Genomic DNA, 249,892 nt, shown 5'->3' on the forward strand with positions numbered 1-249,892 from the left:
TGGGTGAGTCAGTAATTTCAAGTGGGATGGTGAAGTCTGAGCAACAGCCCTACAATAAAAGACTTAAACACTGGATGGTGGCAAGGTATGGGCTTGGACCAAACCTCACACCTGCATTTCCCTGCTTGGTGATGTCTCACCAAGAAAATATCTCTTCTGCTGCTCTCTAGTGCTCGCCACTGCTCCCAGAAAAGCCCTATAAGAGTCTAATCAAAGAAAGATATTGTGAGAAGGGTGGAAATCACAATGAGTTTTTGGGACAGGAAAACCCTTTCTTACTCAGCTCCAGATTAAACTCTTAAAATTAAGCACTGCATCCAATCAGCAGTACTATAGGTGGTAATAACGATGCTATTTTAGACCAAGTTATTCTGCCAGCTATCCTGGAGCAGATTCAAATTAATTCCACTAAACTCAGCTTGATTTGTTGCAGACCTGTGACAGTGCAGGGAAGGTTTCAGGGACCACATGCCAAGCACACCAGACCCAAGGCTGAGATTTTAGCAGGTGGAGCCCTAGGAGCAGCATGTGCTCTCCCAGGCTTACCACACTCCTGGGGTAATGGGGGTACAATAGTTTAAAATAAATTTAAAACGCAGTAAACCAAAAAAAGCCCACATTCTCCTTGCCACCTGTCAACACTGCCTCTTTATCTCTGCACCACCACTTTGCCCACACACTGGGGCCATGAACCACACTCTGTTTGAGAGGAGGAGACCTCACCAGACCTCCTCTCCTTCCAGTTTCGTGAGTCTCCAGATGGGATTTACTGGGAGCAGGAGTGCAGGGGAGCTGGGTTTCAGTGCTGGCTCATCTGAGGAGCAACAGCCTATTCATTATTGACCTGCTACATGACACCCAAGAGAAGCATTTCATCCTGGAGTCTGCAAGCTCTCCGTGCTGCCCAAGGGAGAGGAAAAATACCCCACCTCGACTGCCAGAGCTCAAGCTGCACTGCTACAAAAGCCATTAGGAAACTCTCCAAACCCCTAACAGTTTACATTGGTCTTCAACAATATATTTTCCTTCTGAGTATTTTCTGACTTGCCTGTTGCAGTGAGGCACCCCCATGGCATGGCAATAAGGGAGCACAAAGAGGAGCATGCAGAGCTGGACTGTCCCTGCCAGGGAGGAGAGAGGGGAATGACCCCTGGAAGAGTTGTCAGGCTGGATGTCACAGGCAGCACTTCCCTCATCACTTGCTGTTCCCAGACTGTGGCTTGCCACGAGGTGAGAACCTCTCACACCCAGTGCCCTCCTCAATCACAAATACCCAGTGAGGATACCAGAGGCTCCCTGTGCCAGGGGATATCATGCAGATATTCCTTTGTCAAACAGAGACTTGTTCTCTGCAGACTGAAGTGTGGTGTATCATGGAAACAGCCTGGATATTTTTAGATGTGAAAATGCATCAATACAGTAAACTGGGACACAGAAAAGAAAACTAAGGTAGTGTCCAGCAGCAATGCATCCTGAATGCACTAATTAAGAAAGTGTATTAGCTGAAGTGCCATTAGCTCTGCTCTAGCTGACACTGGTAGATGTAATCCTGGCAAGGCTCATCCTCTTTACAATGGCTTGGTGGTTTCACTGTGCCTCGGGAAAGGCAGCCCAGCTTAGCTCAAATAAAAGGCAAAACTCTAAAACAATATTGCCTATAAAAGTTGATTTTACTCCAGAGTAAAATCTAAGCTGCTTGAGTGTCAAACCAGACCAGGGTCACCCTCAAAATGGCAAAGCAAAGGGCAGGCATCAGCAGCAATACATTTTTATTTTTGAAGTGTACTTTTAAAGTGTAGAGGAGAGAAGCAATTAATGGTAATGTCCATATTTACTGCACTGATTTTAACTAAACCTATTACTATATAGGACAGCACTTATTTATTTGGATACAATTAAGTTGTGGCCAAGCACTGCTAAACACATTACAAATTTCATTCAGCACAATCCAGCAGAAGTTCCAAACTGCAAGTTAGAGTTAGTGAATTGCTCCAGGATTAATTTGGCTCCAGACATGAGGACTTCACTCAGCTCCTACAAAATGTGATATGAAGGGATTTGGAGCCCAATGGGACAAGAGTGACCAAGAAATCAAAAAAAAACTTCAAGAAAGGCAGGAAAATAGTTTAAACTTCGTTTTCTGAGACACTCAGTCCTCACGGTTTTGGTGTCAGCTCTTACTGACCTGACTGAGGTCAGTGGAGGTGCAAATATCAATAATCAGAGGTTTAACCCATGTGCAAGATCCCAAAGGACTGGGGACTTCTAGTTTCAAAGGTTCTCCACAGACTGTATTTATCACCAGTTTTGGGGAAAGCAGAACATTGATGGGATCAGCAGTTGCTGTCATATCTTTCTTCTGGTGAAATTAAATGCCAGGCCACTGAACTCCATGAGGCACTGATTTGAATTTCTTGTTTAAAAGATTGTACCTCAGGGCCACTGAATAAGCATATTTGGCTATGGATAACTAGACACACAGGAGAGTCCCTGTGTACAAGTAATAACAAAATATCTACATAGCTCATTTTAATTATGCCAAATACAGCATGAACAGACCATGAAGAAAAAAGCACAATACTATGCTGTTAAAATACACAAAAGGACAGAAAAGTAGAAAAAAGAAATGGAAGAGGAGCACCAAAGCCTTATTGGGAAAAAAACTATTTTTAGACCTCTCAAAATTAAAAGGTGTAGAAGAAAACAGAGACCTTTTCTCCTCTCAGTGTCACTTGCACTATGGTAACTGTGAAATCTCACCTAGGATAAAACTGCTATTTCTACTAAAAATAAGAGAATATAGACTCGAAGAACAATGAGGAACAAGGCACCCTGTATCTTCTGTTCATGTTCCAAATGTACAAATTCCACCCCCAGCTCATTCTTTTCAACCATAAACCAAGAAATCTTATGAAAAAGTAATTGGATGAAAGCTTGTTTTCTAACTGCTTTTAAAGAATGAGATTTTTATAAATATCAGAATCCCTTTGATAGTAAATTCTCTGTAAATTCGCCTGAGTGTCTTCTAGTCTCGAAGCACCACCAGATCACTTGAGGATGGACCAATGTGACAACAATTTCATGGAGTGGGATGGTGATTTCACCAAGGAATTGCAAGAATTCAGATACTCCTAATCCAGGAGTGGGAAATACAGATGAGGAGATGCCCCCTCCTCATCCAGGTCTCTTTGGATGTAGAAAAAATTCACATTTTGCTGGTGGTGGTGAGACTTGAGGGAGCTTCCTTGGCACAGCCCTGGTGCTGAGCTCCTGCCAGCCCAGGGCACCAGGAAAGCTCCTTCAGCTGCTCAGATTCAGAGCTGTGCAATTCCCTTCACAAAATCACATTCAAGCCTGTGGCTTTCGACCCCATTGCAGACACACATAAAAGTGCAATGTGAAACTTCACCAAAATAAAACCTGAGGAGCTGGCTGGGCTTATCTACGAGTTTTGTAGCCAGCTAGGATGTCCTTGAAGCCCAGCAGCTCTTTTTCTGAAAGTCCAGGAATAAACACACCAGATGCTCCAGGCAGCAGCAGCTCTGCCTTTCTTTGGGGACCAGGACAAACTCAAATGCTACAGAAGTAAAATCCAATCACTTAAACCTGCAACATCTACTGATATCTCCTAGAGGCAGCAAGATAACTACTTTTTACATTCTTACAGGCCTTTTCCCTCTCATTTGGTTCATGTAGAATATCATTTTAGATGTTGTTGTTTCTCTTTTTCCCAGCTGTAAATATTTGGTTCCATTTTCATTGCTCCTTGTCCCTTATCTTTAATATCATATAAATAGAAGCCTGCACAGTTTCCCAATCTACAAATACATGAAGATTAATTTGCATGCTGAAAGCTTAAATAAAATATTTTAAACTGGATATGGATAAAACAATAATCCATTTCTGGGCTGAAATCCAAACAAATAAATAAAATAGATTTTACATGAAAGCAATAAACAATAGCAACGCCAATTACTCATTAAAATTCCTGCTCTGCAGACATGATTGACAAATACTTTACAAAAGCAATGAAAGTAACAATAAAAATCTCAAGTCCTCAAACTGTCATTACTGTTCAAACTTTCCTCCTCATCTAGGCTATGTTGATATCTACATCACAAATACCTGGAACTCTGAAGCACTTATGGGTTAGAGTTCATGCAAATACTGAAATCAGCCCGTGTGATGGGAAGGGAATCAAAGCATTCCCATTTAGACTCTAATTCACCTGCAAAATGTCACAGCCCATTCTTTCCCTGAGCCAGCAGCAGCAGCGTTTGTTTCAAAGCTGTGTCTGCATCTGCTGCAAACCTCCAGCTTTCTTGGGGATGGACTGGGAGATTTCGAGTGCTGCTCTAAGCAAGCAATTACCAGGCAAGAGTCACCGTGACTCACACACATCCCCACGGCTGAGTCACTGCTACTCCTCTGCTCTACTACTCCTTCCAAGATCCGAGGGAGGCAATTCACTCTCTCGCAGTAATTACGCCCGGAAAGCAGCGAGGATTGCTATTGCCAATCTGTAGTATTCAAATATTGTGAGTCAGCCCCCTTCCCCTCCCCGAAGTCAGGTGGCTGGGCTTAAAAAGTCACATCGTTTTAAAAATATTAAGTCTGTGGGAAATTTTTTATTCACTTTTTTTGATCGTTATTTTGAGCTGGTTTAAATGCACGCTTCTCCCTCCCACCTCCTCTCTTCCCTGCTCTCCTGCAAAATGAAAGGCAAGATTCTCACGGATTGACTTGATTTCGTGCTGCAGAAAAGACATTTCATAATATATCATACAGGTCCAGACCATGGGAGGTGACACCATGGTGAGAGAAGGGTCACCTTCTGTGGCCCTCCAACAGACACGGTTCAATCTAGGAAGCCAAAAAATCCACTCCAAATCTGAAATTTTTTTTGTTCTTCACCCCCTCAATGCTTTGTTCAGGAATATTTATCTCTGAATATTTAGCTGCAATAGCAGGCACCATATCTATCTATATCAAGGTTTTGTGGAGGATGGGAGAATTTATTCCAAGCCCCCAGAACAGGAATACGTACTGAGCAATGGCTGTCACCTGTGAAATCTCACTCAGAGCTTCCACTGGTACCATTTAAATTTTCAGCAGCAAATCTTCCACCCTCTCTGCCTGGGATGCCACCTCACAGCCAAAACTCATTAATACAGGATGACCCCAGAAGCCCCCATGGCCAAAAACACAGAGTCACTTACAGCCCCGAGTGACCCTGGGAAACCACAGTGACATGAGAAGAGAGCAGGATCTGCTCCACTTCCCTGCAAAACCCACCCAGCCTGCAGATCCTCACAGATCCCCTGCAGCCCAGCCAGGGCCAAGTGGCCAGATGGGATTTTTGGCCTCCAGCCTCAGCTTGGTCTCCAGCTTCATGAAGTCAGACCAAAATGTTATATATCAGAGGGGTTATTCAGGATTTGTATGTACAAGGGGGATGAGTACCCAAAAGAGAATCTCTGCAGCAGGATGGCCTTTTGGAGTACCTGCTTTAGGGCTGTTCTTCAAGACATTCATAAGGGTTCTTGTAATTATGAAGAAAAATCTTGCCCCAGTGCTCTGTACACCTTCACAGTGTCACATGTGAACCGAGCAGCTGTGAGATGCAATTAACACACCAGTCAAGAGAGGCACTCATTAGAAAAAGAAAACACTTACATACTTCTAAACAACAGTTTTCCCCACCAATGACATTTTTGAACAAACAAATAAGAACAGCCTCTCATAAGTGCTTAAAACTTCAGAACAACGACTCCTATAAAAAATAAAAAACACGTTGCAGTGTGAATTTCAATAGATACAGCCACCAGCTCTTCCGACTGGACTTTTGCAGTCACTGCACCAGGACACATCTGTGACTAAGTTGTAGCAAACAGATGTCCTCAAATCCATGGGTAAAGAAGAAAATTTTACAATAGGGCACACATTAAACCTGTTTGGTGGGCAGTCTGAGTACTGCTCTCCTGTATTTCATTCCCAGTGACTCACAGTCCAGTATTCTTCAGCTAAGAGTATGTTGGCAATTTTTAGCCCAGCTCCCCAAGGCATTGTCTTGCTGTCAGGAGGTTACCATAAATCCCAAGTGTCCAACTTGCTCTCATCAATGTCAGAAAAAATCCCTTGAGAATTTTTCCCCCTGCAGAGAACCCTTTGCATTCTCATCCTAGAAATCCTTTAATCTCTCTTTTCAGCAGTATCAGTAAAAAATAATAATATTAAAATGCTATAGTAGATAATTTTAGTGTGCCTGCTGAGCCCTACATGAATCAAGCACCAGCTGCACTCAGGCTCCACTTCCAGTTCATTGGTGTTCCTCACAACTACTGCAAATAAACCAATCAAGTAATTTTGGCTTCAGGACTTTAAATACAACCATAAACACCCTCACCTTTGGGATGCCTCCTGATGCCCACCATGCCTGTCACAGAAGCCTGGTCTGTGTAGTGACATGTGGAATACAAAGGAAAAGCAAAATATTTCCCATTTCCTTGCAGTGCTCCTGTTTCTCCCAAGGGTTTGTGCCCAAGGTGGGGTCAGGTCTCAGTAGCTCACTTGTTTCCCGATGGAAAGCAAACAAGCTGAGACAAATCAAGTGTTTCTTGGGTGTAGTTTTGCTTATTCACCACAAAAGAAAGAAAAAAGGTTTAGCACAATTCTGCTTCCTCAATACACAAGAAAGAAAACCCCAAACAATAAGGTTTTCTTTCCAGAAATCCAAGACTACCTTCTCACCAAGCACTACTCCCACCAGGACCTCTTGCTTGTGGCTTTTTCCCTGGCTAAGAATGGTCTGTCTCCCTTTTTGCAATGTTTTTCCTTAATTTTTTTTCTTATTTCTCAAAAACACAGAAGGATACACCACCAACCAGTCAAACCAGAGTTTGCAATTAATCTGCAGGAAAACCTGTGTTCGTTTGGCTCCACTGCTCATTAGTTTTGCACAGCTCATTGCCTTGGGTCCCAACTGCCTTTTGTTTCATCCATCACCACACAGAGGAGCACTTAATTGCTCTTTGTATTTACCATAAATGAAAGAGGTGAGTATATCCATCACCACTAAGCAGCTCTGCAAATAAACACAACATACACCCCACATAACAGTGGCCATTAATACCTCCAAGCAAAGCAGCATTAAGCCCTTTTTCATTTGGAAAGCATTAACAACACGATCACTAACTAATTTCAGTTATTAATGTTTCAGTCCCTCAAGATTTATGCAGGGGCAGAAGGTCCTGCAGCAGTTTCATATACCTGCTCCAAAAACAATACCACATTTTTTATGTTGCACAGCATTTCATAATCATAATCCAAATGTCAGCTAACTACTTGACTTTATATACAACATTACTAAAAGATTAAATATTCAGGTACATTTATTTATTTTTTTTAAATATGCCACAAAATCTGCACTCGATAATTTCAAGGGGTTTTGTGGGGCTTTTTAATCAAATAAAATTTTGGTACTTTTTCAAGAAATAAATCACAGTAGTTGTATAGTTTATACAGGCAATAAGAAATACTGCCTAGCATTCATGGCAATAATAAATGATATGAAATGAAGTACCATAGAAACTCGTGCTCTCAGCTTATAAATCATAAAGAATTCTTATGGTTTGAAACTCATAAACTCCAAAGCCAGAAAATGTCCTTATATACCATTGTTGAAAATGTGACCAAGTGGAGATTTTTTTGCCAGTATTGTGAGTTTTGCTTGTCCTTCCAAGGGTTTAGGAATTCTTGGACTCTCCAGGTCTGCACCTATGCATGTCTGTAACCTCCTTTATCCCTGAGAGGCTGCTGGTAAAACCCAGATTTACATCTGGCCTCCACTACATTGTACCACATGTCCTCCTCACTTATGTCAGTGAAATATGGATGCAAAACATCACCAAGCTGGAATTTTACACTCTCACCATAAAATTCCTGAGCAAATTAAAAATCTAGCATTTTACATCTGTCCCTTTCACAAATGCAGCAACTTTTATTTTCCCTTTTCTCTTTTTAAGAAAGAAAGAGAAAATACATTTTAAAACAACAACAACAACAAAAAAATCTGTAACGTAATTGAAAAACAAAGCAGCTGGAAAAATGAGAGCAGTATTAGGATCTGCTTGGAAGAAAGTAGGGAACATCTGGGAAACCTGATAGACAGAGTCCATTATTTAAATCCTTAACAAAACTGAGCTAAATCTGCCATCCCTCTGCCTCTGATCTCAGTCCCCTGTTACCCTCTGACAGCCACTGCAAGGAAGTGACATGAAGATACAAAACGTGAATCTATATCGATTTTTCCTCTCAATACTGAGAGTATTCTCTCAGGGACAAGGTCTAGAAAAACACATGTAACACCAATATTAGGTTATCCTGAGTTTAAATTAGAGGCACCAAAATTGAAGGCCACATCTTCAGCTGTCAGAAATGAAAGCCAATATATCCATGCTGATTTGCAGCAGCCATCAGCCTAGCCCTGTGCAATTAGTCGTGGCAGAGTCTTTATAAATACTGATTTTTAATTAGGTAGACCTATAATTTCTCTTCCAGCTTCATACAGAGACATATATACACCTTGGAATATTTTTTATTTAGCTGTTCCCACTTTTTCAAAATGAAGCCCTTAGAATTATTATGTCCAAAATATTTTTATTGCAGAGAAATCTGAAAGCCAAAGCTCCACTTGGTTTCATTTGTCAATGCAAAATAATAACAATAAATCAAAGAATTATTACCACTATCATAGTGGTAATAATTTCAAAAATGTCTCCTTTTAGCTTCAGGTTATATTCTTTATGCTTGATGGCACAGGGAAGTTGCCAGTTAAATTATTGGCCTCCACATTGCCTTTTCTAAAGTTTGTACAACTTTATTGCTGATTTCCTGAGCAGCAAAGTTTCTCTTCCAGCACAAGAAGAGAAATCTGGTGTTTTGCTTTACACTGCATATAATTCAAAGTTTATTTTACTTCATTCAGTAAATTATTTTAGGAAAAAAAAAAACTTAGAGACTGCCTTTTCAGGGAACTCCATTTCTACTAACTCCTCCTTGGTTTTTCTGTTGCAAAAGAGACTTTAGTATTATGTCATATTTAACAAAGCACTTTGTAAGCATTCATTAATCATGCAGTGCCTCTGAGAGGCACATTATGTAATGTTTAATCTGCTCAGCTGAGCCTGTAAGTACAAGAAACCTCTCAAAATTTTATCAGCTTTACAATAAGAAGAGATGTATTTTAAGTAAGATGAGTAAAAGCAACTGGTGGCTCTCTGTCCTCCAGCTCCAAAAAGGATGATGCATTAATTAATATGCTGTTTTGAAGAAGTTTTACTTAATATTCATATTTAGTGACTGAAACAGGAAAGGCAGGGGTACAGAAATCACAAAACAAAATCACAGGAAAGAGTTCCTTTGCATTTTCTGTTTTCTATCTTTCTTTTAAACATGCATTATGAGTAAACATTTTATACAATGCTATAAAAGCCTCCTCTTTCTTCTCCTCCTCACGACAAGCAGAAAGAATTCTAAATTCACAACATTTTTGCTTCCATGACAGCCAGCAGACACTTTGAAATCACCTTGACAGAGGAATAGAAATGATATTTGTGTAGGAACTTGAAGGGAGTCAGTCTGTGCCAGCACCTCTGCAGATGAGTCATTTGCAGCTCATGGCCACCTTCAGCCCCTGCTCCAAAACACACTGAGCTGCTCTCAGCCTCCTTTAGACATTGCCCTTCCTCTCCCAGGATGAAGGCAGGAAATAAATAAATAAAGACAGATCACCTTGGAACTCACAGGAATATTGCAGCCCAAAAATATGCAGATTTTCTAACCCACAGGCCAGCTCTAATCGAATTCATCAGCACACACTAATGAATTTGGGTTCAATGCTAAGACCACAATAAATCCAGTGGAACTACTTCAAATCAAGGTGGTTTCCAGCTGGATTTTTCTTGTCTGGCAAGAAGCAGAATCTTGCTCAGTGGTGTCCTGCAGTGAGCACCCAAGGCAGAGCAATCCCCAGGGGCTCAGGGAGGAAAGGAGGAAACTGCAGTGGGATCTGCAGTGGGGAGAGGGTGGGAAGCACTGAGGGGAACTTACAGCCAGTTCCTTCCTTTTTTCACACACTTAGCTAGTGTTTTCCACCAAAAAAATCAATGGACACCCTGTCCCAAAAGAGCTGTTTCCTAACATATATGCACATGTTTCAGGATCGGAAGGTCCTTTCAGCTATTACATTTTTCTGAAAATCAATGGAGAGATACTGAGCTGCCTTTTGATACAAACAGATCAAATTTCAATCATTCCTGATTTACAAGTGGACAACTGCCTTCATTCCATAGTGCATGCAGCTTTCTGGGGAAGAAATTGCCACCTCTAGGCTCTCTCCATTTCTTATGTTCCCCACTGATCTCCCAGTTATCAATATTTCAGTTCCACTACACGAGAAGTTTCTTTGCCACTTGTGTTCTCTCTATTACCAAGAATCCCTATGTAGTCTTTAAAACTTCCATTTGAACCAGTTCTGTATTTCAAAATGTCTTGCTTTGTAGAGTACAAAGCTCTTTTAAACATTCATTTAGTAGTTATAGACCTGCTCCCTGTATTGCTTTTATTATTACCTGGTACATTCAGGCAAAAGCTGGACAATAGAATTAAGCTATCAAGACAACAGAGCTGTATATTTAAAGCCTGCTATCTGTCCTACCAGTCTTAAAAAAAAAAAATCAGCAGGTTCACAGTCATGAGCTAGTTATAAGGGTTTCTGCAGCTTTCCTTCTTGAAAGGATCTATTTAAATGTTGTATGACATCTATTTTCTCCCTGGGAATATCTTTGTAGTGTTTCATCTTTCTTTGCCATCAAAAAACGAGAGCTGGCTATGCTGCAAACCACTGGAGGTTGCTTATTCTCAGGCTCCCTGGCAGCTGCTGGCTGGTATCACGTTTTCTGACATCACTGAATCCTAGCACCCTTTTTTACCATTATCCAACAGAAAGTTCAGCAAAATAGCTTCGGTTTTTCTGAGTTTCTTGAATTCTTATTGTTCATTCATCACTACACAGCACCAGGGAGCTGCTGGCAATTAGCAAGAGCAGGAAATGAGGACACCTGAGCTCTAATCTCAGCCTGGCACTGGCACACAGCAGGGCTCATTCTCTGGGGCAGGGCTGGGGAGGGTTTCTGCCGTGCCCAGGAACATTGGGATAATTTGTTTGGCAGGGGGTGTGCTTTAAAAAACTCACAGAAACGCTGGAAAAGTGTGAACCTGGAGTGTCCTCTTCTCAGAGCACATCATGTGAGGTCCTTGAGACCAGACACATCACAATGCTGACTCACAGCTATGCCACCTTTCCAGAGAAAAAAAAGAAATAACCTCGCAATTTATGTAAATATCTCTGTAAATGCTAGAGGCTGCGTGGCTGCCATCTATGCCTTTAGCATAAAGAGCACTTGCCCACATTACAGGCAAGCTGGCTTCTTGTTTAAATAATTTATAGCAAGCTTGAAACACAAGACTTGGGGAATGGAGGTTGACCAGAGTTTAAAGCAAGATCCAATTCTTTAATGTTGGATAGGGGAGAAGTGGAGAACTTGTGCCCAAATACAAAATACCAGATCACAGGGGTAGCTCCAGACACCCAGCTCAGTGTCAGCAGGCAGGTTCTGCCCTGGGGAGAGGCACCTCAGCAAGGGCTGCAGGATTGTACCTTAAAAAGCAGCTCCTGCCCTCCTTCCTGCTGGTGTTTCCCTGTGCTCAGACAGGCACAGCTGTGCAGAGGAGGATTCTGTCCCATGGAAGCATCCTGGAGCCACACAGCCTGGAGCTGCTTCCCCTCAATGCCAGGCACTGCCCCTGCTCCCAGCCCAGCCCATCCTGCCTGATCACTGCTGTAGATCCCAAATGTCACCCCAAAAACCCTCCCTGCCCCAGGAGCAGCCCAGGGCTCCCACGCTGGACCCCACTTCAGAGAGCTCTGTCAGGGATCCCCCACGGTGCCATCAGCCATTCATTGCCACAATCACTGAGTTTTTCAGTTGAGAAACACTTTTTCTTCAAAGCACTATACAGCAAGATTCTCTAAATTGGAGCTCTGGGACTAGGAGACCTCTTTGGTCATGGTAGCAGTGACAGAATACAAATGTGTCCGTTTCCCTGAGAGCAATTCGGGTACCAGCAAAGGAGAATTTCTGCTGGTGTGTCTGCTTATTTATTCCCCTTTCCCCCTCCTTCTTTTCTGTGCTGTTTGCACAACAGAACAGAGTGTTGTTGAACAGAATGATATTATACAATATAATGTGTTACAATAAGCAGTCTGCAAAGAAAAACATCTTTAAGAGATCACTTCCAAATTGTATCAGATGTGGCAGTGGATGTGCAGAAGCAGATTAACCTCTGGGAGAGAAGGCAACCCACTTCACTTATAAACTCAAATTACAAATATACCTTTCAGCATTTCATCTGATGTTTGTATATACACACACAAAAGCCTCACAGTAAACCAGCATGCAAAACCTGTTATTAAATATACAAGCCCTCAGAAAATAATATTTCAGGCCATGGAAAAAAAAAATCAGCAACTAGAATGCGGAGAAACAAATGTAATTTCCTAAAGCCTGCCTCATTTCAGCCTTGCCCAAAAGCAACAGGGACAGACTCCATCTCCTCCTCTGAGCTCAGCAAGGCTTTTTGGAGAACACCACTGCTCTTGCTGGGGCGGTATCACCACAGAGAGAAGAGTTAGGGTGCTGCAGTCAGGTGGGTGTGCAGCAGCCGAGGGAAGATGTCCCATTAGCAGCTGTCCCAATTAAAGCAGGGCTCACCAGAAGGAGCAACCAGCTCCCAGCTGTGCATCAAAGACATCAAAAAAGAAAGGGGTGAAATCCAGTGCAGCCAAACTGCAAATGCAGAAGAGACCCTGCAGAATTTGTGGGGACCAGGGATTTGTTGTTCATTCTCACCCTGAATTTCTCACCCCGCCCTGAGAGAGTTTGCTCCCACATTATGAATTAGGAATAAGTCAAAACTCTCTGTGTGTGCTAAAGGCAACCAGGCTGCCAGATAATTGACTGAGCAGTGGCCTGGCACTCCTTGGAACTAATGCAGCTGAACAAGGGCTTTGTTGAAATGAGAAAGCCTAAAAGAGATTTGCTCAGATCAAGATTTAAGCTTTGTCGGACATGTTCGCTGTGACTCGGAGAGCTGCCCAGACAAATTGCAGGCAGCAGGGAGTTCTGGTGATTAGAGAGAGGGAAGAGGGGAAAAAACCAAAGAACAAGAAAACAAAACAAACCAGAATTGGAAAGCTACAGCCTCATGTTGATAGTGTATCCATACCCAGCTGTGTCACACAGCACAGGACACCTGTCCCCACTTTGCCCAGCCAGACCCACTCTGGGCGCTTTCTGCCAGGCATGGGTGACAGAGCCACCAAGGTATGGCCAAAGCAAGAGGGGCATGGATGGATTTCACCCACCACCATCTCTGATTGCAGGTCTCACCTTTCTACCAGCCAGAAAAGCAGCTCAGTGACCCAACTTTGCAACATTATCTGCATTTCCAGGGCATATCTTCTGTCTCAGGCAAGGATGGGTTGCAGGACACAGATTTCAGCTTGGCTTCTCATCAAAAACAATACCACTGACAATTTCCCAGAGGTAAGCTGAGCTCCAGAGCAAGAACATCTTTGAACACAGGAGAGCCTCACCATGACCCCATGACTCTGCCCAAGCAATTTTTAGGGAATTGCTTTCCTTTGGTCTACTCCCAACAGCACTCCATTTACAGCACTGATGGGTCTCTGAGATGCACAGCCCAGCTCCTGCTGAAGGCATTGCAGATAATAAACCCTGGATGTATCCTCGACTTCTCCATCCCCAGGTTCATTCCAGCTGCTCCCCCCATCCTCCTGGCCTGAGCAGACAACAGAAATTCCCAGCAGGGCAGGGCATGGAGAGGTGCAGCAACCACTGCAGTGCCACAGGTAGACTGAGGCATCAGCAGGCAATGAGCTGAACAGGAGGAGATGTTTCATTTACCTCTGCAATGTTTCAGCTCTCCCACTGTGAGGAACCACTCTCCCATCAGCCTTCCAAGCCCAGTTTCTGCCTCACATTCTGAGGCATCCAACCTGGCAGCCCAAAAGGGACCTCTCTGATTAGCCATGCTACTCATGGAGCACAGGGTCCCTGTAATGGCTCAAACCTCACAGGACCACATTTTAATTATGACTGTGTTAGAACAGAATCAGTTGCCTAATCAAGCTTAAATTAAATGCATATTTAGCAATTTTCATACTAGCATTCCCAGAAATGTGATACTTGCATACTGAATTATTTATATTGTCTAGATCTCCAGGATTTTTTAAGAACAAAACCAGCAAACCAACACTCCAGGAAAGTAGGTAAATAAATTAACCACACTTTTCTGAATGGCCATGGTTCTCCACTGCCTTGGCTGCCATTCACACAGAGTTCCTATAGTAAAATAAATGAAAAACATTCAAACCCTGTCAACCAAATTACTGCAAGCATTTCCAGTGTAAACATGAATGGAAGGATTCTTCTATTAATGACAGCCTACAGGTAAATATTTACTTTTTTTGCAAGGCTGGAGCTCCAGAGGGCAACTTGCTCCAGCAGCTGCAGTAGGTAGTCCAAAAATAGATATTTCCATGTTAGCAGGTGAGTTTAATGCTCATGAAAGCTGCTGCTTGGAATGACAGAATGAGAATGGGAGTAGCCAGGTATTCTGCTCAGTGCTCCATAAGCTGCTTTCAAGGACATGCCCTCAGCTGTGCCCCATCCAGCAGAACAGCTAACCTGGAGCTGAGCAGTAAGCTTGGACGTAAATCCCACTGATTTCTTGTGAATTTTACAGAGGATCATCTGACAGCTAATCAAATTGACCAGGAATTTTGGTTATATAGGTACAGATTTGGTGAAATATCCGAGTGAGTGAACAGGGCTAGAATTAAGCATGTGTTTCAGCTCATGCACACAGATATGGCTTTGCAAGGCTGAGTGTGTCACATCTCTGCCCAAATCTCTGCTTGTCTCTGCTCCAGCTCACCTGGCTATAAAGCCAGGATGATAGCACTTACTGGGCTGTTATGAAGCATGAATAATATTGTTTAATACTTCAGATCCCACAATAAAAAGTGATATGAACACAAAGTGTTGCTATATCACCCTAGCATTATACTACAGAAATAATAAGTGTTATTAGAGTTATGCACAGGAGCTTTATTTTAATGCTGTGCAATTTTCTACTGAGTCCATTAATGATCAGCCATTACAGCAACAATAAATTACCTTTCACAGCAGTTAAGTTTTTCACAGTACAAGCAGTAGTCAACATTTAGCAGAAGTGACAGGCTGAATTCCCAGGGACACCTGAATTTTGAGCATCAGCTGCTTTTGACAAACAGCAACAGAGAAAAAAAGAAATCAATGTAGTAAAGCTTTCATTGGAAACAGAAAGTTCTTATTTCAGTTATCCATCATATTTCCCACTAAAATCATTAAGAATGAGGGGAGCAGAGAAATCTGTAACAGAATGTTGCCAAAAGCAAAAGTGGATTTTTTTTTCCAAGCTCTTAAAGCTACGTAGCTTTTCCTGAAGCTTAATAAAGTATGTTTTAATACTTAATATTGATGTAAATCAAACTCCATTGTGATTGAAGGCCTGGGTGCAAAGCTATATTTTCCCCAACATACTGAATCATTAGTCAAAGTCCACTTCTGAAATTATTTTAACATTTTGAGTTGGTTTCAGATAAGAATGATTCAGATTTTAAAGATCTTCCCTTAAACAAAACCCACACATGCACATGACAGATGGTGTTAGACACATAGCATGTAACCTATAGTAATGTAGCTATATATAGATATATATCTATATCTTATCTGTGCATGATTTTAGAGATAAGAATAGTTTGCATCACTTTTACAGTTAGTCACAAGTCTGGCAGGGGACCTGAAAGCTGCAGAAAGCTTGGACAAAGAACTCTGGTGTCAGGAGATTCCCAGGCACCAGAGGTTTGCATCTGGCTTTCCCTTTCTATCCCAAGCTTTTGGAAGCCAATTTCAACCAAGTCACAGTGACAACTCATGGTTACAATGCAGCTGCCAGCTGACAGTGTCCAAGCAAAATGGTGCAATCTGGTTACTGCCAGAGAGGAGCTGGGAGAGTGGCCTGGGTTCAGTTCTCATTTAGGTCATCCCAAAGCCCTCAGTGTACAACCTCCTCATCAGTTTATCCTCAGTTTTTCCTTGACAGACTTCAGGTTTTATACAGGCTAAGCCCCCTAGTCAACACTCCAGTACAAAGAGAAAATGGGAGAAGAATTTGGTTAACGGAGCAAAGAATCCATGTAAGTGAAAGCAGCTGAAATTACATCTTGACTGCAAAAAAATCAGAATATGCTAGTCCTGGGTAAGTGCTGCATGAGGGACAGGAGGGTTAACTCCATTATTCACAAACCGAGATAGACAGAAGACAATTTATGAAAAAGGGACACTTAGTATTTTAATGCACCTAATCTTGTGGATGGCTGGTAAATACCTAAAGGAAATTTGGAACTTGATATTAAATAAGACTGCTTTTCCCAGAGTAAATAATAGATTAGTCTCTTAATGCATCAGAAAACCCATTCCAATCTTTTGCAGCTGTGTCTTTGGATGTGGACAAATAAAAAACACATTGTGATCAATCCATCCTAATGCAGCTTTACTGGTATCAGATCCCAGTGTGACCTGTAGTATTTAACTGGGGTTACCCTAATACCAACTCACCCATATTCCAACCCATTTTTGAGGAGCACAGGGGCTGAAGCAGATGTCAGTGACATTAGCATCAGGCTCAGTAACTGAGTCACTACATTTGGTACAAGATCTACTTATAGCCCAGCTAAGATTAACTGGAACATGTGGTTACCTGTCAGACGGATTTTGCTACTCAAATAACAATCACACCTTCCAAACCACAGCAGTGAGAAATGCCACCTCCATTCCTCTGGATGTCAGACAGCTGCAACATTAGAACCAGCATTAAAATCAGCATTACGTGAAAGCAAAGTTTAAAATGCTGTCCTCTACTTGTTCTCTATCCAAAGTCTGTCACAGCAGTATTTGGGATATATCTGCCATTTGTCTGACCAGAGGGAATTTGTTTTTGTGCTGGTGGTATACTACTATAGTGCTAGACACTAGAGGTGTTTCAAAGACTTATCTCTATTTATTTGTTAAAATTGGAGTTACTCCCCTAATCAGCATGTTTCCCCTTGCAAATAGTCAGTGCATGCTGCTCTATCACTTCGTTTCTTCTGGTTTTCCTTTTTTTTTTAATCACCTGAACTCCTGCAACTTGTACAAGTTGATTTAGTCAGCTTCCAAATCCTCAACAAGCACAGCTGCACCAGCCAAAGCCAGTGAAACAAAAGCCATTTGTGCATCATCTTCAAGTGAATTCAGTGTGCACCTTTGCAGGTGTACAGTTATTCCTGGGAACACAGAGTAGTAGCAAAGCATTCCCAGTTTGGTAAAGTATTCCTACCTACACATGGCCTTGCACTAGGAAAACACCCAGAAGGAAAACCACTGTTAGCTATAAGGAAGCTTCAGGAGATTGAATTTAAATATGGAAAAAAATAGAAGTCTGAATATCAGTCTGAAATATCTCACAGGTAGCAAGGTTAGCTCACTACCAAGACTTTCTTTAGCAAACCTGCATGTGTCAGACACTTAATTATCAAGCAACTATGATTAGAAATTGCCAGGAATATTTACCAGTTTTTGCCTGGACTGAAGGATCAGATTTTGTCCACACAATACAGACATGCTCTGGAAATGCTAGAAAAGTAGAAAAGCTTCTAGAGGAGCTAAAACAAGGTTGGACAGGATGTTGCTAAATACATGGAGCTATTCTACAGTCAACTCAATCTAGACTGCAGCCTCCACTGCTGTGCAGTATTTTGGTGGACAGATTAGCTGTCAGTGGCCTGAGCCAGAACTTTGCTCTACCCTTCACTCCAAACCTCCTAACAAGATCCTCAGGAATCTTGTTAAATCTCACCTTTACCTACGCAGGGCTGTTCATTCTGCATTTGCACCCCAGTGCTGGTGGATCTGCTGCAGCCCAGGCAGCCCCAGCCTGACAGAGGCTGCTGCCAGTCCCTTGGCAGTGGCCCTAATCTCCTTACTGCTGAAGGGATGGAGGGAATAAAGCACTGAAGCTTTTGAAATGTAATTAAAAATATGTTGTCTTCCAAATGACTTCACGATCCTGGAATGGTTCTGGGAGCATTTAACTTAAACTGGGCTCTGTAAAAAGAAGACCCCAAACTACAAAAACTTGGAAGATATTAATGAGGTGCTGCTTAATTAAAGTCTGGATTAATTAGTAGACTGTTAGCAATTTGTTTGTAAATATGAGATGTCTTCAGTACTGAGTATGGGTCATTCAGTTACCACCAAGGCTAATACCAACATATTTAAGAGGACTCAAGCTTAATGGGCATATGTGGTTATACAAAAATCTCTTTTTAAATTTCTTTTAAAGAAGAATAACTTTCTGGGAAGACACTGCAGATAATTGCAAATGCTGAAAAATCTGAAGACAGAAACCCTGGAAAATTACTATATATGTAATGTGCATATTTGCATTTTAAACCAAACTTGTGATTTCCTTAGAGGACCTAATGCTGATAACACAAAAATTTTATATAATCCAAAAACATCCAACAATTTGGAATGGCTTTCTCAACACACACTAAAGATGTTGCTAAAGGATGTGTGCCAGGACCACAGATTGCTGGACACAGATTTTTTGCTGTGCATACAACTTCTCTGATATAGCACTTTGGATTAGATATTAGCATAGGGAGCATGGAAAGGGACTGTCATATGCTAGGTCCTGCACAAAAAGTAATTTCATAGCTGTCTGTAAATCTAATTAGCTGACTGTGCTTCCCAAAGAGAACTCCAGCTCTTACTGCATTAAAGAAAAGGCAAAACTGCCACCACTGAAATGCTATTTTTGAGCAGACAGGCTGACACAGAGATCACCTCTGAAGGCTGCCATTCTCGTTGCTTCAGTCCAGGCTGGTTTAATAACACTGGAAAATGTTTTATTCATATTCCTAATAAAGCTTTTGAGGAATGCACATTTCACTGGTGTTACTGGCCAAGTGACTGTGTTAAGGACTCAGCTGGTAGAGCCTGAATTTGGAAACAACTTCTGAAAACAAAAGGGTTTTGGTAACAACTTTGGAAGGGTTTCAAATCCAGGATAATAACTTCCATCAATATACTCTTAACTTGGGTTCTTTTGTCACTGGAACAACAGAGGGGCTCAATTTGACCATGATGAAGCAGCTTCCCAACACAAGAGGCAAAAAAGCAACTGTAATTCTCTGCTTTGAAACTCCCTGAGCACAGCACTGCTCTCTCAGCCCAGAGGAGAGGAACATGCTTTAGGTGCTACTGTGCCTCAGCAGCCCCTGAGCTGCTGCAGTGGCCTCTTTGGGATTCTTTCCACAGCAAAAAGTTCAACACTGCTTTTATTCTGGTGGATTACATTGAAGGTTGGCAGGGTAAAAACTCAGAGAACTTAGTCCAAACTGTTCTGTTCAGGGTGCAAAAATAATAACTCCATGTTTGATTACCTAATTGAACAGGTGAGCTTGAGTGGATGGCTGCACCCTACCCTGCAGGCAATGGTTCTATCCAACATCCTTTCCAGATTCTGAGGTGGTGAAATACACACAAAACACTTGGAAATTGTTGCTAATGTGGTTCCTGGTACAATTATAAAAAGCACCTTAAGGTATTCACAACAGCAGGGATTGGCCACAAAGAACACTTTTTCCTCTTCCTGTTGTTCATCTCCAAGTGCTCACAGACTGGTGGCTTTCTTTCCATTGTTTTTAACCCAAATGCATTGAACGTGTCAATGTTGTACCAAATGCTCAGAACCATGCACTTTTTGCCCCAAATATTAACCTTTACCTTATTCAGGTGTTCTTTATCAGTGCCAAATGAAGTCTTACAAACTTGGAAAATGCTGCTCCTTTAGCCCAGAAGAGCTTCTCAGGCTCCTGTCCTTCCCTTGGGAAATATTTCTATTTTAAAAGCATCTTAGGCACAAAGAAACACATCATCAGCTACACCAGAGCTCCTACAAAATTCCTGTACAGCAAACCCTGCCTTCCAGCCATTTCAACAAGCCCTTTTATTTGATTTTTCAGAGAAAAGTTGTGACGTGAACTGATCAATGTTGTGCTCAAGGTAAAAGCAGCAAAGACCTAATCTATATTTAACCTACTGAAAACTGCACAGACACTTCCCAGTGCTGATGGCAATGAGCCCTTTGGATGTCTCATGAGAGCAGCTGAGGAAGAAAAACCTGACCCAGAAATGAACAAATGCTCTCCCATGGCAAAGTTAATCTCTGAACCCAAAGCCTGACCCTCAGCCAAAGGAGAGGATTTTATCACCAGGGTTACAGAGGGTGCTACAGGTTGTCCTGTGATGGAAAAATTTCCCAGAACTGTTCAAACATACTTGAGGTAGAAAACATCTTCACACATTTCCTCCATTACTCTTAACCCAAGAACAGCCAGAAATCCCACGATGGCCTCTGATGGCATAAGGCTGACAACCTCCTGTAACCTCAGCCTTGCCCTTAAAGCAGAGCTCACCACTTCCCAAAATAGAGCGTGTGAGCAGATGCTGCGGAGAAAAGAAAGCAAACATCTGTCCTGTCAGGAATGTAAATCCTCCACAGCCACCCCCTGCCACTCTGCAGCTTGGCACCAATCCACCCCCAGCTCCTGCAGCACGGGGTGTGCACAGGGAACAGCCCAGCCCTGCTCACAGCCAGCAGCTCCACTCAGGATTTTGGGAAATGCAGAGCAGGAGGTACAGCCCAAGGGTGCTGATGCTGAGTCCTGCATCACAGACCCCAAGCAAACAGGGGGTTGACAGACCCCAGCTCTGCTCTCCCAAAGGGCATTTGGCAGTGCAAGGGATAAGCAGCTGGATGGTGCCATGCCACATGTGCACCATGTGATGGGATTTGTGCAGCTGTTTGTGACATGCAATAAAATGGAACAAGTGCAAGTCACTGGAGTGCCAGGAGGAAAATCCTAGCTGGTACTTTAATTGCAAGTGTGCTTGTTTGCTGTGTTCTCTGCTGGCAGCACGAGCATTTTAAATAAAACATGGCCAGTAATTTATTTAGCAAGCAAGTCTTTGAAAAGTTCTTTTTGCACAGCTCTTACTAATTTACACAAGACAAGATTAACCCTCCTTTCCCTCCACATGTCCATATGCTTGAAGTGATGGGGGGCAAGATCCACATTAAATATTTCTCTAAAATACAACAGTTGGGCACATCCCCAGCTCTGTTCCACCACCCTGACTGCCTCAAAGAGCTTCAGAAAAAAATGTGTTCCAGCCAAGGATTCACTCCCTTGCTCCCAAGATTCCTTTTGAGTCTTCTCCCAGTCACTGCTCCTTCTTCAGGAATATATATATTATTCATTCTACATATTATGGTGCTGATCCAGTGCCTGTAGTGCACAGACAGCTCTGCACAGTCAACAGAGCTGCAGCTGTTGGGCTGAAATTGGGTGGAAGATTCTGTGCTGTGCACAGGAAGCATTGCCACGTGCACTGACACACAGCACATGCAGTGCTGGATAATCCCCCCCAGCCAAGGACAGAGCTCCTGGGGTTACCTGGAAGCATTCCTGGGAAGTTTGGCCACAGCTCTGGGGGTGGCTTTGCTCTGCCAGAGTGCTTCCAGCAGATCCTGCAGCTGGGTTTCTGTCACTCCCTCTTCCCACACGTGTGAAGTGTGTGCACATTTGTGAGCACATTTGTATACACATTGAAGTTATTTTCCACAGGGGAAAAAAAATAATTGGGAGGAATCAGACAGATTTTAAAAAATAAACAAATCCATACATGTTCTAAGTCCAAAACAGTTAGTTTATCCTTATTCAAAATGGTATCAACTTCTAAGATAATGATCAGAGTGGCCAACAATTTTTTGTTATTTACAGCCTGGCTCATTTTCAATTTTTATTTTCTAACTTCCAATATTATTGTCTAAATACATGCAGCCTTTCCTTTGCTGAGGAGAAACCTTAATGTTTTAAAAATTTTACTATAACTTTATGCAACAATAGGGTTAAGTCACTGCAATTTAACCTTCCTGAATCTTAGGAGATGCACACTTTATTGTGCAGCCTTGACCCTTGGTATACCAGCAATAGTTGATTGTTTCAATCACAGCAGCTTTTTAACTATTTAGTAGAACTTCAGAAGCTTCTTGCTATCTTTGACCAAAGTCTGCACCTTGGTCAGCTGAGGGACAAAGTGTCAAAGGGATGATAAAAGTACATGTGTCTATATATATATACCTGCACACATGCAAAAAATAGATGTATTTTGATATGCTATGTTTATTTATTATAGTTTATAGTTATACAGTTATATAGTTTATACAGTTATTATACAGTAATATTTGCAAACTGTGTCTCACTTTTTGCAGCATTTGTTTTCAGAGCACGTTTTGGGATGTGTAAGAGCCAGCTATTTGGATTTGTGTTTGTCCTAGCATATTTCATACAAATCTTAGGAGCAGGTGGTAAATAAACTGAAAATAGAAATTTATAAAACTATAAGCAATAACATGGTTGAAAGTCAGATCTGTCACCAAGAAGAGCTCTTCAAGACTTGGACTCACCTCCCACTCCTCATATCAGTTCAGGTCACAGTACTCTTATCAAGAAAAGAATTCTTCTAAATACTTAAATTCTAGCTTAGAATTCAAATTGGGTAGAGAACTGTAAAGAACAAAAAAAAAAGAAATCCACTGAGCCCTAAGTCTTCTTGTCAGTAGACCATCTCTCATATACAGATTCTTTATTTTCTGGGAAATGTCAATTTGTTTAAGGCAGTTTCAAAGAAATGTGTATCTCATTGAAACTCTTTTTATCTTATAACCACTCTAAATTTCCCAAGCTTCATGTTATGAATGCTGTATTTATTCTTAGCCATGCTCTTTCTGATACTTCTCTGAGGTGGGCAGAGAGGCAGAGTGTGCACAGACACAGCACAGCTGATTGCTGCTGCATTTCACTGTAAGGTGCTTTACCTGGAGGAAAATCAGGCTTGGAATGTTCAAGCAAACCATCAAAATCAGAAAAAAACAGCTGGCAAGGACAGCATATGAATGCCTTAATGATAATTTAAACTCTGATCATGTTCAAGAAGAAATTAGTTACATTAACAAAACCCTAATAATTTGACAACCCAAGACTGCATAAGCCTTCTGAACATGTCAATGGAGATCTCAGTCAAGTCTTGATGAAACCAAGAGGAAATTTTAGGACCTAGCAGGGGAATTGAGCTCTTGGAAAGCTCTGCTCATCTCCTTCCATACTCACAAAGCCCCTGTCCCTGTGCAGCTCTCTGGCTCTGCCCACACTCCCAGTGCTCCCAGCCTGAATCTGTGCTGCAGCCACATCATTTCCAAACAGGACAGCCCAGCCTGAGCCACAACACTATAACCTTTCCAGCCAGCTGCACTTGAGTACTGGGGTGCCAACATGAAACATTATTCCTCCTAAAAAGTCTTTATTAGCAAACACAAGCATGCTAAATATTTAAGGCACAGTTACATGACCTATTGCTTAATGCTCAGAGCCAGGAGAAAGCAGTGCACTAATCTGTTGAATGTACAGCTGGGCTCAGTTTAAAGGATCACAATCAGGATACAGCACTGGTTATTCCACAGCTCAGCAGGGGTCATATTTAACAATAATGAAACCACAAGGAGGGCCATCGTTTTTGTGGCTTTGGTTTTATTGTCTTCAGTAGCTATTTACAGGGAAATGGCTGTGGAGAGGAGGGTTCAGCTCTGCTCAAAAGAAGTCATGTAAAAACTAGTTTAGGAGAGATTAAATCTCATTGTGATCTCACCCAACCAGCCAGGTACAACTCCCCTGAAGTCTTTAAAACTGTGTAACATAAAACCAGAAGAGATCAGCAGTAAGGACCACAATTAGAAATTAAAATGGGAAGAAGAGGTAAGAAAAACGTCATCCATCTCTTCTGAAGAGTGTTTGTAAAATCAGGTGGGTTTTACACTCTAAAACAAGCAGTTACCAACTCAAAATGTTATATTTAAAATGCACTGTTATTTCAGACACATTTTGTTTGCGAAATTGGTGGGGATGGACTAAGAAGGGAGAAATTCCTGGATCTCTACCTCCCCCAGACATTTCCCAGCCATCTGAGTGCCCAAAATACACACTGCTTTCTGTTATTTGATTCCATGGCAGCAGCAATCCTTTCTCCACAGCTCCTGTGTTCACAGGCAGCAAAATCCCTTGGTTCCCTCCTGGCTGCCACCCTTATACTGCTGATACCCAGAAAATAAACCTACTTATTGTGCCTTATTGATTTTGTAGAGCTAGAACATCTTTGGCAAACAGAGTCTACAACTCGAATAAAGATGATCTGATTAACTCTGCAATTGTACTTATTGCTACTAGACCCCTTTTTTCTTCCTAATGGGATTATTGATTTAGAGTTTATAGCAACTTAAATGTAACAGCAAGACATGCTGTGCACAGAGGTAAAGCAAAGAAAGAAATGTTCACTGTTAACAAGGAGGACAAAATAACACTTCTCTGAGCATATCAATGGAGATAGAACAGCTTTAAAATCAGTGATTTGTTAAGTATTTTCTTGGAAAGCCCAGGGATGCCTGTATTTGGTGGTGTCCCAAGGGGCAGAGTAGCTTTCAAGTGATGCAGCAGCACCTCCCTCCCTGAACAGGCTTCTCTCTGCCCAGGATGGTTAATCCTGGTTTGCAGCAGCCCTGGAGAGAGGTCTGCAGGGAGGGAGGGTGCAAGAACTGCCTGTGGACTAAACATGAGGCTCTTAGTTTGGACAGCAGAGCCCAGAGACCACAAGTTCATCACTTTCCCAATCCCATAAACGAGATTTGTAGAAGATCTGAGACCTCACAAGCAAAGGCACACATAAGAAAAACATACCCAGATTTAGCATTCAACATTATTATTGAACCCTGAATTTTATTTTTTTTAATAATTGCACGCAGTAGCACATTAACAGAACTGCCTTTGGAGCAGGGAGCAACAACCAGGTAGTATATATTGTGTAGCAGAAAACCACAAGTCATCCTCAGTGCAGATATTCTGCAGAATAGTCACTCTACACAGAATTTGCATTGTTTTGTAGAGCAAAAATTCAGACTGGTTCTTCAAGGAAAAAAAAAGTCTCTCCCTCAAACTGCTGCAATTCATAGAGAAAGAAAAAACCAAAAACAAACAAGCAAACAAAAAATGAAAACATAAAACCCCTACATTCAAAACTATGCATTTACCATAACCAAATACCAATCTCTAGTCCAGTTCTGCAGATCAGGACATGCTGAAGTGTTTCCCTGAATTAGGATGGGGCCATTTCCCAGAGATGCAAAGCAGCCCTTCTATTTCAGCTCCCGTGAAAGGCAGAGTTAACATGTACATCACGAGAGTTTAAAAAATGGACAGAAAAGTTCAGAGGCATTCAAAGAGGAGTTCAGTGCTAAAACCTGAGCTTGCTGCAGAATTCTCAGCAGAATGTTAATGTGAAGAACTACCTCTTTGTAGGGAAAGAGTATACACTGTATTGAACAGTCTGAGATCCAACCTCTAAATAAAAGGGGGCAAAGAAAAAGAGAGAAAGTAAAAGTGAACAGGTATTGATCAGCTCTAGGGGAATTGCTGGGATGAAAAACCACACACAAAAATTAGGCAGCTGAAGGCTGCTGGGATTCCAATTTTAAGATATTTATTGTACGACTTTGTAATTTCAATTAGAAGTCCCTATAAAGAGAATTAAGGGTGGGTTAGTGACAGGTCTTCAAAAGGAAATGTCTACAGGGAAACATTAGCAAACAACTGGATGTTCCACATGGATTCATACCAGGCCTGGCATGCTCACCACTCTCCAGATCGAAATAAATGTATATTCTACTAGCAGAGAACTTACAGACTACACAAAAGATAACACAGCAGTAAATTAGGATGGAAAGAGGCCAATAGAGTGACCTGGATGGCTTGAAAGTTTGGGCTCTTTCCAATAAAATAGGCTTCCATAGAGCCAAGACACAAAGCTCCATGTCTAGGAACAACAAGCATTCAGCACAAGGAATTGCATCCTAGAAAGCTGAGTGAATAAAGGATGTGGACAAGAAAAAGAACAAGCAATTTGTTAGGCATTCCCAGGGGCAAAGCTATCTAATATCATCCCTGAATGTATGAATCCAAAAACAATGTCTGGGAGTGCAGATGATATCTGACTTCACTATAGGGGATTGGCAATAACCAATTCCTGCTTCAGACCCATGTTGGGGAAATGAGAGCAGAGAAAAAAAAGAAAAAAGCCCAGAAGTGTTGAGTGCAAGAAATAGCCCAGAGTGTTCCAAGTCATTTGTGCCACAGGCAGGAGATGGCTACAGTCAGTTTGTGAGGGAGGAAGGAGCACAAGGACCAACAAGGGAAACCTGAAGCCAGACTAAATCAAATTAGGACAAAAAGACCTGTGGTCTGAGGCCTGGGAGAGCTGACAGGGACAACTGCAAGGGGAAATGTGGATTCAGCACCTGCTGACACCTTCAGACCATTTCCTAGGGAATGCATTTTGCAGAACAAATTACAGGCTCAGGAGAGAAATCGTGGGACCTGTGAGAGTCTACAGAGCCTTTCACTCTCAAGATGTTTCAAACCAAGGACTGTAATTTACTTTTTTTTGTACCTGTTGGGAATAAAGAGTTCTCAAATCCCTGTGCTACAGTTTTTAAGAATACACAGTGCACAATGAGGAATTTCAAGTTCTTTTCTCTGCCTATAATGGCTCAAATCCAATCCACCTAATGTTAGGCACCTTCTGTATCTCCAAAGTTAAAAACAAAGTTAAAAACTCAGAAATGCCAGCCTCGGGAGAAGAGAGCTCTTTCCAAATAACATCTCAAATCTTAAAGCCATCTCCAGCACATCTCTCCTTTCTACCCCTTAAGGAGAGTTTCTACAATTCCCCATTACCACCTTAGATCCCTTAAGCAGAGCTGGTTCTGTGCTAACCTCCTGCAGGGGACCAGCAAGGTGCTTGGGCCAGGCTGGTGACCTCACTAAGAGTTTTCGTTGCTGCAACTTTCTTCTAAAGATTTTTTTAAATTAAGCCAAATATTTCCATTTCATTTTTAACCCTTGCATAAGGATGATTTTTCCCTCCACAATGCACCCCTCTGCATTATTAATTTCAACACGTGATGGTGTCTGCTATTAAAAATTCCATAAGAAATATTATTGCCAAGTGCTGATGAGCAGATGTTAAGCAGCATTTAAAGATTACAGGACCAAGGTAGGTCAGGTTATTTTAGTTCTCTCTGGAATCTAGAAAGCTCTTTTAAGCTGATTTTATGACGAACCCGATTGCCTGCTTTCATTACTAGAAATTCCCCATATCTAATCCCCTTTTTTCATGTAGCAGAGCGTGCTGAGTGACACATGAGTGTTTCTCTTTGTCCAGCTTAATCAACCAGCTGCAGTTGCATTCAATCACCTTTCCTGGAGAATGAACCTTCACTCTCCACAGCTTCACCTGGAGAATAAATTGGTACCCACAAGGAGAGCAGGGCTGCTGATGGTTGAGCTGCAGGGTTGATTCAGACCCACAGAAACACTGTGGTTGCATCAGTGACCCAGGATACACAGAAACACTTTGTCTTAGTCCAAAAGGAATGGGAGATAATGTGAACTATTTCAGCTTGAAGCTGAAGGGAGCAGTGCATGACCTGAATGTCAGGTTTTTTGGTGAAGCATCTGATTAAAGAGAGTTAAGAGCTCCCTGTAGCTGAGTGAGCCTGCTTGTCCTGGCAGGAGTCAGAGGGCAGAGGGGACACCCTCCAAAGGACACCTGGGCAAGGCAAACAGTGGATGTTGAGGACAGACAGGATGCCCAAAGCACACATCCCTCCTGCTGGAAATTAATTTTTGTGACCTGTGCCAACAAGCTCTGTTTCAGGGTGGATTGCACACCCAGCCTTGAGCATGTCCTGCTCAACAACCCTCACTGGCTCCCTCCTTCCTGCTGTAGCTTCCTCCTAGTTTTTGCTCTTAGCACCTGTAGTGGTTAAAGACTATAATGACCCAAGCAGCTTAAATAGGAAGGTCAGAAAAAAACTAACAGGTACCACCATCCTGATTTTTGTACCAGTAGGAAATGCTGGGGTAACAAAGCCTTTCAGGAGACACAAAATCTTCAGATAGAGAAATCCAAAGGAGCTGTTTGACTAAGATTTGGAAACTTCATCCTTCTCCTCTCAGTAGCAATCAAAAGCCACAATGAATGTTCTTTTTTCTCAGCAGCTGTGTGTGCTTAGAGGAGCACAGACACCAAACCCAAATTGTGTGCATTTAAGTATGACCTCTGCAACAATTATGGCAGCAAAACATAGAGCAAACTAGAGCTTAATGGCTCTATTCAAGTACTTTCATCTCTTAAGGGACTGTTTCAGAAACACAGCTGAACTCAGAGACATGGGCTTTGATTTCCTTCCCCCACCCTTCCAATTCAGAAAATAATTTAAATTCCGCAAGTGCTAAATTGACCTTGCATTCTCCTCTGCTTGCCTTTAACAAGCAGTGCTTCCAGCCCTTCACAGCACATCCAAAACAGAAAGTGATGCAAATGTGAACTGATAGGATCAGAGAGCTTTACTCTGCCATCAATTTTGGTATAAATCCAGATGGGACATCAACAGGAATTCCGCAGACAGGAGATGACCCAAAGCCAAGACCAAAGCAGCACTAATAAATCTTGCTGTTGTCATGTTGTTCTGTTGTACTCCCATCCTTTTTGAGGTTTAAAATATTACAGCAATTCCCATCTGGGGCAAGGCCCAGAATGTAATTTCATTCTCTTCTAATGCTTTCAGCTGACAAGGCTGTCAACAGGCAAGTCTCAGTCACTGAAATCAACGCAGCTTCAGTAGCCAGCAACATTCCTAGCTTCAGAGATAAACTATGCATTAGCAAATACAATTTACCTTAGCATAGCTCTTAATTCAATCAACTTCTTGTTATCACTTGAGCATTGCTAATGCAACACAGTATAGAAATTTTTCCAGGGAGCAAGCAAGGCTCTCTAAAAATCTCCCACCAGTCTTGATTTTCTGCTCCAGATGGATTTTCAAAGTCCTATTTGGAATTCACCCTCCTTGTTATATAATATCCACATACAATGTTCTTACAGGTATACTTTGATTAAACAAAGATTTATGGGCTTCTGTTTTGATTTCTATTTTTCAAAGCCAAAAAGCATACAGAAACGTATTAATAATGTCTGAAATGCTGCTCAGAGTACACTCCAATAACAGAGAGCTCATGTAACCAGATTTGTGCCATGCACTATTACAGCAGCTCTGCTAATCCAGGAAGATGCAGGTATCAAAGGGATGCTGAGGAAGTGCCACAGCAACGTTTCAGGATCAAGTAGTCTCTGTCAGCTCTTCAAAACATACAATTTATAAACAACTGTCATCAACAGCCTTGCATGCCTAGCAGGGAAAGGAGAAGGCAGTGCTGTGGAAGTTTTCTGGGAGCTCTTCCCACATTAACAAGTCCTTATTGGAAGTTAAAAAAAACCTGGGATGCAACACACTGCATATGGCAGAGAATCCAGTGAACAGAGGCACTAAATCCAAAGCCCTCTAAAGCCAATGGATACTTCCCAGAGCTTTAGCAGATTCCTGATCATCCCATCATAGTCAGTTCCCTGCCTTTCTGAACTGTAGTACACATCTACTAAAAAGCAGAAGAATAATTTCTCAATACCACTACAAATTAGAAATAGTTGAAGAGTCTTTATCAGTAACATATCCTCAGAAGCACACAAGAGCCATTGGCAAGTCTGGTCTGGGTTTCTACAGCAACACTCTTTCACCTTGGCATTTAATTCAGATTGCTCCAGAGCACTCCTGTCTGCATCCAGAAAAATACTTGATTATCGTTCTGGTAACAAACAGGGATTTGATACACACACCCTCACAGGACAGGAGAATGAGAGCAAACATGTCTCAAGGCAGCTGGTACAGCCCAGCCTCCCAAAATACAAACCTGACTTTTTGCCCAAGTCCAAAGCAGAGATGGTTCTTTCCATATCTACAATGATCCCAACAAGCATTATTTCCAGCATCCACTGCTCAATCCAGACACAGCTTTCCCCTGACCTCACACACTGCCACGGTCACAGTGTTCTTCCACTTCTCCCCTCAAGAGGTTTATGATGTTCCAAAGCCCTCCCTGTCTCCTCAGGTGCAAGAAGTCTGCTACCATGAACAGGGAAAAAAACCTACATAAAGAAAACTGCTTCTCCTTAGCTCAGTGGATGCCATGCAAATTTGCATCCTGCAATAGAAAAACAAGTATATGAAGGAGCAGCCTTTGAATTTAAGCACTGAATGGAAAACCAAGACACAAGCCAAGAGATATTAGCAAGATTCTGTTATTACCTATTACAATGAAGGTAGATTATTTTTATTTTTAGTCCCCACCCTCAGCTGCAAGAAACTTGCCCCAAGGGCTGGTGCAGGTTGGGGGAGAATAAGGGAGACAATGCCTAGCACAGCCCATCCACCAGAGATGCTGTCCCAGGATTTAGTCTGCAAAGGCCAAGCAACACTCAGTTTCACACATAACTGTTCGAGGAGGATAGCAAAGCTAATATTTCAATTAAAGCAATAAGCCCTACACTCTTTCTTGTTTTCTGAAATGGATTGGTATAAATTCTCATCTACAGCTTTTTTGCCACATCAGAAAAGGGACCTGCTCATTTGGCAGTGATATTTCTTGTGCTCATCAAATGCTAGCACATTCCCCCTTTTAACACATATAACCCATCTCTAAAAACTTGCCTTCTCACTGTGTCCTTAAAATTACTGAGTGAAAATACAAAAAAAAAAAAAAAGGGCATAGCAGACTCCAGTGATTCAGAGTAACCCGCTCCAGCTTGTGTTTTTAAAAATAGCTTTAAAGTCACACCAGATTTTTTTGTCTCATTTTTACCATTCTTACCAGCATGTTCAGACTTGTCTCAAACAGTTTTCTGTTCTTCTGCCATTCAAGTCTATGGAATTTTTGCCTTCAGTGTAATCAGAAAAAGGAAATCAGGCATATTCAGTTCTCGTAAAGTAATCAGAAAGGCATTAAAGGGCACAGCCTAGTGAGGGCACTACTATCCATCTCTAAAGTCTATTTACAGTCATCCTTTTCCAAACTCTGCCCATGATGAAGTACAGAACAGATGTCACTGAATTTCTGGGACCTAAACAACACCTCGTGCCAATTCAGCTCATGGATTTGAACAAGATTGGAAGATTAAAATCCTGGCTCCAGCCCTCAACAGGTCATCCTTGCAGCTCCCTGCAGGCTCAACCCCCAGAAAATGCCAGTCCAGTCTCCAGGAGTGACCAGCTGACCCCTGACCCATCAGAGGGCAGCCTGAGGTCTAAGAGTCCTGTGCCAGCCCCTTCCCCTCCCCGAGGGCTGTTAGATGTGGCTCTTTGCAGCCCCCAGGCTCTGCTCCATCCCAGCTGTGTGGCTGAGGAAGGCTTTGCTCCTCCCCAGGCTTTGTGCATCCTCCTTCCACTTGTGCACACAGAGCCCTGCCAGCCTCCAGGCAATTCCCTGAACAAATAGGCTGCTTTCTATTTTCAGCAGGAGCCACTGTCACTGCTTGGACTCATGTCAAGGCAATATTTTTCTTACATTTTTTCCTAATCCCAAGAGTCAGGAAAAAAGAAAGGACATTATCCCCGACGTAGTTTGCTCAGACTGATGTGCCAGATCTTCAATGAACAAGTGAGAGCTGCATTCTGTCCCAAACACTTTGTCTAAAGCACTTCCAAGCTGACCTGTGCAGCCAGGGGTGCTGAGTAACCATAGCAGCATATTTGAGCAAAGCCAAATACTTTTGAGCAGCCCCTGGAGCTGCTGGTGGATGTGAGGAGGGAGTTGGATCTGCTGATCACCGAGAGTGAGGATGGGCAGGTGAGAGTGCAGAACAGCCTCAGAATGGACTTGGCAGCACAAGTGAGAATGAGAATGGGGCCAAAGCAGCTCTGGGAGCCTCCTGGATTGTCTGCATGCCTGTGGCCACCATGGATACCCAACCAGCCAGGTGTGAGCACTCCTTGCAGAGCCCTGGAGCTGCCAATGTTCCACCTGCCAAGAGCCTCCAGCAGGCCACAAGTCCAAAGCACAGACTGACAGCTGTTTGCCAGTTACATGAAATTATACTTGATGCAGAGAGGTATTTACCTACTGCAATTATCCCTGGAGCTCGAAGTATCTGCAAGACCTTAGAAGCCTTGAAAAAGCTAATTAGTGCACTGCCATAAATAATTTGATCTCTTAGGAGGATATGTACTCTCTACACAGTAAGTAATAGCTTTCTTTAATGGAGAAAAAGGATGATTTGCCCATGTATATCTGTATTTTATTATAGGTGTTTATCAACCACTTATAATTTGCCATAAAGAAAGCAGGAAAGCAAAAAAATATAAAAATAAACCCTGGCCTAAAACACAGCTCACTGTGAGCTACACCATCCCTGGAAAGCAAATCTAGGTCTGTCCTGTTTTGTCAGACACAAATATCTCCTGCAGGGGAATCTCACATAAAATTAAAAGTCAGTGCAGATCCCTTCTCCCAGACCTTTTACAGCTGCAGAGATAGAATAAAGCTGCACAGGACAATCTCCTCCCAGCTCTGCCCCAGTGAGGAGGCAACTGCCTGCTCTGTGCCCTCTGAAATGGGAGGAAAACCAATTGCTGCCTGATGCAGGAAAAGCAGCCATTCTGGAGCCCCAGCAGGATGGCACATCAAGTTTCCCACTGCAAATCAACAGCCAACACCAAGAAAAATAAAAAATTTAAACCAAAGGGAAGTTCTACACCCCCTGCTTAGCTGGTGTTGTTACCCAGAAGTTTTAACATACTGTTTTTAAAACAAGAGATTGCCCTTTGAAGAGGTTTCCTTTCATCTGGTGAGGTCAGCAGAGCAATCTCCACTAGTGGAGATAAGCCTGGGTGATGAACTCTGCTACAGTAACACAAGGATTTAAAGTTAGTCATAAGCTGGTTTAAGTGTTTCAAAAGACAAAATGTAAAAGAGCATCTAGTACCTTAAAAACCACTTAAATCCCCCTAAGAAATAGCCAGTGTTACTTTTCTGAGTATTTACTCTTTAAAAGCACTACTGCTGGGAACAGCTTGGTGACATGAAAATGAGGCAAACCTCTTGCAAACTCCTTTCAGCACAGAAGGGAAGCACAACCAGCACCACAGAGGCTCCAGTCAGCCCTGTGAGGGGTCAGCTCTGCCCCTGAGACCCAGGACAGGCTGACTGGCAGTGAGGCAACCAGTGGGTGCCACAGAGGTGACTGCTCAGCATCCCCTGAGTGGCCATGCCAGGAGCTGAACTGCCTGGGAGCCAGCGCAGGTGAAACACCAAAGCAGCTCTAATAAATAAAATTATCTCTCTTGCTGGCATCAAGCCATCAGGGAGCTTCTGTATTTGAAGCTTTGCCAAAACATCAGCCCAGCCCTCCTGTGGAGGAAGAAACAGACCTTTGAACTCCTTGTGCAAATTTATACTTTTCTAAGTGCAGCCTTTTAGAAACAGCTATAGCCAGGGGGGCAATTAATTCAATTCTTTCCAGAAGATTTTTAGCTCTGAAAAACTCATGTATTATTTAAGCCTCACAGCTAAGCATGAACATTATCAAGGTCCAACTTTTTCTTTGTGAAGGGGAAAAAATTATCCAGAGACCTTTTGGTGAAAGATCTCTGGAAAAATCCTGCATCAGCTCCAACTCCCACCCCAATTCCCTGGCTACCAATGGAGACCTTTCATTTCTGGACTGAGTTTGGCAGTTCCTGACGCTCTCCATCAGCAGGGCCCTTGCTGTGTCTTGCCTCAGATTTCTACAGCAGCATCAAGGGATCTTCTGTGGCAGAAGCCTCAGCCAGACCAGTGTCTCTTTTCAGGGCTTCTGCACTCCTAGCAGCATTCAGGATGATGCAATGGAGGAAGGCTGATCTTCCCTCCCAGCCTGGGTAACTCAAATCAGCTGGATGAAGAATCCTCACACACAGGTGCCATTAGCAAAAACAAGAAATAAATCCAATCTCCAGTTACATAAACTTTTTTTTTAGAACAACCATTACCCTGATTGAGAAAGTGCCAGCTTTAAACACCTAACAACACAGCAGCTTCACTACTGACCTGCATTTCGCCTTTGGGAAAAGCCTGAGGGAAATCAGGTCTCTGAAGCAAAACAGAATCAGCTTCTCCCTGGCAGTCTCATGTATTCGAACACTTGGGAAATGTGTGTAAAAATGGGGTTAGAGCTTTGCTGGTCTTCCCTGCATTTCTGAGACTTAAACCAACAGTTCAATGAGCAAGTGCAGCCCAGCCAAAAGCTGCCTGATCCAGGAATTGATCTCCCATGCTCAGGGGATCCCAGAGGGAGAGGTGATCCTCCTCCCCTCACCTACAGACAGCAAGTGTGCAGCTGGAGCCTTCAAGCAAACACCACACACATGAGATGACCTACAAACACACCAAATGCTCAGTTTATTGTCAGCCAACAGCCAATGCACCAAGGATGGTGCAATACAGAGACTGAAGAGCATTCACAGCCAAGCTGTCACCTGCAGACCTGCCCAGCTCCAGCTCCCAGGAGGCTGAACTGTTGGCATCACTGATGCTGCTTTTAGGAGTCCCAGCTCTGCCTGCTTTTAAACAAAAACACATTTTCTAGAAATCTGCATTGCTGCATGTTCCAAGTGCTGTCAGTCAGCTTTCCATAAGTTATTGCTTCTGTGCACTCAGAGCAGTTTGGGAACTGAAGGTTTTGTTGTCACTTCCATACTCCATAAACAATATAGATGCTGGAATGTGGTAATATTTACTCCTGTTTTGCCATCTGCTTATATATTCATATAAAACATGTGACTCCCAGGATGTGGAGCAGCAGAGTAACAGCCATAGCTTTTCACTCCCAAGATAAAGGTAAAAAAAAAATCAACACACCTTTTCTTCTTAATGAGAAGGTACTATTGCACAAAAGAAAAATATGTACATATAGATTAAAAATAATAAAAGAAACCCTTTTCAATGGAATATACACTCTTTAGCTTTAGCTTTTACTAAAAAGTCAATGTCTTAAAAAAAACCTGAACAAACCAAAACTCTCCTCCAAAATCCCATCTGAACTATTTAATGAGTAAAAACCAAACCAGCTCAACACAAAACCAGAGTCATTAGTCTTCAGTAGAACCATTCCAGCTCAAGGTAAGGTTGCAAGAGGATTAATGTCCCCAAACCACCTTTCACCTTGACATACCTTAGAAAAAACAACTTTTTATGTACTACTTACACCTTGAAGAGAAGTTCTGCTACATCCCTCCTTCATGGAGCCTGAGGAGAACGTGGAGAAGGAAGCAGCCAGCTCCTCAGCAGCCCCAGGCCAGGGCTCTCCCTGTGCCCAGCACAAAGCACAGCCCCACCACTAACACCATCCCGTGCAGCTGGGGCTCCTTACTCAGGTGCTTCTTGTTAAAGTCTGTGCTAAAGACAGACCCACAGCTGGGAGTGTTTAAATAACTCTGTGAATAAAGATCAACATGGCCAACAGAAGGGTAAAGAGTCTCTCCTTCCCTCAAGCAAGCATTGAAGTCAAAGACTGGGGCAATGTTTGGAACAGCAGATTCCACCCACAGAGAGGCCAGGACAGCCAGCACAGTGTCCAAGGCAATTTCACTGTTGCAGCTTTGAAGAACAGAGTGAAATATGTGTAACTCCAGAGTTCAGTTGTTCCAGCTTATTTTGAACAAAGCTGATGAATAAAGGTGGACTAACTAGGGGGTTGATGCCTCTTCTGGGCACCAGCCCACATGAGATGAGAATTTTGCATCTCCTCACCTCACAACACAGATTCTTCTGATATGAAGTGAGTCTTGTGGTTTGTTTTTTCCTTAGGGCAGGAAAAGCACTGATGGATGTTGGGGGTGCAGTATGTGTGTGTTTTAAAGCCCCATGAGAACACTTGAAATAAAGCTGTCAAATGGTTCACAGAAACCTCAAACTCTCCCTGGCCAGAGAAAGATGGCAGAGCTGGATAACCATTTGTGGCCCAGCTGGTTTGTTAGCTCCTCCAGCAGTTCATTAGGTTTGCTGTCAGAGCCATGGACACAGCCCTTTACACACACCAGGCTGCTGCCTCTGCTCTCACACCTCAGCAAATCACCTCAGCAGTGAGCAGCCCTGCTCACACTGCTTTGGGACACTCATGTTTCCTACAACCCCTGCTTTCACCCAGAGGGCTCACTGCCAGTTTCTGAAAACCACAAAATTAAGAGTGAAGCTGTGTTCTGTACCCCAGGCCAGGCCAGCAGCAGGAGGGAGATCCCAGCTGGAGCTCCAACACCCACCATGTCCAAATGCAGACACTCTCCTCAGTGAAGGTTCCACACACCTAAGCCCCCTTTGCTCGTAGATTGAGATTTAAGGCATTTAGGGGCTAAAGAAAACTTCTTACAAGACTGTACTTCTACCAGCCTAGAGAGACAGCAGCTGAATTCATAGAAGCTATGAAAGAGAATATTCAGTGTCTTGTGTGACCATAAAACAATTAAGAGACTCATTTTACAGTGCATTTTAATTAAAAGTTCATTATAAGAATTTTCTTTTAAGAACAGCATACTACATATTCATGGAAATATGTAACTTTACCCTACAAATGGGACTGTCACCATATTATTCTTACAATTCAAACATATGAAAAATAAAATATGATATTTAGCTTTATAAATTCCCCCTCCCCCCCTTTAAATCCTTTTTCTTTTAAATAACAAAATTATTAACTCTTTCCCATTACAGTGCATTTGCTATCTGCGAGCCACAAACCAAGTAGTCACATCAATGCCAAGGAAACAGCAACATTGTTTGCAAAATATTGAGAGAAAATTATAAAAAAATATAGTAGTCAGCCCAGTGCTTACAGAAGAGACAGTCAACAAGAATTGAAAAAGCAGCACAGTTTCATATTACATAGGACCATTATAATAACATATAAACCAGTGCAGAAGACTTTTATGCTGGAAAAATAGATAGCAATTCTCAGCAAGCAGAAACTGAACTTTGGCACTTGCTCATAAAAAGGCCTTTCAAAGCAAAACAAAATGGAAATCCACTTAATCACAGCTTGTATATTTAAAAAAATAAAGACATTGACTGAAGCAAGAGAAACAATAGAGAGAAGTTTACAAGCCAGGTCACTAGGAATTCAGTACATTCAGCCTACAGAAAATACAAGTACAATCTTTCATCCTCCCACCTAGGCTGGGATCCTGGCTAGCAAAGGACAGGCTTTGGGACAGAACCTCACCTGAAGCATCTCTGCTTCAATGGAGCTTTGCTGATTAAACAGCCCTTTCTTCAAATTGAACTGGTACAATGTGTCTCAAATACATCACCTCTTTATCATAAAATAAGGATTTCTAATCTGCAAATTAAAAAGCAAAAGCCTTGCACTCAGACAGTGGCTGTTCTGCTCTATCCATAGTTGCACCATAACCACTGCAGTGTAAGGATTAAGTGATTTTTCTTTTTAAAAAAGGGCTAAAAAAGAATGGCTTCAATTCAAAGGGGAGACGATAGACTGGAAGGAAGGGTTCACACTTAGCCTGTTAGTCCTGATGCTCTGTCAGCACTGCACATCATCAGGAACATGAGAGTGAAGTGTGCATGGCTGCTCTCCCTCCCTGCAGAAGAACTGATGTTCTAAGCTCAGGCCCAGCCAAAAGGCTGCTGCAGGCCAAAGCATATTTTTGGATCAGGCCATAAGAAAGCAAGGGCTGCTCTAGCCAAGAAGTGCTCCTTTCACAGTCAGGCTCAATGCCCCAAACTAGCAGCTATCTTTGCACTGAGGCAGTTTACTCTTTTTTTTTTTATTATTCTTTCAAGAAGTTGAGACTGGGGAAGGGCAAGGAGAAAAATAAGTGCTTTAGATTGCACAGGAGATTGTCCTACTAAAGGGGGCACTTGGATGGGAAATGATCACAGCTACAAGTCAAGCAGACGCTCCTCACACGTCTCCACAGGCCATTTAGTAGCACCTCCAAACACATCCACGTTGTTATCCACCCAGGGGATGATGTTGCCAGGCATGTTGATGGAGCAGTTGGCAATATTCATGATGTCTTCAGCTTTTAAGACCCTGTCCCATATATTGAACTGGCTCATCTCCCCAACGAAGGCTTGAGTTGCATCAAATCTTCCTCCGACTGTGTCCTTTGGGCACATAAGAGTCAGGATTAGATGAGAAGGTTATTTTAGCATTTTCTTCTTCAAACTTGAAGTCCCTCCCCACCCAGCCCCACTGCTAGAAAGTGGTGCAGAGTTAGTCACAGAGATGAACAAGTTAACATTTCTAAAAGAGCTACACTGAACAAGGCATTCTATGGAACAGTAACAGGTCCAACCTGAATTTTGCCAAACCAACTGAAGGCAAATGTGGTGACTGCAAAACATCCTAAAAAGGCTGTACATAACCAACCCTGCCCCCAGCAGCAGAGCAGGAAGGCAGCTTTAAATGTTGAGGCTAATTTAAGAGCCACTTTGCAAGCCTGGCACAGGACAACTCCAGCAAGAACTGCATTGATGTGTAAGGTTACCCTGAAAGCTTTATGGCTATAGATTAAACCATAACTGCAGCCCTTGCCCAATTGTCTGCAGGGCCTGTAAGATGTGATCTTTTGGTCTGAACAGGCTTTGTCTGCTTGTAACAAATGAGTGATTCAAACTGCCACTGCAGAAGCCTTAGAAGTGTTTGCTTGCTCCATTCACTACCCAAGGACAGAAATCACTCATCTGTGGTGATCACACTGACATGGAACTGAGAGCATAGGACAGAGCCAAGCATAGCACAGGCAAATGGCATAACAGAGACACAGAAAACCTGCCAGACACTCAGCAGTGAGCTGCAGCATCTGCTCTGCAGAGTGCATGAGGATACTGAACTTGCCATTCTGTCATTTATGTCATGGGTAAGTATCTACTAAAATCAATATTAAGACAAAAAGCAATTTTTCATTGCTCCACTGTGAACCTGGGAATCCTGAAGAAAGGCTTTTTCCTGCTACTTGTTACAATATTTACTGGTTTTAGTAAATGTTTAATATAGGTAGAGAAAAAATGTGGAGACAAGCCACACAATCCATAGGCAATTACTTATTAGATGTTAACAAGAAAAGCAACCTTCAAAATCCTTTGGGTTTTTTTTCAATATTCTAACAGGACTTATTATCAACAACATGAATATTCCAAATATTTAATAAATTAAATATACCAATCTGTGATTGCATTAAGTATTTGTTGCCTTGTTTCAGTCTTTCTGATACTGTGAATACAACAGGACCAAGTGTTTAACAGAGAAATTCTCATAGCTCTTGTTTGTCTGGGGAGTTTTGATTTTGTTTTTCTTTAAACCCTGGAACACCCTGTCATTCACTCACCTGCTCCTGACCCAGGATCAAGACACCTCCAGGTTTAATTGGATGCCAAGGAGCAAGGTTTTCCCCAGTGCCAAGCTTCTCTCCATCCTGGAAAGCTTCCCACATTCCATCTCTGGTTGTCCATGTTATGCAGATATGATGCCATTTTCCATCACTGATGAAGAGAGGGAGCTGGGCAACCTACAAAAAACAGAGAATGATGCATGTGGCAACCCAAATCTAGCAGTTCAAGCCCAACATGTAAAGAGGGACAGTATTTACTCTGTCCTCAGAGGCAAAAACTTTAGATACAGAAGTTAGTCAACACCCTACTTTGTAGGATTCCAGAGAATCAAAATTATTTAGGGTGGAAAAACCTCCAAGATCACCAAGTGCAATCACTAACCCATGTCCCCAGGTGCCACCTCTACACCTCTTTTAAGCACCTCCAGGGATGGTGACTCCACCACTGCCCTGAGCAGCCCATTCCAGTGCTTGACAACTCTCTCAGTGAAGAAATTTGTCCTCATACAGAATCAAAACCTCCCCTGGCACAACGTGGACATTTCTTCTTTTCCTGTTACTTGGGAGAAGAGACTAAATCCCATCCTGCATATTAACCTGGGGCATTTGTTGTTTAAATCTCAGTGCTTAATCATAACTTTCCATCCAATCCTCATGTTAAAATCCTCTTAAAATCTGCAGTTTGCCAGCACCATTTGTAGTAACAAGTTTGACAAATGGATCTGTCTGCTACCAGGGAAACTTGTGGGAACTATTCCATAGGCCTCACAGTAAGGAGGAATTATGCTCCTTTAGGAGTTTGATCTGAAAATTTACTCAGGTCAGCATCAAAACACAAATACAATGAGCTATGGAGCAGCTGTGATGTGGAACAAAGAAAATCCTCCCAGAATATTGGTACTATAGACACAATATTGAAGAGAAAAAAGTTGTTGCTAAAGATAAGCAGTTTGCTTCTCTTCCACAATCAATTAAAAATTATTGGTTTATTGATCTGGGAGGATAAGACTGTTACAAGTCCATAATCAGCCACAAGATGCAGCACCCAAGTTGTGTAGTAAACATCTGATCCCTCAGAGAGCAGTGAGTTACCAGGAAACCTAACTGAAGGTGGCGAGCAAGGAAGCATTTCTATACTGGTTTAATGCCACATTTCAGTTGACCTTGTTTTCTTCAAGCCTCTTGAAGCTTGTCAGAAACCATCAGTGGTATGAAGAAGCATGAGACAATGGCTACTTTTTGTACTTAAAATCTGAAAAAAATGCATTTAAACTGATGTTCAGTCATTCAGCATAACAAAACCACACTATTATGTGCCCTTTGATCTCTGTCTTCTGCAAAATTCTATTTAACATTTTAACATCTAACTTCTACAGCTACAAAGACAGAGATACTGCAACTGGCTTAGATCTCACAGGTCTTGCAATAAAGAGAAGTAAAGAGTTAGTGGAAAGGTTATGCTGACAATGAAGAGTAAGTCAGGTCTCACCTTATCATTAATTAGCAGTTCAATTGGATTATTGCCCCACTCTATGAGGACAATTTCATTGGCTTGCCCAGGAACAGCATAAGAGAATGGAGTGCCAATTCCAGGAGAAGCACTTGACCTCAGCCACAAGCACACAGTGAAAGCATAGAGCTCTGGCAGAGTCTTCTTGATCTTCCCATACAAGTAGTTTGTGCGAAGAGGAAGGGAGACTTTGAATTCATCAGGTGACTTAAATGCACTGTTACCTGGAATTACATGGAGCAAGAAAAACCTTTAGCATTAAGGAAAACAATGTACTGGTAATTCAGGCTAAGACACAATTGATATTGATAATCTTTGGAACTTTAATTGCTCTAGAGAGGTAAAGGAAAAAACAGTATATTGAAGTAGTATTTACTGAATGTTGACTTTGCTGCACATAAATATACAAATAGATTTTATCCACATTGTGATAATTATTTATTTTAGTGCTGCTCATTTAGAGCAAAAGAATAGATGGCAGGCAAACTTCTTCATTGCCTAGTTTATGGCTGGAGGGCTGCATGTTTCAAACGATTCCAACTGGTCTATATTTACTGTTAGTAAAATGGATTCTCTGCTATGCTCCTTAAAGCATCACAGTGCTTCACAACCAGGATTTCTTTTCCTACTACTGCTACACAAGCAGCTAGGAGCAGAATCCCTGTGTTAAGATCTCAGGCTAAGAAACTGATTAACTTTCTCCTTTTGGGCAGCAAATCTGAAATAAGACTACACTGACATAGTCCAGAAAGCAGCTAAATTCAGTAGAACTGATTTCTGTCCCATCAACTAAACAGGACAAGACCTAAAGAGTTCAAAATGAAGTGAATTTAAAAAAGCAATATCAAGCTATGAACTATAAAGATTAGACACTTGATTTAATATAAAAGCGGAAATTATTATCAAGCTTTTTCCAAAAGAGGCAATAAAAACCATTGAGATATTCTAGGCTTGCTTACAAAATTGAGAACCATTAAGGCCAAAACTTTCTGTAGTTACCATACTCTGTATCACTTACTCGTATACTTCTGATATAGATGCTTTCAAGTAGTTTTCTAGAATTAAGTATTAAGAAATAAATTCCACATTGTGCCACAAAATAAAACCCCCACAGTTCTGTAGTAATGTCACCCTCAACTTTTTAGCAGTCTGTTCTTGAGTCTCACTCATTTCCTTTGCTCACATTCCTGAAATGAATTCAATCCCCTTGCCAAACTTCACACTCCAGTCCAAATGAAAAGCTGTTGTCACAAAAGGTTGCCACAATTCTCATATGTGTTCTTTAAATCACTGGCATTCTCTCAGTTCCCATTCTCAGAAGCAACTGAAGTGCTTTGGCTGCATTTTTCACAGAATGAGGGGGTGGGAGAAGAAAAAGCTTCTCTTTCACTTGAATCTGTCTTGAGGAACTTACAGACCAAACCTGAAATAGTCTAAATTCCAGGCAATTAAAAAAACAGGGTCTTAGGCTTAATGCTGAACAACCTCCATTAGGCTGTTATAACCAATCTCACACAGAAAAACCAGAATAATTGCATTAAAAGAGCAATTATTTTTTACTAGATGGGCAAGAAATACTGTTATTCCCTTTCAGGGATAGAGAAAAATAGGTTTAGGCATAGTAAACGACCTGTTTGCAGCTCCAGCAAAGCCAGGAATCACATTGAAGTCCAGGCACTACTAGCTGCAGGATTATACCTCCTGCTTTTTCTGCGGCATCAACTCCTGCTGTCAATGGAGACAACCAGTGAAGGAATTAACAGAAAACTTTGGGAACCACAACAGTTGTGCAAGTTTTAAACTCATCTGCCTCATTGGTAACTAAAAGATAAAATCCAAAGCTCAGTGTCACCTCATAAGGTTAGTTTTTTTCCTCTGATCTCAGGACAATGAGGAGCTTCTGACACTGTAGTTAGTTGTGGGGAGGAAATGCTAAACAATACTGCATTTTAAATAAAAGCATAATAGAAACACTATTTTCAAATTAGGTCAATTCAAATATTGTCTGTATTTAATACACAAAAAAAAAGTTCTTAGATCATTATTACTCTCACTTTGATTTGACAGAGGAACAACTGCTAAGCTGTACAGTAATAGAGAGCAAATGACACAACTAAAAGAAAGGCTGTATCTTGGTTCCTGTCCCAAATTCTTCATTTTCCTGGAGACTTACGACAGCCCTCACTCCCCACACAAAAACTAAAGGTGGGAACAGGTTATTTTTAGCCTAACTGAATTACACATTCCTGTTCTCCCACCACTCTCTCTTTCTGATATGAGTCACATCTTTCAGAGACAAGGACTATCTATACTTGACACATCAGACATTAACAGGCCACTCATTCTCCATAACTTTAGTTGCAGGTTAGGCTTTATCTTGGCTCTCAGAAAACACTAAAAGGGCCAGTAGAAGATCTCTTCTTCCTCCTTCCCTTTTCCCCTCCTTCACACTTTTTAGATGAAAGATTAAAAGATACAGTATTACTCAAAAGGGTCCATTAGGCTGCATTTCTAAACTCATGAGATATTCACATTTGTACCATTTTGAAGGCATGTCCATTAAGCTGCTTTTAAGCAGAGAGTTATTCACCTTGGAAAATCATTTAAGGATTGGGCAGTGATATTTACTGCCACTCTAGTCCTACACAGTCCCCTCTTGCAGGTATACAGTCAATACAGAAAGAATTCTGTGCTTTAGGTTACTTCCACAGACATTTGTAATTCAAATAAACAGACTCTACTCAAGCAGAGAGATCTCAGTAATAATTAAAGCAAGAATCAGAATGAATGACTAGGATTACGAGAGTGTCCCCCAGTGGACCATGTGTAATCTACTGTAAACTCTGAAGGCTGTAGTATTCAAGTATCTGCAGTTACCCAAAGCCATAACCAACAACAAAAGGAAAGGTGATCATCAATACTTGCAAAGCAGCAGGAAACAAACCTGGTATAAAATACCATTCATTACATCAAAGGTGCTAATTAAATTTAGCCAATATGACTCTCAGTCCAAATAAAGGCAGTTCTACTTAGATGTGTGCTTGACATTATGGAGCTATTTACACCCATGTCATACTTATTCCTATTTCCACTTGCCTCCTTATAGATCTTTCCATCCCACAAACACTAAGAGTTTCATCCTAGCCACCCACACATGCCAAATTAAGAGACGGGAAGCCAAAGCCAGGCAACTGCCTGTCAAGCAAGAAGCCTGTGATAAAAGAAAAAGGAGAATCCAAGCATTTGCACTGTCACCTACTATTTAGTCCAGTACCTTAATGCCTTTCCCTCAAGGCCCACATTTGGTCTGCTGCTCTGGAAGAAGTAAACAAAATTAATAAGCACGGGGAAGCATTTAGCTTCTGAGCAATTACCTTTCTCTAACTCAGACACTCTTTCTAGCAATGCATTCAAGGCTGTCTCTGTCTTCTGCCGATGGGCTGAGGTCTCGTTGTGCAGCAGAGACTTCTCATCCTCCAGCTCGGCCACTTTGCTCAGCAGTTGGCGCTCCAGGTCCCCGAGGCGCCGCTGGAGCATCTCCCGCAGGTCACTGGGCAGGGCTGCATAGGACACGTTGGCCCGGAGCTGGTGCTTTAGGGCAAAGCAGAAGGGAAAAAAGAACAGGCATTTCTGAAACAGAAGCTGTGAAATGCAGATATGCTCCCGATTCAAAGGGGGAAAGTAAGATCATGGAGCTCTCCCGCAAGTACAAAAGAGGTATTGCTTTTTAGCACTTGTCATGCTCAGTGCTTTTATCAGCACTGTAGCTGAACAGGTCCTGAAACAAAAGGGCACTTTGGTTAGAGGCTTCCAGCACTTCATAATGAAGGAGTTTTCATACATTTAAGTTCAATAAAATCAATGCAGCGAGCAGGTCTGATGCACTTCTATTAGTATGCATACATGTGGCACATCAGTCAATTTTTGCTTTACTTACTGTTAGAGACATAGCCAACATAAGTAAACAGAAAAACTATCACTTCATTTTAGATTAAAAATTAAGCTGCTTTGAAAGCAGATTTACCAAAGTCAGATGCTCTTTAAATCAACTGTAAGCATTAACCAATGAAAGTATTCTTATTCAACCTGAAAAAAAGAGGCACCTTGCACTCTCTAACAACACTGGTATCTTTAAAGATACTAACAAAATAACATTTCCAGCTACCATGTTATTCTAGCGGAGTTTCTCTTCTACAACTCTAAAAAGAATGCTTCAGAAAGACAGCAATAGTAATAAAAGGATGGAATACTATCAGCTCATTCAAAACTGTACTTGCAAAGCAGCCCTGACAGAACAGCCTTTTGCAAGTTACTTTCCATCCTCACATCAGCACTGACTGGAGGACAGCAGCAGGACACGTGAGGCTTTCAGGGTGTGAAAATCAAAACATCAGCACAAACCCTGGGAGAATGCTCTCTATGAAACATTTCCATGAGCAGCACTCAAACCATGGGCACTGTCCAGAGGCTCATGGAAATCACTTATCGGTGGGCTCGGACCAAATCCCCTTTCTGTTCAGAGGTGCACAGAATTGGGTTCTTTTTATTCTATGTCAGCTCTAAGTACATCATCTTATCTGCACCATCTGCCCAACACAATCTCCTCATTACCACTGGTCTGTTCAGCACCATATGCCGAGGTCTTACTGCCCAAGACGTCAGCTTTGTACCTCAAACCCCATGAAGTCACATCCCCAGAATGAGAGATTTACACATATTAATACAGAAACTAAGCCGGTGACAAACAGGGAAACCATAATCTCCCCCCACGCAGCGGGAGAACACATTCAAGAGCAGCCCCTTAGGGTTCTTGATATTAAAGGGAACAGATAAATAACAAAAGAACACGACAGGCCAGCCGAGGCGCTCGCCCCGGGGCCGGGGCAGTTCGGATCTCTCTCCGTAGGGATTTAGCGCACTACTCGCGCCCCAAGCGCTCGCTGGACGTGGAGCGGCTCCGCTGCCCGGCCCTACCTCCAGGCTCTCCAGCCGGTCCTTCAGGGTCTGCATGGTGCGGCTCAGCTGGTCGATGACCTGCGCCGGGTCCCGCGGCAGGTCGCCCATCGTGTCCTTGCCCTTGCCCACCTCGTTCTTCCACGAGGACTTGCCGTCGGCGCCCTCGCAGCGGCTCAGCTTCCCGGTGAGCTCCCGGATGGCCTCCCGCTGGCTCCCGATGGTCTCCTTCTGCTGCAGGACGGTCTCCCGCAGCTGCAGCACCGTGGCTTTGAGCTCCTCCTCGGGGGGCAGCGCGCCGCCCTGCATGGGCACGGGGGGCAGCGGGCAGCCCGTGCCCGCGGCGTCCAGCGGCAGCGAGGTGCACACGAAGCGGCTGCCCGAAGGGCTCTCCTGCTCCCCGGCCGGCGACCCCCGACCGCCCGCCGCTACGGCGAGCAGGAGCCCGGCGGCGACGAGCAGCATCCCGGCTGGCGAGCGGGGCGCCCGCTGGGCGGGCCGGCCGGGGCCGAGCCGCGGTGCCAGGAGCGGGTCCCGCCGCCCCGTCCGGTCCGTCCCGTCCCGCTCTCCACACGCCGCTCCCGCGCCCGCCGCCGGCCGCGGCTTTTATGGGCAGCGAGAACCCGGGGGGCGGGGCCCGGCTCGCGCCGCCCACGCTGGTTGGCTGCGAGCGGCGCTGACGTCAGTCGGGGCGGGGCCAGGGGCGCGGGGTCGGAGCGCTCCGGAGCAGCAGCGGCAGGACAGACCTGAGCGGCGCGGTGCGGCTGACGGGATGGAGCTTCTCCCCGGGATAGAGCTTCTGCCCGGGATGGAGCTTCTGCCCGGGATGGAGCTCCTGCCCGGGATGGAGCTCATCCCCGTGTGCAGCCCAGCCTCTCGTGTGTCCGCTGACACCCGCTGTCCCTTGTCCTCGCGCCTCGCTCCGCGGGAAGAGCCCGGCTCCGTCCAGCCCGATGGTCTCTGCCGAACCCGCTCCGGCTTGTCAGTGTCTTTCTGGTAGTGAGCGGGACAGAACGGGACCCAGCATCTCGAGGTGATCCAGGCAGTGCCGAGCAAAGGGATTATCCCTTCCCATCCACTCGCTGCCTACACTGCTGCTAATGCAGCCTGGGATACAGCTGGCCTGGGCCAGCTCTTTGAGCTCAAACATAATGCCCTCAGAAAAACGAGAATGGTTCAAGCTATACATCACTATTCACATTTATGATGGAGGGGAAAGGGACAGGAACATCTTAAGAGGGATCATCAGAAATTTTTGTAGAGTACCATAATTCTATTGCTGGACCATAAGACCGTTGTGGTTTAGGTATATTGTTTGTGGCATCCAATATTTTTAATGCTGGTCCCCTTGTTTCACTTGAGTTACTTTGAATTTATAATCCATAAAGGCTTTTATATTTTCCAAGTAACATACAAAAACTGAACAGTTCTTGCAAACTTCTTGTGCATATGCAATAAAAACTGTTACCTCCACTGGAAAAATAGAGAAACAATTTTCTTATGCATCAGCAGAGGCTGCTCTTAGGACTCCCAAATCTTTGAGTAGAACTTCAGATTTTTAAAAAGTTTATACATGGAGATGAAGGACATTTTACCATAGGGTGAATAGCTCCTACTCGGAATTAGATGACTTTTTAAATAATAATGAATAAAAATAAAGAATGAAGAATGTGTAATTGAAAATAGTTTTAGCTTTTTTTTCAGTCAGCATGAGAATTGCTGTGTTACAGAATGAGTTAACAAGTCTCCAGGAGTAAGGACCACAGGGACAGTTAAATCTGATGGTTTCATGAAGTCCAGTTTATTTGTTCAAGTCTTCCAGGAATGTCTTCTTTAAAGTCACACAAGTCAAAGGCCAGCAAAGTCACTGTTAAGCCAGACAAGAGAGATGTATCTCCTATTTCTTATTCAAGGGGAGAGAACACCAGGGGCAGGCAGAGTTCAAAATGCAACCTGAAGCTCCGATTTCTGTCTGAACTCCCTTTGCCTGGAAACCAGGTCTCAGGAGCCTGTGCTGCTTCCTGAATGAATGAAAACATACCCACTCAAGTGCAGAGGCTCTGACTAATGCCTGGTTAGACATTTAATCCTGCCAAAATCAACAGCATATCACTGCTTCATCCCTAGGCTGATGAAAATTCTGGATGCTGCAATGAGGAGGACCATGCAAGTGCACCAGGAACATCTCACCTGTCCACACAGGGTCTTTTCAGTCCACAGAAGTCAAAGAAATATTAAAGTCTATACAGAACAATGCACCAGAATTTTTGCCCTATATGTAAGATTAATCAGTCATATCTGTATTGCATTACAGCTAACTTCTCCCAAATTTCATGTTAAGTGGTATGAAAAAAGTAAAAAAAACTATTATAAAATGCTGGATTTAACCTGTAGGACAACAGTAGTCAATTGCTTTTATACAGCTTGATTCTACCCTCTATAATATGAATTGTGATGGTACCCTGTGCAAATAACCTCACATTACTTCAAACTAAACCTCAAACTTTGATTTTAATTCCCACTTTACAATTCAGAGCTGTTTCAAACAGATTTTAACTCAATGCATGGCAGTGATAAAGGCATTGCATCCTTTTAAATTCAAGCAACGTATAGCTTGAAGGTTTTGCTTAATTATAGATAGATTTTTGTCATGATCTCTTATTCAGGCAAGCTGAGGAGTAATACAAGCAGCAGCAAGCAATAAACATCTGACTTCAGAGTTCTGTTAGGTATTTGACGGTAAATTGCTCCTGACAACAAAAGTATTGTCCTTTATTACTCTACTGTTTCTTCTTGACAGGGGAGGTCAGTAAAACAGCAAAGAATCCCAACAAAGACACTCAGAAATGTCAGTTATCACACAGGGAGGCATAAATGTGGAGGACACAGAGAAAGACAGGTATTATCCATTGTGCTTCTTAACATCCTTAATATTTTGCTGCAGTACTTCAAAGCTTTCAGAATAAAAAGGAGGTGATTGCCCTGCTCTGCTCTGCTCTGCGCTGGTGCAGCCTCACCCCAGTCCTGTGTGCATTTTTGGGCACCAAAATATAAGCATTAAACTAATAGAGAGTGTCCAGAGGAAGCCACGAGGATGGGGAAGGGTCTGGAGGGGAGGCTGTATGAGGAGTGGCTGAGAGCACTTGGTCTGTTCAGCCGGGAGGAGACTGAGGGGAGACCTCATGGTCTTCAACATCTCCACGAGGGGCACAGGACGGGCAGCTCCAATCCCTGCTCCCTGTGATCAGGACAGGACCCGAGGGAATGCTTGGAGCCGTGTCAGGAGAGGTTTAGGCTAGATACTAGGACACAAAAATTCACCCAGAGGATGTTTGGGCACTGAACAGGCTCCCCAGGGCAATGGTGACAGCACCAACCTGACAGAGCTCAGGAAGCATTTGGACACAGCTCTCAGGCACAGGGTGGGATTGCAGAGGATGGCAAGGACTGCCCTGTGCAGGGCCAGGAACTGGATTTCCATGATGCCTGTGGGATCAACTCAGGACAATCTACAATTCTATGACTCTATAACCCAAACAACACGAATTACCTCACTTTACCCCATTTGCAGATTCTAAGTACTAAATTTAACTCATGTAATATTTTATTGAAACATTTCTTGTGGCTGTAGGCAGTGTTTCTTCATGTCGAAGGCCATATAAATCTTCATTTTGAGAGACTGCCATGCAGCAGTACATTATCATAAATAATAAATCATTAAAATTCCAAGAAAGTCTATCATTTTTACATCAATACATCATCACATGTTAAAGCATAAGATAGCTGAATACTTGATCACTCAAGATGTTTCAAAAAGGATGGGTTTTTTCCTTATGACCAAGACGATCAGTTCATAGGCACCATGATGATATTTCACTGTAGGATAAAAGTTGATTGGGTTAGAGAGGGAAGCACAGAGAGTACAGACAACTTACAGTTGTGTTTGAGAGGTTTTTGAAACTCCTAGCTCTGTGGCTGTCAGGCAGCCTAGTGTGTCAGCAGCCCACAGAATGGATTTTTAATTTTTAATTTAACTTTGACAGTTTCTATTGCCTTCAAAAGGGCTTTATTCTCTTTGGAAGCAGCACTTGCATGCTAGCTGCTATCTGTCTTTGATGCCTAACTGTAGTGTCTAACACCAGAACCTCAGTCTCTATGTGAAATGCATTGAGATTCTCAACAATATAAAGGGTTTGTGTTTAGGATGAAGGTCTGGAATTCAGGGGATCTGACATAAATCTTTGTTAACACATACCTGTCTGGCTACTATCACTAACAATTTTGCAAAAATTCTAAATAAATTAGGAGACAGTGCTTCATTTTTAAGGTGTAACTTAAGTGCACAAAAGGCAGCATACAAGTGATTTTAGATGAAAAGTTATTATCTTTTTTTGATATTTCAGGTTTGTTCCATTCATTATTATCCAGATGTTCAGTAAAATATTGGTCTAAATTATCCAAAAGCCCTGACTTAAATTAGACCTACAGATATGGGTTTAGGTCCTTTTTATGGGAGACTTAGAAATTCAGGTCTTACTGTAATTAAGCATTTAACTGGCTAAAGAAATTCTCGAAAGCGCCAGCTGTGCAGCTTCAACAGCAAGTAGGGATATTTGAAAAAAAGTCTAATTTCTCTACACCTCCTTAGCATTTCTCAGATTGTAAACTCACACCAGGGAGAAGCTGTCTATTGCTGTATGACTGTGCATCATCCTGAAATTAAAAAAATAAATATATTCCATTTGTGTAATTCCTTAAGTATGTGTCATTGTCAAAATGCACCAATTTCACTTCTTTCTTCACAAGTTTAGCTATTTACTCTATTAACTAGAGAACTATTCACGAGCAATGAAGCCTGAAATTATGCCATTCTTTTCAGTATCTTCTTAATATGTTTGCTGAGTAATCAGCTATGATGTGAATCTGTATTTATCCTTTAGTATCTACTTCTGACTGCATAAAAGTCCCCTGGCTGCTGATTAGAGAGGTGCCACAAAACTGAACTCCAAAATTTTTATGCATATTCCAAAAAACTTGGTATCTGGCAAGTGTTACTACCAGGAAATTTAGAAGGAAGAGAGGCAATTAATCAGTTACAGGAAAGTATATGAAATCTAGTTTGCCTAGAAAAGCTAAAAGTCACAGCAGCCAGGGATATTGCAGCATGAGGATTTTGTTCAACACACTTTAGGTGTTTTTTATACTCCCATTTTACATAGTTTTTATGGATAAAATAGAATATTAGAAGAAACCAATCGTTAAGAGACATTCTCCCTTTTTCTTTCCATATCCCAAGCAGGTCTACGAAAATCATAAATGAAAAATGTATTCCCTTTTAAGCCAATAGGATTTTTCCCACTGATCTGAATAAATTCAGGATTTCTCTAGCTCATTTAAATGATACATCACTCTTCTGAGAATCATTAATTTGAATGATCTTCCTTCTGGCAGAAGAGCAACAGAACTCACTGCAAAAACCAACTTTGTCAGAGAGATTCAGTGCAGGAACTTTCAAAGAACATCAGGTAGTTAAAAGAGAGCTTACTGCCTCCAGCATTCCCATATGCTGCTGGTGACTAAAGGACAGGAATAGGAGACTTTTGGGGAAGTCTGCCTGTCACCCTGACACTGATCACACACAAACTGCCTGTCACCCTGACACTGATCACCAACCAGCGAGACAGCAGGTCAGCCACTGCAGGACCTATTCTCTTCCTGTACTCGACAGACATTTAGCCCAAAATGCCAGGCTCAGAAATTCTGAGAAGTGAAATAGGTTAGTTATGTGGAGCACAAACCCTGAGAGCTTCACCTTTATTACTTGATTATTATTAATGCACATCTCCCTGAAATTGTGTGACTTTTGTCCAATTCCAAAAGCAAGAAAAATCACAGAATTTGGCTAGAGATAAAGTCTGCATACATATAAAATACATTGCAATGTATCAAATGCTTTTACATGTTCAGATCTGGATATTTATTGCTCAAGTTGCTTTTCAAAATTCTTAGCCCACTTAGATCTGGTGTTTTTGAAGAGTAAGATGCTACTGTGAAATGACCTAATATCACACTTCTTTCTGTAGCACGTGAGAGGCATTTCCTCTCCTCAGACTCCATTAGCACCACTTCCCACATGGACTATTGCTCTCAGAGCAGGAGATGAAGCTATTAAACTCCATTGCAGGTGTCTCAGTGCTTTGCACAGGAGCAGGATAAAGTAGCTCCTGTTATATCTCCAAACACTGCAGTGTGGATGATTATTACAGTCCACACTTGGGCTGCTCTGATGTGTTTCTAGAGGCAATCAGCTTATGGCAGTCCCTTGAAAACTTTCTGGTTTTCAAAGTCCAGTAGCAGATCAAGAGTTCCCCTGTTGCTGGCTGGGAAATTGTGTCCCTTGACCAATCACTGTCACTGTGGTGTTAGAAATGTCTTTTCTCTTTCCATGACACAATTACAAAAACCACAAATACACATTTGTACCAGTCATTCACACCTCTACACCTGTGCATACCTCTGTGTGCAAGGTGCTCACACACACCCACAGACATGTTATATTAACTCCATTTTTTAATACAGAAATACACCCGTGGATTTAGAACTAGAATTCACAGAATAGAATGTAATGTACCAGCCTTGTGACAAAGGAAGAGAGAAAAGAATACACGAGAGATTAGAAATCCAGGACAAAAGGCAGAACATCTTTCAGTGCCTTTCCATTACAGAACATTACTATAGAAGCAGCCCAGTCTTTCATGTGGGTGAGTCAGTTTCTCAGTTCTGTCAGGAGCAGAGTGATAACCTTGAGTTCTCCCACCAGGGATTTCCCTTCTCTGCAGACTATTTTTGTGTCTCACTCTGTGACTGACAATTAGAAATGCTATTATGTCATGACCCATATGACACATGAAATGCCGAAGCACCAGGTGTTCTGAGATGATGTTAAGTCACCTCAATAGGTTTCATTTCAAGTTCTAATGAGTGTGACAAAGTAAAGATTCATGGAGAGGATCCATAAAGTTCTGGTAGGCTGAGAGAAAAATGAAGTCATTGTCTGTGGAGGTAGTTTTTGCAAGAAGCTAGAATGTGCACAGATGGAAGAAGACTGACACAGGAAGATTACAAAATAAAGGGTTATATAACTTCAGCTAAGGATGCTGCACCATGCTTCAGAGCAAACACCTGGGGCCAGATTTGACAGTGAATCTGGAAATTACTTTATTTACACCAGCAGTGAGATTGTGAAGTATTTGGGCTTCAAGAGGAACTCCACTATTTACCTGTGCAGGGTATTTCATCCCCTGGCTCGGGTAAGGTTATTTGCACTAAGAGGTACTTGTGTGAGAAGAGTTAACCAGCCTAAATCTTTTTAGATTTTAATTGTCAACAACACATTTATTTGTCATTGTACTAACTCTATTTGGCAAGGCTGCAATCATATTTTAAGTGGGTTAGATCTAAATAATTTTATTTTGTTTTAATGCTCATAACAAATTTACCTTACCACTCCTGCCACTTGCCCAGTTCCATTTTGTTTTAATCTGTTATCTTTTTATCATTTAAGATGACAAGACCTTTGGGGAAGTGATTGGCCATTTTCTGTGTGTTTTATAGCACTCAGCTAACTCCCTGCTGACGTCAAATGCAAGTACTCAGTATTGTAATGATATTAATTCCATCTGTATTTTTATTACCTAATATCTGAATTCACTGGTAATTTTACATTTAATTGGTTTTTTCAGTATCTTTTATACAATATGCCCTCATGAAATGATGTCAGACTAAATTTCTTTCTTTGCAGACTGATGGGTATTCATAAGAAAACGTTCACCAAAATAGCAATAATGCAGTGTTAAAATTTGCAGTCCTTTGCATTTAAGTGCTTAGCAATATTTCAGGTATCACTAACTGAATTGCATTAAATTATTTAATTTGTGAAACAGATCCCACTTCGATGTTTCCATTCTCTAAGGCATGTCAAAATCTTGCAGCTGCAAATCACATAGATTTCGTTTTCAAACAAAATGGAAACTATTTTTCCTAAAAATCCTAAATCTTCAGCCTGTGAAAAATGTCATGGACTGTGAAAGAGCAGGTTCTACATCCTTGCTGTGCCTTAGCCAGTCTGAACAAAGGTCTAATGAGTCTCTGAACAGTGTGAAAAAAATCACTGGTTGTCTGAACAGCCGACTGTAGGGCAGCAAAAAATCCTATTTGTCTATGTTTGATTGAAACTTAACTGTCAGTGCCCACACAAACCAGAAAAATTGGATTAAAGGCCAAAGAGATATTAGCAGTAGAAATGTTGTATATGTGCTTTGACAGATGATTTATGCACTTCACAGGTTTAACTAAAGATCACTTTCGCAGCAGTTCTTATGAAGCTAAAGCTCTTCTAAATGAAATTATCAAAAAAAACCTGAGGATTAGAGAAATCTAAGGTCTCATAAAACTATCCAAAATGCTAGTAGTAACGATAAGCAAAGATAAAATAGAGCACTTCACATTTCAAAATAATTAGATGCCTGTACATCAAAATCCAATCAGGTTGTGCAATGCGAAGGGCCTTAGTAATCTATTTTTTCCCTAACTCTGCAAATTATTAATCATACACCAAAATAAGTTTTATTTGTGATTATGGAAGTACAATAATATTTCGTAGACTGTGAAAATTATAAGGGTGGAAGCGAGAGAATCACCTTAGCTTGTAACATGACTTCACCCAGATACCTTCCCAAAATTATGACTCAAAATTTTTCAGCACACAAGAGCTGATACACAGTTCTAGTTTAGTCTGGATCAATGGCAAATAATTCAATACAGAGCCATTGAGCCACCAGAGCCAAATAAGTCAAGGAATTTCTTTTCTGTTGTTTGATCTGATAACAGGCTTAGCGTCAGAGCTGCTCAAGGAAAAGCTACAAATCCAAAAGTGTAAGTTCAAATCCTGATCCTGAGTAGTGTGCCAAAGCCCACGCTCAGTCAGAGCAGTGGGAAAAGGCTATGTGGCTGTTTGAGCTGGGAAATCAAAGACACCAGGCACAGTAGTGTGCCACACATCACAGATGGGCCTGGCTTGAGGCCTCATCATCACACTATGGAGAGATGAGTGACATTCTTAAAACCAAGAGACTCTGGAATCTCATCCCTGATGTATGAAGAAATGAGAAATATTATTTTTTCTGCAAAATAATATTTACTAATTTGCATCCACATTTAATTTTTAGTGTTGTCATGTCACACTTACACAAAACACTGTTTATGAATGAAAGCCCCTGGAGGGAATATTCTAAAAATAAAGGGAATATTTCTTAAAACTTGTCTGACTTAGCTGCCATTGTGCAAGCCCCTCTCAGAATTGTGTTTTATAACACACTGCACTAGGCTCCATCACCAGATCTGTTCTCCATTTGCCAAGCTACAAGATGCAGTATATGCAACAGTGATGAAACCAATTGCTGGGAAAACTAAACCTCTTCTGATGATTAAGGAACTAACTATTGTTAGAGGCTGTAATATTTCTGTTTAAGTTCAAGTGTGGAATTAGTTACCAGTAACTGATTTTTTCGTTTTTCCCTGGAGAGATTTGATACAAGCTCTTGATGCTTGGGATCTACAAAGATACAGGAAAACCAAATGAGAACAAGAAGCACTGCTCTGGAGCAAGGCAGAAGGAGAATGTTGATATGAATGAGGTTCATTACAAAATCAGATTTACTCCACAGTTTCCCTCCAGTTGCAGTAAAGGTAAAACTTGTATGAAAATACCATTGCTGGCTGCAGCTCTAGGACTCCTCAATAAATGGATTGATCCTTGTAGTAAGTGGAACTTGGATACAAAAAGGATTGCTGAGCAGCAACCAAAGGGTTCCAGATTAAGACAAGAAGATTATCCCAGTAAGAGCCACTTAAAAAGCAACTGCCATCAGGACCTTTTATCTACAGCATAGTTCTTTGTGGCTTACAAGGTTGGCCAAATTTTATGAGATACTTAGTAACATAGAGGAAATATCACAGCTCAAAATTCAGAGTCTTAGCAGGTGTGCACTCTCACATCAACATCATTCTCCTGAGCCATAGGTTTCATTACTGCAGGTGTTTATTTTCAATTTGTTCAAAAAGCATGGGTAGTGCCAAATAGGATACTAATGTCCAGGGGAACTGTGTAAAAATGGGAGGTGTATTTATCTCTAAACTGTGCTCATTCAAAGCCAGTGAACACTCAGGTGAGCCCGAGTCCCTGAGTTAGCATGTCATAAGTCATCACCTCCAGGACAGAGCTGTCTCCTAAAGCCAGTCAGCAATCCCTGTGCCCAAGCTAAAATCATGGCTTATGTCTTTTAGTGAGAGTTCATAAAGTGGTTTATTTACCTAGTGCTATTCATTCAGAAGCACTCCAGCCTTCTAAAAATAACTCAGTATATTATATACATTTCCCAGCAGATGTTCAATGAACCTAAACACACATCTTAAGAAAAGCAGGGTAGCTCCAAGCTCAGCTGGGCTAGGGAAAAGGTCCCTGATTTATCTGAAGCTAGCCTGGAGTATCTGAAAGCTTTTGTTGTGAGAGGTTTAAAAATTCAAGCATGACTTAAAAATCACACATGAGAAAATGATTTTGGAATACTCCATTTCACAGAATACAAGCTGATGCATGCAAGGTGCATTACTGAGCTGTCAGAACGTTCTGCACACACCATAGAGCAGCCTCTAATTAATCCACTGAGTGCCATTAATCCAGCTGCTGATGGAGGGTGCTCCTGGCATAGCAAACTGCACCTTGCATGCATGTGATATGAATGCATGAGATACCATTTTAATAGGGAATGTTTGTATTTTTAAGGCCATTATATAGCATATTATGGGGACATATATTATGCACATGAGCTTTCTGGAGAACAATTTTCCATGTTTAGTTGATATCCCTTTATACTTCATTAATTTGTTAACTCTTCTGTACACAAGTCTTATCTGGAATTCTTGCTCTACATGTGATTTCTTTCTTCCTGACCATTCTCTGGTGTCATGCAGTATCAGTTATCTGTCCACTCTCCTCATCCCCTCTGATTTATTTGTAGGTAATTTTTAGAATTTTCCCCCAATTTTTTAACATTGCAAATTTGACACATCTAACTTAATTCTTCAAAGATATGTTTTCTTTTTCTTGTTGATGTTATAATACCAAATCTTCCATGTGGATGCTGCATCTTATGAAGACTATTGCTGTTCTTACAATGTTTATGCCATGATTTTTTGGTGGACATTCCCACTCAATACCCTGTTGTCTAGACTATTTATAGAAAACAAATGCACCAACATGGCTAAAATAAGTTCAACTCAACATTCAAACACATATTTGTTTAAAGTCAATTTAGCTGCACATGATGTTTCTGAAGCTGTTAAGTTTCTCTATAGTAAAGTCACTACATTTAATTGTTTAAACCACTTAACATTTTTAATTATATTTCTTATTTAAGGTAAATTTCATTAATCCAACAGGTCCAAGTAGGTCTCTGGCTAAAACTGCACCAATAACACCTCTGGGTGCGATGTCTGAACAAGCTGCAAGCATATTAAGGCATTATTTTCAGTGGCTTTTGTAATATATTATGCACATAGATGAAAGTGGCAAAGTTTTTAGCCTCATCAGTGAAGCCTCAAGGGGACAGTAATGGTATAACTACGTGGTTTCAACCAGATTGAATTCTTTGGCCTAAAAGACAAGAAAGCCCACAATTGATTCCAAGCATTATTTCTAAGTCTGTTGCTGCAGGGTTCAAGTGGATCCAGGAAATCATTTTCTGAACCATAAGGGCCACAAATAAGATTTATTAAGGAGTCCTTCTTTTAGTGTAAAATTACATTTTGCCAATTTCAATTTCAATTAAAATTACCCCCTTGAGAAATTCAGCTAAGAAGTGAGATTTAGGATGTCAGATACTTGTTGCTCCCAAAAATCAGATTTGCAAGTGAAGAAATGTAAATGTTTGAAACAAGAAGGAACATATGTCATTGATGGGAGACCAGATCCTTTTATCACCTACATAAATTCTATGTAGTGATAAATTCTACTTTGCAGCAGCTTTGTATCAGTTCTGAAGAAGCTTGAAGTGAAATAAAATATAACACATGAAATTTCAATATAAAAACATATCTGTCTTTGCCTATAATACTATTGTGATTCCACATCATTTGCAGGATTTTGTTGGTTGAATTTAACTGTACATAGTATCTCTTAGCATAAAAAGGTATTTTGATTTGCAGCTTTGGACTTCAGTAAACACAGCTCCATCAACTTTTTTCATCAATCAGTTCACTTGCTTTGCTCTCTAAAATGAATGGGTGGTTTCATTTGGGTTGGTTTGGTCTGCAGGGCTAAGTAATCAGTTTCTTATACCCCTGTGAATAAAATTAAAGTTCTCTCTTGTCAACGAGAAGGTGATTAGGGCTTTGAGCATACAGATAAGCTTATTACAGCAGCCATGGAATCTGTTCCCAGTAATGGTTGCACTTATAACACTTGATAGGTGTTCATCTAATCTGCTGCCAGGGACTGGAGCCAAACATAGAACAGACACCTTCCTATTATTTAAAACTTTAAGTACATATTAATAATCTAATTATTATCTACTCAGTGGCACTGGGACAGACTATTAGTCTATGCAAAAGTTGTCTGTATAGAAGAAAGTCTAGCAGTTTTCTTTTAAAAATATTTAAAGAAATTAAATTGTTCAATTGCCAAACATGGCTGACCTCCAAAGGTCAGTAAGGATCCTGGTTCTGCCTCTGGCTCTGTCCTCCATTAATAATGTGAGCTTCCAGCTCTATCCTAGTTCCTAGGAAGGCTCCTCAGTAGTTATCTTCCAGCAGACTTGCTTTGATAGCTTTCAAGCCTATCAAATAGGTATTCAATAAAAGTATTTTTCAGAATATCTGAGTGGAGATGGACAAAAGAAAATGTGTACAAAAACTGTCCCTGATGGCTCCTTTCTGTCACTGCCTGAAGAGCATGTACAATTAAAATTCCATGCAGAGCTTCAGAGAGGTAATGACTGAGACTCATCAGACTATATTTTAAAGTACCCAGAGGGTGAAGCAAATCCAAAGAGGAAAAGGACAAAAAAAAATTGGGAATGAACAGGAAACACTCTCTTAGCATCAGCTTTTGAAAGGTCAAATGGCAGGAATTCAGAAAAAGCCAGCAAGTAACTGTTGCCTGGAGAAGTAGTCATGATATAGAGAGGTTCTGTCCTGGAGGAGAACTGGGAAGTGACTCAACTACATTTCTCTATTATTTGTTTTTCCTCTTCTTACATCAGGAAATATGATAAAAACTATGACATCCAAATTATTGACAAGAAAAGAACATCCATATAGCAGCAGCAAAAAACATGTGCTGAACAGAGAAGTGTATTCCCTAATCCACACCGATTTTCTGTCTGGGCTGTGCAGGATAGCCTGCTACATTGCCCTGTACAGTCACTGTATGACTAAACAATTTCTGTCTTAACATTCTCATTCTTCAGCCAAATTCCCACAACTACAAACCTTCAGTCACTTGTATATTGTACTGACATAAATCAAGATTTCCAGGTCTAACTTTCTCGTTCCAAATATGCCTCTGAGATCCTCCTAGCATTTAAAAGGTGTTTTTTCACTGTACACATATTAGCATATTATGAAAGAAATAATTAGCATATCAAATGCTAGAGATCAATTAGCTGCCAAAGCACCAGTCTAGACACAAGCGCTTGACACTTGTCATGAAATCAAAGCCAAGCTGGCCAAATGCTGCTGCTATCTCAGTAGGGCTCCTCAGAACAGCAGCAGTCAGTGTTCATCCATTGCCCTCTGCACCAACAGTGCAGAAGCTGATTATCATCTGCTCCCATTTACTGCTGCTGTGGAGCCAAATCCTAAATGAGTTCACCGATTCAGTGACTATTCGTTCATTGTCTGCATCTATTGACTGCATGGTTTTATTCCACAATTACCACTTGGTTGCAGTAATTCCTGCACTTACTCTTGAGGTCTCCTCAGGTACAGCTCAGGATCTGCCTGCTCTTCAGCCCTCCCCATGCTGGAAAACAGAAAACTGCAGTGGAGAGCCAGGAACATGTTCCTGGTGCACAATAGAGTTCAGCTGCAAAAGTTCTGTTATGTCAAGACTCTTTGAGGTTTTGAAGGATTCTGAAGAGGATTTAACTCATGATGATGAAACAGGGCCACAACATTGCACTGCACAAAGTAGAGATCAAATACATTTGCCCTCGAAAGGAGCATAAGAAATTGTGAGCTTCAATGCCTTGGCGAGCCGAGAATGAACAGCCTGAGGCAATACATGTCCAGAGAGCAGCGAATACAGCAAAACAGCAGCTAAGTACCTCATTCTGCAGTCTAAGTATGACCAAATCCTCATGAGATTTTCCTATACCTAAAAAAGAGACAAGAAATTTCTTTTAAAGGAAATGTGATCAAATCTCTACTCTAAATTCATTGTACAGTTGCATGTCAAATACCTTCTGACAGCTAAGATTCTCTATTCATCACTGAAGCTTTGCCCCCTTTGAAAAACTTCTTGCACTTTTGCCCTAATCACACTTCCTGTGGTACAAACACCTCAAATACTCATTTACCTCCCTGGGCCAATAATCTTTAATGTCCCATTATCAAATTTCTACCTGCAGATACTGTTTAACACTGAGTCATATCATATGACTGTGCATTCAGGAAATGAAGGCGACTGTCTGGAATTTCATCCATGTTAAAGCAGAGACAATTCAGGACAGAAATTGTCGACAGTGGTTTAGCAATAGAGTTATTCACATTAAAAAAGGAAAACTACACAAAAGCTAAAGACTGGTATTGCTTGGTTACTTTATGACTCCCACAAAATATTCTCCAACACAGCATATTTCTCTTATACCTTTTCACTTCATCTAAGGAATAAACAGCATTTCAGCAGAGAAACCTATCATTGGTTTTATATGCTTTGCTTTGAACTCTATCTCAACAGAATGCTGACAGACAATAAAACCTATTTTCTAGTCCTCAAGTGGAAGTTATTTTTGAAACGAGGAGTCACAGAAATGGACTACTTTGGGAAAATAATTCTGTTTTCACCCTTTACTAAAACATGCAGTGCCCACAGTTTTATTTTGATACACTGCAGTACCACCATACCATGTTATCTGAATGCTCTGTGTTCAGTGTTAACAGTTAATTTCTGCTGTTGACCAACTCTCAGATCCACGAAAAGCAAATACACTACAGCAGTTGCCAAGAAAATCCAAGGTTAACTCAATATTTGCTCCTAAGATTTCACTTTGTGGTTTTCTGATAGGTATGACCTTTTCACTGTTAGAAAACTCAGTGTCTGCCCCTTAAGTGATCGCTGGAACCTTATATTCATACAGTGATTTTCAAAGGAGTTATGAAGGATAGCTAAATTATACATTTGTTTTGTGCCTAAGACATACTTACATGAACCTTATACATTCAGAAAGCCAAACTGGAGTGGGTAAAGGACTCCTGAAGGAATCTATGTCAGTGTCTTCAATTTTATGATTAAAAATGGGAAACAGGGAGGAGGGAAGGGACACATTTTGATTTCACTTACTGTGATAATTAGTGTGGATTTGATGTAATAATTATAATTTGGGTATATAATTCACATTCTCCTAGTAATAAAATACATAAATATATTCATAATGCAGACATTTTAAACAAAATCATCTATTACTTGTCACAAACTGCGAAACTTCTTAACATCTGAGCTTACAAAAAATACTACAAATTGCTAAGGATTCCCGGAATATTAATTTCATTTGTTCATGTTTAATTTGCAGCATATGATGTTTTATGCTAGTAATTATATAAAATCAACACTTATGAACATAGATAAAGGCCTTCACTGAGTGTAGCAGAGAGCACAGTACTGTGTAACAATGCACTCCATTTAAAACCAAAAGAAAAAACACTGGCATCATTTCAAAAACGTAAAGCGCTCAGTACAGCTGGAAGAAGCATTTATTATTTATACTCTGGAGGATTTTCATTCACATTTACCAACATGTTTACCATTTGGAATGAAGATAAATTAGCAAGGCAACAGCCAAAGACAAATTTTTTTTCCGACAATAAACTTCAAATCCAGTAACATTCAGGTGAACCATTCACATCCTTCCTCCCCAGTGACTGACAGAGATGTAAGAGGCTTAGTAAGATATGCTTGGATCAAAGTGGGAGATGCTATGTCACACAGAGTTTCTGGATTTGGATACATATCTGAGTTAATGCTAGAAATATATTTAAGCTTGCCAAGGTAGGTTGGTGTCATGAATAATGTATTGTATCCTACAACAGAGAACCCACCGTAGAGGCTTTTATATCTATCCATTTAACTGCTGGTCCAACATACAGAGCATGAATTTTTCACACAAAAACCTGTCTGGGGTTTTTGGGCTGTGGACACATGACAAGTGACTGTTCAGAGCATCCTGTCTAAGCCAACAATATAAAAAGTTAACAAACTTGCATGAAACCACACAGTCATTTTAAAATCTGTCTGCATAATTTGTGCTGTTATGCTTTTATCAGACAGAGCAGTAAAATACCTGCACTGCAATTATGGACAGACTCAGATGCACAGGAAAAAACATTTCAAGACACTGTTGAGAACCATTCAACTGTCTTCCCGTGGAGAAAGCTGCTGAAAGCACTTATCTCAACTAGCCAGCCTTCACCTTATTTCACTCCGTAAAAACGCAAATTCTCCTGTGACCCTTAAGACAATAGTGGAATATCCACACTTCTGTAAAAGAAGGTTATACTATTTGGAACAATTTCTGTGTATCTATCAGTATATAAACAGTTTCCTCCCAGCCACTGATGAGACTCTGCTTCCCAGGCACTTCACTTTGCCCTCAAAGCTCCCTGCATGCTGTGAGCTTCTCCTCTGTGCATGGCTCCAATTACCCCACTCCGAGCACATCTAAAATCTAATTTGCTGAGGGCTTTATTTGCAGGGTATGTTCAAGACATCTTGTGGCCAGAGTAACAAAGAGCTGGTAAGGGTTGTTTTTTTTAAGATAGGGATGCTTATGTTGATATCTGTATTTGAATAACAGCCTGGAGATCAGAATACTCTTCTCAGTAGTGGGAGACCCAGATTCTGTTCCCTCATTATCCTGAAAGGCTGCAAACCTCATCTCCCACCATCCCAGGGAAAGCTTCCAGCCTGTGACTGTTCTGGAGGGCAGGCAGCCTCCTCCTTTCCTGAACAGCAACTGCTCTGCAGCACTAAAAGGACTCAGGACTCACAGATGAAAGGGAAAAAGCAAACATAACACTATTACTCATACAAATCATGAAATAGAAATCTAAAGCTATTTTACCATTGGCTATTTATCATGTACAAACTATGTGCCAGTTGGTATCAGCTAAAGGAAAAAAGCAACTATCTCACAACTAATAACATTGCCAGAGCCAAAACTTGGTCCCAGATTCAGCTAATACTATGTGATCAAGCTCCTGTCAATAGAATCTCATGGTGTTGAAGCTTCTAACTTGACAGCAATCTGCCTCCACAAATCCAAATTGCATACACAAAACATGCTGAGTGGGTATGAGACAGTATCTGTTTACTGATTACTATTGAATAAATTTTAAAAGAAGTAATTGCCCTGTCATTTTCTAGCTTTGATGTACTTAAGAAAAACTTTTCAACCTTCAGGCAGGGGAAAAAAAGAACGCTTAATAAGGTATGGTTTCCCCGAATCTGATTGACACAATCCCAAAGCATCTCCTTAAAAAGTCAGAGCCTGTACTTTACAGATAACTATGCTCCTGGAAAAATACCAAATTATACTTAGCTGGAAAGCAAATCTACACTGGGCATCAGGGACTAACTTTAGAAAAAGAAAGAAAAAGGAAAGATGCATTATAAAGAAAGAACACTCTGCGTCTGCCTCAGTTTGTGCTCAGAAACAATTACCCCTTTTACCCCTCCATCACATGAACAGTGAAGGAAAAATTCTGCCTCCAAATATAATATATTTATATATCTAAGTAATATATAATATGCTCTCAGAAGTGGTCTGGAGCTCACATTCACCCAGGACACACAGGTTTGCTCTGCAGGAAGCAGTGAGCTAGAAAAGAACAGGGAGTGACAAGCTGGCACCCTCAGCCTGCTCCTGGCACAGCAAAGCTGAGTGAGACAGCTCCCAGCAGAGCTGGATGGGCCAGTGGTGCCTGGAATGCTCTCACTGGGGCACCTGTTCCCACCACTGCACGAGGACTTCCTTCCTCACACACTGTCTGGGGATGTACAACCACAAATTTCCATGAAATTCACTGAATTGGCTTCCCTCTACCCCAGGGGTGTAAATACAAAGCACTGAATATTCTGAACATCCTTGAGTATAAGAGAAAGGTGTATGTTCATGTTAGGTAATGTAAGAGTTGTGACAGATGCTGAATGATTAATACACATCAGTGTATAGCAGGGTCCTGAGGGGAGGGAAGGAGACAGTGTCTGCTTGGCTGATGGTGGGGCTGTCAGGAGCCAACTTTAAACCTGGGGAACAAGTATGAGCAAAAAAGTTTTCAAAAATATAGTCAATGGAGAGAAGCACCTGGGTTAGAAGACTAGAGACAAGTTAAAGAATGCTTAAAATTGGAAATAACTGCATAAAAACAGGACGAGTCAGAACATGGACAGCACCTCCTGTAAATAATGTTCAAAATGAGATTGGAGCTTAACAAAGCTGAAACAGTAAACAACAAATAAGAATCAATTTAAGCTCCCCTATCTGATTTAAGTAATACTACTGCGAGTTCTTTATACTTCATTATGCAAACTTCTTCCCATTGATCTGATAAATCTGATTAAATGTTCCTAAGCACTCCCCAAGCTGAAATTGAGGTCATTCACAAGATCATTTTCTACACCCCAAATTACTATTGCATTAAAATAATTCAAAGCGATGCAGCGGGGATATGAACAAGGATATGTATTCACTAATGTTAAATCAAAATATGAATGGTAGAAGTTGATTACATGTTTTCAACAATACAATTTTATTACATTTTTGTGAAAACCACTGTGCCTCAAAATTTAGTAAAAGCCGCTGTGGTACAAAACCAAAAGCTTTGCAGAGGAAGATTTCTTCAATATTAGATGTGGAGCAGAGCTGGGGAAAGAATTCCTAAAACCTGCAACCCTTCTATGATACTTCTGACACTACTGCAAGTTACAACAAATCTTCTTGTCAGGGGACTAAAGGTTCAGGACTAGAATTGCTGCAGGATCAGGGGCTGTCACTGGAATTTAAAGCTTCCTGCTGTCCTCTCTGCAGAGCAAGGGGCAGAGGTCACAGCTCAGCCCCTGAGGGTCTCATTGCAGCCACGCTGAATCTGCCACGATAACACATGCCAGGGTTTTAGATCTGGATAGAATATTTCTCACCAGTGAAGGAAAGTGGTTGATTTTCCAGCTCAAGGATTTTTTACTCATCTGTAGGAAAGAATAGGTGTCTGGTGTGTGTCAGGAGGTCTGTGCCTCTGCCTGTTTCACACTTCAGCTTCAACCACTGTTGACAATCCAGAAGCACAAGTATTTAATGCCAGGTTTCTTCCCCTTCTTCTCCAGATTTTGTTTTCACTGCCCACAAAAAGGCACCCTGACAGTTAAGATTATGGCAACATAAACCTCCCACATTAGTACTAAAAATCTGTAAACCTACTAATATTTAAGTCTATTTACAAGGGAAAGCAGCAGCTCTGAGAGCCCCATTGAATGGGTGTGCTTTGCTGCATGTCAGGAAAGCCACAAGGTTGTTACAGAACCTCCAAAGGAGCAACAGGTTGTGACTCCTAAAGCACCATCAGCAAATCCTCACCAATAATCCTTTCTGAGTCAAACTTACTGATGTCAAACCTAATTCAATTCTCTTTACTCGTGCAGAATGCCAACAGGAGACAGACAGCATCTTAGACAGGTCTCAAGATACCCTTTTTTCATGTTTATTCAATTTCAGAAAAATTATATACTTCCCCTAAAACAAATTGCTTTGTCAATATTTCAAAGGAGTAAATAGTGTGACTCATACTGCTCTGAGTCATCCACCTGAATATTGATTTCAAAGAAAATCATACAATATCTGATTAAAGATTATTAATTACTCTTAGAGGATTAATTATTTTTCATAGTACTCAACAGCTTTGGGGAGAACATAAGTCTTGTCAGATCAAATACTCCCACTAATGGAATGGCAGAAATTGTTAACATATTTCTGAACATGTTTTAAGCTTTGAACTCAACACCACACAAGTTGCTGATTCTAAGAGACAGGAATACCCAGAAGCTACAGGGCAACATCCAGTTGGAAAATACTTTCTTGATACTACACTTCTTAGCAAGTCATTGACAATTGCTTAGGGTGAAAACCTACCTAGAGACTGATTCTCAGACTGTAACATGACGAACTCTTTTAATACAAATATACAATTACAGCTGAAAATGTTTCCAAAAGAATAAGGATGGATAGAATGGAAAAGAGTGAACAAGAACTATAAAGTTTGCTTGGTAAACTGAACTCAAATGGTTCTTCTAAACAGCCAAGTACAAGGTTTGTGATGTCAAAATTAAACATTGTAATCTCTAAGGGACCTAAAGAATTATCAACCGTAACTATTTCAATAGGAAGGAGCTACCAATTCTCAACTTGAGCCAATAACTGGAGTTTATTATCTGTGGTTTGCAGAGAAGTATATTAGATGGTCATTATTCTAAATGTTACTGCTTGTAAAATCTATAAGTAACAAGTGCTGCAGAAATCATTTGTGTTGAGCTTCTGCCATGCAATCTTACATTAAATTACATGAATCATAATGTTGCTGGCTGCCATTATTGACAGATTTGTAAATTGGAGTTCGTTTTTTGATGTTTCTGCAATTCTAACTTTGATACCTGAAGCATATCAGGAAAAAAAATCTATATTAGACAACTATGGGCCTGTCAAATTTCTCACACTTGATTTAAAACAAAGCCTCAATGGGTTTGATCAATGATGTTCTATGCTGATCCTGGACACAATTATTAACAACATCACTAGCATTTATATAAATAAACTTTCACCACTTACCAAGTAAAATTATAAACCTGTAATAATTGAAACTTAGAGAAGCCAACCCAACGTCAGCTTGCTGCACTTTATTTCGTGGCTTCGCAGAGCTCATCCATCACTTCTCTGTAAACACTCTGTTGGCCTTGATGCAGTGCAGCTTCTCACAGTACAAAAACAAAAGCGTTTTTAATTGTCACAATGAGAGGCATAAGTAAGGAAAAACAATGCTATTCATTAAACCTTTCCTAATTGATTTTTTTATGCAGTGTTTTTTAACCCAGTAAAGCGCAACCTAAAAGCTAAGTAAAACTATTGTTATTATTATTCTATTTTATGTTTACCAAAGAAGAAAATGATGCAGAATTTGTATCAAATTAAAGAAAGTATGTACAGCTATTTTCTGGCATATTTACGGCATAAATAGAAAGAAACATGGATTAAGAGACCAAGCACTGCAATTTGCAACCTTAAAACAGAGATGGATTGAAAAAATAGGGGGAAAAAAAAGAATTTCAAACCTTGAAGACTGTGGTTTGGAAGCATTTTTGTGGTAATGTTTCACATTATAGTAGATATTTGGAACAAAACTAGTCTGTTCTCTTTCCTGGAAACAGGATACAATGTGCAGTAAAAGTGTTCAAAAAGCAGATCAGAGTACTCTCATTTTCCATTTTAGGGAGAAGATAAAGTAATTTGTTTGCCTCTGATGGCATCTCTGCTTTTTCTAATTCTATTAACTGAGCTCTGCCAGAAATTATATACTCATAAACCCACTTACGAGGTGTAAACATTTGTCTTTGCAATAATTCAGCAAACACAGCATGCCAGGTATCTTCAAAACATTTCTTTTCTCTGTAACTGGATTACAATGGCTAATTTTGTTAAGAACTGATTCCTAAAGCAGTGGCATTATCACTGTCATATGACAAAGATGGCACAAGGCAGAGGGAGGGAGAGGACACTCAGTGAGGCTCAGTGCACTCTGCAGAGCTTGGAAAAGTGAATAATAATTGAGTAATGCTTTCTTGGACAGACCAAAATGTACCTCCCAACTGCTGGAATCACTGAAGTTTTGCAGCATGTTTCACACACCCACCTCTGCTGAGGGATATTTTAAAAACACTTCACTAATAAGTTCTAAAAATAAATAGCATGAAGTCTGAGTTTACAGCAAAAGATTCCAAGGAAAGGGTACTACAGTACACATCACATGGTATCAACAAGGAATGTTTAAATCCCATTGAATTCCAGAGAATACTGAAGCATTTCTTTCATTTGAGTAGTTTAAATGAGCATATAAATGACTTTTAAAATCAAATGGGGGATATCCCTAAGTGGTTTCCTGGTGAAGGAAATTATCTTCATCTCCAAAATAAAACCTAAATTCCAGATTAGGGTTAATTATAGATTGAATGTGAAAGTTTAGCCTCAAAGAGAAACCATTTGCAATCTCCAAAAGAAAAAAACGAAACAAAATGGATCCAATACAATTGCTAAGCATTAAAACCAAATTAGACAATAAGCAATCCAATGTTTAAAAAGACAAAATGTTCACAGGAACCATTTGTCTGAGGGAAGTCTCGTGCAATGAGAAGCAATGTTTTGAAGCTGATAAATAAGAACAGGATGAGGTTTTATGGGAACAAGTATGCTGAACACAAACTCCTAGCAGCAAAATTAGGGAACAGCATCCTGTGACACACATTTCTGCCAAATCACCTGGGATCTCGAGCAGCTTTGCACCGTGATCCTCACATTCACTGGGTAAACTAAAACACAGAAAATGAGGTGAAATGCCAGAGCACTCAGGACAACCTGGATTAGGAATCAACCCCTTCATTCCTTGGCTTTTCAGTATTTCTTACAAAGCAGCAACAAAGGGCTCTAAGAGGCTTCTGATGTTCAGTCTCTCTGGACAGAGTTCACTAACACAATAACTTTTATTTTTAGAAGTATGAACACCTGGTAATAGGCTTGATAATACAAAGGATCTCACAGAATTATTGTCTTTTTATTACATGCTGGTAACCAGTGCTAACACTGATACAAAAAAGCTATTCCCTCTTTACATATTATTTTTCTTCTTATATTTACACTTTTTCATTATCACAAGACTCCATATTTCACAAAAGGATCAATTCCTAAGCTACAAACATTACCATAAAATATACCTGATAAAAAGTCCTCGCAATCAAATAAAAACTGAGTTTTAAAAGTCTACACTAATGTTATTAAGGAACAATTCTATTCCTAAAAACAATGACTCTTAGAATTTTTTATTTTTAATGTCTAATCTTGTTATTATGTTATGGTCAGTTGATTATTTTGATTGATAATGAAGTTGTAACCTGTGAAAATACTAATCTCATTAACTAAAAAGGGGAGAAAAAAAGAAAGAAACTGTGTGGCATTAATCTTATGCAGAGATTCTAAATTATACATTTTATTATCCTACAGAGATTTATACTCCTATTATCTCTCACACCCACACAAGACAAAGCAAGTGTAAATCTGTCTTTCCGCGTGCAGGGAATTTCTTAATGCTGTATTAGAGAGACAATTATTCTACCCTCACATTTCATAACACCATTTTTTTAACAACCACAAGCACTCTCAGTTAATATGAAGACAGATGTTTTGACTGAGAGAAACTATGGATATATGCTGAAACTAAAAATTAAAACCCCATATGAATAAATATTGAAATGTACATTAATATTTATTCTAAGGGTGATCTTCCACCACCAAGTAAGATGCTTGGCCAAGATTGTCTCTAAATATTTGCAGCAGCCAAAGGAATAACATTTTTACACAACTTTTATGGATTAATTTACTCAAATTGCAAAACACCCCCAATTCTCTCTTCTGTTAATTGTACATAGGGCAGGGCTATCCCAACTGTACCAAGCCACACTTACATAAACAACAGAAGTTCAGCCTGAGTGCATCTAAATTGAGACACAGTTTTTAACAATACAAATGGTATGAGAAAAAAATTTGCAAATTTGTCCAATTTGTATTTAACATTTTTTCCTATATCATCCCCCAATATGATACACATCATCAGTTCAGCTGTGATGGGCTTCTGATAGAAAAGTTACCTGCCAGCCTTTTGCAAGTGGTACCTGCTTGCTCAAACCACTAACAAATATCAGCTGTCATGATGTTCCCTGGAGAACAAGGTGATGTCTGGGTTAGATACAGTCAAGATTTTTGGGTCACCATGAATCAAATTCATGCTGTGACCTTAAGATTTAATGGGTAAGCCAGTTTAACCATTGAAAAATACTGTGAAGAACTCCTAAAAATTCTTAATTGGTTTTCACAGAACCATAGAATCACAGGATGGTTTGGGTTGAAGGGGCATTAAAGATCATGTAGTTCCAAGCCCCTGCCATGAGCAGGGATCTTCCACTCAAAGAACATTGTTTGTTGTGTAATACTTCTAAAGTTTAGTAATTGCACAGTAACTGAGATATATTTCATGGAGCTGGACTGCAACATGGCAACATTTGCCATTTTGTAAATGTGCATTACTGGGTTTGGTAGGAGCTGATATTGTCATGCAAGACAGCAGAGTTCAATGAATTGCAAACCTGTGTACCTGAAGCTGCAGTAACACACCCTCGAGAATACTCTCATCTCAGAGCTTGGGAAGGTTTGCATACAAAACAGGATTCCCCAAATGAAAACATAAAGCTGGCTTCTCCAGCAAAAATTATCACTCACAGACTGAATTCTTCACTGAAGCTGAGATGCACCCCATAGAGCTGGGAGAAGACACATTCCCTCCCCTATCCAGTTTTCCCACAGCCATCCCAGACCTGGTGCAGTGCAGGGCAGCTTTAGGGATGCTTTGCTTCATGCCAGCCTTCCTTCCAGTTTAGGGTCACCTGTGCCCAACAAAACTCTACCCAACTGCTGCTCAGTAACTCTCCAAGCAAGTAATCCCTTGTTCTAGTTCTGTGCCTCCCCAGGATAGTCTTCCTCAGGGAAATCCCAAACCATCTGGTTAGCCCAGCTTCCAACTTGCTTTGATCCAAAAAAGGGGCTCAAAGCAGCAAGAAAACAGAAATTATAGAAATGCCTCTTGGTATTTTGCATATATTGAACCAGATACTGATCCTAGTCTGGTAAATCCAGACAAGCTTCCCTGAGGACAGGGATACAGGTCAGGGAACCTGATTTTGCTGCTCTGCCCAATATTAAGCAAAGCTGGTTTTTAAGTAAACAAAGAAAATACCACCACTGTGCAAAAAACTTCATCTCCTATAAATCAGCATTGCTCTCCTGAAGCCAACTGAGTTATAAAAATTTACATCAACTGCAGATTTCCTCCCCTATGTGATGAAGAGTTCTGTTTGCTCCCCTGGGTCTCAGCTCAGGCTCTGTATGAATACAAACGAATTTCTTTTTTTCCTAAATGAGTACCAACACATTTTCTCCTGAGTCACATATCCTTAGCTTCTACACACTGCACATTGCCAAGATGACTAAAACAACTTTAAAAAGTATTTAAATGTTTCCTTCAATAAAAAACATCAGTGACATGATTTTCTCACACAGTTAGAAAACTTGCCTCATTTTATTGCCGGTTATTGTACCAGAATGTTACAAATGGAACTTGCTGCAGAGATCTCAGGATAATCTACAGCACTGAATAAAATGGAAAGGAAACTTTGAAACAGAGCAACCAGCACCCCTGAAAAGGCCATGTAAAATGATGGACTATGACAGATTTAGCCAGGAATTATAAGGAACAAGATACCAATAAAATTATGATGAAAAAATTATGAGTCACATGGAACTAGCTGTAATCTTGGAACCAAAGTTATTCTTACATCAATTTTATGGATTGAAATTTATATGCAAATACTTGGATTTCAGAGGAAAAAACAGAGTAAGATGTCCTCCACTAACAAGCAGGACACACTACATCAGAGTCCTGAAGTTGAAGATCTGTTTTTTGAAGAAAGCAAAGGTCACATCTGGATGTCAGTAAAAATCATTATGTTTTCACGGAAAAATGTAGCATTAGTATTTTCAAAGTATACGCAATACATAATTTGCCATTTTCAGGGAAAGTTATACATTTTAACAAGTCCAGATACTTTCTGTATATTATTGCATTGTCTCACCAAAAAAAAAAAAAAAAAAAAAAAAATCACTCCTAAAAGACAAAGGCACCTATTCAATTTCAGATAATGCACACATAGTCTCTCTTCAAAAGTGTTATTGACTTCTAAAGTCAAGCATGCACAAGTTAGAAAGCATCAGAATTAGATCTATTTGTGTTTATTCAATTTAGCAAATCCTTGTGCATATGCTGGAACCCTGACCTTGTCTGTCATATGATCTCTAATTTTAGTGCAAAACAGTCATTCCTCCTGCTAGGTTTGCTGCAGTAATACGAAGGGTATCCTTTTAATATAGAAAATGTTTTATTCTTAAAGGCTTATTTCTGCTGCACTGAAGCCATTACCAAAATGTCAGTCAAATCCAGTGGGATGATGATTAGTCATATTAAATCCTGCTTGAAATTCTAGAGATCTTTGTGGCTTACTAATACTGCTTACAGCAGCAGAGGGGTTGGTGTAGAGGGACAACCTTCCCTTATTCCTAGGGAAGACATCTGCAAGCCCACTGATGTGTGGGACTGCTCAAGTCTCAGAGTCACACACCCAAAGAGCCTCAGAACACCTGGAGCCTGAAACTAGCAAGAATAAAAGGAGTTACCAGCTCCACCAGACAGGTGAAAATGTTTTCTTTAAAGATTTTCAACCGACTCGAACCAGCAAGGTGTCCATCAGGAAGCTTAAATATAAATTGAGGCTTTGTTAATGTCAGAGAAAGAGCAGCGTGGTCTTGAGGAAACAGGCCTGGTGAAGTTCAGATCTCTGTGATGGCAGTTCTAGGAATTCACCAGAGTAGGATACCATTCACAGAAAGAAACTGAACAGTTTCATGTATAGTCAAGAAGTAAAAGAAAAATGAATCCCTTTTTTTTTCTCTTTTTTAATAACTTACATCTGAATAAGAATTTCTCTTCATGTAAAGATAATGCCATTCCTTTAATTTTTCATTTGATGCAATTTCTATTTATATAAACAGATTATGAGATATATTGCAGCAGAAGGATCTCTCTTTTTAAAAGGAGAACATTAGGAATTGTAATGTACAAAATTGGGGTAAACTACTTTCATTTGTGTATATAAAAATACAGAATAACTCAATTTTAAAGACAAGGAACACTGGAATTATAGTGGCATCAACTAGTAAAAAAAAAAAATAGGCCTGATGAGGTTACCAGTGTAATGCCACTAGAAGCAAACAATAAAAGTAGAAATTGATAGCAGAAGTTTCTCAGAATACTTACCACATCCTGCTTGGAAGCTGTAGTGGACATGTTGGTTTTCTTGGAAAGCAGGAACAGTTGGAAGCAAAGGAGGCAGTACAACACTTGAATACAGAACTGGCCCAGACCTCTGGATTGATTGTTTTTCCCTCCAGCTGCACCATTTGCCTTTAAGGAGACCTTGGGAAAATTTTTCTTTTCTCTCTGTTTCAATCTTCTCACCTGCAGACAGGTACAACAACCCTCTGTAAAACCCTTTTTAAATCCACATACAGAAAGCATTGTAAGAATTATTCTTTCCCACTACTAAGTGTTCACAAAGCAACAGAGTCTGCAAGATCTAAGCAATCTTTTCATGTACTTAATTTACATTTAAGTTTCTTAATGCATTCCTGAGCCATAATCGTGCTCTGTTTGAAAGATATATGACCACAATTCACATTACTTTAATGATTAAGGAACACCAATATGGTTCTGTGAAACCACATGCAACATCATTCAGCCTCCCCTGCTACACCTGGGTCCCTATATTGGATTGCAAAGCAAGCAATAAAACCCCATTAAACAGCTGAAGCCAAATGGCAGTTATCAAATAAAACATCTACACAAATATTTAGAATCTATACCACAACATTTTATTTTACCTCATCCACCATGCAATGATCAAAAATACATCACTTTAACTAGTAAGCAATACATTTTGCTGAAATTACCAGAATATACTCATAGATTTGAAAGTCTATATTAAAATGGCAAATTGCAGGGGAAAAAAAAACCAAACAGAAAGTACCAAGTGCAGAACATAATTTTCAAATGCGGATGTTTAAATTGAATAAACAAATACTGGAGATTGAGAGCAGAGTACTGCCAAGTTTTACTGCAATCTCCAAGCAGGAGGATTCAGAGAGGGGAATGACAGGTAAGAATTGGCTGTAGAAGCAGTTCTGCTCTAACATCCCAGCTGGGATCCTCCTGAATTTTCCATATGAACAAAGCTGAACATTTGAGGGTCATCCTATGTAATATCTACTGCCATTTCCACAGTGTTTCTGATGATAAAATCCAAATTTTGTTCATTTATGCGTAATTTTTTTGAGTTTGAAAATTAAGTCTACAGTATCATTCAAAAAGCATCTATTCTTAATATTAGTATGTCTTCCCTCTTTCAATTATTCTGAGAATTAAATGGATGAGAAAACTCTCTAAAATATCCAAGATTGCAAAATACTTCTACAAGATGTCTTACACTGCACTGAAAATAAACTTAAATAAGAGACATTTACCCCCTCAAAAAACCCACACATGAAAAAGATTAAAAAAAAATTTAATCTGCTCAAGTTAATTAAGCATCCAGTAGGCTATAGCAACAAAATCGTTTATGCAGTTATATGTCTGCTGAGATGGATAAAAACTGAAAATATAAAGATTATTCCTTTCATCAGCAGAGGTAGGTAAAAATATTCCACTCCTTAATGATATGGCAGCTATTACAAAGTAATTATCAAGTTGTGAGATTAGGAAATAGAACAGAAAAGTAGATTACTGCTCAACACTCAATTTTCAGTGCTTTGTTTCAAGAAATATGTGATAGCATTTCCTGTTTTAAAGCTAGAACTGTACTCTCATTAATCCTGAAGTAAACTAGACCTTAGCAATAAACCCATTCTGAACCTTGGGGAAGTCTTGACTCTGCCTTGAGCCACTGCAATTACTATCTTTGCTCTACATTTATCCAGAACTACACAGTCTAGATCATCATTTCAGTTCCATGATTATAAATTCAAATCCTGCAAACAGTCTCTTCATGGCAAGGCAGACACAGAAAACTTCACACTTGCTGCAATTGCTTAACACCCAGGAAATCAGGTTTGCAATTCAGAACCAAAAAGAATACTAGTTTTTGTAGCAACAGGGAGAAGATAAGGTCAGAAACCTTCTGTGAGGATTTGGAAGAGATTATGGCATCATTTGCTTAGATGAACTGACATATTAAGCGTCTTATATCAGGACTATTAATTCTGTACTCTTTTTTGCTTCAGAATCCAAATACAGATGCTGTCTTCAGTTTGTAAAGTCCTGGCAGAAAGTTGCAGACTGGTTTTGGCACACAACCACCAAACTGGAGCACTTTCTAACCCATATTTCTTAATTTTCTGTTCCCAGCATGAAGCCCATTTCCTCCCCAGAATTTTGCATGAAATGGATTTGGACTGGAGGCCAAAATCGTGAGAGCTGACAGCAGCTAAGTCATCTTGCTGCACTTGATAAAAATAGGGTTGAAGGATATCTGTTCTCACAACTATCAGTTGTCATTTTCACACAACACTTTTCACAATGTGAAGGTGCTCACAGAATCAGGCAACAGTTCATTTTTAATATGTACAGAATCAAGAGACACCTGAATTCCTTCTTTAAAAGGATGAAAAATCTAAAGAGCACTAAAAAGCAATTTTATTCCCTTTTAAAAGTACTTTCAAAGAGAGCGTTAACAGCTGATTTATTTTATTCCTCCTACATTCGTCTGTTTGTCTTCATCATTTCACTCTGAGCAAAAGCTGTTCCACTGTTTTAACTTGTGGGCTGTTATATTTTTTTAGACTGACTCGCATTGTCACATCCAGTTCCTCTGTAAATCACTCCATAAGGCTCTGCACCTTTCCTGAGCTTCACTTCTCCTACTGTTATCTGTAAAGTCTGCACCAGAACAATGATTCCACTCATTTCAACTGTTGTGCCATATGTCAGTGATTTGGTTCCAAAATGCTTTTTAAGCTTTGCATTCTAAGCTAAATACTCTCACACATGTTTATTCACAGCAGCAGCTGCTCCAGGAATCCGAGTTGTGCTGGGCACCTGGAAGGATCCAGCCTCAGACAGAATGCCAGGGACACACGAGCATTTCTTTATGACTCAATGTGGAATTTGCTGTCACTCCTAGCACCCATCAGCAGGTGAGATGAGCAGTTCTAAAACATCCATTTCCAAATGCCCTCCTACCTTCTGCTATATGAAGGAGCATTATTGGCCTTCCACTAGGCAAAAAAAAAAAAAACCAACCAAAGCAGAATTCAGGAGAACTATTTTGCCTGGAAATGGAAGCAATTATGTTGGATGGCAAAGCTCACAGCAGTCATTCAGTTACGAGAATATCTTTTCAGTAAAACACTGAAATCAAGTGGAAGAAAAAAAATCTGATTTTTGTAGGTTTTGAAAGTACACTGGAATGGCTGTGAAGATCACCATACTTAAAATGCAGCTTTTTATTGTGTTATTTCATTTGACTCAGGTCTGCTTTTCAAATAGGACAATGTTTTCTGTGTGGCCTTTTATCACAAATAAGTCAATGACTTTACCACCTCTAAGCATTAAAAAAGCTGTTTTCTACATGGGGTGGAAGAATTAAAATTTGGATTCACTTTCTGGCTCTAACAGAAAAACTGTGCTGTTTTCAAGTTGTATGGTTTCTCTTTGCCTTTGTTTTCAAACTGGAAAAAACAAGAACTTTCTGCACTTATTACCTAGTACTGTACTGTAAGGCTTTATTAATTCAGACCTTGCTTTCTCATTCCTTACAGCATTATTTCTACCACTAGTTCCATTAATTCTAGTAAAAATTCTCAGGAGGACTTCTATTGCTGTTTTTGCAGGACAGAGAAAATTTTTCATTTCGAAACAACAGTTTCTCCACTTCCCCACCTGCCTTCAATGCCTTTTTCTAATTAAATGTACATTAGATCCTTGAGAGCAACAGAAATAAAATTGCTTTCTCTATAAGTTTATTTCTTACCTGCCCATCTTAAAAAGACCCTTACAACTGAACTAGTTGGAGCCCTGGCAGCAGAAACAGGAATTTTCCCTTCTGCTCTATACTTACAAACATATACAAGTTCCCTTTTCTTTTTGCTTTAGCCTGAGGTTTCCAGTATGTAGAAACCTGCTGTCTAAAATGAAACTTATACATTTAATAAGAATTCAAGGCTGTCTGAAGAGAATTGGCTCTTTTATTGACTACATAAGTCTGAAACTCAGTTAGACACTGTTCAGAGTTCTGTAAATATAAGTCTATATTTCACCACAGACACGTTCAGTGACTTAAAAGCAATATAAACAAGGTAATTCCTAAAGGAGCGTGGCATCCTTTTCTCAGTGCAGTCATATCCATCCCACTTACTGGCTACTTTACTTTACTATACTTTATTTCTTACAATGTTCTAGAGGAGGTTTCTGTGTTGAGTTTTTTGTTTTTCACAAGAAAAATCTTGCAAAGAATAAGCAGCGTGTGAATAGCAAAGTCATTGCTCATGTTTTTATACAATATAAAAAATTCAATAACTATATAGAGAATGTTGGTACAACACAGTGTTTTGGTTAGGAATAGAGCTACATTTCTCTACTACCTAAAAAAATCAAACTAAAAGAGACTGAAAAGGGAAAGAAATTCCTTTCCTGCCTACACTGTAGTGTTATAAAGTCTCCATAGCAGGATATCATGCACATGCCATATCTTTCATAGCAGCCCTACCTTCATTTTCAAAAAAAGAAACAACACAAAAGAGAAACTTCTTAAGCCTAATGTTCAGACAACTGTTGCCATTTGCAAATACCATCTAAAAAACACAGTTCTCCCTCAGACACTCAGAAAAACACGTTTTTCTTTCCTAGACACTGAACTGGCAGTACTTCTACAGAGAAAACTCAGCCTTACTGATGCCCTGGTGGGACTGCACAGCCAGAACAGAGTCAGGGCAGGGCTGTGGCCATCAGCAGTGATGGTTTAATTTTCACAGAGCTGAATGCTAGAGCTGTCAAGGAGAGAAACTGAACTGGTTTGAACAGAAACCAAAGTTATTTCCATGGAGTCTAAAGACAAAAAGGATCCAACATGAGCTCTGTGTAGCAGATAGAAAGGGCGTAAACAGGGACCACACAAGATGGAAAACATTTGTGGCCATGAGATTCACGATGTTGAAGGACAAAGAGTAGAAACTACAAGAACAGACGTTTCCTGCTGAAAATGTGCAAATAACTGCAAAGCCCAGACTGCCCTAAAGAGTGATATCAAAGGATTCAATTAAAGATAGAAAGGATTTATTGCTTCCACAGTTTTACAACAGAGCTATCGAAGGAAGTATAAGGGCTGAAATTGTAAAACATTTTAATGCTTCTGAAAACAGATAGCAAGGAAACGGTTTTTCCCCCCAGAGAGTATTAAAGCATGTAACAGTGAGCAGACTATATTAATCCTCTGTGCTGCAAAGCAAGTTGGGCTTGGATTATTTGGGAGTGAATGACAGATTTAGCTGTACTGGTGAAACAAAGTACAAAAGCAAAGGATTTCATCAAAATTATGTGAAAAGGCAACCAATGTCATTTCAGATGACATCAAAACCTTATTTTAAAAACTGTTCCAAATTTTTTCAAATCTCCAGAGACAACCAAAAATAGAGACTGAAATTACTCACTATAAGGTTCTGGAACCATAACCAAAATTAACTGCAGTGACTAAGCATACTTCTCTTGCCAGTAATGAAAAAAAAAAAAAGAGAGACATCCTTTATCCATGTTAATTTGACAGTAATTTTTATCATTAACACAGAAATAAAGTGATCAATGTCCTGTCTCTAAAATACAGAACTTTTCATATTAACAGGTGACAAGGTGAGCAATCTTACTGGAGCCCAATTACAAACCAATTCTGAAAGGGAATATTTCATGCTGAATAAGAATTCCAAGGACGACACAAAGAATACTGAAAAGTTACAAAGAGCATAAGTCCTCTTCAGGACTTCTACACAGTGGGCAGAGATTGATAAAACCATGGGAAAAGAGTTAGCAAAAATTCAACATGCAGTCAGCTATGCTACAGATTAGTAGAGAATGCAGGAAAGACTTATGATCAAATCTGCAACTATTTAGTCATAGGTGATCTTGCTGCAGCCTGCAGCCACAACAAACAGTTGTCATCAGAATTTTCATTATAACACACAGGTCTCTGAGTCTTGCAGGTGATATCCTGCACTCACCATCTGCACCAGAGCTTCCAGTCCTTTTGGGAAAGACACAGAATTAAACAAGACTGAAAAATGCTGATTTTCATCAGGTGGGCTGAGATTTCCCAGTCTCAGTTTCAGTTTAGAGCTGTTATTTTTAAGCATTCAGAGACATTGATTCAGCCATCATTTCATTATGGAAAGTGAAAAATTGTGCTTGCAGTATTACCATTTACTTGTAAGGGTACACCCTGCTCATGGAATTGGACACTGGACCTTGCACCTTTATAGAAATAACCGCCCAAGCTTGGTTCGATCCAACACAACTCAAAAATCTGCTACCACAGCCACCCATTGGGAACAGGACACGTGTGTTTTTACCAAGCCACTTGGATTTGGCACATCCTCCTGCACCTGGAACACTTTAGAGAACCACTATAACCAATGATGAATAACCAAGAAGTGCAAGAATACAGTCCATATAATTTTAAAATAACTGTGCCTTTATTGCACTTTTTACTATAATCTTTACTTACATAATCAAAACAGCACTTTTCAAATATTCCAATATAATATCAAGCACTTTTCTTAAGGACTAATTTAGAACTGCACACATTGAAGTGATTTATACTTTAATTCCCGTGCACTTATCTAAATTGAATTTAATCTGACATCTTATTACCAAGTTCCATTACATTCTCCTAGAGCTCTTAGTAGTCTTTTCTAAAATTGCCTAATTTACATAAATTTATGGCATTACCATGTATTGACACCCTGCTTTTCACCATTATTCTAGGCAGATAACACAGTCATATATCAGTTGGTGTACAAAGCCTCAAATAACCCAAATATTTGACTTCTTTCTAGTCCTTCCCAGTCACAGGACTTGTTCTTTAAGTTTCCTACCAATTCATGCACAAGCATGACTGGCCTAACTTTCTCCTTGCCTTAGTTGCTCCAATTTTCCTTAATAACTTTGAATGAGTTACTAATCTTTTCAAAGAAGTGCCACCTCCTAAATCCTGCTGGTTTCCTTCCAAACAAATTAGAAAAAACAGCTACATGCATTCTTCCAAAAAAAAGGCTGGAAACACTGTGCTCATTGCACTTTCAGTTTTACAGCTCTCACCCAGCACACAACAGATCCAGGTTCAAGTCCTGCCCCAAGGTGAAGTAAGAGTTGTGGTTGATGTCTCTCACGAGAAAATTATTATGCTTAACTAGACTATTGATTGTTTCTGTATTTCCTATAAAATAATGACTGGATAAGCACTAAGTCACCAGACAGAACACAGAAACATCTCTAGGAATAAGGTGAAGATTCAGGAATCACTAGAATACTACTATTGAGTTCATCCCATCTTCATGTTTGGTAATGATAAACCTCAAATTTATCTCATGACCAGTGACAGAACTCAAGAAAATAGCATGAGTCTGAGTCTGGGAAAGTTTAGTTTGGATATCAGGAAAATGTGGTTGTGCTCTGAACAGGCTCCCTAGGCAGTGGTCACAGCAGACCTGACAGAGTTCAGGAGTTGTCTGGACAATGCTCTCAGGCATGTGGTGGGATTGTTGGAGTGTCCTGTTCAGGGCCAGGAGTTGGACTTCGATGATCCTGATGGGTCACTTCCAACTCAGGATATTCTATGATTTCATGAAATATTTTTCATGGGTAGCAATGCATTTCTGACCACAAGAATTGCAACTTAAGATGTCCCAATCTTGAGGCCTTGCTAAGTTTTAAGATCAGGATTCTAGACAGGAGAACCTACACTACAGCTAGATTTACTCATCCTAGAATAGTTTTTTTATTCTGACATTATATTCCTGACCAACTGAAACACATTAACTGCTATTTTCTAACACCATAAAATAAATGTTATACCTAGACCTCGTATCATTTGAAGATGAGGGTTCCTCAAAGTCAGTGGCAGCTGTGACATTTGGCACATTCAGAGATGATAAACAGGGGCTGAAATTGCATTTATTTGCCTCCTCTGCTCTTCTCTCTTGAAAATACTCAAGGTCAACGGCAACATTTGGGTTTATTGTAAAGAAGACAGCTATCTGTGGAGAAATGTTCCCCTTGGAGATCTTAAAAGTTCATATTAAAGAAAATAACAATGAACATTATTTGAATATAAATTGAAAAATATATTTCAGTTCTGTTAAGTTAATCAGACTTAAATCTCCATGGGAAATTCGCAGCACTGTTCTCAATTTAAACACTTCCCAACAATTTACAGCTTCATTTTGCTAACTTTTCCCCAAACCAAACTCCCCTGAATTTACACATCCGAGAATGCTATTCAATAACAGCTGAACAAAGCCCATGAAGAAGAGGTTTAATATGCTGATGAGAAATAGTGCAGGAAAAAGCAGCAACAGCTCCTGAAAATAGTTCTTTTTATTTAGATGAAAGATACCTCAGTAATGCATCACTACTTTCTACACTTTAGATCAACATTGGCAGATCAATTTTCTTCTTACATTTGCATATCTATGACCAGAAATGTTAATTAGCATTAGGATTCTCTAACCCATCATTAGCATCAAAGTGAGAAAAAATATCAGGGAGGGGCACAGGCAGAATGATGCAAAAGCTACCTAGAAAATGAACCAAAGTTCATCCTTTCTTGTACTTGGTGTAGAACTGCTAAACTGAGTCGGGCTGTAAAAGTGCCACAGCACAGAACCTGCTCAAAATCTCTGTTACATGGAGACCAGGTGAAGTGGAAGTGTGGATCAACAACACCAGAACTTAATCTATTTTTCATTTTGCAGTCTGAGGCAAAGCATAAAAATGTGAGATGTTGGAGTCAGTGCCAACACATTGATGGGCTATGGATGGGTGAGCTCCCAGCAAACAATGCAGAGAAACAGAGCCAGCATACACTGAATTTTCTTACCAGGGCCCAATGGAAAGTTGATTCCAAAGGATGACATTTGCATTTGGATACTGTTTCAGTTCCTGGAATTAGCCAGCCCTGAATTGAACTCTTGGTGCTGAAAGAATGCAGTGAATGAAGTCAACACCTGCACCATGCAAATATGCACACACCACCCTGCTGGAACAGTTCTTACTCCTCTTCATGTGCCTCTCCTACACTGTCAGAGTTCAATTTCCAGTACAATACACAGACATTCATATAAAAGCTGTATCAAGGGAAAGGAATATAGCAGGAATCATGAAGATGGATGGATGAATATTAGGATGTGGCCCTTGAAGTGGATTTTGTGTTCAGAGGTCGCTGATTCTAATACAATCAGAATATACAAACCCACAGCTACATGTTTTGCAATAAAAAGGTGAATTTCAGTTGTATTTTCCCTAGGAATTTGTAGAGTTAAAATGCTTGTTTCCATAGTGAAACAAGACAAAAGGCAAAAATTTGCAAAAAATAAAAAATTTTGAAAATCTGGAACTGATAGTTCTATTCCCAAGCAAACAGAACTATATCCAGCAAGAAATTTCATGTAAATAAGATATAATGTTGCAAAATATTCCAGATTTTTGTTTTCTTTTAAATAATATGGAGAAAGCCAAACCTTTTATTTCACTACAATAAGTGAAATCTAAGCACTTTAGGATGAAAAAACTTTTTTATTTTTCCCCAAAAATTAAAGTCTTTCATGTTCAATTTCAATAAATTAATGTTTGTAACACACACACACACAAAAGGCAATCAGAAAAAGAATTAACTGTTCCAGCTCCCAGCATCTTACACTCAGCTGGTAGCCATTTGATGGCTTTTTTTGACCAAGATACTGGGAACTTCATGTGCATCACTCATTGCTGAGAGTTCCATGCAGCTGCTCTGGAATTGCATTTTTCACACCAGTTCTCCCTTTCTTTGCAATACCTGCACACAAGATGAACTACCTTGCCATGCCCAGGAGCAACTTCTGCTACCAGTCAGTCAATAGATCAAATTTCTGTCTCATTTTAAAAACTCTGTGAGAGCAAAGTATTTATAACTGCAACCCCAAAGTAATGACACTATTGCTCTGACCTCTGTTGATTACTTTTAATTTATATACAAGTTAGTCCTTTTTCACCTTCTGGTCTTGTTTAAGAATATAACAACACAGCAACCTTGACAAAATTGGAATCAACTGGTAATTAGTATTCCAATTAATGGAGATGAAAGCCACAGCACTCTAAGAGGATACTGCACTTATTACATTAAGCTATATATAACTGCATCAAATGGAATATTTAAGCATTTAAACTTGAGCATTTTATGCGTTAGTAATTCACTTAATTATTTTCTCCAGAGAACAACTGGTATAATATCATGCTGATGCATGGGGAGTTATGTGAATAAATCTTCAGGCATCAGGACAGGATCAGATACCCCAGAGCCTCACTTAAATCAATAAAAGCAGGAGGAAGTAGTGGGAAGAATGCTGCTTCTGGCTTATTTCACAGCACTGTCTGTACAGCAGGTACACCAATCATGCTGAAATCCTAGCTGCCTTAACTTAATGAAAATGTAACTCATACTTTCACACTTTCATAAAAGTAAAAAGCTACCTATGTTACATTCTCATTTAAAATGTCTCTGCTAGACCCCTAGCTTCACGATAATCATGTTCTAATGAATTTGAGCTGTTAGGTCACACTGTATTTCTACACGGTCACTGCAGCCCCAGAAAACAGGTGAGAATGAATCAGTACAAAGAGTGAGAGGGCATAAACAAGAAACTTCACTAACAATTCCCTGCAGATAAATAAATGAATGTGTCACTATTCTCCACCACGTAACCTTGCTAACTCAACTAAAAAACCCTCTGTCTAAAATATTTTCTTCACTGTGGCCTATTTTTATAGCTCTAAATTTGATATGGGAAATATTACATCAGTAATCAATGACTGCAGAGAGCAATTGAGATGGGAAAGAGTCATAAAGTGAGTGAGAAAGGCAAGGAGGAAGGGAACATTGTGTTAGAGACCTGAAAATGGGAAACAGGACTTTTGTTACTTTGTGTGTATGTGCTTTATATTTTACAATATTTTCTTTTTATTATATTGGCAAATAGTCCCTGTAAGTTGGGCAGGAGAAATTGGAACTTAAGGAAGTAGAATAAGAGACTGACACAAAATCAGCAACAAAAAAGGTACTCAGAATTTGATTTGTATCTGACCCCAGCTCTAGCTGCTGCTACAGGTGGCTGGCAGCCAGGGAGTTCCATCTTCAGAGCTCAAACTCCACTGCAGCTGTGCTGAAATCCAGATCACCCTGTGAGTCAGACCAGCACTAACATCAAACAGAATTCAGGCTACAGCACTGCCCTAATTCATATGCTGCTACCCACTTTCTTGGTGGACTGTGTTGACAGCTGAGACTAACTCTGGAGGAAAAACCAATTTCCAACTCTTGTTTTGCTCAGAAATTTCAACTGATTTGGCACTGGAGAAAAGTTGACATCAAGCTGCTGTGGTGGTTGTCTGTTACCAAGGGATTCCTCCTATGCAAGTGGGATTCCTACCTAGCCACTGCCTCTTTTCAACTACTTCTTGCTGCTGAAAAAGGGATATGACTTTGGCCCACATTGTCTAGAAACTAAGAACTAACAAAATATAACACACTTTTACATTAACTCATTAATATTACCCAAACAACAACAACTGTTGGCTGCACTTAGCAAGATGAATATTTCTGAATATTTTGGGAAAAGCATCCAGCTTCTAGCTGGTGAATCACCATAGCAAAATACTCGTTCCTCTAAAGAGTTATCCATCAGTGTAAGTAATGCATGGTTTGAAAGTCCCAATTACACAGCCCAATTCACTTGGTCATTTTGATGTCATTCCTGACGTGGTGCTACACAATTGCCATAGTTCTCTAAAACTCATGGAAAGTTCCCACAATGAAAGACAATCAAAAGAAATTTACTTTTTTACACCCCCTCACCTGAAGCTATTGCAGTAACTGGTCTCTTTGCTGCTGCTAATGAAGGTGTGCAGGATCTCCTTGTCCATTTGCTACAACTCTGCCTATCTTTCTCTGCCTTTCTGTGTTATGAGAGCAGATTTTGGTCCTTGACTGTAAAGGTTGTTTTTATTCTTTTTATGGCCATTATTCCACTATGAATACAGAGTCACTCATAACAGACCCAAGATTTCAGCCCTCCCCTTAGCAGTGCTGGTAACAGTGTCACTGTGACACTGTCACAGCTCTTACCTCACCTGGATAATTCACAAATCCTTTTTTGCCTGAAGTGCCATCCATGGCTATGGACAGACTAAACCGGTTACACTGCCCACAGCTCTCTCAACAAAGGAGTTCTTCTGCTCAAAGGCTACAGGCTTATATAAAAAAATGTTTGGGGAAAAGAGGTTGTAGACATTTTCCCTTTACATTTCTCCTGTAGTGCTGAAGTACTACTTGTACTGATATTTTCATTGGCAGTATTAATTCTACACACCATCTCATCTCTTAGTAATTTCCAGAAAAATCAGCAAAACAGGTTAATACTCAAAGTGTTATTTGAAGAGCTAGACATGGAATTAAGAATTAAAATGGACTAGAGGGACAGGACTTCTTGAACAAAGACCTATCCCCAGCTCCTCACAGTGTGGATTTTGAAGGATTCAGAAATTGTAGGAGAGAGATGAACCATCTGTTCTGTCAGCTGGGGGAGGAAGGGGACTTAGGATATTGATCTAGAATAAACTCACTGTACAACATTCCATCTTTTCTGGATATTCCAAAAAAGGAGATTATCGTAATTGTCTTTTTCTAAAATTTAATTCATTACTATGTATGGCAATACTTTTCAGTCAACCTTGTGTCTTGGTCTGTAAATAACAGATACAGAACACCCAAAAGCAGAACCAGGTAATTCTAACAACTTCTCACATTTAAAAGTATAAAACCAATGTCAGACGCCTGATCTAGAAATTTCAGAGCTAAACTGATTTAACCTGAATTTTGCAGCATAGGCCCTTCTCTCTATTGTAAAGAAGGAGTTTGAGAGGTTTTGTCATTACTGTTCTTTTGATTTACTTTTAGTTGCTAAGCAGTGTTACAATAGTAACAACTGTGGGAAGAGGTATGAAACTTTATATAAGGTTTAGGTGCAAGTATGTGTATTCCAAGATACTAATGAAAAACATCTCCTCAGCACAACCAACTGATGAAGAACAGGTAATAAAAATGTGGCAGGTACAACAGAAAGCTCCCAGTATTTCAGGAGTGAAAGGAGGATGGTTTATCAAACTGTTTCACGAATCCTATCAGATTTTCCTCATAAGACTTTCCTGAGTAACTGTTCTCTCTCTTAAAAGTTCACATTACTTGAAGTTTAAATCAAGAGCAAAAAAAATGGTCTTCACTAAATTAAAAACTTTCATTAATTCTAGTTCAATCAAGATTTTGTTTTAAATTTAAGACATAACTCTCATGGTCAAAAGAAGATCCTATTTCTCCTAGCCTGGACAAGCAGTACCATACAGGCTTTCTATCTGAACAACAGCTTCAAAATTTAACATGTCATCCATTTAGAAACCTCTGAATTCAATAAAAATCTTCATACTCCATTCAGTTAAAGCTAGCAGCACTAATATGCAGAATAGAAGCAACTTGATTTATTCCCTGCATCCAGAAACTGGGTTCTCTGTTTCCAGACCAGTTAGTTCTAAAATAGCCCCAGGAATATCTGAAACTATAGTCCTAATGTGGAAAAGGCTAAAGAAACAGTAAAATGCTTCTTTCTCAGAAGCCAACTCAATGTCTGTATTGAATCACAACCCAAACGATTCTTATCTAGTAAATTATGTGTAACTCTGGCAATTCACTGGCTCAATAACAGTAAGGATTATGCCCTAGAACCCTACAGAAAGGCAGTGCCCACGGCACTGTTATCAGAAGCCAAATGCCTTCTTCTCCCCACGTGTCACGTAAGGATGACAAATAAGCTCCTTAGGTCACTCCTGGATCTCAGTGCTCTCCATCACCTACACAAAATGTGTCACTTAACCTGTGAGATCCCCTTTGCTGCCACCTGACCTCTCAAGCGAAATTGGACCTGCACCCTGAGAAAACCTCATTGCAAGGACCCACATTAAAGGCCAAGCATGTCCATCCACCCCGAATGCAGCTGCCTCCACTCACCGCACTGCTGGATCTGCGGAGCTCGATCTGCCCTCTGCTCACACACCCTCCTGCCCTGCCAGGCACACACCGGGATCTGCACTCCCATTCCATGCAAATGCTACTCAGGCAAGCTACAGCACAGCCCTCAGCTTAGTTCAGACACTTGGAACCGAAAAACATGAAATAAAGTAACGATTAAGGGTTTACAGCCCAACGGGTGGATCCCAACAGTGACCAAATCGAGGGCTGGCCAGCGTGGATGCAACCAGAATGTCCTGGAGCAAACCCAGCCTGAATTATATACTGGTGGATTTGAGCCATCCCACACCACTTTGCCTCGAGGCGAGAGACCACTCCTTGTGATACAGCCCTCATATTTGATTTGCAAATGAGAAAACTGAGCAGAAAGGAGGAATGTCAGGCCAAACTCTTTCAGGAAATCCATAGGAACTGAACTGACTTCAATGAAGCCCGTTAATCAGGAGCTGGAAACCACTCATAATCACTCTAATTTCCCTAAGCATGCTATTTTCCCAGTCTCAATGGGACTGGAAGTGAGGTATTTTAACCCTAGAGCTATCACCTTTCAGACAACCAGCGACTAATCAATCATCCTCTTCAATCCAAATCTCCAAGACTGCCTTTTGCCGATCTAATCTAATCACCATCTTCCCACCTTTGCAGCAGTCACAGCCTCCAACCACCACCTTCCTCAGGCGTTTTTTGCAAGCCAGGGGCAGAATCCCACGTGGGGACAGTGACTGTCAGCAGCTGCTTTGGGTCTGCTGTGGAGACACACTCAGAACAAACCACCAGGCTGCACAGGGGCTTGGGACAGGCAGGATTATAAATATCCACCATGGGCTGCACGGGCTGCTGCCAAGGTTTGCATTGCTCAGCATCAACCATCGCTGCCCATGCATTTTCTGGGAAACATTGCCTGTACTGGCACTGGCCAGTGGGTGTCTAGAAACAAGGAGTGGGCAGGCACAGCAATGTTAGATTTGACTTTAGCAGCTTCCTGGAAAAGCAACTGAACATAAGAGAGAAGGCAGGCTCATAACAAGTCCATACAAAGAAACTTCAGTATGGCTCAGTCCAAGAATATCCATGTATAGGTTTGGAATCATATTTTTATTATAAAAAAAATAGAAATGGATTGCTTTTTTGGTATCAGTACAGCTTCTAAAAAGTGCTCGCAATTAAATGGCAATACAGGAAGAAGGCATTTTTTTAATACTTTATTATTAATACAATCTATCCTGAACATCTTCCTAGTAATTCTCCATAAGGCTGCATAAAAGAGAGGGGTTAATGAGTGACAAGTTTCTTCGCAATATAGAAATGCAGTCTGGAAGTTTTGCCACTTCTAAAGTACAATCAAATGACCAGTATCATATACTTGGTCCGTTTTTTCCTAGCTGTGAAAATGAAGGGGTAAGAACAGCACCAAAATTCTTTGAAAATCCTCACAGCAGTGCTACTTTACACCTGGTGCACACTGAGTTCCCAGCACAACATCATCACATTCCAGTTGAGGTCTTTATATTCTACCCTACAACAAATACTGGTAATTCCCACTCTGGTTCTAATACAGAATCTATTGACATTACTAAGAGCAGCAATGAGCACATCTCTGTTTAGCTGCATAACTCTACACCCAGCCCCAGGCAAAACCAGTTTATCCATTTGGGACAGTGCACACCTCTTGTTAGTTAATCCCCAGCTGACAAATTACAAAAGGGAGAATAACAAATACGTAGGTATTTAAAATAAGGTGTTTTCAGCATGAGTCACCTCATAAAACCCTGGAACCTAAATGGATTAGAAGTTTACAACAGGAGTTTCACCAGGATGTTGGCTTGCTGCTAGGGCTGACTTCCAAAATAAAGTTACAGATCCCAAGGCATATTTAGATTTCAATACATGAACATACTAACAGCACTTGCACTCTCGAGAAAAAATTCCAAGGCTGTGTCTGAGCAATATAAAGGCTGTTTCAGTCGCTTACCGCTAATATCTATCTTGTTTCATTATAAAGCACTTGAAGAAAGCCTTGTGCATACAGATGACGTGTATTTCTCCTGCTCCATCGTGCATAGCTCGCTTGCCATCTAGTGGCCACAGCACATGAATTAAAGCACAGCTACTCAGCAAGAAATGAGCAGTCAAAATGTGTGGGTATAACAGCTTTGAATTAAATAGTTCAACTAACAGCAGACAACTATTAGCTTAGCTAGCAGGACTGCCTATTAGATTCCCTTGAATGCTAAATTTTGTCCAAGTCCTAGGCAACTTTATTAATAAAACCTTTTAAAAAACACTTTCTTCCATACTTTTTAGTCTCAAAAAAATAAACCACAATGATGAAATCAAATTATAGTTCATCTTATAATACTGCCAAAATACTCTGCAACATGGGACTATTGAGACACAAAACGCAAGCATCCAAAGGCTTCATCTCCAAGACAAAAACATAATCTCATTTTTAGTCTGGAGAAAGAAGAGTTACTAAAAAGCATCTTGCACTTCCCTGATTCAACCCCCCAAAGCACAATGAATTAATTACATGTTTAAATTAAGCATTTGATTAGGTGTCTTCCTTGACCAGAGAGCTCAGTATCTTATTGACCTCTGAGTCTGAGTTACAGCTCATTTGCTTTGAAACCAACCCAGGACAATGAACAGCAGGGAACAAAATGATTTTGTGCTTGCTTGCATCAATTTAAAAATGGAGTAAATCCTTTAAATGATACTGAGCTGAATCAGACTGAAAAGATCATAAACTGTTCAAAAGTTTTGCATAACTCTTTCAAATGATACTTTGTGTAAGTTTTGTTAGTGTGCTTTTGCATTGTCAATTTGAAGAGGATTAAAATACTTGAAAAATTCCTTGTAAGTGTCAACAGAGGACAAAAAATATCTATCAATCAGAAAAGAGAGCTTGTAGAAACACTCTAATTTCCTGTTCAGAAAATTATATTCTGACCCTGAATTTTGTTTGAGATCACTAAATAACATGCTGTGTACATTTTTTTTTTCCTTAATCAAGTTAAACATCTACTAATGACCACAGGGAATGAAATAGGCCACAGCTGGCTATATCATGCACATGTGATTACTGCTTAGCCACAATTTATATAATTAGTTACAGTCCCACTAAGCTCCTTAAAACACATGTTAAAGATCTAATGATGAACTGATATTAATGGGTCATTACAGCATGTTTAAACCCTTCCCAAAGAATGTTTGAATATGGCACTGACATGCAAACAGGACACATGCAGAAAACAACTGCACATCAAAATATTACTGCTTTTAAAGAAATGCAAGTATTTACTCAAGGGAATATTCCTGAGTATGTACATTTTCAAAAGATATATCAATACCTTTTTCTCATTACAATCTCAGCTCTTCAGGGCTGACAATGCATGGGGAAATTTTTATTGTGGCTATTCATGTTCCAAAGCTTAAACCCTACAGGGGAGAACTGGCCTTCTGAAGGGAATAAATATAGGCATTTATTTTGAGTGAGTCCCTTGACAGCAGTTTTGCTAAATCTATGGGATTCTGCCTTTGGCCAACATGGAATGAGCTGCTGGATTGGGGCCCAGAGAGGCACTTCACAGCAATACTTGCAGAAAACCAGATTCAGATGCTGGCAGCCTCAGCCCCAGGCCAGCCCATGCCTGGCTGCTCCTGTTCAGTACCTGCCTGCTAGGGGCAGGAGCACCTTAACCATTGCGAGGGTGAGACCAGGACAGGCTGAAATCCAAGCCACCACTTTTAAACAGCCAGTATCAAATGGAACTGTTGGAATTATGCATAATTACAGTCCTTTGAACATTTCAGTTCAACATCAGGAAAGTGTCAAGTGGGGCAGAATGGCAGGTAATGAGGAAGGAGTTTTGTTTCCTCAATAGGCAACATTACAGTCAAAGCTCTCATTACAACCCAGAGGCAACTCAGGCAGATGGGTGACATGGGGGACAGACCGACAGAAAAACGTTAAATACTGTCTCCCATAGCACTGTAAAGGATTTTCTTTACTTGCCAATTACAGGCTCTTTCAAATAAAACTTTCAGTTCTGTTACTCAACTTATCCTTCAAAATTCAACTGGATTAAGCCTTGAGCAACCTAATGCTGAATTTAGTCCTGCTCTGATGGGGACTGGACCAGGTAGGCTGCTAACCTGGCAAGTTCCCTGAACTATTCTTGGCGTGCAGCTATTCCTTGAGACAAAGTACAAAGAACAGATGTAGTTATACCACAGGATGGGTTCACCACCAAAGAAAAAATACTTCCTTCTTCATCTCTTCTGGCCAACAAATCCATGTCATTTAAAAGTAAGCATCAAAAAAAATCAGATTAATTTTAATTCAAATCAGTTCAGAGAGCAGATATGATTGGTGATCAGAGCTAGACTCCTGCTCCGAACTCCTCTCTTGAGCAAAGTTAACAAGTACACTTCAGAGTCTCTAAGAAACAATACCAAAATGCATAACCTGAGTACTCAAACACTGCTGCACACACAATTCAATGTAATTGATGAATATGATAAATCAGAAATGTAAAATAATGCATCTCACAACAGTATGTTTCTTACAAATGGCTAGAGGAGTATGTAGGCAATGGAGCATGAAGAGGTATTCATGAAGGTTTCAGCTTTGCAAGCTGTTAAACATTCTGTCCTGATCACACAAAACACTTTGGTGTGTTACTAGAGGACTACTGCATTCATGTTTAAATGTAACAGCATCCTTAAGCAATTTGCAAAAATGAGATCTCATTCAACCATTCCAAATTCCTGTTGTTTGCACTCATTAGGATTGACTGCAGCTAAGTCAGTAACATAACACAAATCTTAACACAATGTAAGATGAAAAATCCCCTATTAAGAGAACAAAGCCTTTGCATTTGTATAACAAGCTCAAGCAGATTTTTCCTAATGAATTTGAAAATTTGTGATTTATAGCAAAGGCCTGAATACTTAAAGAACTGGATTTGGCTGTCAAGTTTCAAGTTTTTCAGTCACAAAGTAAAGTTAAATATCTCAACTATTTATCGTTATTTTTATTTTAATCTGGAGATAGATTAGATAATAGCTACAATCATTACCCCAAATTAAGGATTCTGCCCTGTTAGCTTCATTTCCTACTTAGGTATTCTTTAAATACTGTTTTTTCTAAGTTTCTTTTTCTTCTCTCCATAGCTTTACAATTGTATTATTTACATCCATCTTTATTTTTCTTTTTTTGTAATAACCAACAGCAATAAAAACACAAAAAAGAACACATAAAAAACTCTAAAAAGTGTATACACATGAGGACTACAGAAACTAATACCAAAGGTCATACCAAAGACCAAAGGTCATATGCAGAAGTAGGAAATTCAGTAGAACTTTAAAATATTTACATCTGCTTACAAGGTAAAAAGAAAACCTTTACAAATGTATATTTTGAAATGCTGAGCATTCCCACAACACGTTAAGTGTCGTAACAATTTAAACCCTTCTGCCTACATAAATTATCCATATTGTTTCTGTCTGATATGCATATTCCATTAACACTCACATTGTAATTTACTATGACTGAACTTAGCAAGCCAGCTGGAAACAAACACCCTGAATCCTAGGTGAGCTCCCAGAGCCCCACAGTGGTGGGAGGAAAGGAAATGCTTTGCCCCTGACAGGAATGAAACACTCCCTGCTATACACTACACTGCCAGCTCCTTTAGCAGGAATCAGGGAAGGAAAAGTCCTTTTCTGCATCTTCCTTTGGGTACCTCATCCCTCAGATTTGAACTCCAGCCCATGAGGGAGGAACATGCTTTTCAGGCACTGGCATAGAGTAACACAAAAAGGTAGTAGTATCCAGTCTGTTTCCAGAGTTGTAACAAACTCTGCAGACAAAAGACTTGGGAATAAACAGTGTGACTTGTGACTCTTCATCCCATGCTCAGCCAAGCAGCCACATCATCTTCAAGAGAACAGTTTGTATGAGCAAACACTGCTTAGTGGGAACATAAATTGTAGACTTGGGCCCTAAAAAATCCATTATGCCCATAGGATAACACTATTATTTGAATTGAAAAGCAATTAATACTATACATACCTGAAGTCTGTAAAGACCTCACCTGGAAGTATGAAGTCTCCTAAACCCCCTTTCTGCACGGCATTTTAGCTGCATTCAAACGACACCTTCAGTGCCCACTTTTTTTCCCAGATGGTAAATTGTAACTGTAATTCTAAAGACACCTCCACGTGCTCAAACGAAAACATTTTTGCAGCTCTCAAAACCTGGTAACAACCTCCTCCCTCTCCTGAGTCCAATATCTAGGCTTCTGTTCCAAGTCCAGTTTTGTATTGCTGCAATAAAGTGAGGGAAACAGAGGGAAGGACAGCGACCAAGAGGAGGACAGCCAATGTGCGAGGACAGCGATCACACCTCGATACCCAGCACCGTAACCTAGTTCTAAATACCCAAGGTTATGAAATTCCCACAAAGCCCTTCAAGATAGTGCCGGTAGTACTTTATCAGAAAGATATTCCAACTAGCCTACTTTAAATTAATCTCACAATCTCTGGGCAATTTATGGTCCACAAACATTTACAGCTCCCCACAGCCTTCCTCAGCACCACTCTCCACGAAGGCCTTGTGAGTTAGTTCACAGAGGAAACATGACTGGGGGCACTGTTTTATGGGTGTGACTTTAAAATAAATAGAAAACTTCAGCGTGTAGCAGGAAGCTCAGGCGGTGCAATAAACGAGGATTCGAGAGAAAGATATTTTTGTCCATTTCTGAGGGGGTGTCAGGAATGGGGCTCTCCCCGCTCTGCTCTCCCTCATGAGGGGTTGCTGTGGAAGGAAGCAGGGAGATCACTACCATCGCCAGGGGTACACAAACTCATCCTAATTAATTCCTACGGAACCCTCACCTAATTACTGGGAGGAAAAGTTTACCTCCGACTTTGCGGGGTAGGCACAGAGCAGAGCTGCCTCCTGAAAGGACTCCACAGGGCCCGGGCTGCGCTGGGGCAGCGGGGCAGCGGGGCAGGGGCTCCCGGAGAGGGAAGCGGGGAGGAGAAGGAGGAGGATGGAGGAGAAGGAGGAGGTGGAGGCGGTGCTGGCAGGCGGGCGTGGCTCAGGTAGAGGCGGTGCGGAGGCTCCGGCCCGCCCTGCCCTGCCCGCCGAGCCGAGCGCGGAGCTGAGGGCCCAGCCCGGCCCAGCCCGGCCATCCCCGCCATCCCCGCCAGCCCAGCCAGTCCTGCCGCGTCGGGAGCCGCGGCCGCAGGTCCCGCCTCGCCCCGGCGGCGCTGCCCGGCTGGTTCCGCAAGTTTTTGACAGTTTGTTCGCGGCGCACGGCGAGCCGGGGCTGCCGCCGAGCTGCGCGGGGCTGGGGCCGGGGCGCTCCGCAGGACCGAGCTCTGCCCGCCGGCACCATGTCCCGGGACCCGGAGGAGGTGAACAAGCTGACGGAGAACACGTACAGAGTGAGTGCGGAGCGGGGAGGGGCAGCCCTGCCACCTTTGCCCCGCACCGGGGGCCGCGGGAGGCGCGGGGCAGCGAGCTCCTCACGCGGAAACGCAGCAAACTTTTCTTTTTTTCTCTTTTCTTTTTTTTCTTTTCTTTTTTTCTTTTTTTTTTTTGTCCCCTCTCTTTTCTTCTCCCTTCTTTTTTTCTCTTTGCGTTTCTGTTCTTCTTTTTTTTTTTCTTTTTTTTCTTTTTTTTTCCTTTTCCTGCTCTCCCCCTCCCGTCTCCCTGCCCGTGCCGCTCCCTCCCGCCCCGCCGTGTCCGGCTGCTCCCCATCCCAGCGGGGCTCTGCCGGCAGCCCGGGGACAAGGAGCCTTCCCGACCGGTTCCTCCCTCTCCAGCAAACAGCCAGCCCTCATTTCCCTCGGTGTGTTTGGGTGATAAGGTGGTTTGGAGATCCTCGTGGTTGTGGTCCTCTGCTTGAACCGTTTCTTCATACGGGCCAGACCCTAAAAATGGCTTAACGCTGAATTAAGTTGCTTGCCAGCGTCCCGAGCTGATAATCAGATTTATGATGGTGAACCCTAGCACAGCCCCAAAGCACCGACTGCTGTGGGTAGTTCGATTCATGTTGGTAGGCTTTTAAACTTTCCAAAACGCCTTGTTATTTGTAGAATTAAAAATATTTTGCTTTTGGGCACCAGACACTTGCTCTGAATTCTTTCTCCCTGTAAACACAGTCCTTCCAAAACACACCAGTTCTATTTGGGCAAAATTCCCTTAAGAATCATGCTTTAATTGGGTAATAAAGTAATCCATAGTTGGATCTGTAATCCTCATTCTGTACAGTGTGTTGTACCAGAGAAAGCACTCAAATTTGCATGATTGAATGCATTTGCAAATTTAACTTACAGCTGCACTGCAATTGCAGCTTTGAGCCCTAAGGAAAGCTTTCTGAGGGGATGTTCTGTTTTACTATTTACTAAATTTACTGGTTTATTATCAAATGTTTTCATATTTCTGAAGATGTTGTCATTAGAATTTAAAGGTTTCCAAAAACATTTGCTAGGAGTAAATTTTGCTGTTACTTTTGTTGTTCTTCAACACACTCAAGTCAACTTTACCCCTCCCTTTAAGTAGTCTAGTTATATTGGGGTCATGTTGTATTTGCTGTTTACTTTCTTTGGACTTAGATATCAAATGCATGCAAAACTACTGAAAAAAACGAGATTACCTGGCTGCAAATTTTGTCCTCTAGAACTAGAGCAGATAATCTTTAATAGTCTGGTGTTTTTTGGTATCAGTTACGTTTGTGGCAAGGCCATATGCAAATATAAATTCCCCTCTCACAAGAGCACCCTGTAAATACAGGCTCACAGAGGAGAAACCTGGGAAGTTGACTGTTCAGGGCTGTGCCAACAAAGGAATGCTCTACTCTGTCTATTGACTTTCAGAATGCAGTCAAAACAGTTTCACAGAGGATAGGGGAGAAGATCTCCTGTGTGTTTTAATTGATATAATTTAAAATAGGCTTTAATGGAATGACAGAAGTCTAAATAGCAAAATCTTCCCTGTTATTCAGTGCTTATTTCCTGGGAAAGTTTACCCTTTAGTTTTGTTTTTTAAACTAATTCAAAGGGATCCTTAAGACTGAAATACCCAGCAAAAACACAAATACAAAGTTAATGTTGGCAGTGTGATGAAATGTCTCCTCTGTAGGTATTTTGAGAGGTCTGGCATGTTGCATCACATAGCTCATACTCACAGGCCTGGAAACCCTCCTGCCCTGCCCTCATTAAAAATTGAAACTTTATCCAGATAAGGTATAAAGGCTGCTTCAGATAGAGAATGGATTCAGGGTCTACTTTAAAGCAGATATTTCTCTATCAAAGTTGAAATCTTGAAAGAAGTTGGTTACCCTTTAGGGGCAGAGAGTAGCAGCCTGTGTATTCAGCAGTGGCTGGGACTGTAATCACAGCTCCCCCATCTAAAACAAATGAACACCTCTTTGTGTGTGCTGCAGCCTGGGTGGAGAGTGTGCTCTCCTTTGTTCAGTACTGCTCATGGCACTTCTGCTCTTGCCTGTGCCATCCTAGCAATGCCCTGCCTGAAACACTGTGCTGGGATGGATAAAATCCTGAGCAGTGTTTGTGCTTCTTCTACCTGGAAGAAGAAAGGCTTGGTCTGAGGAAACCAATTCAGTGGGGTGCAGTGATGGCATCTGTGCTGCAGGACCAAAGACAGGATTTAGATTTCTCAAAAAAAAAAAATCAAGTTTTGGGTGACCTGGAAAAATAATAGAAAATTAAATTGAATACCTTGCTGGCCTGCTATTTTTGGGGGGAGGTTGTTGTGTGGGCTTTTTTCTTTCTTACAGTGCTAATCCACTGGATTTATTAAATACACAGTAACCTGTGTTACACAAAGCTTCAAAATATATTTACAGAAGTCATCAGGTGGCTGAGTAATGCCGTTTTATTTTTATCTTGTCCTTCCTTTCTGTTGGCAACAACATCAGAAAGTGAATACCTCAATGTTTTTTAGCTAACCTGACTAAATAAACATGATTCACGAATGTGTGTGCGCACACCAAAATCGGGGCTGACATTTACCCTTTATGTAAGACCTGAAGAATGGCTTTAACGCATGATAGGAATGGCACGTGCACAATGAAGCCCAAGGGTGTGGGAGCCTGTGACTAAAGAGGGCCACAGCCTCCCTTCTGCCAAGGACCTGGTGACAGCTTCCCTGGTATGACACTGCCCTGCCCTGGCAGCTCCCTGGGCATGTGGGGGACACTGTGGGACCCCTCACTCACAGATGGTCACTTGGTCACCACAGGAGAGTTGTGATGTGGTGTCACTGCAGCCTGTGCAGGTTTTCTGCTCTGAATGGGGGAAAGCTGCTTTGGCATCCGGCTGGATACACAGAGTGCAGGGGAAAGGGGACACAACAGGAAGGTGCTGACTTACAGACCTGTCCTTCTGCCTGGATGGGCCCTGGGCTGGGCAGGCAGCTCACAGGGTGTTCCTGTGCTCTGAGCTTTCCAGAGATCTTGATATGGTATGACTGGTGTTGCTAATCTTGGGTTTAAAAGATATATCTCTGTATTCAGGTGAATCTTACCCAGAAATTTTGATTATCAACTAAAGTAAAATTTAAAAGAACCCAAAACATCTCTCCCCCACAAAAGCCTTTGTTCTTTCCCAGAGGCACTGAGAATTATTTTGGTAGGCTATATTGTTTTATCATGGAAATATATCTGATAAATTCAGTTTATAGTCCTACATTCCATGTTTCTTTATTTTAAAAATACTTAAAATTATTTTAAACTACTGTATCAAAATTCAAATTCACCTGTGGTCCCAGCACAAGCTGCAGTCAGGCTGTTGCTTTACATCCCTACAATATAAATCTAACCTGGGGAAAGAGGAGCCTTTGGAAGTTTGTGTGTGTGTAAAATCCAGTTCCACCTTAGTACAAATTATCTCTTCTGCCCTTATTTAGAGTTATTTCTTCTTCAAGTCTATCGTTGGGCAAGTGTTCATAACCTGAAAAGGTTTGTATTTGAAACACACTGATGGATGATGTGTTAATGTTTCTCTTAAACAAGAAATGTTCCATCCAGACGACTAATAATTAGTCATGAGAATTAGTCTTTTTGAATAAACACTGGCATCTTGATTTTTTTCTTTTCCATTCTGTTAAACCTGTTTTAAAATAATATTAAGTGAACTTACAAATGAGATATCTTAACATGAGCTATGTTGAGGGCTCAACTGTGCCCTTCTAAAAACTGTATTACGGATTTCAGAAGCTAAAGCAGGTGATGAAATGCACTGATGTACAAAATGCTTCAACTACAGTAGAGTAGTATTATTTCCTTTTTGTACAGCTTCTGAATCTTCTCAAGGGGGTTCTCAGGCATACTGTGGCAACACTAAAGGCTTTTAAAAAGAGTTTACTCATTTTCAAATTGAGAAATAATAATTTAAACTAAATAACTAGTAGCTATACAAAGCTTAGCTATGAATAGCTATAGTGATGGTAATATGAGTGATGATAGATACCAAGATCTACTTTTCTCTGGTAGTTTTATAATTTCAGATTTCTACCCAAATACCTTGTTACTCACTCCTGCAAAAGTGCCTGCAGGATGTAAAGTTGAAACTGCAGGGAGTCTGTGCATTGTTTCGCTGTGTTCATACCTGCTGAGCTATTGTTCAGCGAGGTGTGTCTTTAAGTAAAGAGCAAAGCTGAGCATTTACAGGAAGGCACTTTTACAATGGCTGTCATTTGTTTTGAAGATTAGCGTTGTTTATGTGACCATCAGGAACTGCGGAAGATATAATACCTACACACAACAAGTGGAAATTCAGGGCTTCTTCCTCTTCAGCCATGCTGCCAGGCTGGGTAACTCACACTGGTTTCATGTGGTGAAAGGAACAGAGCAACTGCTATAACAAATTCTATGAGGATTTAGTGACTCAAACATCCAGAATAGGTTTCTCTTATGCTTTTTTCCTTGGAAGGTTGCTTTTGCCAACTCTAAAGGTCTCTGCATAAAAGATGTTTCCAGTTGTCTGTTTTGAAAATGTTTCCCTTTATTTCCATTCATCCTAAATAATAGAAGCTGTAGGATCTGATCATGTGCCTCCTCTTCTCGTTAATTATTCTGTTCATGAGAGGTAGTGTGTCACTAGAATATAGGACACACGATTGACAATTAGGAGGCCCTGTTTGTGTGCCTCACTGTACAGGCAAATGATGTGTTGTGAACCACTTTATCTCTCCCAAGCTCTTTCTCACTTTGTGATGTTTATTTGGATTAAGACAAAGGTTCTATCTCCACATCCTTGTACACCCTGGCAGATAAAAATACCGTGTTACTTTCTGAGATTTTTGGCAATTATAAATTAATGGTTCTCCTGATCAGAAAATTTCCTTTGTTCCTCTGTCCTCCTTTTTTAAGAAGTTTTGAGATCTGGCTTTATTGTATGACTTGAAATTTTGCACTGTTCAGTGCCACTCATTCCTGTGACCTTTTCCTTAGACTACAAGTAAGAGAAGCTATAAAACTGTAAGACATGGTAAGAAAAAGTAGCTGTACAAATTGATTTGAGTTGCTCTTGTCCCCTGTAACTTCTGAAGCTGAATAAAATACTACAGTAATTTTAATTGATCTGAAAGGTCTTGGCAATATCAAATCTGTACCTAATTCTGAAGAGGGAGTTTCCTCTGTGACAGTTTCCCTTTTTGATAAAGTGCTCTAGATACTTCTTCCTGGACAGTACTTCAGAGACAGCCAGTGATTACCTGTGGTTAGCTCTATAAAAAGACCACTAGAAGCATGGCCAGGTTTTCTGTTTGCTTTGAGAATCTAGTCTTCAGTAAGGAAAAATAACACATATTATGTTTTTTTTTCTAATATATGAAAGGGAAAAAATCTTAGAATTATTTCCTCAGTTCATCTTGGAGACCTGGCAAGGGGGTCAGGGAGAGTAAAATTTTTCTACCAAACAGAAACCCTTGACTGAAATGAGCCTTGCACAGTGCTGTGAGGATCAGCTAATACCCCTAAACCAAACTGTGTTAAACCAAGCAGATTCCAAAGGGGAATTTCCATTGCAAAGGTTTTTGCTGTTTCTTGGGCGTTCACGTCCAGGGATTGGTGCTGCTAACAATCAACCACTGTGGCAGTGCAAAGCCTGAAACACTTCCAGAGACTGCCTGGGCTGATGGAGAAAAGATCCAGTAGCTGTGCTCCTTCCAGCTGCTGCAGGCACTGAGCTGTAAATTGTTTCCTCACCTTTCCCAGCGGTTTTACCTGTAGGCTGAGCAGATGTGATGTACTGGAGCTCTTCCTCCGAGTTCCCTGTGTTCCAGTGGACCTGCTGTGTCTGCTGTACATGAGTACCTGCTATAGATCAAGAGATCTAGAGAAAATCAGGAACTGTGGGGCCTGGCTTCAGAGAGGGGAGCTGTTAAGGGTCGTTTTATTGGGGTTTGTTCACTTCCTCCTGAATGAAAACAACTGACACAGGTGCAGTCACTGGTTTTTGTGTGAAATCTGAATTAGAGGATGTCAAGAAAACTGGAATCTTACTCCTGGATGCTTAAGGCAGTCATTCCTAAAATCAGTACTTCAAAACCAGTAACTTCCATGCTACTGTTAGAATTTTTGGGTAGGTGGCAATAAGGGTTCACTCTGTAATGCTTTGGTTTGAGGAACAAGGTTAGCAGAGGCAGAATCTTTCAAGAAAATTTTTTTCAGTATAGAGTAGCAATTCAGGGTGGCATTGGGAGTCTTATCTGGCATAGACACACACCATCATGATACATCCTTCTTCTCCTCATATCCCTGAAAATACAGGACTCTTTATCCTAAAACAATCCCCTAATTCATCTTTTTATTATTTTCCTTGTGATTCACTGACTCCATGTAAGTCAACAGACATCCTCTTTAGTACACAGCTGGGAAGAAATGGCAAAAAGTTGAAATAGGAAGAAACAACTTGCTCCTTGGAACAAGTGTCTCACAGAGTGTCTCAGCAACGAGGAGAGCAACAGGCACAGCAGCAAATTAAAGAGCTGGGCAGGAGGAGGGATGTTCCCAGACACCAGAGCCTGAATATCCATCCTGTTAAGTTGTTAGAATAGCCCTTGGCATTGTTGGCCCAACCTGAAACACGCTTTCCCAAATGATTTCTGGATGTGGTTTGTGAGTTAACACAAATCAAGGGCCTGGGGACAATAGTTGGTTTGTTTGCAGTGATTGCATTTGGGTGGGTGAGAGTTTAATGGGACAGACCAGAAAACAATCCCAGTTGCATTTCATTTGTACACAAAGGCAGCGAGGCCAGGTATTGTTGTTCTGTGGCTGCTTTTGATGTAATTTATGCTATACTAGTTTTGGAATCTAATAGTTTTATATATTTTTTTAAATGTCTATATTTCTACTTGATGTGACTGTTAGAGTATTATTGGAGTTGATTCTTCACTTTTTATATTCAGCAGAATTCAGGTATAGTGCTGTGTTAGAAAAATAATAAAATTCTGTCTGCATAACCTTGCCTGAAAATCAGACAAACGTGATAGAATTACTGTTCTTTTTGGGTCCACCTGTGTACTAAACATAAATATTTTCATTCTGTTAGTGGAGCAACAGACAAAAGCTTGATACTATTTCACTTGTCTTGAGTCTTGTATTTCTTGTAAACAGAAAGCATCTGTTTTGAATTCCTTGAACTTGACAGCTCTGCTGTGTGAACAGTAGTGAGCTGTGTCGTAAAAGTATTGCCATCAAAACAGTAATAACAGAATGTTGTCTGCAGGTATCCCATGATCTTCTTTCCAGGACAATATAATTTTACAGAGCATTGTCATGGCTATAGCTTTGTGAGGAAGATTCTGGGGAAAGGAGGCCTAGAATCTGCAGTTGTAGAATTTGCTGGGTATGAGGGCAGTCATGCTTGGAGCTGCTGGGTTTCAGGTTCTGGTTGTTTCATCCAGTAATTGTATTTAACAACGAAAGCAGCTGCAGTGGATGTTTTTCCCCTTCTATTTAAATAAGGTCATCATTTTCATTTTCTTTCTGAAAGAACCATGGCTTTGCACAATTTTCAAACAAACAAACGAAAAAAAACTCAACAAAAACCCCAAAACTACTCATTTCCCTACATGCATCTGTAACACAGAAAACATGAAAAACTAGAATCAGAGATCTGGTGAATTTTTTCCTTTTTCATTTTCTAGCAGTTTTAAATTCAGAACTCAAATCTTGAACCATTGTCAAAAAGTTATCATTGTCTGAATTTATAAAACAATTAGTGGATAAAGGTTTTTCTGTCAGTCCAAAATCACCGTAAAAGATGGTTTTGTACAAACTTTGATTACACACTTGACATCCTTTTGTATTGAAAACAGCCAGATTCTTCTTTTACCCCTGTTGCAACAGTTTACCCTTTTTTTTCACATTTGTTGATCTTAAATGCTCAGTTTCTTTTCTCTTCCATCCTTTGCTCTTCTCCATCTCTCAAATTTTTCAATTTTCATCCATCCCTGGACTTCCCAGTAGTATGCTGTACATATGAAACTTAAAACTAGACCTGCATGACACTGAAATGAACAGTTATACCCACTGGGGAATTGCCTTGGTTATAACACAAATTTTGGTTTTCTTTCACTAGAATGTTATGGAACAGTTCAATCCCGGACTGAGGAATTTAATAAATCTGGGGAAGAATTATGAAAAAGCTGTTAATGGTAAGTTTTCTAGGTGCTACATTTAGAAATGTTTAATCTTCATTTAAATATACATATTGGATATGAGGGGTGTGTATAAACTTAATTCCCCAGTTGAACTTTGGATGTGTGCAAAAAAAACCCCAGCTAACAAGCACAAATACACAAATATATGTACAGTCTCTCCAGTCTTTTGGGATTTTTCCACTGTCCTGGAGAAGTTGCATCACAAACACTTAGGCACAGAGCTCCTGCAAAATAAACTCAAAGTGGGTTTAAGTAAGCCACATTGGAATAATAAATGGAAGAAACCAAAGTTATGTAAATTAGGTCTTATTTTTTTTCTCTCTGAAAATATCTTCCAGAGATATTTCAGACTCTTAGATCGGTTCCTGCTCACCTACACACATCCCTACCCAAGTAACCCTGGGTACAGAACAACATGAATGAATACAAGTTGCAGGAATGGATTGACTTTTTGTTGTTGTTCATACTAATCCTGACAGTATCATTTTCATGGAGTCAAAATCAGAATGAATAAATCTGAATCTAAGGACCCAGTCTCTCCAGCTTTTTAGAATATAATTATCTACTTCCATTATTGACTTCACAGAAAGAGTCTGAGAAGGCTTTCCAGGACTGGGCTCCAGACTGCCAGAGCCTGCACTGTGGGATCTGTCAGAGCCTGCTGCATTTCCCCATGCAGACCTGTCAAACTGCTTGATACCATATTAAAGCCATGTAAAAACCTCTCTCATTTTGCCTCACTCAAAGCCTATGGCACATCTTTCCCCTCCATGTAATGCAGTCCTCTGAGAAATGGGATACTGCAGAAGTAGTGCATAGCCAAACAGACATTGAAATCTCTCTTCATGCAAATTTTAGACCTGGCTTGAGAAAAAGATAAAACCAAAGCCTGCTGGAGATGAAAATAGGGAAATGCTGACTTATTTGTGGTAGTGCCTAAGTTGATGGATTAACATGTGGTTACCTAGTGCCTGACCTTAGGAATTACAGGTAGTACCAGAAGTAATAACAAGTATTTTCATATTCATTTGAAATATTCCTATCAGAGTTTCTGAGGGTTCTGCTTCTCACACACTTTGCTGTTGATATGTTACAATTTTGCCTTTTGTTACTTTTGCCTTGAAGCTTGGCTGATAAGGCATATCTAGCATGAATGCTTAATTTCAAATGAATATTTACAGTGTTGCAACAACTGTTGCAAAGTCATCTTTGGACTCTCATAAATTGTTAATCTTTTTACCATCGGTTCTGAGTGGTGTAAATAGATCTGCAACAAGGAGTAGATACTCTGTTGCTAAACAAACACTTCGCAGCTTTCCAAAAAAAGTTGGAGTAGGCTGACAGAGAGCATGAAACTTACAAGAACTCCAGATATGTTTATCATGTATTTTTCTACATTTTGAGGACAAAAGGTCAAAAAACCTTCCCTTTCTGCAGAAGTAGTTTCCAAGCCACAGTCCTGGTGAAGGGAATATACAAGCAGAGTTCTTGATTTATCTTGATTAGCATAGGGAAAATCACACATTTCCTTCCGTTTTTAGTGCTTGTATTAGAAGAGTGACTTGGGGCTGTCTTGAGAAAACACAGGAAAAGATGGACTGGCATCAAATCTTCTTGCACAGGTGGCACACTGCTCCATCAGAAGTACAATTCATCTGCTCAGAAAGTTTGAATAAAGAGCACCTGTGAGACAGAGCTTAGACAGAAATCACTGTTTCTAATGCAACAGAGCCTCAAAGACAATCCTTGTTTGATTTGGAAAATTTTCAGACTTCTCAGTGAATATGCTGTTATGTAACCAAAGATGTCACCTTACTATTAAAAACTATAAAATACAGACCTATAAGTGGCAATTCTATTCCTCTCAGAAAAAAAAAGTATTCTAAAGTCAACAGCAAGGCTCTGCTTGACTTTCACTTTAGGTCAAGAATGTACTACTACAAAAAAATTATGACAAATAACTTCAATAAGTTCTTTTCACATTAAAGCTCGCCAGTTCGTCCTTGTTATTTCTTTCTTTGGTGGTGTGCAGATCAGTTCTAGACACTGAAGATGCAAGGCAGCCACTGTAGGTCTGTTTCCTGGGTTAGATGTTTCTCCCCACTGGGCTCCCTGCAGCTTCAATCCTGTGTTTCTGTGTTCATTCCAGCAAAACTGCCTTTGCTGTTTAAATCAGCCCTAACCAGGAAATTATTAACTGGAAATAACTGAAAACTTGGTGGTGTATATTAAGAGCTTATTGGTTCCTGTAGCTGCCAGCTTTAGAGGGCAATGAGGATTTGTTTTTGAGATGCTCCACATCTCCTTGGGGCACCTGCAGGTCCATGGTGTCACAGCCAGGTGCCATCTCCTGTCTCTGCTCAACACAAGAGACCTCAGCACTTCCAGGAAGTTTGGGATTGCAGTTTGGTTTTGTTCCAACAGTTTTCTCTGTACCAAGGAATTTGGTTATGTCCTGACCATTGGCTCATGGCTAAGCCTGCCCACCAGATGCTGATTGCCCATGGCTATGCATGGAAGCTGGAGCTAAAGAACAGACTGAAACTTTGTTAATAAATTCTGGTGTTCCATCTTTGTTTCCTGGTTTCACAGATCAGCAGGGAGCACAGGGACTTGTGTAACTTTCTCTGACAGAAGGATTTCCTTGTTGCCATGTACCACTCTTTTTCTCTGTGCTCTGAATGACGAGATTTCATAGGATCATAGATTAATAAAAATGGAAGATATTTTAATTTTTTTTAACAGTTGTGTTTTTTTCATTCACCCCCAGTTATGGTTGTGGCTGGAAGAGCATATTATGATAGCCTTGCAAAGATTGGGGACATATCAGCAGATTCTCCAGTTTCTAAAGAATTAGGTAAGTGAAATCTCATTTTTTAAAATTACTTCAAAATATAAACTTTGTTTTTGCTTCCCTGCTGGCAGTTCACAGAACTAATGTCAGGTAGATAAGGATCAGTAAAAGTATGTTCTACTCTTATATAACACAGATGGGAAGGGATTAGATGCCTTTAAGGCATATTATTTCCCAAGACATTTATAATGTTTTGACAATATTACCTTTTTCTTTCTTCCTTTTGTGAATATCTAAATGCCGATGAATTCAAAAGCATGTATTTTTAAGTTCATATAATTCTAAAATAAATACGAAAAAATATGTAGCTTGATTTTTAATGCAGAGATGAAGGTTGAAATACTTTTGCAACAGAATATTGATATGAGGAGTCCTAGTGTCCAACAGCAGTTCTAAACTAAAACAATTTTCTGGTTGAGTGTCATTGTGAAGGATTTGGTTTTACTTCACTACTTTTGATCAAGCGTATCACTAAAAGTTCTCAGGTGCATTTATATTTATTTTCTAGTTGAGCTTTTGAAAGAGAGACTGTAGACTCAAAGGTGGATTAATTTTACATTAATATAAATCCACTTCAAGTTCTGTACAGTCCTGAAAATAATTTCTGAATATTTGAGAGATCAGCAGCAGCACTTGACCTTGACAACTTCACCTTTGTAGGTTGAGCAGTATAATTGCAACACTAAGCAAAGGAGTACAAAGTATTTGTAGTATTTCTGACAAAAGATTCTCACATCACTGCAAAACAAAGAACTGTACTGCAAAGAGGAAACATTTGCTTAATGCCTTCATTTGCTTTTTTGACAAAAATAACTTCATGACATGTCTTGCCTCTGAACTTTTGATTCTGGGCAGTGTAGGACTCTTCCAGTGATGTAACTTGCATCTCCTCCTGTAACTCACAATATTTCGGTAATTGGGTTTACAAAGGATAGTTTAGCAGAGTTTTCTTCAATAGCTCTGGTGAAGTAGAATTGAGGGGACAGACTCCTCTAGAAAGGCCACTGGTTTCTATGTGGCTGCTTACATTTTTATGGTTTGTCCTGAAACCACTTGTGGGTGAGTGTGAACGTCTGTGCCGAGGGCTGGGAGCGGTGGAACAGCAAACAGGGCAGAGCAAACAGTCCTAACCAGCAGCTCCCTCTGTTTGCTTTGCAGGCTGTTTACAGAAAGCTGGGCTGCTGCTGTAAACTAGAGAACAAAAGTTAAAATAAATGGCTATGCAAAGTCTTAGGAAATAGCAGAAAAGGCACAATTACAGTTTTTGCAATCAAGCAGTTGGCCAGATGCATGGAAGCAGTTGATTTATGACTTGTCGTGTGCCTGTGGGACATTGTCTGCTTGTTTGGAAATATTATTTGGTAATCTTATGCTGACTTCTGAAAATAAGTAGTTTTCCCTATTATTTGGGACAATACAGAATTTTGATTGAAAACATATTTTTCTTAAACTATGCATTCCATCCTGCAATTACAAATCTTTTTCAAGATATACCATATTGAGAAAACAAGGCTTTCTTCCCTGCTTTCTGTTCACTTTCTGCTTTAAGTGTTACTGCAGAAAAATCTATTCTTCTTAAGGAAAACAGTAACTCTGGATTTCTTCCAATATGTTCTCTGATGGAATACTTAATTTAGAGATAAGGAAAGTCAATGAATGCAGGAAAAGGCAGGATAATGTGGTTAGGTGTCTGTGAGAGATCATTTGCATTTTCAAGGAAAAGTCTTACAAGTTGTGAAGCTGGGCTACAATATTGGACTATTTACCAAAGAAATGTGATACACCCAGGTGTCTCTAAAAGTATCTGCTTGAAAAGAAAAGTATTTACTGTACACTTGTGTATTTTAATGACATAGTAATGCATGCTGAGCAGTATGGGGTGTGTAAGGACAGATCACACTTTGCCCATTCGTGGGCCCTATAACTCCAGGGGAGTTGCTGCAGCCCCTGGGGAATTTTCTCATCCATGAGTTCCTTTAGACTTGGCAAAAGACAAGGGGTTGACCACTAGCAGCTCTGTCATGCATGATACTTCTGTTATCTCTGCCAAATTCAAGGTGGTTTCACAGTTCAAACCCAAACCTGCTGGGTGACCTAGAGCGTATTCACTGCCAATGTGGTGTAAAGATTTGTATCTAAACCACAGCCAACCCTGCCTTCTCATCAGGAAATACAGAATGTGGTCTTCTGAGATGAGACAGTAACATGGATCCTAGGCCCACAGCAAGGTAGAAACAGAAATAAAAGAGATTTTTTTGAAGTAGAAGGTGGAAAGCAGAGACACTGGAGAAGTCATGGGGAAAAAAAGTTAAGTAAAAATGCCAAAAAATGCTTTCTTCTGTTGAATGAGATTGGAGCAGAAGAATGAAAAGGAAATCTGGATATTCCAGCTGATTCAGAGCTTTTGTACTAAGCATCTCTATCTTTCAAGTCTGGTTGAAGCTCTCTGAATTATTTTAATACAGAATAATTTAAGTAAATTGAGGAAGTAGAAGAATGTACTGCAGTCATAACACAGTCCTTATGAATAAGGGATGAGTTGATTGAGTCAACATTCTTTCTAATTTTGTATTTCCCTAAGTTTCTCAGTTTGTAATCCCTCAGATTTGGTTATCAGCACTGAAAGAACAGAATGTGAATTTATGTGGTTCAAGTTATTCTGCAATATGGAATTTGCATACCTTTTTTCCTAGGCACCTCTTGGAAATCCCTCTAGGAAGAAAAGATAGAAAACAAGAAACTGCATGTTTAAAAATGCTATGATTTCTTACTATTCAAATTTCAGCATACCACACCAGCACAGTAAAATGCTGTGTTTCTGTAATGCACTAAAACCAATTTCACATAGACACTTCACCTCGGTGTTAAAACAGTAACTTTCACGTGTTGCTAATTGTTTTTGTCTTGCCCAAAACACAGGCTTGTGAGGCTTTGTCATGTCGATTTTTAGTGCTTATAATTTAAATTAAATCTCCTCTAGTAACACAGGCTGCCTCTGTAGCCTTCACTTGCACAAGGAATCAGGAAGTTCCTTCTTGCCAATGGAATACTGCTCCTCATATCTTCCCAGCTATCTTCTCCAGCACCTGCCAGTTATTGTAGTTACATCTGATTTTACGTTGTGGGTGTAAAGTCCCACTTAGTTTGTTGTGTAGCAACAGTATCTACAGCAGTCACCCACAATTACATTATGGGTCTGTACCCAGAGCTTGTTGCTCAAGAACTAAGGAGCGCAAACTATTAATTGCTTGTCAGAATAGAAGAAAGAAAAATATTGCATTGCATGGTCTTGATCAATGGAACTAAATTGAGAGAGCTGTTGGCTCACTTTAACACATATACATTGACCCTGTCAGCTGGAATCCTATTTCACTTAGAAAGATGACACCTTGCACTCTCCTTCTCCGGCTCATTTCAGCTGAAGAGGAGAGATCTGTCACCTTGTCCCACCTTACTGCATCCATGGCATCTCCTCTGTGGAATCACTGTGCTGCCTTTGGAATAGATGGTGTTGGATAGAAAGAAAGGTGAAGTGTGCCAGCAACTATAGAGCCTTTAGCACCTCATCTGGTGGAAACTTCTGGGAAAGCAGCTTAGAGGCTGCAGTTTAAGCAGTTAAAATCAGGCCAGCTTTTCATAGGGAGCATTAATAAATTAGTCTTCTACTATATTTATAATGGAATTTCATTTGAAGAAGCCACTTCATTCCGGTGCTATAAAAGGAAATTACACAGGGAAAGGGAAATAGAAAGCAGTTGTGGGGTTTTTCAGGAATAAGGTTTTGTATCTTCCAGTTTTACAATAACATTCTGGGCTTGTGCTATATAGACCTCCAATCTGCTGTAAGAAAGGTGGAAGATGAGCCAGTCTTGGGTGTAAGTTCTAGAAGATTTCCCTGACAGAATATAAACCAGAAATTATACTATCAAGAAACACACTGAACATGAGGTGGGTTCCTTACTGAACATAAAGAATGTATCTAAAAATGGATACAGCAGTTTGCTCTTACAGAACTATTCAAAAAAAGGTTTGTCCTGTATGGAATTATATTGTTGTAAATTTTGTTATGAAGACTTCCAGATAAGCTACAAATTTTCTGGTTCTAGAAATGGTTGATGGGAGGAAACAGAAAAGAAAAAATACACAAAGCCTTTGGTAACCATTGCAGTACCCCAGGGGAAGGAAAGAAGATTGATATTCATTGGATTTCAGTGATTTTTTCCAGCTATTTTTTCATGTTAAGTTAGATAATAGGTTACATTTTTCAGTCAGTCTTAATATTTTATTCCCCACCTGCCCCAGCATTACAGTACCCTATGAACTGGAGCTGATGCTCCTGTTTTCAGTCAGTGCTAAGGTGGGGTAGAACCCTCCTGCAGTGTGCAGCCCTGCCCTGCCCAGGGTGGCTCTGTGCAGGGTGGGTGTGATGGCAGCAGCCAAGGTGTCTTGGCACCTGCAGCTCTAGAGCACCTGTGTGTGTGCCACAACACTGGGCTCCAGCACAGAAACCCATAATGATACTGCTGAGCACACACCTCCAGGGGAATACATATTCAAAACACCTACAATGAGTGTCTTGATATCTTCATGCTGTGCCTCAAAGGCCTGAGGAAATAGTGAAGGGAGTCCTTAAGGAATTTCTCACTATGCTGGGGCACTTAAATTTCACATGAGCCTCACACGCATCTTTCATCTTGCAGTGAGAACCTTGGAAAAGGACCTGGACCTCACCTGGGTGTCCCTGCAATGTTTCCTGGGTTGTGGCTAGGTCTAATTAGGAGTAATTCCTGGCCCTCTGTGTGCTCCCCCAGGCCTGAGCCCACCCAAGCACAGCACCAGCCCCAGGGGCTCGTTCAGGGCAGGAGGTTGTTCTCTCTCCCATCTCTGAGCTGAGGATGCTGAGCAATCACAGCCTTTCCTCACCACCAGCCCCCGGTGAAATAAGCCTGAGAGTCTCTGTCGAGAAAATGTGCTTGATTGTCTTCTCAGTGAGGAAAAAAATGGAAAATGACAACATTGTGAAGAAAATAACGTCATATTTGTAACTAGCTATTAAATCCTTTAGTGAAAGTCTAACTATATTTAGTTTGTACAGTCAGCTCTTCCTGATATAATATTTCTCAACAAAAAAATAGTCCAGTATCCATTGTAGATGTCACTAACAATCCCAGGGGGCAGGGCAGGGAACCAAAACCAATTGTCTCAGACTTCTGAGAAAAAGACTTTTATCAAAACTTTTGCCTCAATTTGGGTGTGGGATTTTTTCGTTTGGGTTTTTTTTGGACACTGCTAAGACTGTAAAACTCAGTGGCAGTTCCAAAATGCTGTAATGAAAGTTGCAGTGATTCCTTGTGGTTTATTGCATTTCATGTAACATTTATAATGATGACTTAAATATTTACCCTCTCTGGTACTGGAAACCCATAAAAAACTTCAATTTTTGCTGGTTAGCATGATTTGTTTGTTCCAGTCCTGCTGTAAAACAGAGATTAGCTCTCTTGAAAGATCTTCCTTAACTAATCTGCCTAAAACCAGCAGGGTTTCATCCAGGCAAGTGCAGGCTTGTGGTTGTATTGTAACTTATTTTCCCTGCACCCGACTTGGGTGAAGATTACAAGTCACTGCACACCACTGCAGCTCAGGTATGAAAAGCTGTTGTATATAAGGCTTCCAAGGCCCTATGAAAGATGAGTCTCTGACATACAAACCTTAATATATTGTGGGTTTATATGTTTGGGTAAAAAAAAATGCCTGCAGCAGACTTCATATATATTAGTAATGGAGTAACAGGTGGAAAAACAAGTTTGTAATATTTCATGCATTATTTACATAGTATATGCTTTTCCTTTCCTTTTTTTAACATTAAAATTTAGTTTCTGTGCTTACCAATCATCTGAGACAAGCTGAATATTTCATGTTAATTAACATCTGTTCAATGATATAGTATGTTTCAAAAAATTCTAATCTCTGAATTTTTTTTTGACTAAGAGATCAAAACATCTTGGGAGAAATGGGGGAAACTAGACTGCAGATTGAACTTTGCTGAATCTGCAAAAAGGTCACATTCCTCTTTAGAATACAATGTGAGCTAATGTTTTTGTTCCATTTAAAACAGGAAAATAGCAGCATCACACCAAGAACAAACTCAAGAGTAACTGGAAATTGTAATGGTCTTGTTAATCTCATAAGTTTTCACTCTTGTCAAGTCTTAGGTGGGAATAGCTAATGGATTAGTAGTTCATTGCCCACTTTATCGCATGGTATGAATTCTGTAGTCCTTTCAAAATCACCTGTGTCCAGCTGAAAGAATTTGGCATTAATTTTAGTCTTAATAAAGTATATTTAAAAATCAAGTTGATCCTTGGGTTAAACTGAATATGGCTTATAAAGAGGCATAGACTTTCTAAGGTATAAAGAGCTGAGGAGTATTTTAACCCTTTTAATACTTAAATATCCCAAAATTTTAAAGAAATTCAAATAATTAAAATTCTGTGTCTTACTTACTAGGAAAGTCCTTTGTTGTTTGGTCCTACATTATTTCACATGATCAGCAATGAAGTTTTAGGACAAGAAAAAGGTGACTAAAAAGTTTTGATCCTGGACTACAAAAGGAAATTATAGCATAAGAGGTGCTAGGCTACTAGAGTACAAATGAACCATGCTCTATTCCTTCATTGTTTGTCTAATTATAAAATGGGGAAAGGATCTTCGGATAAGAGGATTCTTTGATTTTATTTCCCATGCTGAGAGCAATGTGTAACCTAATGACAGGGAAGTGTTCAAGAGAGTATTGCCAAGTATGTGTCAGAGAGATAGACAGGCACTTGTATGTTATATATGCACAGACAAATATGGACATTGCAAAATAAAGCTAATATTTGGGAAAGACAGAACTTAGTGCAGAGCATTTGATGTTAAAGTAAAATGCCAAGAGTCCCCTTTGGTCCAACAGAAGAATGTTGTGCCTAGAAAATTCTCTGTGCTGGGTAAAGCAGCTGTGGACTCCTGGCCAAGTGTGTGGGTTCTGATATGGCTGGAAAGAAATAATTTGACTGGATGAAAACAGAGGCCAGAGTTTTAGGCTTATTTGGGTTGGGTTTGGGGTTTTTTTTTCACATGAAGCAGATGAAGATTTGATTGTGGTCAAAGACACATCAGAATCAGCATGGGCTAGAATACATTTTTCCCTTTGGAGCCATGAGAGGAACACAGCAGTGAAGTCCTAAGAGAAGGAGCAAGTGAAGCACTGGGAGTTCAGCAATCCCAACACCATCAGTGCCCAATCCACAAAATTAGCCACAATGTCCTGCACAATCCTATTTATTGCTTACTGGTTTTGTCTGGACATGGAGGCAAGATACTTAGACTACTTAGGTATCTTGCAGGACTGTTTATCTCTTCTGTATCAATGACACTGTAAAGTAATTATTCATTTTCCTTAACCCTTAATCTGTTTTAAATTAACTTATTTGTTTGCTTGTTATATCGCAGAGACATTTCTGTTGTTCACAACCTTAGTGAGACCTCTGCAAATTTTAAAATTAATCTCAGGATGCCATTTAGAATGCATTCTCCTTGCTTCTGTTTTTATTTTATTTACAGATTTTATGTATGGCTCTAGCTGCCTCATGGCACTATATCTATCATGTAGAGTGGACTTAAAATACTTTACTATACTTTAAAATCTCTTTCCCCTTTCTTGATTAAAGGCTTTATTCTTTTCTTTCTCCTCCCCTTCACCTTCTGCAGTCACCTTCACAAAATGGCACTGAATGGTCATGTGTCAATGCCATTTTGTAAAGTGAACTACAGGGAGATTTACTCCTGGCTTCCTATTCCATGTTCGCTGATGCAGTAAGGAAAGGCAGACTTGACCTAGTCCTGTTGATTTATGTGCATATTACCATTAATTCTGCACATGGGGGGAGCATTTCAAAGCATTCTGGACAAATTGTATCAAAAGAAAAGTGCACTTAGAGCTGGGCGAGTTTTACTTTATTTTGTCCTTTATGATTTTCTTCCTTCATGTTAAATTCCATTAAAGCTTTTTGGTTTCTTTAAAGCAGCTGTTGCACAATTAAATCCTTCCGATCAAAGAATGATAAATTTAACACGTTTGAAGTTTAGCAGATGTTTTGTTCAATCATATTTATTTGTTATACTGTATTCCTTTGAAACTTCCTATTTTACTACCTCCTGGGGGCTACAATTTTCAAAGGACTTTGTTTCTAACTTTCCCATTTCATAAATGCCTTTTTTCTGGGCAGAGGGTGACTTGGAGGAAAGAGCATCTCGCCAGCAACAGCATCTAATAACACACTTGGACTATACTGTCTCCATGTGCAGCTTTGACTCAGCCTTTCATTCTCCTGTTTAATATAAATAATTATGTGGCTTCATCTGTAAGACACAAAGTTAATCGACCTGCCCTGAATACAAAACAGGACAACAGGAGGTAAATGAGTGATATAATTAAGAATTTTGCCTGTTCCCAGACATCTAAGAAAGTCTCACTATTAAGAGACTTGAAAATTTTCAAGAGCAACCTCCTCTAAATAAAACAAAATTGAAGTATATTTCAAGTAAGCTGATGCAATTAATACTCTTATTGATTCTAATGTGGCTAATTGGTATTTTAAAAGTTTAAGTGATTCTGTTGGTGGCTGTTGATACTTGTTTCTATGACAGAACTCTATTGATTGAGTTCCATTTCTGTTTCTAACTTGAACAAATTCTTCTAGATTTCACAAGAACAGTCAACACAAGGTGAAAAGGTAAATAACCTGAACAATCAGCCAGCGCAAACAGTGAGGTTGAAGTGTAACTGCAGCAGAAGTTCTGGCCTCACCATGAGTCTTTCTGATGGAAATTGCTTTCCTTGTATTTCCTTGCACAGGGGATGCTGTATATGAAAAAATGACTGTTGCACTCTTTGGGCTCATGTTTTTTGTTTTTTGTTTTTTAAGGAAAACCAATATCATTAATGGAATTCTAGTCTGTAATACCTTTTCAGTAGAAAATGTAAATACAACCAACAGTCTTGGTTAAGCCTAAAAATATTCCACAAATTCCTGAAGTTTCAGCTTAAAAGATCTTTCTAAGTGTGCACTGGATCTATTTGAAACTGAAATAAATTTACCATGGAACCATTACTGTTCATGGTCCTATATCAGAGTGGAGCTGTATTATGAGACATGGTTTCAAGAACTGCATATGGGGAATGTTTGTTTGATTTTTAAGTTGTTCAAGATATTAGAGATGTTCCCCCAAAACCCTTTTCTGAAAGAGATTCTTGTTTCTCTTCCCTACAGTGCACCTCTAAGGTAACAGCAAAATATCAGAGCAAGTATCTGTGAACATCTACAACTACTTTTTTGTTTTCTAAAACAAAGTGGGAATATTTAATGTACACCTACTTTATTTAATCACAAAGATTTCATGTTCAGGGTGTGGGGAGATGGAAAGCAGGAAAAAAGTATCTTTGAAAGACAAGTGTTTTAATAGTTATGTTTATCATCAAGACCAGTGGTTTGGTTTATTAATTCATTGCATAATATGATGCCTAAAACTGATTCAAGTTTACATGATGGCTGCCACAAATGGGATTTAAGTGGCCTGTCATCATGTGCTCTGGTCATGTCATTATGTTTGATAGGTTTGGGCTTTGCCAATAAATGGTGACAAGGTTAATATTTGGTTCTCAGGTATTATAAGCTCCAATATATATAAAACCTAATAATAATCACCTTTAATATATAGCAGAATATTTTATTTAATGTGAGAAATACATGTTTGTCTTCACCTTATGTACCTTTTTGCAAGAGCCTGGCCATAGGTTATGCTGCTATTAATCCAGAGTAATCCACTGTCTTTCTTAGAGCTATTCTATAACTCACCATGGTGCTTAAAATCCAAGTATTATATTGAAGTTGGTTAATTTCCATTCTACTTGGTCACTGTTCCATGAAGGTTAGGGGTTGTTTTGTCTTTCCTGAATTAGTCTTCTACAAAAACTTGTCTCCTTGTATGAATTAATTCAGGAGAACCATCTAAGTGGGACTAACCCATTATCTTAAACTGGCAGGAAAAAACATGGTATATGTTCACTGTGAAAATGCTCTCTATTTATTCAAAGTGCAGAATCTGTTCTATAATTTAAATCTTAATAGATCAGAGTGTGCTTACTATGGCTTCCTTTCATGTCTTGAATCTACATTTTGAAAGGGGAAATGAAATAGGTGAGTCAGTACATGCAGTGCCGTGGATTCCTGGTGGCAGGGAGGAGATCCCAGTATAAAGTATATATATACATAAGTATAAATATGACTTTTGCCTGATGCACAGTACAGGGAGTCTCTGGTTGAGAGGAAAAAAACTGCAATTAGGGACACAGTCACTCACATCTAAACACGCTGTTTAAAAGTGTTCTGGAACACTCTAAAATAAACTCGTAAAATAATCCAGCACAAACCATTCAGAAGGAAGTGTCGTTTTCAAAGTTCTTTTCAGGACATGTTTTGGCAGTATTTTTTTTGTAACAGAGATGAAAAATCCTGTTTCCAACCCAGCACTCCCAGTCTTTCAGCTAGGAGGCTGCAGTGGGTGCGAGGCAAAAATAACGCTGTGTGCGTCAGGTTTTCCACTCGCGCCGCCGCAGGTGAATGGGTGTTTTATGGAGCTGAGGTGGCAGGCAGGGCTGCAGGAAGGGAGGGTGGGAGCCCCAGAGCTGAGTCAATGCCCAGCCTTGTTGGATGTCTGTCCTGCTCGGAGCGCCGGCGTTGGGCTGAGGAGCTGCCAAGGATTAGCTCAGTGCTCTGCCTTGGCAGATGCTGCTCAGAGTGGGGTTTTTACACTGAGGGAGAATAAGTTTGTTTTAAAAGCACAGCAATCTATGAGGGTAATTATTTTGAGGGCCGTTCCAGTTCTCACCCTCAATTTCTGTAACTTCCTAAACAGCATTCTAGTCTGTGTATGTAAAAAATCAAACAAACTTTGTAATTTTAGTTGTATTTCTTGATATTTTTTCCTGCTTTCTTTAATCAACATTTTCCTTTTTAAGTTGTAGATAAGTATTCACGAAACTCTTCTAACTTGTAAAGCTAATTAGAGTCTAAAATGTATCTTTTGAGTTGTTAAAACAGAAACAGTAGGAACTAAAGTGCATTCTCTTCTGCAGCCTTTAAATAACACAGCTCACCTCCGTTACTTCAAGTGTTTGTGTAACTAATTGTGTTTACTTTTCTATTGCACCTGAGCAACTAATTACAATACCACCTCTCACTTCTCATACTATTTATATTGCTGTAGTCACCAGCAACTTTAAATACGAACAAAAGAAGCACAGCACTCTGGGGGCTGTACAGGACACAGAAAAATTACACATATTTAAAAAAAATAAAGCACTCCTCTGTCTCTGCCCTTTCCCATCCTGAGTGGGAATTCCTTTTTCTTGCTAGTCAAGGGGCTGTCTGTTCTCATTGAATTCTGTTTCTTTCCTCTAAATGTGCTGCAGTCTGTTGTGCAAAGAGAGGTAAGGGTGGGCACTGGGCACAAAGAGGGATTCCTGAAAAGCCAGGAGGGACACAGGTGGTTTTTGCTGTACCACCTGATGTTTCCCCATAAACAATAATGCAGAACCACATTTTATAAGATTTAGTTAAAGTTCTGCTGTGTCATACTGCTTCACAGGAGATGTGGTTCCCATTTCAAAGAAACTCAAAGGATTTTGAGATGATGTAGCTGGAGAATGACAAAGCAGAAGGGAGAAAGGTGGTAACACATATCCAGGCACTATGGGAATGCTTCTGCCTTATGTGAGAAGGTTACCAAATCACCAACCTGCACTATGGGGTGACAGGTTTGGATTTCTGTGCAGATGAGAAGGTTCTCATGAAGAATTCTGCCATTCATTTAATTGAACCAAATTTTGTAATTATCTAGATCTTTTGGGAGCTTTTCTGAGTAGCTGAAGGATTTGAAGTGTTTCAGGGTGATAAGTCTTTGCTGACTGACTCAGGGGTTCTCAAAGAATATGGATGGTAGAAAACAAGATTCATACAATGCCATGTTGAGCAATTAATGCATCCTTTCTTTTTTAACTTGAAAAAAGGAAACTAGAATCACATGAGATAGCAAACAGGAGGGACACACAGTCCCATGCAGTGAATGGCAGTGATGTGCAGGAATTACAGAACTGTGGGTCACTCTGCAGCCCTGTCTGTGCACAAGGACAGCACAACTACAGGTACCTGTGTGACAAATACAGGTGGGACAGCTGCAAGGTGATTGAGGGATACAAGGATCACTGGAGGAGGTGTGCCAGGGAACCAGCTGCCACACTGAACCTGCCAGTCCTGCCTTGCAAATGGAGTGCCTGGAAAACACACCTCCAGTCAAGGCTTCCAGATGCAGCCCAGTTTGTGGCTCTCATCATGGTCCCAACACTTCCAGTTTTGGTAGCAGCTCCTGCTGGGGATCTGGTAGCATTTGGCTGATCGATGTGGGTGAAATCAAACTGGGCCCTGGCAGCTGCTCTCCTCAGCAGGGTGTTGCAATCCCAGGCTGGGCTGGCACTCACTCGCTGTGCCTGTGCCAGGGCACAGAAGGGAGTGGGGCTGATGTGGCCACGAGCAGCAGGCATGGGGATGTGGCTGGCTGCACACAGGGCAGCACCAGCCCGCAGTTTGCACATCCAGCCACACCCAAAAGATCGAGGGGAGTTTCCTCTATATCCTCCTAGAGCAAAATGGAACAGTTCAGCTTTCAACTGCTCGCTGTTCAGAGTGAGCTGTGTAAATTTGGGCTGCAAGACAGCAGAGCAGAACGGGATATTCAGGGTGTGTTGAGGGATGCTGAGGAATCTGCTTTGCCTTGGCCATTGGTTAGTGCCATACAGGTGGGAATTCCTCAGGGTGTGGATCAGGTCTGTTTTAGCAGGTGTGCTGACAGGAAGTGAAAGGTTGCTTTGTTGATTCTGAAGGTGCAGTAAGTTAAAAAACATTGAAGCTTAATTTTTAGATTAAGAAATGGATAGCAGCTATTTGGGTAGTAACAACTTGTGTGCTATTCTCTGACTTGGCAAGAAGAAAGGCTGTTACTAAACCAACAGGAGCTATTCTGGAGAGAAGGAAGTATTTATTTGGTCTGGCACTCCATGTCCCTTCTGCATAACAATGCATGATTAGTTATTCTTCTATCACTTATGAACTGCTTGGTTTGTCTCTGGCCAGAGAGAGTTACTTATTTCAGCTGCTGTGATGAGCAACGGCTAGAAATTTCCTATCCCTTTTAAATATAACCATTAATGAGTATATTAGTCAAATGTATTTTATTACTGCTCTTTGTTAACGAACTTTAGAAGTCTAAGAAAGAAACTAACATGTCTGTGTGTTTATCAACAGGCCAAGTCCTGGTAGAAATCTCAAGAACACACAAGAAACTTAATGACAGTCTAGAGGAGAGTGTAAGTTAAATGATTCTTCAAATTAATTTTGCTTGTGAAATTATAAATTGCTTTTGCCAGTTTTTAATAACCCATAATATATTTGTTTTTAAAGTTCAAAAAATTTCATAAAGAAATTATATCTGAACTGGAGAAGAAAACAGACTTGGATGTAAAATACATGACTGTAAGTACATTCAATTCTAAAACTCGTATTTTGTCTGTTGCTAGTCAAAGAATTTTTTTAGATGTTGTTTCCCAAGATTTAATTAATTGATATGAACTTTAATAGAAATTAACTTTAGATACATAAAGATGGGCAAAATTTTCATGCTTAATTTAAGTTAAAAAGGAAACTCCTGTATGACTTCATAGCTCCTTAAAACTACAGCAATTGCTGAACTCATTTGGTGTGAGAGATATCTCAGAGATCACAGTAATGCTTTTTAGCCCCAGCTACATGGCTGAGTGCATTGTGAGAAGATGTAAATGCTTTGATTGCAGGCAACTTTAAAAAGGTACCAAACTGAACACAGAAGCAAACTGGATTCTTTAGAGAAGTCTCAGGCTGAGCTGAAAAAAATCAGAAGGAAAAGCCAAGGATCACGAAATGTAACCAAGTATGAGCATAAAGAAATGGAGGTCAGTGCACTGTCTCTTCTTTGTTTCTTTCTTTCTGTACAAGAACTGGTCAACAGAAAATGTTTATGGTTCCTCCAAGCTGGATTGTATTAAAGGCACTCCTAGAGTTTGCATTGCAGCTGCAATTGAGCTCTCAGTGCTCCACTGTACATATTCAGACACTTCTGCTCGGATACCTAGATTTCATCCCTTGAACAATAATTAATTTTTTTAAAGTACCTCTGTAACTACACCTTGATGCAGTTTTACACAGGGAGTCAGCTAAGCCATGCAAATTCAGTAGTAATTTGCTATAATTTCCCTAAGTAGGCAGTGCCAGCTTGTGTTACTGCCTTTCCTGCTGCCCTTAATCCAGCATTGCCATCTTGAGGTGAAATCCGAAATGGCAAGACACTGAAGAGAAACTGTTTTAAAATTAGTAAATCAGATTCTCATTGTCATGTGTCTCTCCAAAAATACTCACCATTGATATTTTTATTTGCACGATACTTGTACTTTGTGATAGCTTATATCTTTTTTCTCCATCTCTTTTTATTTTGATTTTCAAATAAAGCTTTGTGCATAAACACAGTAAACATAGGTAACAGTAGCTCCTATTTCTTACTGCCTATCTTTTAAACTGCATTCACAACAGTTGAGGGGTTTTATTAAGGTTCTGGGTCTGAGAGTTCAAGGATTAACATTTAATCACAGTTTAGCCATGAATCCTTGTAATCTCAGATAAATATAGTTTAGTCTTTTTAGTAACTCATTTCCCGCCCTCCTAAATGAAGTAGAGATTCATCACAGCTTTGTGTGAATAAATGCAGCTGCTGTGGAGCAGACAAAGGTCATTAGTCTAATTTGAACACACACCACACACACACACTTCCCTCACAGCCCCTAAACAAATAGGCTGTTGATTGTCTGTAGGGACAATATACATTTACCTGATAAGATCAGGGAAGTCAGACATGTGTAGGAAAAGAGAGGTATTTAGAAGTAGAGCCACCCTATCCTACCCTGCCTTTCCAAAAGCTTTTTCTAAGGCTTTTGGAGTTTACTTAAGTAATTGGATAGAGCATCAAATAAAACTCAGGGGCTCTATGTGATTCTTTTTTTCCTTTTCCCCTCAGTATTTGGAAACAGTGAGCTCTCGACAAAGTGACATTCAAAGGTTTATTGCAGAAGGCTGCAGAGAAGCTCTCCTTGAAGAGAAAAGAAGGTTCTGTTTTCTGGTTGACAAGCACTGCAGCTTTACCCAGCACATGCACTTCTACCATGTTCAGGTCAGTGGTGTGAGTGTAAACAGAAATGAAACTCCTGAAATGCAGTCACACAGGAGATGTTGAGTATTTCCTGCAGCATGTAGACAACACTGCCAGAAATAGCTAAGGATCACTGAAGTGCCAGACAAGTGTTGTGATCAGTTCATAGAAAATGTTTACAATACACTATTCTATGAAATGTATTGTAACAACAATCGAAGGTTACTGTGACTTTTTAAAAATCGTGTATTAAGAAAAAAAATACATGGACTGATCAGGTACTTCCAGTATCTGATCCTGCCAAAGAGAGTATTTTTTTACATCTTACTTGTTTTAAAGAGGTATTCCTTAGAAGAATCTTAGAAAATACTTCCATTTTGCTGGTGTAAACATTTTGGTATAACGAAAGTTAACCAGTAGGTTTGTGCAATTTTATGAAAAAGCCTATCTTTGACAAGTATCTTTTAACTTGGATGCAGTGTGCTGACTTCCTAAAATCCAAGCTGCCTGGGTGGGAGGAAATCTGTAGTGATGCCACCAAAGTGCCTGAAAAGGTCAGGATGATGATAGATGAAATAAGGACCCCTGGCTCCACCCCAGTGTCGGGAACGCCACAGCCTTCGCCGATGGTAAAGAGAAATACCCTGGTATGTTGTTCCTCGTGGTTGTGGCTCTCTTAGGTGGGTGTGGGGTGCCTTTATGAGGTTTTGTTGTACCTTAGCATTTGGGATGGAGTCCATAGTGTATCTCAGCTGGAATATACTGGGATTGGGTATGGAACCAAAATCATTAAACCGAAGCTCTGCTGTGGAGAAAATACAGAGCAGAGAAGGGAGAAGCATATATCCAAACTAGGCTCAGTTCTCAGCTGGGTGCCCAGGGCTTCTCCTGCAGAGCTCAGCCTCAGGGCTCCTTTTGTTCCATTTGCATTTTGTTCCATTCCATTTCCTACATTCTTGTCTGTAAGTAATAGTAATCACAAACTCAGTAGATTAGTATAAACTTAAACAAAATGTTCTTTTCTATTTTCCTTCCTTCTTCCTTTCATGATTATTAGCTTATTGGAATACAGCTGAAATTCTCATTTCTGCTGGTTTGTATGTTGTGTCATCATTAGTTGTTCAATTTCTAAATCATTATAGTAAACTTCTAAACAAGAAAAATCTGGAGATCATCATGCTATTTGCAGAGAAAAGGCTATTGTAACCTTCCCACCACCAAGTAGTTACCAAGCCTTTTACAAACCCTCTATCAGCAATTCCATAGGAACATGTGAGCTTTACATCTCTAAATGTGTATCATTTAGGAATATTTATGCATTACTCTCTAGAATTTAATCTTGCAAAAACATTACTGCTGTCTCCTCAGTATTGTGATACTGTTGCTTTTGTGACTCCAGATTGGAAATGATTTTTATCCTCAGCAAGAAAATGCATCCAAAGTGCCCCCAGCTCCCACGGGCAGGGCATACACAAGCCCACTCGTGGATATGTTCAACAATCCTGCAAGCAATCCAGCTCCCAAAGCACCTTCTGAAAAACTAAATCACTCAGCAGGTGAGTGTCCTTCACTGCAAACTGGGTAAGTGTGAATGACATGCTGAACTCTTCAAAATTACCTCAGGGCTTCTCCACTGCTACAATGATGTGAATTTCAGATGTATAGAGGAGTAGGAAATGGTCTTTACAAAGTATTATTACAATTTACCTAACAGGAGACAGTTGGTTATAAGAGAATTGTTTGCAGTAAAATGCAGGTCAGGATAGGTAGTTTCTATTTCAATCACTTTCTGTGTGTCACTGATTAACCCATCTTAACTGCTCTTGTGGCTTCCAATGTTATCAGCAGAAGGCATCCCATAATTTTGACAAGGATACATCTGAGTGGTTCAGTGCACACAAACACAAACCCTCTGACAGTCTCACTCTGGTTTCCTTTAAGGGCATGTAGCAGTAAGGGAGGAATGCACATGGGACAAAATGAACACAGTCTTGTAGTTCTTTCCTGAAATTTAAAATCCTAATAAGATTTGCTTCCCAAGTGTCTAATATATTGATTTTTTTACTTTCTCTGATATAGAAAAGAACTAGGCCTAAATCACAGCATTAGAAGTGCAGAACTCTTCAATGTGTAATAGCAATTCCAGCATTTCTTCCTAAAAAGCACATTTACAATATATTGTACTAGACAAATAACATACAGTTTTGAGCCCTCCTTTATTTTTTTTCTGATAAACGTCTGGTGTCCAGAAAGTGACAAGTACCTGCAAGTCTCCTCCATGCTGAAGCTGAGTGCTGAGGCACATTTGAAAGTGAAAGCTGGATTTTATACACAGTTCCTTTTTTTTTTGAATGGAAAATTTTCAAAGGCCTTTTATAGCTGTGATTGTTTAGTATTTTTCATGTCAAAAGAGGAAAGTAGTAGCCATTTAAAACTCACAGAACTTTTTATGCCTGTTGCTTCCACTTTGTTATGCTGGGTGTGTGCATCTAAAGGCACATGCAGTTAAGAACTTCATGGTGATAAGAAAAATCAGCAGTGAGAGGTGTGTCTGATTTGTGTATCTAATTTTTCTTTGGGTTTTGTTTGTTTGTTTGTTTTTGACAGAGAATTCAGATGATGCCAGTTTATCACGTTCAACTTCTGTTGCCACAGGACTAAATATAATGAAAAGGCAAAAAGTGAAGACAATCTTTCCACATACTGCTGGAAGCAACAAGACACTGCTCAGCTTTGCCCAGGGGGATATCATCACCCTGCTGGTGGCTGAGGAAAAGGATGGATGGCTTTATGGGGAGCATGACACAACCAGACTGTAAGATAATCAATATATTACCCACCTTGAACATGAAATAAAAGTGTGTCTAATCAGATTTTGTTAGCAGACATTAGTAAATGGTTTTCCACTTTTTTTACTGGCTGTCACTGACTAGGGACTTGGAGTGTATCCCTAAGGAAAATCTCTGCATGTACTTAGTTTTACACACTAAGTTGCCATCATCAGAAATTGGTTTCTTCAAAAGTTAAATCTGTTTGCAGAGTCTACTGTTTTATCCACTGTTGTGGATTTTGAAAGATCTTTCTAATTTTATATAATATAAAAGACCTTTCTCATTACAGAAAAGGATGGTTTCCATCATCATACACCAGACCACTGGATGAATCTGCAGAAGAAAAAGCCTTTGCCCCAGTGCCAAGGTAACATTTTGGATGGCACTTGCAGAAATGCCCAGATCTTTACTAACATTAATTTTAAATGTTGTGTTCATGGTCTTTGAGGTTCAGTAACATATACAGCAAATACTCTAATAGCCTGTAGCACAGTGCCTTAATTATGTTAATGTGTTTTAAGGGTTACACACAGACCCAAGAAGTAGCTTTAGAACAGCTTTAACTCAGAGTCCCACTGACTCCAGGTCACTGCACTCCATTATTAACATCCAGCCCTTGCACTTCTGTGCTTTCCTGGTGCTAAAGAGAAGTGAGGGATGGATTTTAGCATCTGAGAATGGTATTTGTTGGGTTCTGTCTGAGAGATGGATTTTAGCATCTGAGAATGGTATTTGTTGGGTTCTGTCCTGCAGCCCTGCACCAGTCCGAAGCGTTAGTTCTGTGAACCTTGTGGAGAAAGGGGAAGTTGTCCTCCCACCACCAGACTACCTGGGGGCTCTGCAGACAGACAGACGGATGGAGCCAGCCAAAGGTGCTGCTGTGAAATCTCCCAGCGACAGAGCCGAGCAGGCAGGCCCGGTGAGTGCCCTGGGCAGGGAATCCAAATGTTCCACCCTGCTAGGATGAGCTCTCAAAGGAGCCCTGGGATCTCCTATCTTACCTACTTGTGCTTGACCTCAGCCCTTGGACCCAGCTGTCTTCAGGAGTAGCAGGGGCTTTGGCATTTCAATCCATGCATCCTAACAGGGAGGGAGAAGAATTGTTCAGGGATAGAACTGACAGTAGCAGGAGACTTACTCTGCGTAGCAGAACTGCTCAGCAATGGAATCTGTCAAACATGAAATTCTCACAGAAAGCAGTCCAAATCCATCACCTCCAGTTCTTGCAGAACTTCCTTGTCTATCCTGCTTCCGTGCAAGTCACCAACCCCCCAGCTCCATAGGCTTTGGAAATAAGCCCACCATTATCCTGGGCTGGCTTGTACACCCATACAGGATTTACATACAAGTAAAACAGTCTTTTCACTGGGCCTCCTATGCAGAAGCAGGAAATGATTCAAGGCATCTTATTTTTGTTTCAGAATACACAGGAAAAATAGCTCAGGATCTCAAGAAGGGAAGATGAGGAATGGTTCTTGCCAGATAAACTGTTCATGCTGTGCTACACAAGACAGTAACAGGCACAGCAGTATCAACTATAAATAGTGGGTTGATGTTCAGTAAGATCTAATTCAGGCATTTGTTCATTTTTCTTAATTTTAAGGGCCTAATTCTAAGGTCTAATTCAGAATTAGGCCTAATTCTAAGGTCTGTTTACAACTGATGTACTTGAGCAATTTCATTGGAATCACAAGCCAAGCACGAGTTAAGAATCTGCTGAATGAGGTGCTGAAACACAGTGTGCCTGGATAGACTGACAGTTCAGCATTGAAATTTGAAATATTACAACCAAATTGGCCATATAGACTAATGACAGGGTCTCTTTCCCTTAGCAGGAAAGCGAGATCACCTGTAGCATATTTCTATAAATTCATGTAAATATCTTTTTTTTTTTTTTTTACAGAAACCTGACATGAATGGTATTATAAAACCACCTTTTCTAAGGTAAAATACTTTTACACTGATTTGGTTGTGTTGATTTTTGTTTTGGTTTATTATCATTTATAAGGGAAATAAGGATGTTTTATCATTCATTTCTCTGTGACCTCTCCCAGGCACTGGTAGAACAATATGGCTAAAATTAGTTGCACTTTCCTCAAGAGTGGCATCAAGAGCAGTACAACACACAAGCCCTTCTCAGAAAAATGTATTTCTCCAGTAGTTTGACAGGAAGCAGGACTTAAACCTTTCTTTAACTGTCTTTGAGGGTTAAAAGCAAAAATCTTTGAAGACTAGGAGCTGCTTAAAAAAGTCCAGTTGTAACTGTGCATTAACTTCCCAAATTTTTGGATCACTGAAAAGTGATTCTTCATATATAACTTCATTTTAAAAATTCAAGTTAAACTAAGAATTGCACAGAATCCCTTAGTCTCAGAACTATAACCTACTGTTTGATGACAGCTTGGATGAAGAACCTGAATGAATAACCTTGGGGTTGGATTGCAGGAAGCCTTCAAGTAACTTTATGCATTTCTTTTCAGTGGAGAAAATCCCTTTGCAACGGTGAAACTCAGACCCACAGTAACAAATGACAGATCAGCACCAATTATCCGATGAACACATGGGCCTGACAAGTGTGCTTCTCCCTTATCAACACCCACTTTCAGCAATGACAATTACTATCTCAACATGCCCTAAAAATTTATTTAAATGTAATTACTGTACAATAGACACATACTGGAACGGAGCTCTGATGGTTTTTAAACCTATAGTTTCTAATGAGGTAATTGCTTTGGGCTAGTGTTTGAGCACTTGGGCTTGATTTTACAGTATGCCTTTTTTTGTAGTAGGAGTTGTAAAAATACTGGAGATAGCTTGGATACTCTAGTGAATCAGTGTAAGTAATAGCTCACAGAATTTTTGGCATTCATTACTTGGAAGCTGCAATGGTAAGTTCTAGAATATAAGCCTGCATATGCCACCTACTAAAGAAGATAACTGATTTTTTTTTTTGTTCAAACAGAACAATGTAACAATGGCCTTATTTCAGAATAGAGAATTGCCTGTGTAAATGATTATATGTTATTTTGTGTAAGAAAGATACTTTAGGTTATAAATAAATATTTATCCCTTAAGAATAGACAACTTGTAATGCCTTGCTTAATGTTCACACACAAATTTCAAGTGTCAACAGAAACTCGTTTTCAGTCTAATGTCATACTGTCAACACATCCTTTCACGATAATTTTGTCTTCAAAAAGTGTTGTCAAACTTCAGTCTGATAAAAGGTCAAAATAAAGCAGTGCCATGATTTTTTCTCAAATGCCAATATAAAAAGCTGCCTTTCAAGTTCCTCCATTACTGTAGCCTACCCAAAAGGAAAACAGCTTAAAGCTGAAAATTTTTGGTTAAAGAGCTGAGCTAAGGCCTGAGTTCTGGCACAGTGCAGTAGCTGAGTTAAGTGAAATTGCACTTTTAACTTCAGCCACAGCAGAGCTGAACAGTTTGTTACCTCAGGCTCAGATGTGGCAATTCCAGTGGAGCCAGCTTGTCCAAAAGCCTTTTCCTACAGTAATATTCATCTCAGAAATGAGCCTAGCATGCTAGAAACTGACTGCATCAGCAGTGGGTGCTTTGCCAGTGCCCAGCTCAGGGGGTGTTTCCCACCTGCTATGAAGTCTGCATTGTCCCTGCTGCCAGTGATTAATCCTTACTCTAAATAATTCTATTTTACACATGCACATGTTTCCTGCAGCATCTCTGGCTCATTCGTTTAGTGATGTCTACTTCTACTACTATAAACAGTGAATTCAAGTCATGTGAAATGCCTTTCAGTTACTTAATATCAAAAAATAGTATATGAGCATGTGCTGGCTGCTCTCACCCTGCCTTTCAAGTTCAAGGCTGAGGACACTTTACCAGAGCCCTGCATAAACATCCACCATCCCCATCTGAGACACCAGCTTTTCAGAGGGGTAACTCATCTAAAGCATACTACAGGCAAGTCAACCTAGCCTGTCTGAGCTTTCAATAATTCAGTGTCAGAATTAAACAATCTAAGATGCAAAAGCCTTTACTCAGGGCAGTGCATGGTTGGCAGTGCCCCAACCTCTTCCTGCTGCAGGCAGAAGGTTCTGCAGTGTGTGAACCAACACCAGCCCCTGCATGAAGCAAAACCCTCACTAATTAAAACAGGGTTGTGTGTTCCTACTTGTGCCTTCAGTGGGGGAGAGGAGCTGTTGGCATAGTGGTAGCATATACAGCACTTGCAACACTTCCCTCAAATATGTGATGCCCTAAACATGTAAAGGTTTAAACAACAGTTTATCATCATTGTAAGAATTCTGGCAAATACTTATCCTTTGTTGTAGCTAGGATTACTATGCTGCTTTCAGCCTACATGGTATCAGACATCTCAGTAACGTTCTTAATAATCCAGCCACAAATTGAGGATTGCAAAAGGAAAAGCAGTTTTATTTAGTTTTCAACAGGTGCCACTAAACATGGAAAACAAGTCAGGTTTTCATGTTTTGCAATGCACATGCTCATAAAAGATTAATTTTAAATTACATGCAAGAGACTAAATTCCTTCACACTTTACAAAACAGGTCTGAAGCAAATAAAATGATTGTACATGACATTTACATTAGAAAGAGTACGCTAACAGTTGTAGCTTCTGTAAGCATGTCCACGTTCATCCCCTCAGCCAAAAGCTGCCCCACAGTTAGGGCATCTTCTCTGCCTTAGTGCAAGGCAGAACAGAATCCCAATTGGAAAGAATACAATGGCACACAAAACACCAAGACAGGTGAAGGTGTCCTCCAACACGCCAACCCTGCAAAAAGGGAAAACAGACTCAGTCAAGGACACTCACCAAGTTTGCCCCCAAGTCACCACTCAATGCTTTGGCAGTCACTAGAAACCACATGATTTTATAGAGCAAGATAAAGCATAAGGTTCTACATTTGTTCCTGTTTTTTTCTACTTCCAAAACCTGATGTCCCTTTTGAACTGTAGGAGAACCAATTACTGGTGTCACCTGGCTCCAGCTGAGTCCGAACTCCACAACCATCCTGAAATATTGTTTCAGCACAGTCCTCTGACAGCAGAAATCTACTTCTATTTCAGTCCCTGACTCCTTTCTGAAGCACTGTATCTGAGCATCCCCCAAAACAAAGACAGACAGCAAAGCAGAGAATTCAGACTTTAGAAACTTGTGCAGTTATATTAAATAGTCAAGATTTGGAGTTTAGCAAAACACTCGAACAAGATGTATCCTCCTGGTACAGTGAAAGTCATCACAAACAGAGCTGGGTGACCCTGAAGTACAGGCTGGGAGCACAGTGCCAAGGCCAACAAGCTGCTGTTTCCCTGCAAGCAGTCAGGGACAAGCTCTTGAACATGTAAATAGAGCAAAGGAAGGAAGGCGCAGGCTCAAGAGACCATTTCCTTAGAGCAACTGCCTGAAACATTGCAACTTGGATAAACTTGGGAACCATTCCCCTTCCCCTCAACCATCACCAGAAGCCAAAGCCTTTTCCAAGTGTTCTTGGTATTCTGCTGCTTATGCAAGTTCATGTTCCCCTTCAGCTTTCCCTCATTTTAATGCACTTTATTTCTGTTTGCAGAGTTCTTGTGACAGAAGTCAATTTTGAGTATGGTAGAAGGGAACTGCCAGGGTACCACTGATCCCAGCAGTAGCTTTATCATTTCATATCCTCTGATAACACTCTTTTAAGACAAGTTAAAAAATGTAGACTAATGCTCAAACCACCACAGGATTCCAATCTCAGCACACACGTGTCCCACAGCTCAGATCTGTGCAGCCTGTCCTGGACATTGTGGCTACTCCCACAAACTCAGCATAAAATCATCCCTGCTCCCTCCAAGTCAGGCAATCCCTGAGCTCCAGCTTTCAGGGCAGGCACTTTGTTTTGCCACAACAATGCAAAATTACTCTTGAACATCTGTGTGCCCAGAAAGATTAGAACAGTGAGAGATGAGCTCTGCAGAAATCTTCCTCTTCACACTCTTCAGGACTTCAGATCTGACCATTTGTCCCAGAGCTGGACCATGTTTTGTAGAGTTAGTTTCAGTAGTGTAGGTGCTACTGTTCCCTCCCCAGGGCTCCAAAGCACTTCAGGAGAGCCTCTTCAAGCGTGGAAGGAGTTTCACCTCTCTCTACAGAACCTTTCAGCTCCTATTCCCTCACCTCTATCACCACATCACAAATCCAGATTTCAACACTGACCTAAAATAAAACTGTTTCTGTGATGCAGGTTACCAGAGCTCTCTTCCATAGGTCTGGTTTGACCATGTATCTGTCTGGCTGATACTGCAAGCATTTCTTGTGGTGATGATGATGAACAGAGTTCTGTGTGTCACTAACCAGCATTTACACCTCTGCTGGCCTGATGAGCAGTGCATTCATGAGGCTTGGAGAAAAAGGTGTCTTACAGTCCCTACCTGGCACACACCACACCTCCACCTCTGCAGCAGAGTCTCGCCAGCTGACATGGAGGAGCCCAGGCCACTCACCCTTGGCTCACGGGGTGTGTGAGTCACTGACTCACAGCACTCACCCTCTGTCACCTCAGCAAACAGCACTGATAAACACAGGCGCTGGATTTGCACAGCTTGGTTATTATTTCTTCTTAGTCTGTGCCTGGTGTGCTGCTACAAAGAACTTTAGCCCAGGATTTCCATCAGCCTGCTGGAGCATGCCTGCTTCCCTGCCCCTCTCAGCACAGAGCATTCCCCAAAGTGAAATACCAATGGTTAAACCAGGCAGAGGGGACAGTACTGCTGGGGAAAGAAATACGAAGGAGTTACTGAAAAAATGATGAACAGAACAGCAGTCACTGTCACCATCAGAACAAAGGCAAACATCATAGAGGCATGTAAACTTTTCTCACATAACAGGGATGATTAATGGCTTCATCCAGACTACTGTATGCAGCTTTGGTCCTCATTAAAAAAAATTAAAAGTATGGATTACTAAGAGTCAGAAGGAAAGAAAAATATGAAAAAAAGATATAGCTCCCATCAACTCACCCTTGCTACCCAACTCTCAACTCCTAATCCCAAAACAGCTGTTATACAATTAGCCTGTGCCAGGAACATCAGGATCCACTTGCTAGGTCAAGTTCAGAAAACAGTAACCCAAGCAAGATGCTTTCATTAGGCTGACCTGTAAAGCACAGCTGAAGAGGTTCACATTAACCCTCCCTGAGATTTCCCACTAACTGTTCTGCCTGAGCACATCACTGTGTATGATGGGGGTTAAGGAGCATGGCTTAAGTCTCACAGGAAAGCTTCACCCAAATTCCTGTGCTATGCAACCTCTTTATCAAGGGCCTATCAGAACAGTAAAACTGTAAAATTACATTGCAAGTGACCCTCAAAATTAGACTGCAATTACAGGATAAAGTCAGCAGACAAGGTTCTCATGGCATTGCTTTCATTCTCCAGGGAAAAGATGTGCTACTGGAAGTGCCATCTCCAGGGAACACTCTGCTACCAGGGATGGAATGCAAAGCAATTCAGGACTGCTGGGACCAGATCAGTTACAGATACAGGGGCAAAAAGGACACTGCAGTGTTCAGCCAGAACTGTCAGGTCTGGAAGAAGCAGCTGAGTTTGGCAATTTGCACTTGGGAAATGCATGAAACGCTGAGCACCCTCAGAGCAACCAGAAAGCAGCAGCACAAGCTCAGGAGGTGAGGCCTCTCCTGCATCCACAGGTTAGCCCAGTAACACACTATGTGTATGGAGAGGCTCAGGCACACTCCAGGGGTTTCTGCGTAATTCAAGACTCAGCTTTCACACCACAGATCCACCCAAGACAGGCAAAGCCCCTTTTCCTGGCATTTCAATGACATCACAAATAACATTAGTTTGGAAAATGCACACCAGGTGCAGCACACAGCACACTACAGCTGTTGTACTTGCTGCCCTGCTCTGCTGTTACACTAATGCCTTCTTTTCCTTTCACACACACTATTTCCCTCCTGAAGGCATCCAACTCCTACTTCATTACTGTTCTGAAACCTTCTCTTTGTCTCTTAATAATTCCATATTCAGTTCCTGCCCTGAAACCTAGATTTGTGACAAGTGTGCTTAGTTAAGAGTATAAGCAGTCTATTGATGTGACCTTAAAGAATAAACACCCTAATCAAACATTAGAGGGAACAATCAGGGTACTTCTGGTCAGCCCTGAGGAGCTGCAGACCCAACAGTGATGAGCACAGCCCAACCCATTCCAATCAACCCTTTTAATCAGCTTGCAGGGCCCAAGTCTATTGGTCAGCACATGTCCTTGACACTTCTAACAGAATTTGTTTTAAACTCCTTTCCCCCTAAACAGAGTTATTCAGAAGTGTTTTGCGGTAGTGCAAAATGCCAAGTTCCACTAAAAATAAAAATTTTAAAACTGCCATCCATATTCAACACCAGACTCAGGGAAAAGGCCCAGGGAGGGACAAAGCAAGGCACAGGGAGCAGTGCTGGGTCAGCACTGGAGAACAGGGACAGCCCAGCCCAGCAGCACAGCAAGGCAGCTCCAAGGGACACTCAGCAGAGCTGTGCCTGCATGACCTCCACACCATACCTGTTGATTCAGAGCTCCTAACACGTCTAACAGTGTGATTACAGCATTAGCCACACAAACACTTCTTGCCTTCTGTTGATTTATGTCACCACCTAATTTTAGATGAACACTTACCCAACCACTGCTTAGCCAGTTACTAAATTTAAAAAGAGAAAAAAAAATCTTTTTATAAGGGAGACTATGAATATTTTTTGCTTCTATATCTTACCTGAGATGCGGAGTAATTAGAGATTCCACATTCTAACTGCAGATTCACTAACGTAACCAAACATAAATTTTCTTCTACAGCATAAACCACATAAAAGCTGATTATAACTGCACCACTCCCACTCTAAAAATAAAGTGGAAATGTTTATTTATACTGCAAGCAGCATCTTGGATTTAAGCTATAACTGCAGCTGCCAACTCCATACACTAAGGTCAATTATTCCCACTGACAACTATTTAAAACCAAATTATTTTTCAGACAACTCCCTTTTTCAAAGTAACTCTTAAAACATTAAGATCTTAAGTCAAATGCTCAGGATCAGAGGGTTGATAATGAGATCTGTGAACACAGCATTGGTATGATTTAACACGTGCATTTTCAGACTTATCACTACATCCCACTATTTAAATGTCAGCTTATCAGCATTTTTTAGACCTTACAAATACATTCAAAGGGTCACCCCAGGTAATCAGAGACAGGCTGGCTGTGATACAAGCTCTGCAAGACATGAAAAGAAACTGCACTTGAGAAAACTGCTATGCTCTACACAGATTACTGACCAACCACATGGAATTTTCAAATCAGATCCCATCTCCTGCCACTGAGGTTGGTTGAGTTTCAAAGTTTAGATTTGAATTGAAACATCAGACCAGGGACAATCATGGACTTTGGCAACTACACATTAAATCTTTAATTTTGAACATACTAACAAAACCAGACAGCTTTTCTTTATCATCTCTTGGCTAATGCAACAGCAGTAGCTATGTTAAGAATCTTAAAATCTCACCTGCAAGCTGCAGAAGAAAAAGAACTGACAATTATATGTGGAACTACTGAGTGAGCACTGGATGTTTACAGTTTTAATTTCTACAAAGAGAAGTATCAGCTCCTTCAGCCTCAGCCTGATGGCATTTGAATGGTTGTTGATCCACATTCACAAAAAGAAGCCCAAATCTCTGTGTAGGCACTGGCTTGCTCTCCCTCAGCACAAGCTGTACATATATGTAAATGCAATTATCCTTAAAAGTCACTTTCAAGTAAGAGGCATGACAGTATTTACAGACTTATCTGAATTTCCTTATGCTTTAGGCTTCATTTCCTATACAGAGGCCTGGCTGCAGAAGCAGAAGAATTCTGGCAGCGGGAACAGCCTGTGTAGCTGTTGTCTTTCTTGAAATGCCTCCAAACCAGCAGCTTTCCCTACTGCAGGAGCACCACTGCTTTATTCCAGTTCTAGTCAGGAGATGAGCTCAAGGCTTCACACCAACAGCCCAGCCTGGCCAACGAGGCTAAGCACAGCAGTTAGAGCTCTCTGTGGGGTAGACATCCACCAGGATGAACCACACTGAGCCTGGTGGGGTTTTTCCTCCCTTGTCTGCACACAGCCAGATCAGTACCACTGTGGCGACCAAAAAACAAGGACAGCTCCCTCCTCTCTCCCAGAATAACTCATTGCTGCAATGAAATCCTAATTATCACAATTCAGACAAGTATTCTTCAAGACAAATGGTGATTCTAATAAAAAATTGTTATAATTCAGGGCCAGTGACAGACTGGGCATTAGGGACCAGATTATCATTTTTATACAGTCCCATTAGGGAATACATTCCTGCTGTGCCTTCTTTTTCTAAGAAATGAGACTTTGTGAGATTAATGTGTTTTGATTATTGTCCGCAAATCAGGTCAGACCAGTGGAACAAAACTCCTCAGAAGCAGCCAGAGCTATGCTGTGCTCATTTGGGACCTTGCTACAGACTTATCCCTCCTCTCTGTGGGGCTCAGGGAGCAACTTCCTGCTCAGCAGCTGCTGTTAGGCTGGGAACAGTCACAGCTCTCCCAGTCAGGAATTCCAAATGGCACTCATGGCATCTGCCCGAGTCTGCTGATCAAGGCTTTCTCCTTCCCAATCCTCTCCACAGCACTCTCAAAAAGGTACTGCCAAGTTTGCTTCACTCACAAGGTTCCAAAGGATCTCCAGCCTGCTGCTGGAAACCAAAAATTCTCAGGTTTACTCACACTGTCAGACATGCTCTCTACACAGGCATTTTGTTGTTTCCTTTTTTTAATTCCTTGCATATTTAACTAACACATATAATGAAATTACATTAGGAATATTTACATGAAGTTTAAATATAGCTGTGAATAACTATAGGAAACCTGTATCCTGAGCTGCCTTTTATCAAAGCCCACACAGCATTTGTGACTGAAATAATGGAAGAGCAGAAGACTGAAATTGGGAAGGACCTGTTCACCTAAGTGTAATTTTTCTAGAGTCTATTCCCTCAGGAGACATGCACATAATTGAAGACAACAAAATTTTAACCAAAACCTGATAACTTACAACTTTGTCTGGTCAAAAAAAAATCCAATAAATTAAAAAAACCCACCATAACAACAAACCAAAACTACACCAGTGGCAGGAAGAATGCTGTAAGAGATCTCAGAATAAATAGTTTTAATCAAACTTGTCTCATCTTCCAGCTCTGAAAGAAGCCTCAGTGTTGGCATAATTTGAGACTCATTACAATGTTTGTCCAGCAGATGCTCTGTAGTCAGAAGTGAAAGCTGCACCAGTGTGAGGTCCTTTCCCTTACTCTTTCTCCCAAGTAACTGAATGCTATTGAATGGGAAAATAAAAACCCAACAGGCCCCATCACAGACTCTCTCCCAGATTTTGAAGGAACTGGTTTTTGAAATGAGGTCAAGAGAATGCTTTTACAATTTTTAAAAGGAACTTTCTTCTGATAAATAACAGGAAAGCAAACATTCCTGAGCAGTTAGTTCTACCCAACAACAAAAGATGGAGAAATAGAAAATGAAAGTGACCACAAACAAAGCAGCCAGGCTGCATTCTCCGAGCTAAAAAGATAATTTCACAGCAGGATCTCTAAAGTCAGTGCCTGTAATGACTCAATGTGTACTTGGGAACATAAAACACTTCAAAAGCAGGACTTGGCCAAACCTTAAATGTCAACTAGAAGCCATAAAGCTGACAAGATTGTGCAACTCAGTTTAATTCTCTGTACATCAGTTGGGAGAAGAACACACACTGAGACAATAGGACTACAACCACCCAGGACATTCTGAAAGTGCAAGGAAGGATGGAATACACATTAAAGCTGAAGTCTGTAACTAGAAAGCAACACTGACCAGTGATGAATGAGCATGATGTAAGGAATAGCTCTAAGAGGTACAGCTTGCAAAACAGGAGAGTCATCCCTCAGACAGCAGCAGTTCTTCAGAGGAAGAAGGGCAGGAATGCAATTACCACTCACCACAGGCATATTATCAACTTCAGACAGGCTACTTGTGGAGATACTTTGTACTTTTTATGACTAAATACCATAAAAAAGCCTAAATATGGACGGTATTCAAGTCAGCTTATTAACCCCAAGATCACTCATGACTGCAATAAAATAGACACCAATTCAAATTACAGACCAATTTCTGTGCATTTCTCCTCAACACCATATATCTTAAGTTGGAAATGGTTTTTTTTGCCCTGGTGATCTAAAGCAGATGGACTTCTCTAACAATCATGCACACCATCAAATCAGAAAAGAAACAGGAAAACTGACCTGGTGGTTTAAAACCAATTTTTTTTTATGTACCACTAATAGCTTCTGATATTTTTCAATGCCCCTTCAACAACTTTTCTGTTCAGGGCGTAGCTGCACATTGCATTCTTCATGAAATAGGTTTCCAGGACATGGAAGTAAACTAGAACTGTGTTTAAGGTCTTGAGAAGTCGAAGATGATTGAGTTCTTTCTCTCAGAGAAGCAGCCAGTGCACCCTTCCACAATGTGAACCTGATCTTTCAGGCTCCCATGAGTATTTCCAATATTATGCTTTTCACCTAGCCTCCCTATCCTCTCTCCTGAAGTAACAGACTGTCAACTCCATGACTACTCAAAAAAACAGCAATCTGAGATTCTTCCCTCCTGCCTGGACACTTTGTATAAGCACACTGCCTGCCTTTCTCCAAGCAGTGCACAACACCTGCCCTGTCTTCTGGCTGAGCTACAGCATCAGCATGTTGATGTAATCACTCAGGTGGCAGGACCTACCACAGCCTCTGAACAGCTCAGCACTTGCTTTCCCCCACTGTTTAAAATACACACCTTCTAGATCAATAGCTCTAGCTGGTACAGGTTTGTCAGCCTTAACTAGTGGCATTTCAACAGGCTGCTGTTTTTACATAACACCACAGGATACTTATTTGAATCCACCTTTGAAGGCAGCTACTGACTCTCAGACAAACACCAACTCTGTCACATTCATCACACTGCAAACTGGTATTGCTTCAGCTACTCAGGCAAGTCTGATTCCTACACGTTCTGAAAGGGGAGGAAAGGCTCAGCCCTGCAGAGTACCAAGTGCCCTCTTGCAAGATAGCCCAAGGGTAACTCCTGTACACTTTAACAGAGGGCAATGAGCCTGCATTTCAGTCAGAGCTGGCCAGGCAGAGCAGTGCCTGAAGTGCACCAGCAGCAATGCCTCTGCCCTCAGCCATGGCCTAAAATCCTGGGAAGAGAAGAACTGAGAAGTGAAAGGGACAACAGCTGACTTACAGCACTCGTGAGGAAACTCACTGCCTTCTTCCTTTTTCATGGCTGTGATCTCCAAGAGGGAAGTTGTTCTCTTGCTGCAACTCTAAACAGCTGACCACTTTTTCTGGTTTTCACTACTGTGGCAGACTGACATTTTTGGTCTGGTCTATCAATCTCCCTGTTCTTCTGCAGTTACAGGACTTTTAGAGATATTTTAAAGCCTTAAGTTACCAATGTTTCCAGCCAATACTGACAGTCACCCTCCCTGGTTTTGCACAGTTTGGATTGGGAATGGGAACACACACACCACAACAGCAGAAGTTTTTCCACAGAACTGTCAGAAAACCAGAAGTGACTGGTCAGAGATTACAAGAAGTTTCACAATAAAGTCATGCTACTCACCATCACCAGGCATAAACACATCAGAAAGGACTTCCTGTCATCCTCTCCCCCAAGAACTGACCCTTTACATCTGTTACTGAAGTGTCTTTTCATTAAAAGTATCATTTACAGATCTTCCTCCATCTTAAAGGACAGGTTCATGTTTAAAGTCTCCTGTATTATTTACAGCAGGTGTCACAAGCCCATCAGGACAAGCTCATGCTACACAAACCAAAGCATTCCACTCCTGGATCTTAGTGCCTTTTCAGTTAATTGTAATACACACACAGAGAGAAACCACTGAAAACCAAGGAACCATATGGATACCCCTGTTTTAAAAAACAAAACACAAAGGCTGAGTTTGATTCCTCAAGAGCCATTTTACCTGCAGGCAGGACAGCCACCAACTACTACTACAGAAGTGGTGGTGGCAGGCTGTTGAATAATGGTGTACGTGCTCGAATAGTTTGGCTGTGATGTCGGCGGAGGAACAGCATACCCTAAAAGAAGAAAAAAACCTCAATCACCACACGTAAGGCACAAAGAACAATGATCATTTTAAAGTACAACAACAAAAACACAGAAAACAACAATCAGGAACGTAGTCTTGATTAAGCACTTTAAGCTTTATCAAAATTAGACCTGGAACACCTGGCACACATAATTGCAAAGCCACGTATCAATTTAACCATCCCAAAAGGACACTGAGCTAATAATTAACTTCAAGATTTTGTTTCAATGCGGTTGAGCACCTGGGAAAAACTGTTTAAACAATGACCATAGCTTTCACTTCTGGATGTTATGTATCAAGAATGTCCCACTCCAGCAAATGACTTGAAATAGAATAAATCTTCCCCTAGTTTCAGGCCTAAATTCCATATACTGTTTCGAACTGGAAAGGGAGTCAGGAGTGACAGGATGCAAGTAGAAAAAATCTGCACAGCACAGAAAAAAAACCCCAACTTTCAGAAAGTCCATGTTGTTAACTAGAGAATGAGTAATTTTAGCAGCTGTAGATAGAAGCCTTTAACTGTTTTATTAACATTAAAACTTTATATTTTTTTAAAAAAGCTTTTGAAAGGGCTGGTTAGATGTATGCAGTGTAATCAAGGCACAGTTTGCCAAGGTATAATCAATCCACTTTGAGCTTATTTCCCAAGTTCACAGATTTTCTTCTATCAAGCTATCCATCTCTGAAGTCTGGCAAGCTCACTATTCAAACTGAAAATAACCACTAATACCGCTATTGCAGGAAAACAAGCTTCAAGTTATCAGCAGGAAAATCAATCTATAGCCTCAAGGTTCAACTGAAAGAGGTCTGCGTCTGCTGTATAACTTTTGTAACTTTTGAAGCATTCCTCTCTCCTGAGAGCCTGCTTGGTTCTTCGGCAGATATTAATTCAGTTAACGAAAGTACTGCATCTACTCACCTGCCTAAGTCTCCCTCAGACCACTGAAGCGTTTCAGAAAAAACAAACATTAACCAGAGTACAGCGAAGTGCAGGCAAAGAACAACTCTGGGGTCTGTTTTAGTGCAAGCACAGCTCTGCCATTGTTCCGAGGCAAAAAACCCGCGCGTGTGAGGAATGCCCGCAAACCCAGCCGGGATTTTGGGGAGAGCACAACACAAACACCTCCGGGGCTCCGAGGGAAGGAGGGGAAAGGGAGATGGCGCTCCGGCAGAGCTGGATCCCCGCGCAGCCGCCCCACCGCGCTGCCTTCCAGCGGGGAGCCGCGGCACCCCCAGCGCCTCCCCGTGCCGGGGGAGCCGCACCCGGGACAGGCCGGCAGTTCCCGCTCCTGCCGGGCAGCCCCGGCCGGCCCCGGGGCCAGCGGGAGCTCACAGCCGCCCCCCGCCCCAGCGACGGGCCGGCGGGGGATCGCCCCGCACACCGGGAACCCCCGAGCCCGCAGCCCCCCGAGTCGGCGCCGCCCGCGACCCACCTGGGGCGGCTGCGGTGCCCGGGTAGGAGTAGGGCGGGGGCGGCTGGAAGCCGGGCTGAGGGGCGGGGATGGCGCCGTAGTTGCCGTGGCCGTAGTCGTAGCCCGGCGCGCCCGGCGCGGCGGGGCTGTAGGCGGGGGGCCGCTCCTGCAGCAGCGGCTTGCTGTCCATGCTGGGCCGGCGCTGGCTCGTCCCGCGGGGCCCACCAGGAAGCGGCGCCCGGCCCGGCCCGGTGAGCGCCGCCCGCCCCGCCCCGCCCGGGGGCGCCGAGCTGGGGGCGGAGGGGCGCGAGGGGCTGGGGGGGGCGGGGGAGCTGCCCCTCCCCGAGCGGCGCGCGGAGCGGCGGCCCCGGTGCTGCGCTCGCGGCCGGTCACGAGGCCGCCGCGCCCCACGTGACGCCGCTCCCCGAGCGGCGCGCGACGGCTCCCCGCCCGGCGGCGCAGGGAACCCGCCGCCTTAAAGGGGCCGCGCCCCGCCGGGACCGCGCGGCGCCGCACCGACAGCGACAGCCCCGCATGACAACGCGCTGCCCTCGCCGGGTGTACCGGCTTCCTCCCGCTCGGGCACCGAGAGCAGCCGGCAGTGGGACGGCGTGGTCCTCGGCGCTGCCCCGAGCCACCGCACCCGCCCCGCTGGTCTTTCATTGGGCCGCTGGTGGATTTTCAACACGCTCGCTCAGCCCCTGTTTAGCATCGTGCTCCTTGCCGTGCTCTCCCCCCGAACCGCGATCCTGTGCCCTGTGCTCTGAGATGAGCCTGCTGGAGCAGGGGGGTTGGCTCGGAGGAGCCGCCGTGGTTCCTTCCAGCCTGAGCCATTCTGTGCAATGCAGAATTTTGTGCTGGGCAGGGGGAGCATGGGGCTGGGTACTCGCAGTGACTGCTGAAAACTCACATCCCCATTGGGAAGAGCTGCACTTGAGTGTTAACGGGAAAGGCTCTCGGGGTGGTGGCACAGAGGTGGAATGCTGCAAAAAGAGGGATGTTTTTGAAAAAAATTTGAGGGAGAAGCAGGAGAAAACCCTCATGGTTCAAAGAAACAGTGAAGTTAAGAAATAAACACTACAGGAAGGAAAGCAAAGGGGATGCTGCTGTCTCCTGTACGGCAAACTAAAGGAACGAGTTCAACAACACTTTCACCAGACTCAGCTGCTTCTGAAGCCCACGTTCTCGGTGACTGCACAGCCCAGGACAGATCCTATAAAGGTCTTAAATGTCTTTTACTCCAGCTGAAACTCTCACCTCTTCCCTCCACGCCTTTATCCCTTGAGCTGTCTGACTCACAAAACCTTTTGGTTTGGAAATCCCTGGTTTGTCCTTAGCTACAGGTCCCAGCACAGCCCTTATCACCATGGCAAACACTGTGACTCCCTCCCAGGATAGGTCCTGTGCAGCAGGAAAGGGTTAGCCCCATTTCAGAGGAAAAGGGGGAAAAAACCCATAAAAACCAGAAGTCATTAAACATTTTGCCTCAAAATGAAACAAATTCTTGAAACAGATAGGGACACAGATCACACCACTCCAAATCCAAGCATCACAGGATGATGAATGGGGTCCCTGCCCTCCTGCTTTCTATCTCCTTGCTCTGGTTTGCAGGTGACCTACCTGGAAGGGGCACAGACTCTGAGGGCTCTCTAACTGTAGCAGTATAAATATTACAGGAGGTTTTTGAAAGAAAAATCTTAAAACACAAATGCAATGCAACACTTCCTCATTAAGGGAAAGATAGTTCCTTTAAATGAATGTCAAGTGACAAGGAAAAATCCCCCTTTTAAAGAAGTGAAGTTTGGGAAAGCGTGGAAAAGCTGACAGTAGGAAACCTGTCTGTACAACCCCCTTCCAACTGCATTAGGACAACAGCTGCAAAAAATAGGATTGAAGATTTCTTGACCATGCTTTGGTTCACTGGAGAAAACTCCTTCTTCCTGAGTCACACAGTAACCACAGGACTGAAGGACAGAAGTGAGGAAGGATATTTGGATGTTTTCTTTCCCTTTTGCAAGGCTTCAGGCCCCCACTCAGGGAAGACCCAGGATGCAGCCCTCACAGGCCACAGACTGGAAGAAAGGTTCCCATCAACCCAGTGTAAATCCGTTTATATTCAGCTGGCTTTGCAAAAGCTTTCCCGTTAGCTCCTTACGGAATGGGAGCTCTGTTGCAACACCAGTGCTGAACAAAGCAGGGCTCAGCACTGGACACCCAGAGCAGAGAATTTTCATAAGGCATCAATTCAATCCTAAAATTTACATCAAAGTTCAGCTGTAGCACAGCCACCAACCACACAGAAGGCTCATGCTGCCAGTGTTATGGAGAGCACTCATTTGCTTGCACATGAAAACTCCTCCTTAAAATAAGCATGGAAATACTGTACTGATTGTAAGTTACTTGTTTGTGCAAACCCCTTGCATATCTAGCCATTTACACTGCTGTCCTGTAAGACTACAGGTCTGTGGTTCAAAATCCAAACCATCAAAAAATCCCAGGAAATGCTCCATAAATTCTTCTGCAATCTAGTTACCATGAAAAACAACTAAAATCTTGTTTTCACCTGCTCAAAGTAGCAACGGGATTGAGTACACATCAATTGTATCAGAGTCACAACCACTACAAATCTTGCAAAATTAATTTTCTGGGATCTAAACTGTACTTGGTCTTTATAAATATGTTTTGCTACAATGATCAAATCATCAAAATACTATTAGAGAGCAAAAATTCTGTGTTGAGTAGGCCCCAGTCTGTGCAAGAGACCAAACCACTGCAGTGAGTCCTGGGCCTCAGCAGGAAATTATCCAGACGGGATGGTTTTGCCTCACACAGGAATCATTCTAGAGAATTTCATGTGTGCCTCAACCCTCCAAACCACAACTCTCTGCTCACCAAAACCATCTGAACCCACAGGGCACAGGACAAGAGCAAGACAGACACTATTCTCCTTAATCAGCAACTGGAAACTCCTCAGGCAGGATTCACAACAGATCAGCCAGTTCTCTTTGAAATGCTTTTTCACCTCCTATACTGACCTGTGATGTATTTGAAGGTCTGGGACACTTTTTCTTTGGATCTCTGAATGGACAGGCATGGGAATCCTTGACTATCTTGTTAGATTTTCTCTCACTTCAAAATGAACTGGAATGTGATGGGGAAAGCTGAGATGTACAAGCAAATCGTTTCAAAGGGAGGTTATCATTTGTAGCAGTGCAAGTGTGTGATATCCTCCAATAAATGTTAAACAGGAGCTTTGGTGCTGCCCAGGGAAGGAGGATTGCAACTGTTCTCCTGCTGCTGCACCTTGTGACAGTAACCTCCTTCCTTACACCTCAGACAGGGCATTTACCGGTGCATCAAGAGTAAACACAACTTGAGACCAACGCTGGTTTTCCTCTCGCTGGCTGCAGCCACTGCCCACTCCGAGCAGCTGGACAGCGGGATGGGCTCTGCCTGCACAAGTCCCTTTCACAGAACCACAGCATCACAGAATGGGTCTGGTTGGAAGGGAACACACTGGGTCATCTGGTATTCCTCATATTCAGGTGGAACCTCCTATGCATTAGTTTCTGCTCCTCGCCTCTTGTGCTATTGCTCGGCACCACCGAGCAGAGCGAGGCTCCAACCTCCTGACACCTCCTTTTCGATATTTATACACATGATGAGGTCTCCTCTCAGGCATCTCTTCTGAGGCTGAACAGGCCCAGCTCCCTCAGCCCTCCCTCGGAAGACTCGCTGCAGTCCCCGGATCAGCTCTGTCGCCGTCGCTGGGTTCCCTCAGGAGCTGCCCAGGCCAGGCCCCGGCGGAGCCCCTCAGCGCGGTCCCGCCGCCCGGCCGTGACGCGCGGGGCCCGCGCCAATGGCGGCGGCGCTCGGAGCTGCTGTGGGCGCGGCGCTCCCCGCCGGCCGCGGCTCCGCGGGGCCGCCCTGCCAGGGCGCGGCGGCTCCTTCCGCCGGGAGCGGCGCCGGGCGGAGGGAGGCAGGTGAGGGGCGAGCCCGGGGGTCGGGCAGGGACAGCACCACAGCTGCCCGCGGGCCGGCGGTGGGGTGGGCCGGTCCGGGCAGGGCGGGTGGATGTCGGGCCCCGCCGCCCTTCCCGGCGGCTCCAGCGCTATCGGGAGCAGAGGCAGAGCCGTGGGGAGGTGCCGGCACCTCCGCGCAGCGCCCCCGGGGAGGGCGTGGGGGGCCCGAGGGCGTTTCGGGTGGTGCCGGAGCCCCGCGCCCGCCTCCTGCCGCAGCGTGCGGGGAGCGGGCTCTGTGCGCGGAGCGAGGTGTGTGCCCGGAGCAGGGTCTGCGCCCGGAGCAGGGTCTGTGCGCGGAGCGGGCTCTGTGCCCGGAGCGGGCTCTGTGCCCGGAGCAGGGTCTGTGCCCGGAGCAGGGTCTGTGCCCGGCCCGGACCGCCCCAGCGCCGCTCCCGCCGCCCCGCGCGGCTCCTAAGCCGATCCGGCCTTAATGCCCGGCCGGAGGGCCCCGCGCGGGGCTGCCGGGCGCGGTTTGCGCCCTGTCGCGTTCGCGGAGCGCTCTGGCATCCCCGCGGGCTCCGAGCGGCGCGCCCGTGGCTGGCCGGGGCTACCGGAGGAGTCTCCGCTCGGCTCGAGTGACACGGAGGAGAAATGCGAGCGCGGTGTGCCTTAAACACGTCGGGTCCTGAGGTGGTTCACATCCTGCCACCGCCACGGCCTGAATAGGGGACAGGGCCCTGCTCTCCCGAGGAACATTAGTGTTGTTATTATAGGCAAGAAGTTGGGATATTTTTAATGAATTCAGTAGCAATCAGCGATATGCCAGCCACGAGAAATTTTAATTAATAATATGTCATCTTCATTTAAGTAGTGTTAGTTCTATCAGAAATTGCCTGGCTGAGCTGCAGGGTGAGGAATAATTCAGCAGATCTGATTTTTTCCAGGCCCCTGAGAATACTTGACAACTTCTACCTTCACTATGAGAAACACATAAGCCACAAGCACTGAGCATCCTTCAAAATTGAGCAATATGTCTTCATCTTCTGCAGCACAGCCAGTGCAAAGGGGCCTAAAGTGAAGTCTTAAAAGTTCATAATCCCAAATGCATTAAGGATTTTCCCATGATTCCCCAAACACTGTCTCAAAAGTTCAGATGAAAGAATATGCAGAAACTCTCTTTGTCTTGGCTGGCTTGAGTATTTTAAACCAGTTGCATTTGCCTGGGTTTTTTTAATTGTCCCATCTATGTTTTTCTTACCTTCATAATCTTTGGAACTTTCACCAGCTTTTTCTGAGCTGTTCCAGATACTTTTTCTGCCTGCCTGGACTGTCATTCCAGGTACAGGCCTTCATTTATGTATTGGCCTCGTTTAAGAGATCCAAACATCACTTTTCTTTGTTACCTGGCTAGGTAACAAAGGTAGCTATCATTGTTGCAATATCCATAATGGTTCTTTTACTCCAGACTCTCTGGCATTCTGGTTGCTTAAGTTTAAATGCATAATACTTTCTTCTGTTATAAACACTGCTTTGGAGGATTTTAAGTGCTATTACTGAAATCCTGGGTTATTTTCACAGCCTTTATTTTCCCAGTGATACACACACTGTAATTTCCACCTCATCTTCACTGTGTTGAATTCCATTGTTCCATGTTATGTCTGTCTGTACTCCCCTATAGGAGGCTATAAAGAAGGTAAATGGCTGCTCCAAGAGCAGACAAGCGTGCATACCTTCAAAGTCCCAGCAACAATGAGGAAAAAAGGTCAAAACCAGAGGATTCATCTTATTTATGCTACAAATAATAGGAGAATTTTGCTTGGGCCCTCCCCTGGTATTGCTCATTCTCTGCTGCTATGTGTTTTCTTATCACTGTTACCTGTTCTTCACCTGTTGGATCCAGGTTTTTAGGTACTTAGCAGCAATGCTAGGAAACAAAGACTCCTGATATATTCTGCCTGGGATCTCATGGGAATTTCCTGTGCTGTTCTTTGCCACTGACCAGCTGTGTCACAGTTCATTCTCCACAGTTTCACCCCTGCCATTTGCATACCCAGTGCAAGTCAGGCCCTCTGTACCACCACTTTTATCAGAAAGCAGGCAGGCAACTCTCCTTGGGCTCTTGTATTGAAAGCACCGTTGCTATTTGACAAGAAGCAGTTCTCCTCACTGACTCCAAGCAAGAATTCCTCTTTCATTGTGTTGGATCTGAGTCCTCTTTTCTACCTGTCCTCTCCCAGCTCCCTGCTGCATAGTTAAAGGAGATGAAGGCAAAGTTCAAAACACTCACCAGCAGTTCTGACTGTCAAATGTACAGAGCAACCAAAATTTGTTTTGATGGCACCCAGAAGGTCAAGTGACAGAAATATGCTGGCCTTATTTGACTTCTGAAAGGACAGATGTACACCTGCCTCACCCCTCTGAGAAGGGCAGGGCTGTGGTGCCCAGAAAATGACAGGTTATTATGTGATAGAACTGGAATGGAACTCAACCAGGTCTCTGCTGCCAAACCATGCTCTGTGTATGCTTAAATTCATCACACCTACATATATTAAAGATCAGATCTTAAAGCTGGGTCCGATCCAGAATGCTTTGAAAGACGTTTCCTGGCAGGAGCGGCAATATGTCCATGGATTAAAAGTAGATGAGTGCTTTTGGAGAAGCTCCATTTCACATCCTTGCCTTTGTACCTGTGTAGGTGTGTTGCATGGACAGGAGGCTGAGAGGGAGGGATTAGGGGATATCAGGGCTTTGTGGAGCTGAGGTGAGCAGGGTGTGGAGCACCACCAGCATTACCAGATCTTCAGAGTGGAGCTGCCTGCTATGAAACGGTCTGTGCTACTTCATCCCAGTTCCGAGCTGATGTCTGTCCTCAGCCTGCCAGAGCTGTCCTGTTCACTTCATGAGCTCCTGTAGGATGGACAATAGTGGCTTGGTAGAAAGGTCTTTCATATGGCTTTTCAGGGCCATCTGAGAGGGGCTGGCTGCACAGCTCTGACAGGAGATCTGGATGCCAGCTTTGCACAGGCTCTTTTTAAAAAATCATCCCTTACATCTTTATTTAATTTGACTGATGATGGCTCAGAGCGCAACTGATCTGCAGCAGGCTCAAGATCCATTTTTATACCCATCATTTCCATTAATAACCTCATTTTTGCCTTTCAGATATGGCCATGCCCAGTTCCCTTTTGTGGGCTGTTGACATTTTCGGGAGGGTTTACACTCTCTCTACTGTTGGCCAGTACTGGGAGCTGTGCAAGGACACACAGCTGGAATTCAAGCGGGTCTCTGCTGTCAAACAGTGCTGCTGGGGAATAGCCTGTGACCACCAAGTGTACACCTATGTGTTCTCAGGAGATGTTCCTATCAGATACCAGGAGGAAACCTATGAGAACCAGGTATGACAGGTACAGTACCTCTGTCACACAGCCACATGCTTGGACTGACAGCAAATCCACACATCTGCTGTCTCGTGCTTTTCTCACAGGAAGATTGAGCAGTTTTGTTTTCCTTTTTTACCAGAAGTTTCTGAATAGTACATATATGTGCCAAATATCAGGTTATTCTTTTAATACTTAAATTCCCAAAGGAGTTACACTTCCCTGCTCCTAGCAAAAGCAATGCCAGTGTGAACTCCAGCCTGTTCTGTGTGAGCCATTTCAGACTGGGACATTCACCCTTTTCACTGGGTGGTTTCCATTTTTCCTTTCTTTAGAGACAAATACACAATTCCCTTAAGAAAATGTCCAGTGTGTCTTCCAGGCAACAAAGATACATTATCAGAAATATATTGTTCTTAAGAAAATGCTATTTCTTAGTTTTACGAAGATTTTTCTATTAAAGGCGTAACTTTCCGTTAAAGTACAATGTTTCCAGCTTTTTTGCGTGGAAGTGTTAAGATGATCCTTTCTATCTGATGTACTTCAAAATAATGTCTTTAAAACCATATTTTAAAGGACATTTATCAAATTTGTTTTAAGTTTACCAGCAGTTATTTGGGAGAGAAAACTGATGGATCTCCTTGAGCACAATTCTCTGATTTCTAATGGGCAATGGCATGAATATAAATTGGGAAAAGACATTAACTTACCTGCATGGGCAAAAATACAACAAATTATTTTCCTACATTATTTAATATTGATACAACTTGTCAGCCATTTAAGAATGTTCCTCTTATTATGTAAACATGTTCTTTAAAAATGCAAAATTTAAAATTTTGTTACTTTAAAACTTTCATTTTGTTTGTTCTAGGCTATGGAAAACAGAAAATAAAACACTAGAAAGCACAAAAAGAAATACTCTACAAGAACTAACAATGACAAAATTAAACTGAAGTAGTTTGCAGATATTTTGCAAAGCAATTTAGCCAGATTTCTAGTACCAGTGAATAATACTTTTGTAAAAATTATAGACAGATTTTTAATCACTCATTTTCCACATGACCTAAAATGTAAGACAGTATTACAGGACAGATTTTGCCAGTATTTCTATAGTATGTAGGAGTGTAGGGGGAAAAAATGACAGCTGTATTGGTGAAAATCCTTGTGTTATTTGTTCTGTAACTGATTGAAGGCAGATTAGGGAAAAAACCTGTCTGGTATAACATAAGATCCAGGGGAGATTTGCTGATACAGTTCTCTCAACACAGTTCCTGGCAGAGGCAGTGCTGTTTTTTTAGTGCAGACAAGATCTGAATCATCTTTCTCTGGAGAGTAGATTAGAGATACCAAGGCCATCCATACAGCATTACCCTAATGCTGCAGTGTCATGGTGCTATACATCACCTAAGAAAAAAGCCCTGTGCCTAGTAAAATATAGCATCAGATGTTCCTGTTTATGTAGCTGAAGATGACTTGGTTGGGACAAGCTCTGCAGTCAGCCCTTCTCTGAGATTAAAAAAGCTTCCTCCAAAGGCTGTCAGGGAGCAGCTTGTGGAGTGAACACTTCCTCATTGAGCCCAGGAATTTATTCCTCTTCTACTGCAGGAAATAAGAAACATCAGTTGTGACTCCCTGTAGATGTTCAATGAGATAATGTGATCTCAAACAAAATACTTTATTTATTATTTCTGGCAGCGCTGGAATCCAGTTGGTGGCTTTTGTGAGAAATTACTGCCCAGTGACCGCTGGCAGTGGAGTGATGTGAGCGGGCTAAAACACCAGCAACTTGATAGTTTCACACTGCCTTCACCACACTGGGAGTGGGAGTCTGACTGGTATGTGGATGAAAATATTGGAGGGGAACCAACAGAGAAAGGGGTAGGTGAACAATACCAAAAAGAGACCTATTGTGGGAATCCTTAGTCTGTAAAATGAAAGGAACTTTTATAGAAGTGTAAAAAAGTCTGTAAAATAAAACTTGCCAGAGGTGCTTCTTTCTGGGAAATAGCTGAACTCTGATACAACAGAAGGAAGGATCTAGTTTGAAGGCTTTTGAAGTCTATAGGAGCTTCTATAGAAGCTTTTTTCTTTTGATCAGGCCACAAAATCCTGGCAACTGAATGCTGTTGTTATTTAAGGTCTTTACTATGAAGAAAGTAAAATGTTCTGCTGTGTCTTGTTTGTTCTGTGTATATCATGCAGAGGAATTTGGGCATGATTCATAAATCATTCATGGAATTAGCTGATCTGTTAATCAGGGCTCTAGAGACACACAGAGTGTCTTGTGCTGGGACTCTGGTGCAGAATTGCTCTGAGTTATGACTTCAAGCTTTCCCTTGATCCTGTTTTTCATACAAGAAAACCTCTGTTTGCAGGGCTGGACTTACGCCATAGACTTCCCCAGCACCTACACAAAGGATAAGAGATGGAATTCTTGTGTCAGACGCAGGAGATGGATCAGATACAGGAGATACAAATCACGGGACGTTTGGGCGAAGGTTCTGGATCTCTTATAAATATTAAATAAAGTGATTGTCTGAAATAATCAATTATAAGTGCAGGGAAATTAATTTTGTATGACGTCTCTGTAGGCTGAACTTGGATTCCTTCGCTTCCAACTTGCTATTCTTGTAAGCATAAATGGAAGGCTGGGATTTTTCATAGAAGCCTGTGGTAATAAGGTGCCAAATCTCATGGTGAGGCAATTAGAGATGGATGCTCAGGTCCTTTGCAAATATCAGATCAACTTTTCACTTCCTTTGGTTGTGTGACAAAGCACACTTGGTAGAGGTGGCACCTGCCTTGCATCATTCACCAGCTGTGTCCTTTATCTGTGTGAAAAACTGTTCTTTAATAATTGCTGTTCCTTTCTAAGAACATACAAAATTCGTAATTTGTGACCTTTCAGATTTCCAGTTCTGTATGCACTGTTCTGTGAGTACAAATTTCCTTTAGTTAGGGTGCAAAACAGACTTCTCTGCTGCCTTGGCAGCATTTCCCTTCTCTGCATATGGAAGCCTTGAATGAGAGGGAGAATCTCCATGCTCAGCCACTCTAGGGAGTGATACATAACCAATCTGCAAGAAACAAGTTAGACCACCAGCCAAGTCACCTGTTTGCAGTGTCTCCTCTCCTCAGTCCTCCTTCTCTTTGCTCCAGATTGTGTCCCATGATGAACCAGACCAGCTGCCAGACCCTTTCAATGACATCTCCATCGGAGGATGGGAGATCACAGATGAGCCTCTCGGCCGCCTCTCAGTGTGGGCAGTTTCTTTGCAAGGAAGGGTATGTGTGTGTTCCCTCAGTTTTCTAATAGAAATTGCTAGTGAAAAGGAGTTAAATACTTGTAAAGCAAGGCAGAGTTGTTATTGTCTTATGTTGGTAAGGAAATACTGCTTGTGCATTTGGCAGAGGGTGAAAAGCTGCTTTGGGACTACATTATGTAACAACTTGTGTTGTAAATGGAAAGGCTTAGTATCTCTAGGGTTGGTGTTTTGTGGAAGCTTTTAACCTCTGTGAACAGGTGAATCTTAAAAACTTGGGCTGAGTAGTATCTTACATCTTGAAAAAATGCCCAGAATGCTGATTATGGTGCTAGTAAGCACAAGAAGGAGCCTTAAAACCTGACAGAGGTTCTGGTGAAGCATTGTGCTGTGCCTTTGGGGTGGAGAGACAGAGATGATTCAAGAGTTTACAAAATGATCTTCTAAGACTTACTGATCGGCAAATGGTCACCTCCTGACCTGGCAATGTGGCATCCAGCTCTGAAATGTTCTCATTTTATTTTCTGTTGAAAACTGTACATCTTTCCTTGTTGTTGCTGTTGATTTTAGGCCTCCCATGAGGTCTCCTCTTTTGCTCCATGCTGCAAAGATTTGATTCTTGCTTTCCTTCCTTCATCCTTACAGCATGTATCTGATATTCCTTTGTCTCTAGACAACTTCTAACTTGTGGTCTCACAGGGCAGAATGTAATACTTTTAACAGATAGCCTGAGCTTTCAGTCACATTTGGCACTGCCTGGAGAGGCAAGCAATCTTGGTGAAACTGTTTAAAATAAAATTCTCTATTCCTCATACTTTCTAGTAATACGTGACAAGCATCCCAGTCTACAAGCTTAATTGACTGCCATTGTAAAATGCTTTCATTTCCCAAGTGGAAGTCCCCAGGGAAATAAAGTATTTCTAAAAATGAAGATTTAGCACTCAGCAGTCATGCTGTGGAGCACTCATATGACTGCCACAGGATGCTTTCTATGTTTGACCTTCCTGTTGTGACTGTGATCTGTAGAAAACTGCACAGTCCAAGACTAGCAAATGGCTGGATGTCACCAAATGCTGCACAGAGAATGGAGTTTTTCCCCCATATTGTGGCAAGCTCTGTTCAGTGAAAGTGAGGTCAGGCTGTCAGCTAACAGTAACATTTCTGTGTTAGGCATTTGTTCACTCTTGGTTTATATAACATGCCCTGAAATATGCTGAAGTGGTTTAAATGTTGAAATATACACAGAACTCGTAGCAATAGGTTACTGTACAAAATCCAGATTTAGTTCCATGATAAAAGCTGCTCTGTAGAACAGCCTCCTCCCTTAGTACATAAGGAAATAGCTTCAACTGCATAATCAATATTTAGAAAGTACCTTTAAAGGTCAGAGTGCCATACACTACGTAAAAAAATCCTGTTGTTGAAGGAGAACTGTTCTTTCCAGTTTGTCTTTACTTGTCTCAATGGTTTCATTGTTGTAGTGGTATTTTTTCCTTATTTCATTTGTTTTTGTTTTTTTAAAACTTGTCCAGGTATGGTACAGAGAAAATGTCTGCCATCACAATCCAGAAGGTTCCACATGGTCCTTGGTTGCCACTCCTGGTGAAGTTGTACAGATCAGCTGTGGACCCTATGACCTCCTTTGGGCAACTCTTTGGGAAGGGCAAGCTATTGTGAGGGAAGGAATTGATAGGAATAACCCTCAAGGTAAAGTTAGTTAAATTTGGCTGGAAACCCCTTTGATTTGTATAGTTTTGTATGAGAAACTAACCTACAATGCCTTCTGGGTTCTGTCTTTTGCAGGAACTTCCTGGAGTACTGTGGAGTCTCCAAGCTCTGAAAATGGAATTATGCACGTCTCCGTGGGTGTCGATGTGGTGTGGTGTGTTACAAAGGATAGAAAAGTAAGAGGGTCATGCTCTGCTTCTGGTCTTTTTCTTCCTTTCCCTGTCTGTTGCCCCCAAACAGGAGTGTAACTTGCACCAGAAGCATTGGTGATTTGGACTCTATCTCCATGGTTTGGGGAATTCTAGTTCCCCTTGCTCTTATAGGAATGCTCTGTGGTTTGTGGCAGTTGAGTTTAATTTAAGGAAGACTTTCTGCTTTTTTCTTGGAAGGAATTTTCTAAACCCAAGTCAGACAGATGGTGGGCATGTTGGTGGGGAAAGGATAAGGGGCCTTTTCTGAGGGATATTAGGCATCAAAATTGAAGTGACTTCTGTTTCCACAAGGACTGAATTTTACATCAAAAGCAACATGGGGAGTATTCTCATCAACATGGGCCTGCATTATGCTGTATTTTTATCTTCCTACTGCAACTGTTCCCTATTTATCAGCCTTTTAATGTGGGGGTTTTGTTATTTATTAGGTGAGCTGTCTCTTATGTGGATGTGTGATTACTTTCTTACTGGAGTTTTAACTTGGAATCACAGAATGTCTTAATCTGGAAGGAACCCCTAAGGATCATGGGGTCCAACTCCCTGCTCCTTCACACTGAACTCAAAGCCAGGCTGAACTCTGTGCATGAGCAGCAGTTCTGTTGAGTTTCTCTGGTGTAGTGAGTCACTACTTGTCAGCTGAGCCATGGCAACAGACTGTGCCCAGCCTGCTCCATCTGCCAGATAAATCCACTGTAATAAATGGAGATAAGCTGGTGTGTTTTCCTTCAGATCTGCCACAGTGCAGTCAAGTATCCTGATGTTATGGGATTCAACCAACAGTTTCTAAGGGAGCTGCTTGCTACTATATGACTACATGGCTATGTGCTACATACAGCAGGAACTTTTTCCAGGTTCCCAGCCCATAGACACTTTCAGACTGGTAAAGTCAGGTCTAAGGAGAGACAATTTTTAGAGCTGTACTGATAAAGAGATCCCTCTGACAGTTCCCTCTGGCAGCTCTGCTTCTAGGGTTTTAATGTAAGAACACTATTTAGAAGCCCATTCAGAGTGATCAAAAATAGCCTGCATGTTGACATGTAATAGTATTTTTCCAACAGCAGAGAAACTGACTCTGTCACAGAAAGTCCTACAAAAAAGTCTCCTTGTGGGCTCTTCTGGCTGCAGGTGGACACACAATTGTTTTATCTTTATCTGATAAAGAAAAAGAATCAAGGAAGTAATTGACTTCTGAAGACAATGTGGCAAGTCAGTATTAGAGATTAAGACAAATCCACTGAAGAAACTAAATTTCAGCTAATGCAGAAGGAGAAAAATTTAGACTTTCTGTTGTTGTAGGTGTGGTTTAGAAGAGGAGTGAACTCACATAATCCTTGTGGGACAAGCTGGATTGAAATGGTCGGAGAAATGATGATGGTAACTGTAGGCTTAAACAACCAGGTAAGAGCTGGGGAGCAGCTGGGAGGGTAGAGGCACTGCTCACATGTGGTGAGGGCTGTCAGCAGTGCCAGTAGGCCTGGCTGGACAAAGGGGCCCTGAGCTTAAACTGCTGGGAGGGAATGTGGCTGAATTCTGCACCTGAAGGTGACAGTCAGAATGTGTCTTGTATGGTGCAGACAGATTTGGTACAGAATTTTGTTCTGCATCTACAGTATCAGCATTAAGGAAGAACTCAAAAGGAAAATGCTGCATCCAGCAGTTTTTTGTGCTCAATTCTGCACCACTGCACCATTTTTGTATCTGATACCTACTGCATTCCAAGCCACTTCCTTCACCAAGCCCTTTCTTTCCCTAGGTCTGGGGAATTGGCTGCGATGACAGAGCGATTTATTTTCGTCAAGGTGTCACGCCAAGTGAGCTCAGTGGGAAGACATGGAAGGCAATTGTGTCTGGCAGAGAAAGTGACAGATCTCAGACTGGGAGCTCAACAAGTCTGCTCAGGTACTTCATGAAATACCTGCTCAAGATTTTGTACAGCAAGAGTTTCAATGCTAGGAGATATTTCTTTACATTCAAGTGCTACAGACAGGGAGGAGTGGGGAAGACATCTCTAGTCATTATGTGTGCCAAAAGGCATTTTCATTTTTGCCTTTAAAATTAACAATAAGCAGCAGTTGTTGCACTTAGAGTAGAAACTGAAGCTCCCACATTGAAATTCACTGCATGCTTGCAGTGAAGCATGTTCCTCTGGGTTTTACTATCACTATCTGGAACTGATGTCTAATAAGAGAAAATGTTCTCCATGAAATACCATGAAGAAGTGTCAACTCCACTTAGGAACTTTTCTTCCTGAGTGTCACTGTATGTTTCTTTTCCTAGGGAGATTAGATCAGTCACTCCCCACTGCCTGCTGGCCTCTGGGCTGTGCAACACATGCCAGTAGATCTGGGAGTGCTGCAGAAGCTACTTGTTTGAGTCACAGTGTGTGCTGAGAAGTCCCCTTTTGCAAAGACAAATCATAAAGTTAATGATGGGCTTTAAAAAAATCCTATTCATTATTTCATATGCAGAAAATGGGATGTTACTTCAGTGTTTTCCTGAGAGCTATAGGCAGCCAGTCCCACCAATTGTTTGAAAAGATCAATGAAATTCTTTCCTATGTTTCAGATTTACTTGACCAGTTTTCCAGATTTGTGTTGATCTCTTTCCCCTGATGATAGAATTTGACCTTTAAAAGAGAAGTCTGCTATTTCTCTGCTACAATGAAACACTAAGTCAATTTCTGTGTGTCTGTGATCTAAGGCCTGTGCTAATTTACAATGCTCTGGATGATAATTAATTATCTATTTGTCCTTCAGTGCTGGCTGTTTCTTTACTGATGATATTCAGAACCAAACAAGCGCGGTCATTCAGGGTGATGCAGATCCTTCCTCTGATACAGAGCTGCCCGGCGTGCCCACGAGCCCTGCCAGCACTGCCCTGCTGGGAGCTGCAGCTGCTGGGAATGGCCCAGCCAGCCAGGCTGGAACATCTGCACATCTGCCTGTGGATCCTCTGGACTCTGAGCAAGGAGAAGCCACTGCTGCTTCAGCTAGCAATGACAAAGCTAACCTTGAAATGAATAAATCTCCTGCAAACCCAAATCCTTCTGCAGAACTGCAGTGGATAAACATTGACTTGAAGGAGGCTCAGAAGCAACCAGTCCTCTCTGTCAGCAGCTTTGCAGACACATCCAGTCTCTCTTCCCTGGGCGTGTTCTCAGTGGGAGCTGAAGACCCTTATGGAGCTGATGAGCACCCACTGTGGGCCTGGGTGTCTGGGGGAGGCTGTCTTGTAGATCTGCACAGCCCCCTGAAATGGTTCACTGCTCCATCAGGTACTGTCCACTCACACAGCACATCCCAGTTCCAGTCACAGTTCAATATGCTCTTTAAGAAAAATGTTGGTTTGTTTTTTCTGAGCAAAGCCATGGTGGAAAACTTATGCTAACCCACTTTCTCTTACTGCAGTTTGTTAATAGATTCCGTGTCTGAGCATAGTGCTACAGTATTTATCTGTAGAGCACTTTGGACTTGAGATAAATAAATGTAAAAGTGATATTTTCCCTTGAGTTCCTGTAGCAGTTTTGTAAAGTAATCTGTGCTGGATCTACATCTCATTTTTAATTGTAGTGAAACTGCAACTTTGGACGAAACACATAATATCACTGAATAATAACGAGAAGCAGTGAAAAGGGCTCTCTTGGGAGATGCAGATGCCAGCAATAACTGCCTCACTCTGCCATTCCCACTGCGATGGGTAAAATAACCCATGGACTGTGGCAAGCCAGTATTTAACAGTCTAACTCATGATGCAGTATATTATCTAATTATCTTGCAGTTCAGTGACAAAACTCCCATTTTTAAAGGTTATGGCTCCAAAAGCTTCTATATAATCATCTAGTGATCCTATTTCTAAGCATCATTTACAAATTTTGGCTGTAATACATTGATTCCAAATTATAGTAATTATAAAAATGGTGTTAGACTGGGTTGATTCAGTCTGGTGTTCAAAGGAGCATTATGTTTTACCTTTCACAGAACTGTACTCAAAGCTCACTGGAGTTTATTTGGTTTGGTTCTGTCCTAGGTCTGTCATCATCTGTGCAGTCTCTGTCCCTGTCTATCACTCCTGCACAGACAGCAGCTTGGAGGAAGCAGATTTTTCAGCAGCTCAGTGAAAGGACAAAGCGGGAACTGGAGAATTTCAGGCACTATGAACAGGCTATTGAGCAGGTAAGCAGTGAGGGCGTTTATCTCTTATCTTCTAAACACATCTGGGAATCAATAATGCATTTCTGACGTACTGATTTGAGCTTACTGTCAGCTTTATATTCTTGCCCTTATTTCTGTCTGTGACAACTTTCCTGGATTATTAATGTCTGAGCTCCCTGTGGGAAATTAACAGCTTGTCAAACATGGAGCAGCAGTATTCATCTAAAAGCATTATCAGATAGTTTTATTTAGGAAGAAACAAAGCATTGGTCAGCATTATTTGGGTACTGTGAAACCTCAGATCCTAAGAGAAATGGTTGCAACAGCTGACATTGCGTGAATTATTCTACCACAAGATGAGGCATCTTAATTGAAACAGTGACTCAAGTAGGTAAGCTTCCCTCTTTGTGGCCATTAGGACTAATTTAACTTGCGTAAATAAATGATGCGAACGTCAATGGTAGCACCTAAATAGCAGCATTTTGTCTGATGTTCCCTTTGTTATGACTCCTTGGATCTTTTCAGATTCATTCATATTTTTGGTCCCTTCATTGCTAATTGCCAAATTACATCTGGAGTTCATTAGATTAAAAACACTTGGAGTCCAGGGGCTTAATCAAGTTTTTAAAAATTATGTCAAAGACCTTAAACTCCAAACAGGTTGTGTTGTAACAAACTAGCAAACAAGAGTCAATTAGTGCCAGTGTGCTACTGCATTCTTGCAGAGGTAAAATGTTACCCTTCAGCATCTTTCTATCCACTTTTATGAGTATTCATTTTGTATTCAGCTTCCTGAGTACTCTGGTACACTCTGTATCAGAATGTGTGATACAGATGTATCAATGTATGATGAGATGTGATACAGACTAACCTGCAGCAGAGAAAACTTGTGGTCACAAAAACAGTATTCGGGAGAAAGAAAAAGAGTGGTGCAGTTTCTTTATTCCTGTAATTTTGTGTTTACCTTGCAGTCGGTTTGGGTTAAAACTGGAGCCTTGCAGTGGTGGAGGAACTGGAAGCCTCACAGATGGATGGACGTCCGAGTGGCACTGGAGCAGTTCACTGGGAGCGATGGGATGCGTGACAGCATCCTGTTCATCTATTACATGTACCACGAGGAGAAAAAGGTGGGTTCAGCTGGAGACCCCTCAGAGAGCTGCTTTCAGCAAAGGGAAATCTCTGAAGGGGAAACATTTCATTAAAAGAGGCAAATTGTGGCACACTACTCTTCTGAGGTTTGGGAACCAATTCAAAGGTAACCCGGGTACCAGCAAGCCACAGGCTTTTCTGAGCTGCAGCTGTGTTAATGCTGTGTCAGAAATACCCAGTCAGAAACCACCCACATTGCTTAAACCACCAGTTCTGCACAAATTAGGAATTCTTCTGGAAGTTCAAAGTGTTCTTGATTGTGAAGAGCCAGGCTTGGCCAGAGAGGGTCTTCACAAGTAGGGTTAATGCCTGAAAGCAATAGGGATCAGAGGTAGTGCAAGGCTGGAAATTCAGTCCCATTCCCTCTGTGCCAAGAATTGATTCTTTGCTATGCTTGGCAGGAATGCCTTGTTTGTAGACCTGAAGTGCGAAAATGCTGGCTCTGTGAAAGGTTTGCCTTAGTCACAGTTTTTTTTCTCTTGTCTTAGTACATCCACGTGTTCCTGAATGAAGTGACCATTATAGTCGAAGTGCTGAATGAAGCCAAACACTCCTTTGCACTGTACACACCTGAGAGGACAAAGCAGCGATGGCCAATCCGTCTGGCAGCCGCAACAGAGCAAGAAATGCATGACTGGGTAATCCTGGGGATCTCTCATTTCAAGGTGGCAATATATTCAATAAAACATAGAAGCCAGTCTCTGAAATCTCAGCATTACATTTATACTCTTGAGGCTGCTCATCTGTTTTTTAAGTTTAGGTATTTAAAACATCTGATCAAACTTATTTAGAGGCACCTGAAGCTTCTTATCTGCTCTGAAGTCTGCATGCTTTCTGGTGCTGCAGTCATCCACAGCAACATCAATATTACTTTTCATTCTCTTCCTATCTCTGGATATACATTAGGGTAGGAATGAGTTAGGAGTTAAGTTAGTGTGTTTTGCATTGGTAGAAGAACCATTCTCTGTTGTCACTGTTGCAGAGTCTTTTGTACAGGCAGACAGGCATAGAGCAGGGGAAGAAGTGAGAGATGCTTCATCCTGACCAGCTCCTGCAAATCACAGCGGTTCCAGTGGTTGTGTAATAATTTATGAACCACTGTATTCTAGTGCCTTTTGTGAAAAAGCTGCAAATTCACTTTGCTGATTTGCAAGAACGTGCAGAGGTAAAACTTTGTTTTACAGTACAGAGCATCTCTATGGGAATTTTTGTTCTCACTGTAAATGGAAGCTTTTTTTGCTTCTTGTTTTGTAGCTTTCTTTGCTGAACATGTCTTGCTGTGAAAGCAGACGGATTCAAGGCCCTCCTTCCCACCATGCCATTTGGTCAGTTACTTGTAAAGGAGACATCTTTGTTAGTGAGCCAAGTCCTGAGCTGGAGGCCGGACCCCAGCTGATGCCGTGTGATCAAATGTAAGAGGCTTCAGAAGCTGTTCTTTCTGCATGGGATGCCATCCAGCAAAGAATGTCCTTCCTGTCAGTTCAGTAGCTGTTGGAGTATGTAGTGCACTGCAGATGTCTCTCACTGACAGGGTTAATGGCTGCCTTCCTATTCATGATTGCACGTGAAGAAATTCACCAAATCATATTTCAGTTCTTAGATGCTAGAGACATCCTTGTGATTTCAAAAGCCTTTCTCAATGAGGTCCCATTTTTTGTAATTGCATCTTTAATGTCATAAGAGATAGACTAGACTAAAAGTAAATCTAATTGCTGTAATTGGAATATAATTTGAGCTTTGAGTTTTATCCGAGTCAAGAAATCTGAAATTCTCAGTCCTCCATAGATGCTGCAGTCCAGGAGCAGTTTCTTGACAGTTTTTATGACAACTGTAGCAATATGGTACTGCAAAGCCCTCAAGCAGAACAATACCATCTGCTTTTCAGTAGCTGTTCAGAGGGAAATGCTTTCAACTGGCAGCTGCCTTCACTTACAGGTTGCTCAGTGGTTGGAGAAGTGAGCAGGGAAGGTTGCCTGTACTGAAGATTGTTGAGTTGTTGGTGGGGAAAGCATACACTCCTGATGGATGTTGTGTCAAGTAAAATGTCCTTTTCCTGGCAGGTTTTGGCGTCAGGTGGGAGGTCACCTTCGGCTGATCGAGTGCAACAGCCGGGGCGTGGTGTGGGGCATCGGCTATGACCACACTGCCTGGGTTTATACTGGTGGATATGGAGGGGGCTTCATCCAAGGTACAGCTTAAGAGTAAGAAATAGAGCAATCAGTGATATTACAGTGGCTATTGGAATTTAAATGTAATGTCTTTAGGCTTTAGCTTAACTCTAATCCACATTATTTACCTCTCACAGGACTGGCCAGTAGTGCTGATAACATTTATACACAGTCAGATGTGAAATGTGTTCACATCTATGAGAATCAGCGGTGGAACCCAGTCACTGGATACAGCAGCAGGTTATTTACTCAACTTACTGTATTTATTTACTTTGATATTACTACTGTCAAATGAAACTAGGGCTTTGTTTTAGCTTTTTGGAAGAGTTATTACAGTTACTCTGTGTTCAGTTTCCTCCAACATTCATAGTTAACCTGTGATGGAAGGAGCAGCGTTTCTCAATTTTTTAATTTGTAATTGTCCATTCAAAATACACTTGTGGCAAAACATTGCTGATTTGTGCTTTGTGATAGCACAAAGTGTGCCTTCTTGTAGTATCTTTCACTATTAAGGCCATACAGAAAAGTTATTAGGATCTATATATTTATGTACATATTGTGCTAAATACCCTGGGTCCTCGAATAGTATATTTGAACAAAAGTATTGAAAAATACATATCCACATATATGGGATTCATGTTCCAGTTTTAAATGGCAGTGAAGAATATCATTCTACAGAGAAAAATTTACATGGTCCTCAAGTTTGGCATAACTGGAAGCAATTGTACAGATTCTTTCCCACTGTGCTCATCACTCCCATATTTCTAAATACAGAGATTTCTGATGGCAGTGTTTTGTGTGTGGAAGTGGGAAGTGCTACAAATAGGCTTTTCTTCCCTCGCCTTTCAAATTCCTTGTAAATGACCTTGCATTCCTTGTGCACTGTTCCACCACCACAGAGGTCTGCCTACAGACAGATACATGTGGAGTGATGCCTCTGGCCTGCAGGAATGTACAAAGACCAACACCAAGCCTCCTTCTCCGCAGTGGTCTTGGGTAAGTTTTGTCTTACAAATTTTTCTACTAAGAAGTCCAGGCTTAGCAAGTAGGATACGAGACTTGAGTTCAAGGGGCCCACATTTTCTTCCAGGATATGTTGTTACATTTAACCTTGTTTTCCCCATTCATACACTAGTAATAACCTTCCACAGTCAAAAGAATGTTAAGCATTGAGTGGGGTTTTTGTTTAACGTGACTTAGGCTTTTCAGCTGAATTAAAAAGATTTGGGAACCTCTGTATGTATTTCAAGTATTAGGTTTCTTGTAAGTCATTGCTCTCCAAAAGGTGGAGGGCAATAGAAGAAGAGGTGTTTATTGTACATTAGGTGTTGGCTGTTAATCCCAGTGTTCCCATTTGCCCACAGGTATCAGATTGGTACATCGATTTCAGCCCGGCAGGCGGGACGGACCGGGAAGGCTGGCAGTATGCAGCTGACTTCCCTGCGTAAGGAAACACCTTCTTCTACCAAATCCCAGACCCCAGTCCTCATTCCTTCTCATTTCTGGTTCACACATCAACTGTCCTTTGACAGGGACACAACACTGCCTCGTTCCCCCCCTTTTGTGGGCACACTGATACTTGCAGAGAGGGAGGGCAGCAAGGGGAACTTGGCAAACTGTCACTTCAAGAATTTCACAGTCAGCAGGGGTGCCTGGTGGGCAGATGGAGGTAGTGCTCTCAGGCTGGCACTGACATTGGAGATGCTCTGACATCCTCATGAACGTTGTTTTAATCTGTTTTGGTAGGTCCTACCATGGCCACAAGACAATGAAAGACTTTGTTCGACGGAGGCGCTGGGCAAGGTGAGGAAACTTGATATAAATTAAGTTTTGAACTTGAATGCTGATTGCTCACTACAAGTCTACTTTACTTATCAGATGAAGAGTCTTATCACTCAGTCAACAAAAGAAATAGTAAAGAAACCTGCAAAATTAAAGAAACCTGCAAAACAGCATTATGGCTTTAATTGTAAGCCTTTATAGGTAGTTACCCTATTGGATTTTGTGGGATGTCTAGAAAAGAGTCAGATAGTTCTCCTCTATATCTGATTTTCCTTATGGTAACAGACTAAGGAATTAGTAGACACTGGGTATAGCAGTACATACTAGGTCACTTGTAACAACTGGTAATATGTCTACTATATTTTAACTCATGAATTCCACATACTTGGTGCTAGGCCACAGGTAGTGCAACCCCATTTCAGTCAGAGGAAATGTTCAGGTGGAACCTGGAAATCAGCAAACTGCCATTTTTCTATAAGCTGGGGAAGTCTGCACACTCCCTGTTTTTCCAACTATTCTATGCTTTCTATACTAGAGCATCTAATACCTGTGCTAACTAATTGCTGTGAACTTACACACTGCTGGGTTTGGTATTGATGCTTCAAAGTATTTTGCCCCTTGTACAAGAAGCTTTGAAGTGAGGTTCTGAAGCATCAAACTGTTGTTCCTGCATATGCAGAAAACCAAATGACACCAAGTAAATCAAAATGGTGACTTGAAATAAAATAAGCAACTTGGGAAATACCCTCTAGTCTGAACACATCCTCTTGTTTTAAGTATCAGTTGAAAATTGAAAACAAATAGGGAACAGCTCAGGGCTGGATCTGGTTTTCCAGAATTGGAAAACAGAGGAATGTCCTGATGTTTTTTAGGACATTCTTCATACACAAAATTACTGTGGTGATGACAGAGTCTAACATAGTTTCCCTTATTGACATCCCTTCTTTGTTGCAGTTTCCCCAGAAAAAGTAAACAAATTCCCAGCATGACTTACCAAGTCTTTAATTTAGAGCTACCTTACCTCTACGTATCTCAAATTGCTATATAGCATTTTTAACAGGCCCCACCAAAAAATAATTGCAAATTTATTCCCTTAAGCAAGACAGAGGAAGGAATTAACTGCATGTGGAGTTCTCTCTCCAGTTTTTTATCCTGCTGTTGCCCAGTGAGCCTGAGAGAGCTATGGAGCAGTGTAGCACCAGTTGCAGACTGCTTGGGTGGTCTTAGTTTTATAGAATAACTTTAAAAAAAACCCAACCGAAGCTTTGAGAAATCAGTATTAGTTCAAACTTCAAAACCTGATACAAAACACGACTGATTGTTAAAAACCTCTTTAGAATTTAAAATACTAATACTTAATGAAAAGTACTGCCTAATTAAGACTTCAGGACTAGAAGTCAACAACAGACTGGGAAACAAATTCAGTTATGGAAAGTATGTACTTCTGACAAGTTTGGGTTTTTTCTGCTTCAGAAAATGTAAGATAGTCACCAATGGGCCGTGGCTGGAAGTGCCTCCTGTTACCCTGTGGGACATCTCCATAATTCCCAGCTCAGATGCAGATGATGAAGAAGCAGTAGCACTGTGGGCGATCAGTGACAAAGGAGATGTGCTCTGCAGGCTTGGAGTGACACAGCAAAATCCAGCTGTAAGGCTCCCCGTTTGTTTTTACTGCTTACTGATGTATTAAATGTAATATGCAAGTACATTCAATCAGACAGGGCCCTCTCTCAAAGCACCTTGTTATTTTTCATCCCTTGTGTCCCAGATTTGGAAGTCCCTGTCACATGTGCTGCCCACGTTCCTTATAATAGCGCTTCTCTTGCATAATCTACCTGAGCTTGTGCCACATCACCTGCAGGAGCCTCTCTCAGCTCCTGGCCATCTTCTCATGAAGCATTTTACTTCCACTTTCTGCACTAGTAGCTTAGTTCCTCTTTTTTGTTTGTTTTTTAAAATTGTTGATAACAGGTGTATCCCATTTAAATGAATTGTTGAGGATTATCTCAAGTATGGTTCCAGTCTGTTGCCTGTTGATATCAGTAGTTTATTCTTTTCTGGGCCTGAAACTGACTCTGCTCATTTAAGAGAGGTGGACCTGGACAAACCTATAAATTGGACTCTTTTTTATGCACTGGGATAGAAATAATGGGCAAATGTCCAGTAAAGTGTGCAGAAAGGGAAGGACTGTCCCAGTAACTTGCAAAACTTTTTTTCCTTCTAATAGACACATGCTGAAACCAAAGTAGAGTAGATATACACTGATTTTAAGCCATACTTACACCAGGGAAGAAAACCTAACAGTACACTTTAGTGGAATTTGGCTAAAAACTGCAAGAAATAAAAAAAATTTCAGAATTATTTTTTTCCTTCCTGTTCAATCAGTTACAGTGGCACTGATCTGTAAGGCAGTGCAGCAGTGAGAACTGGAATACTGTGTCTGGAATCTGAAGCACCATTTCAGTTGATTTTTGTGAGACTACTGTTCTGTGTAATCAAACCCAAGGGATTATTAAAAAAAGAAGGCTCTAGTCCAGCTGTTCAGAGACATGTAGATGCCTAAAAACCCTTCATTGTCCAACTTAGCTATTTTCAAAGAGTTGTATATCCAGATACCTTTGAGGATCAGCAACCTTGTTTCTGTTCAGTTGTAAAGTTACATAAGATTTATTCTCCAGAAAAGTTTTCACTGTGTTGATTTTTTTGTCATTTGGTAATAACCAACAATATTTTCATTGAGTTTTTAACCATTGCTCACAATTCATCTCCCATGATTTGTTAGGGAACATCCTGGCTGCATGTGGGAACAGATCAGCCCTTCATTTCCATCTCCATTGGAGCATTTTACCAAGTGTGGGCTATTGCCAGGGATGGTTCTGCCTTCTACCGGGGCTCAGTGTCTCCAAACAAACCTGCAGGTAAGAACTTGTACTTTGTCTTTTACTCTACTCCACTGTTATGTCTGAAAAAGTCCAATCTGTTTCCAGAGGCCTTTCCCATAGCTGTGCTAAACAGTGCAAATAATACAATAATGAGAGCAGTTAATTTGCTCTTCACTTGCATAATTTAAGGTGTTTGTAAAAATCAATCTGTTAAAAATATATGAAGTGTGATGTCATTCACAGCTTTCCTGGACAGCAATGTATTTCAACTGCAGGCATTTCCATGCCTAAATCTATTTTCTCAATGTTTAACTCAAGATTTCTGACCTTTAGGTGACTGTTGGTACCATATCCCTTCACCTCAAAAGCAGAAGTTAAAGCAAGTCTCAGTTGGACGAACATCTGTATTTGTCTTGGATAAAAATGGTAAGGATTTAAAAAAAACTAATCATCAGTGTTACAAAAAATACATCACTATATACCAGACTGATTTAAAAAGGAGAGGCTAAGTTAGAGCTGGACAGATGATTACTGGTGCTCCAAGGGGAATAATATTTCATATTGAAAGATTTTGAGTAGCTGTGCACTTAAGTACTGCTTCTGAAGGTTTGGCTGTTGTTGTATCTGGTAGTGCCCTGGGTAACAACAATCCAACATCTGTGCCCTTTGTGGGAGAAGACACAGATGAATGGCAGAGAATTGCGTGGCAGCATTTTGTCTGGAATCCTGCTCCAAAAGAGATAAATCATGAAGCACCTTTTGTAAAAGAAACAAGCCTTTAACACCAGATTCGGAAACCTTCTCATTTGCTTTTGTTTTCTAGTGAATAGTTCCTTATATGAACATTTTTCCCCAAGAAGTTTTACAAAACAGAGTATTTGCTGTTTTTTACAGAAATACAAAGTGGGAACTTCGTTTTGTCCATCTCTGTAACACATTAGCCAAAACTGCATTTCCCCAGCACACAGAAAGACTCAGCTGCTGATTTATGTTGTTTACAGCACCTTAGACAAAGAGCCATACTGGGCTGTGACCAGCACTCTTTATTTTACAGGCAATCTTTGGTACCGGCAGGGTATCACACCCAGCTACCCTCAAGGATCTACCTGGGATCATGTTTCAAATAATATCCGTAAAATGTCTATAGGGCCCCTGGACCAGGTGTGTATTAAGCTTCTTTGTATCTCAGTTTATTTTAAATTATGCAGAACATCCTTTAGTAATTGAATGTTCTTCACCCTTAGTTTTGTTTAATTGCATTCCACAAAGTGTTGGTCTAAATGTGGAATCTGATCACAGGACAAAACATCATACCAGTGAAATAGTGATCTGCTGTAAAAAGCCTCAATTATTTATTTTTCCATTTTTTAACAAGGCTATATATTTTAACAAGGCTTTTCATATATTTAATCTCTTTCCTGCCAAGTCTTATCTGGCAATGTTTTAATCATAACACTGCTCTATAGTTTGTTTGGGTGTCTCTCTGCCTAAACTAGAGCACTTTTAGCCTATTTGAAGACCAAGACTGATTTCTGAGAGGAGTTACATAGAGACTTCACATCTGGGAAGAGCAGCACATTTTATTGCCTCTCTTTGCTTCCTTGAGGTGTGGGTGATAGCTGACAAAGTGCAGGGCAGTCACAGCCTGAGCTGTGGGACCGTCTGCCACCGGACTGGTGTCCAGCCAATGGAACCCAAAGGCCTCTCGTGGGATTATGGCATTGGGGTAAGTGCTGGGGACACAGAACTGCCTAAAAATTGTACATCCCAATGTCCATGGGCTCACACAGAAAGGCAAGTGCCATCCTGCCCAGCTGGCCAGTGTTGGCAAGCTTGGATATATCTGCAGGAACTGACATTTTCCTTCAGGTTTAGGTTCCTTTTTGAAGTTACTATAATGGGCTGTGCAATCATAGCTGGGAAGTGGTTTATTTGCATTTGATAAGTATTCATTTTAAATAGGTAATTTAAAAGTTACAATGGAAAAACTAGTGGAATAAGAGCCATTTAAAACAAAGTGTACTCCTTCCCAGTCTGCACATGGTTATTCCTCATTGTTGTATCCTGTTATTATTCTCAGTGTTTCGAGAAAGGCTATTTCAAGGTTTTACCACCTTTTAATTCAGTGGAACATCTGCAGTGGCTCTGTTATGAACGCCTGACCCTACTAATCTAATAATTTTATTATTTTTGTGATAAAAAATAATCCTCAAGTTTACCACCTCTATAACTCCCTGTCAGGGTGCTCTGTTGTGTTTTGTTTCATTTTACAAGCAGCCTTTTTATTCATCCCAGAGCAGGATTACTGTCCTCATGAACAAATAGCATAAAATACTGGTATACATAAAGCATCACATGAGATACAGCACTGGCAGGCTGATTTTTCTCCCTTTGAATTTCTGTATCACTCTTTCACAGGGTGGGTGGGAGCACATTACAGTCAGAGGAAATGCAACAGAAGCATCTCGGGCTGCTGTGCCTGACAACGCCGAGGAAAACCTGGCAGTGTCCAAGGAGGGAGAAGATGACGAGGGTAAAGGGAAAACAGAACACTCTAAGAGCCCTCTGATGGTCAGTGAAGGTCAAGAATTGGACAGAAACGCTGTTAATTGTTAAGTTGTTGCCATCTATGTGTTGCTAACAAGCAGTAGTCAGTAATTTAAAAAGAAACTATATGTCTACTGCTTGGAGAGAGAAATATGACACGTTTGTGCTACTAATATGTTTGAACTGGACTTTGCAATGGGGTATTTTAAGTACTGAATCCTTCTAATGCATCTTGTGTAAAATGTGACTTGATAGAGTTCATAGTTTTGTCAAAGCAGGCGAGGTTTTTCACCACAATGTATTTCTGACCCTTCACCATAGCTGCTACACACCATACAAATGTGAATATCTGTGCAGATGATCACTACATTTACTTCCTTTTCTTTATGTTCCCTACATTTCTCTCATATTCACACATCTTGCACACTGCTCTTGAGCACAGATGAAGATGTTGTTTCAATTTGAATGAAATGCAGGCAAACACAACTGGTCCTGTTTGCACAGGCACACACATGCATGGAGCTCTGCTCCTGGGAGGGCTCCATGTGGAAGGATGGGCTTGGGTCAGGCTGTTCTTGCTCCCATCAGCAAAATCAAATTCTGTACTGCTCTGCTTAGGCTGCAGTTACCAGGAAGGGTCAATTTTTGCTGTCTTTGCTCCCAGTGAGCATTATGTTAATCAGGCAGCAGCAGCAACTGGTTTCAGGGAGCCACTGGAGAGAGCCCAGTCCTGGCTCTTAGCAATGTCTCACTCTCAACTGTCACTGCAAGTGCTGGGAAATCATGTTCTGTCTTCAGCCTGACTGAAACTGGGATAATTGAGGTACACAGATGCCTACCTAATGAGGCTGGAAGGCACCAGACTCCGGAGGCTGTGTTCCAGACCATTGCAAATTATGCTTTCATAGTGTAAAAATCAAGTGAAGGTCTTAAATTCTGACTTTACAGTGGTAGGAATGCAGAACAACTTTACTGGTAACAGTGGAGTTGGCCAGTGTCCACTAATGGCAGTTCTGAATGAAGCTCTGCTCTTAATTTTTAGTAAGTGATTTATTCATCCCTTTTTCCAACATGAAACCACTTCCTATTCACAAAACAAGCTTTTTTCCCTGACTTATTTATAATAATTGGACAGTTTACATTCATTTCTGTGTGTGTGACTGTATATGGAGCTATTTTTATATGATGAGCAGTTTGGTGTGGTCTCAGTACTGTATTTGTAGAAGTAAAACTTATGTTTGCACGTATTTAAGGCATATATTTGGTATTTAATGCCAAGGAAAGCACTGTTTCCAAGTCCAAATGTGAATGAAGACTGAAGATGCTTTACTGTTAAAAAAGAAGCTGTTGATCTTTCCAGTATGTGATTAGAGATTTCTGGTTTATACATACATTGTGGGAGAACCATAAATAATGTGTTGCATTAATTACCATAATAGGTTTTGCATAACTTGCACAGTATCTTGTCCAAATAAATAACTTTATTACATGTATTTTTAGAGAATTATTAGGATTGTATTTTTCTCTGCATTGTATCAAGATTTTTCCTTTTAATAGTCAGTGTTTACATCTCCAACAATCAGCCTGATTGCATACAATAAGCTTTATAATGTACCTTTGCATTTTTCCCTACATTGCCAAGTTTCACTTACTTTACTGTAAAAAGCTGGGTCTAACTGAAAAAAAGATAAATTATAAGTTGTTTATGTTTGAGTACTAAGTGTTTGCCTTCTAAAACTATTATTTAGAAAATTATTTAATTTAAAAATGTAATGTCATTGCTGTGGCTAGTTAAAATAAGGAAAAGTGACTTTAAATTGAAGCGATTTTGAAAAATAAAAGTAATTTATCAGAAAAAGATGCTTCTTACAAAATCTGTTTTGACATGTCTAAGAACAAGAAACATAGGATCTAAATGACCTCTCTAGTGAGGCAACCAAACACATAAACATTGTATTGTTCTACATCATTGCTGTGGTGGAGAAGAATAATTCACATCCCTGATCAGCCTCAGTGGGAAACCTCACCTTTCACTCTGAATTAAATCATCATCCCCTCAGCTGTGCTGCAGCAAACTTAAAACACATCCAAACTCCACCATGTGGCACAACCCTTCTGAGATGGATCCCATAAATCCTTCCCAGTCCCCATTCCTCCTTGGACAGCCCTGTGCAGGAAGAAGGACCACACCACAAACCATGATCAATCCTAATGATGCACCAGGGGCCAAATGTTTCCTGTGCCATCCACAGCACAGAGCAGCAGCCTCCTGTTCCATGGGACTTGGGGCATGTGGGGAGGAGGAGCTGAACACATGGGCAACCACACTTCCAACTGAGGCCACTCCAGCTTCAGGTGCTCCAGGTATGAGAACATAAGAGGAAATGAGAGTTCCTCAGTGATATAAAACTTTTTACCACAGAAGGTGATATGGGGAGGGGAAAAAAGAGCTCATTTTCTTTTTTTGAAGAGTTTCTGCTTCATTTATTGTTTTATACTATCAGAACCTAACACTAACCCAGAAAGAACCTGAACACATCACAGGCTTCAACAGCAAATAATTTAAATTGGCCAGATCATTGTCTAACTTTAGACTACACTAAAGCATTTTGATCATTGTTTTGGCAAAAATAAGTGATTTGTCCTTTATCTATTATTTGTATTAGAATGGCACCCAGACACCCACTAAAGAAAATCTTCATGAGGCCAAATGCTCTAGAAACACAGAGCAGAACTACTGTCCTTACTCTAGAGAGCTTACAATCTAAGAAAGCTTTGCAGATGTTTGCATCAACAGATGTTTTATGCCTTGCAAGGTTCCATATTATCAGGACAGATCCGCAGAAGTTAGTATCAAGATAAATATTCAGATTTGGTGACCGATTTTCCATATGTGCCACTTCAGTCACCAAGTCAGTCAAATGCTGTCATCAATTTTAATCTTCTCTGCAGCATGGTAGATGAGTCCCTGAAAGGCTGGTGAACAGAGCTACAGCCAAGATTCTCAACAAACTCCAGGGAACTTGGGTGACACAGACCTTAAAGGCTCTACTCTCTCTATTCCAGGTAGGGTAATTTTCAGAAGCTACTAAATGGCTATTTTCAAGTCAACTCCAGTGTTACAGGATAGGTTTCCAGACCCTGGCACACCACACATATAACATTCATTATGCTCTGAAAAATTCTGATGGTTTAAGGTAATTTTTTAATGTGCCATTTACACTATAGCCACGAGCGTCTGTCTTTTCAAGGAAAAAAATAAGAGAGACTGGAGGCAAAAATAATCTCTTTAAACCTCTAGGTAATGACATGTATTATGATGTAAGAAGAGAAAACAATTACAGAAGTAGCTGGCAGTTGGTGTTTTGGCTGAAGTTATGAATCTACGTGGAATGTTTTTGTAGGTGTTCCTCATGGTCACCCTCCCCATGTTGCTGTTGATAATGCTGGTACAACTTGGAGCCCCAGGCTCCCCCCATCCCTTCTACTGCTGGAAAGTGTCCATTGGACATATTGAGTATAATGGAGGTCAAGGATTTAATGTAATTTTTGGCCAGTGTGAGAGTCTCTATTTTGGACAGCTTGTTCTCAGCTCTCACATGAGGGATCACCTCCCGCAAAGCCTGGAATGCATTGTTGAGTTTGTGCATTCTCTGCCTCTCCCGCTCGTTGCTTTCCAGTCTCCTCAAAAGCCTGTCCTTACTGCTCCAAGGACGCTTGGCTCTGCCTGTGGGCATCTTGCTGCTCTCCTTGTTTCCCCCATTCCTCCTTTCTTTGCGTCGCAAACATTTCACCAGTTCCTTCTTTCTCATTGCTGGCTCTTCAGAAAATGCTTCTTTGTCAACAGTTTGCTTTTGCTTCTTTCCTTTGGTTTTAGTCTTCATGTTTTGTTGCATGTACTGGTATTAACCATCAATGTGCTGTAAAAACATAACACCAATATTCAGCTGGGAGGAGAGTTTGCAGAGGGAGCAGAGGGCAAGTGAATGGAACCAGTGAAACAAATGCAGTGAATCACCTACTGGCGAAAAACAGATGCCTCTACCTTCTTAGAAACAGGCCTCAAAGTAGAGAGATTTTTCCTTTATCACTGTACATAAGAGAAAATGGTCTCCAAGTTGATCCAGTCTTTCTGTAGAAAAGTGAACCACAACTCAAAAAAATATGCAGAGTACAGCAGTCAGTTAGGTTTGATAACAGATCACCTCTGTTGTTTGATCTCATACACTCCTGTTGTCTCCCAGCTCACTATCCCACACTAATTAAACCATGCACCATTTCAATGTACATGTGCTGGTTTATTGGGGGGATATTAGACAGACTCTTCATGCTCTTATTCAAAGTAAACTGTCCTTGAACTCCTGGTCATTGGTTTGTAGGCACAGGGTTCCACTGTATGAGGAGTCCACTAGAGGGAAACATGGCACACTGACAGGGAGAAGCTCCAAGCCAGCACATGTTTTCAGCTGCAGCATTTCTGTGTGTTGGGCTAGTCCCCACCACACACATAAAAAAAGAGCACTTTCCTCTTTCAACAGCAACCCAGTAACAGCAGGGCTTAATTGCAGTTACTGCCCCAGATCAACAGCAGCAAAGCAGGCTGTTTTCCAAGTTATCCAAAAAGACACAGCAATGTTCCTTCTTCTGTATTAGATGACAGCACTGATATTTTACCCCTCCTCAGCCCAGATTCTGTGCCCACACTACATCTGAAGACAACAGCCTCACAGCAACCCTGCCTCAAACACCAACGATCAATGTTACTTAGAGACATTCCCAAAATACATTCCTTCCATCGTCTTCCAGTTCATGTAGGCATAAAAAGGCTTGGTCTAAACAAAATACATTTTTATGCCGATACTATTGTGTAGGAGCAGTTTGAGAGTTGGTGAGCCAATTAAAAAAATTAAGAAAAAAAAGAACCCAAACCTAGCCCCAGACGTGATGTGAGACTGTCCCGGTACAAGACATCAACCTTAGCTGGAGCAGGTGGTGGCAGTTCCCAGCTGTGCTGTGGCAAATCCCACCTCCTGTCTCATTTCTCATTTCTTCAGAGCCAAGTTCAGCTGCTGGCCTTGCACAGTGGCTCACTTCTCTACCTGTGAGGGCATCCTGGCTATCCTCTGCTTCCTTAACTGCTAGAGAGGCAGCTTTACCAAACAGGACAGGAATTCACAAAGCATTTGGGTTAGGGTAGCACTCTGGTGATAACAGCTGAAAGACAGCACCAAGCAGCAATCAGCTTGTGCTGTGGGAGCCTAAAAAACCGCTGGAGACACACAAGTATCTTGACTGAGAAAACAGGTCCAAAGCCAAGCACTGGGTTTGTTCTGGACTCTGTGTAACTCACTTGTCAGAAAAGGCACAACTGTGGCACAGAACAGGGAGGGAGCTTCCCCACTCCCAGACAGAAAGCACTGCTGGGGAGAGCTGCTGTTTGGAAGAAAACAGCCCACTGCACTTGGTGAAGAGGGCATTCATGGAGGCAGCCAGGAGAGAAAGCTGGAAGAAGATCCAAAGATCCAAGAGAAAGGAAGCTTCAGCAAATTGCGGGAGCAAAGTAGCCTTTAAAACTGCAGGCTGGGCAAAAGCAAATGTGTATCATGGGATAAGAAGGTGCCTAGCTGGCAGAGGTTTGCTTTCAGACTGCCACTGCTGCAACCCAGAGAAGCAGCCTTACAGAAACGCAGCTCAGCTGCTGGGAGCTCCAGGAAGGTGGTAAGAGTGTGAAAGGAGCAAACAGATTGTGGGGGGAATCAGGAGCAACAGACTGGAATGGTCAAGAGAAATCAGAGAGAGCAGCCAAATACCAACATATTTAACACCCTCTGCAGCCGTCCACCAGGGCTGGCATCCCTCCTCTGTGACTTACCACTCCACCAGCTGCTGAGAAGGTGCCTGGGGCCCAACGGGCAACGCAGCAGAGAGCCAGGGGAAGCCACTAACAGCAGCAGGGGCTGTGGGGGCAACAGGGAGGGAAGGCTGCGTGTCCTCTGGCTGAGGCAGGCTCTGTCAGCAGGAGCCTGCGAGGGGCCCAGGCCCTGCCCCTGGCCTGAGGAGCCCCGGCAGGCGCTGCCCCGCGTCCCGCAGCGCAGGCTGCCGCAGGTGCGGCGCGGCCCCGACACGTGGCTTTAGCGGCGGGGCGGGTCCGAGCCGGGCGGGCGGGCCGGAGCAACGGTCCCACCGGCGGCAGGCACCGGGCCCGGCAGCCCATCGAGGGATCGGGCACGGCCACAGCGCCCTGCACAGGGCTCCCGCCCGTGCTGTGGGTGGTCACAGGGCTCGCGGGGACACGGGGGACACAGCGCACGGGGAGGCAGCGCTCGGCGGCACTGCAGCAGCGCGGGTGTCACTGACACTGAGGCACAGAGCTCTGTCACCACGGGAGGGGTCAGCCCAGTACCTCCTTCAGCAGGTGGAGTGTTCCCGGGTGGAGGACACAGTCTGTCTCAGCTCTGTTCTGCAAGTTGTCACAGCACCCGTGTGACACAGGCCCACAGACACAGCACCGACATCCTTTGCAAGAAAGCTGCTGCTCATACAGATTGCAAGTTTTCAAATTCTTCGATAATAAGTTCTATATAAGGTGACCAATTTAGTGCCATGGGATCTTTTACATCTGTTCTCATTAATGACCACTGCCTTGGTCAAATTTCAGCCCAGTAGTTATATTTTACCTAATGAAGTTAAGTCATCTTGCTATCAGTTTCTCATTCCCAGGTCACAACAGGTGCCAGGACTCAGCAGCTGCCATGTGAGGTGGGGGTTCCAGAGAGCCTCCCTCAGTACTGCCAGGGCTGCCCTGAGCCATCCCAACCCTCCCGGAGAGCAGGGAACAGCAGCACTCTCCTCCTGCCTCACCAGTGCCCAGCCTCAAACAGCCTCAGTATCACATCAAGGGAGCTCCCAATGCACACCAGAACCACATTGACTTACCTGGTGATTTTCAGTCCAACTCAGCACATGCACTTAGATTGAAAAACACAAAAAAGTCTTCTAGAAAGAAATTCAATGAATACTGAAAAAACATCATTAACCTGTTTTCTGAACTTATAAATTTTAAAATCCCCATTCTTCCTACGGATCTTTAATTGACGGATTAAAAGCAATATTCAGAATTACATTGTTTCTGTTTTAGCATTGCTTCCCAACTGACTGTGTACACACTTTACCTGAAATTTTCACAAGGGTGATACTGGAAGAAATTAAAGGTGACTACACTATTTAGCATGGACTCATCTGCTGGGAATGTGGCTTTGAGCTTTCGGAGCTTTCTCAACCTCACGACACTAATAAATATATCTTACACTGGAACTACACTGCTGGCATCTGTTTAAAAATGAACAAACAGACAAAGAGATTATAAATATATAACTGTATTTTATTTTTAATATTAAATATTTTTAAATTACAAGCAGTTTCTTGAATCACACTATGCATGATAATCAATATACAGTAGAAATTACAATTTAAAAATGTACACAATTTAAAGACATTTTGACCTGAAATTTCATTAACTATGATATATTGCCATAAACCTCATACCTGTATTAAATTACAATAGGAAAACCTCATACCTATGATTTTGTTACATAGTTTCTCATTTACAAATAGAATTAAACATTATATATACACACACATCAGTACCATTTATCATTTAAGTTACACCTACATCTGTGCAAGTTCAAACAATTTCATAAACAAAACTAACTGTAAGTCATATTCAAGTTTCTGAAAAACAGGCTGCTGGTATTACAAATACTTATTTTCAATAAGTTTATATGATGTTTGACTCTCCTCTAGATTTCTTCCATTTTATACCAAAACCATTAACATACAAGGATATTTGTGTATGATTTAAAGCTGAAGTAATTTTGTACACTCCATTCTTATTTAAGGCTATTTCTTATAAGGCTAATGTACTTGGATTCCACCTTTCCCCAACTCCAACACAAATAGCCAAGCCACTGACACCTGACAATGCTGACATTTTAGGATAGTGCTTAATTGTAAAAAAAAGTCTTTCTACCAACCAGCCTCCTCATGAAAGATTGAGTACTACATAAAAATCTGCTAAAAATACTGATAAAAAGAATGAGGCTTAAATGGCTTTCATTAGTGCATCAACAAGGATATGAAAAAACTGTTCAATCTGCTCTTTTCCACAAAAATGGCAATTTCCATAAATGCAGTTATACACAAAGTATCTGCAGCTGGGGGATTTGGGAGAGTACAGGTGTTCCCACTGAAACTGGACACTCTTGTCGCTCTCTTGGCTTCTCACTACAGATCCTAATGTTTAAACAACCTTCTTAGGTGGGAAAAATCAGCTCTTTTAAATACCTTTAGTAGCCAAATTGAGACAATGCCTTCATTATTCAAACAATCCAGGTATTCTACTAGAGAAGGAATTAAGCTGTAACCAGTCCTCATAATAAACCATTGAAAATAGATACACATACTTCTAAAACGGAGACCAGGCTTAAGTAGCTAGTGCAAGAAATTACATAGAGTGTAATGAATGATTTAGAACAAATCCCCTCATTATAAAGTAACATGTTGGAATTCATCTTCATTGTGCCACTTGACTGCTAGGCAGATATTTAAGTATTGCTAGTAGTTGATCAGATCTTTACATATAATTTTTCACCCCAAAAAACTGTTTGTATTATTGCAATCCAGCCTACTGGATTACTGAAATTAAGACTGATGTTTAAGTGATGTGAGTTAACTTTAAATATTTCTTTCTCTTCATTGTACAGCTAAAAAGGACATTACCTTGCTTAATATCATACACATCTAGTTTTGGAAAAAAATGCTCCTTTGGCAATTCATTAGCAATGAGTCCATGTGGACAAAGGAGTAAACTTTTACTTCCTGTGTAAGATTTTCTTTAAACCCGGGTAAAGAATAAAAATCTTAGATTCCCATCAAGCAAAGGAAATTCCTGATGTGCAAGATAAACATCTGATTTTCCAGAATTACAAGAAACAAAATGCACAACAAAATTACAACATTCTGGAGTATAAGCTTTTATTTAACCCAGGACTATTTTTTAAATCAAATTATTCAAAATTAAGGCTGAACTCCAGGTCTGACAGGTTTTTCACCACGAACGGCAGACAAGCCCACATGTTCTTTGCAGACCATTATGGAGTTTCATTCTTACTATGGTGAGAATTAAAGAAGATAGATGAGATACCCTAAATCTAGCTGTATCAAGGAGTTTAATGTTGGAATTACAGAATTTCCAAGCAATAATTTGTGCACAAAGTCTATTACCAACATTTTAAGATATTTTCAGTAGCACACAGCTTCCTTAAACCCTCTACAGTATATACTGTAAGCCTGTATTAAGAACTACTTGACTTTGCTTTCTAAATAATGTTTTGGGAAAGGTCCATAGGAAAATTCAGTTCCTCACTTCATACTGAAGAACAGTTCTCACTAACTCTGAACCTGAGTGCCTCATCAGAAAAAGATCTCAACAATTCATTGGCAACTTCAAACAACATGATAACGAAACCATTCCCTTTTAATCAGTACGGAAGCCATTCTGGTTCAAGGGCTAAACAATGTTGGAAAAAAAGCAGTTAACATATTCCTGTAATTTTTAAAACTTACTTACAAATCAAAATTAACACAGAGGTATACAAAAAAAAACCCAAAAAACCAAAAAAAACCCCACACATCTGAAAATATCTAGTCCTCCCATCTTCATATGACGAAAATTCTCTGGTGACTGGATCTGGACACAAAGCACTTGGACCACCATTACCTCAAGCCCTGCCAAAACAGCCACTAAAATACAAAGGACTTCATATTTCAGTACATTTGTATTTTAGTACAGGTAAACAAATACAAAGCCAGGTAAACTGTTCCTATCAGTGTTTCCTACAGATCTGCTATTGCGTAAGGCATTCCAAGAAGTCAGGATTTGTTTCTCAACTGAACTCACTTTGAAGTAATAATTAAGGATATCTTTTTCTGAGCAGTTTAAAGGATTAAACCAGCTAAATGCATGGTAGAGCAAGAAGGTTAAACCCCCACACTGTCTTCCCTTCCCTACAGGCTTCAGAGCAAACCTACTGTACTGCATCCTTTGTCCAGGATGCATTTCAAGATGCACCATGGAGCTCTGCAGACATCTTAAAACAGATCTGGCCCAATAAAGGGTGCAAAACTGGGCATTAACCATTAATCAAAATGTTAATTGTCATAACATCACCGAGAGGTAGATTTACCACAGGCCTCTGAATGGAGCCCTGATCTGCAGTCGGCAGAAGAGTGAGCTTCAAAATTCACAGAATGTACAACTGAAGGGCTAAGTGTACCCAAATCCAGTCTACTGAAATTAGTCTTTTTATAAGATTTATAAATTCCAGACTTTTGTACAGCCAATTTTTCCTCTTCTTTCTCCAAGGCATAAATTGTAGTAAAAACTGGAAGGCCCTTAATTGTGATATAGTCAGATGCTATTACAGTTTAAGCAGTCAGTAGGATCATATGTAGAAAGAGATAATATCTCTTCATTCCATCTAAAAATTCCAGAGTCTATCATATATTCTTTTCCAGTTTCCTATAAAACATGAACACTAACAACCATTCTATAACCATTATCATTTAGAAATGGTACTGAATATAAGATTTCAGCAAGTCTAACATAATACTCAGAAGTTATGTACGTTTTACAAGTACCGTGCATAGCAAAGGCTACAAAAAGGACAAATTAAACTGGATAACTGGGCCAATTCAACTTGTCTTATTTTCCTTGAAAGATTTAAGATTTTGATTCTGTACATAATCAGGAAATAAAGGAAGAATAATCCATAGTGCAATTGTAATAAGCAAAGTAATATGTAGTGATATCTTTTTGAATAAATATGGCTCACTACTGATCAACTATCATTCATACAGTTCCATCAACACAGCCACCTGTTGCACAGGACAGTTATACACAATTCTACAACAGGTGTATGTTCAAATAGATAATGAACTACATGGAAAAATATAAAAAGAATATTATACAATCTCATACATAAACCAGACTGTAGTGTAATTGCTTTACTTAAGTTATCTGAAAAATACTTCAAGTACTTGAAAACAGCGGCAGAATTGTCTTTCAATGAAAAGCAAAATTGCACTGATTTAAAAATACATTACAAAGTTAAATACACATTCAAATTAATGTCCTGATTTAACATTGCTTTCAGTGTTTACTTTCGTTTCTCAGTACTTCTTGATTACCTGTGTTACTCCAGGAGGATCCAGAGTTTAGATAAAGAAGTTTCAAACACAAAGTCTGTGTATTTTATGTATGGAGTCCGGGCCAGTTTAAATTGATTTAATCTTTTTCTCCATCTTCACTGCTTCCTATTAGTAGAGGAAAGGTCATAAGATACAGTGAGATTCTTCTGCAAAACCCTCACTTCTTTGTAAGACTCTTCCTAGAACTTGGCATTCTGCTGTTTTGCACTTCCAAGTTTTGGTTAATTTTTCCCTATGCCTTCAACTACTGTAAACATTTGGTTCATTTATTCATAGACATCTGCTTCAATCACACAGCTCAATGTCAGTTCTTAGGGCACATAAGGCAATGTAGGATCTCAGAAATATTCTTTCTTATCTATAAGTTACTAAGCAGCAAATATTATCTAATCAATAAGTACAATACAAGAACAATACAACTCTATATAACACCGATTACGTATTTATAGACATTGACCATTAGCAAGGCTCTGCAATCAGTAATATTTATTTTTAATAATGCAATGTGTTATCGAGATTAATAATATGCCAAACTGATCCAAGTCTGCTCCTTTTTGCTTCTCTTAACCCTCAAAAATGTATCAAAAGGTTAGAAAAGGTTTTTGTTACTGACAAGAAGGCTTGTTAATAAATACTGGTAGTACTCAATATGAACAGATTGTTCAGCTCTCCTAACAAGCTATCCTACTCACAGCTCTAGAAAACATGCTGCAATTCTTGAGACTATGTCAAGAACGCACTGTCTAAAAAGCAATATTAAAAGAAATTAAACTGTAAAATAAGCTTACACAATAATGGCAGAAACATTATATTCCTGGCATCCTCATCCTGTGCAATTAAAACACAATTGTGACTTCAGACAGTGCAATAACCAGAATTATTAACTGCCAGAGTGTGGCAGGTGGAATAGCAGTGCTTCGGGATTGCAGAGGTTTCATTTACACAAATACAGCAGTAGGATTTTTAACAGGAAAACAGAGTTTGTCCTGTAAATGTTTCATAAGCTGTTCAACCACAAGTTTGTACCAACTTGGGTGCAAATAATCTAAATCTCCATTGAAAGCTACGCCTTAACTGAAACACAAGACCAGACAAACTTTTATAGTGTTAAAAATGTATTTCTACATTTGGTATTTAACACAGAACAATACTTCTTGTATCTGCTACTTTTATCTTTACGTAATGGTTTTAATTTGTAGCTTTAAAATTATTATAACTAAATTACTTACCTCCTTGCTCTATATCTGAATCTGTAAGATGTGTAAGAGAAAAGCTTGCCATGTTTGCAGGAGAGATAGAGAATCTGGAATAAGGGGATGAATGTGACCAGTTCTGATCAAGAGTCCGGGAAGGTGGAGGTGGAGAGAAGTATTTTGATGGCTGAAGGGGTGGTTTAGAACCAATGAGACTATTAGCTGCCTTGGATATAAAGGATGGCTCTGGAGAAGAGAAGTCATCATCCCACTCAAAACCCCCACCTCGGGGAGAAAAAAAAAAGGGAAAAAAAAGAAAAAAGCAGCATTACTGTAATGTCACATTAGGTCACCCATGGCTGTACATATAGACTGGAAGATTGCATTAACCCTAAACAAAACCTGTAGCCCTGGGCAGGACTCTAGCCCAGGGAGTCACAAAGATTTGTCACCCACAGTGTGGTTGTCTCTCAGGATACCCTGGACACATCAATACATAAACAACCAGTACCACATCCCAGCTTTGCTCCTCAGGAACAAGGCAATCTGAGCCCACCTGCAGTGTGTGCTTAGGATGCAAAATTGAAGCCAACACGGTACAGCGAGTTTACAGATCACATATAGTTTAATGACTTTTCATAAAAGGCTGTGCATAAAACAGTCTCGGCCCCTGCTGTGTATAAATATATTCATGTACCTTCTTCATCTGTTGAGCTTTCTGAATTTGCAAATCTGTTCAAGTAACCAAGACTGGAAGATGGAACAGGAGAGCTGCCAGCACCTTCCCCGTTCACGTCTATCCCACGGCTTCCCAGCTCCTTCGTTGGTGTTTCCTAAGGCAAACAAAGGCATTTCTTTAACTCTTTTTACACACGTCTCTGTGCCTTTAGATGCCAACACCCACAAATACACTCCCCCATCCTGCCTTCAAGGCAAATGTGGAATTAAAAGGTCTGTAAACTGTTACAACTACACAACAAAACTTTGAGTTATAGATCAGGCACATGCATATACTTCTATTTCTAAAGAAAGTTGTATCAAATCTATGCTAAAATGCATGCAGGAAATCACTATTTCAATATTATTTATGATATAAAATGGTTTCATATTTCTAGAACCAAAGCTAAAATATCTTCCAGTCGAAAACAGTTCCCTTATCAGCTCAACATGGGAAGGGGTTTTTCCTACTTAAAAAAGTCTTATCCCATCTCCCAGCATTTTATTTTAATCCCTTAATCATGTTCAGGATAAAGACACAGACTTTGTACAGCTGGTATTGGAAGCAGCCAACATTTTATCAGTTACTGTAATAATAAATACAGAGTTCAACAACTAAGTGCAGTTTAAACACAGCTAACTTTTTCCTTCCCCTCTGACAAAAGGACCACTATTTTACAGGCTGGCTAAACACAAATAAATCATCTATGTTTTCTATTCCAAAACACAGTTAACTCTAATATTTATGTGCGTCATCATAAGCAAGATTTCCAAAGCTTGACAATGTGACTGTTCTTTTAAACTCACTGGACTAGTTTAGTTGCCATAATGTTAAAACACAATCCCCTCTGTATCCAGTTACAGAAGTTAAAAATTGATAAAGCTGATAGGGAAACAAAAGTAACCTTGAGTTTTCTAAGTCGATCAGTATGTCACTGAACACGAATCCCCTTGGATTAATAAAAATTAGCAATACCATCTAAATACTGTTCTAATCTTTGATTATGATCTTAGGTAAATCTACCTCAGTGCTAACTACTACAAGATTCAGAGTAAGGTTTCAGTTTGAGTTTTTGGGGGTTTTTTTTGTTAACTGTTGGCTTTTTTTGCTTTCTTCCTTTTTTTATGAAAGCGTCTTAGAGTGTTCAAACTCATTAAACAGATAAGCTGCTTCTATAAAGTTACAACGATGTTCTGCCAAAATCAAAAAATTAAATCTTGTCCATAGCAATGCTGTCTCACATATTCAAAATAAATACAGCTAAAAAACTGCAAAAAAACATCACTAAAAACCATGTTTCGTTCAGCACATGCAGTCAAGGGTCCAACAGCAATGGAGATTCAGGATTTGGCAACTAAAGCAAAACCCTCCTTCACTTCAAATTAGTGCTGCTATTCTACCAGCAGCACAAAACTGCACATACCCAAGTCAAAAGGTTGTTTCTTCTTTATATGTAAATATTATTCTTTTACATATCTATATTCTTGTATAGTTTTAATATATAAAGAAAAAATAACCCACATCACAAACAAGCTTTAACCCTGCCAAAACAAGAAAGGTACTCTTGTAACACGGTTTTCCCAAACATTAAGCAATTTATTCAACTACTCCTTGTTTAAAGAAAAACAAAACAAAAAAAAAAGCAAAAAAAACTTTACTTAGTAATGAAGAGAAAGGGTACCTGATCAAATAAATAGACTGTCACATCATCAAAGAATGTTACAGCCTTTTTCCCATCTTTCCAAAATTCATGTTGCCTTTCATTAAGAGGTTTTGGAAGTTTCAGCAAGCTTCTCAAATGTTTCCCATCATCTTTCTCAGTAACTATCTCAGGTACTTGATGAACAGTTTCATCTTCGCTGTCAGAACTCAGACTATGCATGTGAAAAGTCCTCATGTCATCCTCAGAATCACTGTTTTCATCTTCCTCATCTGCATCATCACCATCTTCTAAATCAAGCATTCCAGATACACTGAGTTTGCCGAGGTATTTTCCTTCAATATCTGGCTCTTTCAGTTTTTGTCCTTCCATGTGATAGAAGGACTTCTCACTGTTACTCAGGTCTAAAGGACTGTGCATGTTGTGCACAGACTTTAAGTCTCTGTGTGAAAGAAGTTCTGAAGTGTTAGTGCCAACACAGGAGACACTTTTATGGGAAGTCTCCGACAGTTTTATTTCATCCCTTAGGTTACCTTCCATCACTATTTCCAGGGAAGTCAGAGTTTCCTCAGCCCACTCATCAGGACACCCCTGCATCCTTACATCTATCTCTTGGATCTCTAAATTGTGGTTTAGTTCTACTTTTGCATTTTGATTATCATCATCCTGGTAATTCCTCACATCACACGTTTGCTGTCTCTCTTCAAAACCATCAACCTCTTCAGTGTGATTCTCTGCTCCGTTGGAGGAAACAACACACACAGTCTCTCTGGACAGATTTACAGACTCTTCTGGCTTTTTATCTGGCTCAGAATCATTATCAGAGAAGTAGGCAGAGTCTCTATACGAGTTTTGATTTCCACTAAGAAAAACCACTGGGGTGATTTCAAAATTGCTGTTCACTGCATCCAAACAAGCTGCTGCTTCTGACACAATGATGACTGGATTAGAAGGTAACGCACTGACGTTGCTCTCACTCACAACACACAGAGCAGTATCCACACTGGAAGCATCCTCAACAGGGACATGGGAAGTCCACTCTGGAGATTCCAGGTTTTCCGTTTCATAGCCACTGTCAGCAGGTTTATCTGGTGGCAAAAGTTTCTGAGGACTTTGAGCCTGTAAAGATTCTAAAACCTCATTTACATCTAAAGAATCCAAAGAATCAGGTGTCTCTAAGGCTTGTTCTACAGTTTGCAAAGGAGATGGGCTGTCTTCCAAAAGACTATCCTGACTTGTACAATCTGAAGCAGCAACAGAAATTAAGGTCACCTCTTCTGGAACATCTTTACAGTTCTCAAAATGATTTGATGTTTCTTGTATTTCCTCCAATAAACATTCATTTTTTTTTAATATGGGAGAACTATCTTGCAAGTTTCTTTTCCTATCTTCCTGATCGCTACATTTTTCTCTACTAAAAGTTATTTCATCAGACTTGAAAAGCATTCCCTGTTTCATCTGTGCATCACACTCATCTGTTTCAACAGCAGCACTGTAATATGGACTGTTTCCAACATTATTATTTTTGGCATTATGAGATAGCTCTTCTTGACAGAGAACATCGGTGCTACAGGACATGACTTCATCCACTTCTACATTTAGAAGTTTCCCCTCATCCTTCAAAATAGGAAGATTTGCACTTTTATCACATGACTTATGTGCTGTGGGTGGACTAGAGGATGCCTGCATCTCTACAGGAGTCGGAGACTGACAACTGGGATCTTTATTCATTGTCACTGGGTTAAAATTTTCATCTTTCACTGTTCTAAGACTTTCGTGTATTAAAGAAAAGACCTGTGCATTTTCAGCCAGCACAGGCTCAGGCTCTACAGAGTTTCTTTTTGAGGTTTCTAATATACTTTTTAAAACATCATCTGAGTTTTGCCCAAAATCACTGCTGGTTTTGTTATGCAATAACCCTGTTAACAAGTTTTTCTCTTGAAGAAATAGGAAGTTATCAGAAAGTTCTTCTAATGTTACCAGGTCTGACTGGTTAGAGACATTTTCACATATGGAAACTTTTTCATTTTCAGAAGCATGATTAGAATGCTCCTTCTCAGAAGAGCCTACAGCCTTTCCAGCATCTGTGTTTGAGTTCAAAACAGCTGATTTAAAGTCTTTAGGAGAATCATTTGTTTCAGCAAACCCAAGTATTTTTCTGTTTGTCAATTCTTCTGATCTGTCAATGTCATTAAATATACTCTGGAAAGGACTGTCTGGGCTACTACTAGCAGGCAAAAATTCCTCTTTAGGATCTGTATTGTACTGGAAGAAGTCCCCATCAGTACTAGATTCTTCAACATCAAGATCCCTGAGAATCGTGAAATGAGAACCTTTTTCTTGTACAGCTTCTTGATGATCAACTTCTGTTGTTAATACAACTGATTGGTTATCAAAATTCATGCTGCAACCACTTCCTTTTTCCTCTAACTGGATATAGTAGTCATTTCCAACAGAAAGTTTGTGTGCATCAAACACAGGTAACACCCCAGGGACAGCAAGTGACGCTTCTTGACCACTTCCATCCTGTGCTCCTGCTCCTTGCTCTGAAAGTGACCTCTCAAAAACCTCCACTGGATAGAAAATACTTGTGTAGGTCATGGCATCATCAGGATTCACATGACCACATTCATCAAAGTGATCGTGTTTAGCTGCTTCCCAGATGTACTCAAAGCTCAGACCATGGCTTGTTTCAGTTACAGTCAGAACTTCCTCCAGCTCATGGCCAAGTCTATCTCCTGTGAAGTGATCCAAGATTGGGAATGCAGAATTACTTGCTTCTCTATTTGAGGTGTTTGGTTTTAGAGCATTCCACTGCTGTTCAAAATCAATCTCTGAGTCCCTTTGGCTTTGCATGCGGAGGTAAGTTAAAAGTCTGTGCACTTCTTCTGCTGTCGGTCTCTTTTCTGGAGGCAGCCAACAGAACTGCAGAACTTCATACCTATACAAATAAAAACAGGTATCAATAGGTTTCACACTGAAAAGGAATTTATAGAATTCAGACATTTACCAAGCCTCAAAGTACCAATATCACTGGCAGGAACTTCCATCTATAGAAAGTCCTTTTACTCAGTTTATCTAGGGTTTTTTTGCTGGGAGCACGTTTCCATGTAGCAATTTCAATGTATTTAAGACAACTGAGTCATTTGAGAAACTTTTTCAGCAGCTTTAAGAATAAATAGAAACATTTAAAGTTTACCATCTATCAGAGTATGGCTGCTCCAGACGTGGCTTGAAGGGCTTAACCTGCTTCTCCTTGATGACATGGGTTAGGACTTCCCTGTCAGAGAAGTCTGAGTAAGGCCGAGCACCATTCTCAAACAGCTCCCATAACGTTACACCCAGGGACCTGGAAAAGAGCAGCAAATCACTGGGTATTCTCAGAACTATTTTAAAGTTGCTTCTCTAAGAAAGTAAGGATATGCAAAGCATAACTGGCATGAAGAAACAAATACCAATCCCCATTGTCTCTAGAATAATTTCAGAACTTGTTAACTCGATTTACTTGACAGAATGCTAAAAGCCTGAAGAATAAAGTTGCTTGAAGGCAACAACAATGAAGGCAACAAAATATAAAAGGTCTTAAATTATTCAGTCATGGAAAAAATCCTACATATAATAAAATATTATCTTCTCAACAATTGTTAAATAAAAAATATCAATATAGTGTATAGAAACAAGATTAAAAAACCTTCATTCAAAGAAGAGAAAAAGTTTTCCTGAGAAATTGCAGTTATAGGTCAAACTGCTGGAAAAAAATCTTTTCTGTTCCAGTGTTCACAGAATTCCTTATTTTTAAGCTGCAGTGGTCCAAAGCTGCCTCTGCTCAGTGCTGCATGTGTACTGTATCCAACATTAATCACATTTTCAGTGATTACACTCAATGCTAATCTTCAGGGAATCTTTCCGTGCTCAAAATGCAAAGTAACTGACTCTGCATATAGAATAATTTGGATTGGAAGAAGTGTCTGGAATCATCTTGTCCAAACCTATTCAAAGCAGCTTTGCATAAGAGGCACTGAAATTCCAGTTGGAAACCTTAAGACCCTGGCTGCTTGTAGTCCAGATGAACAGTAAGATCTGAGGAAGCCTCCTTGGAGGATGGAAGCAAATTAGTATTTACATGATTTCTATCTCACTCGCTTTCTGCAACACTACTTTTAAAACACCAAAGCCGAGTTCACTATTCCATATCCGTAGAAATATAAAAGCAGGAATTAACTACAGTGTTTTCAGAGATGTTAGCATAATCCACAATTTCCATTATCCAAATTTCTTGGGGCTTGAGAACTGACGTGGAACCTGGCAATTTCAAAAACATTCATCTTCAAGAGTTTCACCAGCCATTGTCTATCAGCTCCTTGGCAGCAGAAACCAACAGTTAATTACTGCCCTCAAATACTGCAGCATGAATGCAGCATTTTAATTAAAATACCACCATTCTACCAAATGAACTCAATTGGGCTCCAGTGGGATCAACTTTTTATGTCACCCATAGCTACTTATTCTTGGAAAAATCATTTACCATTTCTTTCTTTTATAAACATCTGATGGTATTTTAATTAGTATAAACACCTATTATTCTGCTAAACATTTTTGCTTACTCCAGCTTTCTCTCAACAGACCTCTAAGCATCTTTCCAAAGCAGGATACAGTTTCAGGTTTACAGAGATTAACCTACTGTACATCTGATGCATCAGGCCAATTTAAATACAATTTACCCCTTTATGTAACATTTGAAAATATTTTCACAAATCTCTCATTGAAATTATTTGAAAGCTTTCTACATACCATATGTTACTGTATTTATTTTGCTCTGCTGATAACAGTCTGTCTTGAAAACTTGTTACTAACTCAGGTGCAGTCCATCGCAGAGGAACAAGTTTCTTCTCATCTGTCTCAATATAATCTTCCTAAATTATTGATTAAAAACAAACAAAAAAAACCAGAAAAAGGCTGAACATACATTGAATGAACTTCCACACACTGACTGTCCTTTCCTTAATATGTTTTTATGTGATGTCTATGCAAAAAATTAGAATTTAAAAAATAATCCCATTTTCTCCAAGTAGCAGAGAATAATGCTATGGAGGAAAGTCATTCACTAGTCACTGCATAGCAGAAACTTGAATGCCAATTTCTTGTTTAAGATTTGGCGCTTTTTAATTAATGCCTTGAATTTTTCACTTTCTTGATATACTTAAATATTTTGAATATTTTCATTAAGAAATTTGAACTTTTCTTTCAAATATTTCCTTGAAACACATTAATATAAGTTTGTTCATATTTTAGGACAACTATAAATAGGACCAAAAGGGGGTAGGTTGACCAGAAGCTTCCAGAAGCATAAACTCTACTGATCTCTAGAAAGATCATCTATTCTGGTACATGAACTCGCTGCAGTTATTTGCCAGTTATATTCTGAAAGCTCATTATTCAAATAAAGGACAATCTAGTATCAGTTTATAACTGTCAAGTATGCTGGTTGTAACCTTGGGCCCAAATCCTTTGAAAAAGTGGTCTATGACTAGATTACCTTACCTTATACCTGCTGAATCCTATGCCGTAATCTCCTACTTTGACATTTAAATCGGATGTAAGGAAGCAATTCCGTAAGGCCAAGTCACTGAAAATGCAAACAAATAAACAGTGAGACAAACCAGGAGGTCTTCAATGCAAATTAAGACAAACGGGGCAACAGAATTGACAATTCTTAGAACAGTCAGGTCACAGTTTGAAGTATCAAATGAAAACCCAAGAAAACTATTTCTTAAAAAATTAGAATTTAAAAATCAAAGAGTTACAGGTTACAGTTGCAGTAAGAGGAGCAGATCAGTAACGCAGAACAGTGCTGGGGATTCAGCATCTACTCTAGATATGCTTCAACAATGCCATGGGCATGAGCTGCAGGCTGATCTCACAGACCTAAATCCTACTGAAGGCTGAAGCAAGCTGGGTGCTAGAAAGGTGTGCTCCTGGAGCTCCCTTCCTGACTCTCCTCACAGGAAATTCAACCAGTCCATGCACTCCGAAAGAGCAACTCATATGCACTGCAAACCCAGGCACAGGAACTGGGGAGAGTAACTTGTAAAATGCATTTGGGATCTAAACTAAACATTAAGATAGTTTTTTTGTTGCTCACATTTTTATTAAGTTTTAGAACCTACACATACCAACAATTGATTCCATATCTCACTGGAATACTGTGGACACTACAGCTCTATGCAAACACTCATCACTTCCAGAAAAAACAAACACTGATAGGGTTTCTCCTCAGAGAGGACTTATTGGACAAGACTTTCTTTGTAGACAAAAGGCTATGATTTCCCTTGGGCACTCCCACTGCTTCAAAAGAGAATCAGTTTAGAGCCAGAGAGTCAAGCAGACTCTGCATTCTGTAATCCAAAGAAAACTCAACACAATGACAAGGCAACCACATTTAAAGATTTCATACAAATCCCTGGACTATTATGCTGTCCTGTATAAAAATTCAAGCTGCAGTCACTTCTCTAGAGCAGTGGCATAGACTCTTAAGCATCCAAACTACACACAGAATTTACATGCAGTTATTTCATTCTCCTGATAATCCTCTCATGGAGATTATGTGGGCTGTTCACATGCTACAGTGATGTCATCCCCCTTCACACCTATCATTGTATGGCTTGCATTTTAATTGTCATTAGCAAAATCAACCAGCAATTCAGATTGGGTTTAAATATTAATTCACAATATGATACTAAGAAACCAGTAATATCTTTCATCTACATTTAAGTTCCTTAAGTAACAAACCTCATATTACACATGAATCAGAACTACAGTCTTTAAAGAAGACCAACAGAAAAAGCAATGTATTTCATAGCAGTCATTTAATGAACAAATCACAAAGCTCTTGAATAGACACCAGTTTCTACCATAAACCAGACCACAAATACTCACGAACCAGCAGTGCTGCTGTAATAATACCAAGATGCAAACTCAAAAATTTATGCAAGTTTAATGAAGCTGGCACTGTGGCTGCGACAGCAAAGAGCTCAGCAGACTAATTGCTCAAACATTTCACTTCTCAGTTTCACAGAGGGGGACCAGGCAATTAAGTGCCCTGGAAGAACTCTACCTTCACTTCTGCATGGCTTAAAAAAAAGTCTCTGCAGTACAAATGGTCTGAAAGCCACAGCTTGCCTGCTACAAAGAAAGATGATGAGGTTTTCCTTCCCAGAGTCATTGAACTACACAGGTCAGAAACACATCTATAACCTTCAAGTATGTCCCAGAGCTTGCCAAATTGTTTGATACTATTTAAATAAATATCCTGGAAGAGGAAAATTGTTGGCTGCTTGAATTTACCACTAACAACAAAATCACTGATGCTGGAGCTTTACCACTTACTCTGACAGCATCAGGATAGTGTTGCTAGAAGTAAACATTACAGTGAGAATCCTGCAGATCCACAGAATAATTATTTACCAGATTTATTTGTATTTCACTGAAAATGTACTGTTAAATTTAATACCTAAAGAGCCATGCATGCAAGACAAGAAACTGATCCCTCAGTTAGACAGGTACAATTGGTATTACCTTTAAGTCATCTGAAATTGTTAAATGGGTTAAAAGAATAGCTCTGTTCATCAGCCACCAGCTGAGTCCCCAGGCATTGGGGTTTTTTCAGGGTTTTGCTGCCATTTTACACCTGTACCTTCTAAGACTTAGGTTTGAGAGTTCATTTCTCCCTGAACACAAGGTCTCTGCTTTCCCTAAACAGCAAGGCATGCATTGATAAGCTCCAGCACAAGCTCCTGACTTGCTGAAAGGCATGATGTAAGTGCTGATTCTACAGCAAACAACAGACTGACAAAGTAAACTATCTTGTGGTACCCAAGGCTTCACCAGGCAAGCCACATCTGGAGAACAAGTACCCTCTACTGTTTTAGTCATCCTAGAGGTTAATGACTTCCAGTTCTTTAATACCTTTACATTTAAAGCCAAGAAATTATTTTCTGCATTTTTCTGGGCAACTAGTTTAGTGAATAAATTTTCTAGCCTTTTGTAACTACTGCCATTCTTTCAGTATTCACTACATTAACTTAAATTAAAAATAATTATATTAAAAATAAATCTAGCATTTCCCCCAATGAGAACAAAATTCTGCCCCTAGTATGACTACTTTGAAATCTGACTACCTCCTTTAGTGAAGATGAAAAGCTTACATGAACAACAATTCATGAAAGAATAACCATTTTAGGCATCTTAGCTTCCTCCTTATTGATTTAGAAAGGCTTTTTTTTCCATTTTTAGTAACAAAGGTAACAGATTACCAAAGAGAAGCTCTAAATTGCTATAATCTAATAAAAAAATCAGCTGGTAAGATTCAACCTAATTGAATTTTAACATCCCTCCCTCCATAATAAACAAAATAAATTTGACTTGGCCAAGAATTAATCAAACTACATCTGGATTGGCTTGGCAGCAGGTTGTGTTCTATGGCCTGCAAACCTAAAGAGCAGGTGATCAGCTTTCAGCCAGGTGGAGCTGGAACACCACACCTCTGCAGCTCAATTAGCACCTTCATTATCATCACATCTTCATGCCTCAGGGTATGTCACAGTTAGAAACTTGTGGAAACACAACCTTCAATAGCCACGAATTTTAATGAAAGTACCCAGATGAATTTCAGAGTGCATCATGACTGACAGGGACTTCTCTGGGAACCCACCTGTGCACAAAGTTGTGTTTATGCATTACAGCGAGGCCAGCGGCGATCTCACACGCCATTCTCTGGAGCAGCATTATCTGAGGCTCTCCTTTAATGTGCTCCTGCTCATTGCAGATGTAAGTCTTCAGGTCACCCTGTAAAAGAAGTTGAAGATATTTATTTGCCTTATTTGTTGGTTGAAGCTGGAAAATTTATTTTTAATAAATATCCAACTGACCACATTACTTATTTACCACATTTGTGCTTAATAAAACAAGATCCTCAAGTTTCCAGTCTCCATAAGGGATCTTATAGAAGTCATCTAAGGCATATGGGTAGTGTCCTTAAGGGTTTTTAATCTAATAATTTAGTAATTAACATCCTAGATCAGACTGCCACATAAAACCTGTCATGCATTAATAACTTCCATTAAAAAACACAAGAGTTTGATGAGCCTTTGCTTTTAAATTAGATGAGTTTTCAAGTGCTTCAAATCAGCAAAGCTGCCTGGAATTTGTAAGGAGATGGAAGGAAAGAGGGTTTCAGACACTGCCAGCTCACCAGAGCTTTCAATATAAAGAGCATGGTAATACACCCCATTCCAGTCAGAGAATTCTGATGACAGCAGCAGTTTCACTGAACCCAGGCAATGCTGAGCAATAGACATGTAATTAATGAGCCCATAGAAGCACTCCATAAATTACTAAAAAAAGAACAGCTTTGAAACAGAGGAATATAATTGAATGCTGTTCAAATATTCAGGAAAAAGAAGACTTATAGTAAGAGAATCCAAGCAAGAGAAAAGAACAAGTTTCTCATGCCACTTTCGTTCCTTTTTTCACAGTTTGACTTTTATCCCAGCAGTCCTGTATTTCTGATATTTAAAATAGAGACCCTCTCCAAGTTTAGCAAATTATTTCAGAGACACTTCTGTATAGGACTGCACAGCTTGTTTCACCAGCATAATATTCTGGGCTCTAACTGTCTGTGTCCATTGCCTTCTTAAATCTTGGGCCAGGAAGCTCTTGCCAGAGCAGCATTCCAAACCATTAGGAAAGGAAGAGTGTTTGTAACACACACAGGCTCCCAACGGCAGAGCCCAAGGAATACCCAGAGATGAACACCCAGCTGAGCTGACTGTAGGTGGCAGCAAGAACCTGAAGGAAGTCAAACTCTCCAAAATTGTCATTCATTAAAACAGCAACTGCTTGCTTAGGGCTTGTCCCAGGTGGATTAAGTTCCTAGGATGCCTGAAATGCACCCAGGAATTACTTTTTAATTTTTAAATACATTAGTAACAGCAGTGCTGTGTGACATCCCTTATTTAGTGAATTATTCATGCAGGCACATATTTTTGTAGGAAAAACAACTTTTATTAAATCCAGCACCTTGAAACATACTGGATCTATGTTCCCATTCTGCTCTAATTAAGGCTACAATCAAGGTTAAAAATATAAAACAGGTATTTTAGGTATTGCTTTAAAAGAACATTGCTTGTATCGAACTGGGGTGAACCAATGGTCACACTCTAGTGCTGATCTGCCCTTCAGAAGAATCTGGACAAGCTGAAGAATACTTCAATAGGGAGCTTATGAAACTCCAGAAAGACAAATGCAAACTCTTGCACCTGGGAAGGAAAAATCCCTTGCAGCAGCAGAAAGTGAGCAGTGGCCAGCTGGGCAGCAGCTCTGCAGGGACCTGGGGATCCTGGTGGGCAGTGAGCTCCACGTGAACCCTGTGTGCCCTGGCAGCAGACTGGGAGAATCCTCCTGGGCTGCACAAAGAGCGCCAGAGCCAGGGGAGGTAGCACCACCTTCTCAGCACTTGTCGGACCACATCAGATCCTGTGCTCAGAACTGGCTGCCCCAGAACAAGACAAAGTGGAGCAAGTTCAGGAGATGACCACCAAAACAGCCAGGGGTCAGAGCTTTTTTTTCACCATGAGGAGAGGCTGAGGGAACCAGGCTTGTTCAGCCTGAAGGAAGAAAGACTTCAGCAAAATAACTGTCCAGGATAAATTATTAAAGTCAGGCTCTTCCCAGTGGAGCATGGATGGAGAATAAGAGAGAACAGGCAAGAGCTGAAACATGGAAAGTTCAGACTGAGAGTAAGGAAAACAGTTTTACACATAAAGACATGGGCAGAAGTGCAGGCTGACCAGAAAGAACATGGAGTTTCCATCCCTGGATGTTTTCAGGATTCAACTGGACAAAGTCCTCAGAAATCTAGTCTGACCTCAGGAGGACATTGCTTGGAGCAGGTGATTGGAGACCTCCTGAGCTCCTTGCTAGCCTGAATTATCCTTTGATGCTTCCCTGCCTAAAAGCAGACAGTAGCAATACAGCAATATTATCCCTGCCCTCCTTTGAGAGCCACAAAATGGCCCTTTATTGACAGAGTTTTTAATACAGTAAATATCAAAGGTTATATATATCTGAATAAATGCAGTTCTGCAAAATTCACTGCAGAGACATCTAAATATAAAAAGCTCAATAATCGTGCTTGAGAAAGGCTCTACTTTCTCTCCAGCCTCCTCTGCCACTCTGCCTTTTCCCTCTCCTCCAGGGACTCCATGAAGAACTAAATTTTGCCTTTGCTCCTATCCTTCTCATTTCAGCCACCTTTGTAAGTAAGTTTTAATATGCATTTTCTCTGTAACAGCCAGAAGCTGGGGGCACACTTACAAGTCAGTATTCTTCGGCAGCTTTTTGTTTGTGCAAATTCCATATTGAGCTCATCCAAACACCCAAACAAATGGCTGACATGACTTTTTAAGCAGAAGGCACTGATGACGATGGTTTCAAAAACGTGAAGAGGTTACCAAGTTACATCACCTGAACACATTCTACCAAGTCAACATAAACTGACAAATCACCCCTTTATTTTTAAACCACACACCACTGATAAATCTGCTATTTGGCTCATATCCATATTGACCATGATCATTAAACAGATTCATTGAACTCCGATTATGAAGTTTTGATTATGAAGTTTTCATTGCAAAGATTCTTTTTTTATTAGAACATGTTTTCAAGTGGCAGTAAAAAAAAAGAACCAATCACTGCAAGCAGGCACCTTCCCCTAACAGCGACAACCCTAAAGTAAGCTACAGAGCATTCCAGGCAAATACTGCATCCTGCTGATCTCATCTGCCCAGGGAATTGCAAGACTTGAAGAATTTCTGTAAGAATTTGATAGGCAAATCAGCCTCACAATACACATGCAACTTCCACATTTGAATAACTTTCCTTTTACTCATAAATTATGTCAATCCATTAGAGGATTTGCTATGCTGACAAAATGCTGGCCACACAGGGCTGAGTAATATATTAAAGTTAATAAGACAGCTACCACTATTTTTAACCTGGCACTGCTCTACAATGTTTAACAGTGAACAGTTAACTATTCATAGCAGACTGCACCAACATACTATACAATTAATTGGGGAAAAAGGGGTGTGAGACCTTTTTGAGCTTTTTATATTTACTATTTTCTAGACAATTTTAACACAGGCAAAGCATAGAATTTAAAAACTTAAATCACTTATAGGCAACTAAACTCTCTTGCTTCTTTACCAGCTCTGCAAAGCAAGGGATACAGAGCAACTTGAATTACATTATAAAATAGACCAAATGTTAGCCACAACAGTTCTTGCACATGCAACCAGCAATCTTGTGTAACAGAATGTATCAGTAGTTCCCGTGGCCAAGAAAACAAGCCAGCCTGACATTCAGCATTGCTACCCTAACAGCTCTGGTTTCTCTGCACTACAGTTTCCACTGCCTCTGATCAAGACCTTTCAATGCCAAGGAGCCTGGGAACTGATAATCCAACAGGGCTGCCTGAGCAGCCAAGACAAGGTCAACTGGCCCTAAAAAGGCTACAAATCCAAGCAAGAGAAGTAGCAAAAGGAGGACATGCTGCGATAGGCTATGAGTTTGAAGGAGTGTGAATAAAACAACCACTGTACCCTCCAGACCATGTTGGTCAGCAGAATAGCCACATTTTTTTGTTACTTAATATGTCAAATTTGCAAAACAAGGTCAACACTGCCAAGAGAGCCTCAAAAGAACTTGTCACCAGAAGATATTAAAACTTCCTACCCAACACAGCTGACATATTTGCCACCTCTTTTCCAGAACTACTGAATTCTTAAAGACACAAGTACAAGGGATTAAAACAAGTTCACTCTGCTGGATATACATAGACACCACCATAACATAAGGGAAAGAGCTTTAGCTCAGCATTAAACTACTGGTAGCAAAATAGGGTCACATTTTTCATCCTTTCCATTCGAACAATAGTCACCACAGACACTGGAACCTTCAGCCAACCACTTCAGTTGCACCTGTCTTTATGTTTTTTCTGCTGAAGAATCACTCCTGTCTGTTTTGGAAGCACCTCCATGCACCCCAATTCACCCAATTTCAGGGGAAAAAAGTACAAAAGGAGCTACCAGCTTTTGAGATGATTTACTAGAAGTCTAAAAAATCCAACTAACTGCCTTTCCAACCATAGTGATAAAAACCTTCCTGACACTCCCCTAAAAACATTTCAACAGACCAAAAAAAAAAAAACCAACCAAAAAAGCTATTTTGCCACACCTTCTATTCCAAATGGTGCCATCATGCTTCCTTCACACTGCTTCCTTCCTGTTTCTTCTCTGCCCTTACTCCAACATTGCCACCTCCCACTCCAGGCCCTGGACCACAGCAAGAATTAGTGATGCACAGGGATACTGAACTACTCACTTGTCCCAGTCTCTGCCCAGCCCCTGTTTATTTATGTGCACAGTGAAAAAAGTACTATCATGTCTAGGAGATACTTAGCTCTACTAAGTAAGAAATCTTTAAGTGAGCCAGACTTTCATATAAAAGTTATGTTTAACTGACTATAATATATAATTTTCTATAACCAAGTTTTAGTTAACTTGGAATAGAAAAATGAGCACAGACATTCATTTTCCATTCCAAAGAAATTACCTAACTACACTCAAATTTGTAAAACTACCACTTCAACTGTCAAGCTTACTGCCCCCAGTTAAAGTGAAAATCTATTTTATCCCCTTAAGTAAAATCCTTTCCAGATTACTCTGCAGGATCATGACAACTTCTGGCATAAATAATCAGGCATCAAACAAGGATATTATTTTTTCCTGTATACCTAAAGTGGGGCAATCTTTAAAAGCTACTCCATCTTAAATTCAGAGTTGGATTTAACCACATAACTATTTGAAAAGATGGCAGCAATTAAATCTGCTTTGGATGTGTATCTGATAGACTCTATAAAAAGCAATTCTCTTTCTAATGTCCTTTTAAAGAAACTCCAATTTGAATAGCAGATTTAAAAACCAGTAAGAAGTATTCTATTTCTACATTGAAAAACTATAAAAAACCTTATCTGTTAACCTTAGGCACAGAGTATTTAATTGTTAGCAAACCCAGAACATTTCACTTTGATCAGTCACTTAAAAAGTTCAGGCATTTCTTCCATTTGGAAAAGAAGGATTTTATCAGCACTTCTGCCTCATTAATTTACCACAGCTAATACATTTGAGCAAAAGAGCAGTAAGGAAAAATATAGTTATTTAAGGTCACAGATTAATTGATATTTCTCAAAAACCACCAGTTCATGCTAACTAATTTAAATTGCCTCAGGCAACTAGAAGCAGATTTTTACACCTGAGTTTAAAGGAAAATTTTGCTGTACTGAAACTGGTAAAAATTATCTTACTGAAATTTATAAATTCAAACTATCATATTTCTGAAAGACTCATTCCTTAATAACATCTGTGCACTTCTGATTTCATTTCTGTCTTGACATTTTCCAAGGAACTCTGCTTTAGATGACATCTAGACAACAAACCTTAAAAGCAGCTACTGAGCCAATGTTTAGACAGCCACCTGGACTTTGGGGCTTGTTTGGTTTTAGTAATGTGTTATGCTACACTAAAACAATTCAAGTCTTTCCAGACCATGGATCCAAATTTCTGTCTCTCATGACTGCTTGCTGGGTAGAGTTCAAAGGTTCTGGAAATGCACTAGTTCCTCACTACACTCACATACATTCCAAGGAATGCAGCAGCTGAGCAAGGCTTTGTGCTCTCCCTCCCATTCCAGGGACCACTGTGGCACTGAAAGCAGTGGGAACACCCTTCAGTGTGTTCCTCACTTTTCTTTGGTGCCCAGGAAGCATAAGGCAGTTGCTTGGGAAGTAGAAGTGGCATGAGAAGGGAAATGAAAGGAAAAGAATGCAGGAAAAAGAATAATACAGTAAGAGAAAGGATCACGAAGAGAGTGAACACTGAAACTCAAAATTCTAGCTATTAGAATACACATGACTGATATCAGAAATGAGCCCACTATTGCATTTTAGTCCAAAGCTGCACAGCATGGGTAAAATTTGGGCACTGTGGAGGTGGGGGAGGAGGCAGAAGGCAAGAAATTCTTCAATTTTACTCAATTAACGTTTTCACATAAATGGTAATAAAAGCACATTAAGATTGCAGACAGCAAATATCATTTCAGATGTGATGTTAGTGTGTGCATGTGATAGTGGACTGTAATAAAAAGCTCCCTTCTATAACACCCTCTGCCCTCCAAGCTTTCTGCTGAAGGCAGACTGAAAGAGAATTTCATTATCAAAGAACAGGTATTTGCCTCTTCAGAGAATTCCACAAGCACTTAGAACATACTTGATGAATTGGAAAGAATACAAACAAAAAATTGGAATTGCAGTGTCACTAAACAAACAAAGAAAAGTCTTCTGAAATTCTGGTTAATCAAAAAAAACTTTCCAGAAAGAAAAAGAATCATTTCATGAACAAAGGCAGTAAATATACCACACACAATTCACACTAGTGGAAAAACAACTGCAGCCTTTTGTCTAAGTGCACTTACCAAGTCACAGAACTCAAAAACTAGGAGATAAGGAATGGCTTCCACACATTGCCCAATACACTGGAGAACATTTGGATGCTGAAGAATGCTGGAGTGAAAAAATACAATTAAAGCCAGGAAGATCATAGTAGAATGCAACACATTGAAATCCCTACCAGAAGTTTCAACACGTAACACTGGAGGGGGCTGGCAGGAACAGAAGGTGTAAGTACCAAAGCCACAGATTCCATTTGTACCTTTGTATCTCCTTCGTACTGCTGAAGTGTATCACTGACAGCAGCCAAAACTCAGAGGATCTCAAACCCACAAAAGCCAGGATTGCCACATGAGAGTCACACCCATCCTCCCACCACCCCTCATACCAAAAATAAAAGCATGCAACTGGTTCATGAACCACACCAAGGTACAGAGCTGACTAAAAGATAAACCTTTTTTTAGCCAGGTTAGTTCCCAGCCAGATCAGTTACTTTTCCTAAATTGCTTCAAAACCACTTGTGCCAATGCAGCAGAAGGCATGAAATTTCTTCTGACAACTGCCAACAACCTAAGCCTAAAAGCAAATATAGCCAGCACGTTAAAAAGCATCAAGAATAGAAACCTCTTTACTGACCAATATTTTACAGCATATCCAGGCAAGGTAAAGCACACTACAAATTATGTGAACACAACTTTTGCTCACTTTGGCTTGAGTGTATTTCATATTTTAAAGACAAACTTTACAGTTATATGGGAGGGCAAGTAGAGACAATAACACTGAACAAAAGCAATGTCCATAATTCAGCTACAGTAGAATGAAGCTGTGAAACATTACTTACTAATATGGTTCTCCATTTCTTAAAAACTGTTCTTGTTCCTTGGGACCTGCACTTGCCTTTAACTCCTTCACTATTACCCTTGCTACACTAGCGCCTGTGTAGATCTCTCCAAGGAGAACCTGAAAAAGAGATTGCATCTTTAATTAGAGGGGAAAAAACATTTGCAGTCTTCCTGCAAAGAAAAACAAGACCTAAAAACATGCTGTAAGAAAGATTTTCTGGCTTTTTTACAAAAACAAACAGAGCTTTGATAATTAAATACTCATATGTAAATCTTGACAACTGACTTACACATCAGCTTTCAGAAAATATGTTTTCCAGTAAAGACCACTTATTTAAGTTTTTTCCTAAAAATAATTGGGAAAAAGAGAAGAGTATAAAAGCAACTCCATGGAAGTGAAGTGTCTAACTAGTCTCTAGTAAGAATCTACAGGTAAATTTTAAAAGCATTGATTAGTGCAGTGATTACAGCTAAAAAGTGCATGCAAGGAAATATCTAATTTCAACTTCAATTTTTCTTATGCTATTACTTTTTCTCTTAGTGCCATTTTAAAGTAAATACAGAGGCCCAGTCAGCTGGGAATAAGCCTCAATCTGTGCAATATTAAGAGATAACTCCTCACCTTTCCAAACCAGCCATTTCCAATTTCCTGGATGTAGTTTAGACTCTGACGTGCAACTTGAGACTTTGATCCATCTGTCACACAATGAAACAAACGTAACACACATCAAACCACTCAGATGGCCAAAGTTATCAACTGCTGAGGAAATAATGCAAGCTTCTGCGAGATTTATTCCCATTTAGGTGCACACATATTATAAGACACTTTAGTTTCCTTTACAAAAATTGTATTTTAAAGAACACATTACAAAAACCCTTCCACACAGGGAGATGAAACCTAATGCTCTGTCTTACCAAGATCACATTTCCAGCACCAATAGACTACAGTGGCATTAAGAAAGTGATGCAGCTGAACAGTAGCACTGCTGGCAAGTAAGGGATTCACTCCTGTTTCCATTTAAGGGTGGTGCTTAAAATCCACTGACAACTTAGCCATGAAGAAAGCCACTAAAGAGCAGAAGTCACAAAAGTCCAAGGGTATAGAGATATAATGACAGCAATCTAGAGAGGGAGTTTTAAGGCAGTTTTGTTCTCTCAAGCACTCTTACTCTCCACAGGTTAATATTATAGAAGTAATATATTTAACATTTTATCCTATACCCTACAAAATATATTGCCTTTGTGAAAATTTGTAACAAGTTATTTGTTACAGTAAAGTCAAACATAATCAGCCACACTCCATTTTTGACACTGAAAATGCCTACTTTTGTTTTTCCATTGAAAACCAGTATTTTACCTGAACGAGATGGAAACTGGGAGGGAGTTGGTAAAGCAATATTGGGAACTGACAGAGTGAACACTTCTGCTGGAGATTGAACAGACGGAGTATCTTCTGCTGGAGGTGTAAAATCTATTTCATCATCGAAGTTATCTTCAAATTCCTAAACAAAAGAAATCTTAGTAAACAAGCTAATCCTGGTCTTTAAATAAGCACTAACACATTTGTTTCAGTTTGAATGAGCAATGCTAAAGAAGCTTAGCTTTTTTCCAAGAATAGTGACAGACATTTAGTGTTCTATTCCTTATTTTCCATTAATTACTGACTTAAAGAGATTAAAGCATTGCTTTTAATAATCAAGGAGGTTTTGTTTAGTCAGGTTTTTGTGGGTTTGGTGGTTTGAGTTTTGTTAATGTAGTTGGTTTTTTTACTTTGTTTTGGTTTTACTTTAAATGCTAGCCCTGGCTTTGAATGAATTACTATGAACTACTGAGGCCAAACATTCTCCATTTAGAAATGAGAGCAAAACTCAATTTTAGGAATACTGATAACTGATTTTCCAAAAGTATCTATTCTCTGATCATAATTTTTCAAGAGTTTTGCTACAGTGGATATGCACTTGCAGTATTCTTATTCAACAGGAGTGTCTTAAACCCCACCAGCTGACTAAGAAAAACAAATGAAAACACAGAAGAACAACAGAAAGGCTCTTTACAGCAAAATTGTCTCAATGGTGTAACTCTTACTACTGATCCTGATAGCTAGTTACTATTTTGAAAAGGCATTCAAGACCCTTATTGCAGCAGGGACCAATTAATTAAAATAAATGGCTGCATCAAGACTTCACAACCTGCAGAAATACAGTCACTGGCTGTTTCAGCAGAAAAGACATACAGTGACACGGCAGAGTATTAGCACAACTAATCAAGTGTTCTGGATATTAGGATGCAGCTGAGAGTATCACTTGTACACACATTGGTAACTTCAGGTCTTACCTTGAAATCTATCTCAGGGTCTTTACAGCAGGAGACACAGTTTGCAAGCAGAATGACCAGGACTACCAGTGTGCACAGAGACAGAGCCACAAAAGATGAGGAAACTTCAGCTGTAGCTCCTTCTCCTAGAAATAAACATGCATGCAGTATTAAAAAATATGTTTAGCACTCCAAGAAGTTCCTCCAAAATATATTATCCATCTGCATTTATTAAAAAATGTGAGTCTGAAGATTTAACCCTGTGAATATTATCAAAAGCGAGGAAATTGAATAGAAAGGACAAACTGGCAAAAAATATCTGCTCCACCACCTGCCTGCACCATTCTGGACTTATTTGGTTCCAGCTAAGAGTCCTCAGCCAATATGATTTGCTGAAGCTCATGATGAACAGTGATAGCACCAAGCCTCGAGATTCTGTTTAAGTCAATAAATTCATACAGATATCCAAACACAGAGAGCAGAAATCTGATCTTTTGGAAGACATTTCCCACGAGCTGAAATGCCCTTACCGACAAGAAGAGGCAGCTAGAAGAAATCCTCACTTCAACTGCACACAAATTTAAAATATATCACTAAAGGACAGTACTCTCCCTTTCAATAAATACATTTGTGACAGTCCCCTAAACACAAAAGTTGCTGTCACAAGTGCAGTGGATGTAATCTGCTACATCCCAATTTCTCTTCCTTGTGATTCACTACGTGACTTGTCTCCATTTAAAGAATTTTAGATTTCTAGCCATTTTGCAAACACTTCCAAATAATTTTCCAAAATTTTATATAGAAACATGGTACAACACATTTCCTGGGATTGTCAGGTTATTGCTCATGCAGGATCAAAGCCTCAAATGGCATTTTAGAAAAATCTTCAGTTACTGCCACGGGTATTAAACCTATTTTCATCCCTGTTTCCATCTTCAGTAGAGAACAAAGACATGTGGTTCCCTAGGAGACCAGAGCGCACATCTTAAGGAGTTGTTTTTGTTGTTGCTGTTTCTTTTCAAACAGGTACTGCCACAGGGATCAGAAGAGTAGTTGGACCACATCTGATTAAAATACATTTAGATATTACATCACTGTTAGAGTTTAACAATGCCAGGTGACCTGGGCTGACTGGATTTTACGAGCTTTTGAGTATCAATGGGAACGTCTGGCAACAGAACACAGCGTAAATGAAGCCTCGAAAATAAGAAAAGCAGAAGCTGATCTTGGTTAAGGGATACACAAACTTGTCCACCTATCTCTTAAACCATCAAAAAGCTACAAAAATTAAGAGATTTGCAGAAAAAGCTACAGCTTTCCATCATGTTCCACTGAACACTTACAGAATATTTACTTACTTTATTACATGTAAAGACTAACTTGGCATAATCAAAATCTGCTTTAAAAGTGTGTCAGCATACTTTCAGAAGGTCACATTTTCTGCACAATTAGGAATATTATCAATACAACAAATAAAAGTTAGCAAAAATGGAAGGTTTTCAAACAAGTGATTCTGTTTCTAGTTTCCACAATAGCTCTGGCATTCTAACCTCATTAGGGACTGGGAATACTCCATTGCAGGTACTGAGCATTGTTCAAATGCAGAACAATGATGTAAGGCCACTCACCAGCTTTTAGTCCTAATTCTGAAGAGAACAAAGTATCTCTGAAGAGGGCTCTCGATAGAACAATTTATATTCATTTAAATCAAGGCTTCTATGTAACACAATAGATAGTCTACTATTTCTAAGCATCAACAAGAAAAAAGAAGAAAGTAACAGCTGACTTATGTTTACTTCCTCCAGATGTTCAGTAGCCTGACTAAGGAGACTGAAAATTACCTGAACTGCAAATATAAGCATTTTGTGAAGTCATTAATTAACTAAATTACTGTAACAAGTACACACAGGTAATACAATCATAGATAAAATTTAAGAAATTCCTTTGAACTTCTAATTGAAACCAAATAATAAAAGCTAGCTTTACTACAAAAGAAAGAGTAAATATTTATGTTACCAGGTATTACAAATTAAAATTATTATTTCAGACATTTTTCCAAACCCATCACACCTGATTTCCAAACAACTTCCTCACCTTCACCACCAACTTCACTGAAATGAGAAGTCAACTCACCTCAGACTATCTACTGAACAGATGCAGATTTTCCCTAACAAACACCCAGGAACGCATCACCACATATAACCACAATATAGATTCCTTCCAGCAGAAGATCAAGACTCTTGAAATGCCCCTAAATGTTTCCCACATCTGGGAAAGTTGGCCAAGCAAAACCCTGCACACTGAACTCAGCCACTGAGAGCATTTTCTTTATTCACAGGAAGACTTAACTTCAAACCAGGTCCTTAAGAAGGGTATAAAGTACCTCAGCTGTCAAATGTATAAAACACTAAACAATGCTATCAAACTTTATTTTGGGTTTCTGATACATTCTAAGGTCTCCTTTCTGATGCCCACATGGCTAACATGAATTTTACAGTGCCTTCCTGTTCCCCACAGAAACTGAGCATTATCATTTACCAGCACCTTCTGCTCCTACACCACATCATCTTCTAGATGGCCTTTTTGAACAGCCTCTACTGAAACTCAAAGCAACTCCTGAAAGTTTGCTTTACTTCCTTCAATCCCACTGTTTCTTTTCAAGACCTGCCCAGGGGTTTGTGCCCCCAGAAGTACATCTACTGCAAGTACATTAGCTGGTCTAGAACACGATGGTATCTCTACCCACAAACCTCTCAGCCCCTGCCCTATCCAGCTACAGCAGCATAACCACAATTTCCATTTACACAAGTATTATCATGCTCACTCCAAATCAGGATCCTCACTTTTGACCCCCAGCAGCTACAAGTTATCAAAGCAAATCCAACTAGGAGGATTCAAGCTCCTGATGATCTTATGCACAATTTGTTAACACAAAGTGAGACATTTATTTAATTAAAAGTGGTTTTTTAACACAATGTGAGACATAATGAGCACTATCAATCATAAGCTGCATTTATTGTACATGTTAGATACACTGCATATGCATTCAGACATTTTATATGAAAAAGAGAACAGTTTTGTGGAATTCCTTCCATAAAGGAAACTGCACATTCATTAAGCCTAAAGTTTTCTGCTTTGTGTTTATGTGTTTTATGCAAGTTACACTGTTCCCCATAAGGTAACCATCTCTTAAGTGTCCTAGAAAGAAATACAGAAAAAAAAAAATAGTGCTGCTGTTCATTATGTTACTTCATTGCCTTTAAAACCTTTTGTAATTCCCTAGAAACCATGTGAGCTAACAGCAATTAGTTGGAGGCAGTAATGTTTTGTTTTGTTTTTTTTAAAGCAAAGATCACCCTTGAAAAGGCAGCTAATCATTAATGGTCTGTTAAGATTGAAGTCATCTAAACTTCCAAAAGCACAAGGCAATTTTTACATAGAAAGTTATGAAAAGATGCTTTAATACAAGAAAAATGCCAATTATCATGGGCAAGTTTCTACAGAACAGCATTTGAGATGACTCATACAAGTAAGAGATACTTACTAAGAATTACAGAATCCATCTCTGTTTGGATAAACTTTGAAGTTTTTTACATAGTAATTAATAAGTAATACTTTCAATTTGCATGGTTTTTAAAAAATGAATGTAAAATTAAGTATTAAATTATGGCAACCTGTAATTGGGCTAAAATTTATTATAAGTGAAGCTATTTTAATAGCTTGCATGAATACATATTCAGTTATAGAAGTCACTGATTAAGTATTGGAACTGGTCTTTGTGACAAAGTGCTGAAGATCTGCTGCAGTATAACCTCATTTGCATTTTTCAGCTATTTCCATCCAATAATTAATTCACTGGAGCGTAGTAAAATAACTTGGAACTACAAGATGTTTAATACACCCTTTTATTTGTAAATCAAGAAAGTATGAAGGAGTGACAGTTATTTATTTTACAATATTGACTGAAAAAAAGTAACTCAAAGAAATTCATTCTAATTAATGCAGACGACCATTTTATACAGACATCGCACAAGAATCTTCTTTAATTAAAAAATCTGTTAAAAAACATTGTAAATTTAGACAATTTTAATATAAACCCGGATAAAATCCAATAAACACTTCAAATTTTGTTATTATTGCAGAAGGTAAGATTCTTAATATCATACATTCTAAAAGCAGAGAAGTTAATAGACTTACCAGTTTAAAACCCTACCCTATGCAATAATTCAGCATATCAGTTTAAAACCCTATCCTATGCAATAACAACTTAAGGCATCTATCCAGAAGTCAGGATCTCTTCTTTAGGAAAGGAACCACCAAACAGATTAAAAAAAATACTTTCTCTAACATGCCAACAGTAAAAGGCTTCCTGTCAGCTAATACAAACACTCTAGACTACTTTGCTTTGGTATACCCAAACTACTTAAACCAGAGGAAGAGGCCTGGATTATATCAGTACTATATTAAAATAAGCAGCAGATGAAGTGCACCTGCATCATTCACATGATGTGTTACTGCAAGGTTAACACAACACAATGCTTTGCAAAGCTCTGTGCTAGGACATGTTCCATCCCAAAATGGTATCTAGATGGTCCTAAATTATCAGCACAGAAAATCCCATATTCTTCCAAAGCTTCACAGGATTAAATATATCTCTGCTGTTATTTACCCACTTTTTAGAAATACATGGTCTCACAAACAATTGAAAGCCCAGGCTGAGGCAGGTATTTCATTAACAGCTACTGAAGCAGGCTCCTCAGCACTTCTGAAAGATGCCATTTCCTAAGCAAGTTCTCCACCAAAGCCTAGATTTGAGCACAGCACACGTGAAGTCAAAGGCTGTACACAGGCAAGTACATGAACAGGCTCACTGAGGAAACAACGATGATGAACTGTGTTGGCATTCTCAGGATCAAGTACAGACCTGAGAACACACCCGTCAGTATTTATTACAACGTTTCAAGGGGTGGAAAAATGTTATTTTCACACCCAGCATATTTCAAAGCAACTTCTATAGGCCAGGATTCCCTATACCTTCCTAAATTTCTTTTAAATCTCCTTTCTTCATAAGACAGTTCTCCAACTACCGAATGCAACACCTAAGCAAACACAAATCCTTTTCCCACTAGAACTGTTTCCCTTCTCTATCCCATTTCCCAGTCTGCCCACAAACTCTCAAATACCCACACGTGGCTTTGGTATCATTAATTACAAGTAAGGAGCATGCCAACTGGGCAAATACTCCATCCATGTTTACTTGCCAAGCAACAGCCTCCACTCAGGACAGCATGGGATCAGGTGTAGCTACCCATCCATGAAGGATGCTGGGCTTGCCTTTCTTCTACTACCAGATTATGAAAGGCAAGGATGCTTGAACTCTTAATTTTGGCTCAGTGTGAGTAATCACATTATTAAGGTCTCAACCCTCAGAAAACTGGGCTAAAAAAATGCATGATACCACACAGTTCTAAGCTTGGGGAAAAAGAAAAGTAAATGTACATTCCAGACATTACCGAGTGCAGTGATAAAAGACATTACTGGGTGCATTAATAAAAGACATTCACTACTGTGATAAAGGCAGCGTAAGGCACAGATAAATTAAGCATTATTAGGGCACAGTGAACTTCAAGGGAGCATCTGATTTTAAGCTTTCAGCACAGTAGTTGCTATGCAACAACAGTCCCACTGCATAAGCAGGAGCCCATTTCCTTTCAAGAGCAGCTATATAACTGGCACTAATAGCTATAACTATTTCCAGCACAAATCCAGCATGACAGCAGTCACTTAAATTGTCTCTTGGACACACTCAAATTATATGATCATGAACTAAGATGCTACTTTATGACACCAAGTCAGAACAGCACAGTCTTTAAAATACCATTGAATGACCAAATCTAATTTTGCTCCCTAGCTATACCCAGGGCATCTTTCACATATTTTGTCAGTTTACTTACTCTGCTTTTAACGAATATTAAAGCAACCACATTTAAAAGTGTAATATCCTAATTTATAGCGGTTTTGACAAATATGATTTTAAAAGCTATCCCAACTTTCCTAAATAATGCTGTCATTCTCTTCTGTGCCAGCAATTAAGTGGGAAAGTGCTATCAACTCCTACCCAGTTCTTCACAAGCCAGATTCAGATAATTATCTTTCCCTCATAAAGAGTTTCTCCCGCATTTATTTACTCCCTGAAATCTTCAGAGGTTTGCTACTAATAAGCACAAAACCATACAGACAGAACCAGGCCTATAAATTCAGATGGCCTGCAGGTAACAGGCAATCTACTAAACCTAACCTCTATTCAAAATTATTTTAGACACATCTATTGTGTAATGCCTGATTTGTATGACAAGGTAAAGCACAACAGACATTGCAACTCCTCCATTTCACAACAAAAAAAACCCAACCAAACTCAAGAACATTCCATTCGTTACTGCATTCCTGCAATCTCATTTTTTTTCTCCTATGCTCTAACAACTAAGCCAAAAAAAAGCATAATTTTTGAGATTAAGTTTCAGTAGAAATGGGCACAGTATTATTTAGTTTTGCAATGCTGTATTACAACAGGCTTTAAAATACTACATTAGAAGGGCATTCAAATCACCAACCTCCAACTGAGATACAGCATAAGCAAACAAAGACTTAATTTTGAAGGAGTGTTATTTGCACTTCAGACATCCTTTTGAAAATAAAATGAAGAGAATTTCAGTGTGAGAGAAACACTCCAAATTCCAATAAGCCCTTTGCTTTGAATGGCCATTACCAGTACTACAGGAAGAAACGTTCCCAAGATCTCAGATGACTTGCATTGACTTGATGTCCTCAGCACATGGCAGCACCTTAGTGAAACCTAAAACTGGTTCCAAATGCCCAACGTATTTCAAGCAGAGACTGGAAATGTTCTTTCATTGAGCAAATCCTTAAGAACAGACACACAACACTGCTTAAGGAACTTCTACATTTGTCAGTTTATACCTCAACTTTTCAGCATTCAGATTTTCAGTTCAACTAAAGCACAAATCTTTACTATCTTAAAACAATAACCTGGAACAAACTATTGAAAATTTTATTAATTGAAGAGTTATTTCAAAAGTCTGTCTTCTCATGACATTATTGCTACCCTTACACTGGATAATGCAAATGTCTAATAGATTACTAATAAAAGCAACCTTCAGTACTATGTACCCTTTTGCAAAGGCACTCTATCACCTGATTTTATTTTTCCTTCTATGGAAAATCTTATTTTCTAGATATAGTCTCTACAAAAAAAAAAACCTCTTAGGGACTTAAAGCTACAGCTACCCAATTTACTTGTGCACAATTGCACTTAATCTTTCTGAAAACAAGAAGCAATAACTAACAGCTTGTCAATAAAATGATTTCCTGGCTAAATCTGAATTGTGTCACATGGCCTAAATCAAAGTCTGGCACTTGGAAAGATACAAGTAAAATGGCAAGACTTTTCAGCACTAGTGTGGGGGGGAAAAAAAAAAAAAAAAAAATCAAAAATCAAATACAAGTCTGTTCCCATATTCTTCTAGTCAGAAATTGAAACATTTCATCCCTCAACTTGTCCATTGCAATCCCTGCCTTACCCTAGAACTCCATTATGAAAGTCCCTCGTGGGGCAGGTGGGTGGGATGAAAGGCCAAGGCATGTGCACAGACAATTCTTTGGAAAAACCAATTGCTTTTCTTCTCTACAACAGTTAATCATCAGAAGGGTAACGAAGAAGCAACGTGGCCATTTCTTACAGAGCTTCTCCCCATAAAACAATAAAAACCCCTTCTGACACACTTCTCCAACCCACCCTGAGTTCTGGATATATTTCTACAGTGACAAAAGCCAGCTTCACACTTAAATGTGTGTGTTGTGGACACATGACCCTGAAATATTACTGTCCTATGCAATAAGTTACAATACTTTCACGAAAAAATCTTAGCTACTTCATACCAAAACTGGATGTGTAATTCTATGTCAACAATTCTTGGCAAATTATCTCTGTTCTCCCATTTGTCCTTAAAAAGAACAGAAGTCTATCCTGCAGTGTAAGCCAACATTTTTTCAAACTACTTTATCCCATGCTCCCCCTAAATGCCTTTACAATGTGCTTCAAGTGAGTTTCTACACCTGCTTAAATCCACTTCGTACAAAAGGGTGGCACAGGCTCCACACCCTAAGGCAAGAATATCCAGGGCAATGCTGGACTCTCATGAAGCACAGCATCTTGGAACACCACTGCTCTAATCCTCCTGTTTTCTGAACACTTGTCCTGGCCTGAATATTGGCTGAACAGTTAGTAACTAGCAAAACTCTGAGCTGGGATTAGTTTTACATTACTGACCTTATTCTATTATCCTACAAGTCTTCCCACTAATGTCAGAGAATTACTCACACAACATACTGCTCAATTTTAATAAGGACTAAATATAGGATGGTACTTCAAGTGTTTACAGAGCGAGATCTGTTTGATGTTTCAGTGCTAGAATCTCATGTTTGCACAAAGGCACCTTAAGACAAGGTAAAAAATATCCATGTTAAATAATTATGTTCCTTATGCCTTCACAGCAGTGTTTCTGGAAAATCTGGGTAGCATTATCATCTTGCAAATGTATCACTGACTCTTAATTGCATGTATGTGTGTGTGTGTGCATACATGTACATACACACTCAAAATTCTGCTAAGCATACTTTATTCTGCTAGATGCTGGTTTTGACAATTTCTGCTCAAGTACATTTTTTTTCATCTGCTATACCATTTCTCCAACAGTGAGGCACAGGAGTTGTAGGCAGTTTTTGAGGCTTTTTTGTTGGGTGGGATTTTTTTGGGGGGTGTGTGTATATGTGTGTGTGTGTCTGGTGGTTTTTGATTTTGTTTGGGTTTTCTGGGGATTTTTTTGTTTTTGGGGGGTCGTGGTGGTGGGTTTTGTTTTGTTTTTTACATAGGATAGACCACAATAATTGAAAGCAGCATGAAAAGATCACACATCATGGTATCTCAAACCACCAGAAAAGCATTATCTGCAGCATGGAAACCAAAACAACAGTATCTCTTTCTCCTACCATTTGATGGCAATACAACCTATTAAGATACATTGGCTTTGAAGAGACTGATTTCTTTCACTTCACAGGAAAGAAATCCATACAAATAACTTTCATGTGATGGGATTTTCTGGAATCTTGATTTTACAGTAGATGCCTTTCCAACTCCAATGTACAACTGGGTTAAGAAATGCAGGAAAGATAGGAAGAAGCAGCATTCTGCAAAAAGAGCTTATTAGATCTATTTCTCATCCCTATTCATAGCTAAAGGATCTCTAGGAAGAATAGGCCATAGAGTAAGTGACTGATTTTGCAGAACTTGATCTGGTCTACAGTCTGAAAGCTTAAAAGTCAGCACTTAAAAATCTACTGTTACTATTCTCTACACATCTTTCATACCAAAGATATCTCAGGGTGCAATGGTAGTCCCAAAAGAGTCATGTCACTATTAAGTCACTACAGTGATGTTTTCTTACCAGGAAGGAAACTTTTGTAAGTGTAGCACTGTTGGATAAGGTGTTACTTTGTACAGCATTTCAGACTGAAAATCACTCAGGAGACAATTTACTGACAATGTGCTTCCCACCACTACCTTGCCTAAGCTATGTATGGCACAACACCTTACTATAGACAGTGCTTAAAGCACATGTGCAGACAGAAAGGGCTATCCTGACACATTTTGTACATTTCTGGTTATAAAAAGTCGACAAAATGTTTCTAGTATCTAGATGTTGCTCAAGACCTTTCATAACAGCTCTACAATGAAAACAAAGAGCTCATACAGAGCAACAAAAGCATTGAAGATTTTGCAAATTGTATCCAGAACTGTATCAAGCTCCAGATACTAAATTCCCAGACCAAACAGAAAGGCAGGCCCAAAATAAAACCTAAGGAAGACTCCAGTACTCCATGTGCTGTCCTTCTGCTGCAGAACTGCAGTGCTAGTACTTAAACAGAACTGTGATTTTTGCAGCTCTGGCATTACACTGACTGAGGTCCCTTTATCCCACGCAGATAAACCATGTGTGAATAGTGACTGAAACCAGACTAGAGCAAATATCCAGAAAATTACTCCCAATCAAATTTACCTATCCAGAATGCTGGATCTCACAAAACCTTTTTATTTTTTATATAGGGGTACAACCAGCACCCACTAATGAGCCTTTTCAAACCAAAGCCCAGTGCCTGATGCTGTGACAGCAAACCTTTAAAGCATCTCTGATCAGGGCTACCTTAATAGGCTACAATGATACCTGAGGAACTATTAAATACACCCAAGCATTCAAGATGTGAGAAATTGCTTCAGAAAGTGGCCTCCTCCTATGAGTACTCCTTTAGTTGCAGCAAAGTCCAGACACTTTACAACCACAGACAAAGAAAGCAAACCAAGCCTGTACACAAAGCCTTGCGTGGAACATCCCTGCAGGCCAAAGTCAGGGTTAGCTTCTTACCGCAGAGTCAAATTCAGAGATAGAAACAAAAGATAAAAGACAACTTTCCAGCTCTAGCTCTACAATTTTTAAGTGCTTGGGACAGAAGCTAGAACAAGAAATATAGGGAGAAGCAAACAAGTTCAGTGCTTGGAAAGGGGAGGAAGGACACACTACTCCCATGAAAGGCACATACCACAATTAAAATCCCTACTTTAAAAGCAAGATTTTTCTTAAGTTCGAGTGATCTGAGTCTCTAACTTGCATACACTTACAAAATGGCTTTTCTTATTATGTCAAGAGTCACAGACATTTTACACTGTACCAAACCACAGGCCACAACTGCAATTTGGCCCCAGTCTGACAGAAGTCCAAGTAAAACATCAAGCCAAAGCAATTCAAAAGCAACAATTTTCCCAGGAGTATAAATGCACTACAGAGCTCATCTTAACACCAAAAAAAAGTGACTTCATCTCAAAGTTTTAACTTGTCATCTGAGGCCAGCTGACTACACTAGATGGCTATTTAGATACTCCAAATGAATATCTCAGGATACTATACACCAATTTCTAATAATCTCTTCCTGGATCCTACATGACCAAGTCCATCAGCAGGGACTCCCAACCACTGACACCCAACTGGGCCATTCACTACCAAGCCCAAGGTTCTCAAAAAGCAATCATGTAGGCACCAAGTCCAGTTGCCTCACTTCAACTGAGCAAACTACGCAGTCATCACAAATGTGAAATGGAACACACCTGCCAAAATGCTACCACTTATTCAAGTTTTACAGGATAATAAAGGTATTTTTCAGACCCTTATCTTTGTATTTGTAAAGACTTCATAGAGCACAGAGATGATGAAAACACCTTGTCTGACATTACACACACACTTGATTCAGATGCTCAGCGGAATTAAGGTCAAGTATGGAAATCCAAGTCACAACTGAGAGCCTGAATGTACATGTAAAGCTTCAGCACAGTAAAGCAGCTGTGGCAGTTTGTGATGCACTGTTTGTCTGCTAAACACTGCAGAAGAGCAGTGCCCAAATGTGTCTTACTTCAGCCACTCAACACTAATAATGGAAGTCATGTTAGCCTGATGCATTCGGGGAAAATCACCAACACTCTGCAGGCTCAAGACAACTTCAGCACTTCAGTCTAGGAACTCCTTTCCAGCACATCAGCCCCAATTCTCACCTCCAGTATGAAGTCAAACCTTAAATTCAGAACTATCACAGTACATACCAGTATCCTTCTTTTCCACTCACAGAATAAATTAATCTAAGTTGGTCCAAGTATTTTTAGCCACTGGCATCTTCAACAGCTTGTTTTTCGTATTTCCTACAATAATTGCTATGAACCCTACCAGGGAAACAGTTCAAGCCTAATTTCCTTTACCTCCTCTCCTTATTGTTGGATAAAAAACATTAAATTAGTTTAGAAATATAACATCAAAAATGCAAGACGAATATAGAACACCTCATCAATGCACGCCTTCATCTGCAAGCACGGTGGAGCCACACTTGAAAAGAGCAGCATCATTCATCTCAATCATGAGATGGGCCCTGAGAACCTGACAGCTCCCCAGCCATCTAGACTGGCAAACTTCCACAACTTGGAGCATTTTTGCACTAGGAATCCAATCTAGTCTTGCTAGAACCTGCCCATCACCAGTTCCAGCATTCCAGCTTCCTCCGCAAAGGAGAATTTAGTAGAGGTATATTCCATTAAATATTCTGTAAAATTCCTTACAATAGCTACAGGCACTTTCCTCCTTTTTCTGTGGATCCCATCTTTCCTATTACAAGCAACTCAAATAAAAATGTTTCTCTGTTGTCAAAGAAGCAACCATTCTTGCTAGGTGAAGAACTGTGGGATCCTAAAGTAATTCTGAAACCAGTTACTAATCATTCTATGAAAAGCCCATTAAATTGTTCACAAGTTTTCAATTCATATGTATCAGACCAAGTGTTACAGTGAGCTGCAAAAACTGCCAAGGCCCAGAATGGAGCTCAGCACCACCTGCCATTCCCCACACAAGAAATCAAAGCAACCTGTCATGGGATTGAGAGGGACATTCACAACATGGCTGAATTGTTTCTAAACACAACCCATGACTCTTAACCCTGCAAAATAAAGTCACACGTTTGTCTTCAGACAGGTTATAAAACCTGCCTAGAATGACACAGAAGGTTCAAGCTGAACCAGTCTCATTGTCATCCACTGGGAAGCTATTCAAAGGAAGGAGAAAAAAAAACAAAGGCCTTGTAGCCTTCCCATTGCTTCCTGCTGCTCATACAGGTGTTGATACAGGAGATGTTGCAGCCTAAGAACCTGTTGCACTCAAACCCACCAGGCACATATTATTTCAGTTAGGAGGAAGTCCTCCCAGCAAAAGTGACGCCAGTGAAACTGGAAAAGGTTCATAGTGAGGTCTTAAAGATTCAATACTAAATATTCATCAATAAAGTAATCCAAATACATTGTCTCTTATTACGTGGGCAAAGACACAGTAGAAAGCAGCAGCTTCATTTCCTGGAGTGAACTGGGTTTCCCACGACAGGATCTGGACAGTTGGCTAAACTTGAGATAACATTCCATGTATACATACTTTGGCTTAAATATGACCAAAACCCACATATAAAATTACAATATCTCATTCAGGTTGTATGAGTCCAATATCACATCATCATAAATATTTGTCTTAGCAGTACTGCACTTGGCACACCTGATTCAGTCTTTTAAAAATACAGAATAAAAAAACCCCAACACCAATACTTTAATACTATGTCCTGCAATTTGGCCAATCAGTTTTTCATTTTGAGAATAAAGCTTTTTACCAGTGCCATGGATGTTACGCTTTGTTCCCCCATCTTTGTAAGGTACATGCACAGTCCTCATAGCAAAGAGGAAACTGTATTAAAAAAAAGAACACTTTGATGTTTCCCTTTAAATAGAAAAATTAAGTGCATTTCAGGAAAAGTAAGACCCAGAAAAATCCTCCCTGCAGAACTGATACTGCTGTCTTACCTTACAGCTCAATGACTAATTGATATTATTTGGACAAACCTCAAGTATTTTATAAATGAAAAAAATATCATTTAGCATCAAAGGAAATAAAGATTTGACTGATAGTTTTCTCTTTTTCAGAAGTTTACTTTTATACTAAGTATAAAAGACCTCAAAGCAGGCTGATGGAGGGAGAGACTTATGAACAATTCATAAATGTTCTGGGAAGAAAAAACTGGGAAAGGGACACAGGTCCAAAAATAAAGGAAGTATGGGTTCCACTCTCAGTTTTTATTCTTCGTGTGGAAGAGCAGCCAAATTACCTAATCTTTGTGCTTCCTATCTTTCCCTCCCCACTGCTCCTGCTCCTCCCTCAACATCTTGTCTATTTAAGCTGTACAACTCCTCATGGCTAGAAGGAAATCTCAGCACACATTCAAACCAAACCAACCCTAACAAAATGCAGTCTCACTACAACGCTATGCTTTCGTGTCCCAGTGAAACACCAACAATAAAAATTAATCAAAGACATAGTCGGTACCTGTGAGTCCTAAAAAACCTTTGAGCAGTCACTCCTGCGACTGCGAGGACATATTGGTTAGTTCGTGCTTTTAAGACAAACAGGAAAATAAGCAGGGAAATCGAAGGAAGTTAGCATTACCTAACATACGAGAGAAATAAATGTGAACTGCATGACTATTTAGAGAGATGGGCTCGGGGGGGCCGGGGGGGAATCCGACTAATCTGACCGGAAAACAGGGAAGCACCGTCTGCCCTGAAGAGCCTCCACCCAGGAACGGGAGTCCCGGTGATTCACAGGCAAAACCAGAGAAAGAAAATTCCGCCCAGCTCTGTGCAGGCGAAAACGGCAGCACCATAGGAAGAAGGTCTGCGGTAAACACACAGACAGAACGAGCCCGTAGCTCAGTGTCAGGGGTCTGAGCGATCCACAGCGGGTGTCGCTCACTGCCACCGGCAGAGCCGTGACCTACAGCCGCGGAGCCCCATCCGCCCGCCGTGCCCTTCCCGACGCTTCGGCGGAGCCGTGCCCGCAGCACGGGGGAGGGACGGGGCTCGGAAACCCGCAGTGCCGCCGCTCCCGGGCCCCGCCGCCGAGCCGCACCCCCAGCCCAGCTCCCCCGCGCCTCACCTGCACCTGCTGGCGGCAGCGGAGCCGCCTCGCCGCTCCCCACGAACGGCCACAGCAGAAGGACGAGCCCGAGCAGGTGTCGCGGGCCGAGGGGCCACGAGCCACCGCCCCCCCGCCGCTCGGCGCTCCCGCCGAGCCCCTCGCGCTGCCGCATGCTGTCCGCTCCCGGGCCGAGGGCCGGCGCCAAACGAGGGGCTCGAGGTTCTCAGCGACTCCGGGGAGCCCCCGCGGCGGCCGCCGCCCCCCGGCTCCGCGGCATCGGCCCCGCCGCCGCTCCCCTCACAGAACCCCACCAGCCCCCGCCGCCGCCGCCATCTTCCGGGCTACCTGACCGCGACGGGGCGGGGCGCGCTGCTGATTGACAGCCCGATCGACCAATCAACCCGCGCCTCAAGCTCAGGTGGCGGCCCCACTGGTTGGGACGGGGCTAATCCGTGATTGACAGCTACATCAGCCAATTGCCCTGCAGAGGGCGAGCTAGGGCGAGGGCAGGCTGCGGCGCGAGAGCGGCGGCGCGCGGTTGCCAATCAAGCCGTGCTCGGGCCTGTTGGGGAGGGCGGGGCGTCGCTCGGATTGACGGCTCGCTCCGCCAACCGGCTGGCGGGGCGGGGAAGGGGGCGGGGCTTGACCAAGCCCACGCACAGGACCCGCTGGAGCGGTAGGGCCGGCGCCCCCTGGCGGCCGAGTTACCTCGCGGGCTGGTCCGGGCGCGGAGCCCCTCAGAGCTGCCCCGGGAGCGCCCCGCCCTGCGGGCACTCAGAGCCCCGGGATCAGCCCTGCGGGCACTCAGAGCCCCGGGATCAGCCCTGCGGGCACACAGAGCTCCGGGATCAGCCCCTGCGGGCACACAGAGCCCCGGGATCAGCCCTGCGGGCACTCAGAGCCCCGGGATCAGCCCCTGCAGGAGCACAGACCCCCAGCCGTCCCTTGGGATCAGCCCCTGCGGGAGCACAGAGCCCCAGCCGTCCCTTGGGATCAGCCCCTGGGGGACCACAGCTGGCCCAGCCATTCCCTACGGGACCACAGCCCCTCCTGCCGTTCCTCGGGATGAGCCCGGCGGATTCCTGCTCCTCTGCGGGAGCGCGATGAGCCCCAGGTTAGACTCCGGGATGGGCACAACACCCTCCCTCTGCAGCCCGACTGCTTCCAGGGCTGGAGGTGACCTTGTTAAATTATTGATACCAGCAGGATTTAGAAATAAAGATTATTCCCGTTTAGGTCTGTGATTCTGCTGAACTTTGAGTACATGAAAATGAGGTGTCAGCTCTAAGCAGCATAAATGTAAGCGTTAATCCTAAGGAATCAGGGCCTCTCTGCAGTAAGGAAATAGGGAAATACTGTAAGACCAACAAACTAGATTTTCGTTTTCCAAATAATTTAACAAAAAGGGTAATTACGTCAAGATTATATAATGACTTTAGGAGCACAGATTGTCCAAAGAAATGTACAATGAGTGCACCCCTGGGAATTCATGAAAGGAAGGGTTTGTGCTCAAAGTAGTGTTTGAAACGTGGCGTCCAGGAAGACAAAACATAAACCTAAATCCCCTCTGTCCCTCTGAATTTCTTCTACCATGGGGATATATTTAAATCAAATTACTCTTACCAAGTCTGTGTCTAACCCCAGATATCCTCTGTCTGGTTGAAGACACTACTTGTGTTACCAAATGACCCATTTTTTTTTAATGTTCTAATTAGTTTCCCTTCCAAAGGAAATATTTTACTTGAATAATAAAATTGAATACAATCTTCTTTGCTTTAGTAAATTGTTACAAATGCATTATGCTGCTTAAAATGAATTACTTTTTAAAAGTAATCTCAGAATATTGTTTGTCTGGCTGTCTCTGGATTTCATGTATGGGAGACAAAATGTGATCCCTCCCCTTTAAAATGAGTGATATGTAATTTACGACATATAATATGTATGACCTTTTTTTCCCACATACAAACAGCCACCAATGCAATATAATTAGCTCTTCACTGTCGTAAAACTGAGGCTGGTGATGACATAGCCAGGTCTTTCTCTGTCTGCACTGTAAATATCGTGGAAAAATCAAGGATAGTCCTTTATTCTTCGCTCTTTCCCATCTCCCTCCCATGAGGATGAACACCAGAGCTGGATGAGAATGTGACTCCTTCCAGCTGACGTGAGATCCACGTTTTGTAATGTTAGTTATCCAGACAACCCTGTGTTTCTGTGGTGGAACCACATGGGCAGATCCAGTGTCCTGATCACTGCAGTGCCTTGGGTCTGAAGTACTTCTGAGCTCTGTCACTGACTTCATGCAAATTCCACACAGAAATAATGTTGAGATTGATAGCAGCTACACACATGAACTTTAAACCTTCCTTTGTAGCCTTCCAGCATGTCTACAATGCAAGGATGTTCTCTTTTCACTACTGAAAACAATTCATTGCATCTCAGCACAGGAGGCTGCTTGATTTCCCAAGCCACCCTATCATAATGGAATGCTGGGCCTTTGATGTCATTTTCTGATAGAACATCATGTTGTAATATCATCTGAGCCATTATGGCAGCATATCATTACAAGGACTTGTTAGAGCACTATTCTATAATGAGGGGACACTTAAGGTTTGCTGTGAATTACTCACTGGTGGAAGCTAAATAACCAAACCTTCCAATCCTTTGTTCTACATGTTAGTCACAGTTTACTCCTTATCTTCAAATACACCACGAACATCAAAACAACCCCAAAGATGCAAAGCCTGTCTCCCATCTCCATCCTCAGGAATGTTAGATTACCCATTTACAATTTCTGCAATAAAATATCTGTGGTAAATACATGATACTAATGGGATGAGCAACCTAATAGTGAGTAATCTGAGAGGTACATAAAAAGAAAACAGATTTACTTAAACAAAACTCTTCCTATACACAAAATGGGACATGCTACCACGTATCACAGCCTCGTGTTTCTTGATTATGCACTGTTATCATTGCCAAATTACTGAAGCTGCTGTTCTGCGTGGGAAGTGTTAAAACCTTTTTTTAGAGACAGATAATTGGATCAACTAAAGGATGTTGATAGTTTTATTTTCAGTTGGTTTTCTACAATATTTTTTATAACATTATTGGTGCAGAAGGAATATTTGTCTAGCAGGCTGAGCAAGTTGCCAGAGGGGTGTTAAAGGTCCTCAGCTGTAACTGTGAATAAAGCCCCAAAAGATTCACAATTCATTTACTACAAAACAGTATCACCGAGCACCAGGAACAGAGCTGATCACAGGACGCAGCTCTTTATTCCAGATCCCTGTTTTAAGCTCAAAGATTGGCTTCTCTATGTATGAGTGTTGAGACACACATTCTGCCCTCCCTCCCCCCAAAAGAATCATGTCTCATCCTTTCAAACGCAACCTTTCTTTCCCTGTCAGTGTTGTCTTTTTGTATTCAACAGAGTGATTCGCTTCTCCTCCTGACAGAGACAAAATAAATATCACTGGTTTTAACCTCCACCTTCAGTCATCACTGACCTAATAGTGTTTTTCTATAACTGGAGGCTTCTTTTTCCATTCCAGTAATCCAGCATCCAGAATTTCACATTTCAAAGAAAATTGGCTGAAGAAAACTGTATTTAAAACAATCAGTAAAAGAAATTTTCTCATTTGTGTCACTTGCTTTCTCTTAGTATCCACCTGTCATTCGAAAATGGGTTTAGGTCAGAACTCTCTGATTTCTTCCCACACATGCTTAAGCTTGAACATGGAGAAACAAACCTCTGGAATATATGTCTGGAATATATGTAGAAAATTCAGTTTGCATTAATTTTAAAATGTGTTAAATAAAGATCAAACGGCTCTTTTTTAACCTGTTAGTTGTAAATCATTAAGGAATTGCATTCCTCTTGGGAAATATTTAATATTTGGATTTGCATCTGCCACTAACATCCTGGAAGATTTAGTACAGGTTTTGCTTCTGTTGACTCAGGAATACCCAGTGGATTTTGATGGACCTGACTGGAAAGGTCCTGCTTACTTTGGATTCAAACAGGTAGACTTTGAATAAGTTTTAACATTAAAATAAGAAGATGGATCATAATTGTAAATGTATCTTACTCAATTAATTTAAATTGACTTTATTTACTTTATGAAATTAAATTCATTTTGCTTTAGTCCACTGAACTGTTCTATGGAATCAATGGAGTTAGTCAAAAGAATTAATTTTTATGAAAGAGCATTTAAGTACACCCTCCAAGAAGCATAAATGCCAACATCAGTACAAATTTATTCTCAACAGGGTTCCATCCTGGTTTACAAAATATAGAGTCACAAGTGGGTAAATTTTTTTCCCCACATGTTACTCTGATGATGTTGCCATCCAAATTGCCAATTCATGCCAATTTTGAAGCTGGTTTTTATGTCACTGACAACCATCCAATGCTGAAATAAAAGACACATCTGTGATGATAAATCTGTATTTTAAAGCTTCCTGTAGAACCTTCCACCAAAATCTTGAGAGAGAAATGATGTGTGTCTATTCCCTCCAAAGGTATAGGAGATTTAATTAATTTCCACTGACACAAAAGGAAATGCAAAGTTATGATTTTTCTGTAAAGAAGCTGTTGTAAAACTTTCTCATCTACATTAGAAATTCCTTCCACCCTCTCCAATGTATTTTTAGAAAACATTAAACTGTGTGGACTATTAAATTTTGCTCCAGATGCAGCAAAGCAGGACTGAATAGAGTGAGAAACCATTTAACCAAATGTATGTCTAATGCAGTCCTGATCTAAATATACATTGTATGTGTGTCAAGGGGGGAAGAAAAGCAAACCAGAAAGAATATTCTCACAAACAGACCAAGTAAGAAGCAACAGATCAAACAACAAGGTTGCAGTTCAGCCTCTCCTCATGCAATACTTTCATGAAGGCAATAGCTGGGGAAGCTGCTCAGCAAGTCTGAAGAACTCGTCCTATCTGAGGCTGCTCAAAAAAGCAAATGTCACCGCGTGAGGCTCTGGGTGTTTTTACACTGGAGGTGTAGGTGACAAGAGCAGCACTTCTGCAAAGGAACAGTTCAGCACCACTTCTGCCTAAGTGTAAGGGTTTAGTAAAACTACCCCCAAGGTACAGAACCAGGCAGTGCCTCTGAGGAACAGACCATCTCCAGGCTCCAAGAGCAGAATGCTCCTGTAATTAGCCATGTTTAACTATTTGTTGATGTAAACTCTGCTTACACAATGCCGAAAAAGCATTATTTGTTTCTAGACCTCTTGAACTGCAGGAATCTCTTCATCACAAAGCCTTTCAATAAAGGAAGGCAAACTTTTGAGCACAAGATAAAATATGATTTGCATGTCTCTCTAAATTGGAATTCTAATACTAAATTTTTACGAGTATTATATGTCGCCACTTGAATGTGTCACCTGTTGAAAGAAAAATTGTTTGGAGTTCTGTCAAACCGGGAATTCTTGATCAACCTGTCTATTAAGGTAGTCCTTTCCATTTCCATACCACTTTATACCCAACTTCATAGAAAACAATCAAGAAAAAGTCTCATACTAGTTCCCATTAACACTGAGCAAGCTGAAACTCAGGGAAGATTAAAGGACAATTTTTTACATATGCAGGCACTCACCTTTCATTTAAATATCTTTAATTCCCAATCCTATGCAACTGCTCTAAAATTAAACCAGAAATTATCTTAGACCACTTGAATTCCCTTTCAACAGTCGCTTCTATACTCAGTTTTACTGAAAGCATAAGCAAAGACTTCAGGCTAAGGACCACTCTGTGTAGGGGGGAAGCTCATCCCAATCTGGAAATAATTTGTAATACTGACAAAAGGAATTTTTAAAAGAAGAATTTTAAAAGATTTTTTAAAAGAACTTGTATCTGGAGGGCAAATCCAGAAAAGGATAAAAGAACAGAGTAAGGAAGCTGCTAACAGAGAGACAGCTGTTGTCTTGATATGTTCAGCTGAAGTGCACACCTGGAAGAAAAACACAAGGAGCCAAGATTCAGAGGAAGGTGCAGTTCATTGCAGCACTGCAAGGGAATGATCTACCTTGTACTGAAAAATTAATGCTTTCTTATGTATTTTTCTTATATTAACGAATGTTGTCTTCCAGAGCACTGACATTTCAACATGACCAATTACACAGTGAAGAATTGGGTGAATCAAGACAGATTAAGTAGGATCAGGAAGAATCTTGTAGGTTGAGGCAGGAGCACACACCAATATATCCTGCCCATGTAAACTGAAAAAATTTTTGACGTTTCCATTATTTTTAATAATTATTGGTTAAAAAAATCATATCCAGAACAAGAACCATTTACAGAAGGTAATGATGTGTTATAACTTTCTGCACTGTTTGGTGATCAGAAGAGAAAGAGGTATAAAATACCTCTGAAAATTTATTACAGAGAAGGCAATAAAAACCAAAGAGCAAAGCTTATACCTCAGACAAGGAACAACTCATCTAAAACAAATATCAGACGCATTTTAAAAAACCTTGGCCCTCTTGAGGACAGCACCTTATTTTAAAAGTTTACTTATTAACTGGTTACTTACAAAAACAGACCTGAAATATGTAGCTCATTTTCCTTATCCTTGCAGTCTGAGAGTCCAAAGATCATCCAAGAATCAAAGCCCTGGTCTCTTCTACAATCCCTTTATCTTTTTAATAAAGCTAATATAACAGAAACAGGTTTACAAAATTATTTGCATTTTGTAATCTTACAGGTGAAGTTGCTTTGCTTGTAGGATTATAAAATACAGACAGATAAAAAGATAGTGAGAATTTAAGCAAGGCTCATACTCACTGTAACGGGTTTTCTAACCCCAACACTAACAATTTAGTGAAAAAGGTCTAATCTCATTCACTAAATGTCAATAGTTACAATTTTCATCTCCAATCCCAGAAAGGAAAAATTAATCCAAATAAAAAATGCATTTGTCTTTACAGGGAACTGGTGTTTTCTTCTGATATCAAAGCAACGTAAAAATCAACAAATATACCTTAGTGGGATGTTTATGGTTTATCAGACAATGCAGAATCTAAATGACTTCTGAAGAGTAGAAAGGGGTTTGATGACAAATTGCTGACTCTATATGAATCTCATGAATCAAACTCTATATACACTGAGTAATCAGGAAGAAATGGTAGCTGACAAAATGCATTTTCTTCTTCATATTTTCAAATGTAAATTATTTGAACATGAAGGAAATTCAGTCTAAAGGTCCAAAGCTAACCAAAACCCATGGGCTGTAGTATGTTCAGCAAGAGGATCTCTTTCAGATCTGCAGACAATACCAAAAAGATGTGGTGTTTCCATGCTGAGAACTCCAGGGGGTACAGTGACTATCACTGCAAATCAAGAAAAAAAATCATAAGAGATTAAGATAGATGTGAAAACAGTTATCAGCACCTTTGCCCCTTTGCCAAAAGTTTAATACCTCTCCAAGTGTGTGCTAACAGGGCTAAGTAATGTTGACCATCCAAATATTTTTAGAACATGGCAGGTGACACACCTATTCCAAGACATCAGAAAATGCTAATGTGATCTGCTTAAAAGTTCCTTTAATGCAGAAGCAAACTAGGAATTTTAAAGATAACAAACCCCCCATAACTTCATGTCATAATGTACTATATAAATACATTATAGAGGAAGAATTATTTCCTCTTGGGTTATGAACATGTGCCATCAGCACATGGCTGGAAAACTGCCTAACAAGCTGACAACTTCTGAATTACTCTTGTGTGAGCACAGCTCAGGTTATCTATTTATAAAGTCATACCACAGGTGTTGCCTGCAGTGGGATATTACAACAAGCAGCAGTTAAAGAGCTTTTCTCATTTTGATGTGACCCAGGTGCTCAGTTGTGCCTTATCAGTCTTTCTAGGCAGTGCTCTCAATTAGAAATTTGGAGAGCCTGGCATCTGGCACACGAAGACAACAGAAACGAACATTACCATTTCCCAGGGGTCATGGATTAAACATGGCTTGCACCTGCTCTGCTTACTGCTGAGCTGGTAAAAGCAAGATTATCACTTTTACCCTTTCATTGGTTAAATTTTACAGCTTAACTATCCACCAAAGTATGGACCACTTTTAAATTTTACCCAAATATAATCTTCATCCCACACAAACCCTGAGACATATTTATTTTTCTTAAAGACATGTCTCAAAATGCTGGATCACTGCATGTAGGTACAGAAAATGTTATTTTTATCAAGCAAATTAATACAACTCACATTCCTACACACTAAATACTCCTGTCATACAAGAAAATATTCCACTGCTCTTTGTGTATAAACAGTAACATCAGTGTGTGAGATCTGATTTTTCCTCTGCCTAGATTTGCTTATAGTTGTTGGAGATCAGGACAGTTACAAGAGCTTTTCTCTTCCCTGGCTGGTCCCACCACTGGCAAAGGGCTTGGACACATCCCTGCTGCATTGTGCTTTTCTCCAGCTGGCAAACACAAGCCTGGCAGCCATCTGTTAACATTCTCCATGCTGATCTAGATTCCCTGCCTGGGCAGACCCACTGCAGAGGAAATATCCACTCTGAGGATTCCTGGTCTCGTGCTGTGAGCTTTATCCTGTAGATGAGGTGCTAATGGGAGAGAAAGTGGAGAAGTGTGCTGGCTTGGCTGGGATAGAGTTAATTTTCTTCACAGTAGCTGGTATGAGGCTGTGTTTTGTGTTTGTGCTGGAAACAGTGTTGAAAACATGAGGTGTTTTTGTTATTTCTGAGCAGAGGTTACAGAGTCAAGGCCTTTCCTGCTCCTCACCCCACACCCCAGACAGGAGGATGGGGTGCACAGGGAGCTGGGAAGGGACACAGCCAGGACAGCTGACCCCAACTGACCCAGGGGATATCCCAGAGCACAAGGCTTCATGCTCCAGGTTTAAAGCTGGTGGAAGAATAGAGAAGGGACTTTTGGAGTGATGGTGTTTGCCTTCCCAAGTCACTGTTACAGTGATGGAGCTCTGCCCTCCTGGCATGGCTGAACCTGCCTGCCCATGGGAAGTGGTGAATGAATTCCTTGTTTTGCTTTGTTTGGGTGTGTGGATTTTCATGACCCATTTAATTGTCTTTATCACAACTCACAAGTTTCCTCACTTTTACTGTTTCAATTTTCTCCCCATCCCACCAGGCAGGAATGAGTGAGAGGCTGCATGGGGCTCAGTTTCCATTTAGGGTTAAACCACAGCAAGAAGGAAGATCATCTAGAACATCAAGCTGATCACTGCAAGGCAGGAGATCCTGTGTGTGCCCCACCATCACCTGCCAATGACTCCCAGAGAGATCTGAACAGAACTAGTTACAGGCTGAACCCAGGCTCACCTCTGTACGCTCTGGTGCTGTGGCACTTATGCAGATGACTCAATTAATGCACACAGTTCTCCTTATAGAGCAAACTCTGAGTGACAAACACACAGGAGCTCTGCCACACATTGGTTTGGTGTCCAAAGAGGTCACCAAGGGGTACTGCTTCCCATATGTGACCTAACTTCTCTTCTGCTCTGTCATTCCCGTCCTTGTCTGAAATATACTTTGTCCACTGCTGAGAAATTCAGTACCTCTCCAGATGGCTCTGGCTATTTTCTCCCCTTAAGCAGAGTTTTGTGCTGCTGCATAGAACTGCATGACATTATAGAATATCAGAGAAAGTATGTTTAGTGCTGTACAATGAAAACACAATGCTCAGCCCACATTTAGAGGAAAAAATCTAAATAAGACATAGATATGAAGGTCCCAACTTGGAACACAGCAGGTATAAAATAACTTATGGATTTGCTGATCCTATGTTGAAGGAATCTTGCATTTAATGATTTCTAGGTATATATAGATCATTCACATAGAGAAAGAATATTTATTGGTTCAGAAGACCAATAAATCAGTTGTTGTACACTGAAAATGGATTGACATCAAACACTAAACCAGTTACGTTTTATTTTACTGCTACTGCACAACAAGCAATTAGCATAAGCACTTGTGGTAATTACAAATTAAAATATGCAATTGGTCATGCATTTTGTGTATGTAATTTTGAGTCTCATTCATCATCTGGCCCGGGAACAGCTATCATATATAGCCATGTTTATTTACAGAAAGAGACTCTTACACTGTGTCTGATTGTTTTGTGCAGTGATTTCAGCATAAAGGAGACACAGTCAAATGGATTTGAAGTAGAACAGCCATTCCTGTGTTCTCTGTCTACTGCATTATTATTGATATGCTTTTACTTTTTGCTTCAAGTTACTATATTTGGCAGAAGAACTCAGGCTACTGCCTGATCTTAAAAAAATCTTCCTGAGGAAGGATGGAACAGCATTCCACAGATAGATTTGCATGTGATAGACATATATGTGTAAGAATGCATATAAAATCCCAATGAAACAATGTCTACATTAGTGCTACAAATTCTGTAAGCTTTTAAGCTGCCAGAATCCCTCATTGATTCTGCCCTTTGTTAACTGCTACAGACTTCAATAGTAGTTCTGGCCATTCACAGAGTGAAGGGTCAGCCCCTGAGAGATTGAGAAGATATTGCAGAGCTTACCAGAAAGGAAGAAATACACCCACTTAGAAATAACGTGGAAGAAAACAGTGCCTTTCAAATGGAACCACAAGAAGCAGAAACCAGGATCTGTGGCTATGTTTAGAAGCACAATATGATCCTATTTACACAAGGGCCTCAACCCAAATAGGTGGAAGAAACTCCCATTCCCAAAATTAGGAAAAGAAAATGTAACTTGCATTCACTTAAGACTCCTTTCAGACTTGCTTATCTTTCATTATACAGTTTTGTAGATGCTGAAAAATTAGTTCCTAACTGAGAAATTAAAGATGAAGCACACTAAGAGTGAAATAAACACAGTATGGGAATGAGATGAGAACCTAAGGAAAATTTCATATCACATTTCCTGAAAGTGAGCTTCTGTCAGAAAGATGATCATGACTGCATTAACAAGCCCTCTAGTTATTCCCAGCAACATGACTTTCAACAGCCTTTGATACACATAATGACAGCTTTGCAGTATTAGAGCTTAATTTGGGGTGAAGAGAATTCTTCCTTGATTTTCCTCTCCACAGACTTTGATGCAATTAATTCTCCTGACACTGCTGTGTGTAAAACCAGGGAGGTCAAGCTAAAGCAGTTAATAACTAATATATATGGACCACAAGGTATCCTGTGCATACTTTTACATAGAATCAATTGATCCTTGTTAAAAATAATACCTGGTTCAGGTAGTAAGAGGTTGGAATTCTTGATTTTCCATAAATATACATTAATGGCCTAAAGAAAAAAATTGCTGCAAGTCAGAACTTTATGTAGCTTTCAGAAATGAGAACTGGATCTAGGTCAAAACTGAAGCTTTAAATAAATACCATAAATAAATTCAAGTCTAGACTGTCTAGTTCTGTAAACAAGAAAGATTATTCTGTATTTTCAGTGACATGTAGTTCACAGTACAATACAATTTTGAATAAAGAATTGTGTGATCACTCATAAAACATTTTCCCTAAATGCTAATGAATCTATGGTGACCTAAAAAACAGGCTAAGATGCTGAGACCTTCCCTTCTGCTCAAGCTCAAGCAAACATCCCCTGGAAACTCACATTGTGCATCTTCAGGTTGTAGAATGAGATGTGAGGTATTGAATAAAGCTTCTCTATCCCACAAGCTAAATAAGTCTTTGCACTTTGATTCTGTAGTCAGAACTACAACCCAATGCTGACTCATGCGCACCTCACAGGGTCACAATCCTGATTTGGTAATACTGCCTTGCAGTCAGAACAAGACTTTCCATTGCAAGGTTTATGTTATTAAAAAAGAAAAAAAAAAAAAAAGAAAGGGAAAAAAAAAAGAAGTGAATATAATGCTTTGAAAAGACCTGGATTGATGCTGCAGACTATGAAAAGCTGAACTGGTAATTGCTTTGACTGTAAAGGCACCAAAACAACATGTTTTGCATGTTTTTCTAAACCAATCAGTCATCCCAAACTGGACCTGAGACATATATTGGCAGTTAGGTACTATACTAAAATACTGCTGGTGTTAATTATATCATTAATACTGTCGTATCCTTGCCATCTCTATTAAGCTGTCACATGTACTGCTGCATGTGCAAAACTCCCCCTGAGCTGGAGCTGAAAGATGATGTTCAGAAACAGAGCACACATTCGCCCAATTTTCATCATCAGTGTTTAATTATGGTACTATTTGCAGTGACATTCTGCCTAAGAGCTGAAATCATGGACAAAATCATTTCTACCCAATGGTGCTTCCAGCCCAAGTAGCGTTGGTTATCCAGACTTCACAGAATTACTGCTGTGAATCACACAAGCTGGACTGTTTCACCAATTTTAGGTAAGACTCCTGCTCACTCTGCATCCTAAAATGGTAGACACAAAATCAAGTGTTTATTTCAGCAGCCACTTCCCACGTGTAATTCTTCCCCCAGGTGAAATAACCTCCTGTCTCAGCCACCTTTCAGCACAGGCAAGGAAAAAGAACTCTTAGAGACCCAGGTGCCTCACCAAGAAAACAAGAAATTTCAGATAGTTTCCCAACATTGTGCTAGTGGGAAGAAGGCCTGTACACTTTGTTACAAGTAGGCCAAAAAATCTTTGCCAGCCATTCTATCTTTTTACAAACTATTGTACTTGTGGCATGACTTTAACCCATTATTGTCCTTTTGTAGTAATCAATCCCCAAACTCCTCAAAAGATGTGCTTCTGACCAAATATCTCTTAAAAAAATACTCTGAGCATCAAACAGCCCACAGAAATACCAGTGATACATTTCAATACTAATATTGCTGTTCCTATCCTCTCTATTGAGAAATTATCTCCTAATACACTCTGAGAACTACTAATTAAGACCTACTAAAGCATTTTGCAGATACAATATGCCAGGTAAGTGCCAATCCTTCTGTAATACACTACAGTGGAAAGGCATGAGAACAGCACTGAGGAAACATAGTCAAAAAGTGTTACCAGATAACAAGAGAGTTATTGTATCTGAATTAATGATGTTGCAGTTAAAGAACTCTTCTTGCTACACAGAAAAATGCAGAAGTTCTGACAAGAGCTGCTAAACTGTAAACTCTGTGGAACTGCTGGCACTTATCTCTGAAAAGAACAGAGGCTATTTTTGATCTGATGGAATGGTTTGAAGATGAATCAGATACAAACTTATTACTCTTTCTCCAATTCACCGAACCTTTTGCTGCTGTCCTCCTGTCTAATTTAATTTTACATCTCTGAAAAATTAGGCATGATGCATTGCAGCCAGTAGTAATGGGTGAAAGGGAGAGCATTTCTTGAGCAGTGCAGCCAAAATCTCATCCTCAGGTAGGAGACAAAAAACACTTTTCAGATTTGCTAATATGCTTTGCCTTCAGGCTTCAGTCACAGTGCATGCCCTTAGCTATAATCTAATCTAGAAATGCACAATATTGACTTTCTGAAAACAGTGGCTCCCAAGCCTACAATGGCAATTCTTCATTGTGCAAGCATTTGGAAAATGCTTTGCATCATCCAGCTCTGTCTGGAGGCACTCCCAGCCACAGCAACTGGGTGTGTGCAGACACGAGTGACTGGGGCCAAAAGAACTCCAACAATGTAGTTTCTCAACAAGTCCTTTATTTTTTATTTCATGTTGCAGTCAGTGCCAAGAAGCAAATCTCTGGTGGATTCAGGGGATCAGGTATGTCGGAGCATATTTCTCCCTTGGCTCTGCCAAAATTTATAACCTCAGTGAATGCCTTCATGATGTGGCTAAAAGAATTTCTCTGAAGAAAATGACATGGAGATTAGTTCAAGTAGATCTCTCCATAGGAAGTGCCTGACTATTCTCATTGGCTGTGGATGCTAGAAAAAATACTAGAAATATAACATTCAGAGGTGAACAAATCAATAAGCACAAAAATCAATGCTTCTGTACTCTTTCTTCATATTAATACTTCTTAAGACAATCTTGAGAGGGTAGTCAGCGCCTGAGGACCTGTGGAGTCAGGGTGTTCAGCCAGGCAGCTAAACTCTCAAATGTCTATTTTCAGGCCATCTTTGATTGTGAAAAGTGTTTGGTTACCAGTTGGGCACTGCCAGGGCACAGCCTCTCCCTGTGCCTCACACAGGACCTGCCCTGTCTCCCTCAAAAATTGTCTTGCACAGACAGAATGGCAAAGTCAAAGGCAAGATGAGATACCCAAAGCTCATCACCAATTGTGCTGGAGCATGGAGAGATCTTCTGCATTTCTGCTGAGAACAGATTTGTCCCACTAATGCAGTATGTCGGGAATTCGTTAGGGAAGACAGAAATGAGAGGAGAGGAAGGGTGTCACTGAATGTTGACAAAATGGCTGAGTGTGAAGAAATCTGTGATCACACTGACCAGATAAATTCTGTTTGGGTGGAAAGTACTCGGACTAGAGATGACAAAAACCGCCCCAGCAAGATACTGCTGAGGATCTTTTCCAGCCTCCTTCCTCTATTTAAACTTGAATTTAAATTATAAGGGATGTAAAATTACAGGAAAGTAATGACTGCAATTTGTTGTTTAAGGAAGTCTTTAACTTCCCAGACCTAAAGCAGAAAATAAATACCACCAGTGATGGCAGAGCTCCATCAAGGACACAGGGATGGTATAAGGTGTTTTTCTTTAATAATCAATCAGCTAACAAGAGATGGTGTTGCTTAAGAATAAGCAATGAGGACCTTTGCTTTGATTTACATAAAGCAAATGAGAGATGGGAATGACATAAAGGAAATGGTAGCATAACAGAAATTACAACGTCTTAGGAGAAACAAAGTATATTTCTTCATGCAAAAAACTATTGAGGAATACAGACAATCTCCTCCCTAGCATACTGAAATAACTGGTATACGAATTTACAAGTAAAAGCAGCCCGTGTTTAAAGAATTTCAATGAAAGCTTGCCTAGGACTTCAGCACAGCAAATGCAATATTTGAATTCTGAAACATATTTTTAGAAAGTATACATATTCTAAAATGTATTTTAAAAATTCAGTATAATGCCAAGTCTTACAACAAATTTTGAAAGAAAGAACAATTAATTGTAGGGAGGCAAATAGAGAAAACATACATGGTTTACCAGAGTAGAGTATATCAGACAGAGCTGGTGTATCTTGAGTAGGATAATTGTCTCTCCAGAATGAAATAATGCAGTGAACTCAGTCTATTGAGGTTTAAACAGATCATTTGACACAGTGCTCTGCAGGAAATCATTACTGAAAGTAGAGGTGATAGGGATTAATATAAAAGCAATGTGAAGAAGGAGCAACAGGTTATAATTAAAAAGGAGTTACGAGAATGGAGCAAATTACCCAACGGTGTTCCTCAGGGATCCCACTTTGGAGCAATACCATATAATCTACATTTCCATGAACTAGGAATATAATCAGGCCCAACCTCAAAAACTGTGCATGTGATAAAAAGCTGGAAGGTATTGCCAATCCTGAGGAGGACCAGATCACCACACTGGAATTAGATGACCTTCTTGCCTGCAGTGATAGAAATTTAATAATGTGAACTGCAAAGTCATGTTCTCAGGATTCATCAGCTGGAAGCAACAGAGAAGGAAAAAGATCTGAGTGTTCTGATAGACTGACAGTGTGCCAAATCTGCCAGCACAACACAGCTGTGGAAACAGATAATGTAGTGTTCAGATGGGTTAGGTGAGATTCTTAGCAGAGAAGGAAATATTGGCACTTTTAGACAAGGCACTGCTAAGATTTTGTGTGAAATATTTATACAGTTCCTGTCAACAGTGTTGAAAAAGATTAGCTTAAACTGGAATCAGAGCAGACTGGCTATTAGAGCAATTACAGAATTAGCAGTCTTAGGGAGAGATAAAAAGAACATGACTTCAGTGTGACAGCGGAGGAACAATATGCAAGTCCTTTATAAATAGATCTATGCAAGTCCTTTATAAGTAGATCTTAAGATAAATAGAGTTGGAAAAGAACTAAGTTAAAGGTTAACATGACTGTGGGATAAAAATTTTATAACCTGGTCAACAGCATGTTTAGACTGAAAACTATAGAAAACATTTCTAGCTATTGAAGGAGATCACATGTTTGCATGGTCTTTGAAAGGGAGCAGTAAGGGCAAAGAACAGTCTTAATATGGAACTCAATATTCCCAGAGATAAGTTGCATAACTAAGAAAATTAGTCGGTGGGCAATAAATGTTTTGGATGTACCAAAAGAGGCTTGAAACAAGACTAGATTTCTCTTGTTCTGTATTTCTTGCGTGTGGATTCCATGCTTCATGGAGTTTTCTGATTGCCAAAGTGTTACAAGGGACCAGTGGGCTCCTACCAGCACATCCTCATTGCTGCACAATTTTCTTCACATTTCTCTGAAACACCGGGCCTTTGTTGGTTGTTTGATTTCACCTCCAAAAAAATAAACCTGCCTGGAATGTGCACAGTGCATCGGATGAGACATAGCCAAACAATGTATTTCTCCTCCCAGGCAGCTGTGATTTGTACCTGGGCACACTGATGTGCAGAATGATGTGTGTAGGTGTGTAGATGGATCAGCTCTCCTCTCCAGTCCCCTTCTGCTGCACTGGAGCACCTAATAGTGCAGTGTGGCTCTGCCTTTTCAAACCCAATGCACTCTCTTCCATTGCCGAAACTAATCACTGAATGACATTTTGTTCTCTGCAATCTTATGGCTGAATTTTCATTCCTTAAGTACCTGTTTTTCCATTCTTGCTTATCGTGGTGTAAATCTGGAGCAACCATCCAGTAGGCTGGCTCTTGCTAACTGAAATTAAACATGGGTTACAGAGGACTGGAGAAACTTGGATGGCTTATCATGTTCTTCTCAAATACTCTTTGCCCCCTAAGACTTATATCCAGCATCAGCTGCTCGGTCCCCATTCTTAGAATTATTGATTCTGCTCTTTTATCACAGTATGGAATGTGATAAAGAATTTCTGCAGTGACACTGTGGAAGTTCAAGGACACCTTTTCTGTACCTGCCAAGGGTGATTCTCTAAAATGCTGCAGGGTGGCTGAATGTCTGCATTATTCTTTTCTCTGCAGTTATCATCTTCCCCACCCTATTTTATGAGGAAAGAAAGCCAGAAGAGTTACATAACCTGTTCTCAACAGGAAGCCAAATAATTGCTAATGTTGTGTTTATTTTATTTGTTTCCATGTCAAACTGAAAAAAAAAAAAAAGCTCATATCCCACTGTGAACTACCTGGCCAAATGTAATTCTTTCTTGTATGTCTGAAAAATACTACAACATCTCAAACATTTGTGGAAACAGTATTAGTAACAGTAACAACTACACATGTGCCATGGTTTGATCTCACCCTGTTATGTTCCTTTTCAGCTCTTTCCCGATGATATCATAATCTGACTCTGGAGTTCTCACATAACCCACTCAGGTTTTCCACCACATTAAATTTTTTCTTATTTTTCTGGAGTTTTGAACATGAAATTGGTATGAATTATTCTGATTTAATCACAAAATCCCATGTAACTTGTAGCCTGTCAGGCTTCTCTTAGAATAAGCATAATTCTACTAGGCCCTGCCTTAGCACTTAGACACGCCTGAGCCCCAGTGGATATGGCACTGCAGGATATTTCAAATCCCAGAGCTGCTTTGTTTGAATTTGGGCTCTTCATTCATTTGAGAATCCAATGTTTGTCTACATAATAGTAGGCATCTATGTAAGGTTTAGCACAGATGATATGATTCAGGTAGCGATGCCAATAGGAGCTTTCCACAGCTTGATGAGAGAAGCAAGGCAATAGAGAAAAATCCTTCTGAGGCATTGAACCTCCACTGCAGAGAAATGCACTAGGAAATACGGCAGAGGGGTGAAGGATCAAGTACAAGACACCCTGACATGATGAAAGGGGTCTGGGTTATGTCAGAGCAGCTCTGTGCTCACCTGAGGAGTCACAGACAGAGGTGACAAAAACAGCAGAGCAGCTGTAAGTGGCAGCCCTGGAAGCTTCCTTGACCTTGCTACTGATGTTTTGTCCCTAGATTTTTGCACTGCAGAGCAAGATTTAATGACTTATCAACAAATACTCATATCCATCCTCCTGGCCAACTCAGCAGTGTAAGAGGGGCAGCTTTTTCCATAAAATATGATTTTAAAATGTTTTTAGAGGCTTGATTTTTTTTCTCTGCCTAGGATCTCAGCTTGTCTGTGCCTCTCGCACGCAGAGCCCGGCGGCTGCCGAGAGTTCTGCGGGAAGGCAGAGCACAGCACCTGCTCCTGCCGCCTGATCCTGCTGCTTTCCAGCCCCGAGGGACGACCCAGCCACTCCCCCGTCCCAAAAACCCCGCGCCCGTGGCCGCAGCACGGCAGACACGAGGTGGCGCTCAGCAGCCTCCCTGCGGCGGCAGCGGGGCATTCCCAACTGCGGGATGTGGGGCTGGGCATTCCCAACTGCGGGGTGTGGGGCTGGGCATTCCCAACTGCGGGGTGTGGGGCTGGGCATTCCCAACAGCGGGATGTGGGGCTGTGCATTCCCAACGGCGGGATGTGGGGCTGGGCATTCCCAACAGCGGGTGTGGGGCTGGGCATTCCCAACTGCGGGATGTGGGGCTGGGCATTCCCAACTGCGGGTGTGGGATTGTGCATTCCCAACGGCGGATGTGGGGCTAGGACTTCCCAACTGCGGGGTGTGGGGCTGTGCATTCCCACCGGCGGGATGTGGGATTGTGCGTTCCCAACAGCGGGAAGTGGGACTGTGCATTCCCAACTGCGGGAAGTGGGATTGTGCATTCCCAACAGCGGGAAGTGGGACTGGGCATTCCAAAGGGATGCGGAGCTAGGCCGGGGACAGGCCAGAGGCTGGAGCCGAGCTGGGCAAGGACTGCACGCTCTTAGTCCTTGAGCAAGTCCTTGATGCTTCCTACATCAATGCAAATCCTCCACATCTAAAGGCTTCACATTTTAAGAAGTCTTATGAAGTGTAACAAACATAGTAAGGAAACAAAACAAGAGAAAGAAAATTGTGGGAGCCAAGAGACATCTTAACACGCTGATGTCAATCCTGCCAGAGCTTGTGACTGTGTTTGCAGGTCACCAGCCTTGTCCTTTCTGCCAGGCTCAGACAATGGCAGCTGAAAGGACAAGGATGAGATCACCTCCAATATGTAGTACACAACAAGATTTTTCTCACCTTTTCACTCTTGCTATTTTTCTTTCTTTTGGTGATTTCCTGCTCCCTGCCTATTTATTTGTCTTCAGTCTCCATTGTCTGCTTTGGCTGTATTGTCTCTCAGAAAGCACAAAGGGAGAGGACTCAACAAGCCAAGCCCTGACTGGCAAATCCAACACTTTCATCTCCCCATCCTTGCCATGGCTGCAGCAGAGACACTGCAGAGTGCAATTCATGGATCACCTGTCCTTCCCTGAAGCCTGAAAATCAGCCTTTGTTTGAAGAAGTTACATTGACATAAATATCAGGGAAGGAATGACAGCTAGGCCTGACTGATCACAGTGAAACATTGTCCCTAAGCAGCTCTTTATTATGATCACTCATAATAGGAGTGGAAGGAACTCATGTTCCTTCTCTTTGTCCTGTACAAGCAGGTCAGGCCATGTGTGCTGTAGTCACATAACCATGTCCACATGCATCACATGCAACACATGCTACCTGTGCTGGTACCAGCTGGGCAAGATGAGGTATCTGGATTTATTTATATGGTACTTCATCTTGGAACAGGTGGTCTCCCTGATTTCTTGGCATCACCAGCATGTGTGAGGCCCATTCTTTCATGCACTGACGTTTATGGCTGCTATAGTTGTATGACTTATCCCTGGGTAATGCCAACTAAATCAAAATTATGTTTATGCATAAGAACTGCTTTATTTTTCAGGCATCCAGCTTTAGTGCAGGCAGTTCAAAAATGCTTTCCATCTTTTCTCCTTAATACCTTGTCAAAATTTGATTAGTGCCTTTATCCCAGCCTTTAAGCAACAGAATTCACTTTTCTTTTCCATCCTTATGCCTAAGATTTCCTCTTAGGCAAATCTTGCCCACTCCAAAATCACAGAGGGCTCAAAAAATAATCTAATCTGCAAGGACTGACTGTCAAGTAGATACAATGAGTCTGCACACAGTTTGCACAGATGAGTTCCATGGCTGTTGGCTGTTACATACCTAGAATGTGTCATAGAGTGCAAGGTGCATATTTGGGATTAATAGAAGCCCACAGCCACTGCTCTGCATCACCCTCCAGGAGCACCACAGCAGCACCAAAGCCATTACAAAGCCTCAGATGGCACTGTGCCCCTCAGCCCTGGTAACAGCTTTGAGCCATCACTGAATAGCTCAACTGAGCTGGAGGAGACAGTGTTTATCCTTCTGATTTGGTTTTAGTTAGAGAAATTTGCCCAGCTTGATCCCTCCACTGCTCCATCAATGATTTCCAACATACAGCACTCCTTGGACTGTAAGAGCAGAATGATCCACAGAATACTCCAAACTCCAAGGGCACAGTTTAAGTTACACCTCATCCAAAAGTGAAATACTGTACATCAAAAAAAAAAAAAAAAAAAAAAAAAAAAAGCTGGACTACCTCAGTTCCCACCCTGCTGCTTCAGTCATTTGGGAACAAATCATGAACCTTTAAACACCATTCAGAGATCACAGAGATGAACTCCCACATTCATGATGACTTACCATTTCTTCAGTTGTCCTTTTGTCAATCAAAACAATCCAAGTGATTAATAAATCCCAGCAGTTTCACTTAGACCTGCTGAACACTCAAAGGTCAGTTGTGTCTCTCACAGTGGGGAAAGAAATGCTCACTTTGCCATTGCTGGTTCAGCTTTGGGAGGTCTGTAAGCCAGCCATAAACAGCTCTACTAATTGCAATTGGGCTCCAGACCTTCACCTACCAAAGATAAATCTGCAACGTGTTTGTATGTTTGTGTCTTATTTAAAAGAGTCACACTGTGAAAAACCCAAGTGCAGAGTAGCTGACTGGCTGATTGAGCAACAGCCAAAATCTGCATGCTTTACCCATATTTTCACACTGGCTTAGTCTGTAACATTACTTAAAACATTCCCTACTCCTGACACTAATCTGACTTATTTACATACTTATTCTAGCTCTGCTTCAAATCCTTCTATAAGATCTACCTCCCAGAGATTGGACATGGATTTGGAAAAAACAACATGAAAGCAGAAACAAACAGGAGATTAATGCTTGAATGGAACTTCCCTCTCTTTCTTTCACACAAATACTGTTATTCTATGCTATAAAAAAGTTGGGGAGCTGCATAAAAACCAGAAAGCTTTACATTTCTTACTTTTCTGAAAAGAGGCAAAACAGAGAAATTATTCTCTGATTACTTTCTATCTGATGCTGGAGGGTTGTTTTAAAGGTAACTCATTTATTTAAAAATGTAATTTCCTTTAAACACCAAAGCCTTTTTTTCGTGAGTGTTTCCTGTTACATAGTTGGCAGAAAGTCACATATCAGGTTTTCTGGGTGAAAGTTGCTTAAAGAACAAAATCATTACCATAAGTAGGGTGGTTTTAATAATTGTTGAGCCAACTAATACATCTGATTAGCAGCAGAAAAGCAATGGCTGGCCTTTTCCTTAAAAAGGCAGCAGCTTGTCCCATCTCCTGGACAGAAGCTGGCTGACCAGGACGTTGGGTTTTGCAGCCAGGCCACCCCAGGCTGTTCAGAACACACTAAAGTTCCAGTGATGAGGACTTGGCGTGCAGGGTTTGTGACACGAAGGAAGCAGAGTTCCGAGCTAACCCTGACTCCAGTAGGGATTTATGAGGTGGAATATTGGACTTCAACCCCACCCAATGACCACCTTCCCCCCAGCCTTGTCCACAGCTCCTGCGTCGCCCCTGCCGGGGGTCAGGGCAGTGCACGGTGAGGGAGGATGGAGGGTTAATGTAGCCCAGTGTCAGCATGTCACTGCTGGGCTTCAGCCGCTGGGGATCTGGTGTCTGCACCGAAGAATGAGTCATTTTAAAAGAATGTAGGTATCAAAATGCAGGCAGTTCTCCAGCTACATACAAGTTAGACTATCTGTTTCTTGCTGATACAAATTTTCACACACTAGGGGGGAAAAGTGCTGGTTTCATGCATCACTTTGCACTGGATTGTGTCCAGTTGCTTTACTTATCATTATGCAACTGAACCCCGGGCAATTCAACACCCAAGACAAAATTAGAAATACATAAACATATTTGCACTGTTTCTTTGCTCTCCATAACAATATTTGTTTCTCTCCCCAACCCAAGATGAACTGCACAGAACAAAATGAAGTACAGGAAAAAATACCCATGATTTTATTTTTCTTAATTGAGTACTTTGCCATTTATTATTGGCTTGCATAACAGATCAGATGGGACTATTTCAGTTTAAAATAAAGCTACTATCTTGATAGTTGGAAAAATTCATACAAGGACCAAATCTACCATAAGGCAGCCCTTAATCAGGCAAAAGCTGAAACTTTGTCAATATAGGGATAAGCAAAAACTAATCACCAGTGTAACTCAAATTGTGTTTTTAGCAAACTGAAGTACTTACAGAAAAGCTAAAAGCTAAAGCAAACCAAACCAAAACCACCCTGACAACAAAAACAACTGGCCTGTATTTCAGTATAATTTTTCATCTCCAGAAATGATTAATAGTAACTTTGGAGTTCACACAAACCTTTCAGGCATTAAAAAGATTAGCCAAGTTTTGCTTATAGAGAAACGGCATCTTAAGTAATATATAGGAACCTTTTGTGATACATTCAAACTGAGTAGGATCTGATTCCCAGAATCATCTATCCTGTAATGAAGTAGTTTGTAGCACAAGAATCTATTCAACATACACTGAGACAATTTCAACAATTTTCCCTTTCGTCTTTGACATCTTTCTTTGACCCTTTTTAAGGACAAAGCCTATCACTTAAGTGCCTGTGGCAAACTGCACAGGAAGGTACTGACACAAAGCACACAGTAAATATCAGTTGTCCAGGGCCACAGGGAGGCTCCAGATCAACATCAGAATTAGAATTCAGATAGTCCAGCTGGGGTTTTGCATTTCTCTCTCTGATAAGCACAAATTATATAAATACAAAGACAGCTGTTCCCTGGAGGCAGAACTACAAATGTACAGTAGTGGGGTCCATCTTGCTCTTGATCCCTACCAGGGTAGGTCCTTACTTCTAAACTCAGCCATGTGAACTATTCAGCCAAACACCTGCTGCCATTCCTGGGTATCCTGCAACCATTGCTGCCTCCAGAATGTCTGTTTCCTCCTTCTACTGACAATTACCATCTTTCTTTGACTATGTGTTGAACTGTTCCTCTTTTGACTGGGAAGTAAAATTCGGTATATGGCCAATATTTTGAAGAATATGGCAGATAATAAATACATCACCTTAACAGAAACTTCCATGCATTTTGACAAAGGTCAAAGATTGAGATGACTTTAACCATTGTGATGTACAGGATGAAAAATTTGCACTTCTTGGTAAAAACAAAGACACTATTTAATTTTAAATTAAAGCAGTAGAGAAAAAAAGAAAGCTTCAGTTCATACTAATGACCCATAGCTTCTGTAGCTATCAGATCCATCTTGTTAAGCAGTTTCTCTCTGCTAATTATAACATAACTTTAATGGGAAGTGTGCCTTATTGTGGTCCAGATCATGTTTGCACTCAAGTTAATGGGAATTTTGCCACTGACTTCAATGGAAGCAGGAAGTCTCATATAGTAAGCTTTTATAAATATCAGTCATTTGTCCCTATAATTTATATATGATTGTGTTACTTGCAAGACTAAATCTTACTCCAGTCCCAGTAGAAATCCAAGGAATTTCCTTCTTTTAGACTCAGGAACACTGTGCTGTCTGTGTATTGTATTTATTCCTGTCAGGGAAAGTTAATTTCATTCTGCAATCTGTTCCCCAGCCAACAGAGGACTAACAGCAGCAGCCTCTGAAAGAGCTGTGTCCAGCCCTCATCAGCCACAGGGACTGTCACTGTGCTGCGTGAAGAGAAGGACACAGGGACATGGCTGGGCCCAGACAGACGATGGGGATACCCAGGGTGAGATGTGCTGAGATTTCAACATGATTCATTGGCCCAGAAAATCTCCTTCTGGTCATAGAGACTCCTCAATGCAAAATAAAACCATCAGTGCGATTCTCTGATCCTCGTCTTACAAAGCTAGAAATACAAAAAACATAAAGAAAAGTCTGATATAGCTACCACACACATACAGAGCCTGTCTTTCCATGCATGGGAAAAAAATATTTTTCTTTGTTCTCATTCTTATAAAACTTTCGAATTTCTCAGCATTGGGATTGTGGCCTCTTAACTTTTTGCTTGTATTTAAATCCTCACAGCTGAAGTACGTATAAAGAAACAATCTTTTGTATTTAAAAGGTTTTATAAGACTGCAAAGCAAATGAAAACTATATAAATAGGACCATGTAATAAATTTCAGTGTTGTCCTACTTAGTGATGCAATAAAAACCCCTATTATATAGGCACTTTACCCTAATCAAAAGACATTAAGAGATTGATTCCACAATCTGTATTCATTAAATTCCCACTCACTCCTTACAGCTTTATTTAGAAAATTGCCAAGACTCCTGTTTCCTACAGGAATTCTACAACTTCACAGCTGTAGAATTTACAATCGAGTTCACCACTAAGCTAACGTTGCCTGCAGAAATGTCAGATGATACAAACTATCTCAGAAATATCTGGAAAGTGCTCCATGCTGCCCGGAACAGAAATAACCATTACCACCAGGGAAAGATTCCTGTTATATATGATTCAAAGAAATGGACTTTAGAATATTCATTGCAAATATTTAGAAGTCTATACAATACAGCCAGTACATTTATTTGGGGAGGGAACCTAATTTTCAACATTCAGAAGAGTCATTTTGCTCAGATTTTTCACTGTACCGGCAGTTCTACTATGATATTTACAGACAGATTTTTAAAACACAGTATTTGGTCCACAGCTCCTTCAAAAACCTAATTCTAGAAGTCTAATGTTATCAGCTGTGAGATAAAGGCAGAAATAGCTCTGTGCACAGATGTGCTCTAGGCAACGTCAGAAAACATGTCCCTTCTCCCCAGCTTGTCAAGACTGCACGTTTTCCCTTGCATGAAAAGGAAATCCAATGCTGCATTTTTAGCAGCAATAAGGAGAAAAGACACTAAGTCCTTGAGAGTTAAAAATTGGATGCATTTAAAAAACCTGTCTTTCATGTATTTACCCAAAAAATATACCCTTTTCCCCAAACAGGCACAATCTGATAAAATTTGAAACCAGGATGTGGGATGTGATCAACAGGAGAAGCTGGAGAGAATTTGGATTCTGGTGACTCTTTTGGGTATGGAGGCAGAGTGTATTCCCCAAACACAGAACTCAGTGTTTTTGTTAAATATAGCCCTAAACTCTCACTATGCTTGAAAATATGTGTCAGCTTTATCTGCATTGACCAGTCTGTAATTTTACACCCTGTCAGGGATCCCAAAAAACAGTCTTAACACAAACTAGGCTGAGAGCCTGTTCTTTTAGAAAACCCTGGGACTGGACTAAAATTCATGTTCTTTTTCAATTTTGTACTGTTGCTTTTGCACCAAGATCACACCACAAGGGCTGTGAGCAGCAGCACAAGCACAAGTTCTTGCTGCAGGATTATTCAGCTTTGATCAGTATGAGCACAGTGGGAGGAACATACATGAACCTTAGAAATCAGAGTTTAGGAAAAAAGCATTTAAGAGTCCTAAAAGATATTTACTTCATGATTTTGGTGGAGACATTTTCCCACCAACAAAAGAGGTCAATTAAGCTTCTTTTATTTTCTACTGAATTTATTGTTATTAATGAATTGCTCAACTAGCAGCAAAAATAAAGAATATTCAATACATCATCCTTTAATTCTGAGTTTTCTATTACTGATGCTAATATCTTTTAAAATAAATGTTCTGCCATTTTCAGGTAAACAAGTAATTCACTAAGTCTCCATGGTTATCTTAAGAATGGTGCTAAAACCATCATGGGGATTTTTGGGTCAGCTGAGACACAGGATATCTGATCTAGCAGTTCCTAGCTGGAATTTCCTTAGTAGCTGAAACAGTAGAGGACAAGCTGAATTATCAGATTCATCAGACAACTTAAAATGGTCTAAATTATGTGGTGGTGTTAAACACACTGATTTTCCTTTGCTAGGTTGGAGTGAAGGGAAACAAAGATAATTTTGAAAAGTATTGTTTATTCTAATTTGATTAATTTGATTCTAAATGGAGTTAACAATGGGTTTTTTATGTCAAGCCTTTTTCACCCTAACACTTTTCAAAATAATCAGAAAAGAGACTACAAAGAAATCTCATGTTTGTTGCTTTAATTGTAAACATTTCCCATCTATAATTCTATGTTTTTTTAATCTCTTCCATCTGCTCCACATGTGTTTGGCATTCCCTGGACACAAACAGACAGTTTAGTAACCATATTAGCTCAGTTCTGTATTTCTTACATCAAGGCCATGTCATGCCAAGCAAGCAGGTTGGGATACTCAGTCTTACTCCTGGTGCTTTCGGCAGAGTTGTTAATCTGTTGTAGGAATGTCCCACAAGCACTGCTTGCACTAGGGAGGATGTCAGATCTCCTCAGGGGAACAAATGGCTGCTCTGTTTCAGTGGGGCTGGGATTATATATACCCAGATTATTTTAAATAAACCAGAAAAATCTCAAGCTCTGTCCAGTCGTGAGACAGTGTCTCCAAACAGGTTTTGCTCTTCTAGGAAAACTGAATTTCAGGCTGTTTCCTCCCCAGAGGCACAGCTGAACAGGTTGTGCAGCACTGGCTCTGCATCACCCAGGGACAGTTGGGACCTTCCTGAGCCATGGGCTTGAACTGGGCTTACTGGAGAACCTGAGATAACAAGAGCCAAAGCACCATGGCCTCATTCCCAAATCTGTACTCTCAAATCCCATCTCCTTGGCAATATCCCTGCAGAGGGGATACCCCACAGACCTCAGCCTCCAGGAGAATGTTTCTATTGAGTTACAGCTTTTTAACCTCTAAACATTGCACTTTTATTTTCCATTTTACTGATTGGGTTTGTTTCTCTAATAGCAGTCTTGCTATTTTTGCCCTTGTTGTTGTTTATGCGGTTTTCTTTGGAAAACTCTAGGGGGTTGCTAAAGAACTGGCAGAATTAGGACACCAAGATACAAGCACTGCCTGATTATCAGACCGTGTTTTTCATATTTCTAGTTTTCAAACTGGGTGAAACCCAATTCCACTCACTCAAAGGAAATCCTCCTCTTGGAAGATGACCTGCTGGCCATATCAGCAGAAGATAAGTTTCCATGTTTTTCTTTCGTTAATAACACTGAGCTGTCCATATACTCAGGATCTAAATAGAAATGTATTCTGCAAATAAAGGTGATTATAGAAGATGTTCAAGCAAATACCCCAGAGCAGTGGGTCACGCTGTGTAACGAGTCACTCTCCCTCAGATCCATCAGAGTCACTGCCCAGAAACCTCCCAGGACTGGCTCCATCTAAATGGGACAAATTGACAAAGACCAGGCTGATCATTTCAGTTGCTTGCATCCTTAAAGGCACTGATATAACTGCTTATAGAGATTTTAATTTCAGAGAAGTGGCCTTATACATCAGCTTCAACAAGGCTTGGAGCAACTTCCAAACCTTATTTAGTGGATGTTTCTCTATCTGTTTTGTAATACCCACATATTTAATAGAAAAATCTGCTTGCTCGCCAAATATTCATGAATGTTAAACCGTGCCTAACTTTGTACTTTTCTCCAAAGCATGACTTGAATTCTTCTACTAGTTCTAATAATGCATGCTCTTTAATTCCTATGCCAAAAAAATCCATCATTCATAACCAGAAGCATTCATAATTTAAATGACTGTCTCTGATGTTGATGGCACCATCAATTACAGGGTTAGGTGATGGGGAAGATCTGCACTGATTAACATGCATTTTTCAACATCATTGTTCAGTAAGGTTTTATATAGCTGCCACTTTCAGGAAGTAGCTGGGATCTGATATTCTGAAATTATCTTGCCATGGTATTCTGAGATAACAGCTTTGGAACATTTCTTAGTAAAGGCTTCACATTTCATTTAATAATCAAATTTCAGTAACATCACATTGGCCACAGAAGTAATTAACTTTCCAGAAAAAAAATCTACTTGACAGATTTTGCCCAGAACTACAGCTTGTACAGCCCAGCTCAGCACTGTGTAGGACATAGAATACATTTGCAAAATGTTCTTACATTTCAAATTCAGCAACGTACTTATGCATTTATTCTCCTTATTACCTGCCTTCATCTACCTCTACTCAGAAAGGGACAAGCCAATATGGAGAATTTGGGAATCAGCAAGGCACCTTCTGCTCTCACCATCTGGATTTTCAAATCTGGGTGCTACTGTATGGTATACCCAAATGCAAAAATAATAATAAAAAAATAAGTTAAATCCTTCCAAAATTGTGAGATTGATGCAAGAACCTCAAGAGTTTTTTTCACCCACTTGCTGTCCCTGTATTATTAAGTTACTCTGTGAGCTGTCTCAGAGAATCATAAGTGCATCAAGCGCCTCCCCATTTACCTCCTCCTGTGTGAGCAGGAGCTAGAGCTCAATTCCTTTGCAGTTCAAGGGCATTTTGTGCTCTAACAGTGAACCAGGCACGGCCAGGCTGGAATTCCTGTTCTGAAGGCAACAGGCCTCCTGCTCTAGAGATTCATCTAGCCTTTTTCTCCTTAAGCTTCCCATTTAGTAAAATTCCTTTTTAAATGTATCCTTTTTAGCAAGGCGCAGTCAGTGCTATAATTCAGCTCAGATGGAGGCCATTACAATTCAAGGAAAGACGATTAAGTGAATTTATGACTTGAATATAATAAATTAATTTTTTCATTCAGAGCAACTGTTTTGAAGTAATTTACTTTACACCTGACTGCAGCAATTTGCCAATAAAATCCATAGTGGATATAATGTGCTTTGTCCATAAATGGAAAAGAAGAACTTGCATTTTCTGTCTTGGTCGTTCTGTGCTATACAATAAATTTTGAAATCAGTGGACTATCTGGGCACTAATATCACTCAGGAGCTACAGCACAAATGCAGCTCTGTATAGGAAGAACAATGCCTGCTTCTGTCTTTTCATCCCACTGATCCTTCAAATATTTGAACAGTGGAATCACTTCATTGATGCACCATTTGATTAAACCAGGCTTAGCTCTCAAATTCTCAATGGATTCTTGTTTGTAAAGACTTAAAGCTTTTATATCCGATGCCGTTATGTCTCTAGTACCAATTTCCATATTCATTCAGCTGACTTTTCTATAGTCCTCATTCTAATTATTGTCAGTGTTGTCGGCAACGTCTAATGAGGGACGAAGGAATGTTTCTGAGTTCCTGGGTCTGGGTGCTGTGCCCTGGAGACATGAACTCCCCATTTGGACAATACCCAAACACACACCAGCCTCTCATCACGCTCTAGTTTCCATAGGAAAGAAGCCCAGCACCCCAGGCTGGGAGGAGTTGGGACAAGTTCTGACCATTTTCTGATCCCAGCAAATGGAGGAGAATGGAGGAGCAGGGAATTAAGTCACACCTCACCTCACTGGGCACCTGTAAGTCAGATTGGGTCTGGGCTTTGTGCACAGAGAAAACATCTCTCGGAGTCAATTTTATGTCAGTTAGAATTTGGTTTTTTTTAAACCTGTATATCCGTGGAATATATATATCTCCTTGAAAAGCAACTCTGCCAGAAAATCAAAGGCCCTGCTTTATTCAGCAATATCAGTACCAGATCAGCAGAAGCACAGATAATGACCCAGTTATTACTTTGTGCTCCTGCAATTATACAACCCAAGGAGCTGTTTCTGTTTACAGTGGGACCTGCTGTTTACACAGTGGGATAAAGACTATACAAGAACATACAGACAGGCTGAAAAACATCTGAGTTCATTTCAAACACATCTATATTTGAAAGCTTGCTGCAACTGAGGATTATTTATAGTGCTTATAAACCACAGTCATGGAGCAGGACTGCACCAGGCTACGTAGTGTAAACACACAGACTAAAGTTACAATTCCTGTAACAAGGATCCCCTTGAGGGATTTTACCACACGGGATTTGAAGAACACAGCTCAAGAACAGAGTATGGCAGATCAAATATTGAATAGAAGTTCTGTTTGCAGCATGTATCTTTGCCTTAGCGGAAGTGATTTTATTTTCTACTAAAAAAAAACATTATTATCCTACACATACCTAGTTATTGCCATTTTTATTAGGACATTTTCAAAAATAATAGGCTTTTTGCTTCAGAAATAAGGCAGGAAAATTGATTCTATAGGTTTTCTGACACTTACTGCAAGTAATTTTAGAACTATGGATGGAGTCGTTTGGAAGTTCAAGTATCTTGTTGTTTATGAATGATTGCATCACATTTAACAGACCCAAGAACCTACCACTTCAGAAATCAGTCTATGAGAATTTCTTTCTTTAAAAAAAAAAAAAAAAAAAAAGGCGTTTTTCTTTCTGCATCAGTGGATGAACATTTTTAGAAAGAAACAGAAATGGAAGTGAACTGGAAAGGTTGAATTAAGTAACAAAAGTTTCAAGCTATAGCTTCAGAGATCACATAGAATTTACATCTGGACTATATTCCTTCCAAATTCTGGAATCAGGATTGAAACTCCCATTTCAGATAAGCAGGACCAGAAATTGTCTGGTTTACGTAAACTATCAAGTTGGCTTAAAAATTATGTTCTACGCATGTAAGAAATATCTGACTGAAGAAATTTTTTACATTAACATCTTTCAGGGCACTTGAAGCTGAAAACTTGCACTGTAAATTCTTAGACTCTCTGAAAATCTACCTCAGAGGTTGAACCCACATGACACTAGAATGATAGCTGGTGAAAAGTAAATTACTCAAATTTTGTGATTCATTCAAGTTGGCAAAAATAAACCAGATGTTATTTGATGTGTTTCACACATACACCCTCCTTCCTTCATAGCTACTGTTCCAGCATTTTTCTTTATTTAGCATTTTACTGGGGGGTAGTTATGAGGTGTCTACAGATAGCAGATTAAGTAATATAAACCTAAAATCACTCACAAATACTATCCGATCACTCCAGGATTTACATTCCTTAAATGACTGGAGCATGATGCATTAACACAACTACACTAAATGACATCCTGTCCTAGGTTGCAATATAGATGTATTTCAGTATTCTATTACCACCAGCTGTGGGTAATTAGCTGTTATCACCTGATAATGACCCACCCCGGATGACAGACAAGGGGTCCTCAGGGACCCACCGTGTGACTAATGGACTTATCTCATCCCATTGTGAGATGCTCTGCCCAGGAGGGAGGACCCAGGTGCTCCCACCTGGATATAACCTGGCCTTGGAACTGCCTGAGCTAGCCCTGTCTACTGGGTTCCCAGAGGACCAGAGCTACTACTGGATCTTCAGCTGGAGACTAGACCTTCACAGGATCACCGCTTGAACTGAACTACTTCAGTTGGACTGCTACTACCACCCTAACAGGGTGTTAGGTTGTATCTGACTTTGTCAGTGCTTTTCCTTGTATTATTTAACTTATTTTTAATTTCAATCTTGACTTGTGATCTCCCAGTGGTTTGTTTTCAAACCAATACACATCCATACAGTTTCTTTCATCCCATATATTCCCAAAGAAAATTACAAGTTGAATTAATATTCTACTCTCACTGCTCACATGTCATTTAACAATAGGTTAAACACATTTTGTCAGGTGATTCCTGTTCCCTGGCTTGTGACCATGGATACCTCTATCAGAAGCATTCATCTCATTCATCTGAAAATTATCTCAGGCATCTACAAGGCAGCAAGTCACACTTATTTAAATTAAAGCAGGCACTCACACAACTGTTTGCTGCACTTTTGTCATTCTCTTGCACGTGATTCACATCAGCACTCAAAGAAGATTGACAAGAATAGATTATGGAACTATCACAGAATTTATGATGACCTAAAATACAGCTTTTCAACCTGGGCAGGTAGCTTCAGATCTTAAAAGAATTAAGGTTAAAAATGGGAAGAATAAAATGACTCCATGCCTCCATGTGGCAAAGAGCCTTGAGCAAAGAGAAATGCTCAAATCCAAAGGTTTAAAACTGCTTTTAGTGGCAACCTGACAGGCTGAAAGGGATATATTTTTCTTACTTTTTCATACTTCCCCAGTTCTTCCCCTGCCAAGTTGGATGGCAGCTGCAAAGTTCCTAACAGTATTTGATTTAAGTAAGTAAAAGTGACCAGGCAGATGCTTTTGCAATCTTTATTGTACGGCTTGAAAAGAAAATGGTTGTTGGAAGCTGATTGTAAATAGCTACATGATCCCTGTGCATTTCATCAGTGCACATGTTATGGATCTCTAGTGCCTCCAATCTCACTGCAAAAGTGACCCCAAAATTTGTTGGAGTCTGAACACAGCTGAACAGACCAGAGCCATAAATCATTTGACTACATGCTTTATCCTTAAAATCTCAGGGCACAAAAGGAATTACCTTGTCAAAGCCTCTTAGAAAACAAAGCACACTTTTAAAGACTGCATCCTTATGTGCTTCACATATTAAAGTTCAAACTAATGGCAACAGTCCACAGGCATTAAGGGAAATAACAGCAATCAATGCTATTTTTAAAGGGAAGAGTGGGGGCGAGGGGTTAACATATGTGGAATTAGCTCTGGGCAAAATGAGAAGCCATTGCATCTAAAATCAAATGCATTCTCTGAAACAGACACCAGGGACCAAATTCCCCTGCAGTCTCCTGCAGTCCAAGAGTTTCAGCAGAATTTGGCCTTCTTCTTAACTTAGCTTCATTAGGTCATATCATGCCATCAGTTTTTATGTTGGACACCCTACGTACTGCACATCAGTTGTTGGCACTATGTAGACAATTTTCCAAATTGGAGGGGGAGAAAAGGGTGGTGTGTGTAAAAGGGTGAGGAATTTTTTCCTATTTAGAATAAAAGTTATTTCTTAGAAGAGTTTGAGGGGGGAAAGTGGTATTTGTATCCCTTCTACCAGATGTCACTAGTGACAACAAGAGGTATTAAATATCTCTCCATCAAATTCCTCTTGAAATTTTTCAGCGCCAGCTGGTCAAGAACCCATTCAGAAAACAGGGAAAGCTGAAATCTTCCACAGCCATTCCTAACCAAGGGTCTTCCCTGCAAATGAATTATCTGTGTCTGAAACTTTTTTGCGGAGGACAGACTTGCAGAATTTTTAAAAATAAAAAAAACTCATAGCAGTAATTTTTTTTATGTTTGTATGCTACAAATGAAATAACACCTCCTCCTCACAGAGAATCTTTTGCAATGGTCTTTTGCTGCTTTTTGATCAGCTGCTGTCCATGCTGGATGCACTAAGGTCTCATAGGTACCCCTCATTTCCCACTTTTCTGTCTGCCACTCTGATTTATTAGTGGCTGGCTTCAGTGACTGGCTAGGTCTGCCTTCCATCTTAGAGGGAAATGTTTTGGAAAAAACATGCCTTGATGCTCTCTCTGACATTAAGACAGTCTCTGCACCGTCACCTCTTACTGTGCCACCACCTCAAGCTGTGATGCCAATTGCACTGTCATTCCTTGCCATCCCTTAATCCTGGCCATAATGATACCTTGTGCTGTCATCCATATGACTTGTCTTTCACTGCTCTGCTGCCTCAAGCCACAAGTGAGATCCAAGCTGACAGGCTCCTCACCCAGTTGGGCTACAACATTTGTGAAGAAAATTGAGATGATCAAATTATATCCATGAAAAACGTAAGTAGCGCAAAGACACACTTGGAAACAGCACTGGCCAAACAATTCTAGAAAATAATCACTTCTCTAAAAGAAATTGAAAGCAGGCTGAAAACTGAAAAGACACTCTTCAGATATTGTTGCAGTGATGATGTTGCTATCAAAATTTTTCTCTCTACTCTGAAAGCAAAGATCTTTCATATAGGGCTCAGGGACTTTTGTCTCAGAGACAGCTGGGCAGATCACAACCCCTTTGCTTCATACATAGTCGACTAAACATGTTGTCAGAATCTTGCAGAATGGTAAGATTTTCTCTAGAAATATAGCAGATGAAATACCCTCCCTCAACCAACTGTTCTGATGGATTGACATAATATTATTTTACCTCCTATAGCAACGAATTCACTGTGTGGTATTTCTTTTCAAAACAACAACAGATCAGACATTCCAGGAGACAACGTGGCTATTATTTTCCCTGATTGGTTTGCTATGCAAACAAGACCTGAACAGGATACTTTTAATTTTTTGTTGTTGTTGTTTAGTGCTGTAATGACGAGACTCTATCACACAT

General features: G+C 40.7%; 6 protein-coding genes and 1 long non-coding RNA gene across 15 annotated transcripts; 2 read left to right on the forward strand and 5 right to left on the reverse strand.

Annotated features, from left to right (window-relative positions):
- Window positions 1-36,800: 36,800 nt before the first annotated feature.
- On the reverse strand, window positions 36,801-46,718 carry NPTX2 (neuronal pentraxin 2). Its single transcript, XM_085074644.1, has 5 exons — window positions 46,163-46,718; window positions 44,563-44,779; window positions 41,168-41,412; window positions 39,676-39,855; window positions 36,801-38,452 (listed from the first exon to the last, which is right to left on the reverse strand). Exons 1-5 carry the CDS (start codon window positions 46,604-46,606, stop codon window positions 38,225-38,227), a joined length of 1,314 nt encoding a protein of 437 aa, XP_084930770.1. The 5' UTR covers window positions 46,607-46,718; the 3' UTR covers window positions 36,801-38,224.
- A 48,304-nt stretch (window positions 46,719-95,022) lies between these two features.
- On the forward strand, window positions 95,023-127,563 carry BAIAP2L1 (BAR/IMD domain containing adaptor protein 2 like 1). Of its 2 annotated transcripts, none has more exons than XM_085074642.1 (14): window positions 95,023-95,213; window positions 103,383-103,458; window positions 106,235-106,321; window positions 119,719-119,780; window positions 119,875-119,946; window positions 120,264-120,401; window positions 121,517-121,669; window positions 122,128-122,295; window positions 123,048-123,204; window positions 124,256-124,463; window positions 124,769-124,846; window positions 125,233-125,398; window positions 126,383-126,423; window positions 126,960-127,563. In XM_085074642.1, exons 1-14 carry the CDS (start codon window positions 95,163-95,165, stop codon window positions 127,033-127,035), a joined length of 1,533 nt encoding a protein of 510 aa, XP_084930768.1. In that variant the 5' UTR covers window positions 95,023-95,162; the 3' UTR covers window positions 127,036-127,563. The 2 variants fall into 2 exon arrangements, with proteins under 2 accessions (XP_084930768.1, XP_084930769.1); XM_085074643.1 differs by having other exon boundaries at window positions 123,072-123,204.
- On the reverse strand, window positions 104,821-110,723 carry LOC146430731 (uncharacterized). Its single transcript, XR_014855095.1, has 2 exons — window positions 109,000-110,723; window positions 104,821-105,119 (listed from the first exon to the last, which is right to left on the reverse strand). It is a non-coding gene; the product is annotated as an uncharacterized LOC146430731 (long non-coding RNA).
- Window positions 127,564-128,864: 1,301 nt separating the features above from the next.
- Window positions 128,865-140,496, reverse strand: BRI3 (brain protein I3). Its single transcript, XM_085074647.1, has 3 exons — window positions 140,112-140,496; window positions 138,553-138,667; window positions 128,865-129,253 (listed from the first exon to the last, which is right to left on the reverse strand). The coding sequence occupies exons 1-3, from the start codon at window positions 140,278-140,280 to the stop codon at window positions 129,121-129,123; spliced, it is 417 nt and encodes a 138-aa protein (XP_084930773.1). The 5' UTR covers window positions 140,281-140,496; the 3' UTR covers window positions 128,865-129,120.
- A 3,438-nt stretch (window positions 140,497-143,934) lies between these two features.
- On the forward strand, window positions 143,935-169,169 carry TECPR1 (tectonin beta-propeller repeat containing 1). The gene is made up of 25 exons (XM_085074640.1): window positions 143,935-144,073; window positions 147,215-147,447; window positions 149,125-149,307; window positions 149,805-149,927; window positions 150,589-150,714; window positions 152,225-152,399; window positions 152,496-152,596; window positions 153,929-154,030; window positions 154,386-154,531; window positions 155,389-155,906; window positions 156,659-156,804; window positions 157,755-157,910; window positions 158,421-158,570; window positions 159,187-159,344; window positions 159,993-160,120; window positions 160,238-160,340; window positions 161,000-161,096; window positions 161,465-161,544; window positions 161,847-161,903; window positions 163,356-163,530; window positions 164,665-164,800; window positions 165,098-165,190; window positions 165,819-165,925; window positions 166,371-166,490; window positions 167,183-169,169. The coding sequence occupies exons 1-25, from the start codon at window positions 143,950-143,952 to the stop codon at window positions 167,378-167,380; spliced, it is 3,735 nt and encodes a 1,244-aa protein (XP_084930766.1). The 5' UTR covers window positions 143,935-143,949; the 3' UTR covers window positions 167,381-169,169.
- LMTK2 (lemur tyrosine kinase 2) lies at window positions 157,001-215,864 on the reverse strand. 8 transcript variants are annotated; one of them, XR_014855089.1, is made up of 18 exons: window positions 215,504-215,864; window positions 200,889-201,013; window positions 199,912-200,056; window positions 199,177-199,250; window positions 198,554-198,672; window positions 197,739-197,826; window positions 190,861-190,994; window positions 187,692-187,776; window positions 186,942-187,063; window positions 185,350-185,499; window positions 182,172-185,091; window positions 180,470-180,605; window positions 179,809-180,057; window positions 178,559-178,684; window positions 174,484-174,640; window positions 174,248-174,307; window positions 173,184-173,268; window positions 171,081-171,231 (listed from the first exon to the last, which is right to left on the reverse strand). XR_014855089.1 is itself a non-coding variant. In XM_085074639.1 (14 exons), the coding sequence occupies exons 1-14, from the start codon at window positions 215,655-215,657 to the stop codon at window positions 178,656-178,658; spliced, it is 4,530 nt and encodes a 1,509-aa protein (XP_084930765.1). In that variant the 5' UTR covers window positions 215,658-215,864; the 3' UTR covers window positions 174,672-178,655. The 8 variants fall into 8 exon arrangements, 1 of the variants encoding a protein (XP_084930765.1); XR_014855091.1 differs by lacking the exons at window positions 171,081-171,231; window positions 174,248-174,307 and adding an exon at window positions 157,001-160,126; XR_014855093.1 differs by lacking the exons at window positions 171,081-171,231; window positions 173,184-173,268 and adding an exon at window positions 157,001-160,126.
- BHLHA15 (basic helix-loop-helix family member a15) lies at window positions 169,766-171,207 on the reverse strand. The gene has a single exon (XM_085074646.1). It carries the CDS (start codon window positions 171,205-171,207, stop codon window positions 170,695-170,697), a length of 513 nt encoding a protein of 170 aa, XP_084930772.1. The 3' UTR covers window positions 169,766-170,694.
- Window positions 215,865-249,892: the final 34,028 nt, after the last annotated feature.

The sequence above is a fragment of the Lichenostomus cassidix genome, chromosome 14 (genome assembly GCF_008360975.1).
Source record: "Lichenostomus cassidix isolate B80296 chromosome 14, HeHo_3.0, whole genome shotgun sequence".
NCBI classification, from domain to species: domain Eukaryota; kingdom Metazoa; phylum Chordata; class Aves; order Passeriformes; family Meliphagidae; genus Lichenostomus; species Lichenostomus cassidix.

What these genes read in the sequence shown, in the direction of transcription:
- NPTX2 (XM_085074644.1), bottom strand. Translation starts at nt 46,606, where the DNA reads ATGCTGCTCGTCGCCGCCGGGCTCCTGCTCGCCGTAGCGGCGGGCGGT. An exon ending in AACTGCTAATTAATGATAAG is followed by an intron (nt 39,856 to 41,167) that starts GTGAGACCTGAC and finishes TGTTTTTTGTAG; the next exon opens with GTTGCCCAGCTCCCTCTCTT. An exon ending in TGATCCTGGGTCAGGAGCAG is followed by an intron (nt 38,453 to 39,675) that starts GTGAGTGAATGA and finishes ATGTGCCCAAAG; the next exon opens with GACACAGTCGGAGGAAGATT.
- BAIAP2L1 (XM_085074642.1), top strand. Translation starts at nt 95,163, where the DNA reads ATGTCCCGGGACCCGGAGGAGGTGAACAAGCTGACGGAGAACACGTAC. An exon ending in TCCAGTTTCTAAAGAATTAG is followed by an intron (nt 106,322 to 119,718) that starts GTAAGTGAAATC and finishes GTTTATCAACAG; the next exon opens with GCCAAGTCCTGGTAGAAATC. An exon ending in TGGTAAAGAGAAATACCCTG is followed by an intron (nt 122,296 to 123,047) that starts GTATGTTGTTCC and finishes TTGTGACTCCAG; the next exon opens with ATTGGAAATGATTTTTATCC.
- BRI3 (XM_085074647.1), bottom strand. Translation starts at nt 140,280, where the DNA reads ATGGACAGCAAGCCGCTGCTGCAGGAGCGGCCCCCCGCCTACAGCCCC. An exon ending in GGGCACCGCAGCCGCCCCAG is followed by an intron (nt 138,668 to 140,111) that starts GTGGGTCGCGGG and finishes TTCTTCTTTTAG; the next exon opens with GGTATGCTGTTCCTCCGCCG. An exon ending in GGTGGCTGTCCTGCCTGCAG is followed by an intron (nt 129,254 to 138,552) that starts GTAAAATGGCTC and finishes CCCTTTTTGCAG; the next exon opens with GGTTGGCGTGTTGGAGGACA.
- TECPR1 (XM_085074640.1), top strand. Translation starts at nt 143,950, where the DNA reads ATGGCGGCGGCGCTCGGAGCTGCTGTGGGCGCGGCGCTCCCCGCCGGC. An exon ending in TGGAGGGGGCTTCATCCAAG is followed by an intron (nt 160,121 to 160,237) that starts GTACAGCTTAAG and finishes TACCTCTCACAG; the next exon opens with GACTGGCCAGTAGTGCTGAT. An exon ending in CGTGGGATTATGGCATTGGG is followed by an intron (nt 166,491 to 167,182) that starts GTAAGTGCTGGG and finishes ACTCTTTCACAG; the next exon opens with GGTGGGTGGGAGCACATTAC.
- BHLHA15 (XM_085074646.1), bottom strand. Translation starts at nt 171,207, where the DNA reads ATGCAACAAAACATGAAGACTAAAACCAAAGGAAAGAAGCAAAAGCAA.
- LMTK2 (XM_085074639.1), bottom strand. Translation starts at nt 215,657, where the DNA reads ATGCGGCAGCGCGAGGGGCTCGGCGGGAGCGCCGAGCGGCGGGGGGGC. An exon ending in TAGGATTCAGCAGGTATAAG is followed by an intron (nt 187,064 to 187,691) that starts GTAAGGTAATCT and finishes TCAATAATTTAG; the next exon opens with GAAGATTATATTGAGACAGA. An exon ending in AAGCTCAACAGATGAAGAAG is followed by an intron (nt 180,058 to 180,469) that starts GTACATGAATAT and finishes TTTCTCCCCGAG; the next exon opens with GTGGGGGTTTTGAGTGGGAT.